This window comes from Fringilla coelebs (assembly GCF_963513975.1).
Source record: "Fringilla coelebs genome assembly, chromosome: 1".
NCBI lineage: Eukaryota > Metazoa > Chordata > Aves > Passeriformes > Fringillidae > Fringilla > Fringilla coelebs.
This window is the reverse complement of record NC_140028.1, coordinates 27,200,401-27,488,758: the sequence shown is the minus strand read 5'-3', so window position 1 is coordinate 27,488,758 and position 288,358 is coordinate 27,200,401. Positions and strand designations below refer to the sequence as shown.

Below are 288,358 nucleotides of genomic sequence, written 5' to 3'. Positions count from 1 at the left end.
GCTCCAAAGGGATGAAAAAATATTTAAGGTTTAGGATGATATCATGAAGGGAAAGCATCTGTAACTGTGTAACATTCTCAGAAAGAATTCAGAAGTTATCTCCTGGAAGGCAAGAAGTTTAGGACAAATGATAACTGCTGTATTTTCCTGTCCAGCTTTTCTAAGCTTATCAGGTCAAAAGGAGAAGTCACTGGCTGCCATCAATACCAGAGGGTTTCCCCACCCCCTCCTTTTAATTTTTTTTTTTCCTTGCCTACTTTGATAAGGGTGAAAGAAAGATGGAAAATTAACAAATGCACACAGCATGACCAAAAGTGGGAAATAAGGAAAGGAAAAAGAACAGACCAAGTAAAAAAAAAAAGGCCAAGAGTGATGAAAAATGAGACATAGAGGTCAAGAAAGGAAAGCTGAGGATGAGGTATCTAAAATATGGCATGATAATGCACCATTTGTATGATCATACAATCACTATTCTATTAAATTAAGCTTAGTTGTTTACATGGTTCTCTGAAGTAAAATTTTCTTGTTGTGGTAACAGAATGTTCTGTATCCTGAGGAAAAGCACACACTGACCTGTCAGCTCAGCACTGATAAGAGATGGTGTTCTTTTTCAGTGTTCATCTAACTATTCCCCCGCCTGCAGAGCTCCTGAAGTGTACATAACATAGAGTTTCTTTTGCAATCATCCATGTAGAGCAGAATAGCACTTTTCCCATTCAGTCTCACCTCAAATAATGCAAATCTTATCAGGTCTCAAGCATGACTTGAGTCTCTGAGTAGCCAGAAACCTTTGCTTCAATGGGACAGCTATCTATTTTTTTCTCATTCTCTTATTGTTACTGATTTTCAGGTTGCCTCTTGAAGAAATAAACCAAAGTGAGTATGTATTGCAGGAGCTTCAAAACACCTGTGTCTGCCTAGAAATGAAGCTTGACATAGAAAACCCACTTGGCATAGAGGAATATGACCTCTGTCTCACCCCTGGTGCACAAGAAACTCTCACCAGCATCCCTGATTTGTCACAAGCACATATATATCAAGTGTGAAGGAACCTGTTTACATCTGTCCCTGGCATTTTTCATGCTCTTCATTGTCACTCAAATTATCATGGGTGCTTCTTCAAGCTGCTGGAGTAACTGATCAGAGTAAAATACAATCTTCTTCTCCAAAATTCTGGAATATTGAACAAAATTCAGTGCTCCAATTAATTAATGGGGTTTTTTTATACAGTTTTCAGGGAGTGGTATTGACCTCTTTTCAAGTGCTTCATAACCTGTCTTCTATGATCTTCACAAAAAGAAGTTAAATTGTTTGTTTCTAAAATAGATTTCCTTGTTGTTTTCTGGATGTTTTTCTCTTTCCTTCCTCTGTCCGTTCTGCACTTCTGATTTTTATTCCAGTGCTTGAATGTCATCAACAAGCTGGTTTTCCCTTTTTTCAAAATCATTAGCAAAGAAAATAAGAAAGATTTAATCTAAGGTGAGACATTTCTTCCTAACTGAATATTTTAATCTTTAACATTGAACTTCATTTATGATTTTCTACACAGCTTTTAATCAAAATAATATGCTTCTGTGTATCCAAAGTGATTTGAATTAATTTTTCAGGTAAGACTTAATTTTTCACTTCATCCAGAGATTTATTAAAGTGTTTCACATGTTTTATTTCATGTAACAATTCTGTAATTCCATCTTAAAAAAATGAAGTTATGGGAGAAAAATATTGTTTACTTCTTTTATAGATGTAAAATCCTTTTTAATATAGCAAAACTGCTGCAAAGCTAGTTGAGCTTGCGTTCAGCAGGAAGTGAGGTTCATTGGCTCATTGACAGAGGAAAAACTATAGTAAAAAAAGGGAAAAAATAAGAGTCAGAAAGGAAAAAAGAAACATGACAAAGGGAATAAGAACGACATTTCAAACTATGGCAAAAGAGTATCTCTACTAATATTTACTTCTGACAGTAGTCAAAAAGAGGAAAAAGTTCAATAAGATATACCAAATATATCCCCTTTCCTTTACCTTCTCCTGCTCTGGCTTCATGCCTGAATCAATTTATGGTTCAGTGAGCTCCCATATCAGAGATTGACAGACATTACTTTTATGAATTTAACAGACTTCTTCAGCATTAAATGTCGCAGTAAACTGGTTTAGTATTGTGCAAGTACCAGTACAGGATATTGCTTGTGACAATATTTCTTCCAGAACTTGGATCCCTTCATTTATATTTCTGCATTTCATATTGTAAGAAGCACTGAACAGAACTTTCACTTATGACCTTTTTTTTATGTAATTCATGGTTTATGCACATGTACCATAAGTCGCCTCAGTTATCATTTTGGGTTTTTTTCCAGGTTGTAAACTCACATCTTTTTTTTTGTAAGGAAGTTATTCCATACCTTTGGTCACCTCCACCTCATGCAATTCTTTTTCAGATTAAATTGGCAGCTGCACATACATTGAAGGCACAAGGACAGCATGAGTTTAAATAGTCCTTAGAGGGATGTTTCCTATTTAATTCTTTGTGTGCTTCCTAAAAGTCATTTTGGTTTTCTGATGGCTGTGACCATTCAGCTCATGTTTTTGCAATCTGCAGACTGATATATTTATCTGCAAAAAAATCCAAGATGTCTGGAGAGATAAGAGTGCATCTAAAAAGCTATTGTATTGTCACTTTGTGAAGGTTATTTTTCCACTTTCACATGTGGGTCATTTACATTTATAAACAGTGAACTTACCTTTCATTTGGTTTTCACACAGATCCCTTACTGTCTTTACCATAAAACAAGGACACTCTTTCAGCTTCTCCACAGTGGAGTCTAGTTCAAAGAACTCATTTAACTTTTCTTCTACAGCATTCATTTCTTTGGTAAGTGTGGAAGGTAAAGCAAAGATTTACATGACTAACAGAAAGAAAACAGTAAAATGAGAAATTAATTAAAACTGAGAAATGGAACTTATAAAATCTGAAATTGCCTGGACTACTTGAATGAGAATCACAATAATTTCTATATCAAGATATTTACCCCACAGTCTCCAGTTAGCTAAGATGTCCTGGCTTAGAGAGAAGCAGTGGAAGCCTAACACGTCCATTTGGACTTCTGGATTTTGAATTAATGAGGTATTAGGTTCGTGGATCTCATTTGCAAAAAATGATCCATTTCCCAAGTGCTACACCTTCCTTGCTTTCTGGATGAAAATCTACTTTCTGAGGAAAGTGTGACTTTTTTTTTTTTCCTCCTATCTGTATGGTGAGAGAATGCCTGGAGGTGGAGAGTTTCTCATGCAGATGGAGATGAGTGTGCTGAGTCACTGTCCTTTCATGTGTGACAGACTTCCTGCAAAAAGTTAGAGAATGCTGCAGTCTCCCTTCTGTACCCCAAGCACAGAATTAAAATATCCCTCCATCTTATTAAAGTACTCCTGATGTAATTTCTAACTTTGAAATAAGTCTTTTAAAAGAGCTGAATTTGATGAGTTTAAAAACATTCTACATGGAATTAGTTATGGTGTTATGCCTCTTTTAATTGTTTCATTAATGGCTAAACTAGATACACAAAGTTCCATCTAAATGTAACATCATTTTGTTCTGAGTATGCCTTTTTAGAATGTTCACTTGGCATTTGCTAGATAAGCGCTCTAAATAATCTAAATCTAGGAAAATCTTCATCAAAAGGAAATTTTTTAATGCTGAAAAAATCACCATGATTTTTTTCTGGAATTATCTTATTTTGCCTTCTCAGAATTTTTGTATAGTGCCCCAGATCTCTTAATACCTTTTGGGTCCTTTTCTGCTAGGGGTATTTGATTGCTAGATGTGATATTTATCAGTAAACATAAATTGGGGGATGTCTCTGGTTACAGCTAGCAGGTTTGAGTGACAGAGATAACTCCAGTGTGGCAGAGAGTACTTTGCTCCTGAGGCATTAGTAATGCACAGGAATGTTTGTACACATTCAGGGGACAGAGAAATGTACAGTCAGCTACTCACAGCCATTCATTTATTTCCTACATACTCAACTCTGAGTTCTCTCATTTGCATAGGGACAGCAAGACTATTCCCTGATAGACATACAGCTAATCCTCCCTACCATTATCAGATTGCCTGATTCCTACTGTATGCCTTCTCTTTTCCCATCTCTATCCTCTCAGTGATTTTTCCATGGATTTTTCCCTTTATTGAAGGTCCTACTTTTAGATCTTACATTTTAAGTCAACATTGTCACAAATTGTATACCTTCAGTTCAGCTATCACATTTTCCCTTTCCTGTTTTTTCCAGTTTCCTTCCTTTTTGCTGCCTTGCTTCACGTAACTATTTCCTTACTGAGGGAGGAACTATTTCCTTACTTATTTAACTACTAGTGGAAAATTTCAATGGAGTCTCTTACTTCTTAAGTGATGGTAAGGTCAAAATTACAAGGAAGACAGTGCACCTGAAGTAATTTCAGAGTGAGGACTCAGCCATATTTATCATAGCAAAAGCATTTGGGTTTGGGTTTCTTTCTTAATTAAAATATGATTTTTATATATGGCTTTGCAGATATAATTTAGCTAATAAAAATTCTTGGTGATAGTTTTGATGGGTATTATACAGAATCCTCAGATAAATGTAGTATACAGGGCATTAGAATCATACAACAGGACGGATGCCTCTTTCATAGTGTCTTTTAAATAAATAATCAATTGGCAGACAAAGGGAAACATTAAAAAATAGATATTATATTGGAAGGAGGTAATATTTTTTTTTCTCTATATTAAATAAATAAACCCAAGTCAACCAGTCTTTATCTTGTACAATCCTTGCATATTCTGATTCTCTTCACTATTTTTTATTTTTCCCACCAGATAATGAAGAGGTACTGCTGTTATCATTTGAAATACATAGAGAAGAGACTGTTGTCATAAAATTAGTGCAATTTCATTTTTAAAACCCCAAACAAAATGAACCACTTAGTCTAAGAAATTGTGATTATTTTAATTGGTCATGCTATAGAGAAGTTCTGCTATGGTAAATTGAAATAACCTTTTGTTAGCTTGCATGCTGTGTTTTAAGAAGTCATTGATTTTCACAAGTTGACTGTCAAACTGTAGACAATATCACCTGGGCATGTCTTGATAATCTTGTGTGCTTATGGTAACTCTCTTAATTGATTTAGTGATTTCTGGATTTTTAAATAAATCTATTGAAAAAAAAAAAAGGGATCTTAAGTCTTCAAGAAGCATTCCACAACAAAAGCCTGCAGTGTGCTTAGGAATTGATGCTCATTTTCCTGAAGTATTACAGATTAAGTCTCTTTAGTTTCTTATTTATCTTTATAGAGCGCAAACACTGTGTACATCTCCTCTGTGTCAGATGATATCCTCTTCATTCAGAATGCATAATCTGTTTTACTTGGCTCTTGTTTCTGAAGTGAAAAGAAGAAACATAGCATAACCTCATTTGAATTAACATCAGCAGTTCCAAATGCTTCATTAATTTTCACATAGCTATGGAGACTTGCAATAGCAGCAAACTCAACTCCAAAATCTCAGGGTTTTTTGTTTGTTTTTCTGGGATGTTTTTTTTATTTTTTTGGTTTTTTTTGTTAACTTATGTGTACAATAATACATACAGTAGAAATATGTGGAATGAACTAATGAGAAAATACACAATGTCATCACTATAACTGTGAACAACATCTACAAAATCAGCTCATCTGGACTGACACCTCCAGTATTAATGTTGCATGAAAATGCACATCCTGTATATTTCCTTTCCATTTGGCCTGTGCTAATGTAAATATATTACACAACTCCAAAGTTCTTAATTCATCACAGGATACTTATTTTTTGCATTTCTTTGTTTTGCCAATTTACTAAGGAAGAAGTTTTGTGCTTTCCAAAAATACTAGGACAAGAAGGATGTGATGTGTTTGAATTAATTCCATTTGCATGGAAATTGATTCCAATTGCACTGCTTGAGACAGATATAAGAGTTCAATGGGACATTTAGAAAAAAAAAATTGAAATATTAGTAGTGAAGCCTGGTCTTGATGAACTTTGTTTCCAGCATGGATGAATATTTCATTAACATCTTGTCCTCAGGGCAAAATTTAAGGCTGACTAGATTAACAGGAGCTACCCACGTGCACCCAAGGAATCAAACTATAAGAATTTATCAGTGACAAATTGTTTGAAAACAATTAAATAGCTTTCTCTGGCAGGTACCAGATGTCAGGAAGGGAAGAGGTTGCTTAGGAAAATTGCAAGTGTTAATGATGTAGTAAATCATGCTAAACAAACAGTTTTATTTTGGGGTTATGGGAAGGGTGTGTACATGTGCCTGGAAGTCTTTCCAGGATTTCCTCCCTCTTCAAGACCTTTACTATATTTTAAAAATATCATCCCTTCAGCTTTCGAGCAATAGCAAACAACACCAAATAAATAAAGTGTTATTTTTCCTGATGGCATTTGGAAAAGAAAATTTTTGGTTTATTTGTTTCTCTTTCTGCTTAGTGCATTTTCCCCTTATTTATCTTCTTGCTTTCACTTTTTTCTCCTCTTCCTATTTATCTCTTTATCTTTATTTTATAAACCTGACTTTTTTTATGGGGACAAAAAACCTTGGCATTGATCACTTTTTTCCTGACTCTCACCCAGTAAGTATGTTCATTTATTACACAAATAGTTTTTGGAGGAATTCTGGATTTTTTGCATTACTGTGGTAAAACACACAAGCTGTAATATAAGGCATTTTCTAAACGTTGCAGGTTTTGCACAGCAAAAGGTAATTTTAATTTTGTTTGCCAACTAGGGGAAAAAAACCCAGACAAGTAAAACTAACTCTTTTTTTAACGTTCCTGAAATGCATGATTTATGAAATAATTAACAGTTTCAGAAATATGTAAATCTATATTATGTCAATGACTTGAAAGTCATATAATTGAAAATATAAGCAGAAATCTATTATATTTGCCTTCAATTTTTTCATTCTGTAAGATGCCCAAGATTCAGTCTGGGGAATCTATGTTCTTAAATCATTTGAATAAATGCAATTTTTAAAATGCAGACTATAATGATCAATTTGTGTCACAGAAATATACTATTCAGGCAAAAAAACATTTTGTTTCTTCTCAGTTACAATTACTAATTTAAAGCATGTGTAGGGTGTTCCACAACACATTCAGCTAAATGAAAATATTTAGGTTACCTTTATAATATGGTAATTTACTTTGCAATAAATTATTCATTCTTAATGTTGAGATTCAATGGATCAGGTTATGATATATATATATATATATTATTTGAAATTTTTGGATGAAAGCATAACCTTACTGTTTTCTCTTAATTGTCCACTTGACAGGAGTTTAGAAAGGATTTGATTGTAATTTGTCACAGTTGTCTGAGAGAGAGCAAAGGAGAGAGATTCTGAGAAAAGATGACCTCCAGGTTATAATAAGTGAAAAGTGCAGGAATGTTGCAGTGTGTTGCAATTTCCTGTTTTAGACTTCCCAGTCCTTTCCCAGGTAGCAATACCTTCTCCCTTCCCCTCCCCTTGCCTCTTCCTAAGTGATGTCCATCAAGCTTAACATCCCAGCAAGGGCATCGTGTGATTGGCAGAAGTTCAAAAGATGCTTCTCAGCCCTGGGCCATTGGCCTGTCTGAGTGTCATTGTCCCCTGAGACTCGCCCTGTCCCACCTGGTTGGTAGCTCACCTATCCTCTCCCTTCCCCCTCCCCCTGGGCTTAAAAGGACCTGGAGACCATGCAGCCGGGATTCTACTGTGGCTGTACCGAGATTCAGAGATCTAAGACCCTGGAATAAAGCTCTGGATTAAACCCTGCGGTAGAATCCTCTCCTTTTCTCTTCACCTAGCCTAAGGACTTTCACCAGAGGTAAACCTGAGTTCTTACTAGCCTGGACTTGTCCCAAGTGCCTAGCTGCAACATCTAGCCAGCCAGAGGGATCTCTGTGGTGAAAAACCACAGCTGCTGCCTCTGGTCAAGCAGCAAGGGCCAGACGAGCCCAGGCACATTCCATCCAGTAATATTGGGATCTTATTCCAATACAGGAACAGAAAGCAGGTTACTGTTCACATGAAGAGGTGTAAGAGCAATGATTCCTGCACAGTATTGTTGAGGTAATTGTTAGGGCAATTATTACTATCTTTTTCAGTTAAGAATTGTCATTGTGCTCAAAAGATAGAACAGTTTGTCTGAAGCTTCTTTTGGAGTCCAAAGTTCTTCAGTGTCTGCGTAAGGCACTGCTGTCCCGTGAGAGACACGGCGTGACAGTCAGAAGTCGCAGCTCATCACAGGAACATATCGTGCTGATGTCATCTGCTGGGCAGCGGGAGCCTCTCCCAGCACTAGGGCTTCCTCAGGGACAGGAAAGGAGCCAACTGTAACACTTCTGCTGACAGTGATCCAAGCATTCTTTTACTCTTCCATCTGTTTCTCTCTCTAGTCTACTATTTCTGTTCCATCTTCTTCATTGTCTGTATATCATTAACAGCTCTGCATAGCAAGGCTATCAAAATGCCATTCTGCTGTATATCTTTAAATGCACAATGAGGAGGTGCCAGAGCAAAAGGAAGCAATGGATTTTCTTTATATTCTTTCCTTTGGAATAGACAAAGAAATGCATCCTTTTTGTTAAGTACAGAAGAAACTGTTCTGTTCCATATAATATACATGCATAAAAATAACAAAGGCATGTCCACTTATAAAAGCTTCCAATTTGGAATCTGAATTCCTGTGGAAGAAAAAGAAAGATCATTCCTTCTCATTTCTTTTTGACTTGTCTTTTCCACCTCATTGATGTGCTAAATGTGAGCCCCTTAGGCCAAAGTTGGTGCAAGTTTATATACAATTCTCATTGAATTTGCGTAATATATCTCTAAAATAATTTGTAGTGTTTCGAGCATAGAGTACTACTGGCCTATATTATAAACCCACCTCTAAGGGAGTGAAGGAATTCTCTAGCCACTCTCTTTTCTGATAAATTGAACACTTCATGTAATTTTTCTAATTGCTAACTAAAATGTAAGCCTGGCAGTCATTGACTATTATTATTCACTCCAAACGTATTTCAATGTAAACTGGGTGTAATACAGGTTGTGAAAAAAGCATAAGCAAGAAGAAAACCAACCAGATTTCTTTTTTATTTTAATATAAAATTCCTAAGAAAAGAAAAAGCGACTGTATTTGCCCTCATATATATAATGTAGAACACATTACTGAACTGTAGGCAATACATTCCTGAAAGATCACGTGTCTAAATCCATAAAAGAAGAGCTAGAAACCAATCTTCTGTATTCCTCCCATTGGAAGTTTAATAACCTGCTTCTGCAAGAACATTATACAAAAGAAACAACTCAAATGTATTTGGAAGCAAACACAATGGAAGAAATGTCTCTCATTGTTATGAGAAGCTATGAAAACCATACTGAAAGGCTGTGTAACACTATTCAAATCACAGGAAGAAAAAAAATCCATCAAAACAAAGAAATTAGAAGAGAAACTAAAACCGGGAGCACAGAGAACTCTTCCAGAACAGAGTAGACAAAAAATGTTCAAATTCACAATTACTGGTCAACACACAGAGAAATAAATCCTTACAATTTTATATTGAAAGCAAAATGCTATTTTTAAATCAATGGTGAAGAATAAGCTCAGAGAAGTACTTGACTCATGAAACGTTTTCAGCCTGGTTATTGTTGTGTGTCTTGAAAAACCAGTACTGCAATCATAATTACTAAATTTCAGGAAATAATGAAAGAATGCTGAAATTTCTGGGAGAAACTTAATGCAATTAAATGCAATTCAGAGAAGTTCATGATGGCTGGGTCAAGTGTTTGAAGTTGTTGATTCTTCCAAAACCTGAGTTGCTTAAAACTCCATGGTGACCATATTAGTTTGAGCCATCCATTAAAAAAACCCATCAATGGGTGACGTACTTGGTGTCTGGATGGACTGAAGAAGGCATAGTAAAAAAGCTTTATTTAATCCACTTTCATAGCAAATTTAAAGTAAACTAATTAGATATTACAGCTATTTTGGTTTTTATGCAACTGCAAAGAGCAACTTGGCAAGAGCAAAACATTTTTTTTCCCTTTGTGTCTTTTGCTTTAAATGAAAGAAATCTATGATGAGCAAATTTCTGCTTGACAGAGAGTTAAAAAAGAGAAACAGGAAAGTTACAAAATTACCAGCATTCTAATTGTTTTCTTTGAGGGATTCTCAAACTATTCTTACAACTGAAGGCCGCGGTACAGAACAGGTTCCTTTATGCGAGTTCAGCCTTTATGGGACTTCAGCCTTTTCCCAGCAAAGGGAAAAGGTGGATAACAGAATCATCCAAACAACAGACGGGAGATGTACTAAGTCACCCATTTCCTGTGCTGTTTGTTATCCATCCTTAAATGATCAAGTGCTTTTTATCTAATACCACATCACCCCAAGACATGCATCCCCAACACAGTTTGCAGATCTTTCCCTGATGTTTTCCACTACTAAATGAGTGACCCTCGAGCTCTCTACTTCCATACTCTTATTTCCTACAACAAAATCACCTAGAACCATTAATTTGGGACTTCTGCTATCCCACATTTAGGTGTCATCACCCTTCTCCTGTGAGTGGCAAATGCACTTCACCTGACAGAGACATCCTTCTTCAAAAGTGGCTATGGCTAAGTGAAGCATTAAATGCTTTATTAGCCATGTAATATAGCCCATATTCTCTTTTATGAAAACTTGTAACACTACAAACTAGATGGTCCTGTTTTCATTGTAGCCATTCCTGTTGGTTTAGGTCATTATGCAGGTTCTCCTATTACTCTATGATTGCAGGTCTGTTATCCCAAGAGCCTTCTTGTACAGTCTTAAGCAGATAAAAACAACTTCTAGCAAAAGTAATGCATTATATTTCCAGCTGTTAACAATACTATTAAATAGCAAAAAAAGTGTTGCCTTGCCAGTCTTAGTGATAGCCTTCAGGTGTGCCTTCAGTGTGCGTGTGAGGTAGGTGCTGCAAAAGCTGAATGACACGCTAGCCGCTACCTATCACTGTTAAACGGGTGTTAAATGGAAAGGAATATTTTGGGAGATAGGTACAGATACTGTGGAGAAATAGCTGTGAGAGAGACAAGAGTGTTAGCCCTGTGGCAGCCTAAACTGATCTCAGTGCTGCCTGCCAGAGTTTCACTCTCCTTCCATCAGGCCTTCTTGGGCCAGCTCCAGCTGAGCTGACACAGAGTGCTGAATCATGAGAAAACACTTGCCTTTACTGTCAGGTCTGTTTAGTGCTGACTTACTGTGCTGCACTCAGGGGCTGGCAGGCACTGGAGCCAGCACAAGGAAGAGACTGGAATGCATAGGCAGGGCCAGCAAGATGAAATGGCAGAAGAGAAACTAGCAATTAGACTGGGTTTCAAGTCATCAAAATTGCAGCCTATGCTGCATATAAAGACAGTCAGCAATTGTGTATCCTGCGGGCAGTATATCACTACTCTGACTGGTGTAAGATGAGAATTTGTCAGAAACAAAATACTGACTTGCCAAAACAAAATATGAAAGACGACAAAAGCAGGAAAATAACTGCACCTCAAAGAAAAGGTCTTGGAAATATAGTCCAACTAGGAAAGGAGAGAAGCATATTTTAAGATGAATTTGTTGTTTTCCTGATTGTTCTAGTGATACCAAGATGATTTTTGCCTTTTTTTTAGTATACTTTTTATAAAAACTTTTATGTATCCTCAGTATTCTTAGCATGCATACTTGTAATTCCTTAAGTCTGATAACTTAGCATAGTCTTAGTATTTTATTAGGCCAGGAGTCCAAATATCCTAAAGGCCTTGCAGTTGGAGGCTGGAAAACCCTACATTACCTTGAGAAACCAAGGTCCTCTCTAGAATACATCCTGATTTGGCCCATCCAGGGGGGAATTCCACAGATGGGAGAATAACATGCCATTCATCCAGGCCTCCCATTGGGCACCCTTTTTAGATGTGCTAATTTGTAAGGTCTATAAATTGTACGCACAATCTATCCTGAGTGTGCATTGTGGTGTATTCCACCTTGGCAAAGTGATGCACCAGTAAGGGATGATCCTTTTTAAAATACCAAGGTAAAAACCCCTTATCCCTTAACCATATCTGGCTCTAAACTTTCTTAAGACAAGGAAAAGGTATCACAAGGAAAAGGTAAACAGAACTGCTGTATGTTCTTTGTCAGCACAAACTAGGCAAAAACTATAGCTCTCTCTGGCACCAATCTCACCTTCTGTTGGAAATTGTTTTGGAGTATGCTAAACATCAGCTATATGACAAGGCTGATACTATAACACTATTTGAAACAGTCTTGATCAAAAGATTCACCCAGTATAACTATTTCAATGTATTGTCTTCCAAGGCAATGAAAAAAATTCTTGAGCTGAGGGTCAGCATGGCTTCCTTGCAGCACATACCTGCAGCTGGGCAGGAGCAATCCTCCTTTTCCTACATGCTGGAGACGCTCTGTCCCTTACCTCTGATACTTGCACTCCTTGATAAAAGTTTTCTCACCTCTGACCTCATGAACTTGAATTCCTTACACATCTCAAATAACCCCTGCAACGATAATGCGGTGTTGGAATGTTCTGGTTTATACTGTATATGTGAAAGAGGTTTTTCCAGTGTCTCTTGGTTTTTGAGTGCTTGTTAATTGGTGATTATAATAAGCCTTATTTAAACCATCATTCTCCAGTGGCATATAAAAAAACACATCTTCCCTTCAAAGAACAAGTTGATTTACTGTAACCAACCAGATTCCAATGTCAGGATCACTTCTTTACAGGGACTCACAGTAGTAGAGATAGAAAAATCAGCAGAAAAAGATTCACTGTCATATATATAAATATATATTCAATATATAAATATCCTTTATTTATGGAATATTTCTATTATTTATATTATTAATACATTTATCTGATAAATGCACCTGTGTTAATTTGAAAAGAGCTTGTAATAGTGTTTTCTTTTCCAGGCTGTAGTATAATATTCTATAAGATGGAAAACAAACCAAAACAAGCCCCAAAACTCTGGGAAGCCAACTGTACCTTTAAACCCTACAGCACTAATTACCAAACAACCTTGTCTGCCTCAGGAGCAAATTCAATACACTTCAACAAAATATCAATATTTTTATTAGCAACCTCTTTAAACAAAGCAAAATGCTATGCACTTATGATCTAAGAATGGCTAAAAGGGGCAAAGGAAACAAAAACATCAGAACAACAAAAATGCATTTGGTTTTTGGGATAAAAGTAAAGAAAACCTTTTCCAAATGTGCTTCAGATAATATACTTAGTTGAGTCAATCTTGCCCTTTCAGGCTTTATCATTAATTATTCAACAGGGCAGTAAAGAAAGTTCCAAGCTTCAAGCAGTGTGATGATTTGTTTTTTATGCAAAATTCATAGTTTGATTGCAATTCTTTTTACAAGCAGTACCAGCCAAGTTGCCAGGATTCATTTTCAGATTCACACAGCATTTAGCAGAAGCTCAATAGCTGCTAAAGCAGTGAAGCAGAACTGATCAGGCATGGATCTTCTCACAGGCAAGTTTTCCTGATAAATTTGTCAATCCTTTCTTTTTACAAAATCAGCAGACATATTCTTCCACAGCTGTAGATTTTTCTTGAGAAAAAGGCTCCATCCACGTGTTATTGGCTCAGAAAAATAGTCTTTAGTAGCCCAATTTGCATGGCAATCTGGACACTGCTGAGCTTTCTGTGGCAGAGGTGGCAGCATCTCACAAGTCTTCCTAGAGAGACAGCTTGAAAAGACAGAGGTTCCCCTGGAAAAATACCCCAGCATTTTGAAAAAAATGACAGCAGATCTGGAAATAGGAGTCACTGTGCTGAAGGCCTCCAAGTTCTGTCCACAGAGACTGGAAGAATTTTCTACCAGGACCAAAAATTTTCAGTCCTGAAACCACATGACCTTAAGAGCTCTTCACACCACAGGCTTGACTAATTTCACTCACTACTTACTAGTTTTACTGGCCATGGGTAATTTGATTACACAAGAGCACATCAGTTTTATCAGTTTTATCAGTTTTATCAGTTTTATCAGTTGTCCAAATACCCTGAAAGATGACTGAGAGAATGGATGTCCCACACAATCAAGAGCATATATTAGAGTACTGTTTTTCAGGAATAATTTCAGCAATTGAAAAAATTTTTTTCAGATATAGATTCCTTCAAATGTTAAAATCTGCTGAATTGAAGGAGGACATAACATTTCTAAATTTTAAAAGTATTGCTTTTACAAAACTTGCAACTAACATTGGAAAAAGTAATTTATAATTTATAGGTGCTGATATCTACATAGTTGAAAAACAGCACATAATATGATTTTTCAATGATAAAAAGGAAATATTAATTTTTAATGTTAGAAATCCCATTAGAAACTGTATAACATGAAGAATCTTGTGCTCATGACTGAACCTATCTTCTTTATTTCTTTCTATTATGTGCTCTTACAGCATAATGCAAAGCAACTATGATATTCTCTGTGCATGCAGACAATTATGTAACAATAAAATTCAGCTAAGTAACTATTTTTATAATAATGTCAAAAAGTTTTGTTTTACTATTAACTCCCCTCAAATTTTATTGACTTACAAAGAGTCTAAGATAAAACAATTTCCAATTTTCTCCTTATAATATATCTCAACAGAAAATAACTCCTGAAATTTTCCTGCGCTGGAAACAATTGCATCCAACAGGGATACCAAATGATTCAGGAAGCAGCAAAATCCTACAAAGGTTTTTTAAGACATGAAGAATCTAGTGTGATTTTCATTTTCACCAACTCAACTCTTACCTCAATGTTTTACATCAACAGGCAGACATAATTCAGTGTTTCAATTTATTAATAAAAACTCTCCATGCTTTAATGAATTAGTTCTTCAGAAAGAAAACACATTATTAAGTGAAATACTCTTTGCCAACTAAGATTAATAAAAAGCCAGAACCAAGTAGGATAGCTTTTACCATGGCAACTAAAGCCTGGACTTATCAAACACATCAAAGCTTACATTTGATTAACTGGATTGAAACCAAGTCTTGTTTTCCCAAAGAAAAGAAAGGAGAGGAGTAAGGGGGGGAAAAAATGAGAGTTAAACAGGTGTAACATCATAGGATTTGATTCTGGTACATGCTGTTTGACATGTGATTTTATTGCAGCAGCTGCCTTTCTAGAAAATTTCAACACCCAAATCATAGGCCTGATGAAGATGAAATGTAAAAACAGGACTGTGCTTAAAACTGGCATTTAGTCCTATATAATACTTTTTTTGTGCCAGGTGTGTGCTAGATAGATGTCACTCACCCTGGTGAAGGTCACCCACTGACAGCTTGGGCCATCTGAAGGTACCTGGGCTCTGAGATGCCCCAGTGATGCTCCCTTGCCTGAGCCCAATATGATCTGAGAAGCGCTGCAGGGGGCAGTCCTAGTTCTTCTACCATTCAAGATAGATCTGATATGAGTCATTTCCTCCATCAAAGAAATCTTGACTGAAAAAGACAGTTACAGATTTTAGGACAACAGCCTTTTGTCACTAAGTGGGTTAAAACAGTCTGTTTACTTAGGACTTGTCAGGGTAGTAAAATTATGAGCATAGGAAAAAAAAAAGCAAGGAGAGGGACTGAAGTACATGGGTTTGTCTCCTTAGCTCGCAGAATGCCAAAGTAGAATAGCTCAAACTCTCATTTTTTATTATTTTTCACCTCTTTGTCTGCCCCTCTAGCCCCAGAAAAACTTTCCCTGATGTCAAGGGCAGTATAGCTGTAAGTATCCTAAATAAGCATAGTTACAAGATTTGGTTTTGCTTTTCCTTCTTTACTTCCACATGTTTTAATGCAAAAACTGAGCAAATCACATTGGAAATAATAGTGTTGAATCTGAAATTGGGTCATTTTTTTCCTAAGTTGCATCTTGTTCCAAGTCCATTCGTGAAAAGTCGTTCTGCTCCTATTTTTTTCCAAATTCATCATTTTCCTTTTTGTTTAGTTTAGTCATTCTAACTTCAAGAAGTTTCCTTTTTCTGAGTGCATGTTTGCTGTTATTTTTGCTGTATTATCATTGTCATTGTCCTCTTGGTGTGTTTTTTTCCTATAAAAATTTCAAAAGTATTTTTAATATTTTGGTTCAGGCCTATCTCACAACACTTAGGACTTTACTTGAGATTGCCATCACTTGATTCAAACTATTCCACATTTTCCCTAGTTTTAAGAAATCTTGTTTAGATAATCCTGGTACTATCATGCTAGTGGTCTGAACTTTATTGTTTTAGAACCAAATTTTGCTTCATTAATAGGTATGACAAAATATTAGGACAGAATCTCTTTTATTTTTTCTGAGCTTTCTCAACTCAGTGTGAGAAATCAGATGCCTGAAAGATGGTCCAAAAACCTTCTCTCAGTAGACAAGTAGGATTTATGATAAATAATGAATGATGTCATCTGTCTCTGCTTTCCTTGAAAAATAAATAATGCACCTGGGTGTCCTTTCCTTTCATTTATCATGCAGGTATGTTTCAGCCCTGGATTTTTCTTTCTGCAATCCCCATATATTCTTAGGGAATTTCTATACACTTTTAACCCCCTGAGCCCTGAACAGAGGTCTTCAGTGTGTCTGTTGTGGACAGGTGCAAGCCTGTGCTACACACACTCAGAGGTAATATATGCTTTCCTTGCCTGCTTTCCTTGTCTGAGTGGGTACAAACTCATTCTGTCCATATTTTAAGTGATAGGGGAAAACTTATTTAGAGGTAATGGGCTCTGATGAAAGTATACTTGGGGCCTGCTTACGGTAGGGATGTGGCTTTCAGTAACAAATTTATGTAATTTGCCACACACAGGACTACAAGGTTTTGAGGTGTATATTGTTATTATTATTTGTAATATGTTATTATTATTTGGAATGATATGCTGTACTATGACTTTGCAGAAAGAGTGGCAAGAGAATCTTGCTAGCAAGAGACTCAGAGGCTCTATACTTTATCTCCATCTGAACACAGGAATCTTATTCTATTCAAATCTTAAAGGTATGTTTTAGTGACAGTGCAAAATGTTACTGAATCATTTTCACAAAGAAACATTTTGGTTGAACTACACCTTTCTTGCAAGGTTCTTTTTAATCCTTCTCTTTGATTTTGCAAATCACATATGTATCCATCTTGTTGTCATCTCTTGAGACTTTCTTCACATGAGGGTGTTTAAAGTAGATTAAATGTTCCCTGAAAATAAATACTGTCCAAATATTATCTCCTGTACTAGAGGTTTAGTATCTATACCATACAGACTTTAAAACTTCATGCACATAAATAAATCACAATGCAATAATTTAACTAAATTAGTTGATCTTATACCAAAATCATACTTGCATTCTTCCGCAAACATATCTGTGAAATATTTTCTGTGGGTCCTAGTCTGCCATAGCCTTACAAAACTAGAGAAATCTTGATGAGCATTGCAGGAAGGAAAGGAAGAGTTTGGGGCAAAATGTCTTCAACTCTTATTGTGTGATAAATCACTCAGAATCACAGAACATTCTAAGATGTAGGTGACCCATAAGGATCCCTAAGTCCAGCTCTTGAGTAAATGGCCTGTACAGGGATGAAATGTGTGACCTTGGCATTATTAACACCATGGGTAGAGAACTGAGTAGTAACCTAGCTACTGGAAATGGTTAAAACTAAAGCACCAGAATACCAAAATCACCTTTTTAATTCCTTTATAGGTGACAGTTCTCAGGAGTCCTTAGATGGCCTTTTCTAGTTCAGGTAAGTGTTGCAGAAAAACATTACGGTTTCCAAAGGTAAGTATTTCACACTAGCAGATGAATATGGGACAAGAATCCTGTTAATAATCTGTTTATCTAGGAGTTCATCTGGGGAGCAGGGACAGGCAAAGTAAAAAACAGAAGAGAAACAGAAACCTTGTAATAGAAGACCAAAAAAAAAGAACAAGGAGAAAGGAAAGGCATGTGTTAAAATACCTTTATTAGAAAAGGCAAGGCAAACAGAAAAATCCATTGTCAAATGGATTAAAACAAGATTAAAGCAATTAAACCAAGAAGATTAAAGGAGAGCTGAAAGCAACAAAAGGTGTTGAAAAGATAAGCGCAAGAAGCACAAAATGGGGGGAAACAAAAGCAGCAGCTGTCTGCAAGAACCAACAATTTTTAAACTGGTGCAGCAAGGGTCTAAGAAGCAGTATAGCCACATAAAAACTTTAAGACCATGTGGCTTGTAGGAGCATAAACATAGAGGTTCCAAGAGTCTGGTTGTTTGGCAGGTTGCTTGTGTCAGCCTTGCTACCACGTAAGGGTGAATGCCCTGGGTCTCTGTGAATCTCAGTGGTATCCAAATCTGCACTCTGCTTCCAGAGACAGAGATGTCTGGCATTGATGTTTGGCATTCTGCAATTCAGAAGAGATTCCATAAGCATTTACCGAAGTTTTGATTAGAAAATTCCCTAGTGACAAGCACATGTGGTATCCCAGCAACTTCCTGTAGATAATGAAGGTTGTTCACATAGCAATATTATCTCTCAGGAGGATAGATTCAAATCCTTACTGGTCTTACACATTAAAAGTCCCCACATGACAACTAACTTCTGCTAGATTGAAACCTGCTGCCAAAAGCTAAAGAAGGTATTTTCCTTCTCAGTTCTCACCACAGCTAGTGAAAAAAGAGATATCAGTGCCCATATGTGTGTCTAGTTTTCTCAAGCTGAATAATCTAAGCATTATTTCTGCCTTCATTTAATGCAGGTGTGAACCCACTTTCAACTGCAAATTTATCCCCATTCTCTTATGCTCTCAAAGTGTAGTGAGATGGAAGTTAAGCTGATAAATACATCCTTGTAAATCCAAATTGTTATGCCATACAAGATATGCACGAGTCTGGTCCAGCAGATATCTTCCCTTATCTAAACAAAATAAAAACTGAACTATAGCCAAAAAGAAGGAATATGGGGATATGTCAGGGTATATTTTAACTTGTTCTCTCCTTATTTTACAGGCTGTGGTTACTCTGTTTATAAAAAAGGGGTGAGGAATTGACATGCAATTTTTAGGATAGTCCCTGGCACAGTTCAGAGTCATGTGAATGAGTGCTTGCACAGGCAGTATCCATGTACAGTTTGGAGCTTAGTAAGGGCTAAAACCCACTCCTGACAGGCCATTTGAATAAAGCCTTTCTGGTTTGGGCAGTTGCAGAGTTTAACTGTGGGGACGTGAACTGTTCTGAGTCAGAGATGAGTCCCTGCCTTGTGTTTTCTGTTCCACAGAGGTAACCATAGCAGTCATAGTGGTTACAGGGTTATGCAAACTTCTCATATTAAAGAAAAGCTCTAGTTAAAACATTTCATTTGTGGCTAGATAATCTAATTGCAATTATTTGCCCATGCAGAGGCTCTTGTAAGCAGCATTTATTTTTCCAGCTAAACCTGGGATGAACACAAAAATCACATAAAATAAAGACAGAGAGGTATCCTTTCAGCTGCCATTGAAAATCTGGAAGACCTGGACCTGCCCTCTCCATCATGCTGCAGATATTTTGTTTCAGGACACTGTGAGTACTAACAGGATATTTAAGGTCGTACCTCCTAACTCTGTTTACTATGGCTGCGTTTCTTTGCCTGATTGCTGCAAATGACTGCTTTTGCTAAAAAACAATCTCCTTCCCACTGACAGTCTTATGGCAGAGAATCTTTTAAGTGGTAAGAGATAAATCTCAGTAGTGAGTCATCCAATCAGTCAATCAAGAAAATAGTGAAGATTGGCCATAAAGCAATCTCATACATACATATTCCCCTTTGCTTTGCCCATCAGTGTCAAATTCAAAATGCAGGTGCATAAATGCTCTTCAGTACTGCATAGTCATTATCACATAATTTAACTGGTTGATAGGTATGCTCAGTAACATGACTCACTATACAGATTTCCTCCTCACCAGGGGGAGTATTTGCTTTTCAGATTTTTTTTTTCTAATTCGCACCCAATGATTTTGGAAGAAACTAAGAGAGATGGATGTACAGCATGAGGATCCTGGTTTACTGGAACAGTAGGCCTCTTCCTTTTTAGTCATCTGCCATTCATGTCTTCTGCATGGAAGATGTCTTATGTATAACCCACTTTTAATCACTGATAGTTGACATTTGGTGTGACCATTCAAATGCTCACTGCCTCCAATTCTAGGCTCTTCACCTACGCAGTTACATCAGGAGTCCTAATTTCTGTGGCCTCATGAAAAGTTGGGGTTTGCCAAAAGACAATTCAAAGCCTATGTATCTGCCTGCTGTTCTGGATAATGATGTGAAAGGGTGTGTTTTTCTGTGTTGTTCATATCTTAGTCAGAAGAAAGTAATTTCATAATTTAGCCATTAAATTTAGACATTTAGAATTGCATACAGAATTGTAACTTTTACAATGTTCCCAAATTGTAAAGGCCAGTCTAAGGTCTGGTTGTGATACAATCTTGTCCCCAGAATGCAGTCACTTTCTTTTTTGATCTTCCCTGGCACTGAAGCATAGATTAAACTGGCAAACCCTTTCAGGGTGCTATCATCATGTAAAATTAGTTTTGTGAAAACCTGTCTGCTGTTTAAGCTTCATCAGTTGTCTCACTTCTGTTGTCAAACCAGAAACAATGAAAGGAGAAGCATGGAGCACCAGTCTAAATAAGAAGTGGTTTCGATTAGTTTACAAATTGTTTTGAAAAAGCACCATGAAGTCAAAAGCCAGAAGAATGTAATATATTCAAACTCAAAGATGCAATTTAAATCCACACATGGTTTCCTAAATGGCTTTAAAATGGCTAACTCAGTCAGCCTAAATGGCAGCTGTGACTCCTGGCTAAACAAGTCTGTCCCCTACATAAGAGGCATCATTGGGACCCACCAAGAAGTGGGAGAACTAAACAAAGTCCAGGCCCTTGGTGGTTGAAGGATATTGCCCTGTAACTTGCCCCTGTAGTATCTCAGAAAGAAACATCCACCATCTCTGCTTTGGAGTTGAGCCACTGTGTGTTCTGTAGCAGAAAATTCCCGTGTCCAGACAAAAAAGGAAGGGCACAGCCAGGAGCTCGGTTCCTGAACCTATCTCCACACACAGGAAGAAGCAGACTTGGGTTTCTCTGTGTCAGCTCTGAGGTTGGCTACAAGACGCTATTCTCATCCATAAGCCACACAGAGGATTTTCTGTGGCACTATGCCTGACCTGGTAAGCCCACAGCTTATTAGCTTTGGCACAGCACCAGACCAGCATGGCTAAGCAGTTTCTAGTTCTGACCAGCTCAGAGTCTGAGCAGAACAATACTGGGTCTGTCTGAACTTGTCCGTGTACGTTAGGTGTCACAGCATTTGATGAAGTGGTGAAAGCTCTCCAGTACTGCTCTTTAGACTGCATTCAAGTACGAACATCAGAACTGTTACAGGCAGTCAAGGCAGGTAGGACCAAAATCCAGGGACTCCTAGGTGAAAATTTGACTTGCCCTTCTACTTCTCCTCAACAGTCTTAACCTAACCTGGGAACCAGCTGAAAGAAGGAAAGGGGGAACTGCTTCAGTCCTGTAAATGAAGGAATGTAGGAGGTACTGGGATTGAACACCAGTCCTGGAAAGCTTCAGCATATCACACATAGGGGACAAAGAAATGGCTCATTCCTTTCCAAGTCATTTTTCCATGTGTTTCTGTCCCCATTAGACTCTTGAACTTCCGTCTAAACAGAAAATCATCTTTGCTTGCTGTGGCACATAAAACTTCCTGAACGAAAAACACATTAAGTCCAAATCTACTGCAGCTAAGGCATACAGCTCTTAGCACTAGGTCTTCCACTTCCTGGCCAGGGATGGGGACCGCCCTTGTATCAATACTATGCCTTTCATATTGACTGTAGACCTCAGTAACTCTAAAAGTTTCATGTCTTCAGAATTTAGATGGTTGTAAGCTTAAATCTGGACTGCAGAAGAGCTATAAATAGAGATTACTACCTATTTCTCCAGAAAAGGCACTTTTGAATCTGGTTATGAATTTAAAATTAGGTTAATACAAAAGGTTAAACAATAAGTCAGCCATTGACTTTAGGGACCTAAAGGCTTAGTTGAAGTTTGAAAGCCAGTGAACTGCTGTTGGACATTTCAAGGGCTTTCAGACACTTCAAAATCTAAGACAGACAATGCAAGCTTCAGGTTTACCATTAACTAAGGAAATTTTGTTCACCAGTTTCTCTTCAAGTGTTCTGCAGCCTATGGGATGCACAGGTCTATCTGCTTCAGAAGTAGGCAAGGGTGACACATGTTTTTCATCACTTAGAAAAGCTCTCAGCCTGGTACTTACAGATATTCTCCTTAAATATAAAGGTTATTATTCAAAGCCCCTTCTTCTTTCTTACAGCAGGAAGAAGTTTTCCATTTTCTGGGTCAGTACCCACCAAACTGTGCTGGTTTTACAAGACCTCTCTGCTTTGAGTTGGATACAGTGTAAAGCACAGAGTCTCAGGAGGGTGTTTAGGAAGGGAGGCACAGAACTGCCAAGCAACCACAGGTGGAACACAGAGATGGGGTGCCAATCCTGGGTGTGTACAGAAAATACGGTACAGAAATACAACCATAGGTCTTTAAAATAATTCTTGCCAGGAAACATAAGCAGTTAGAGCTTTTAAGCAAGTTAAAAGTGGGATGAGGGGGTGTTTTTGGATAGCCCTTCTGATCTGTGGTTTATATATTCCATTTAAGGTGTTTATGAAGTATTTTCATAGTCACCTTAAGGCCTTGTGAAAAATTTATTTCAACTTTTGGCTCCTTTGCTGAAAGTAAAAATGTCTTTTTTGTCATCTTGGCATGCCCCTGTATTTTGCTTTTCTATGAGATACATATTTTGTGCTGGTAATATTTTGGCTCATTCTCTATTGTGTCTCCTATAAAATACCATTATTAAGTGTATTCTCTTTATTTTAAAACTTACATAAGTGTAAACTCATTATATATTGTTTCCATTTAAATCTCTTCAGCTTTGATCCCTTTATTTTGTACTGTTGAATTGGCCAAATATTTTAGTGTTACCTGGAGACAGGGAAATGAGAGCAACAGTTTTATCTTCCTCTAAATCATGTAGGGGCATATTGAATGCATCAGGCTCAAACCTTTCCCTCCTTTTAATGTATTCCACTAACAGGTGAAAGGCATTTAAAAAAAAAAAAAGTACTTAATGTTGCCATTACATTGTGTCCAATTATTTTTACTATCTTACTAATATTGCAGTCTATATTTCAGTTTGCCCTTTTAAATTATACTTAATTTAGCTACAAAAACTTTCATCCAATTATTTAATATAACTATTTATAGGCATTTCAAAGAGCTACTAATGTTAGTGTCTTAACTGGGATACACACCAAGAAATAATCACTACATTTCCTGTTCAATATAGATCGTTTTTGACAGATGAAAATAATGTAAAATTGTCCTTGCAAAAAAAAAAAACAAAAAACAAACAAAAAAAAAAAGGCTGTGTATGCTTAAAAAGTGTCTGTGGATATGGGAAAATTGTATGTTCATTTTTAGGATACACAGACTTTAAAGTGATTCACTCTTAGACTTTAGATTATATATGATCAATTTGAATTGGGATAAATGACACCATTTGAAGTAGAGGGTAACAAGGATATTTCCGTTTGGCATTTACTTTGCCAAGGTTTTAGTATTCCCTTGTCTGCAAAAAAATTACCTTCCCTAAATATGTTTCTCAGTTGCACCACAGACAGACTTTCTAGTTGCTGGACAGAAATATAGGTAGTGTTAACAACAAACTTGAGTGGAAATGTGTTAACCAAACATTTAATTTGAAATGAGCAGCTGCAAAGACACTGTGCACAGTAACTTCAAGTTACATCCTACCAAATCCTATCATCCTGGCCCTGTTCCAGCACATGAGGAGTCCCATTACATTCCATCCTTGTACTTTAGTTATTACTGTTAAAGTCAAGCAGTGTTCAAAATGAATAAAAACATCATAAACCAGCCTGCAGAGTTTCTATTCCATTTCTTATAATCCTCAGCATTTAATTAAAAAAAATTCTATTCCTCTTCCATCCAAAACTATTACAAGTGTGGTAGGATGCATCTAATCAGAACACAGTGGCAAAACATAGTTATTTTACAGTCATGAGTCAAACTTTTCAAACAAATTTTATAAGAAACTTCAAGCTGTGATAAGTTTAATATCGCCCCATATCAGGAGTTGAACAGGACAGAAAATACAATAGGGAGTCTTAAAAGAAAGAAATTTAAAGAAAAAATATTTCCTTTGGGATTTGATAAGATTTCTTTTAAAGGACTATGGAATTTGCAAAGATGAAGCAATTGGAGAAGGAATGTTCTTTGTTTTGGTTATTAGATATTTTTCATTTCTGAAGAACTCCTGAGATAAAGATATTCAAAATATCGGAGGTGTGATATTTGTGGCTGAGAGATAAATTTTAATCATATCTTGTGGTTAAAATTCTCTCTGATCATTAATTTTCATACAGGTCTACATTGATGAATTAATATTTTATAAAATAATGCCTTTTTATTAAATCTACTGAAGAAATTCAGCAACAACAATAGCAAAAAATGAAGAAAGTCCCCATATTGTAGTCTACATACTTGTACATCCCTAAATGTACATCCCATTTGACTTTTTCAACTCATGTGGAAGGAACAAGAGTGCAGTTTTCTGGATACCAACATACTTATACCCATATACAACTACATATGCATCTTTCTTACATATGCATCTGAAGTAAGGAAATATTCACTCAGGCACATGAAAGCACTGAGCCCCAAAGGAATAAAAAAAAAGACTAACTGAGGAAAACCAAACAAACAAAACCCAAAGCCATTAAAATAAAAACAAATTTCAAAATTCAGGACAAATAAAAGTTATAAATTAACTATATGCATTTTTCTTAAAGGAAAATAGCCTGTTATATTTATTTATTTAGAGCTGCTTTATATTTCATTGAAGCCACAAAAGCTATACTATAGGTTTGTGACTTTGAATTATCTCATAAATTCACATGCTAAAATGTTACTATTTTTTCCAAGCTCTAATATTTATACTCTGAAAACAATCAGTTTTAGCACAAACTGTTTCTTCTGCATGTCCATAGGAAGAAAGTGATAAAATTGTCAGGAGGCCTTTTCTTTAAGGAATAGAAATACATTTGTGGAGAAGGCTACAAGCCTTCTTTAAAAAGTTTGGGACTACTTACCAAAAAAGCCCATATAAATCAAATTTATGTAGCATGTCTTTATGCATGCCAAGGCCCCTGAACCTACTGCAGCTGAAATGCTTCAAAAGTTTTCTAGAACTTGCTATTTCAGTCAGACAGTAAATGCTGTTTTGCTTGGTGCTTAATCTAGTTAAAAAATGAGGGATTTCATGCACTTAGCTACCATGTCCAAAACCAACTTTCTCATACAGTTGAAATACAAACATTGGTTTTCTTAGCTGTCCTGAACTTGGTATGTGTTATATGGAATGCGATCACACTCTGTGACAGTTGAATTGAGAAATATATCTTTTCCCATGCTAATCTTGCCAGTGACCTGACTATATTGTGTATCCAGGATATTAAATTGGAAGACAGACCCTACCTGAAAGCCTAGATTGTAGCTTGCTTGGAGCAGTATTAATGCGTTCTCTCTGGACAGCTCTCTTGTTAACACCTGCTGCATTCATTAAAAAAAAAATATATTAAAAAACCCCATATGATTTGTACTCACTTAAAATAGTAGTATTGTAGGTCTGACTGTCAAATAATAAAGCGGGAGCAGCTAGTTGTGAAGTTTTAAATAGATTTGTATGATATAACTTAAAAGGCCATACGTGATAAGGCCTGCATTCTGCAAATGACAATAGCATGAAAATAAGTAATTGTTCAGGACCAATTCTGAATTAACAGTAAATTAAGAAAAAAAAAATTGTGAAAATTTCACATTTAGGTAAATCTTAATTCTCTTTTAGAATATAGTTATAATGTGAACCATCAGTTACATTCTTAAATTTACAAGGCACATTGTGCAAGATGACACACACAGAGACAGAAGTGCCTCTTCTCCCACATGATCTTCCCACTGTCCCTCTACCATTTCCCACAGTTCCAGTCCCAAGACCTTGCTGGGCTCACAGGATAATGCAGAGTTCCCCTTGCAGATTGTCTGAGCAGTGACAGACTGCATCTCCTCTCTCCTTGTCCTAAGGCTGCAAAGTGGTACCAGTTTGGGGGGCGGGGGATTCATTAGTCTTTTGGTTTAAGTGTGTAAAGTCCACAACCCTTTTAGAATCTGTGTTCTTAATCTGTGGTGTTAGCAGGGAAAACTTTGATAGGTAGATATGTTTTCTGATGATGGGAGAAAATTCAGCATTTTCTGTGGTGACTTTCAGCCTCCTTATCAACTGTAGACTGAAACAACAAGTTTGGGAGAAATGTGGTCTGGCAATGCATGAATAGTGCTGGCATAATTTGATTATTTCAGGCTGAAATAATGAAAGAGACAATTGTAAAATAGCAGGTAATAGAAATGTCTGGTTTGATATGTAAATTAAGTCAAACAACAGAAAAATTAGAATCAGAATTTTGGAGGCAGCTGAGCCGATATCAGTTATTTCCTTTCAGGAAAGATCTGACAAAGAAAATAAGCTCCTAAATAAGTCTGCATTTTTATCTAGTGCAACCATGAGTTTTATACAAATCCTAAGTATTGCCATCAATTTTTTCATACACCAGAGTGCAGAAAGATGCTTACAATTTTTACTGGGGTCAGTGGATGGGAAACACTGCATGTTTCAAGAAATATTCAATTCCTTCCAACAAGGTTGATGGCTTAGAATAACTGTTCACATTGGCCATTTGTTACTGTCTTCATCATCATCATCATCTATAAAAAGTCCCCTGTAGCACACCTATCTACATATTTTTCCTCTTCTCCTTTTCTAGCTCTGATATCCCCCAGCAATCTTGACCAGACTCCTTTGGAACCCCTACCCAAACCCTCAGCCCAGGAATCTGTCTAAGGACATTTTCCTCAATGACTGTCTGAGATGTAGGATTATTTATCTGCAGCCCTGTCCCCCAGATGGACATCAGACACATCTTCTGGATTAACCCCTCCTGTATTTTGCACCTTGCCCTCAGTCCTGTCTTCAGCCCTGTCACCTCATCACACTGATGGGACCCCCAGTTACCTCCTGGCCCTTGTTCAGCCCCTTGCCCTGTTTCCAGCCCCTGGCTTTCCCCCTGCTCAGCCCAGGAGTTCATTGCCCAGTCAATACTCTCAGCTCCTGTCTTCCTGCCCCTCGGTTGTAGATGATCTTCACTTAGCCCCGAGATCAAGTGGGTTCCCTTCCCATTTGTTCCAGCTCTTTAATGATCTCTTTAGAATTATAATGAGGAGAAGGCTGTCCTGTGAGGTGAGGTGAGCTCAAGTCTTGGAGTCGTGTCACTGAAAACTTAATAGTATTTGGGTTCAGTTAAAGATAAGAAGTCAGAGTTAGTCTCAAGCAGAAAGGTCAGAAATTGATTTATGGGAGCAATGATTCCTTGGCTAGATGCTTTCCCATTTTAGTTAAGATTCGAAATGTTGTTCAATAACCTATGCATTTAAGTGAACAAACTTAACAGTAAAAAAAAAAAAAGCTGCGTGTCTCTGAAATTAAACTACTTTAACTATTTCTGTTGAGAAGAGATTATTTGGAAATGAGGTCTGAGCTTGCAATCAGGTTCTGAATCCAAAGAAAGTGAAACTTGCAAGGAGATCTTTGTCGTGTTATTGACAAGACACTTAGACACATGTTCTGGTATTTGTATAACATAAATGTCTAATCTAAAGATGGAATATAAAATATTTCTAGATGACTTTACTAGTTTATGAAACCTCTCTAGGTACTACAAGTAAAACTAAATTAAGTAATATGAAACTATAGTGTGAAAGCTATACCTTTCTTAGAAGTTACTGTAATAACAACATTCACACACTATGAACTTGATGGTCCACTGTTGGGTAACTTCTGTAGGTACTCTTATAAATAGTGTATACCTTTGAATGTAGTACATATGTGCACTTACAGAAAAGCACAGAACTATACAGCAAAGGCAATAAAGAATATTAGGAGACAAAATAAATTTCTCTTGGTGATAAAAGCTCATAACCAGCCACAGATGGTAAGATGTCAACAACAGTGGAAAAAAGGAATTAATGTTCAAGAAATGTTAATGTTCTATAATTAGGAAGAAGGAGAATGCTTTATGTGTATCAGATTAATTTTTTCATAACCCCCAGGGAATCGGAAAAAAAATCTAATACTATAGATATACATGTTTAATCTGATTGTCTGAATAATATGAACCAAAAAGTCTTGGTAGCACTGGTTGAATCTGACCTACCGATGCTCCAACTTTTTAAAAAACCTGGAGATACCAGGGGAATTTTGCAAAACTAGAAAAACTGTTTTGCCAGCAATATAAAGGGCATAGAAGGCAAGTGTGACAGCTATAGTCCAGTTGGGATATCAGTATAAACATTGCCAGGTGGTGGGGGGCAGAAAAACAGATAAAACAGAATAGTGATTTAATTAAGAATCAAAATTATTGTAGGTTCTAACCAGTTGTCATAGTCAAAAAAGTGTCAGTAACTGTCAAGAAAACTCCAAACACCAAAAAAAAAAACCAAAACAAAAAAAACCCCACAGAAAACCAAACCAAACGTATTTAGCTATTTTCCTGCTTTCCTAAGAAAACATGCTTGATTCCTAAACTTAAGTATCTAGATACTAAGTATCTAGATACACCTAAATTTTTCATAGGCCTTTGTTTTACTGTTAATTCTCAATCTGTAAAGATAAGTAGATGGAGGACTATCTTAAATAGTTTTCGGTAGAAAGTCACTGAGTAATGAGATTCTGAGTATACTCTGAAAAATTCTGCAGGTATTGATACTTGGTGAGCCTAATTTAGTGTTCCTCATGTTAATCAAAAGTACAGTATATCTGCTGGAAACTGGTTCAACATATACCTCTTTGTATAAAAGGTAATACTAGGCCACATTAGCAGAATCCATGATCAGTCTCTGCTGGAGAATGAAACAATATGTAGATAAAATTGATAAAGAGTAGTTCTTTCTGGATTGATAAATTCTGTGAAATGTAGATTCCATTTACTTTTTATTTTAATTTATTTCTTTTAATTTTATATGCTGTTACATGTTGATAAGTAGACTCTAGCATCAGGCACTAAAGGCTTTGTCTCAGGTCACATTGTAAATCTGCAGGAAAACCTCTGACATTTTCTTTAAATTTATTTTTCTTCTTTTTAGACAAACATTTATTTTGGAATTTTAACAAGGTAATTCTAACCATAAGAATCCTTTCCCTTGACACTTTTGATATATCGTTATTTTATCTTGTTCAGTCTTCTCTTCATTTTTTAAAAGGCTCTATAAGCTGCTGTATATATATTTATTCAACATCTGTTTTCAAGTAGTGTAGTAGACTAAATATAAAGTTAAGATGCCAGCATTTCATCTACTTAATTTTTGTCTAGAAGGATGGCTATTGCTTCACCACACTGTTGCATCTTCCTACAACCTCACTAATATTGAGTCCTTCCCAGTCCCTTCCTTCCCTTCCCAGCCATCCCTCTTTCCATCTGCATTCCCACGGCCTCCCTTCCAGCTGAGTGATGCACATCTTTTCTTTGGGCTGCATCCAGACACTGTCTGACCTGCCTGGATAAACTCACCTCGGTAACTCAGCAAATCCAAAACTAAACCAAATAAGCTTATGACAATTGACTCAAATGCATTGGCTCAGTATGCACTCAGATGAAGACCAGATGAAGAACATGTAACCAAAATCATAAAAGAGAGAGGATGAATGGGAGTGGTGACAGTCGGCTTCTCCACCTTAGCAACAAGGAAACATTAGGTCAGTTCTTCCATAGCTTGCGATCACACGATTAGCATTGTCCCCATTTGCTGTTCTTGGATGTTTTCCCTCTGAATCCTCATCTAAGCCAGTCTCCACCAACTTTTTTTTTTTATATTGATGTAATTTTTCTCATTTATTCATCTACAAAAAGTACAATATGTTTTCTATAGTGAGAGATAAGAACATGTATGAACAAGCAAAAGAAGAGGTAAAGAAGGCCAAGCCTACTGATCAGACTCTAAATTATCAGGCCAAGGTTTTTAGAAATGACTAGTTGTTTGTATATGAATTTTTCCTTGGAACCTAATATCACACCTTTTTCTTCTAGCCCCATAAGGTATAGAACAACCAAACTTCAAAACTGTTAATATGTTCATATTTTCCACCAAACATGTCTGGCTTCCTAGACTCTTTTGAAACTCACAGCCATAATGCATTCCACATGTCATGGTTTAGGAATGGGAGCCCCCAGTTTGGGGTTCCCTGAAAGACTCCAAACTATGTGCTGCTTACTCACTTTCCAAAATCTCCCTCCCCTTCCCCTTGCAACAGGCTGGAGAGGAGAACTGGAGGCCCAGAAAGATCGGGGGCTGAGATAAGAAAATTTTCCTGGAGACAGCAGTTAGATAAGAAAATGAACAGTAACAACAATAGTATTAAGAATAGAGCATGGAAGACTGGCAAATGATTTACATGGTTGGCACCACGGAGTGCAGGACCTTACCCCTGCTGACTGCTTCACCCTACCTGCCAGAAGGAATCCTTTCCTCCCCTGCCCATTCTGCATGGTGTGAGGTGGTACAGAATTACCACCAGGTCCTAGCCATGCTCCTTCTGGAAAAGGAGCAGCTGCAAAAAATTAACCCCTTCCTGGCTGCAGCCAGGAGGATTTTAAATTATTTTTTGTAATTAGGGGGTCTTTGAAAGATGACCGTTGAAAATTAAAATTCAGTTTTGATTTTCATCCTGGGTTCTTTCTAGGAATGCATTTAAAGAAGGTCTAAAATGAATTTGTCATCACTGAGCTTTTCACTCTTAATTCTGATGAAGAGATAGATACATGCTGAGATTTGAGTTACATTTTATGCCTTTGAAAATTTTATGACAGCAGAAGGAGAGATAAATAAGTAATCTCCACCCTAGACGTGGTCAATTCAACCTGCTTTTAGGAAGTGTTTAAGTTTACGTAATTACAATTTAGTCTACATTAAATTAATTTACTGGGAATGGGCATTTTCTGAAATCTTACAGATTGCAAGTTGGCCATGGAACTGAAACCTAAACAAAACATTCCATTGGATGAAATGTAATGATTTTGTATAGGAAGGACTTGAGAAATAACTGCATAACTTTACAGCTGTGAAGGTTAAATCATTTTATCTGATAGCAAACATGGGAGATTCTATCATCTTCCTTATCTGACATCATTCATGAAAAATTAAATTTTTATAGGATAGATGGGGACTTATGAAGTAACATGAGTATCTAGGAGCACCTATAGCTAGCAGTTAGAATGGCATACACCCTTAAGTTGTTTGAGTCAGTCTTTTAAGTGCCATGTCACTACAGGTTTCATTTTTCATAAGGGACTGTTCCTCTTTGTAATATTTTGATATTATTTTCTCCTACACTGTAAGGTTGTTCTTAGAGCCGGACATATATTTTTTTTTTCTTTGTTTTTCAGTTATTTAGGATTCATCATTTAATCAATGTCTTTTTGACAGTGAAGTTAGGGGAATAGGAGTTTAGCAAGGTGTTTGTTATGCCATATAAATGTGATATAAGAAGCTGGGATGATGTAACCCAAAATTTGCATACAAAAGATGGCAGATAAGCAAATACAGGCAAGGGATAACAGAGGAAAAGGTCTATCAGTGACTTTCCTAACATCATCCCTGAGGCCAAAATTGTTTGCGTTCCGTTTTAATAAAATGAAAACTTAAACAATGTGTTAATGTGACAGAAAGTCGTGCTTGTATTATCTGCCTGCAAGTGAAGGAGTTTGCAAGTGCAGAAAAGATTTGTGCCATGGGATTTCTGCGAGCCACGTTCCAAACTGCAAAAGTAGAAATGAAGAAAAATGGTCTTGATGGTAAACCAGCACTATAATGAATGTAAATCTTGCACTTTATGAAGCCAGCTGTTAAAATAAAAAAAATATAATAGAAGATAATTTAAGGAATATCTGTCAGTCATCAATTTCATCATTCATTAATATTATTTTTTGTTAGAAAAACGTTTAAGAATCTCCGGCATAGAGTAAGTTCCAAATCCCCTGTGAGATACAGTCGTAGATCCAGAGTCTTCTCTCTAAAAACACACAGAGTAGAGAATGAAAAAGAAGTAATTTGGCTTGTCTGCAAGTATGTCAGCTGCAGAGGAGAAGGCATGACTGGAATTTCAGATAATGTCCAGTGAAATACGAGGTTTCTCGTGATGCTTTGGAAGTGCAACCCTTCTTTAATCCCCATTCTTTTGTCTGTTCTTTATTGACTGAGGTTCTCTTAGGTGGAGGCTATTTCTTTCATGGGTGCAGGGATAAGGTGTCAGTCCAGTTCTGTGGATCTGTTACACATGGTTGTCATGAATAACTGCCATGATTAATTATGTGATAGGTATAAGTAATTGGTTCTTGCACAAGAAATCTCCATTCTTATTTGTAGAATGTTGTTGGGCAATGACTCAAACACGGTGGGAGAAAGGGAATGGCAATCATTGCAAGGAGAGCAACAAATCTCTTTCAAGTATGTAATATCCACGGTCTTCTGTCCAATTTGGGAAACAGAAGTAATTTTCCCCCATATTTTTGTCACAATATGCTGTGAGCTAAGAAAGTTAAAGCTAACAAAATCTTTCAATCTCTTTTGAAATATTTGAAGCCCCAGTGCTGAGTCAGCCTTGTCTTAAGTCGCACCATCTGTTAGGTATTGAGCAAAAGTATTTCTTCCAGATCTGCTGACTCTGCATGAGATGAGTGGTCCAGGAACTGACAAAGAGCTAGTTAGAAGTTTCAATTACATAAAACCTATGCATTCATGGAAAGGTCTTCTCAATCTCAACCTGTGCAGCCTGGAGCCAGAGCCTTTATTATCCATATTTGATTTATGCTTGAATACACAAGCCTGACTGGACATGTAGGGCTTGTGAAGTACTGGATAATTTTTTTTCTTAAACATTATGATCAAGACACAAAAGAAGGCCTTATCTTAACTGGATTAATGCCTACAAATAAGTACGGTTCTTAAAAAATTATTTTTGTATGTATAATATATATATGTATGTAATATATGCTCACTTGTTTAAAATCTCTTATTTTCAAGCATGTTGTGATATAATATAACAAATTACTGCAGAGACATCTAAAGGGATTAAAGATTCCTCTGCAGGAGCCTGGAGTGTGCAGGATTAATACACAAGTAAGCATATTAAGTGTCATGTGGGTGAAAACAGAGCTATGTACTGGCACAGCACAAGGAGCATCAGAATGCAGTGAGGAGTTCTGACCATTTATTCTATAACACTCAGGTCACAAGTTATGATTTAGAAAGATTCTTTTTAAATAAATATTTCATTAAAAAAGAGAATATAGAACAGAACATAATTTCTAGACATACTTTCAAAAGTAATGTGAAGACCTCAGCAAATAAGTTATATGCAAGATACTAGGTCTAATTATGCAGTGGAAAAGTAATGTTTCCTAAGAGAAAATTTGTACATTGTCAAATAGGTTTATTCTTTGAAAATGGGGTAATTCCCTCTGCATACCAGAGGCCATTCCTGTGCCAAGAAAGAGTGAGCATGTGGCACTTGACTGATAAAAGCTAGATATTTTTTAATGGCTTTCATATCAAATTTTTAAGTTAGAAAATGAAAGTTAGAAAATAAAAGAAGATTGAAACCTACAAGCTCCACACATTTACATTATACAAACTCCAAAATTCTAAAGGCTAAAAAACTCTGGACTTGGTTTTGTTTATCTTCTTACATTGATATAAATTGCAAGAGAATTCAGTGAAATTCAGTCATTATTTCATTCTTATATCTCAGAGTATTTAACTGATACTTTATCCTAATATACTTTTTTCTCCATTGAAAAGATGTAATCTACTAGTAGTTTTTTAAGTTTTATACTGTCTAGTTATTCTGATTAAGATCTTTTATCTGTTATCTTTTGTCTGTTCATTTGTCTTAATAAATATTTCATTTTTAAAAAAATCTGATTTGCTATCATTAGAAATTGCAGGACAAGGTAATTCAATTAAACCTCTGTAACTCTCCCCCACAACAGCAATATCACAGCAATATATTGATATATAGTGTTAGCATAGTACAGGATTCTTAAATGTTTTCATTGTAAATTTGGACAAACATTTTTGCCTTGATAAAACATCCAAGAACCTGTGTTAAATATTAAATTGCTTAAACAATGTGTTCTAGGGAAGCAATGAACTTATTTTTTTCTTTAGGGAAATAAATACTCCAAAACATAAAAACAAATGTTCAAAGAAAAATCTATAAATCAGGCTATTTTTAACAGAATTGTTTATTTGAAAATCTTGTTTTGCATTATGCTATAGTGCAGTCCAAAAATGACCAAAATTTAGTGTTTAAAAATATAAATACCAACCTTAAATTTACAACTATTCTCCTGTCTGAAGCCCCAAAATAGGTAAGAATGACAAGTGCTGTAGATGTTTCCTCCCTGTCTAGGTACCAGTACTTATGCACTCTCCAGACCATGTGTCTGGACGAGCTTTTGCTCATTATAGCTAGTATTATTTTGAAGCTGCTTAAAGTTTTCTTTTCCCCCCTTCTTTTTTCCTAAATTCCTCCTCCATCTCCCCCTCATCCCCCTTTTAAAAAAAACTTGGAGAATATCCAAGTGAGATGAACAGGAAAATTATTGGTATCCATTTCCCATGGAAGATATTCTTCAAAGGATCTTTTTTTCTGCTGTAGACTACAATAGGTTATGTCAATTTTTCAGGATACTCTGTGGTCAAAGCAAATGAAAGGCCACCTTACTGCTGTCCAGTTTAGCTCTGATTTCTAAGTCATTTATTTAAGACAGGAGTGGGTTTGCATACATTAACCCCTCTATTTGTGAGCAATTTTAATATTTCAATTTACCTAATACAGAGCCTCCATGAGAAGGAAGAAGTGAGACTACAGTCATATATGTTGAGACTACAGTCATATATGCCTGAAATTCACCACAATTTCATATTTAGCATCGAACCAAGCCTGAAATATTTGGCCATTTATTAATGATTTTAAAATCTTGCTGGATCTGCATCTAAACTATGAGTTAAATCCATTTTATACTTTCCCTGAGAAAAGGAAAAATCCTCCACCAGATAAATAAATTTTCAAAGGAACCACAAGCAGCAGTTTCTAAAAGGACTGCATAATTCACACAGAATTATGTGGCAGGATTTACTTAAGTTAATTTGCTGATTTTTTTTCTCTATTTCTTTTTTTCTTTTCCTTTTTTTGCTTTTCACTCTATCTGTTGTGGTTTCCAGTCTCTTTGTTTCTCACATCTGGTGTGTAATCACTGGCCAGCTACAGAGAATATTATTCAAATACATGACTAGTTTAAGATAAATAGTGCAATTACGATGCCCACATTGGAAATCTTTATAGGAAAATTGTGTGATGCTGGACTTGTATCTGCCTGCAAAAAGAATAAAGATGCTTGTTTAGTGATCAGAACATCTTTTGTAATATGTGTCAAAATATCAGATACCATAAAGCCTTCTTTAAAGACCTCAGACTTATGAGGACATTGATTTTAAAATGTTTCCTTCTCAGGACTTCGTAGAATAAAGTTTTTGAATTTTTATTTCTCTTCTCTTTTGTTCAAGGAGTTTCTATTTCTATACAAAATTTCCTGATGCAACATTTCCAACATTGTGAGCAATTTTCCAGAGCAAACAGAACTTTTGGGTCATGGAGATTGCTTTAATGAAAGGTTAGGTTTCTAAATGTTATTAAATCTTACTTTTTGAACCTCAATCCTGCTGTAGGTATGGCCTCAGTATCACATAATGTATTTTGGCACAGCAGAGAATCAAAATCAGATCTTGAAAACTGCACACTCTAATCCTTATACTGTTTTTCCCCTCTTGAGAAAATTTGTTATGATAGCATCTATAGCAGTTTACTGGTTACAGGATGAGGAGAGATGTGAAAGCTGTTTGGGCTATTTGCTAGGTTTAGTCTCTTATCTACAAAACTGCAATGAAAAATGTTTTTAAAGTGATTGAATTAGGTTCCTAGCCTGTTGGTGGAGAGAGGGAGAAGCCACATTAAAAACTGAAAGATTTATCCAGAAAATACTGGGAAGCCTACTGAGAAGGCAAAATAATCCTATCTTTTCATAAAATTATGGAAAGAGAAGATGTAGTCAAAAAGGCTGGTGAATTATGTGTCTTATGAATCACATGGTTTTAACTGTTTTTCCTTTAGAGATTAAAACAATCAGTCCTGTCTTTTGTTCAATGTCTTTTCCTAAGTTTTGTTTCATAACACATAGTGGTTTCTTATTTATTTTTCCTTTTTTAATTTTTCTTGTTTGGAGAAATTGGAATTTTAAGAATAAGACAGGAATGGGAAAACAGAATGCTGCAACTTTAACCAGGGTGGAAGATGCTTTGTATGAGCCCTCTCAGCTTTTTGTCAAGAAAGGGAAGGCTGTAATGTGGTTTGTGGACTCCTTGGCTGAAGTGAATGCTATCATTGCTATTGAACACAACAAAAGTCAAAATTCTCTCTCTCAAAATGATTACTGCAGAGTTAAGTACCATAAATATGATGCTGTGAGGAGCAAAAGCAACGAAGCTCACTTTCCTGTTGATTTGTATATTGAGTGTCAGTTCCTGTGTCAGATTCTCTCTATGAAATGTAAGTGTTGCACACTATAACCTCTCCCTAATACAGTTTTTCTGCTTTATCCAAGATTCTGTTTTTATGATTCATAGAAATTATGATTCATAGAGTCTTGCACTCTTCCATTCATTATGATTGAGATGGGACAGAGGCTCTAAAAGCTGATAAGAGGCTTCATACATATACACACACACATAAGCCTCTTTTCCTTAGGAAATGAAGTTACTTATGAACTCTTAAAAATCTTACTGTTTTCCTCAATATCTTCATAAATTAATAACAGGAACATTTTAGTAGAACTTTACAAAACTTTGCCTTAAACATTATCCCTTTAGATAAGTATCTCAAAGAGCAACTTGAATCCGGACTGAAGCTTAAATTGCAGCAGTGGGGGAAGGAACTTTAGGCTTCAATCCAAACTTGAACATATAACATCACAATTATCTCTGCATTTTTTCTTTTAGATTTCTTCTTCCTTCAATATGGTTAAGTAAGGAAGTTGAAGTCCAACCTGAAATTTTTTTCCATTTTGTTTCAGAAGAGGAGGAAAATTCTTTCCTTTTATAGGTGCTAGATGTGATGTTTGTTAGATAATCAAAACAAATACATGTGCATGACAGACGCTGTTAAATCATAATTGTTAAACATAAAAACTTAATCTCACATAAAAACTGCAGTTCCATCAAGTGTCTTGAATTTTTATGGATAGAGAACATCAGAAAAGCATGTGTTTCAGAGAGGACAGGAGTGCAACTGGGAGAAAGCAAAACTATTACACAAGAAATGCAAGTTTTGGGGGACATCTTAATTTTCTTGTGTTCATCAATATTGAATGGCAAGGCTGAGAAGAAAAGAATATATAACAGCAAAAGCTGTTTTTCAATATTTGGAGGTAATAAGCAGTACAGGGAACTGTTCATTTGCAAGAGAAGAACTAAATATGCAAATATATTCTGTACCATTTTCATAGGTAGTTGCAGACATCCAATTATACCTCTTAAGAAACAGCAGCATGTCAACTACACAACTCAGTGTTCAGACTTTGAGAGCTGTGGATGACTATTATATTCTGCCCTGAATTCATACTGTTACAAAATTTCATGCATTTCAGTTATTTTTGTTCATCAGATTCTCTCCAGTTTAATTCATTATTCAACAACATTGACCATGCACAGAGAGTCTGACAAAAACTGGCTGCACCATTTTTTGGCAGTAGCAGTGACTCCACTCTTGCAGAGCACTTGGGGAAAATTTTCTGCTCTGCAGAGAAATTTTGCACACTGATCTTTTAGAGTAGCAGACGTCCAGTGAGCAAGAAAAAGTCCAGTGTAGAAACTAGACCAGGATGTGTCATTCATGTGAAATGGAGCTGTAAACCACTGAGGAAATCATCTCCTCTTAACTGCCTTTGTCTTCCCCAGTCTGTGCCTCCCTTCCTTTCCATGTAATTTCTTTAGGGAACACTAATCATTACAATTCTTGAGTCTCTACTCCAATCCTGCTTTCAGTGATGGTTCTGGATGTTGGTGTTAAAGATGGGAAGAAGGTGGTACAGAAGTGCAAGATGTATTATAAAGTTTTAATTTAAAAGCATTAATACAAATGGTGCTTTCTCAGAGTCTAACCATTTCCTGAACAATTGGAATCAATTTAACTCAAATGAAAGTCTTACCTCACTCTTGGGTCTCTTTCTGCCTCTACCATTTTGTAGAGAGAAATAACTAAATTTTCTAATTAAGCATGCTGTATTATAGCAACTTGAAGGCGGCCTAATTTTTACCCATTTCAAAAGTTCTATTATTAATGAGAAATCCAGCCTGATTATATTTCCTTATGACTTCAAATTAAAAATGACGGAACACTGCAGAACATGCAGATATTTTCCAGGTCAGGTAGTAGCATCAGCATGCACATTATTTATTTTTTCTGGCAACTGGCCTTTTCTTTTTAAGCTCCAAACTGATGTTAAATTAATAACAAAGGATAAAATTCAGTACTGTAAAAAACCTTCCTGTCCCATCAGAGCTTATGCATGTTTCTGAACCTGCTCATTCATCTATCTTAAAACCCAGAAATCCCTTTGGTTACAAAAGGATATGCCTTCTAGATCCACTGATTTTGGAACATAGGGATTAAACACTTTCATCACTTGTATTTGAAAGTGTTATAACTGGCATTTGGGAAATTCTGGATTCAGAGTGGGTTTTCATGTAGAGTGATCTATTACAAGTTTCTGGGATTTTTTGTTGTTGTTTGTGGTGGTGGTGTTTTTTTTGTTTGGTTGGGTTTTTTTTTTAGAAAATCAAAATATTATTTATTGCTAGTATTCTTCTACTTCTTTTTTAACACTATTAACTCAGATGTCCATGACTTCTTTTTGAGAATGCCAACGTTTGAAGGGCAGCAAAAAAATTCAATCTAAATTAATTTGAATAGCAGTAAATAAATAAAATTTTGATTCAAACTTAATTATTTTAATTATTTAGGGCTAATTGAAGTCTTTATTTTCCTGGAAGCTACCTTTTAATATTTTATTCATTCAAGTGCTCCCGAAGAGGTTTAGTGGAAAAGTGTCTATATTTCAGATCTAACTCCTTCCTCCAGGGAAGAGAAAAGAATATCCAAAGCAAGAAATCTGAACACTCCACCAATGAAATAAATCTTTCTGGAATCTTGCTGGAATTCAGCTTGTCACACCTTTGACCAGCTTGAGGTGCATCTACTTTTTCAGTACACCATATAACCTCATGGTTACAATGTCAGAGGCTGCAGACGTTCTACTTGTAGCCATGGGCAGCTCAGAGAGCTAAAAGTAATCTCTAAATAATAAGAGAGAAGGTCAGAAGTTATGGCACCAGAAGCAGGTGTTATAGGTAATAATCTCTTTATTTACTGTACAGTGATTCAGTCTTACTTCTGTCCTATGGAGTAGTATATTCTAAAATTTCTTCTAACACAATGTAGAAGTGAAGCAATATAATTTTAAAATATTGGACCTTCAGGTTCATTGTTTGGATATTTTCAAGAAAAAGGGATCAAACATCATCAAAAATTCAAATATTCTTTAATTTCACATATTTCTGGAAGGAATTACCTACAGCTTCATTATATAATCCAGTACTATTTAATTACTAGATAATTTAATTTAATTACTTACTAATCAGTAGTACTAATTACTAGTAAATTAATTACTTACTATTTCATTAATTTTTTGAACAGAGTAAAAAACCAAAACAACGCTGTATTTATTTAGGAAGTGTATTTCAAACACTTTATACATTCTAATCAACCATCTCTAGATGAAAAAAATATGAGCTAAATTTTAAAAGCATTAACATCCTGGAATGGATTTGGTTTCCGTTCCAAGTATTTCCTTCATGTGATTTAAGGAAGCTAAATATATTGTTTACATATGTAGCATCTCCAGTGGAAATAACCAGATGCTAAGTTCTTTTATGTTCTTTCAGAACATATTATATGCATCTTCCATTTATTTTGTGACTGAAACCTCAAAGTTTCAATTTAAAGAAAATAACTGATCTTTGTAGCCTCCCTGCCAGCTCAGTAAGCATTATTCCAATTCAGGAGGTCTTAAGTGTCCTGTACAAGATTGTGTATTTTAGTATGTTTTCAAAAGTGATTCTGATAGCCAATATATTTGTAACCTCTTAAAAAAGTTTGGGAAACTAATTTTCTGACATGGATGAGGTGAAATTCAAAAGTTTGAATATATATATTGTGCATGGGGGTTTTGGTTTAGTTTGAATCAAGGACAGAACCTGGCTCATGGAATACAAATGCATCTTATATTGAAAACTAACGTGTTCCCTCAAGTCTGAGCAGACCTCTCTGCCCTCACTGGACACCACAGTGTTTCCTTCTCCGTTTGCCTGTATGAAAACAAGAACAAAAAGAAATTTTTAAAACCATGTAGAATCATTTCTCCACTTGTCTTGCAGCTATTACTTGCTCCCAGGAATATAAGGATTCATATCCAAGAGCATTTCAAAAGATTTTTTTTTTAAATTTTTGTTATATTAAATTTAAAGTCAAATTATAAACCACATAGAAGAAGGGATAGTTACAGCTTTATAGTGACACTGAAACACTGCTTATATGCCTGAGAGGTAGGACAGTAAAGCCACATCATCTCATAGTGGGAATGACAAGTGCAAAATAATTTGGGAAATTCTTTCATATGAAGCACAACAGAAGAGAGAGACAACTTCAAGAAAAAGAAACATGCCTTGTCCCTGCTCTGAAGTGATGACTGACAGATGATGCAATTACTCTAAGGGGAGAGGACTGTATTCATCAGCTCATGGAAGGGGGCTCAGCCAGCTGAGTCAAACTTCATGTCCTCAAAGATTTGTGTCTCCAGAAAATCTTGTCCTGAATGAGAGAACCTTTTCCTCTTCACTTTTTTGTGCATGCAGCTTTTGATTTCTGTCTCTAAGATCAGTAGCTTTGACACCAAGCTGTAGTCTTGATTGCTTTGAATCACCAATACATGGACATATTTAGTGGAAAACATCACATGAATACAGCCATACCAAAGAATTCAGTAACTTCTTCAAGCAAAACCTGCCCACCTATGCCAAATACTTTTCCTTATAAACTTCTCATTTCAGTTTTCTAGGAAAACGCAGTTTAGATTCACGTAGTAGGAAAGGTTAATGTCTTTTGTAAACAGACAAACAGATCCGTATCTAAATCTTTAGTTCGAAATCTTAGGCAAATTTTGAACAAGTTGGGTCACCAGATATTTTATAAATGTCTTTTTTTAATGTAGATTTTAGTGAGAAAGTTTGTTATATCTGGCTTAATGCAATCACCTTCAATTTATAAAGAAGGTCCCAACATTTAAATCTTTCCCATACCAAGAAGACTCTACTGTGGTACCTCATATCTGATTTTAAAAGTTCTTGTTTCTTATCCTCTTTTGATGGGCTTTAAACTGCTCAGGGGAGCCTTTAGGGTTTTCTTAAGCATCTACTTGAAGTTCCAAGAATTATCATTGCACAAGAAATAATCAAAGCTCTGAACAAGCATCTTGGAAAGGAAAAAAATATTAAGGTGAATACCATATTTGGAAAAAATCTGTTATCAACTGAAAGGTCAAGAATACTTTAGTAACAAAATTCCATGTATGATTTAAACATCAATCCAAATCTGAAACCTAACTCTGAGTATGTTGTAACCACATGCTAGAAAATTCAGGCCATGCTGATTAAGTGGCTTACATCATGATGTCCAGTAAAGCTGAGAAAATTAAAATGCACCTGGCAGATGGAACTGTCTATCTATCAGGAAATAAAGTCCTGTTTAAGAGAATTTGCTCTTCAGGGCAGGAAGCCTCTTAGAGGACAGGTGGAGTTTATGTTCCCTGGAGTTGAGCCAGTTAACCACACAAGAAGCAGCACAGATCAGTAACTCAACATGGCAACATCTGTGTTCACAGCAGTTTAGAGCATTTTAAGCCTATCATAAGCCCACTTGAGCAGGAAAAAGGATATAACAGTGCTGGGCTCAGATAGATCACCTGCTCTTAGCTGTGGCAAAGAGGACAAGGACAAGGAGGAGGAGGATGTGTTACACTGGGAGGACTGACACAATGGAGTAAGTGCTGCAACACATTGGTGCATTTGAGCCTTCATGTGGTTTGATTCACCTTCAATCCAGGTAGTTCCACATTGAATTCAGCACGTTTTTGGCAACCATGATCAGTGCCATGGTATTCTGAAATGTGAACAAAAGGAGACAGAACTTTAGCTGTTGTTTCAGCTATTGTGAATCATTGACTTAAAGGCAGTAGTTCTAACAAGAGTAAAATTATTCAGATTGCTATGTATTACAGGAGCAGTGGACAAAATTGTAATTCAGTCACCAATTATGAACAATAGATGTACCCATGGGTGGATTTTGAAATACTGTAATTCTTGGAAAAAACTGTAGCAAATTATTTATCAGCTCTTCCATCAACCACCATGCAAATCAATAAATAACCACATATAGACCAGGTTATCTACCTGATGGCAACATGGCTATATAGATGTCACAAAAAGAAATTCATCCTGCAGAATGTATATGAGAATAAACAAAATAAAGAGAGAATGTGACACTGCTTTTCAGTCAGGATCTGAGTTTGCCTTGGGGGCAGTTAGGAAATATTGCATAACTGTTATTATTGCAGTTGTAAGGCTTTTAAATTCAACAACTCTGAAGCAGAAGTTAGAAAGGAAAATTAACATTTATTGTGCCTTACTAGTCCAGATTCAGCGTGGACCTGCTTACATTTTCTGATGCATTCTGATTATAATATTGCTTTCTTTTATGAAATAACTATTGTTTATCAGCAAAATTCCTAAATCAATTGGTTCTAATATACACCATCATGTTTACCTGAAAGAAAAGCCACTGTGAGTTCTCTTTCTTTTATTACACATTTCAGCATTTCAGCATGGCTTGCAGAAGTTAGTGTCCTCTTGGTGGTGAGCACAGACACTGAGAGAAAGATTTCTGCTCAAAACCAGCCAGCTGAACAGTCTGGAATGTCAGTAAAGATTTCCTTCTCCAAAAGTGGTAAATTTTCCAAGGTATAGGTGGTGCTTTATTCAGTGCCATTTCCTTTGGAGTGCAAAGGAAGAATTATTTAGGGGTAGTCTCCTGTACTGACAAAGTCAAAAGGGTTTTCAGGGTTATAGATCAGGCTATCTTAGATGTATTTGCAGGAAGACCTTCCAGCTTTGGAGGAAGGTGCCAGAAGGAGCAGCAGACAGTGTGGGAAGGATGGGGGGAGCAGGGTGGGGAGCAGGAACAAGCTTCACTCTCTGCTGGACTGCAGGGCATGGGGGGAAGGCAGGAAGGAGCTGCTGTCCTTAGCCACACACTGGAGCCTCACAGCATAATCCGCATGTTTACACAATGTGCATTTCCATCCCTGGAAATGAGAGGCTGCTGTAAACAGCAATGTGCCTTGAAGCCAAGGAGCACCTGGGGACTCTCGTTCACAGCATTGCAACAGCTTCATTTCATTCACTGCCACTATGAGAATGTTCTCTTGTATTTCAGAGAAATGAATCAGAGCAAGTCTAGACTGAGGTTCCTAGAAGCTCTGTTTCTCTGGGTGTTACTTTTGGGAAGGGCTAGGAAAATACTGTAATATCCACTGTAGGTGTTGACAGTGTCAACAGGGTCAGAAGCAAAATATTTATTCTTCCTGTATAGGCCTTTGAACACAGTTTCTAAACTCTTGAATGATCTCTATTTAGTTCCATGATAGGTTAGAGATTTAATTCAGTGTAGAAAAAAACAGTGGACAGAGGAATATATGCGTTCTCTCCTCCAAAGTTTCTATTAAATAACTTACACAGTTCTCTCAGAACAGTCTTAAATCTAGATCTGAACTAATCTCAAAACACTACCTTCCAGGAAATAATCGATTTTCATATCTACATACCATTCTCAGCAATATCATTTCCTTTTTTGGTTTTTTTTGGTTTTTTTAGAAAAAATGAGAGGCAGTAATCAAAGTACCTGCCCGAAGAAAAAAGTACAAGCTGGAGCTTTCTTCAGTATTTATACTTAGCACATTTAAAAGAAATAAAGTGTTTCTCATGAATTGAAAACTTCTGAATGTAGAGTTCAGTTTGTTATAGCAGTAAGCTCTGCTAATTTTCTTGGAGATTTTGAGGGTTTTTTCCTTCAGACTCTAAGAAATTATGAAGTAGTTACTGGTAATTTAAATGAATTTTCCAACACTTTTAAATCTGAAATTCTACAGTATTTTTACACAACTCTGCCCATAGCCAGTAATAAGTAGCAATTTTCCATCTGAGTAGGGTGAGATGCCATCCAGATGGTACTGGTGTTTACTCTAAGGCTGTCTACACATCTGTCTTACAGAGAAATTAAAGTATTCTTTCTGCTCTGAACAGAAATTACTTCTGAGTTTTCTGAACTATAAAAACATTATTTTCAGATTAGCAGCAGTCAAGCCCTCTATTACTTCCTTAGGAAAGGTTATGACATATATCTTTGGGGAAAATGAAACCTAATTGCAAGGATAAAATCTTAAACTCTAAGCTTGCCTGTGTTGAATTGGTCTGCAAAGAGAATGTGCATGGAAAGTGTTGTTTCAGATAATGTGCGTATTCCTGTGTCACCTATTAACACACAGGCGAATACGCAACTGTCAAATCCTTTCTTTTTGGTTCTGACCTTCTGGGACACCCAAGGCATGGTACTGTGGAAGTGAATGGCCCCTTCAGCAGTGGCTACCAAGGGCTGCTCCCCCATTTTGGACACTGAGCCCCCACTGGCTTTTTGGCCATCTTGACAATGCTCCAGACCTGAACTTTCTTCTGCAGATGATGGCTACTGACTATGAAAGGGCCAGAAGGAAAGGGATTTTGGCTGTGTTGGAAGCTTCACCATGGCAATGAGTCATGCATGAAGTAAGTACAGATGGGACTGGATTCAACAGGAGATTCTGGGATGAGCACAGCGAGTTTAATTTTACGTGAATCAGAACAGCTGGAAGGTGGGGTGTTCAAGAACGTTTACATTTCATTGCAGTAAGCATTGAGAAAGAGAGAAAACAGAGTTTGGTGTCACTGTGGAAAGGGGTGGGGGTCTGCAAATGAAAACACTTTCACTTTTAAAATGCTTTGCCATGAAAACCTCTAACACACATCTAGATCTCCATTATTTATACTTTGCTAGTTACTTCAGGAGATGATGAGCGTGGATAGCAATCATGTCCCTCATCTAAGAGTGTCTGTATCCTGTTAGCTGGACGGCTAGTTTTACCTTTTGCAAAGGAGTGTTGCAGGATTCTTTGCAGTTAGAATGGGTCTAAGCCAAACACAATGAGAACCAGACCACATCTCTGAAATAATGCTCTTGGTATGCCTATTGAATCAGAAGCAGAGGTGTCTTTCAGAGAAATTACCAGTGAAACTTCTAAACTGAGATGTCTTGACTAAAACTCTGGACTTCTGCTGCTAGCTTGGTTACCCCCATGCTGTGAATCTGTTGTAAGGTATGTCCTCCTCCTCCTCCTTGTTCCCACTGTGAAATATCCAGCCACTGTTCCCTACTGAACGCTTGTGTTGCAGCTAACATAGCAGGGTCCACTAAGCACAACTGCAACACAGCTATTAAGTAATAGTACATCTAGCCCCACACTTTGCCCTTACATGATTGTTTGCTAAGCAGCATTTTATAGTGTTAGTCCCTTAATCATTATTTAGTCCAGCTGCACATACAAAAGTCTTTTTTTGCTCCCTAATAAATTAATCTCTCTAGCCCCTTCATCCCTTTTATTACTTTTCTCTGAAGGAAAAAGCTGGAGAGAGCCTAATAGTAAAGTAGCTCTCTCTTTTCCATAATTCTTAATAGGAGTAAAAGTTTTATGTTATTCATAACTAATAAGTGATACCAAAGGTCAAACAGCTTTTGCTTGGTGCATTTCTAACTGTGCCTCAGTTTTCCTGGTACCTCCTTCTTACACACTGCTATCACTTCCCAAGACCTGGAATAAAAGTTTCCAGTATTAGGAAAGTTTTGTATGTGCCTCATCTGGCTCTCTATTGCTGTGTAAACTTTGACCAGCACTAACTTTGGATGCAGTGACTCTTAAGTGCATATCATATGGATCTGCATGTCTGAACATGAAAATAGTTTGAGAGAAATAAGCTTTATATAAACTCCACGGTCATACAAACATTTGAAGGGTGGTTGTCAACACTTAGGCTCAGTAGAAAGGAGTATATATGAAAATACATGAAACACAAGTTTGAATATGCAGAGGCAGACCTTGCTTATTAAAAATGTGAGCATTCTATCTTTTCCCTTAAGGATGAAATGAGAATGCCAGACACAATTTTATACACTACTTTAGAAGATTAGCTGGATGAATTTGGGGCTTGACATGTACATCATTAATCTCACATAGCACTCATCTTTCATTAACTATACAACAGTTAATAGTATTAAATGTTATATAAATATATAAACCATTAATTATATTATAGAAATTATTATTAGTAAAAAGACAATGCTGATAAAGAGGTGAACTGCAAAAATCTTGCACAGCAACAAAAGCTCCATCTATATATTCTCAATCTTACGTGCCTTTTTGCACAGAACTTGCCATATAACTGTTAGTCTCTTAAGATTCAAGGCCAAGGAATATAGAACACCTAAACTGTACCTGAGAACTTTTCAGTAAGTAAAATGTTTCTTTTGCAGTGGCAACAGTTACATTCCTTTAGACACTCGCAAAATTTGAAGAAGATATCCATAGCCTGAGAATGGTAGTTAGTTCCTTACATGAGTAAACCAGAGCTCCTATCTGAGTTAACACCTTGTGATGGAAAGCTCTGTAAACAGTCTGTGAAGAAGAAAGCAAATTATTTTCAAGTTAACTGCTGGAAAGACAGGAAAAAACCATCATTTTGCTGTGAAAAGGATCATGTTAAAGCTGTCAAGGGAGAAACCAGACTGGTATTGCATAAAGTACAGCAAACAAAGGCAGACATATCAAGATCACTAAACAGCACAGAAGAAATAAAAGTACTCCAGACAGTTTGTATAGAGTATTAATTGCCTGAATCCCTTTGAGACCATAGGAGTACACTCTGCTGCAGGGCTAGTTCTTATGTAAAGTAATTAAAGACAAATTTTGGCCAAATTCTTTGATGTACATACTACAGATTTTGAGGATGTTTGTCTAAATACACAAGATTTCTGATTTGATTTTATTATTGTGGTAGATCAAGCTTTGAAGGCATGAATGCAGTCCTCATGGGCTTCATATTGTTTTCTCAATGCATATAAGTCCTTTTCAGGATCAGTGCCAAAGAATTCAGTATTTTGCGGTACATAGAACTCATAAAATAGTGATAGTGAGTATTAAAATGTAGGTAAGTGCCTTTCAGATGCAGACATAATGCCTGCAAATATAAAAGCCTGTAAATATAAAAGAGGAAGTTATAATTTTCCAGAAATTATAGTTATATTTGACCTGTAAGTCAAAATGTAATTACACACTTTTTATTATTTCCTTAAACACAGAAAACATGTCTCCGCAGAGTATCAATTACTGGACTTTTACAGGAAGTTATTGCAAAGACACTCTGAGACAAGACTCAATAGATGAACTTTTCTATAGTATGACAAGCATGCTAAAATAGTCCTTTACAAATGGGCTACAGAATTGAAGTGTTAGGTATAGTCTTCCTTATGTAATCACTAAGTAGAATCATCATGAAGTATTAATGCATTAGTCAATAAAATAAGTGTAGATAAGGTCAAACACCTTAGGTGTTATCTCTTCAGCTATAATTGCTGCTATAATATGAGTTTATGAACAGCATGATACATCCTGCATTTTAGCAGTCAAAGACTTTTTCAAGTAACAGGCTCTTTCAAGATAACAGTAAAATAAAGCAAAACTGTAAGTAGAATCTAACTCTGTGGTCATAGGGTTGCATCTAGAGCCTCATCCAGGGGCAAATTCTCCTATTTTGCTACTTTTACCTAAGTTACATGTCACAAAAAGACCAGAAATTGATAAAATCTTGGCAACTTAGGATCCTTCATCATTTATTGTCTCCTTAGTAGGTCATTATACTGCTTTTTGAGGCCACCACTCAGCAATGGCTATTTAAAGAGGAGAACCTGGCTAGGTCACCTTGGGTAGCACCAGCACCTAAAAGTCCTTGCTGTGATGCCATTTGTCATGTTTGTCATCTGGTTTCTCATCCTCCCACTGGTCAGCCTGATCTTAGGCTAGGGCCTAATCTTAACACAATTTACAGGATTGTAAGTGCAATGTCTGTGCAAATGAAAGCACAACACTACTTGCAGTTCCCTTGCAGCCAGTTGCAAGCACTTCCAGATGCCAGTCATGAAAAAGTAAGAACTGGTTATGAAATGCCTGACATTGAACAAATCGGCTGCAAAAGTTGATAGATGTTTGTGTTCAAACAATATATTTAGACTTTCATCAACAGAGAGGGGTTTTATATATTGAGGGTGGTTAAACTTATACCAATTAGGACCCTTTTAAGGGGAAAAAAAGTCACAGAGGGACTAGAAACTGTCAGTGAATAGTGAGAGTTGCTGATTCAAAATGTTCTATATTATTTTTCTGCCTATTGACATTCCTTAACAGTAGTAGAATATGCTAAAAGCCTTCCACTGATTTCTCATTCCTATATCACTTTAAATGTATTAGGATTTGATGAACTGTAATCAGCAATCAAGCCACTGAAATGTAATTTTCAGTACACTGTTATTTGCAAGTTTATGTCCAAAATTATACACAATATTATGTACCAATCATTTAAAGGGATTCACCTAGGAAAATCCATATGTTGATTTGAAGTTCATTGACTCCAAGAATAGGCTTGATAAAGGCTTGATCTTGCAAGGAGCAACATTGAGATCTACCCAGGTACCCAGTGGTCTGCAAACACTGAATTTGCTAAACTTCCTAAGAAACCAGGAGCAGGATTTTCTCTTCTTCATACACCATCTACTAGATATCAAAGTTATCAGTGTTGTACTGTAAAGACATTATCAGCTGCAGTGTCTTGGCAATCTTGAATTCTAACTGGCTGTTAGAAAAACAAAACAAAACAAAAGAAAGCAAATGAAGGGAAAGGACCTTTTCATAGCATTTAAATTTTCCTGAAAATAGTTAAATAATATTCTTTCATTTATAAGATGCAATTTTGGAATGAGCTGCAGTCTGAAGACAAAAGTAAAGTTTCAGTTTTTAATCAATATGACCTAATTAGTCAGGAAGTTTCCACTAAGCTCATCAATTGGAAAGCCTCATTGCCTATTTTAGAAGAATGAATGTGCCTTGATTGCATTGTGTTTCTTAAATATTTCATTAATGCTGAGTTGGGAACATTTGTGTTCAGCAGAAATCAGGATCTAAATTCTTATCTTCTTCAGAAGAAGAACAAATGGAGAAGACTAGCTTACCTAAGCAATCAGGATTATTAGTGAAGAGAATGATCTCCTTTGGAGGAGAGAGAATGATTGGCCTGACTCTTTCGCAAGGATGGATCAACCTCCTTCTGTGCCACTGGTAACAAAATCCCTGTGACATCTCTGAAGACCCTGATGAGAATGGATGTAACCATGTTTGAATGGCTAATCAATTTTCTCCCATGCCATTCTGTGCATTATAATGGGCAATTATTTTCTCCTTAAGGCTCAGTTCTATTTTTTCACCTCTTTAATAGGCACAACTGACTTCTTAATAGAGTGAGCAAAGCTTCTCCTAGGACAAAAAAAATTTCCTCCTGTAATTTGAGATTCTCCCTTCCAGATTAAAAATGCTTTAAAACAGAAACTGACATGTTGAAAAGATTGTTTAATTCTAGTCCAACACAGCCGTGCAGAACTTCAGACCCCCTTAGAAACACACAGGTTTCAACTTTCATAAATAATTCAATATTTCCAGGCAAGATTTTTGGGCATGGAATTTTAATCAGCTGTGAAATTATTTGTATATTTTAAAATTTCTAGTATGGCCCTTAGTGTGAGTTTGGCCCAAATCAAAACACTGTCTCAAACAGTACTTAAATTGGAATCATGAATTTATATAGACCAGGATCCATTCCTCACAGGTCATTTCATGCAGTTTGTTTTGAATGGTAAGAGAGTTTAGTACTATGTAATAATTAACTATGGACTATGTTCTGTCAGCTGGCTTCAGTGCCAGAGGTCTGACACAAGCCTTTCACTGACCCTGTTCCACAAAGAGATTTCGTTTGTCTGTAGCTACTTGCCCTCTTCCTCTACTACTATGACTCTTCTTTTTCCCCAAAATTTGTTTCAATAAATCTGTTTTCCTGTTCATCATTGAGATAATTTAGGAATTCCAAGAAAAACCTACTTAGAATTATAAGGAAAAGTCATAGGAAAATAAAAGTCTTCCTGAAGAATTTTAAACAATAAATTCAACCTTGGCTCATATGGCGCATGTCTGGTAAAGGGCAATGAAGCTGATGAAGGACCTTGAGAGTGAGTCCTATGAAGAGCAGCTGCGAGAGCTGGGGTTGTTTAGCCTGGACAAAAGGAGGCTCAAGGGGAGCTTTATTGCTTTCCACAACTACCCAAAAGGAGACTGTAGCCAGGTGGGGATTGGTGTCCTTTCTCTGGAAACTAGCAATAGGACAAGAGGACACGGTTTCAACCCACACCAGGGGATGTTCGGGTTGGACATCAGGAAGAATTTCTTCACTGAAAGGGTTGTCAAGCATTGGAATGGACTGCTCAGGGAGGTGGTGGAGTCACTGTCACTGAAGGTCCTTAAAAGATAAATGGATGTGGCACTTAATGCTATGATTTAGTCTGCATGGTGCTGATTGGCCAAAGGTTGCACTCAATGATCATGGAGGTTTTTTTCAACCTTAATAACTCTGTTCTATGAGTCTATTCTATGATTCCTTGTGCCACTGATTGCTGAGAGTTTGGAAGATTTACAAAAGAAATATTGCTGTATCATTAACTTCCTCTTTACTTTTTCTGAATCATGTGCAATGGTTAGAGGAACCCGACTGTGCCTGTACTGCTGCTCTACTGTTAAGAACCAAAAAAATACTCATGGGAGAGATATTGTTGTTTTTTATCATTGAGAGGCATAGGAATTTTTATTACATGCAAGCATCATAAAGGGTAGCAAATCTTGTAGTCTACTGTATGAAAATCCATCTTGCTGATTAGTATGATTATTGTGTGATTTTCCCTGCAGTAATTATCCATCATTGATGAAAGAGGAAAGCAGGAAACATTCATATCCTGTTGTACAATAGACTAATTTGCAAAATCTGTTAACAAGGAGCTACAGTAATATAAAACATCACTCCCAAATATGAGGAGATTAAATATTGATGTTTTCCTTTTTTACAACACTTTTTAAAGACAATTCCAAAAGACACATCAATACACACACACCTATTATAATAGTCATGCACTGCTGGATTATTAGCATGGAACAAAAATTACAACTAAATATGTTTTCCTAGTGTCACATAAGATTGGTTAGAGAAAATGCAGACAAAGCAGCAAACCCACATCTATTCCAGATTATAAGGCTGTGAACTAGTATAAATTATATAAAACCAGTATATAAATATATATATTCTTATAAGAACTGTATTAGAAAATAATGTGGGATTGATTTTGTGTTTATTAAGATCTGTAGGATGCTGTATCTGGATATTATTGTAATGGACTAAAATATTACTCCTGTGGTAGGTTTTTTGTTGTTGCATTTTTTGGGGGTTTTTTTGTGTGTGTTTTGTTTTGTTTTGGTTGGTTGGTTTTTTGGGTTTTTTGGGGTTTTTTGTTTTGTTTTGTTCTGTTTTGTTTTTGTTGTTGCTTTTTGTTTGGTTGGTTTGGTTTGGTTGGGTTGTTTTGATTTTGTTTTTGCCATCCAGCCATTAAATTCCAGATATTATTCCCTTGACAGTGGTTGAAGTCAAGAAAATGCTTTTTCATAACCTTGTATCATAGTCTTCACTGTTCAGTTTGTCCAAACCATTTGGACAAGCCATTTGTTTCCAAGCCATTCATTTTTACATAGTAATTTTATGTTTTAAACTATAAGTTTGACACAAATAATTTGGTCTTTTCTAAATAACCTAAATATAATTTCAATTTAATTTCTGATGCATTTTTATCAATATGTACACATACTAGCAGATCAATGTTTGAAATAGCTTTTTTTGCAATGGTCCAGTGAGGGGTTTTTTTTGTCTTTTCTTTTCTTTTTACAGGAACAGAGGGTTACCCAGGATATAGTTTACATCAAAGAAAAAAAAAAAGTAATCTTTTACTTGCTTTGCAAAAGGCTGCACTCTCTCTTTGAACCCTCACAATGTGCTTAATTGTGTATGGAATCCAAATTTACTTTTTAATCTAAACAAAGGAAATTGTGCATCTGATTTAAAGATTTAGTTGACAATGATATAGTTCATCAACTAACATTTTTGGTTCTGTCCATACAGACAACATTTGGCAGATTTAATTTAGAAGATAATGTATATGGTGAGACTTTAAAGAAGTTTTCTGCCATTTTAATATGTTTCTCACTACATTTGTTCCTATTTGTGGCTAGGCTGTTTAAAAATAAACTTTCTCATCATATAGCTAGGACACAGAAATATTTATACAAATATATTTCCCTATTATCATAGACTGGTTATGCACAGATAAAAAACTAGCTATGTCTCTGGACTAGATAATTTTATTGCATTTTTCTGATTAAAACAAGAATGCATACAAATATTTCCACAGTGGGTAGATTCACCTTGACCATAAATCACAGAAGGCTGCAGCAGAGTCATTAATTACTACCAAGAAAAGACAGCTCACATTAGGAATCTAGCCATCTGTAGTAGTGTCAATCTTCAGCTCCAACCTGGATTTAACAAAAAAGCTTCTCCCATTTTACTCACTAGTTTTGAATGCCTTTTTAACATCAGGAGCTTCACCGCTTGTTGTAGACAAATTTAAATCCATGAGGAAGTTTTTCCAAGAAATGGAGCCAGCTCAACGAACACTTCTCATCTTGTAGATCAATTTCTCTCTTATACTGTCTTTCTATTTCCTACTGACAATATGGAAGACTACTTCCAGAAGAGAAAACATCTGTTTGAGCAAAAAAATATTGAAAACTCAGCCCAGAACTGTATATTACTGTCATATAATTTCATCTTGTTAAGGGTACCTCAGAGCTGCAGTCTGCAAACTGGGGTGCCTGCATCCCAGAGGGGCACAGTCCAGTGGGGATAGGAAAGAAAACAGGTTTCATAAAATTAAAACTTACACATTTAAAATATTTCCTCTTTGCCTCTTTTTTTTTTTTTTTTATTTTCCAAGAGGTTTGAATGTTTTATAGAGGACATATAAAATATCACAGTAGTAAATGTATGTACTTTATAAATAAATACATACATAATATATTGACAGTGTGTGCTCAAAACTTTTTTACTGGTAGGGGTGTACAATCAAAAAAGTTTGGAGACCATTGCCCTAGAGGGCCCATGTGTGATCACAGAAACACTGAAGGGGATTGTCCCAAAGTCCTCTGGGTATAAACCATATTGAAATTTTCAGCATCTTTATCTTAAAAATGTAACAAATAGTTTGGCATTGTTTATCTAGTTTTATGGATGTTTTGTAGCAGGTCTTCTGTGTTTCTTTACCTATCTTTTTTTTCTCCTTTCTTTTCATCTTGTTTGTCTTGACTGTTTTGTACTGACACAGTTATTTTGTACTCTTTACCTTCCTCTTATCCTGTGTTTCTCCTTATCTCTTTCTTTACTATAACCTCTCATTTCCACATATTTACTCTGCGTGACTGATTCACCACAGGGCAACTTTCAATTCACATCAATTAAGTAATTACAAACTGGTCACTAAGACAGAAACAAGAGTAAACAAGAAAACGGCAATATAGCAAATGCAATTTTCCTACTATTGTAACTTCAATGTTTGCAATCACTTATGTTGTCAGCTCTAAGTTTAAACTATAAACTTCTCAAGGTAGATATAATTTTTCACTTTCACAGACTGTTATGTCATCTTATTGCACTATATAAATATTGGTACATATTTTTAAACCCAATTAATAATTTTTTTATGCCATGGTGTTCATCTGTCCAACTAAAGAGCGCTTGGAGGTTTATGAATTCTATAAGGCAGGTACTGTTCACTTCCTAAAATGGTATTTCTTTGGAATGCCATGTATTGGGTATATGAGGTAATTAATCTTGTGAGAGAATTTGAGTTAATAGCAACATCAATCATGCACAGTTTGCAATGAAAATTTCACTGGTATCACTGCCAGGAAGAACAAAGGAGAAAACATAGAGTCATAGAATCATGGAGTGGTTTGGATTGGAAAGAACCTTAAAGACCACCTATCTCCAATCCCATATTGTGGCCAGGGAACCTTTCACTAGACCAGATTACTCAGAGGCTCATCCAGCCTGGTCTTGAAGACCTCCAGGAATGTCCACAGTGTCTCTGGGCAACCTGCTCCAATACCTAATCACCCTTAATAACCAATCTAAGCCTGTTCTCCTTCAGGTTAAGGTCATTCCCCTTCTACATGTCCTCCCGAAAAGTCCCTCTCCAGACTTCTTGTAACCCCCCTTTATATACCAGAGGGCTGCTATAACTTCTCTTCTCCATGCTGAACAGCCCCCACTCTTCAAGCCAGTTTTTGTAGGAGAGATGAGCCAGTTTTTGTAGGAGCCCTTTTATCAATTTGGTGGCCCTCCTCTGGACTTGCTTCAACAGGTCCACAGCTTTCTTGTGCTGGGGACACCAGAGCTGGACACAGGACTCCAGGTGCCATCTCACAGGGGTACAGTAGAGGGGAAGAATCACCTCCTTTGATTTCCTGGTCATACCTCTTTTGATGCAGCAAGGATGTGGTTGGCTTTCTGGGCTGGCAACATGCATTGACAATTCATATTGAGCTTTTTATCCACAAATGCTCCCAAGTCTTTCTCCCCAGGGCTAGTCTTGATCCATTCTCTTGCCAGACTGTACTTGATCTTGGGATTGTCCCAACCCAGGTTCAGGATCTTGCACTTGGCCTTGTTGAATATCATAAGGTTCTCACAGGTCCACCACTCAAGCCTGACAAGGTCCCTTCTGGATGCATCCCTTCCTTCCAGTGTGTTAACAGTGCCACACAGCTTGGTCTCATTGATAAAATTGCTGAGGGTGCACTTGGTGCCACTGTCCATTTCATGAGTAAAATGTTAAAAAAGTACCGATCCCAATATCAGCCCCTGAGGAATGCCACCCATCACCGCTGTCTACTTGGACATTGAGCTGATGACCACAACTCTCAAAGTGTGACTATCTAGACAATACCTTATTCACTGAGTGGTCCATTCATCAAGTCTACACTTTGGAGGTAAAGATGTCGTGTTGGACAGTGTCAAGGGTTTTGCACAAGAAGCAGGAAAGGAACCACTCTGTGTTAGATGCTGCCTGATCCAGAAGTATCTCAAAGGTTCAGCAGCAGCAGTGCCAGTTAATAGGTTGAGCTGGTGGTCCCAGCAGGGTCACAGTTAAACACACATGTACAATATGAATAAATAGATGGTCAGCCAGGCCATATAGCACAGGTAGAAAACACAGCATTTGGGCAAACATGGGCAACACCAGTGACCTCCACCAGTTCCCTACTCCCATCCATCAGGATAAAAACCACTTAGTGGAAATATTTAAAGATATATGATATGGATCTCCCCAGTAAGTGGCCTAGACAATCTGCACTGAAACTGGCACCTGGATACCATTCCATCTAGGAAGACATAGGAGACATGGGAAAGCCATCCTAGACATTCCACCCTAGACATAGGAGAGCCAAGGCCTGCAGCCTCACTCCAGCTGCTGATGCAGACTTACACGCACATGCGCACATGTACACTGTGGATTCAGTAACTGGTCAGCAACTGGTCTTATCCAGGGACTTTATCCAGTAATTTGCCCTGAGATCCTCTCACTTCCTGTTTCCTTATGCGCTGACATGTGCAAACTGCACCCTTGGTTGGACCCAAGAAGCCGTGGTCAGCTCAGCACTAGGCTTTGTCCTCCTGATCACCCCAGTAACCAACTGGCAGATTCAATGGTCTCTCCAGTGCCCAGAGTCCAACTCTGGCCATTTCTATATGTGTTCCCCAGGCTACTTGCCTCACCTACCCACCAGTTCATCTTAAAGTTCCAAAAAAAATATACACTGATAACCACAAACTGCACACACTTCAGCCTCTGAACAGAAATGAATGAGGCACTAGGAGGAACTAGCACAAATCAGAAAAATGATTGCAAGAATGTCATATGATAGCGGTCCCCCGGATTAAGACAATCTCAGTATATTTACTTGCAACTGCTTAGGACCACCAGTCTGAAAGGCAAAGCATGGTGGTTAATTCTCACTGCTCACAGATTTAAAGGGCTGGAAAGACTGTCAGCTCATAGAGAACAAAAAAGCTATCAAAAGCCAGCACAAGACAATGCAAAAAATATGAGGAGGACAGGACACTTTACCTTCTCTGTCATTGCAAGGAATTCTGCTCACGTCTCCTTAATACAAAAGCCTTGGATACTAAATGTTCTGCTTGGACACATAGGCTTTAATGGCTTTTAACATGTGGGAGATACCATGTGAGTGTGAATGGATGAAACAGGTTGAATGGGGTCACCTTTCCCTGTAGCACCTCAGAATAAGCAATGCCACATTTGTGTTGCCACAGCATTGCAGTATTTCCTCCAGGCTGCAATGTCATCTGGCTTAGCCTCTCAGCTGCTGTGAATCCTCATTACTAGGCACACTAGAAATAACCTCAAGGACTTAAATGCTGAGCTTCAATTAATGAATTTCATTAGGTGCTTGACACATAAATGTTTTGTGTGGTAACATCATGCTTTACCAATGAATCTGCTTCTGGATCTGGCTGTGCTGCTGTCACAATTCATTCATTAAGAGAAATCTGTTCTGGAAACCTTGCCTGATGTTCAAAATAGAACATGTTGGCACATTAAATAAGCAATAATCACTTCTGTATTTGACTGCTAAAGGCTTCACAGAACCCCTAAATAATCTCACAATAAATTCCAAATTTACATAAATATATATATAAAATGAAATTTGAAAATTCCTCATTTCTGTATTCACAGAGGTTGTGTTGCTTTCGTTGCACCATTCCATGACAAATAAACAAGATTCTGATTCCTATGAAAACTGAATTACTATAAAATAAAGAAAATTTGGTTCGAGAAAGAACAACAGGATTTAGTCAAGTTGTTGGAGCTGAATTTAATGAAGTCCAATTACTTACTGAGCAGCCAGAGCGTGTGGGTGAATGAGGTTGTGCGTGGGAAGGTCTGAATATGTGTATGTATTGCTATTTGTAGCCACCCTTCATGCAGCAGGTGGTACATTCTGCTTCCCTAACATAAAATAGTTCACTCCACTACAAATAAGTGTAATTTAACTTTTCCTTTTCTCATTTATTTTGATATGCAGTGTTGGGTTATAATGTGCAGCTGCAATAACAACAGCTAAAAATATCTTAGAGAACTAGGCAGGAAGTGCCATGTACAGGTGACTCCTAAACTTAGAGGGATGAAGCACTGAAATAGCCCAAAGGCTGCATCTCCCTTGGTACCAGAAACATATTAAGACAGAAACAGCAGAGCATGCTAAAGGTAGAAATTTACTTACACAAAATGCTTTCTAAAGCAATTTAAAAGTTTATATTGCCTTTTCCCTCTCTTGCAAGAGTCTTTTCCTCATAATTAGAATAATACTGTATCACTTGGACTGCCTTGCTGGCTTTTCACACAACTTTCTAGTGAATGGCACACTTTCTGCAGAGAAAGTGTAAAGTGTTTGTGGAGGTCAAGCGTTTAGGGTGCTCTTCTTGGAAGTGAAAAGCCTAGGGTGCACACAGCTCTGTTGATAAAAACTTGAGCCTTAGGTCCTTAGGTCACCAACTTTCACACTTACTGACTTCCTGCCCTAACACTTACAAAAAGATACTCAGCTCTGGGGAAGACGAGAGAAAGCTAAAGCCTTTTTTTTTTTACACTTTTCCTACTCCACATATTTGTAATCTCCCTGCCCAACATGCTTGGAGCTGCACATCCTACTCTGTAGAGTTTATACAGCTATGAAAACACAGTTTGTTCTGATTTTTCCAAAACAGTTTGCCTACTCTCCTTCTAATAAGTGCTCGTTCCCTCAGCCTTCACTTTAAAGAAGACAATGTCTTACAGGAGAAATAGGCAATGCATTCCTACCTGCACATTTTCACAAATACAGATCACATAGCAGAACCAGTTCCTCCTATACAGGCAGACCTAGTTTTCTTATAAATAATATTATGTTTTTTCCATGTTTATATTTTAAAGAGACTTGAAGAAATGTTTATATGCGCCTGCTTCCTTTGAGCCAAAGCCAAACAATATTCATATTTCCAACTATGAGTCAGAGCAGCTTTCTTCAGTTTCAGGTTAATTGATTTTTATTGTGCATTTCATTTCCCCTGTAAAATGGAGCTCCAAGTTCTTTTCAGTATATACTCTTATATACTTGTATTCACCACATATACAAATATACACCTTTTACTGTATGACTTGTCAAGTTCTCACTCCACTCAAATCAATGACAAGAATCTACTGAATTCAAGTCCAGAATTTCATCCACAGTTACAGAAAATAAAGCTCTTTCCAGCCTGCAGTTCCAGAAAGGAACAACCTCTTTTAGCAACAAACATGGCTAGAGTTCTGTACTTTATTTCTGAGACAGAATTAAAGGCATTTTCTTGCCATCTGGAGGAAACATTCTGTTACCATGGGTTTGTTTTGAAAATTCAAGTTTGCATCCTGGATGCATAAGCAGAACAAATTTGGTTTTCAGACACAATAGCTTTATTTGAGTATTTGACAGTGCCAAGGGTAACATGATGCTCTGTCCACTGCTTAAATTTCTTGGTAGGTAGGTTTGCATACCAATATTGGGACCAATCCAGGTTGCTTTCTTTTTCAAAGTCCTCGTTTTCTCATCACAAAACTGTTGAAGGAGGGATGTGGTTATTTTCTGTTTGGAATCTTTTGCACTGATTCTCTTCTTAATTACAGGTCTCTTTTCCAGACTTTACCAGCTGTTGCTTTAAGAGAAGATAAACAAACCAACTTGAGACCACATTCGGGGAGATGGAATAACCATGCATGAGTTCTGGAGGAAAAGAAAAATCTCCCTGTAAGGATATAGTGAGACTGTGGTTTAGAAAAAGGTTAAGGTAGATGTATTTTTCTTATGATGCTCTAAGCTTCTTCTAAGCTCTCCTACAACCCTTACAATAAAATCAGTAAGTGTACAAAGGATAACTGAATGAAGACCTGGGTTTAAAATTGAATAAAATAACAGTGACAAGTTAATTTAGAGAAAGTGATTATCCAATTTTAGTAAGTCAGCAAGGAACTCAAATTTAAAGCTGGAAAGTGAAAGAATTAGCATCAGCTTCCTATGATAGGCTAAGCAAACTTCTGCATGCAGAGCACATAGTCTTCTTCTTACACCTGAAGCCTCGTCTTGTGTAACCAAGAAGGAATCCTCAGCTTCTGTTTTCTGTCTTTTCTCAAGTGGATGATTTCACTCCAAGTTCCAGTACAAGGCGCAGTACAATGTAGCACCACAGGTCTTACTGGCATCCAAATTGTTTATCTCTGTTTTCTTGTGTGGGTATTACAAAGGGCTTTTGATGGACCGAAAAGCAAGAAGCTTTTAATCATGTTAAAGAGAATTTATCACTTCTTCTTCATAGTAGCCTTAGCCCATTCTTTCCAGATGTTTGCTCTCAGGATAACAGGCGAAACTCGATTCAACTGGAAGAATTTGTTGCAGATACATTCTCAGAATTTGCTACATTTTGTCTGACCATATGACTTCACATTTCAGCCAGTAGTCAGATACCTGAATATCTTTGAAAATTGTACTCAGTAAAAATAAAGTATTTTTTAAACCATTGATTGTTTGTAACTTCCCACCCTCCCACCCCCAACTCCTTACTATTTGGACAGATCCTCTGCGTTGGAGTGCAGTTGGGGGGAGTTTATGCTTATGGCTTTCATTCACATGAGCAAAATGACATTCATGTTCCCTGTGACATCAGTAGAGATAGTTTGGATTTACTCTTGTCTTGTACATTTTATTTTGCAAGGTAAAGCTATTCCAGCTCACTTTTTTTGAAAACATTGGGAAAAAAAATTACCAGAAATAGACACCCATACTGAAGATTCATAAAAAAAGCACATTAAGCTAATCTAATACTCTGGAATATGTCTTCTGATTTTTTAAGGCACAACTATCTTAATTTTTTATCTGTTTTTCATACCATGTCCCTTGTGCTAATTTTGCAGGCCACTGTATGTTTTAGGCAAAAAAGAGGTAGGTATATGTGCAGAATGTGCCCTCTGACTACGGGACCTGGCATGGCACTAAGATTAGAACCAAGGTCTTGCTTGAATAATCTGGGAAAACAACTAGAGGGTTACCGATGTAAGCTCATGGGAAAAGCCTCTGAAGAGACTAGATGTAAGAGAAAGAAAGATTTAAAGGAAATTTCTGTAATTCAAAGGACATCATGGTAAAAGGACAGTTGCCTGAAGAAGAGAGTGTAAGAAACACTGACCTTTGTAATTCTTGCATATCATATGCTTTAACATCCTTTTAACTTTTGTTTTTAATTATTTTCGTTCTTCTCTGGAACATACCCCATTTATCAATTTTCTTTCTATAAAAGGCAGGCACCAGAGCTGAGCACACATCCCATCTTAGCAGAAGCAGCAGCAGCAGTGATTCTCACTTGTTGTGCAGCATTCAGCTCTTTGTGTGTAATTCCTATAAACCAGAGTGCTACTCTGGACCTCACATCCAGCAGACTCTCCATTACAAACTCTCTCAGACTCACTTTTTTTTATAGGTTTCATATTGGATGCCCAACCAACATTCTTGATGTATTTATTGTCTTACATGGAGGAAGACAGAATCATATGCACTAGGCCCAGTTTACAAGGTGATCCAGCTTTCTACTTTAGTGATTTGTATTCCTCATTATAATAACCACTCCATCAATCTTTGTCAACAGTAAATTTTATCAGTAATGATTTTATGTCTTCCATGCTAGTGAAAAAATTTTAATACTGTACAACCAAGAATAGATCACCATGGGCTCCAGTAAAATCAGAAGAGTTGATAGTTCTTCATTCAGAATGACATTCTGATAAATGGAGTTTTAAATCCATTTAAAATATTTTTTTTGTATGGGATTTCTGATTTAAAATCCAATAAAGTCAAAATGTGAGACAAGAACTTTCACCTTTGTCAGTAAAATTTGTGATTTTAATTTCATCATATTAATTTGAAAAAATATTTGATCATAAGCATCTGGTGATGTTTTTTTAAATGACCCTCCTTTAATAGCAGTGCCTTAATTACTACTTGGTGCTAAATGATGAGAACTTGATTAACTGAGAACTAAATGCCAGTCATTAAGGCTGCCTATTCAAGTCCCTCTCTAGGGATTTAGATACCTTTCCTGGATATTTGGACTGTGCTGAAAGCTAACTCTGGAGGTACCTAAATTCCTTAGAAATCTAGGCTTTTACTAGGTGCTGAACATGTACTGCTGACCTCATGCAAAGCTATAAATGGCATAGCAGAAGTGAATTATTCCTTGTATATGTCAGGAACATTCACAAGAGTTGTGTTTCTATGTTTATATCATCTCTCATGTTTGTTTTAGTAGACTTCTCAAAAATGTGGTTAATGGTCCTGACCTCCCATATAGGCAGATGTCTCCTTAACCCAACAGACCAGTGCTTAAAGCAACTAGACCCTGAACCAGGACACTGGTTCTGAGAGTCCCTTGGGAAACAGTCCTTAAGAACAAAGGGGTCCAGGAAGGCTGGACATACTTTAAGAAGGAAATCTTAAAGGTGAAGGAACTGGTTGTTCTTATTTATCAAAAGACAAGCCAGCAGGGAAGAATGTCTGGCTGAACAGGGACCTTTTGCAGGAACTCAGGGGGAGAAAAAAGAGTTTATGAACTTTGGAAGAAAAGGCAGGCAACTCAGGAAGAGTACAAGGGTGTCCTTAGGTTATGGAGACAGAAAATTAGAAAGGAGAAAGCTCAGCTAGAACTAAATAGGGCCACAGCTGTAAAATATAATAAAAAGTGTTTTTATAAATGCATTAAAAACAAAAGGAGGGCTGAGGAAAATGTCCATGCTTTACTGGATATGGAGGAGAACATGATGGATGAGGAAAAGGCTGAGGGGCTTAATTGCCTTGTTTGCCTCTGTTTTTAACAGAAAGACCAGGGCAACTGGCCCCATGAGCTAGCAGACAGGATCAGGGACCAGAATGGAGCCCGTGCAATCCAGCAGGAAGTAGTTAGAGACCTGCTGAACCACTTAGACTCCCACAAGAATATGGGCCAGATGGGGTTCATCCAAAGATGAGGGACTTGGCAGAAAAACTCAAGTTGCTGTTCATCATTTATCATCAATCCTGGTTAACTGGGAAGGCCCCAGGTGACTGGAGGTTAGTCAGTGTGATGTCTACTTATATGAAGATTTGGAAGGAGGATCTGGGGAACTGCAGGACTGTTGATGCCTTATTAATCTCTACAACTACCTGAAAGGAGGTTGTAGCAAGGTCAGGGTCGGCCTCTTCTCCCTGGCAACCAGTGGCAGGGTGAGAGTCTCAGCTGCAACGGGGGAGGTTGAGGCTGGACATCAGGAAGATTCTTCACTGAAATGTTTGTCAAGAATTGGAAGGTTGGTCAAAGGTTGGACTCAATGATCTTGGAGGTCTTTTCCAACCTTAATGATTCTATGACCATTTATCCACTGAAATTTAGGAGGGAGTCCAAAACTCACCATCACAATCCTTGCTCTATTCAGGTCATCCAACGCGAAACAAAGCCCTACTTTGTCCCTTACTTAGATTCAAGGCTTCAGAGTTATCATCTGTCTATCCAGATGAGTCCCAGATGCTGACTGCTCTTTTGGAGACAGGTGCTTGTGTGCCTGATTTCTACAAAAAACTGTTGGCATATCTTTACTAATATGTTTGTAATAGGGGTTTGTTTGAACCTCTTTCTTTTCTCTCACCCCTTTGAAGCAGACCCTAGCCAGTGTGTTGAATGCACAGACATGTTCCACTCAATCCATTTTTGATATTCAACTTTTCATTTTTCTTAACTATAAAGGTAGAATAAAGGTGTGCAAAGACTGAAAAAACAGTTCTGTTTACACGAAAAAGAAAACACATCTGCAAATGCAGACTTTTCTATGCCACCTGAAAATTTCAGCTTAGAACAGACGAGGACACAGTCTCAGCATCAGACAGTCCTTCACAGTAACGCACTCTGGGGGCTTTGGGGTGTGCAAGTATGCCATGTCTCTGAACAGGGGACTCATAAGTGACTTACAAATGAGGCTACTTAAGCAAGACAAATGTAAGTAACTTCCTTAACAATCAATAGCATCACAAAGATCTATACCTTGCTTTAGACATTTAGATTACTTTGCGGTACAGGTAGATATCAGCTATACACACAGAGATATGATCTAGTAAAAGTGTTTTTTGCACTTTTTAAGATGGGATATATTTATATTTATATGATTCTTGCCGAGATGTTTCAATTTATTTGACATTTCATGGTCTTGGCCTTGCCACAGTTTTCCTTCCTTTCTGGATCTGTCCCTCTATTTAGCTGCCAAAGGAAAGCAGCTGACATCTAAGTTTCCTTGATGTATCTTAAATATTCTGATTTATCACTTGCTGTTTCAGCTGATGGGATCAATCTACCCTTTTGATGTGCATTGTAACACTTCTCTCAATTATCCCCTATCAACTGGGAGTTTAACTGCCAGCTAAGGCAGTGCTTCCTGATAGCATCCCTTGGGTAATACACAGCTGCAGTATATTTCAACTGTTTTCTTTCACATCTTTCTGTTCGCTACATTACTTTTTCTGATTTAAAAAGAAAATTGTCATTACAAGGAGCAGCAAGCGAAGCATCCTGTCTCTCTTTAGTATTCTGATTCTTTTTGTTTGAGACAGACTTTGACTCCTATTCCAAGAATAGTCTGAATGCCATTTAATGTGACTTTCCCATTTAAACAATATTAGGCAGTAATTTTTTAATTCATACTATTCCATAGTGCGCTGCTCTTACTACATAACAGAGATGACAACTGGACCTGAAAAATAGGGGGAAAAAAAACAAGCCAAAAGAACATTTAACATACATTCAAATTCTGGAGGGGGAAAAAATTATTAAGGATTGATTCTGGGCACCTTCCTTTTTTCAGTCCTTTACAGTACACTGCTGAATCTTTGATAAGTTTCTTTACTTGTCATACAGAACAGCAGTTCTTCTAATCTTTTAAACAGAGTAACTATTAACAATCAAACACACTTACCTGCCCCAACCAGCAGACACAACACATAAACAAGATAAAATAAAGCAGATTTAAATTTAACATAATAATAACAATTCTTTTTTGCATAAATTTTTCTTTCCTCTCCCTAAAATATCTAGTTTCTAAAATAATTTATGAGCAATCATCCTATAATTTTGTTAAGAACTTGAAGAACAAGGCAGATGCAATATACACATCTTCCCCTTTCCTTTTACTTGGCAAAATGGAATACAGGGATGCTATCTTGTAAGCTGACACTAATATCCATCCAGAATAAGCAGGTTTGGAAGGCTCTGTAGAGGATCAGGCTTCCTGTTAGGTCAATGAAAATAAATGGACACATTCATTCTATTATGAAATAAGCATCTGAAATAAGTAGCAATCTTCTTTTATATAGGATGTCTGTCCATATAGAGGATGCCTTTATCTCCCTTCTCCATGTGTCTACTTCAAAATAGTAACTCTGGAGAGAATCTATATGGCTACTTTAAACTTTGCCCCAAACCACATTAAATTAAATTAATGTATTTGTTCAAAAGAACATATCTAAGAATAATCAAAACAAACAAATATAAAAGTTGTTACCAATCACTTCAATAAAAACAAATCCTTAGACATAAGCTTCACCAGCTAAGGTAAGGATTCACAATGGAAAATTACAACTACTTTTGGGTTTGCCCCACCTTCTCTAAACATCTCTATGAACATCATGTCTAGTCCCAGCCAGAAGATCTATAGATAGTTCCTGAACTCAAAGTCTGAAGGTTATGGGATGCAGAAAGCCTCTACTTCCCCCTGTCTAGTCATTCAAGAAGTCATGCTCTAGGGTTACTTGCTAAAGCAAGCTTTGCAGACAAGGCAAGATTTAATTGACAGAAGCATTATTACGGGCTGATTAAAGATTTATAATTTACACATGTGTGATTATTTAAAATACTTCTGTGGATCTTAATGTTGGACCTAATGAGGTAGAACAATTCACTGCATCCAAGACATCTAAGCTGGAAAGATATTTAACAGCTGGGGAGAGAGATGCATTCGGGTCCTCTGACTCATACCTCTGGTGGTGGTCTCTGTTCATTTCAGCTTGAGATTTTTCAGTTTGTTTCCCACTAACAAGAGAGGAGAGGGAGGAATTCAGAGTTTGTAATGCATATCAGCCTTTCAGTCCTTTGAACATTTTCCCTTTCATGTACAATCCCTTGTTTGTTTTGTGCATTTAATTTTTTTCTTGTACACATTGGTGAAAAGATATATAGCCATTAAAAAACCATTTTTTGTATTGCTTTCATTATCTGAATGATACCTGGTTAATAGAAAAGGCTGAGAAAGTTAGAATTGTTCAGCTTGGAGAAGAGAAGGCTTCAGGCAGACCTTAATGTGACTTACAATACACAAAGGGGGCTGCTGAGAAAGATGGGCAGAAACTTTTGGTGGGGTCAGTAGCAAAAGTACAAGTATTAATGGTTTTAAACTAAAAAAGAGTAGATTCAGATTAGCTATAAGGAAGAAATTATTTACTATAAGGGTAGTGATACATTGGAACAAGTTGCCCAGGGAGGAAGCAGATGCCCCATCTCTGGTAACATTCAAGATTGGGTTGGATGGGGCTCTGAGCAACCTGATCTAGGGGAAGATGTCCCTGCTCATTAAGGGAGATGTTGTGCTTGGTGGCTTTTATTGATTCTTTTGAATCCAAACTACTCTATGACAGATATCAAGCTATATATTCTTCTCAGTGCTGCCTGGTTCCAGCTTGTTCCCTTTGTTCCCCCAGGGGCAGCGTCTTCTGCAAGGTATCATTATCACTTGCTCTCCTTAGAAACTCACATTCTTCAATTACTTACAAAAAAATGTAACTCATTAATTTTATTGATGCAAATGCTCAGAATATTGGTCAAGGAATTGATTGGATCCTCAGTATCTGCAAAGTATTTGAAGAAAACTTCTATTTCCTTCTGAATCAAGTCTTTATGCTGTCACTTGTCATTTATCTATGCATAGCAATATACTCATTCTCACAGGAGCTTCTACCATATGTTCAACCCCTGCTAAAAGTAAACTTGAAAAAGGCAAGAGTTTTGAAGTGATTGATGTTTCAGAAACAGAAAATAAGCAGGAACTGAACAGGTGCCCCAGGTGCATTGCCTATAATTCTGCTAAATCAAACCTTTTGTGTTGTGTAGGTGTCTGGTGATGCCCACCACAGTGATTCACCTCCCTTTATTTTATACTCTGTTTGTTTTTCCTGGCTTTCTCCAGTGAGAGGAGAGCAAACATCACTGATGTATATTACATATCTGCTCCTTCCAGAATGAGACAAGCTTTAGTTTTAGCAGATAGCTAAGAACCCATAAGTCCAGACTCAAAGCAAATTGTCTTGGTTGTTGTATTTCCTGTAGTTTGTTTAACAAACAAACAAACCAAAGAAAACATTAATCTACAGGAAGATAACAGAAAGCAGTTTAAAGCTGATGACAGTTGCTCTTAGGCCCCTATCACAGCAAAATTTTGTATTAAAAGAGAAAAGTTACTTTAAATGAGATGCTGCTATGACTGTTATCTATTTAGCTAAAAATAAAACAGGAGTTTTGGAATTATATTCTAGTTCTACACTTTGCTAACTGAAGTGGGTTTGCACAACATGGATGGCAGTTTGATAATGCCCTGTTTATTATAGGTCCCGCCTAATTTGGGGGTCTAGTTTAGCCAGTTGCCATAGCAGATCAGTATGAAAAAGGAAGATGAACAGGATGTCATTCAGATTACATTTGTTAGAACAGCAAAACAATATCTACTATTGCCAATAACTTGACTCATTTTTTCACTGGATATTCTGAGGTAAAGTTATTTAAGGAACTAGTCATTGTTCCAGTAACTTGTATTAATCTATATTTTTGGCTTATGTGATATCACCATAATAAAGTTGTTTACTTAAACCAGTATATATATATATGTATATATATATACACACAGACTAAATTTCAACTGACTATTCACATGGTCATGTGTCTGCCAAAGAGGATTTGCTAACTCTGCAGAAGAAGTTTTAAAATGCAGTTACTAAGAGAGACAAAAAATGGGAGAGAAAATATGATTCATGGGTTGTCTTAGCTCATCATAAATTGCTAATAACTCCCTATTCCCCAGTCCTCAGACCCTATTATGTCATTAGCATTTAAACCATCTGGACATCTTTATATAATTCAGAAAAACAGAGTTTGTTCAGACTTAAACCTCAGATGCAATGTCAGCACCCTAAATATTTTTTACTTAATTGTTGCATAATTGTGAAAAAAATTTCCATAGCTTCATGAGGCTTGTCCTGGTTACACAGAGGGGGTGGAACTTAGAGCCATGTGGGCCTTGCTTTCTCTAAGTTATTATCTCAATCCATAGTCTCTGCCTTTGTCCCTCTTCCGCTAAAGGGGCAGAGGAAGGGGTGTGGCTTATCTGTAGTTTAATTTCCAGCTAGTTTTAAATAAACACGATCCTGACCTCCCTTTCAATGTCATTTTATCATTGCCTCTGAAGTGAAACAATGGTCACTCACAGGCTTTTATAGGCATATTTAGTTCCTGAGTACAGAACACTTAAAAGAAGTGGAAGACTTCTTCATTGAGCTACTTCTCATCTGGCAGTATCTGAATTATCTCCTTAGGAAACAAAAGTTTTGCTGCACATTTTTTCCTTGCTGGAAATAGGGTTCAGCATTTGTAAGACAATTTTCCTAAACTAAAATAGTCTGGAACCTAACTTTAGTGTTTTTCATGCCTATTCATTCAATTAAACCTTCCAGCATTGAGCTAAGGTAGCAGAGAAAAGATTTTATATTACTATAACTAATATTTGAAAATAAGTGAATGAATTGAGAATGCAAAAATGACAACATTAAAAAAAATCAAACTAGGAAATGCAATCCTAAGATCTTTACTGTAATATCTCTCCAAATCAGTTGCAGGGTGTGTACATCTGCCTGAAACACCTCAAGTTATTTTAACAATTTAACATTTTAGATTTAAAACTGCATAAATCCTTCTTTAGGATTTTAATAAAGTCATATATCCTTGAGCAAAATTCTCCCTCTGGAATATAGGAAAAGGTGTCCAAAATGGTCATAAGGATGTGTGAGAATTTCAGTTTACAGAATTAGACTCAACCTTTATGTTACAGAATCTTTTCTGTATAGGGTTGTCTTAAAATGACAAATTGCATAAAAATATAATTTTAATTCTTTCAACTTTATTTCTGTCACGGAACCTTCAGTTTATAAATTCAGCTCTGAAACACAGACTGAGAAATATCCCTTTTTAACGACAAAATTATTCTTTTCAGAGGAAGAATACTGGTGCATTCATACGCACAACTGACATCTCATCAAGTAATGTCCCACAGCCTGAAAAAAACTGAAAATAAAGACTGTGTTTACTGATAATAGATTCATTAGGATCTCTATCCTCCTGCCAAGAGGCACAGGAAAAAGTTTTTTGGCTACATGTTCTGGCTACTCACAGTGTTGATGGAAGAACTAAAACATCTTTCAAGAGCATCCAAGTGAAAGGAGATCTTTGTTCTGTGTTCCAGTGGGACTGAAAACACACATTTTTAAACTCAAAGGTGTATGCTCTAGGTAGACTTAGATGATGTTTGCTAATAGAGGAGGTTCCAACAGGGGAAGTTAGACTAAATGTGTCACTGTCAAATTTATGATGAATTTTAGAGACCCAGACACTTCTAGGTTCCAAAAAATCCCAAATTAATGCAGAATATGAAGGAAAATTCTGTTGCATGTACTTTGCAAAAGCAGATTCATTGACTGCATAATTTTGTTTGAATAAAATATTTAAATTGTAGCTTAAACTTAGCTTACTAGGAACGCAAAATATTTCCATGGTGTAGTTTGCAAGACATAAAAAAAAAAGTATATATAGGGGAAGCATTCAGTTATTCTATTCAACCCTAAGCATAGGTATTAGCCCTATATTACTGTTTTAAATATCAATATACATAAAATATTTCTTCCAAAAATATTTCTTTTTTTATGTTCTTTTTTCAGAATCCTTATGCTATGAGTGGCTGAGGAAAGAAGTGGGTTCAAAGTTGGCTTCAAATCAGTTGTAAGAGATATCAGCTCTTGGGGTGGTCACAGGGATGCTCACATTGCCAAAAGGTCAGGTGACCAGAAATGAACATTGGTGTACCAACATATGTGAGGGGGGCTCCCAACACTGCCCAAGAGTGCATTTCACCCCAGAAAGAGCAAGGTAGCAAGGATAATGACAGGCAGACAGGTTAAACATTAACCAGGGAATTATCAAAGAACTTTTCAATAAGAAGAGCCAGCTCTAAAAGTAGTTTAAGAAATGTGAAAACACTGTTGGTGAGAGGAGATACTTTGGAGAGGGAAGACCAGCAATTCTGGCATGACTCTGTGGCACTGGAGCTCTGTGTGGACTTAGCAGGATGGTGCTTCATGGACACCCCCAGCAGTGGAAAAAAAGTGCAATATTATGAAAACTGGAGCCCAGGACTCCCTTTGTCTCCTCTGTCTCTCACAAGTAGCCTCATCCTGTTGCTTTTCATAGTTTTCATTCCCAGGGCTAGGTTCACGGCCGTGTATAGAAAACAAAATTGAACTTCTTATATCATTCCTTCCAGCAACAGCAGTACTAAGAAAAAAGTAAATGAGACAGCTGTCCACTCTGCCTCTAGTTAACAATTTCTTTTTCATCTAATGCAGTTTGCAGCACACCCCTGAGATGCAGATGAGAGAGAAGTTGACAAACAGGAGAGTCCTTCTGCAGATAATCCTTCTATTTTGCATCTCTCAAGCCAGAGAGATTGCTATGCTATTTGTTGCTGTCTTTTAGTAATGTTTACAATGCATTTAGCAATTTTAAATTTGTAGTTTGCAGATACAGTGAAGAAAGAAGAGAACATTCTTGAAGGATTAGGGATGCTAACATAATCAGCTTGAAAACACAACATGATAGCTTTTGCTTGGTAGAAAATAATCTCAGAAGACATATTTGCCTTACCTCAATTTTATGAATAATATTTTAATTCATAATATTATATCACTTAAAGGTGAAATGCAGTTCTGATACAGAATTGTCCAAATAAAAGGAAAAAGATTCTTTCTTGTCCACAAAAATGCCCAGAGGAAAATCTAAACTGTGGTATCAATTTAGTCCTGTACACATACAGTGCAATATGTTTCCTGTTATGTATCAAAAATTCATGGCCAAGTGTTATTGATAAAGAACCCATTTCTTTTTATCTTTACAGTGTACTGAAGGGAGAGGAAATAGTGACAGAGCGGAAATAATGTTAGTACCATTTCTTTTGTCAGCTAGTTTTTCCCATTCTGTTTGGATTTTTGCTGGTTTTCTATTTTGTATCTATATAAGTAATATGTAGGTTGCTGACAAAATCACTTTTCCTTGGCCTCTTTCAAAACACTGGCAAATATATGAAACACCAAACTTTGAAGCAACAAACTTTGTAGTTTTCAGTGCGGGAAAGACTTTCAATTTCCTTGACAAATTTAATTCTTTTAGGACTAAAAACTCACATCCTGGCCTTACCTTGTCATTTCATTGTCTATTTGTTTTATCCAAAATTGTTAAAGAGCAGCTGTTAACTATGGAGGCAAGTACTGCAGAAACCCCAGTGCAAAACAACAAGGCAAAATTTACCTGTGTTACCTCGTTTGCTCACAAGGGCCAGTAAGATACCACATGGCGGTCAAAACTTATCAGCATTATAAAATCCATTAAGGGGTATTAAATCTATTAAAATCAATGAAATTTTTCTTTTAAATTTATTTTTATAGTGATGGTCTTTGAGAAAGCCATCTGAAAAAGTCGTACTTAACCACATACTATAGTCACATGTAGTCACATACTAACTATATCACTTATTTTGAATTATTTTCTTTTACCTTCGGAAAAGTATCTTTCCTTGTCTTGGGAAACTATGACAAATAACTAATTCACTGCAAATTGTACCTCAGGTACATTGGTTTTTTCTTAGCCTTCCTGCATGCACATATATATATATATTTCTAAATGTGTGTGTGTGTATGTGTGTGTGTGTGTGTGTGTGTGTGTGTATGTGTGTGTCTCATTGTCAGAGTTCCATCCAAAGTGACCTTGAACACCTCCAGATATGGGGCATCCACAGCTTCTCTGGGCATCTACTTCCAATTCTTCACCACCTTTAAAGAATTTCTTCACAATATCTAATCTAAACCTACACTCTCCCTCACTCTGTCACTACATGTAAGCAGTCTCTCTTTATTTTTCCTTGGGCTCTCTTCAGTACTGGAAGGCTGCAATCAGGTCACCCCAAAGCCTTCTCTTCCAGGCTTGGCAATCCTAATTTTCTCAGCCTTTTCTCACAGGGGAGTTACTCCATCCCTCTCACCATCTTGGTGGCCCTCCTAAGGACTCTCACCAAGAGGTCCATGTCCTTTCTGTGCTGGGACCCCAGAGCTGATGCAGCACTGCAGGTGGGGTCTCACCAGGGCAGAGCAGAGCAGAGCAGAGCAGAGCAGAGGGGCAGAATCCCCTCCCTTGGCCGGCTGCCCATGCTGCTTTGGATGGAGCCAAGCACACACTTGGCTTCTGGGTTGCAAGAGCAAATTTCTGGGTCATGTCCAGCCTCTCAGCCACCAGCAGCCAAAAATTCTTTCTGAGATGGCTTGGTCTTCAGCCTGTGTTGATACCACAACCCCAACCCAGATGCAGCACCTTGCATTTGGACCTCTTGAACCTCAAGAGTTTCCCATTGTCACAGTTCTTGACCTTGTTTAGGTCTCTCTGGATGGCATCCTATCCTTCAGGTGTGTCAACTGCAGTACTCAGCTCCTCTGCAAATTTACTGAGGGTGCCTTTCTATGCCATTAATGAAGATGTCAAATCACACTGGTCCCAGTACAGACCCCGGAGAGACACTGCTTTTCCCTGACCCTCAACGTGACTCTGAGCCACGCATATGCACTTTTTACAGAGGAGATGAGCACATAGAATTATACTGATTAGGGAGACAAAGGATACATTTCAATTATTCCAAAGATTAATATTTACTTTTTAATAAAGAGGTACTCAGCTGCCCTCAGTGTGCCAAGTCAGTTTTTTCATGAGTCATACTAAGTAGCAACATGAAGTAGTGATATAAATCTTGACAATGTGAAGATCTTTAAAAGGGAGACTGTCATAACATGACACACACAAGTACTTGTCTCAGTTTAGGCCTTCATCTGTTTAAAATTCAATTTCTAATGGTACCATTACTGTTATAATAACTTTCAAAAACGTATTTTCATGATCATTATCCCAAAACTCATCATCCCCCAAGTGGTTGATTATCATTGTGTCTGGTTTCAGTGAAGAGGCAGAAAAGTATTACATTCACTTATCCCATTTAAATATTGACATTAAGTATATCTACTTATGTATGTGTTTATATGAAATACAGAATTCAGTAAATGCAGATCCTCCACGCTTCCATTTGAATTTTCGGTTACCCAAAACAGCGGGAAGTTTAGTAGCTTACTCCTCACTGAGTCAACTCAAACAGCAAATGCTGTTTGTTTACAAACTTAATATATAAACACATAAATGACAATAAGGATCTAGTCTAGTATCTTGAGCCACTTCCTCCAAGACACTGCTTTAAATTTGCATTATTCTATGCTTTTCAGCAGTCCTACATTTTGACATGTGCTGTCTGGAGGACTCCTTGTGCCTATGGTGGTAGGTTTCTACTGCATTACTCCAAAGAGGTTTGGTTTCTTTGCATTTATCAATTCATTTGTTGAGTACGCGTTAACTTTTAGCGTCTTTTGTAATTTATAGCAAGCAGATGAGCACTTTACCTGTGTGCTGTGTAAAGAATCTACTTTGTCTAGCTTAAAGCCTACCACCTGCTAACTTCATCTGAATCACAGGGTAAGTAAGTCAGTGAAAAAGTGCTCACTATAGACTTATTCATATAACTCAGTTTTTCAGACCATTTCTGTGTTTCCCCTCAGCTATCTAGTTTGAAAAGTCCTCCTATACACAATCATTTATTATAGAAGAGAAACTTCTCTGATAACTTTGCTCATTCTTGTAGTCTTTATCCAAACACAGATACATTATAGAATATTATTACTTTGCTGCTACACAAACTGTACCATTCAAGTGGAGGAATGGAGGCAGAATTTCAAATAGAATTTGAGATGAAGGTATGTAATGGATTTACAGCAGCATAATGATTTTTCAGTATTTTGGGGTTTTTTATCTACTATTCTATTTCTAACAACTTCTAACCCTTACTTTTCTTTACTGCCATGGTGCACTGAAGTATCACTTTCACAGATTTTTCACTCATATTCCTAAGAGCTTTTTTCAAACACTAATACTTGAATCAGAAAACATAATTATAGATAGGATTTTTATTTTTTTCATATGTGCTTCCCTAGTACAGAATTTCATTTATGTAGCATTTCATTCCCTTACTATTTTGCAGGTTTTATTTTTAATTATTAACACTCATTCTTTGTCTTTATTAGTTAGTATCATCAGCAAACTTTCTCACACAATTTTTCCAGATTATTTATGAGTATTGTGAATAAAAATCTTGTCAGGGACTTTTATTTATGATGTCTCTATTGTAGAAACTAGGTAATAATGCTTTCTTTTACTTCTTGTAGCTTAATAACTTGCTCATCCATCTGAAAACCTTAACTCTTTTGGTGTCTTAAATTTCTTTAAGAGTGTTTGGAGAAGGATCTTACTAAGTGCCTTTTGGAAATCCAGAGAAGTGCATCAACTTGATTTGCATTATTTACATTTTTCCAGAACTCTTAACAGATTATTCTGTTACTAAAGTAATCCTAATTCAACTCTCATATGTTATATTTATACCCGTGTTTACAAATCTTTCTCCTAAGGTAATGTTGCTCCAGAGCAGTTTACTTGGCTGTAATTTTTCTGATTTTGCACACAACTCTCTCAAAAATCATGTCCAGTCATGAGGGAGTTTTAGAATGACATGAGTCAACACAATTTCAGTTAACTTTTTTCCAGTCCCTTCAAAACACTTAAACAAATTATAGCAGAAATTTGATACTTATAATCCCACTGATACTCTGTAAGATCTAATACTGACATTAAAGCTCAAGATGATGCTATGGCAATCACATCCAGGAAGACAGTCTGACCTCTTCATGTTCTTCCATTTTTAAGCCAGATGCAGAATTTTGCATGTCCATAGAAGTGAAACAGTGCCCAGTATACTACTAAATTAACTAAAATGAACTTAAATAATAGTTGCAGGAGTATCCTTGCCTAGCTGCTTACTCACAGCCTCTTGTCCACAGTACAGGGGCAGCAGATAGATTGGAAAGCCTCTATTAATGGAGATAAGGACAGGAAGATCAGTTAGCAATAACTGTCATCAGCAAACAGAGCGTGGTGAGAAATGAATTTAATTTATTGACAGTTAAGATAAATTAGGATAGTTGAAAAACACAGATTAAACCATGACCTTCTCCTCACCCTTTCCTTTTCCCAGGCTCAACTTCACTCTTTACATTCCTGACTCTTCTACATTTCTCCTCCATGTTCAGGGCAGGTGAATAGGGAACAGGGTAGTCTGAAATAGGTTAGTCTGAAACAACTTGTGTCTACAGACCCTTTCTCCTCACAACTTTTCCCTGTTCCATTGTGAGTTCTCTGCAAAAGTTCCAGTCCTCCGGAATGAACCTGCTCCGGATTAGACTCCTCCATGATCACACTGCCCACATTTGGTCCACTGTGTTCTCTTGCACAGATCACTGGGGAATCTCTGCTCCACACCTAGAGCACCACCTGCCCTTCCTCCTGCTCTGACCCTGGTGACTGCAGGGATGCTTCTCACCTTTTTTTAGCTCGCTCCTCACTGCATGCACAGTATTTTCACCCATTCTCCCAGAGGCGCCGCCGACTTTTGTTGAGAGGCTCAGTCGTGTCCATCACAGGGTCTGTTGGAGCTGGCAGGGAATGACAGTGTGCAGCATGGAGCAGCTCTGGCCTCTCCTCCCAGAGGCCACCCTGGAGTTGTTCTACCAGTACCTGGGCACTTGCAGCACATACAGTGCCTAAATTTTCTGTAAGCCGCCAGAGGTCCCTGAGAAGGGATCAGCCAATGTGTTCTGCTGAGAAAAAAATTTGCTGTGACAGATGCAATGTTAAGAATGTGAAGAAACACAGAATTTAGTAGTGGCCCAACTGAAGACATCCACTGCAAAGAGACTTTGTTTTCATACCAAAACTAGTGTCTAAATTCCTTCTGCATTGACTGGAGAGGCAGTTTAGAATCAGATTCACAACAGTTGCCATAATATTTCCTAAATGAAGGCTGAAATAAAAACTATACTGAGAAACACTGAAGAAACAGAGTAGCTCAAATCCTTCTTCTCTCTTTGGGTTAAGTACATGAATGGCAAAACTCTCTGAAAACTAAAAATCTAAAATTTCCCTTTTTAAACACAGAGTAAGATAATGAAAGCCATCAAATTCCTAAGAATAGACAAACTCCCTTGAGCTGAGGAGTGTAGGAGTCTAGAAGTCTCCACACCCCAGGGAGAATGCTTGAATGAGCCAGCCATCTACAAATGTGAAATTTACCAGTTCATCAATTGATGATGACTCAGAGCTCCAGATGTGTAAGAAGAGTAGAGCCAGAGTTGTACTGTCCTCCTTCTCCAGTGCTTCTTAAGAGTAAACTTAAGTATCACCTTGCTCAACAATTTCACAATTATGAATCACATTTTTTGTGCTTAGTATATGGAGGGCTTAGTCACAGTATTGGTGATTCTGCTCATCTCAATACAGCGTTGAAACAGCTGGCCAGTGGTGATTATATGATTCACCAAAGGTTAAAAAAGCAGTGTAACAGCCCTGGGAAATTGAATATTATTCCAGTTAGGCTAGTGCTGCTATGACCTAGGTATCTTTCTTATTCTAGCCACAAGACTACCAAAGTAGCTGCAAAACTACTTTATGTTTTAAGCAGATGGAAAGAATCAGGAATTCCTGAGGTTGCCAGGCTGCAGTTTGGGTCTAACTGCTACAATCATCCAGGTAAAAATTATGGAGGAAAAGCAACTCAGGAGAATAAGATTACCAAGGCTAAAATAATTACTTTTATGTATAAAGAAGAACGCTCTGCATGAACTGTAGAGCTTCTGAGATAAACAGATGCATATGATTGTGTCAGTGTAATTTGGAGAGAGCTGGGAGAAGTGAAGCAGAAGTTTTTGTCCCCCAAGGAAGTGTTCCTGCAGCGCTCATCAACAGAGGCATACCCACTGCACAGTGCCATGTAGCCTGACCCATCAAAACAATAATTTAATCTTCAGAACATTCAAATTCTCATCTCTCTGAGCCACTTAGCTTCAATTATTTTAATTAAAATTTAAATGAGATTACAATTCCTTGTTTGGAGTTTCAATGGTCACTAGGACTTTACAGCATTAGGCAATGTCTCTTCCATATTAAAGGATTTGAGAAAACATCTTACATATAATTTTATACTATCCCAGTACTGTTGATCTGGATTTATTTCGCTGCTTCCTTTATAACTGCTGATTGTTCCCAGGCTTTATAAGTAATATAGCCAGAAAATGTGCATGGTCCATATTTCCCCAAAAGTTAAATAAATAGAAAGTACATTGTCAAAATTGATTTCCATTGAGTATAAAGCGCAGTTCAGAACTGCTCTTGATAAATACTCTGGTGTTTTTGCTTTTCTCATTTTTTCACAAATTGTTTATCTTTCCCCCATTTCAATATTTTTTTAAAATTATTAATATTCTCTGTATACTCATTTACCTGTTCCTTCATCCTCTGAAAGACCTGAGTATACACAGTGCTGTAACTTTTCTCACAAGTTTTAAGCTTGACCTGCATGATATAAGCCAGCATTTAAACAACAGGTACAGGTGATGGGTGACGTAATTATAGCTGAGTTTTATCTGACTTAAACAAAATTAATCAAGAAGGGTTGTATAGTGTTTGCGTGGCCAGGTCTTGGTAGAAGGGGACTACAGGGGTGGCTCCTCTGAGGAGCCAATAGAAGCTTCTCCCATGTCCAACAGAGCCAATTTCTGCTGGCTCCAAGATGGACCTGTGATTGTGTTAGTGCTTCTGGAATAATGCATTCAAGAAAGAGAGGAAAAAGCCCTGCAACTGCAGACAGAGAGGAGTGATAATATGGGAGAAAACCAGCTATGAGTACACCAAGGTCTGTGAAGAAGGCAGGGGAGGAGGTGCTTCAGGCACTGGAGCAAAGATTCCCCTGCAGCCTCTGGTGCAGCCCAGGTGAAGCAGCTGTGCTCCTGCAGCCCGTGGAGGCTCGTGATGAAGTAGAGGTCCACCTGCAGCTTGTGGAGGACTCCAAGCAGGCAGATATACCTGAAGGAGGCTGTCAGTCCTTGGAAAGCTGCACTGGAGCAGGCACCTGTTGCCCCACAAAAGAGGACTGCCACTCTGCAGGGCTTTGAAGCAGGCAGGACTTGTGACCCCATGGGGGACCAAACCTGGAGCAACTTCCTCCTGAGGGACAAGGACAGCACTATGTGGAAGAGATGCACAAAGGCACAGTTTACGAAGAGCTGCAGCCTGTGGGAAGGATTCACTGTGCAGCTTGTGGAGGACTGTACCTATCAGGATACTCAGGTTTGATTGTTGACTGGGCAGTGTCCAGTGGTCAGAAAGTCAGGTATGCAAATTCATGTCACCTATTTAACCACAGAGAAGCATGTATTGAGGTCCCTTTCCATTTTCCTTTTCATTTCCTTTGTACTGTGACTCCTGACGGTGCTGACATACCCCATTTACTTTCATCATGTGAGTCTCTGAGAGTTGCTGTATCCAGCATTTATTCTATTTTCTGCATCTCTGTTCTCCTGGATGAGGGGTAAAAGGAATACAATTGATTTAACTTATGTGTCCTTTGAAGAGAAAGTGCCTTAAATTAGCTGCTAAATGTATCTGCCTGTTCAATGGAGAGAAGAACCAACTTCCATAGGCCCCCAGCTAGGATACAAATCTATTATATTTAGGTAGAGTCCTATTGTGATTACGTTAGGCACAGGTTAGGAGCTATGAGTTGGCAATTATTCCCTTTGCTAGACTTGTAATGGACATTTAGGTTTCTGATCCCAAACTGTTTTGCTGATAGACTAAGCTGACCTTCGAGAGGGTCAAATTTTACCTCTGAGTTTGCTACAGTTCTGAATCTAGAGAGTCCCTTACTCATTGTCAATTATAACTAAACAGGACTCACAAACTTATAATTATTCTAACTGAACTGAACTTCTCATGAACTGTGAGGCTCTATTTCTTTTTGAATTGAAGTATTTTGAGAACATGCCTTATGCCTGAAATTCTTATACCTGCTGGGATCATATGGAAAGGATGATTCTATCTTATCCACTATGCCATTGTGATTCCTGGAATAACTGCCTCCCAAAAGTAAACACAGGTTTTATGCCTAAAATGCCTAGCTAGCACACTCCAAGAGAAAATCTGCAATGCACACACAGTGTGGACTGCCATGGAAGCCAGGCCTGGGAGAGATTTGAGAACAAAGTTATTTCACACTGGGATGGTATTTTGATACTCCATATCTTCCTTGTAAAACTAGTCCTTCAGAGATAATATGGTATTTCATTACAAAAGTACAAAATGAATAGAAAAACTCTCCAGGATAGTTTTAAACTGAATGTATTACTTTAATCACAGTATGATCAAAGGCATGCAGTAGGAAGCTGGCCACTGTGACAGAATAACAACTTCCTGGTGTGGAAACAAGAGGAGTGCAGCCACACTTGTCATTTGTCATAGTGAGAATGTTTGACTGGTGCTGAAAATCAAAGCAAGAATTATCTGTGAACCACAACACAAAAGCACTCCACAGTAACTCTCTCATCTAGCAATTAGACAGCAAGTGAGCAAGTCATGGATAACAAGAATGTCTCTACATGTCTGCTTTAGGTAGAAGAATCCTTGGGAAATAAAGAAAGATAATCAATATGGTTATTAATGAAACTAATTTCACACAAACATTTGGGAAATTAGGCTTGCTCTTTAGGAGTTGTTTCATGCAGTAACTTGTAAAGGAATGAATAAGTTGAAAGCCAAACTTCATATCAATATATTGAATGGTGTGGTAGCAATGATATTTATTTCAGCCTGGAAAATTTTCAGAAATTAAATACTAATATAAAAATATATTGAAAATTACTTTCAAATACTTTGTTTTTTGCTGTTTTCTTGCATGCAGCTTTTCCTTACAGCTAAATACTTGGATTCTCTTGAATCTGAATATCTCAGATTTAAAGTAAAAAAATAAATTGAAAGCTTATGGAGGAAAGAGGAAAGAGGCACTTAAGTGAAAAAGTCTGTATGTTCAAATTAATATGACACGTACTGAAGTAAGCGAATAAGGTTTTGCCAAGTCTTGGGAAAACTCTGCATTCTGAATGTTTGTGCAGAGGCTCATAGTACACTTCCCTTCAGGTTGAAAGTGACTTGAGGGAACACTGGTTAGGCATTGATTAGGGTCTAGCTTTTTATACTAGTGAAGCACAGATCAAATGTGTGCCTAAAATTTGCATATCTTATAGCAAAATCTCCTTAGCAACACAGACTCATTTTCGCCAACACCAGCACCACACTGCCAACATACTTAGAGGAAAGGCAGTTTGACTCGTACATATTGTGGATTTTATGTGTTTAATATTCATTAAAGTGCAACCCTTATAGTAAGTGCCCAGAGTTTTCCCACTTGGCTCAGTAAGTGTTCCATAAAATATTGGTTGGTTTTATTTTTAGTTTATTTTGAGTGGAAAATGAGTATATTCTATGCCATTGCATGCTGTTTTGACCTGAAGAAAGTAATATCTAATATATTCATAAACTGAAATTCCATTGAGAGCTATTAAAGTTCAACTGTTTAGTTGATTGTGTTTCCCATTTCTAATAATTCAGACAAGCAACAGGAAAGTCGTTGGCAAGCAGTTATTAAGAATATCTGTTATTCATAATCCTTTTTGTCTAACTAGTTAACACAGTAATTATTTCTTGATTGGAAAGCTTTTTGAAGAAGAATACCTGGAAGCTAAATCTTGATTTTGGGCCCAAACATTAAAACAAAAATCTAATTATCTCCCACATAACTGTACGGCAATAGATCTGAAAAACTGCACCAAATTTCTCATATGTTAATTGTGATTGCTGATGTTTACTAATCAGTTTTCTGCCTGTAGCATCACCTTTACCTACGAAGTGAATGGTATTGAAAAACATGAATCAGCTTGGTAGTTGTTTTAAATCAAATCCTTCAGAAACAATGCACTTCCATGAACTTAAGGAAGATGAGGTAGAGACACTCCCCAAACCATTCCATTTAGAACTGGTGTTTTTCCTGTCAGTCACTTGTGGTTAAGGCCCAGCCAAGGACCTTTTCCTCTTTCATGGCTGAGAGCTGCAGTCAGTGACTTCTGTTTTACTCATGCACCTCTGATTTAGAATGGAAAAGAGCAAAGCTTCAGGTAGCTTAGGTATGTGATGAATTCAGCTTATAAGCACTGCTGTCTTTCTTGCAAGGACACTGAAAAAATAATAGGTTTGTTTTTCTTCCAGTAGACTGAGCTTGTTCCTGGTTTCCTATGCCCACATGTATGCATGGGTGTAGAAAACCTATAATGCTTTATAGTCTAATAAGAATTCCATAGTTGTTGACATGGGAGAACACAGATCTTTGCAAAAATCAGCTAGTTTTACAAAACTTTCTTTTGCTCTTAGTCTTCTGGTCTTCTATTGTAGTTTGATTTCAAGAATTTTTTTGTTGTTGTTGTTGTATTTTCTCTGCCTATTTTTTCTAATTTGAATCATTAGACTCAAATTCTTTACATTAAATTTGTCATGGTTTTGTTACATATAACAAAGGAGGGAATTCAGCCCCCTGTTCATCATTTTTTGTAGTGGTTGTGACAGCAGTCTCTCAGACATTACAGAAGTAGGTCCACTGTCACTTACTCCACCTCTTTTCCAATACAAATTAGTTTTTCCTACTCTATCTTGATCAGAAAAGCAGTATTTCCTTCACCTTGCTCATAGACAGATACATCCATAATATAGCTATAAAGTGTCATTATCTGTTATTATCCATAGGCATTCCTTTTTTGAGGCTAAATTTGGCTTTAATGCTATAATATATCTAAAGAACAGTAGCTATAAATCTTACGTCAATATATACCAATTAAACCACAATGCCTTTATGAAAATTTTTTCTGTTATCTTATTTATTGACAGATTTTTTTTTTAATTACAACACAATGAAACGATGGTAAGTACATAAGATGCAATAGTATAAAAAGCCATTTTAACCCTTCCCTTGGTTAAGACACTTACAGCAGACAAGAACTGCCCCACCCCAATTCCCCCCTTCTGAAATGAAAACAAAAAATAAATATAAATTAATAAATATAAAACAAATCACTGCACAGCCCTTAACTCTTTGATTGCCATGGCAAGAACCACAATGATGATTCCAGCGTGTGACGTTCGATGGTTAAAGGTTGCCGCAGCAGTCAAAGGGTTATAGCATTGTAAACATAAGTATTTGTTGAAAATGTTCAGTCATGTTAATGGTCTACAGCAATGAGATTATTATCATGACCCCTTGACCTTTAATGACACAACAGTATAAGGAGTTAAAGAGATTAGCTTGGTGAGCTGTTACATAGATTAATTAACCCATTTAGTTAAACAATGCACTATGAGGTCTTGATTTGCTAACAAAAGACTACTTGTGTATAATAAAACACTGTTCAATGCATTGATCAATAAAATCAATGAAAAAAATCAGTCTAAGCACCACAAAATTTTGCCTGATTATATCTGACAGTCATAATACACTTTAGCACCATTTAGTCAGCCTTGCATTTGCACACAAACAAGCTTTGTGTTTGTCAGTAGAAGCTACCTGAAGGAATAACATATGTCAGTTATAAAAAGGTTACTGATAGAATGCTGTGTGAGCCAATAAAATAAAATAAAATAACAATAATAAAATGAAATTCAGTTGCAGAAAGCAAATAAATGCTCCAGTTATTTTGATACTAACACACATCCTAATAAGCAGAACATGGGCATGAAATGAATATGGAGCTATGCAGAGAAAAGGGAATAAAAATGAGAAATTTGTTTCACACAAGAGAAATTATCACATCCATACTCTGACTTACTTGTCAGGCTTTGAAAAATAAATGAACAACTGTTGGGTGGTAGAAAATAAAGAGCTTGAAGACTTATGCTTAACAATATGTTAGTTTTAGGGTCATGTATGCATAAAACCACTTTCAGAGCTATCCTATCAACTGCACAAACACCCTTGTCTCTGCATGAAAGGTTGATTTCCTCTTTCTCAGACATGGAGGATAAATAAGCAAATCACTTGGTGGGCAGAACAAAAATTTTAGTAGCTTCTAGCTAACATACTGGAACCAGAACAATTTCTGTTGGAATTACAGGGATAAAGGAATGTCAAAAAAAGAAAATGGAATCAGCTGCTAAAATAACACTCAACAAGCAGTATTGAAGAAGAAATCAAGTTCTGAGAGATTCAAGAATACAGCACCTGGAGAGAATGCAAGGTGCATGGTATTAATAAAGAGAAAGAAGGATGTGTATGAAGCTTGAAAAACGATGTACCCTTCTTGTATATATCCATGTCAAACTCTAGTTGACTACAGACTGACAAAACTACTGCACATGCTTTAACTGCTAACAATACTACCACAGGACTGGCCAGGAGAAGACACTGCATCCCTCAAACAGTTTCTGATCATATAGGAACACCTATAACATAAAGCAAACCTCAGAAGTCAAACACCTGCACCTTTCTCTGCAAGCTGTGTCTGAACTGGGCAATGAATCAACTTCAGTAGCAGATGACAAGAGTTTTTTATATGTGATACCAAAATAAATTAGGATCAATTGGAAAACAGTACATAATAGCAAAGCATTCTGCCATGCAACAGTGCTAGCCTATTATGCTACAGCAGTATGGTGACTGATGTTATTGATGTATGTGTATGAACTGACTCATGGTAGAGGAAGGAGTGCAGCCATAAAATCCTTATCTGAATATCCATGACACAGATTATAGGCATCAGAATGCAAGAAAGAGAACAGGTTAAAGATGAGAACTGGAACCACTGAAAATAACACAGACTATTGAAATTCAGTTTTCTATTCTGCTCATGTTTCGGAGATGTCATAAGCCATACATACAAATAGCATGCAATGGCTGGTAAAAATGATAAAAAATAGTAGGTTTCTGCTGGTACACTATTGTATATCTGACAAGTCAAGTAGTTCCAAGATGCAAATAAAGAATCCATGATCAGCTCTGGCTGTACCATGACTTTTTCATAGAAGATTTAAGGATGGCAATGTCAATGGAAGGCAAAGGCTTTAATAATCCACTGTAAGTTAGAGCTCAGTGTTGTAGTAGTGGACAATGAACGAGATTCAGTGAAAGATATAGATCACGCTCCTCAAATATTCACAGGAGATTTGAGAAGGTACTACCTCTTCATTGTAGACACAAAAAGCTGTAATTCCTAGTGACTAAGTGTAAAAAGTTGTATGTGGTTAAATGAGATAGACAACAAAATTGATTTTGCTTATTTTTATAATGAACAGATAATTTCCCACTTGCCTACCAAGAGAATATAAAATTAAATATTGCCTTAATTAGTAAGGAAACATGTCAAGGTGCAGTGAGAAAAGGGTATGGGGGGGAATCAGAAGTTTGACTTTATTTATCATTTTGCATCTAGAAATAGAAATAGATGATCCATCCAATGGCCATAAAATTATTTCTGTCATATCAAATACTTTAGGACTATCAGGGAAATAAAGATACATGGCTGTAGTATAGACTAGTAGAGATTGACGACTTCCTTGTCTTTCAGTATTTTATCCAGTGGAGTTCTTCAAATCATCTTGGATCTAATTTTTGAGAACAAACAGAAGGACATTTCACTGTGGCCAGTTTTTGCACAGAGATTCAGGTTAATATTAGTTTAACTAAATCTATCTCAAAAGATTTTGATTGCACCAGATAAATAAAGTACTATATATTACTATATATTTGCAGTCAGGTGTAGAGCAACTATATTGAGAAGCTTTTTGACTGACTGCTATCTGGTGGGTTATGACTCCAAAAACAGAATTCTGTGGACTTTCTAAAGCCTAACAGATATCTTTGTTGTTGGAGGCCAATAATACTTTCCAAGCTATCAAGCTAAGTTCTTGGTAATATCTCTTTTATTGTTGATTACATGAAATTTTAGTGGTATTAGTGATCCTTGTCTCCATCTCTTTTGATAAATTTGTGTCGTACTTGCACTTATAAGTCAAAATGTTTCCATTCCTTTTCCTACTTTATTTTGGTAATCAAAAATGGAAATGTTCTTATGCTACTTTATCTTGTGTCTGTCTGTAGGCTTTGACCAAAAGACCTAGTTGGTTTTCCTGTGGGTCCTAGAAATTGTTGAAAAAAAGTTCATGACTAGTTTAAGTTTCTTCTGAGAAAGACTTCATGAGGGTGTTAATTTAAAGCTGTATTTGTCATCACTGTGATCACAGCACTGCTATCAGTACACATTCCTCTGAAGGTGGTAGTGTCTGTTAGATGATGAAAAGGGAGGATCATGAACCTTGATCTATCCTGTAGAATGATTTTCAACCAGACACAGTGAGACAATACTGTGATTTGACAAGTGATATCTGCATTGAAACACAGTAAAGATAGATGCTATGTGTGTATACATATACATACGTACATATATATACATATATACAGACATATATATATATATACACACAGACATATATATATACACTTGACAATGCTTTACCTATTTGATTACATAGAGTAAGAGTTCGGAATTGAGTATTTTCATCATCACACATTCCTCCAGTTCTGGATTCCTATTCAAGACTAAATTTTGTTGAGTATAACTATGTCAGTTATTTCTGTAAGCTGTGAGTATTGACAACAGCTATTCTGAGAGGTCTTTTTGATTGTTTTCATCTGCCTGGTGATGCATGGCCAGAATTCATAGCGCATTATCATATGAGGTAAAACACAACCATGTAGCTATAAGCTGCAGCTATGCCTTGAAGGTATGAATTGTGGTTGTCATGGTCATTTAAAACAGTGCTGCAGGTTGCTAATGCTGTCTTCTGAATGCATCTCATCACATGTATCATTTCCTAAACTACATAATTCTACTTATATCCAAGCAGACAAACTGCTCAGAGTTGACTTCAACACAGTGTTCCCATAAGATATGAGGGTGACCAGTATGTGAGCACTGGCAATTTTGTGGCAATGGCCAAGCAAAGCATATACAGTATGTTCTTCTCTCTTTAGAATCGTTTTATGGCCTAATATGAGGCTGTGCATTTACCTGCAATATATCAGTTGTAAACCAGTACTTTTGAGACCTATTTAGTATCATCTAATTTTAAACACTGATAAAGAGTATTAGAAACCATCATTTTGGAAAGTAATGGAAAAAGTGATACTATGGTAAAACCTCTTTTCTCTTCTTTAAGGTTGCAAAATGATAGTAAGGGAAGCAAATTTTTATACCTTATTAACATGGATTACCTGCTGACACTAAGTACTCTTGGCTTCAACAAGGCAGATGAATTTATGCACAGCTACAAAAGCTATGAATGAGTATGTAAACTGGGTGGTAAATACCAAGACATCAGGATGGAAATATGAATTAGAAACCTTATTTTATAACTCAACACAGAATCCTGCAAGTGGTGAACCCATATGGACATTCACTGATTGGCAGAGTTATACCGTTCTGTTGCCAGTATGTAATTAACACAGTACTTCACTAAAAACTCTTCAAACTCTATTGTCATATTGTTAAGGACTAAGCAGGTACTTTAGGAAGTTATTTTATGTCAGCATTCTGTTACTAATCCCAGTTCCCAGGAAGCCAGTTCCTGGAATGATGGATTAGTAAATGGGTTATCCAAGACACATGCATGACACAGAATGAACAGGATTATTCCTGAGGATGGAGACAATATTCATTATATATTTTACTGCAAGAATGAAAGGAAAAAAAGTCCTGAAAGGCTATGAATTAAGATATGCAGCTTCAAGAAGATTAAGGTTGTAGTTATAAAAAGGACATGGTTCAATTTCATATGGTAGAAATTACTATTAACTAAACAGAAAACCTTGGTTTATGTAGTGGGTATAATAATAATAATAATCTGTGGACTATGGTACTCTACAGAAGCAGAAGAAATTAAGCTGTGTGACTGGAAAGCTTCATGCCATCATAAGTGGGCTGGCATGTGTAATGATTATTGTTTATGAAGTATTACTGTGACAGCAAGTAGCACTATGCTGCATACACATCCAAGTACAGAAAACTGTCTTTAGCATTTTAATTTACATCAGCCTTTATTCATTTCTGTCTTCTCTGCATCAAAATTTATTTCATCTATACTGTTGGTAGACCAGAACAATACTTAAGGCCATGTCCACAAAGCCAACATACTTTATGAGCACCACTCACAGAATGTCCTCTTTTAAAGACAAAATGGGCAGCTGCTATTCCAAATGTTAACTGACCATAATTTTTAGATGATATGCTAAAACTTATATATACTGGGAAAGAAGACCTGTTTATAATGCATGTCTTTAATGCTGTCTACATCCCTCTATGAAATACATTTTGATTAAAGAACAGATGCTTGCTGTGCTCACACACTGATGATCCTTCAAAATATGATCTTCTGATTATTATTGGGCATTCCTACTTACATACGTACATATATAAAATAATTCCATATAATAAGAAAATCTATGCTGCCTAGCATTAGAGGCTACCTTAGATCAAGCCTCAAATGGAGCCAGTTTGCAACAAGTGATGGTATGCTTTTGATGCTTACCAGATATTTTTGGCATTGATGGCACTGATGACAATGTCTCTCTCCATCAGCCTCTGACATCTCAGATGGAAAGCCACAAGAATGGGTTAGACAGATTTGACTCACACATTATATATTTTTCATGAGACTAGTGGCAGACAATTAATTTAATTATATGCATATATCAGAGATTAATTTTATGAGCACATGGTTCATTTACACCCAATTTTGTAACTGACATATGTTTAAATGGTCTTATCTCATGAGAACCACTTTGTTTTTCTGCAGTCTGTGTAGTGGGAGCTAAGGAAGCATGCCTAACATTACAGTGCTGGAGTATCACAAGTATACCATTGTATTGAACAACAGGTCATCTGCTTCTCAGCTTCCAGACAATATTATTTGATTTACAGCATAGCTGGACACCTAAGTGGCCAGTGACATTTGTTTCCTCAGCTGGTAGTAATGAATTCCCTTATAACTCATAGACCTGCAGTCATCTATTTATACTTCTGGAAACAGAGGTGTCCAGAGACAGTCTTGACAACAACAAAAGGCAAACCAGGAGCTACTGTTGTGTTATGGCTGCTTCACATTTCCCACTGCCATGGTTCAGGGCTTCCTTCACCTCTGCAATAGGTGGTGAAACTTAGGCCATGTTGTAAGGAGATGTGGGAGCCAGGACAGAGCAAGTCCCTGCAGTCATATCCTTGCTCCTCCACCCAGTCATCTCATGTTCTTTTCAAAGTAGGCTGCTAATGGCATGGTAGCTTGCATTTCTGCTTCCTTAAAAATCCAGTGCCTGGAACATTCACTGTTCAGTTTACTATGCGCGTGTTTTAAGATTTGTCCTAACAATGGTTCAAACACAAAGAAAAAAAAAAAAAGAATAGAAATGTAGTACTTCCATTGCTAGTAGGCAGACCAACTTCCTAGACTATGCACTGTTTTCTAACCAACAAGCTAGAATTAGATTCTATATAATTTGGTACCAAAAGCTACATTTAACTGACATTTAGATTGTAAAGTAAGACCCCCCCAAAAAAGTTGAAAATTCAAAAATTAAGCCTTACACTCTGTTCTTAACCCACAGTGCTAATGGCAAGGGAGTCTTGATCAAGCAACTGGGGATGTGAAGTATGCTTCTAAGAAAAAGTGTAAGTCTGCCCCTTATGTTTGAATCTATTAGCTTATGTTATTTTAATTCACAAAATTAGCCTTAAAAAATCTTTTTCTTTAATTATCCCCTCCCTTTTCCCACTTTGAAAGAAGAAAAAGAACAAAAGTTCATAGGAATATATAAAATATGTATTACATTTATTCAGGAGACTTGAAAGGGCTCCTTTGGAGCCATTTGAGTCTCTCCATCCCAGCCTATCCAGTAAATATACAGTTACATATTTTTAATTTTTTTTTTGATAAAAATTATTTTTTTCTACTGTCAATAACCTTTCCATAAGTTTAGATATTGAAAGGCCAAAGGAAACACTACCATAATCTACTCTGGCCTTCTGCATCATACAGACCACAGTACTCTGAAGATACATGACCTTGTGTAGTCAGCTTGATAGTCTGTAGCTGATTAACACAAGACTATTCAGTTTTGTACTGTTCCAAAATACAGATCATGACAATAGCAATATGGAAATGTTTATTAAAAAAGTCACGGCACATGAGAAGGAACCCAGATTGCAGACCTGAAAATATTTTCAATTCGCTTCTTCTTAATTCTAATAGTTATAGGCCCTTGTAGAGAAACAACTGTTCAAAAAAAAAAAAATTGTCTTAGAACTTTTACTAATTTGAATTCAAAGTTAGATCAGGCAAGATCACTAATTTACTCTGAAATTCTATAATTTGAAACCAGCCAATATGTATTTGGAAATTACAGTGAACACAAATGCTCCTACATCTTTTACTTAAAGCAAACCTGCGTTGCAACCTACTGAAAACATGAGTATGTAACAGAAATATTGACACAATCTTGCTTTGCATGACATAAACATGCCAATATAATTTTTTTATCCCTCTCTCTGTATATAGCATATATGCACTTTTAAGTAAAAGAAAATAGATTCAATGATCAACTTATCATGTATTCATGTAACTACCATGTACAATATACCAAGCACTAGAATTATCACACTTACCTTCCTGCATAATTACAGTTAAATTCTCCAAATACAAATATTTTTGTTACTTTATCAAAGAACAACAGTCAACATGCTCAGCACTTCATTACTGTCAGGGAAACGGTTGCAGAAAAAGTTAAAGCTGCCATGAAAGATATTTCAAAACTGAAATGAAATGTTCAAGTGAATAAAAAAATTGATGAGATGCTGTTCTGATTTAAAAAAAAAAAAAATCTCTTACAGTAGAGGAAAAGCAAATACAGAATAAGTAGTTCTCTTATTATTTTCCTCCAACTATCCAAGGGAAAAAAATTGGAACAGCAACATCAATAATTTTGTTCTGTCTATAGCAGAACGTAAGTTATAGTAGTTTGTTGACAAAAAAAATTCTCAATGGATTAAAATGTGCATGTCTATGTATGTGTGGGTTTGTGTACTTTTATAAGTATACAAACACACATCTTAATACACATGACAAACAGCACAGAATTTCAAATTCACCAAATGAGCTCATCTGCAGCAAAAATCCTGTGCAACAAAATTGTCAATAAATCTATATTTTCAGCAACAACTGACTTGGATTTGCTAAATAATGCTGTGGGCTGATACTGGTGCACTTCTAACCTACAGTATGCAGTACTTCTACAAAACATCTCCAAAATGCCATCTGCATTGCATATTTGTTGTAAAACTATATCTTTTTCTAATCTTCATTTTTGTTAACCATACATATGTATATCTGTTTATGCTCTAAGAAATAAGTTTGCAATGCTTTATAGCATGCCACATATGTTCATAAGTCCTCAAATCAATATAAAATCATGTAATTGAAAAAAAGGCATACTATTTTTCATGCTATGCTCAATATAAATATAAATTCAAGGCAGTCAAGCTATCCATTACCAAAACAATAATAATCATAATATATATGCATATATACCTACACTCTCTAAAAAGTGATCCAGTTATGTGGATTAAGAAACCAGTAAGAAATTGGTTGAACGTAGTATAAAAGTCTCATTTTATGTAAAAGCCCATACTGGTCATTTCAAGTATTTTAATACTTTCCTATAACCTTTTCATTAATAACTAGATATTTGTAGAAATAATAATTTTATACTGAAATTTTTATTCAAGTTAAATAAAAATTAACTTCTGCTGTAATTCATTTTTAGAGTGTGCATGTATACATAGCAAAATACCTTTCTACAGACCTATCATAAATATTTTAGTCTATGTCATTTCTCTCCTACTAAAACATTTCGATTTTTTTTCTTAAATTTTGGATCATGTCTATCAGGTCTTTCAAGAAATAAAACTCATCTAAGTTCATTTGCAACACCAGATTCCCTTCAGTTTGTGCCAGTTTGCAAGTTAAAGGTCAAAGACATAGGACAGTACACTTTAAGGAAATTCAGACAGTGAAGCTGTTCACAGAAGACAATGTTTTACTTGGTAATGACAGTCAACAGGTCAATAATCAAGTTCAAGGCAAGCTGTTCATTGTTGCAAAAGCTACTCCCCTCAAAACCTGGCTTTCATAAAAAACCAGGTGTCTGACTTTTGGGGTGCATCATTCTGACCATCTTTAATAAGTTCACAGCCCAGTGACTGTAAAGCCTATCACTGCAAGAAGCAGCTCCTAAAATCAATAAAGAGGTCTGTCAGTTGCTGACTTTTCTCTAGGAAAAAATTATTGATACAAACCTGCTCTGCAGGTCACATGAAAATGACAATACTGCTGTAAGCACAAATTACACAGAATGACAAAATGTTTTGGTGGTCCCTTGGCTCTCTCAGTTGATACCATGTTTGACTGAAGGCCAGAAATTTTAACCCTTTGAGAACTATGATGAACATGCAAAGGGGTAACACACCAGAGGATACTCATGCACCATCAGAGTAATCTTCTCAGCTTTCTTTTGAAACTGTAACTCTACCTCTGCAGAGGCAAATCAAATTGTCATGCAACACAGTTTCAAGAGAGAAATACAAGATGCTTAAGCTAAGAGGTTAAGCTATAAAATTGTTGACAGATCAGAAAAATTCTTGGTAAGTGATAGAAATTATTAAAATATGTTTGGTTCCTTTAACAAGAAAATAGCTGGTAAATATTTTTTGTTTTGTATTCACGTTACAAATGCTTTTCTATCAATAATGCAAGTAATTAAAAATGCAGTCACGAGAAATCTGTTTCAAAAAAACTGATTTTCTTTTGAAACCTGTATTACCCAAACACAATTCTGTAATTTAATGATGACCAAGATTAACATCCACCAGACTCCGAAAACTGGATGCAATAGTTCTCAAAGGGTTACACCACCAATATAATACCAGTGTCAAATCTCTCAATAGTCTGTTGTTTTAGTTCATTGAAATCCACTTCAGAGACACTGCTTTTTTACCATTCTTTGGAATGAGTGCTCCTGACAGACCTATAAAAGGCCTGGGGTAGTTGGCTTGGTACAGCTTGGGAAAGATAATGTAGGAAAACCAACCAGAAATCAAACCAACCAATAAAAAGGTTCTGCTTGAATATAGTATTGAATATGAGTTTAAAACATTAAGGACATAGCCCAGAGCAGCTGTAAAAAACACAAAATGAATGTATTAAGGCTGTTACTATATTGCAGATATTTTGGCCCCTTGTTTGTTGGAAAATGGCTGTCCGAACAGTCTGAAGTCCTGCGTGTCATCCGAGTCTCCCACCTGTCAAAACTGGAAGTAGGAGTATAGGACTTTATCCGTAGCAGACAGAAAGCAATCCTCTTTGGAGACAAAGCTGTTTTGGGTCTTCTCACTTTCCTGAAAGTTCCACTGTTGGTTGTTGTGTTTCTCTAAAAAAATTCACTTTCAGCAAAAAATTCTTCTAAGGGGGACAGGCCTTAAGGGAAAAACGTAGAAACATTGGAGATATTTTTATTCCTCTTTGTTAGTTAATCCTGATAGTTTATAGGGCATTGAGCGTGCAGAGGGAAGGCCTAGAATTGAATGACAAAGAAAGACAAAGGACTGAAGAAACAGTAGATACTGTGTATCATGGAAGCTTCCCAGCTGAGCAAATCGCCACTCATGTCACAGGACAGGCAACCCCCTGGGTTTTAAAGATCAGCTTTGTTTCAGACCGACAGATGCCCGCTCCTAGCTAGGAAACTGCATAACAGCTCTTGTGTCGAATCTCAAGTTACCACAAACTCCTGGGAGGGAAAGAGAAAAAACCAAAACCCTACATCACACCCACTCTTGCATAGAGCGTTTGCAGTACAGTATGTGGCGGGGTGTTCCTTTCCTTTTGAACTGGAACACAGTGTAAACCAAGACAAGGAGGCACAAGGCCAGGATGCAGGGAATGACGATGGCTATGGCTTTCACAGTGCTGGCTGTGTTGTCCAGTTTGATGACAATGTCAACATCATCTTGAGGGCTGTGTCGGTCTTTATCTCGGTCTGTTGGTCCATCACAACCCATAAAATCCTTGAGGATGGATCTGGGATAGCCAGGTTCCACCCTGAGCATCTGGTTATTGAATTTCCAGTACTCTTTTCCTTTGTAGAAATATGTGAAGCCTGAGGAAGAAAGTAGCAATTATTCATGGTCATATGAAATCATGTCATCAATAAACTATTATGGAAATTGCTGTTATCATTTTTTTTTTGTAATTAAAAAAATCAAAAGACATAAGGACTAGACTTCAGTTAGAAGTCTTTCAAATTTTTTTTTTTTAATTATTTCTTTACTGTCTCTAGAAATCTAATGTTGAGTTTGGGGATTTTCTTTTGGTTTTATTGTTTGTTTGTTCTTTCGTTGTTCTTTCATTCAGTAAATTGGGATTTTATTTTCTTTCCTTACTACAAAAATAATCAAATAATTCCAGAGAGTACGGTCTGTGAAAAGTCAAGGTTTGTCCAGTTTGTTCCTTTACTGGAAAACCAACTAGAGTTGGAATCCTCAGGGATTGGACTCTAAAGCATCATAACCTCTTCAAGATGGGAAGTCTCCTGAAACAAATTGCAGTGCTCTGCTCTGCTCTGCTCTGCTATGCAGAAATGAGAACTGACCCTCTTCAATCTCACATAGCTATTGCTGTACTTCAGGAGATGGGATGAAATAACAGCATCTTTCACATGAGATAAAAGGTGTAGCCAGATTTAAGTTTTCTGTAAAGGCCTGATATTTTTTCATTCAGGCACAATCCAATGTTCTTATAAAACATGCTTAAATGGAGAAAAAGCTTGACTCTTTCTAAAAATCTATATTACTTTATTATCCCAGCTGAAAAATGGCATTGATCTGGCAAGACACAAACCTTCAGGATGGGTGAACTTTCTCCTACTGTTTATGAACTGAATGGAAACAGCTGGATTTTTTCTTATCTTCACTTTATACATCTCATACATTTCCTGCAGTATTCAAGGCTACTAAGACAGATTGGGCACTATTTGTAATTAACAATGCTTCCTGAAAAGGCTGGTAACTGCCTATGTGGAGATAACATTATTAACCACCTATTCAATCAACAGTTATTTTCTTTCAATTCTAAAATTTTTTAAAAATAAATATTTTATAGTCTATTTTGCAGCAGAAACTGTAGGAAGTTTTAATCACCTACTTTCACATTTCAGAAAAACGTGAGTATTTCATCATTCTTCTACATTAGGTATTTTTGTAATTTTAATAGCCTTCCTAGCCAATAAAGAAGTATTTTCCTTTCCTTAATCCCTTGCATTTTTATTACCTAAAAGTATGCTTATAGATTTATAGAAAAATCTTATACAATTTGAAAAAAAAAATACAAAAAGTACTGGTCTGTATCAAAAAGAGTAGCTAGACTTTTTCAGAAAATGCCTTCTATTCTGGTTGGAATAAAACCTAAAAAATTACTGTAACTCTTTACATATGATGGTGTTTTAAAATTTTAGCACATATAAAATTCCTTAAAGTAATATGGAGTTTAAATTAAAAGCATTATCAAATGGAAAATTTCAGTATTTTCAATCACAGTTACCCTATCTTTGGATTCCATATAACAATATGCCTTTCACAAAGTACTGCACATCCTGGCCATGGATAAACACTTCAAGTACGGAAATTTGATGTATTATCTTTATCAATACTCTAACACATATATAGAGACCATATACAGATGTGACACCTCTAAATCCATATTCATGCATATATGCAGAATATATGTATGTATACTCAGGGATAGAGGCAAGTCAAAATACAAACTTTAGTTAGCAGTAATTGATATTATGCAGCAAAAGGTCAAATTAAAACTCTTAAAGCAGCAAAGGAATTGCCAGCTGCTAGAGATCCAATACAATTTTCTTCAAATAGAGCACATTTTTCACTGGAAAATTCTGTTTATACTTTTTAAAAAGTGTAAAAGTTTAAAATTTTCTGCCATTTTTGCTGAGATAGGAACAAGGATAATAGTCAGTTACAGCTGAAAGGTGGAAGCTACCAGCAGAGAAGGACAATTCTAAGAGACTGAGTAGTTTTACTGCTTCTCCTGACAGAGCAAATAACTTCACACAACTGTTGAAAGTGATTTCATCTAGTCTGCTAGATGTGTTAAACCTGCTTTGAGAGTTGTTCCTTACAGTTTTCTAGGTACTAGTCACTGAGTAGGGAGTGCAATACCTGACACAAACAGCACTGAAGGGCTTACCAGTTACTGCTACCTCAAATGTACTTCTGTAGTAAGTATAAGGCAAAAAAGGCCAGTGGACTAATAAAGCAGACTACCTTTTTTCTGTCTTATACCTAAAAATTGCCCCATCATCCACTTCAGCAGAATTTCTAGTTGGAAAGTTAAATTTTCTGTGCTGCTCTCAAGGTAGAAAGAAAGGTTTCTCCAATTTGGAGAACTTTATGTGATCTCAGATTCTGTGTAGTGAAATAAATTTCTTTCCCACCCCTTCCTAAGAGTTTCTACCACAGTGTTAGAAAAATCACAAAATGGGAAGCAGCAGGGCAAGTTTCAAAGATGTTACCTGTACCTTAACATGCTTTTAGGATACTGAGTCAGGACACTGACTAGAGTAGGTAATTGCATTCTCTTATCCTTTCCAAAACTCTTAATGCAAGATTATCAAAAATTTTTGCCATCACTGAAAGAAACCCCTGCATGATCAGAATTATTGTAGGTGTCCATTTGCATAGTTTGCACAACGAAAATGTAAAAGAAGAAAAAAAATATACTTTAAAATAAATTAATTCCCTGAAAGACATGCTTTCAGATGTCCTTATGAAGGTTTATAGTAAAAGTTCTTTATCAACTCTGCTTCTGTCCAGAAAAATAAAAGCTGTTTCAGGCAAGATGGAATCAACTTCTTTCCAACTGAGCTGTGGTATTTCTTATTTGCATCTGCTTTTGTTTCTTTCTCTCCTCACACAAACAACAACAAAGTTCCGAACTGTTTCTCAAGACTTTATTTACTTGATTTCAGGGAAAATGTCTCAGTGGTCTTCTTGGAAAATTTATGGTGTCATTTTTAGTCCCTTTTTCCCTGGGGCCCTTACAGGATTTCTGAGATGCTCAAGAATTCTCTCTTTTCTTTCACCTCCTCCACAATCTCATGTCATGTTTTACTAACCTTCTCATCCAAAGAGTCCAACAGACTATCAAAACCACTGGGGTTAGAAAGAGAAGAGCCTGTTATGTAATCTAAAGTCTTTCATGCCTTAGGAATGGGTGTTCTGCCTTTGCAGTGCTTTCAAACTCAGTGGTCTGGGTGTTACAGTAAGATAATTTTTGTTTTTAATGGGAGGCACATGTACCTGAGCTCAGTACAGAATATATATATATATATATATTTATATATATAAATATATTTATATTCACAGATATGTGTATATATGCATATTTATGTACAGATATAGATAGATTATAGATACACAGAGAGATATATATATATGTGTTTCTATAACATTTGTGACAATTTCCACATATATGCTTATTTAAAAGCAGTTAATTATTGAGTGTGATGTATACAGAATATAATCTTGAATGGCCTACTTTCCAGTTAAAAGCAAGACAAAAAATCCAATCTAGCAAAAAGGCCAAAATACAGACAGGGTTTCTTCTTCTGGGTACAACAGAAACAAAGCAAGGAAGCAATTAAACATATTTTCGAAAAAAAAACCCCAAATATTTCCATGGTAAATTACTTAATCAAGTTAGAGGTTGAAATAGGAGACTGAAATATTTTATAAAAGGAAAGAAATCTTTTTATTTTCTTATTAAAAGGAAATTAAAATATTATGGCAATAGATATGTGTCCTGTCTTATGAGGCAAACAGAATTAATTCAGAACCTACTAATAAATAAATCATATATGCCTTATAACAATTGTCCAATAATGATAGGATACAACAAATGCATATTTTTATTCCCATCAAAAGGATCTAAAAACTCTGTGCAACTGAGGGCTCTGTTGGCAGCCAGCCACCATCCCTTGGGTAGCACTGAATTCTCCTAAGATGGAAGAGATTTTGGCTGCTCTCATTTGTTTTCTGGTGTGTCCAGCTGAGATTCCAGACTCTAGGTATGTGATGATGCATCTTAATAAAGCTAAAAATACATCACACAAAAATCCCTGTTATCTGATTTTCTACATCATGGACTTATGACATCTTTGATTTACATAAATTCATTGGGATATTTCTGCTTAGATAATGATTTTGCTTCCCTTTGCTAGCTTTTGAGAATGAAAGCAATACCTTCTAAGGTGTTTTAAAAGCCAGCACCTTGAAAATTCAATAGAGATGTACTGTGTTTATGAAGCTTGTTTTAAGAGGTACCATAATCCAGCAGAAAAAAAAACCAAAATGAATTAAGACTGAAGAAAAAAAAAATGGAAATTAAGGTTTATACTACTAAATTTGAAAGTGTTTTCAGCCCTAGGTTAAACAGTCCATGCAAACAAAGAGCATTTTCACTAAGGCCAGTTCTATAGTAGGAAGAAATGCTCTGTTCAGATATCAAGAATTCCTTCACTGCTTAACCTGAATAGTCAATCATCCCTCTACTACTCTATCTTACATGAAGGGTGTAAATAAATCATTAAAACAAGAACATGTTTGCATACCATTTTCTTTGTGGACAAAGGCTCCCTGAGGAGATTCTGGGATACCTTTCCAAATTGTGATTGGTTTGGGATAACCAGGGTCCATGGATCTCATTTCTTCACTGTACCTCCAGTATCTGAAATATTTTTTAAAGGAAAAAAAAAAGTACATCTGTAAGATAACAGATGAGTAACTTTGTATTTTCCCCCTCTAACTCCTGGTACATTCATTAAGTGGGAATACTGGATTTCTTCCCTTTGAACATACATTACAAATAAATCCATTTGCTGTTTCATGTAAATAGATAAAAGATAAAATATTTTTGCACTTCAACAACTAAACCAGCATGCATCTTACTTATAATCACCACAATTCTGATGCCTAGGGCTTTTGCACAGTGACACAGAGAGATGCAATACATGCAAAAAACCAATGTACAATAATGCTTTTCATAATTTTGTAATAATGCGAGTAACAGTAGATTCAGATTAAAATACTGCCAGCAATCTTAATTTAACTCTTCGTATGTATGCATCATTACTGTAATTTTTAATTTTATTTCATTATCACTAAATAGATACATTGTATTATAAAATTCAATGTCTTTGTGTGTCTTTTTGCCAGCCAGCCTTTCTCAAACTTAAAAAGCTTCAGCATGCAATTCTAATAACCCTGAACATCTGAAAAGTATTTATACTTGTGATTTATTTACACTTTGAGATGATATTGATAATTTCTTTTTCCTTTTACTGCTGATCAAATTGCTATGCATATCTTATGATATGTACTTAATTACAGCATCTCTAATATCCTCTGCATATCCTAATATTTTGGTGGGTCATTTCATATTTTGATTTACTCCATTGATTTAGAGCATAGTTTTACCACTATCATTGATAATAACCTGGTTACTGCTAAAAACTTGACCCTGTTTCTCATTTGAATTCATTTGACTTCAGTTTTTAGAAATCCTTGTTATGATCACCATATCATAAAACATTCTTATGTGGATGATATTTTGTCATTGTGAAGGTACTTAGGTACTCTAATTGATTCAAATTTTAATCTTTTTAGAAAAGTGTGATGGTCTAAACTCCTCAATATTTCTCCCTGTAGGGCATTTCTCTGGCTTTAAACTTTCAATGAAATTAAAAGATGGCAGATTTCCAGTGGGTTAAGCATTGACAAGTTAGATTAAAAAGACATTTGTATTTATTTTTTCTTTCCTATGCTTAAATTATTTTTATATCCTCAATTGTTATTCTAGTCACATATACATTAACTACCAGCCAACAACACAATGCTCTTTATTTGGATACATAATATCTTTGAAAGTTTACATGAAGAAACAACATATAGAAGTAGTAAACAAAGCTCTAATTTTGATACTGTTGAAACCAGTTATTCCTCATCTTTAAACTCTATGTTTATTGGCCTTTAGTTTGTATTTTTTAAAATAAATACATTTTCTTTTTCTCTCCCTCTATTCCAGAACTGTGTTTCTGGCCTGCATAATTTCTCTCCTTTTCCTTTTTCTCTTCCAATCTTTTAATCTTTTTGAGCTCCTTCTTTTAATAACCTCTGGTTTCTCACTAGCCCTAAAGGACTTTCAAAGACATACTTTGTCATTAAAAGTGTTTGAGGACATGCTCAGTGCACAATCTGAAATCACAAAACTCTGGGTTTTCATCATTGATGAGAATGATTAGGGATCCTTCCCTACTAGGAAAGGACTGATCATGACACCACCTCAAAATCTGTGCTAGAATAGTGAACATGTCCACAGGGTAAGGAAAAGCCTAGTCTTGATTCTATTTGGCATGCCAAATGTTCACAGGCAAACTCCCTAATGATGGTTTGAGCTCTACAGCCTAGATAAAGTTGTTGCTGTATCTCAGACACTGATAAATGACAGACAGGAAAAAAATCCAAGTCCACTCCATAGCTTTAGAAAAAGGGACTTTGGAAAATACTTGCTAGACTATGGTCTATATCTAAGCCTACTTACTTAATGATATCCCAAGCCATTGAATGATTAAGCTTTATGAAGAAAAGACATTGATTTAAACTCTTAAGTGCATAAAAAAGTTGGACCAGACAGGGGTGTAAACAAGGACATGTGCCAAGAAGTTCATCAAACCTATTGTTTTCTAGTCCCAAATAACTCAGTTCTGGTAGGATAGGAATAACAGAGGGACTAATATTTTCTGTAGTAATTTTTTTTTCCCCTTTATGTGTTTCATACAATTATTTAGAAGAATTATCATTAGTGTAGAAATAGATAATGTCAAATTAGAACAATAATGTTCCATAAATAAGCTGCTTTAGACATATGACTGTTTACTGGTTCAACATTTAAATCTTCTCACAGGTTTATTAATGGGATTTTCATGTTTGTTTACTTTTTTTCTTGGTCATTTTTACTATTATTTTTATTTTACAGCCAATATTTGATGTCATAAGCAATGCACATTGAGAAACTTACTGTTGCAAGGGTTTGTTCCCACTGATGGTCAATATCCTGTAATGGCTCAATTATCTCTGCAAGGCTCAGAGATTCAATCATCTTCTAACATACTCTATTCCATTTATATCCTGCTGAGTTTCATTGTGCTTGTTAGGTCGAAGTAGCAACTTTTCTGCCAGCACTTGGTTTCTCTGCTAGCTCTTTTTGTCTTCTATTATTACCAATTGTGTTTTAGGAAAGTCCTGAATATAAGTGACTGCCTATGCATGGTACTATAAGAGGACATTTCTGAATAAAGCCTAAAGGAAGTAACAGTCACAAAAGATGCCTACTGTACATCTTTATACAATATGTATGTGGAGGTGGAAAATTATTACCTGAAAAAGAATTTGAATTTTTAAAAAGGTTTACCCAACCATAGGAAGCAAATTATTTAGGCACCTTCTTCTCACTATGAAAATTCATTGCTTGAAATGATACCTAGTTATAAAACATTACAAAAATTTTCCTTAGTTATTTGCTTCCCTCACCATGAGTGATGGAGAGCTATATTTTTTTAAATAATAAAAATAGCTTTAACCATAAAATTTGTTGCAGCATTCTGTAGTGCAATTTTTTACAGTACAGCTAAAAAATTACAAACTATACTGTCCTAAACGTATTCTATGATATGCATTAAATTGATTTCTTGAGTGATCCATGAATACTATTAGTGTCTGAGAACACTAAGTACCACACAGTAACAACAGCAGTCATAGTTTTAATAAGACTAATAGAAATATTGCAGTTATTAATAAGGAATAATTTGTCTCTGAGCACACAAAATTTGCACAGCAATACATCAATCAACAAACACAGTAACATACTGAAAACCTATAAAATCCATCATTCAGACAACTCACAGTGTTTAAAATTAATGAATTCTCCTGATGTCTCTATAAATGAGACAAACATTCCATTCCTTTTTTTATTTATATTTACAGGTAAATAAAGATACAGACACTAAATGACTAGTACAAGTATTTCAGGAAAGGAAAAACCCTTGGATTTTATTGGTTTTTTTCCATGCTTTTCTTTTTGTTGGGGGGTTGTGTTTTTATTATATTATTATTATTATTATTATTATTATTATTATTATTATTATTATTATTATTATTATTATTATTAGTGTCCCTATATGATTTATTTAGAATTAATTCCAAGAAAATGCTCAAATTCTTCTCTAGCTCCCAGGTTTATCTCTGGGTTGCCTTTCTTACCTCATTATCAAAGAGTAGAAGTCATTTTCACTGACCTTAAAAGCTTTGGATCATGCCTTGCCTGCTTTTGTTCTGGGGTTTAGAAATGTGGATAAAAGGAAAGATGTAAGAGTGCACATAAACACATCACTTCTAAGTTTAAATTTGCCACAACTACGACTCACCTATTGACTTCTAAAACATAACTTTTCTACTGGATATACTTTTACCCATTCCAAGATACTCACAAAAATATAATTTAGGTTATATGACATGTGAAAATAGTACCGCCATCTATGCAGGAGGAGTAAATTTAATTCTTTTGTGAAATAGAGGAAAAGGTTAACATCTTTAGCTGGTATCCACTGAATTGTTCCCTTGTAGAAATCCTGTACCAACCTATCTCCTTTGAAGAAGTAGGTTTTTCCAACATCTTCCCACCAAATTGCGGAATCAATGCCATGGGAAGGAATTCCACTTCCAAGTGTTATCAAATCATGAGGATAACCTGGCTGGAGAGTAGTGTCCTTGAAAACCCAGAACTTGTTACCTGTACAAAAGCATACACATACACACATATATGTGTGTTAGTCATCAGTACTGTCAGTAGAAATATTAATACACTCTTAAGAAATAAGAAAGACTCCCAAAGGTCTAAAGTAGTGATTCTTCCAAATACAATTAAATGAAAAATGCTCAATTGCTGCAAACAATGCAAAATTAAATATGCCTTATGGATACTTGCATTTATAAAGCACCTTTCTTCAAATAAGTCCGCAGAATATTTTATTACCAACTATGCGGTGATCAAAAGCAGAGTGAAAATTAAATCACCTCAAGAGACTCTGTGGTTGATAATGTAATACATTTACAGAAAAACTATGCAACAGTTTTATGTTTCATGAGAAAAGAGTGAATTTTATAAGAAAATAAGGTAAGAAACACAAAAAAAAAAAAAGAAATTACAATTTTCATAGAGACCAAATACTTTTATTACTCTATTTCTCCCCAAGAAGTTAAATTACTTATGAAGGATGAATGCTTATTTCAGAAATAACCATAGAATTTAATATTTTAAACCTCTTTTCTTTTAGGGCAGCCTAAAGACAGCATACTGAGAGTCTGAATCCCGGAGGTGAAAACCTTTTGTTACTGAAAGTAATGGTGGGTTGCCAGTGGCAGTAAGACTTGAGCTTTGTCTGTAGGTGGCAAATCATTCAAAACCCCCCAACTGACTAATTAAGCGCTGAAAATACAAGGTAGTTGTACGACTCCAGTTGATGTTAGCACAGTGTCTACACAAACCTCAGATTACCCAGGTTACTCAGGCCACTGTCTTAAAAATGAATCACATCCTAGGGCTCCCTGGACTGCAGCACTGAGTGGATGAAACCCCTACTGCTAGAGGGGCAACAAATATACTGTGTACATAGAGAAATATACTGTGTACATAGAGAAATATACTGTGCACATAGAGAAATATACTGTGCACATAGAGAAATATACTGTGTACATAGAGATGCGCGCCTACAGAAGCAGCAGCTGCACCAGTGTTTTATGGTCAAGATGCTCCCCTGTTCGTGGGAGAGGATGCTTCCTGTGGTCTCTCTTCCAGCTGGATGTCTTACCTCAACAGTCCACAACTCAAATTTCCAAGCCTGAGTCTTTCCTCTAGTTTCCTGGACAAGTTATTCTTCTTTGAATACTTCCATGATTATCTCACTTACTTCACCATCTCATATTAAGCTTATAGCCAAATATTTCCTTGATAATTTTGTTGTCCTCCTAGGGACTTCTCAACATACTGTACCACCTGTCCTATTCTTGCCACTGTCTTCTCTTTTTACATTTCTGCTTTCTGCTTTTTTCTAATTCTTCTTCAAGACTCACTTCTCATCTGTGTCTTTTCAGCAGAGACTTCTCTTTCAAACACAGCTTTGGCTGAAAAAGGGAATAAAAATCCCCATATGCTCCTTAGAAATAGGAAAGGTGGAGCATAATTTGCATTTATGTACTTATCTGATGAGCTTGCTTGGAAGCCTGTCTTCTCTTTCTGTTCTGTTCCCTAGACCATAATGGCACTCTTCTCAGGCTAGACTACGGGCTCCATTGTGAAAGAACCATGTGTTTCTTCTCTCTTCAAAGCACTACCATCATCATTTTTTTCAAAAAGCATTGCTAGTTTAATAATAATGACACTGAAGGAGAAGATACTCTTTGACATCAGATGGACACTTTGAGCTAAATCACAAAAAATCTAGACAAGATTCATGAACATATATATTGAATTGGCCTTATTGGATTCTTCACTTTGGTCTGTCCATTGCTATGTGTAACAATAATATTTAAAATATAAGGGGAAAAATTCAAAAACAAATTTTGCTCAAACACATTTGGAAAGAGGATGTAAGAGATAAAATCATGGCTGTTCACATTAGTTTTTGTACTTACCTTTAAGGCTAGACAGGTTGTTATACAGATTTAGGAGGTTAAGGTACTGTGCTGTATAAATATTTTATAAGGAAATGTAATATTACCCCAAAGACCTAGGATCATGTGTATGCCAGAATCATCAAGAGGGAAAATCCAGAGAGCTGTTTTGCAGTTGGTTATATATTTTAGCTATCCCTCTGTGGTATTAAACATTTGTTTAAAGGAAAGGTTTTTTTGATCTTCCTGTTTGTACTCTGGTGATTTAAAGCATGTTTTCATTTTATCAGAGTTTTAATTAGGAGAGAGGGTATAGTTTCCATCCCTTCCATGCTGGGTTTCCAGGGTTAATTTTTTATCAGCTTCTCTACAGCTGCTTGTCAGCCACTTTCAAGCACAGAAACTACAATTTCTCAACAGATCCATTTTCTCTCCCCTGCCAGTTGAAGGAAAGAAAGAACTCAAAGAATGAGTGTGTACAGAGCCATTTGAAGTACTGAAAATGAAAGAGACACAGAGCCCTGTGAAGAGCAGTCAAAGAAAGCTGAGTTCTCTGTTGACCTGGGATTAAGGTCATTGCTAACCTGAGATTTACCTTTACTGAGATGCCTTATAAAAACTCACTTTTAGGGTTTGATAATGACAGAGGTGAGCATCTTCAGTCATTCTCTGTCCCTCCTCCCATGTGGTTTGTTTTTTGCCAATTCATATGACTGGACACAGAAGGCTTCAGATGTTAATGGCAGTTTCAAATGCAATGATAAGACAAGTCATGAGCTTTGGACCTTACTAGCTGGTACTTGTGGTGTGAACAACAGATGGCATCCAGTGAATGATCCTGGGCCAGCTCATTTCTGTTTCAGAAGATCATTCAAAATGACAGCTGTTGCACAGCATTGAGAGGCATATGCTGTGATGTATGTAATGCCAATACTTTTCTCTGTGCCTCACAAGGAATAAAAGTCAAAGCAATTGTTATGAATAGATCATTATCAGCCGTACCCAAGGAGGCAAAGTTAACTATCAACAAGATCAGGTCATACCAAAATAAACAATGGTTATGCACAAGCCATTGTAAATGACAGCACCACTGAGCCATGTATTTTTTGCATATTCAGAGATACTGAAGTGAAAGGAAAGTGTAGCTGTGGGAACAGGTATAAGAAACTGAATTCTTTACATAATTTCTTACTAAGAAACACGTTATTTCTTAGAAAACAGAGAAAAAGTAAATTTATCTGTATTATGCAGAGACAGAGGAGCATTGAGATCTCTAACATATGTAAGCAAACCCTATTGATGCTAACTAGCAGGAATTTTATTTAACATTTGTTTTAAAAGACATGTTTAGTCTGCTATAACTTTGTTGATTGTTAATGAGAGGTACTGTATATAAGAAATCCAAATGTTCCATCTGGCTGACAGCTTTCACTTCAGTTTTTTGTTTGTTTGGTTTTTTTAGGAGGTTTTAGGAGGTCTTGTTTTGGATTTTTTTTTCTGTCTCTCACCTGGAGGAAAGTGGGTGTCTATTTATCAGAGAATTGATCTGATCAACAGAATTTGATCAGAACCCAATGTCAGGAGAAGTTAAAGCTGAAAATCAGGGCAAAAGATGCCCAACTGTGCTGAGAATGAGGTAATTTTATTTCTAATATATTTATAAAACTTTAAATGTAGTACAAACTAATGCTACAGTCAGTATGCTTTCATGTAGCTCATATTCTACTTCCCCTAATAGTCAATAAAACTTCATTAATTGTGATCATAATGGAAAGAAATATGACAATATTAGTAATTTTTATTCTTCTTATAGATAACTAATGCTTCTTTGGAGTCAAAACCTGTGCCCTCGGCAGAAACCATCACTGTGTTTATTTTGCAAAGTTGTTTTTTTAAGGTCTCATTGGTAGGTTTGTTATTTTCACAGAGAATAAAGCACCACATGTTTCATGAAGTTTGAAATTTCAGAATGTTTAATCTCTCTGTTTTCATTCCCTAATGTAAGGTCTAATATAATAAGAAGCAGATTGGCAAGGTCAGAAGCTGAGAGAGAAGCAAGTGATAAAAAAAGCTAAAATGTCTTACTTCTTGAAATAATGCTTTGTTAAATATCATCACTGTAGGGAAACAGCTGAGAAGGATGAACCAAGGAATTATTTGAAGTCTCTCAAAATCCATCTTTGACATTCTAAAAAAAGTGCTGGAAGTAAAGGGCATCTGTATTGCTATGCTTCACTTAAAATTACAATATTATAGATATTCTTTAGGCTGTTTAACTTCCTACTGACTATTGCTGAGAAATATGCAGTTTTTAGCAACTTGTTCTTCCTTCATAGAATCTGAATTCTGAATAATTGTGCTTCTGGGTTTTTTGTCCCTATTATTTGCAATTATGGTATATGTGTAAAGAAAGAAGTATGTGGAATATAATCACTGTGTTAGAGTGGTGAGATGAATTTCCAAATTTTTTAAACAATTACATGCAATTTAAATCAGTTAAAAAATTTACATTGAATCCTGAATGTTGGTTTATTCCAGCCAACATTCCCCTTAACTTTGGTCTTTCAAGCCAGTATCTATCTTTTTGTAGAATCCTAAAATTTCTATTCATGGTTCCTTTTTCCCCATTCTCTATTTCCCACATCAAGTTTCTATAATTTCTCTGTTCCATGATCTGACACTATAGTAAATCTATTTTTCAATATAAAACTGTCAGGACATGGGGTAAGTGCAGTAGAATGTTATGATGGAGGCACTGATAGCATGAGTTTTACAGCAGCCTTTCTATTGCTACATTTGGTTTACCATAACATTCAACAGCGCAGATGGCTTGACAATTTCATTTTTAGCACTATATAAATTCCCAGAGGTACACAGAATGAATTTTACTATTCATGTTTTCTCATTAAAAGAAAAAAAAAAAGGTATCTTTCTGATGCCATCTTATTATCATTCAGCATGGACGCTGGTAATGAATAATAACAAGAATTCAAACATCTGTTTTTTATAAGTAGCTATCCACCAGATTGCTCTGTACTTTATGAGTATGATCTGGTCTCCTGAGGGCTGATGAGTCCATCTGGCAGGGAACAGGAAGAGCATGTTGGTCATAGGCTTGCCAAGCTGGTAAAGAGGGATTTTAACTAAAGTTGCCGGTGGAGGGAGAACCTCAATACATTCCACTCCTACCAGTTTGATGCCAGTGCCAGCAAGAGATGTCCAGAGCCTAGAAAGAGATCACAGGTCAGCAGGAGAGCACCTGAAACAGCACAAAGGAATTCCAGCCACTCCAGCCAGTAAGTTGGTTTCATTGGGGGCTCCAAATTAAATGCCTCTATGGAAACACACATATTATCCAGAATAACAACAGGAATTGGGAACGTGCTTGGAAATTTGTGCACACCTGCAGGGCTGTGATCCTACTGGCATCACAGAGACATGGTGGGATGGCTTCTATGAATGGAATGTCAGAATGGAAGGCTACTGACTCTTTACGAAGGATGGGCAGGAAAGAGGGCATGGGGTGCTGCTGTCTCTGTCAGTGACCTGCTGGCATGCATGGAGCTCTGCTGGGATGGATTAGGAACCTGCCACAGAATCAGCTAGGTTGTAAAAGACTTTGGAGATCATCCTATGACCTAACACTACCTTATCAACTAAACCATGGCCACATCCAGTCTTTCATTAAACACCTCCAGGGACAGTGACTATACCACCTCCCTGGGCAGCCCATTCCAGTGCCCATCCACTCCCTATTTGTGAGAATTTATTTTCCCCTAATGTCTAGCCTGTATATTTGTAGTATACTATGGGTCAGCACTAAAGAGAGGGCAGGACCAGGTGACACTATAGTGTGGGTCAGAGGAGGGCATAGTGACATTAAACCAGTACAAGTTTTCTGCTGGCACTTAATCCATCTTTTCTGTTTTATTCTCTGAATAACAGATGTAGACATTGGCTTAGGTATGTGCTTTGTTAACACATCTGTATGCTAGCCTTCAGATTTAAAGTTCCTTCTAGAACTTACTTGTTTGGACCAATTTTAGACTGGTAAAGCATGCTACCTGGGTAAGGCATTCTACTTGCTTATCATCTTAGCAAAAATCAGCTTGTCTATTTCTAGCACCTTTGGGAGGAAGACGTGTAATCTTTTCCCAGGAAATTTTGTGACAGAATAGAAGAAACGAGACAATGATTGTTTACCTACAGTCTATTTACATAGGTTTCTGTAATCATGTTCCACAAGGCGGTTGAGATCCTTGGAACAGGAATTTTCAAGGACACCCACAAAGAAGATAGCTGAAATTTTTGATTCTGTAGCAGTGGAAAAACATGAATTACGCTGATAGAAAACACCAACAGTTAGATATTAAGAGTCATGAAGCCATGGCAGAGAAGCAAAAATATTTTTTTAAATTGTGCAAGGAAATACAAAGACTTTTGACCTTGGCAAATAAGGGGATGATACAAATGTCAGTGGAAAAATAATGGAAGGAACTTTGAAAATAAGTCATATGGAAAAAAAACCTACAGCAGAATATTCAAATATCAGATGACGTCAGCTAGAAGGCACAAAACTAACTGGTCTGAAATCAGATAGCAAAAGGTGGGGACGATGTGAAAGGAAAACACAATTCTGACTTCTAAAAGCACTATCCTGCTGTTCCTGCTTGCTTTAATTAATCTTGATTTAATTTCCCAGAGAAAAAATAGAGAAGTTCCCTCCTCCTTCTGTTAATTATCTGCAACCTAAAAACTACAGGATCAACCTGTTCCTCTTAAACCTAACAGGAGCCAGTCAGCAGTGGGTGAAGAGTTAAATAATGATGAAACATATTTCAAGGTCATTGGGAAGGAAAAGAAGCAGCTATAACAACAAGCTTGATCATTTCTGTCTGGAGTTCAGATAATGGATCCCAGCATTATCAAGGCAGAAGTCTGGAATGCCCAGGGTAGCTACTTTGCCTTTTGTAGAAGTGGTGCAAAGGAATACCTACAGAATAATCTTCTTATCCTTCCATGTCTTACAGACCTAAAAATCAAGAAGTGGGATGGAGATTTGGAGACACCTTGATCACGATTCCTGACCATATAAACTTTCCAGAGTTTATTACTTGGAGTTTATTTTATAGCAACAGAAGTAAAAGCATTTGCTGTATCAAAATAGAAACTGCACTACATTTAATATCATTTTCCCTATGATTTACACAAAAAATACAATTTCACTTTTAGCAAAACATAAACTACATTGTACTATTATGAAGTGTTTCTGCATGTCATTAAATATTTTTCATTTAATATTCCCAAGATCCTGTTTCCATAGTGAATGAAATGTTCTAACTCCCTGTTAATGACTCAGCTTGTAAAAATGATTTTTTTTAATATAGCAACTTCAGAAAATCTACCTTTTTTGCAATGAGTTAAAAAAATTAATCATTCACGACACAAAGTAGATGAATAATTTTCACATATCTGTTATCTATTCAGTTTCTTCTTCTCTCAAATGATTATTTTATAAAACATACTTTACATAATTTGAAGATTTTGTCACTAAGATGCATTTGTTAAACAAATAAGATCACTTTATCATTAAATCTAAATAAGGTACATGTTCAAGAACTTTAATTTTGAAGAACAGCTGATGTCTGGAGTGAAATTTGAAAAGAATTGTTAGCAACAATTTGATCTAAATCACCTATTTTCTGGAATTTATGCTCCTTTAAAAACACTAAATACACATTAATGAAAAATATTATTTTTCCCCACATGAAACTCCTAACATCACAAGTCTTAGATGAAACAAATATAACACAGTACAGTGAGATATATATAGCAGAGGTGCCATTAAATATATAAGAAATTCATTTGTAAATAGGAAGAGCAAAGAGAACTACACAAAAATTAATATTGGAAATGTGTTCATTGTGTCTTCCTAAAACACATTTTAATAAATTATTTCATGGTAGATCATTTCTATTTCTTATATTTATACTTTCAAATTTTTATTGACTATGTAAGAGCAAATGACCTGATACTGTGATATCATAATTTAATGTAATTAATTATGTAATTATGTAATTATGATTATGTAATAATAAATTAAAAATCTAATTGCCAAACAAGAAAATCTTAGCTTATATACATTAGCTACCAATTTGCAATAAGATTTACAAATCTTTAGTAAAAATAAACAAGATGTGTTTCAAGAAATCATCACATTCAAAAGTGTTACATAAAATCTTTTGTTCTCTCTTACCTTTAAAGAAGACAAAATTCCCCTCGCTGTTTTCATAAACTGCATCAATGCTGGGAGGCAGTCCCCTCCAGAAGTAGGTGATCTGCATGGGGTATCCATCCATCACCCTGTTGTTCCTGACTCGCCAAAACCACTGATCCTGGAAACCAAGAGTACACTTCTTACTATATTTGTACATTTTCAGCTGCTGTCTTGAAAATACTGAACAGCCTATCATGGCATTTTTAGAGCAGACCTTTTGCTGAGTGGATAAGCACACTGTGTTTGCATTTGTCTCACATTACAAATGTTTCAGAACTGGTTTTTGCTGAGGTGGGGATAAGCTACACACACGAACCAGGTGTTGGGAGCAGACAGCCCTCAGCAGAACATACAGCGCGTTATATGAGGTGATGTAACTCTCTCAAATTCATTCTTATAAGGGGCCCAATTTAAAATTTGTGGTCTGACTGTAGGTGCTTTTAGGCTGAACCATATGCTTATGTGAATGGCCAGAATAATGGAACTACATACAGACTTTGAAGACCAATTAATTTTGCAGGTCATTTTTTTGCAGTGGCTGCTAACAGTGAAAGGCTGATAGATATATATGTAACTTTACTACATCAGTCCAGTAGGAGCTGTGCTTTGATGACAATTTTACTGCAGTGAAGTTTAACAGTCTTTCCAAGTGACATTAAATAGAATGGTTAATATTACAGCCATATATATATATTTATATATAATCAATGCTAAATCCAGCTAATCCAATACATGGCGCATTAAATGGGTATCAATAAAGATATTATCACTGTGCTGCTTCAGAACTGTTTCATTTAAAGATGAAGGATAGGGTAAGTATTTAACTTCTTACACACATTAGAATATTTCCCAGCATTATTATTATGTAAAACAACCCCCTTTAACAGTAAAGGAAGTGATGTTCTTCCAGAATCTGTCTCAGTTTACATGGCAGTTCTTCCTCTGAGTAATGAACTCAGATTTCACAGTGCATCAAAACCTGTAAAATCATAAAGTCAACAAATATCTTCTAGAGAATGGGTTATGTTTCAGACTTAGTGATTTTTGAAATATGCCTGCATTATTTTATTTTGATAGCAAGACCAATAAAATTATATTTGCAGATTTAGTATTGAGTTGTATGTCACACTGTATTTCATACTTCATATTGCTGACTTGGAGCATAATAGAATATTCTTATCTATTATTTGCTCAAATTCCTTAGCAAACCAATAATTTTTCCAGCTATACTATTAAAATCTTAACAATAATACAATTATGGCAAAACTGGAATGTTTGTTTCATTCACCATATCCTCATGAATTTGTTTTTAAATCTCTTTTTATGTATACATAGATGTATATGGGTCATTGCCTTTAATGTTGAAATATTCCATTCTGAAGCATAATTGTGAATGCAGTGTTCTCTCTTTTGCTGATGGAATCTCAAAGACTTCTTATTTTCCTCATCTATTTTCAGCATATGTACCTGTCCTTGCAATAACCATGGACAACGGGGTATAACTTATAAGTAAGGATCCTACAGGTTTCCACAAAACTAACATTTTGAAAATTTATAATTTTAGCATTTTTATGGTCTTACTTAAACAGACAGAGGCTGGCATGTGATTTGTCAGTAGATATCTTTTCAGAGAATCAGCAAATGGAAATACCTGAGGTCAGAACTGAATGTTTGGACCATTTATAAGATTGGGGAGGATAGGTGTTGGCAGACGCTTATAGAATACTTTGTTTATGTAAATTTAATTTCCCTGGGTGACTTTCCTATGAACATGCTGGACTCAATGGTTTTCGACTGATAGAATTCAAACTCTGGACCTCAAGAAATGCAGCATGTAGCTGTAGGGCATGCCAAGGACCTATCTGAAGTATCAGATGAGATAGGCTCTGCTTATGGAAAGAATGCCTCATTTCAGCACATACATGTAAATGTAATTAGTTTATCTAAAACAAAGTTATATTTACCAGCAGTTTTATTATCTGCATTTTGATAAACATGTACATTTACTGAAAGTATTTTTTAACACGAGTTTAGCTATTATTGAAATTCAAAAGAGGCATTGTCCAAGACAAAGCATATTCGCTCTAATAAGGGTCTTTCACACTTTAAGCAAATAGCTTGAAACAGTTTCTCTGGCAAAACACTTCTCAGTGTATTTGTTTATGTTGAATAAACACAGTTTTGTCTCTTTTGAGAAATGGTGTTTATTGAGAATCCCTTTACCCTTCTCACTATGTTGGTTAAATATACTTTTTATTATTTTGTTTCCCCAAAACACATTAACTACAGCAAACAGGTTGAACATAACTTGTCAGATGCACTCCAGTGCAACGCCTGACAAATGCAAACATTGATTGCATAGATTTTAGTGTCTTTCCTTGCAGGCTAGCAAAAGCCTCTTTGTTGGCATCTGTAGATACCCAATTGCATCAAAAATATGGATCACTTCTGTGCAGCTGAGATCTGGCATAATAATGGATCATTAAATATTATGACTATAGACATACCAAATAAATTAAGCTTGGGCAATTATTCCCAGTTCAGAAAACAAAGCTGAAACAAACAAAAATCAACACTTAATTAAGATAGAGCAATATATCTAAAATCCAGAAAATGGTCATTGAGTGAGAAGAGACTGTAAGATGCTTCAGAAACACTATAATGGCTAAAGATTAACAGTCAAATGCAGAAGCAGTTGCAGTCACTCAAATTGAATGTTTTGACATTTTCTTTAGAAGATAGGATATTTCTGAGAAAAAAAGATAATAAAGCTTTTTAGAGAAAACAAAATAAATAAAGGTCATGCATAAATCATTCTGCACTGTCAGTAAATGTTTCATGTATTTTTTTCCTGTGCTTTTAAAGGGACTAAAATATAGTATATCATGAAGGATCATAGCATATAGCTCCCTCATAAAAACACTTCTTTATTAGCTCAGAGAATTTTAAATGGAAGAGAGTGTTAGAGTAAAAAAAATATGGTTCTTAATGCATAATTTTCATACTTAGTTGGTAGATACAGTCTCCTCCCAATCTTAGAACATACCTTTTTAGTGATGATTGTGTTAAATTGTTCTTTATGTTTCATTCTATGAATGTTTAAATATTTACTCCGGTGTATAATTAATTACCATTTTAGTATTTATTACCAACTTAAATGTATTTCAGATTCCTTAAAGGACACAACTGATGTGTATGAGAATTTAAAAAAAATCTCCAGGTATTTTGGTTTATCCATAATATACAAACTAGTAGAGCCTTTTGTGCAAAATTAATGGACCTACCTTGTCTAGAGCACCTCATTTTCTCTTATGTTGCTGGACCAACAACCATTGCCAATGTTAAAACATTAATTTGCTGCAAAATGTCTAGAGCTCTGACCTTTATTTTCTACCTAATGAACTCTATCTACAATCCCGTAATCATGACACGTGACACTCTCAGTCAAGGTTGAATGATACCCAGTAAAAAAAGAAAGACTGCCCATTGTGACAGACATTCTAAAAAACCTACAACAAGCTATAAAGAAGGAAAAAAAAAAAGCAGAAATCTTTGAACTGGTATCTTTTTTAACGACTTGGAACTGAAGACAGGTAAAGATTTAAGGCAGACAGAGAGGTGCAAATCAAGGCCAAAATGCAACTGTAAATTACATTATTTTGATTATGATTATAAAAATGTGTGTGAACCCCCAGTAATATTTGAAATATCCTTGCACTCTACAGCAAAAATCTCCGTGAATTTCTACCTGACTTGATGTCTAAGTGTATATATATGGTGCTCTTAAGAGTATTCCCCTAATAGGATAGAGTGAGATGCAAAATTTAATACCTACAGCTGATAGGGAGAGAAGTTTTACTTTTTCTAGATTTCAGAGGAGAAGCTTTACTTTTTCTAGATTCCACAGGATAACTGTTTGGTCTATTTAATTTGAAAAAAGAAAAAAGCCAAATAAGCATAATACTTCTGCCCTAAATAAATGCCAATCAAATAAAATACTAAATTTCAACCAACACTGTAGCTTGATGTAATTGGCAAAATACATCAACGTATCACACTGGGTCTTGTGTTCTCCCACAAGCATACTCTGCTCATGTGCAAAAGCAAGACAGTCTCAAAGGAAGATTAAACATAACCAGGAGCTAAGCAAAACAGCAGCAACAGACTGACACACTCAGACAAATGAGAATCCTTCTACTTTTTTTCATCTAAGTATTGCAGAAAAAAAAAGGAAAAAAAGAAAATAGGCCAGTGGCAAATACTATACTAAGATACGCTACGACTTTAAATTCATGTCTTAGAGAAAAGGAAGAGTTCTGGTTATATACAGAGAAGTTGAACAAAGGACAAAGCCTGCAGAAACTACCCTTCAAGACTGTGATCAAGGAGACAATAAAGTTCACCCTCCTATACATCTTTATGGGATATTAAGAATTTGAATTTGGGAAATGCAAAGTGTAGTTATTGTATCTAAAACAAAATAAATTTGGAATGTCCTTTTAAAAGTCTTGATCTAACCTCAAAAGGCACTTTTCCACATCGACTTCATCAGGTGGTGAATTTCATTAGGGAATCTCAGTGATGGTGATAACAGCCCTGTGGCATGTGGAATTAAAGCCTTTGTGCCTACTCATTTGGGGAATTCCACTATTTCTTTAGTAACATCCATTTTCAGCAATCTGAATTTGGAATCTATAGCATTTAAGCCAAAGGAAATTACTGCACAAATTAGGGGAGGAAAAAAAAAATTGAGCAACTTTCTGGGAAATAATTTTAATGGAGCAGAAAATACAAGATACAGTTCAGGGGATTTAAGGGCAGAAAATTTATCAGCACAATTCACCTATGAGAAAGAGTCTGAATTTATTTTTCTTTTCTGTTTTGCTTTTTTTTCTCAATATAGAATTTGCAATGTAACTTAAAAACTAGGCTTACTTTAGTTCCTATTTAATCCCATAGAAGAAAACAATTGGCTCTATTGAGACCAGAATCAGACATTAAATAGATGCTACCAATCTATCTCATTTTAGGAAACAATTAACTAAATGGACTATTTATACACACACAGCTCAGCTCATTATGAAGCTGGTTCACATTAAGAACAAACAAAATTTAAAATTGCAAAGAACTTTTATCTGTTCATTAACAGATGGATGTACAATGCATCATTTATTTGAACTTATAGAAACATTTCATCTTTGCTAATGTGTTTGGGATAACAGCATGGTTGCCCAGTTAGAACGGGGTGTAAAGGTTGTCTGAGAGCCACAGTGAGAAGTCAGAGCATTAAACACCACTCAGAAAAATCTCAGCACTTCCTATGCTGAGATCCTGAACCTCCTGCTGATATCCTTGCTGGAAATGAGACCAAATCATTGGATTCAAGACAAAGATATGCAAAGACATCACCAAATATGTGTTCTGTTTCTTCCCTACTTTCTCAAGTAAGGAATTTATTTCTTTGATGCCAGTTATTAAGAACAATTATAAAAATACCAGCTATTTACTGTCACTACCTAATCAGACACTGGAGAACTCCTGTAGACAAATTAAAACTGTTTTTTGTTATGAACTTAATTCTTTTCCTTACCAAAATGTAACAGCTAACTAACACCATGAACAAAACTATTAACTACTGTGACTCGGCATAGGAGCAAGTGAAAAACTGGCAAACGTTTTCCATTGTGGAATATGGAAAGTGCTAAACTGAGCTTGGTTTAAAGTATCTTTAAAGTCTTCAGCTAATCTGAGGTTCACTGGTGTAAACACATTTTCAAGAAAAAATATTACGTAATGATTTTATGTAGGAAATCTTTGCTAAGGAGTATGCTAAGCATTTTTTCCTAGTATCTCTTTTTATCTCCTCCTCTGTATTACTGACACAATAAAGTATTGTCAAGTAATTTATTTGGGGTCCAAAATGGCCTTATGTTAAAACCTATCTTCTTGGTATCTTATTCTGAGTCTTAACTATTGGCCTGAATAGTCTCTTTCACTCATTTGAGATATGTCAAAACTGCTTTTCATTGTTCATGCTGAAATCTGTAGCTATGCTTAAAAAAAAAAAAAAAGAAAGAAAAAATAGAAAGAAAAAAAATTTTAAAAAGCTAAAGCAGCCCAGAAATTAGAATTCAAAGGTCAGGGAAAATATGAAAATAATCCATTAATTTTTCTGAAAGAACTCAAAGGGTTACAGCATTTCATATGCACTCTGATTCTCTTCACGGGAGAAACCTCTAGTTCTCCTCCCTTATTTGTAAACAGCTGTACAGATCTCCTTCATGGGCCACATATACAACAAAATTGCAATGTGCAGTCTTGGTTATCTGAAATCTGGTTTATGCACTGCCAGAACAACAGGATGTAGCAAGAGGAACCGTGACCAAAGCTGGAGCAAAAATATCTCCTTTACCCTCAACATCAAATTCGGAAGTATGGTCGATTAGCCAAAACACTGGCAGACCCTCTGAAACCTATCCTTAATTTTTGTAGTGATTTCAATAAGCTGCAGTCAAGTGTTTGCCACTTCCTGCACAGTGATAGATCCAGGATGCAGAGTTACTTCTCCCTCATTTTGTCTTTTAATTTCTTCCTTTATCTCTAATTTTCCTTGTTTTACTCTTACTCTAATGTGTACTCTGGTCATTTTTTCAGGTTGCTAGTGCCCAAGCTCTGGCAGAGGGAGCAGCAGGGCTGACCTGTGCTGGAATACTGCAGGGAATACCTGAGCTCCTCAGCCAATCTCCTGCTTCTGTGGTAATACATTTAAGAAAGGGCAAAAGCATTGCTCCCCATTCAGAGGTCTTTTTCGTTTTCAAAACCATTTCATTATCAGTAATCTGAGAAAATTTTCATTTTATTCCCAATATATAAATACTGAACATTTGACAACAAGCTGCACAAGAATTCTGGGGTTCTTCACAATTTGAAGACCATGCATTCCTTTTTAAACTAGATTCTGCAAATCACTCCTTCGCACTATATTTTTCTTATTTGAAAGACAATATTCATTGCTTGGCTACTTAAAGCAGAGTTATTTTGTCTAACATCCTAAACATAAAAAAAAAGATAAAACTAATAATTTTCTTAGAACTGCAGAATCATAGGACTATTAAGGTTGGAAAAGATCTCTAAGATCATCTAAGACCAGCCTTTGACTGAATACCACCCTGCCTACCAAAACCTGCCATTAATGTATTTGTGAAGCTTATTTTGGTTGTTGTATGTTGTATTTTTCCTAATTATCATGTGTATTACAAGGAAAATAATTTAAAAATACATATTATAGTGAACTTACATTACCTCTTTCTAAACAATATATAATATACATATAGATACACACACACACACACACACACATATATATATATATATAAAATATTCAGCCAAGAACCACATGCAATTTGGTCATTTGCTGTGCAGAAATTATTTTGGACACCTACTTGGTTGACTATTAGTGTATCCAAACACTTTGTACAATTCCTTGAATATTGAATGTATAAGACATACAAAGAAAAGCATTTCTTAAAAATAGACCCTAGGCTTAAAAAAATGCTCAAAGGCCAATATTTTTTATTTTTTGATAAACAGTCTTGGTATAATCCAGAGTGAACTGACTGAGAAAGTGTCTCTTTCAATGAAGGTAGTGACTGTAGCCTACTTGCAGAGGCATACACAGTCATGGCTGTAGTTCTTGTTCGGAAAATATCTTGATTGGAATCCTCGCCCTTTCCTGTCACTGTTCATCTCAGTGCAGAAAATAACTGCAGTACTAACTTACTTTTATCTATGTTACAAAGGGCATATGATTGCTGTTGCCCAGTCCAATTTCTAGTGCAGATGAAAACTGTTTATTAAAAAAAATATATTCTCTACATTTCCAATTAACAAATTTGTATTACTGCATATAGAAAAAAATTAATTTAAAAATAAACATCTCTTAAAACTGTTCTTAGTATTTGGTGTTTGGAAGTAAATAATTTAAAAATACTTTGATGCAAGTTTGTTTAATATTTAATTTTTTAATACTGTATCCTCATTTTTTACAGCTGTTTTAATTAGTAAATTATTCTTTGATTATAGCATTTATTTTAATTCTCTCAGTCTTATTCAAATATTTTAAATAATTTCTTCACTATGAAATTGAATGTGAACTTTTAATCAATTTTTTGATGTATATCCATCTGTCCTCTCTATTTTTCCTCTGCAGATAGTACCAATGGCATCTTAGCATTTCTTTCCTTTGTATACATTAACCTTTCAAAAATATCCTGAAGTAATCAAAAGCTGTAAGAATTTATAAAACATTTTCAGCTCAAGGAAAATCTGTTCTGCAGAATCCATACAAAACATGCTATGGAGATTTTGGCTGACACCAGTGGCTGGGTAACACTGGATCTCACATTGTACATGAAACTCAGCAAATTTAGAGACTTCTAACACCATGGGTTGATTTGGGCCTTCTATGGGGGGTTACCATGTACTATATCTCCATCATGTATTTTCAAAGAGAACTTGCCTCTTCCTGGAAAATCTTCCACATAACAATTTGCCCACTGTCTCTCTTCAGATTAAAAGTATGACAGTAATAGACCTTGTACTATGATGCAGCTGGAGATGATATTGCTTTTTGTGATCTGTCCCACAACATATATATAAATGGTGACAACTCTGGTAATTAATGTTTTATCTTTACCAACAGAACAAGCTATTTTTTTTTTAAATAACAACAACAACAGACCAAAAAACCCCAAACAATATCCATTTGGATGGGTTTCTGTATTCCTAACTGAACTGAGCATTTTAATTCATTCTGATTTTGCCCAAATAACTAAACTGACTGAGACACTCTAAAATGTTCCCATTGCCACATGGTTATGATCCAATATGAAGAAACAAATAGACAGATGTAAAAGAAGCAAAATAAAGACCTGTAACAACATCAAATCTAGGCTTGCAGCCAGGAATCTCTAGAATGCTCAAATTCCCCCCAATGCTCTGTAGGTATCAGCACAAGCCCATGAAGTACTGCACAAAACCCTTCATCCACACAATGATCATTAGGCCTGTACAGAGCAGTTAAGTGTTTATTTCCTCAGTAGTGATTGAGCTTTGAGACTACAGAACCATCTGTAAATTTTCTTGAACCCAGTTCTGTTGCACTTCCCCACAGGGAGTTAACATAAAAACAATTAGTTCTATGAATTCATGGAGCAGTGGTGTGTTCTGCACCATGGAAAGATAAGAAAATTGGGCATTTTTTATTACTAAAAAGAAAAAACAAACATTTTTCTTGGTTAGAATCTGTAAATATTCTAACAAAGATGAGTCAAATGTAAAACAAAAATCACAATTTCATCTATGTCATATGATACAAACAAGGGATCTTTGATACATCATCGTTAAAATCAGGCAAGTCTACAGAAGGGAATAAACAAAGAAAAGGCGTGAAAATGTAGTTGCACTATGATATGAGGTGAAGATATGTGCTTTGTAGTAGCTATCCTTTTCTCTTTATAAATAATTCTAGAAAACACCAATCTGGAATTAAGATTGGCTTCTCAGAGGCCTGCATTTATACAGGTTATATCAACACATGATCGGGGTTCTTTGAAATATCATGGGACATGTGATGAACATCATTTGAATGAGTCAAATCTCCTTGTGCATTGACCAACACCTACTTATTGGTATTCCTCTTCCAATAACACATTCTACTTTTGATGCACTCTTTGGGGAAACTAGATAACCCATTATTTTCTATGACACTTTGATAGTTTAAATCTGACAAACATATGAGCCTCTAACCTATTTGAAAGCTCAGTAACACTAATTGTACAACTCTCTCCATCACCCAAATAATTTTTGATATTGTATGTCATACTCTTCACTTTTCTTCTATCCTTTTGCAACCTCTTTTACCATTTCATTGAAAAAAGATCAATAACTGTGGACTACCTTTTTCTCTTTAATGAAACTGTCAAAAATATTTCAAAACGTGAAATTTTCTAGGAATAGAGAGAATATGAGCATAACAGCATTTTCAAGATTCTTTTCCTAGCTGCACAGTATTTCCTATCACAAAACTATATTGCCTTACCAACAATAGCACAGAAACAGAAATTTCCTTCCTGGAGAAGACCAAGTGTACCACCTAGGATCCTACAGAAAATGTAAGGATTTTTTCAAGAGTTGTTCCTAGTTTATTTTTGCTATCCATCCTGGTCCATGAAAAGAAAATAAAGAATAGTGGAGTTTGTGTGCATATATTTCTTCTGTAACTTCACATATAAACCTGGGAAAATGGTTCAGGACAGACTTCTCTTTCTCCAAACAACACTGACCAACCCCTGCAATGAAATCAGAATAATTTGGGGTTTTTTTTTTCTACTTGTCCACCCTTATAACTCCATCACTTACAATATGATGTTTCACTATCCGCCAGAGGTGAGCAGATTATTTTAAAAACTATAACAAATATGTCTGAGTCATCAGGCTCTCTGTAATGACTCAAGAACTGTCTGATAAACAAAAAGGTCACATTAGAGCAAATCCAACTATCTTTCCTAATTTTTACCCACAAAATAGATGGGGTATTAAATCAGCAGGGAATGGAGGCCCTGACAAGCAAAAGTTACAGATAACACAAGAGAGAGTATGACCTTTTTCACCAAAAATTTCCAGAGGCAGACAGCAAAAACATTGACAAAATTCAAATGGAGAATTATGAATAAGCCAAAACCATAAATACTTATTTCTAGTTGCATTAATCCAGATAGATATTCTTGGCAAAGCATGAAGACAAGAAAACTCCAAATAGAATAGTGAAGGATTCACCTGGTAAAAAAATAATGAGCACCTACATAAATAAGATTGTGACTTGTGATCTATGGCATGCATATCTATGAGATCACTTAGCATAGTTTTCAGTTAAAGGAAGCTTCTAAGTCTGTTTTCATGTGGAAATAAAATAGAAGACATCATTCACTCTTGTTGGCCAAAAGCTTTTGAAGATGAGGCAGTGACAAACTATTTCTACCAGGATTATCCAAAATCAACCAAGAAGTCTATCATTGATACTGTAGGACCACAGAAATTAGTACTCCAAACATTTTTTTCTAGATGTAATGAAAAATTTAATTTCCTTTAAGCAGTGACCTTTTTACTAGAAAGAATTGTTATTATTATTTATCACTATATCACCTGTATTTTCATATTTCTGTCACACCTATAAATTCATATTCATATGCAGACATGTTTATTTCCATATGCAAATGAATGTCCCAGCCCATGGCAGGGAAGTTTGAATAGATGATCTTTGAAGGTTCCTCCCAACCCAAACCATTCTGATTCTATAACTAGTAATAGGAAAACGTTTACAAGGAAGTAAGGGGAAAAAAATAAAACATTTAATGAATAAATGAGACGTGCCGTAAAAATACAACACATGGAATCAGCTGTGTTGCTAACACTTATATTGACATTTATTATATCTCTGGAGATCTAAAATAATCATGTCCCTCCCCTGAATCTTCACAATTAATGAAACCAAATTTCATGTTTTTGCACATATATGCAATTCAATGTGATCCTACGTGCAGATGCAGTATGTGTTCATGCTACCACTTATCCTGTATCTCAGCATTCTCCACATTGCACATTGCAGTGGTTTCTCTGAGGAAACCAGAAGAATTTGGAGTGTACTGATGATCATGTCAGAACCACAGGTGGAAGCAAGGGGGAAGTAATTAAAATATTTCCTCCTGATTGCAGTAGTTTATGACAGTTCATACATAAACAAGATACTGGGTCAGGTTCTCAAGATGATATCTCACTCTTTAATACACTGTTTGAAGGGGAAATGGAAGAGGACCTACACTACTAATTTCAGTGTCATACTACCTCTGTATACATATGCATGCCTATAACAAGTAGATGCTGAAGGTGCAGAGTGGGATAATTCCCTCCCTTGCTCGGCTGGTGATGCTGTGCCTGGTGCATCCCAGGACAGGGTTGTCCCTCCTGGCTGTCAGGGCACTGCTGACTCAGATTCAGCTTTCCATCAACCAGGACCCCCAAGACTCTTTCCATGCCAGTCTCTCCAATATCTTGTTCCCAAATCTGTCTGTACATCCTGGTTTGCCCTGTCCCAGGTGCAGAATCCATCCCTTTCCCTTGCTGAACTTCATATGGTTAGTTTTTGCCCGACCCTCTAATTTGTTGACATATCTGCAGGGCTTCTCAGTCCTCAATGGAGTAATCAGCTCCTCCCAATACAGTGTCATTGGCAAACTTAGCATCCCTTCAAGCTCTGTATCCAAATTGTTTGTGAAGGTGTATAAGAGAACTGGCCTTAAGATGTAGTGATGTGAACCTCCCCAGTGACTGGCCACCAGCCTGATGTAACCCCATTTACTACAGTCTCTTTTTATTGTCCCCCACATTTCTGGGCAGCTTCAGCCCCAAGGATTCTTGCTAGCACTTAGCTTGTCAAGTTTTGGCATGCCATCCCACTATTTATCACTGTCAATTGCTTATCACTGGTTTTGTACCTTTTGCCCTTCCAATCTAGTTTAAAGCTCTGTCAATGAGACCTGGTAAACCCTGTGCTAAGGTCCTTTCTCCCCTTTGAGAAATGTGCTCCATGTCCTGTAGGTGAGTGCATGAGGGTTATTTTGCATTCAAGTCGTTATAAGAGGCTAATACATCCTTTTTTTTTGTTCTCATTTTAATGCCTGTGTCCTTTGATATTGTGCTGACAACAAAAAATAAAAGAAATCCGGGTACCAAATCCAACTCCAAAAGGTATGGTGCAAAGCTAAGTAAATGTTCTCCCTGGTGGATGTGGTAGGATTAGAAAAATGACTGTAGAAGATCCCACACTAATCAGTGGGTGAACAGTGATCATTTCTAGAGTTTCTCAGCTTTGAGGCTGACACCAATGGCCAATGAGCAAAACAGGCCATTGAGAGCGAAACAGCCAGAAAACCACAGCCAACAATAACATCTGTCATGACAAAACAAATATGAAAATTATAGATATTCAATTGTCTTTGCTCACTGCCTCCATCACTCAGATACAGGGATTAGATGTTGTAGAAAGTGAAGGAATTTTTAACAGTGAATATGTAATGTCACAAACCACATTTGATTACAGATAAGCTGGGAATGCACAATTTCAAGCAGCAAATGACTGTGGCTATTGTAAAGGGCTGGCCAGACATCACTCCAACACAAAATCAAAGGCTGCATCATGATAAGACTGAGGAAAAATGCTGGTGCAGTCCTACAGAGAATGGGAAAGGATTGAACTCTGCCCTTATTAAGTATACCCTTTGACCTAATACAGCCTATTCTCCTTGGTAAAGATATTTTCATTAGACAGATATGTCAAATCATGAATTAAAATGGTCTGTGTATAATTTTGATTTATTGACTAGAAATGTAGCATAATCAAATTTGATTTTGAATAGAAAAACAGTTTTTGATTTCATACACTTAGTATTACAAGCTTATCTGTTGTTTCTTTTGCGATTTTCCCTAATATGTATTACTCATAATAGATAGGCCCTCATTATACCAAAGGTAATTAAAACCAAGTGAAATCATCAGTGTGTTATAGTCACTGGAGTTTTTTACCATTTCTTTCAAGTGGGCCAAGTTTTTGATCAATAGGCCAGGAAAGCAACACTTGAAAATATTCAAGCTATAGCTTATAAAAAAGAAAGAAATGCAGCATTTAAGTAAATATGTGTTATAAATTTTTGATATTTTTCAATAGATTGTCAAGAGTGTGAATAGTGTTTCACTAAGTTGTTGAAAAAATAAACATACATGTGTCTTACCTTGCTTAAGATCTTAACTGTGTAGTAGTGCAGTATTTTGCATAGGAAATGGCTAATTCAGAGGAACAAATGAGACTAGTTTGTCTGCATTTAAAACCCTGACAAAATTTTACATTGTGGACCTTCAACCCCTTGAAAAGGACAAAAAAAAAGAATTAAAGGAATTATAAATATACAAATACTAGTAGAATAGAAAGCTTTGGATGTTAACAAAGATTAAGAAAGTATAAGCAGATACCACTGCTTTAAAAATCTTAAATTACAAGCCATTCAAATTGTTTTCTAAAACATTTACCTAAATTAGTTGAAAGGCCACAATTTTAAACAACAAGAAATTTTAATTAAGCCTTGTGCTTGAAGTGTTTCTGCAATTACTCCCTTTGGTTCCATTAGGATGTAGCCTCAGTTAAAATGTATTGTTAATATTACAAGATAACACTTGCTGGTGGCACAAAATTAAAGACATGCCTCCATGTAATTTTAGATTATTCCTTGCTGTGAGTTTATGCAATTATTTTTTGTCAATAATGTTTTTTTTCTATTCTCTTGCCAATGAAATATTTTTAATCAGTACACCCAACCACTAAGTCTCTGAAAAAAAGGCAACTTCTACAAAAATAAATACCTTTTATGCTAGAATTCAGTTAAAACATTTCGTTATTCATGTTTACTGTATTAAAATAACAAGTAAAACATAATAGGGTCACAGGATTCTCTGACTTTAGGAAACAAATATTGTAACTGTGAGCAGGAAAATCACCATGATTACATCTTTCCACTTTATTTGACATCATTTGTTCTTTCTCAAGTGTGAATGTCCATTAAGTGCATTTATTTTCCCCACTGAGATTCTCTGTCCATTGTTGAGTTATGCACAAGAAATTAATTTACCAGATTAGTCTTTTCCCGTGCATTTGCTTATCTGTATGTTTAATGTATTTCTCTTTATTAAAGAGTTTTATGCAGAACCATATTGTTCAGTATACCTTACATTTGGTGGTATGTAAAACTTGTGATTGAAAACACAATTTTTAATGATCAAGTCGATTTTAGAACAAACTCTTGTCATAAGGGCAGGAAAAAAGGAACTGTTATTTTCAATAACTAATAAAAATAGCATTTCTAAATGCACAAGTAATACCATAGAAGCACACTATTGTTTGTTGGAGGATTATTTTTTTGGAGCGAGAAAAAGTAGCAATTCTATTTTTTATTCAACTTACAACTACTTTCCTAAGAATACATAAAAGTTTGACCCCCCTCTATCCTTTTCCAGAAAGCAATCTCAGAGAGCTTTAGATTCCCCCAGTTCCACTCTATTTTAAAAAATGCTAAAGAATGCTAAAAGTCTAAAGAATGACTAATTCTCTGAATTATGGCCAATGGTTTGCAAATATTTTCTATTACATTTCCACTATTTATTAGATTAAAATTAAGTCAGAAATCAGAATTTTTCATCTAACTGCCCACAGTTTTTAAACACTGTACCAAAGCCTGCAACCCCTTTGTATAATAATTCACACAATTCACTCCAGTATTCCTTTTAAACTCAGACTGCCCAACTCCGTGAAAACCCTTGAAGAGTCTGAAGTGTTTCTTGGTATCTGTGAGGACTCTCTGGGTTAGCGAGTGCACCTTGTGGATATTAATGGCTCATCATGAGATGGTGAGAATTTCAAAGAGACAGGACCAAGTCAGCCTCTGAATAAAGTACTTCAGCTCAGAGCATGACCCCAGGAAGGAGGATGATTTATTCTGAAAGCTGACCCAGGGGAAGGAGACAGCACAGGGTCTGTCTCAGACAGACAGAAAGGGTGGACATTCCTTCCCCTGCACTTCTCTTAGAGTTTGTGAGCAGGTGCCACACACCCCAATCTCCTCTGCCTGGTCTGTTTTTCTCAGCTGGAATGAAGAAGCCTCCTGACCAAATCTCCCTAGCTATTTCCTCTGACAGTCATATTCCAAAGGAGATGGAGCAAATGCTACTGGGAAATGAGTGGGTGAAACAGTCAAATTTCAGCACACTCACAGAATCACAGAATGGCTGAGGTTGGAAAGGACCTCTAGGGCTTTTAGGGGAGTATGTAGAAATACTTGAAACTTCCTTCGGAGTTAAGTTTCAAGTATTTCTACATACTCCCCTAAAATAAGTGACAGAAACATTTTGGCAGGCTATGACTTTTTAGTACTCATATTTCTGTTGCTACAAAAAGTCGCAGAAGGGACAATTATTTTTCCTCATGTTTAAATTGAAATTAAACAAATCATCTGTCTTGTTTTTCTTTCAGGGAAAATAAAATTCAGAATGTTAGCTTTCAAGTTCAAGGCAATGCTTCAGCATAGCTGTTACATCTACCTCATCTTCCTCAACTGTATTGCAATGTTAACTTGTAGTATGGAGGTAGTCAAGCAAGAGGTACAATTGTGTCATGCAAAAAGTTGTATGAGAAGAATTAATAATATATTTTGCATGTGAGGGTTTATTTGGGTCGAGATGGTGTGAGCAATTACATGTTAACAAGATGGTAATGCCCACCACTAGATGAAGCACTGGTGTGGTGCACTCTCATGGGGCCCACAGTCAAAGACAGCAGTGTCTAAGACGTAGCTACTCTTCTGAAAAACCTGAACCACATGGATTGTGCAACTGTTTGGCCTCAGAGGACAAACTGTATCTAATTAAAAGCAAAGCACATATGATGGACATGAGAGGAACTCAGTACCATCTGCTCTACTACTGATTAAATCCTTTTACACCACACTGTTTGCCAATGAAAACATAGCCTTTTGGAAAAAAAACAGTACTCCTCTCCTGACAAATCTAAAGCCCTGTGGAAGATACTGAGTCATACATCCTGGTAAGGTTATACTTCTTAATGGGCTACTACATGACTAATGGGAATTTTACTAGGCAGATAGTACAGACTATTAATCAGTTCAAGTTGCTTGTAAGTTTCAATAATTTGTATATCAATTATGTTGATATCTTTGTAAATAAAGCCCTAAAAATAGAGTTAGGATTTTTTTAGAACTTTCTATACATAAAATTTACATATATACAGATTTATATATACAGATATGTGTGTAGGTGCTAGATAATAAGTATTCCTATGACTAGGCTGCCATCTTTCCAATTGTGTAATAAAGTTCAAGACAACTTTTTAAAAAGAGAGATGGTAGAAGGATTTTAAACAGAGCTATTCTGGTACAATTATCACCCAGGTGATTACATTCTTGTCTAAATTGCTCTGCAGCTGGATGGAATATACTACCCACTTTCCAAACTGTAAGGAACAGATTGTACTTCCCATTTTAAGCTTGTGAAATGTGTTAGCTAGAAACCTTTCCTAGCTTTTGAAGCAGATTGAAAGGCTGAGGTAACATTTGGAGAATATTTTTACATCTGTCAGTGAAAGTATTCAATCATCAAAAACAGACAAGCTATGACTTTTTAGCATCCCAGCATGTCCCTGCTTGTATCCTCATGACATCCCACAATTTGGTTTTGTTTCATAAAACAACCATGCTGTACATTTCCAGTTAGCTTGGTATTAAAATCCTCACTGAGTTTTTGCTGCTTTTCTCTTCATTTCCAACATATAAACTGAATTACCTGAATTAAAGCAGCTCTCCTTCCCTGATTAGTTCAAAACTGGCAAACTCCATCAAGCAGTTCTTCCTAACATGATACAAAAAATAGGGTAAAAGGAGTCTGCTCTCTGCAGACATAGCTAGTTCTGAACTATTGTTCCAAGTCTTTTACAGCTAAGATGTTAAGTGGTTTTCCCTCTCAGATCACAAAGTGCCTACTTCCTCAGGATCCTCTGCTGAACTTTCCCAGGCAGCAGTTGACAGCTCAGACACCCACAGCATGACACGACAAAAACCAGCTACACAAACAGACCACAAGAGCTCTGAAAAAAAGTCTGCTTTCAAATACAGTGAAATCAAGTCTCATGCTATAGCTATTTCTTTGCCTTCTTTGCCTCTGCATCTATTAGTAGTATTTTCCCTCTGTCTCACAGATTTTTAATTAGATTAAATAGCCAATGCTAAAATGCTTTAAAAGTTTCTCGTGTGTTTACCACATATCAAGAAACAGATTATTTTTTCCTTTTGTGTTTAATGGCATACTCCATATAAATACACAGCCTAAGAGGGATATTAAATGGAATCTATACTGTTACGTATGAAAGCAATCACAGTCTAAACTAATGCCAAGGAGTAATTACAGCCTAATTGCCTTGGCTTGTTTGGCATGTCATAAATGTTTTTACAATGGTTCTTAGCAGATCAAGAGTCAAAAAACAAATTTCTGCACGTTGTGGAGAAATTACTACAACCCGTTAAGGCCTTCCTCAAACTGGTTCCATATTCTTCCATCTGCAGTGTTCAGAAGACATTTCTCTGAGCTGTAAATGCTATTTGTCTGCTGGACAAAATTCTTTATCTAATACTTAAATTACATGTAAGCATACACCACAGAATATGAAAGTAGTTTAAAAATGCTGCTCTCCAAGGAGTTAACTTTTCCAACACAAATTCTAAAACCGTTAGAGATTATATAGGATGCATTCATTTGTTTCCTAGGGATTTAGCATTAAACAAAGGACCAGTGCAACCTCTGTGAAATGTGCTTCTGTGAAACAAAAACCTGTGTCACATAAAAAAGGACTGTAATTTGTCCCTCTAATTTGATGTTTATGAAGGACCAATTCTACATATCCTTACTTTTTAAGATGCAACTTGCTCAAGAAAGCAGGATTTTTTAAAATCTGTGAGACTGAAAAGAATGTAAAGGAAAAGGATATTGCCAGCAGTCACGCTGTTTGATGAAGAAGAGCTACAGGTAATTTTCTTGCCATGGAACAAAGTGTGAATTGCACAGGACACAGGAAAAAAGTTGAAGTATATGCTGCAAACTTCTTCACTAATGGATTTTTTCTGAAGACCTTAGACAATGGGGTTTCTTTTCATGATGCAGTAGCCCTGGAGGTACTCTCAGGAGATGTTAATAAGTCAGTATTGTCGGATACCACATATTGCTACACACAATGGCAGAGAGGATTTTCATTAAAGGCAGACACTGTCAGACCATTTTGACTAACTTGCCCAGAAAAGGAAGGCCTTTCTTTTTCACCATTTTCAGCCATTTTTCTGTGTCCCAGGGGACTTGTAACTAAACAGAAGAAGAAAAGATTGGAAATGAGTGTGACAGCAAAATAGTAATTGAACTGAGTATAAATACAGAAGCTAAGAAGCTCTCCAAAGATAAAAACTTGGCACACATGAATTTGGGCATAGAAATTCTTCTGCCCTGATAGTTCCTTGTACCAATTCAAGCATGAATTAAATAACACCAGCATTTATCAGTTGGTGGCAACTGAAACCAATAGTTACGATGTATTGATTTTAACAAACATTTTTATTGGGTAGCATACTGTGTCCCTGAACCTTACAGCTGGCAGGGACATTTTAAGGGCATCTAATTTAAAAAATTCTGGAAGAAATCCTCTTAGGACAATAAATTTATATGTCAGTGATATTGATATGTATTAATTTGGTGTAAAACAATTACTTTTTCTTTAAAATTCAGTAATTCCTACCCCAAAAAAATCTGATCTGTAAAATTACATTTTTTTTTGGTGATCATTGGAGAATCTTTAGAAGGTTGATTTCTTAACTTTTGTGTTTAATATTTATGTTAGATCAAGAAGGGTTCCCCTGGTTTTCATCTCTATACCCTAGAATTTTTATCAAGTGTTTCTAGGACTGTTACTTTGCTGAAGTGATGGCAAAACAATAAAAAGGGATGAATAAGTGTAAATTGCATTTTCTCCTTAAACTTAATGATATTCAGTTTTACTCTGGATATATCCATTAGAGAATGACAGAGAGTCTTAAAACCAAAGACAAAGCTCATTAATTTTGACTGAATATAGAAATTGTTTCTAATATTCTGTTGCTCTTAAGTATACCTAATAGCTCAACAGCCAAGAGAAAACAATCTTGAAATTAATAATGTTTGTCATCTACCATGAAAATCAACAGTATATCTCAACGTGTCAGATTTCAGGCTTCCGTTTTATGCTTAAATTAGAATTTAATTATTCAAAAGTGCTCAAATTCTTCAACTCTGTGGCTAAGTTCCCAAGCAATTCCAAGGATTATTTAAACAAATTGAGCTCCTGAGTTTGAGACCATGAGAAAAAAAAACCTGGCTATTTTCAATTTGAAATCGGTACATGGCATACATTCCGTTCAGGAGGCAGTAAAATCTGCCACTACACAATAATTACAGACCTCTGGAAAAGAAAGAAAAGGTTTTAATTTGATTAGCCTCCAACTGTATTCATTTAGCTCATCTGGGAACTATCCAGCAATAATTCTTCCAATGAAGGTCATAATTCTTCTTTAATTGTTTCCACCTGGTACAGTGCTGTCATCAATCCCCTGTTCTCCACCTTTCTGTACTTGGCTCCCAGCCCATCACTCATGCCCTCCCTGTCTTCCCTTGCACTATCATCAAGGACCAAGGGAAAAGAGGTTTGGGTTATTTTTGTTGTGACACATCACAGAACCTCCAGCTTGGTTTCCTCCTTTGCTGGATGATTTCCCTGTGTTCAGTCCCTATATCTGTTTACCTCCCAAGAAACTAACTCCTGCCCTTTTTCTGCTATATTCAGACATGCTGAGCTTTTCCTTATAGCCTGTCCCACACCCCAGGATTCTACAAAGTTGACTTTTCTAACTCTTCCTCTTTTCTGCCCCTTTTCTAGTCCTCTTTATAAATTACCCCCTGCTACCCCCTCAAAAAATCCCAAACAGTTCATAAAAATCCTTTAGCAGACAAAATCTTCACTAGCAAATTAATTTATGAACAAAGCACTTGGATCACTCAGGCATTAAGACACTCATTCTACAAAGTAAAAATCCCTGTACTTAGGCAAATTCCACTGCTTAGCACGCTAACCCAAGGCACGCCTTGTTATGTTCCCAGGCATCCTGAGGAGAAAAGGGAAACTGAAGGACCCTAAAGAAATTAACCTCAACAAAGGTGACCTCTTACTTCCCTTCCTAGCACATTGCTTTTATGATTGCAGTGACTTCATTTGGGGAGTCAGACTGTATACATGAAATCCGGAAGGCTTCTGTCACTGGTCATTTTTCTCTGAGAGAGGTTTATCATATTTCCTCATTGGAATGATCATGAAAGGAATTTTAATTTTGGAATATAAATGCAGTCAGCACACTAGCAAGCAGACACACTTTATAGTAAATATGTGGTGTTAGGCAGTAAGCAGTAAACATTTTTGAAGAAAACTTAATTTGTTTTCAATCAGACCAGATAAGAGTGATTATTAATGGTGGTGAATATATTTATCCAGGAACACAGGCTTGCCTAGACAGGAAATTTTGTATTAGTGGAACAGAATTTCTCAGTTTATTGATTTATGTCTAAACTAAATGAGAATATGTTCTATTGCTCTTGAGGTGGATGACATGAGATTGAAGTAGGTATTTTAATATCCTGTTTAATGTCAAGTTAGAAAATTAGGTTCTTCCTCAACCTTTGAGTTTTAGTCATAAAAGACTGATGGTTCAGGACCTCCCAGTGTTTCACCATATACCATCTATTCAAATGGAATGGGCTGACAGCCCTAGGCTGCAAAAATCCTTAGCTGTTTATGGGAAAAATATTTCCTGTCCATTGGATTGTGAAGTTAGCTCAATAATTTTGAATGAATTAATGTAAAGTTATTTGTACATGTTTTTTAGATATGCTGAAGAAAGTGAAAGCCTGGGTAGCATAGCTAATAAGGTTTATCTGGTAAAATAGATTATATAAAAAGAAAACACATAAGGGAGAAATTAGTCCTATCAGAAAGGACAACAAAATTGAACAGGGAGCTTCATGTTTGGGACAAATACATTGCCTTTTCCTTGCCCCTTGCACATTGCTGAAGAGAAAATGCTTATCTAGTCACATGAAAGGCCCTTCTTCTCTACCTATAACACTGAAGATAAAAAGGCTCCTGTCACACATTTACAAAACAAAAATCTCACACTTCCAATTGCTTAAGCAAATGTGACATGCTGTTACTTCAGTAAAACAGATTATCTTGTTGCTTGTTTCTGAATCTTTTGCACAACATTACCTGACAGGAAACTGGTTTAAGAGACTGAGCAATAATGATTCTGTAATTTTTCTTCAGCATTCAATGTTTTCTGGAAACCATACTGCAGATCATCCTCCCAAAGATACCTTTGATGTCCATGAGTCTCAGCAAAGTGCTTCTATTAAAAGACTGCCTTTCAGTTCTGTTTGTTTATTTCAATTTGTTGTATATATACCACATTATCAGCTCAGAGCAAGAAGATGAATGGGCATAAATAATGCCAAATTTGCAGTAAGAATTTTGTGGCAAAGACCTTTAGTAAGATATTGTGGTTTCAATGCAACCACAACACAATGACAAACTTCCTTTGTAAATGACAGATCTAATCATAAAGTTAAAATTGTAGTTCCATGGAAAAAACTCAAGTACTGAAGACACGGTATCTACTGTATGTTGGCATGTGGCTGTATTCCCAACAAAACCATCCCTATTATTCATGAATTGATTTACACTTTTTATCTTTGCATAACATGCAGTATTTATTTACCCTTACATTTTGAGGCATTACAGTTTCTGCTGACATGGGTATTTTCTTAAAATAGAACATTACAGCAGTCCCCAGCTAGATGTTTAAGCCATGTGTATGTTTATTTTTAAATTTTTTTCTTGAACCTTCTAACTGCAAGCAGGCTGGGAATGTAGAGTCATGAAGAATGAGAGTTTGCTTTATTAAAAAAAAAAAAAGAGAAATGTAGACATTTGATGTAACACTGAAAAATTCACAGCCTCCTACCTTAAAAACAAACATTTCCCGGCGAAGAATAGCCAGAGTGTTGAAGTTCCCATCGCAGATGTTAGGCTTGGCTCCGGGATAGGAAGGTTTGTCACCAGTGGGTGGCCGGGGGGGTTTAGGTTGCCTGTCATTCTTTCGTGGGTCTGCTGGAGGGACTGAACGATGCGGGGGCACTGTTGGCAGAGGTCTTGTTGGTGGTGGTATCCTGTCAGGTGGACCTTTAAAAATACAGCAGCTGGATGTAATACACAAACCCACTAAAGGAAGCATACACAACAAAACCAGCTGTAAGCTGCACAAACCCAACAGTGAAAGGGGAATGAAAAAGTGACCTAACCTACCTTTCTGCTGTTATTAAATCATTGAGCCATAGAATCATAGCATATGATGAGTTGGAAGGGACCCATTAGAATCCCTGAGTCCAGCTCTTGGCTCTGCCCAGGACAACACCACAAAAGTCACACCGTGTGCCAGAGAGCATTGTCCAAATGCCTCTTGAACTATGTCAGGCTGGTGCTGTGACTGTTTCCCTGGGGAGCCTGTTCCAGTTGCCAACTAGGCGGTGGTTATAAAGGGTATAAAGAATGACAACCAAAACCAAGGAAAATATTTAGTTATCATTATCCAAAAACTTCCTTTTAGGAACAAAATTCAAATAAAACCTTCAAAACATGCTTAGGCCACCATCTCTTCAGATGATAAATAGTTCAAAGCAAATGGTTTACCAACTGAGTAAGAGCTCTTATAACAGAATCCTTTTCTCTCACACAATAAAATGAAGATCTTGTTCCTTATAAGATCATCATGATTCAATAGATTTTCAATATATATTTTTAATCTATAGTCATCAATTCACGCAGGCACATATGTAGCATACCTGCTACTTACTACTGACCAAATTTTTAGATCAAGTAATGTCATATTCATTAAAGACAGGACAATCCCAGCTTTTTCCAATGTCCCTTGGTATGGACAGCAGCTCCTAAAACTGGACCTCAAATTCTAGGCATGTATACAACACACATACTCCATCACCCCCCTGCCATGATTTAAATATTTTCTTCAAGTGAAAAACAAAAACTCTGTAGAGCAGTCATGAAACATTTTTCTTTTTTCAAATATATTCTTTGTCAAAATATACTGAGTTTTATGAAATTACTATCCCACTCATAGTTTCTCTACCTGCAAGTCATCAGGCCATCCCAGGCAGACACTGATCATAACCCTAAATGACATAATGAATGACATGAAATGAGTGTACTGGAAGTACCTGCCCCTCTCTACACATATCAGCAACATTTATCTTTCGTGGGCAAAAAGATAAGAAGCTTCACTTATAGCTTCATGTCTGCAAACAAGATGAATGTTTTAATTTTTGCTCACTCTATTTAGGCCTCTCTCCAAATAATATAAATAGATAATACACTTTGACTTTAAAAAAGAAATACTGTTTGCAAGACCACCTTCAGAAACATTTTTGAATAGTAAGACAACTCTAAAACTGCACAAATGACATTTGAATTTCTGAGAATTTTATGAAAAACCACACACTTTATAATAAAAAAAAGATGGATTATATACGGAAATCTTAAACTTGCCAAATGGTTATCATGAAATTTAATAAGGAATTTGTTTCATTCACAATTTTAAGGCTTGTGACATTTATAATTTAGAGTTAATAACAGTATTTCAAGGAATACTGCGGACCGAAGTAATTATTTTAATAGGTGTGACATTTTTATTGAAGCATATGATTCCAGATCACATCTTGATTTTAAAGGGAGCAAAGGAATCAGTCTGCAGTAGCTCGTGTTGGAAAGTTTTTAACCCCAAATAAAAGTTTTTTTATGCCATTTGGTGGTGATGTCAGATATTACTTCCCAGGGGTAACACATTTCTCCTAATGTATAGCCCACAGCTGTTCAAGCTTAGCAGCTAGTTTTCAGCAAAATATTCTTGTCTAGCCTTTAAGTCTAGACTACAAACTAATGAGGTCATGAGAAACAACCTTCCTTCCAGCTAATCACACAGGAAAAAACCCAACCAACCAAACAAAACTTGATCAGCCAATCATTCTGAAATTGCTATTTATGTTTATGAAAATATCTATCTGTGCTTTTGAATATGATATTTTAAAATTCTTGTTACTATCACACCACAGAATCTGCAGATTTCTAGTTAGCAGTACAGTAATTCCACATGATCATAGTTGTCCTTTCTGGTAGGAAAGATAAAGAAGGAATGGCTCTCACAATATTCAACATAAAGACAGCAAACTTTGAACAAGAAAAACTGGAAGTGAAGAATTTAATCCAGTGCAGATTTAATTAAGGAATATTAAGCAAGGCAATATCAAATTATATGCACCGGATAGAGAGCATTAACATGGAGATATGATGAAATTTTCAATTCTAAAAATCAAATAAATCTTTAAAGAAAAAGAAATTAAAAGTATTAACATATACCAATAGAATCAAAGTCATTAAAACCAAAACTAAAGCAATGTCTTTGGTAGTTTAAGGGATAGTAATATGGAAGTTAGTTTTACATTCAAACCATAATCACAATTATGTTATTGCTTTGAATTTTAAAATAAAATCAATTGCCTTGTTAAATGCAGTATTTATTTGCACCACATGTATTTTATATCAGGCCATAAAAAACTAAACTGAACATATTTTAAATATAGTACTCCCTTCTTTACCCTCTGTAGGGACTATAACAATATTTTGAGATCAATTTGTTATATATATCATAAGAAAGGGTATTTATGGGACCTCAGATTTTGAGGGAATCTTTCTGTATTATTACTGATAAACTGAGAAGCAATCAATTCATCCACTTACATGAGTTTGGACACCTGTGTAAATAATCTCATTATACTTAAAGACCTGAATTTCTTAATATTTACAAAGTTTGGAATAATTTTGCATGAATTTTCTCTATGGATTTTTAAGACATTTAAAATTACTATTCCAGATGAGTGCAGATTTGAATATAAGTTTTGAACAGTGAGAAACAGAGTTAGAGCATTCTCAAAATCTTTGGATGTTTCACTCACGCACAACAACTGGTGAAGTCCACACTAATGAACCCTTTGGAGAGGTGATATGGCCAGGAGGACCTCAAGTTATTCTAAACCAAAAAACTTGTGTTGTCTGATGAGAACACAACATACCGTATATCTTCTGGATGCCCTGTAAATCGTCATTAGGTAGTTTGAAGTTGTCAGTTTCCATATATTGGTAAAATGGAGCCATGATTGCAGTGGGATCATTAGAGTGCTCCAAGCCCAGAGCATGTCCGAGTTCATGCACTGCGACCAAAAAGAGATCGTTTCCTGTGAAGAGAAGGAAAAGAAAAGGACCTTTGAATCCACAAAGCTAGTAAAAAAATAACACACATGGAGGACTCTTGCAAGATGTTTTCACTGCATTAGAGTCTCACAAGGTAATGAGTTGTAATTAATGGATCATCAAGGATATCAAGGATAATGCGGCAGAAAAGACAGATTTCTCCTTTTTTTTTTCTAACAAGGAAACCATTATGCTCTAATATATGGTACTCTTACAGTCATCATAAACATAAACCTTTTTTAATTGATACACACGGTAAGTATAGGGTTCAAGTGTCATAGCTTACGTCTAGGCTTTTGTGAAATTTGTGACTTGAAGCTGATGTTGCCATGAACCCAACTAAAAATGCTTTCATCCAGACATAGTTCCAATAGGAAAATATCTTGGCTTTGTTTGGTAAACTTCACAAACTGAAGACTACCTATTTCGGATAAGCCCCACAGAGAACTTAGTCATTGAAACACTTGTAATCAGATCCCTGCTGATTATATGTAGATGTTGTCAGTTTCTGAATCACTGTAACTAAAATCCTAATGAGGAAAATAGATGTCCTAATATATTCCCCTGTGCAATTCCTTGTAATAACTGTAGTTTTATATTTAAGTTTTATAACTTTTTAAATTTTTGTAGGACTAAAGAAAAACCCCAGAGCCACACACTCACATTATAGACCAGTTTAATGTTTTTGTTATTCTCTTCTCTAAAGTATCTTTAAATTTTTTATTACAGAGTATTAGATAAAACTGGAAGACTTGGCAGTAGAATGTGGCACTCTTCTGAAGCAAACACGAATCAAAGCCAATGGGATCTTTTCTAAAAAAAAAATTCTAAAAAAAATAGACAAAATTAATTTTGTCTATTTTTGCACATCCAATATTTTGTTCTGCATATCTTTCTATGAGTCTTCCATACAGATTCTGTTGTACTTAACCTGTCACAAAATGAGACTTTAGAAAAGTGGTTTAGATCAGGAGGAAGATTCCAGTTGTCTGAAAAGGGCTAAATCCAGAATATGGCTCATTTCACCACCTAGGGTTGGAAAGAACCATCCTCCAGAAGTGTGATCCCATCCCATTGACAAGAGAAGTACTCTAGATCAGCAACTTATGCTGGCCATCTAATTTTTCAACACTGAACTCATGTGAAACTGGTGTAACCTTCAGTAAGTAGTTTATTGATGAAAGTATAAATAATGAAAGGCTTGAGCACTGGCCTGATAGTCATATATTGGTTGGGAATATGAAAAAAAAATGCTCAACCTTAATTCTTATCCTATAATCTGTAGATTCTTTAGGGATAGACAGTTATTTTCCACTGCTGGAGCTTGATCTGGAAGTACTTTTGAAATGTCAGTAGTAATAATATTGTTGCATCAGCAACAAAATTGCATGTATATACATTACAGTACTTTGAGGACATAGTTGAGAGTATTTCAATTTCTCAAGCATTTCCTCTTGTTGTCACAATAAAATAAACTTTATCCAAAGTACATATGGAATAGGAAACACTAGATGCCTTCATGATGTATGAAGCCATGCTGATGTCTGTAAAATAAATGTTTGAATGAAATAATGAAAACAGACACAAGTAAAACTATATTCTTAGTTCACAGTCTTCTCATAACTTCTGATTCTTAATTTGAAAATATGACAACTAAATGTTCTTGATGTTCCATTCAATATAACTGTGCAAAAAAATCACATCTTTCAAAAATTAATGTGACATGATGGGCTTTTAGAAATGAGAAGTTTATCCTATCATTTATAATTATGTGGTTTCCAGATGAAATGTTTTATGACAATATTTTTCTTGGATGCAGCTCTTTTTACAGCAAAGCAGAATCTCAATTGCTGTTTCAATAGTTTTGATAGGCCTGACTCTCCTGGTGACTAATGCTCTTGATATCTGAATCTGCCTTCAGACAAAGCTGATCTTGACATCATCTCATATGAATAATCCACAGCTTCTGTACCAAACATCAGCATAGGAAGGGATGCACAGAAATAACTTTGTAAAAGTTTTCATTCTGCACTTATAATGGAATAATTAATGTAATTTTAAATAATCATAGGTTGAAGATGGCAAGACAGAGAAGAAGAGCATGTTACTGTACTACAGCTTTCATACTATGATGAAAAGTCTCACATTATTTTTCAATTCTAGTCTGAGTTTTGTGAAAGTTCTAAACTAGGCTTATTAGAAGGCAAAATTTCTTTCCCTGGTATTAACTTGAATATTTAAGAAGAAACATTCTTTTTCTTTTCAGACCTTTTGAAAGCAAATTTCTTTCCTATACCCATGCTTCCTCCATCATAACTAAGAATATTAACTAAGTCTTATATTAAAAATGCACTAACAACTTGGCCACATTTTATTTACTATATTTTCAAATTGCTTTGAAATAAAAGTATTTATGCTACCACAGCCATTAGGCTTGTTACTGTCAGTAGATGAAACAGTTTTCTATATGTTTTACCTCTACTTTTTGAGGCAGGAAGTCTGGGAAGTTAGCTAGTTATGATTTCTAAAATTTCAAGAAACCGCAATTAATCACAGTCTTGGAAGACTCTATTACAACTACTTGTGCCATTTATGCAATACATGAAGACTCAATACATCCTTTGATTCTCAGTCCTTATTGAGTCCCCTTACAAATTTCCAGCAATTTCTACATTTTGTTCCATGTTGATCTGAAATAAGGTGAAATACATAGTAACAGGGAAATAAATAAAACCAACCAGAATCACAGATAATGAGCATATGGCAGAGCACTTTTACAGTAGTACTAAGTGACAGTGGGACCATGTCAGACAACAGATATTATGCAGGGACTGCCTGTTTCTCCTTTCTCTTTTGGATAGGGGAGATTATGTAAAAAAAAAAAAAAAAAAAACAAAAAACCAAACCAAAACAAAAAAAACCCCAACCAATCGACCAACCAACCATCCAAAAACCCCCAAACATTCCATTCAGTGTCTGACTGTCCCTCTGGATTTAGTCATTTCCACCTCATGCAATGCAACTTGTAGCCATCAGGGGAGCCATTAAGTGTGGCAAAGGCAGAACAGCCCTTGAGCAAATGAATAAGGGGGAAGGGAGAAGGTCAGAGGAAAGAGCTGGGAGAATAATATTCTTGCCTGGGGTGACGATGATTTAACAGGGAACATATTTTCTACTCGTAGCCAAATAGCCCCATTATTCATAACAATTTCCATCAAGAGTCATGATTGTCTCCAGGGCATCCTGAATTTGAACTGACCCAAATAACTTAGTGCAATTGGAACTCAGGTTTAAACCAGTCCAAGATGAGCTGTCTGAGTCCAGGACAGGTAGGGCCTTATTACTATCTGAGTTTCCATCCTTTCTGCTTTGCATACGATTAGATTTCTCTAATTAGGCAACAATTATTCAGTGCCTCTTTGCTTTAGGGAGCAGACTTGCCCTGAGTATCTCAAAGTTACTATAAAAAGCTCCTGAGAGTGCAGAAGGACAACCTCCTGTAAGTCTTGCTCTTTTTCTGAAGGCTGCACAGAAGAGTATTTGAGACTGCAAGGTCGATGGTAGCCTACCTTCAATTCCTTGGGCAGTGCTCAGAATAACCTGAAGAAGTGTAAAAACAAGTGAGGATTCATATTCAGGCTAGCTTTGTTATTCTATCGATACTGGGGAGTTTTTACATTTTCAGTTGCCACCGTTGAAGAAGAGAGTCCCAAATCATTTTGTATTTCAGTATATATTGCCCAAGTAGGACATATTTCAGTCCACGTGGCAAAATGAAGCACCATCACAAAATTGAACAAGTCATAACAGAGTTAAAATGCATATGACTACAAAGATTTTTAAAGCAAATGTTGCCACTGAGGATACACAATGGTGAGTACTCATTGTCATAGTCTCAGTTGCATCTTGTTGTATACCCACAGAGTAGTAGAAAAATATTGGAAAATATATTTCACAAGTCCAAAACTTGTGTGTCTCTATTTTTGTGTTCCCCATTAGTATGGAGATTTGGAATAGAATGGCTGTAAGCTCAAAAAGTTTGTGATTGTTTTTATTATTTTAACCCAAGTTTGATTTCACAAGGGAAGAAAAAAAAGATACCGTTTGTAAAGAACTAAGATAAAATTATTATTTTTATACTGACACTTTTCTCTGAGGCTATAAACTATTTTAGGCACTAAATCTGCCTGACTTTAAAAACACTGCCCAAACTCCAGAATATAAATATGTATTAATGTATCAAATATTCAACAGTCAGCAGTGTGGAGCATGTTCTATGGGGAAGCCTTTCCCTGTAGCTAATATATACACTATTTTTCACATCTACGAATAAGCAAAGCTAATATGTTTGTCCACAGTAAGCTATTAAGAAAACCTAGTTCTGAAGATAATAATTTGCATTTGAAATGGTGAGTTCAATTTATAAAAGCAATAACTTAATGGCTTAACATGTGACCTCAATTTTGAAGACTTTTGCATCCCAAGGAAAAGAAAAAGAAACCCTAGAAACTGAATTTCAAGTTAAAAACAATTGTAAAAATACAAAGATATTTTACACATAGACATATACTTCTTCTTCCATAGACTATTGCATTTAATTTTTCATCATGGAGAGAGGTGTTTTCTAATTAAATTCACATCAAACTGAAATTTAAATCTGCACAAGACTTCTATTATAGTCCTATTAAACAAGACAGTATCTCAAAGGCAAACTTACAAATAATCAGAAATATTACACACACACAAAATACCCATTGCTTTCAGTTCAGTGTATGAAGAATTTTCATTTTCATTATTCTGTTCCTTTGTACCACCTGATGAATCCAAACAGCTGAAATGCTACAAACTGTACAGTAAGAGTCTTACTCTATATAGCATACAAAAAAAAAAAAAAAAAAAAAAAAATCCTTGTTATCTCTGTTTTTTATCCTTTCCAAACAGGACAGAATTTTGAAGATGCTATTTCAACAGTCAGTCATAAAACCAGATTCTTTCTCTCTCTAACCTTATTACAATAGAGCAGAACTGAGCAAATATAGTATGTATGCACTTACATAAGCACCATATATGTATATATATGCTATACTGAGAGTATACATGGGCCTAAATATAAATCATAGGAATACTCTTACCCAAATAAAGGGGCTACATTTTCCAGTCTAAGAATTCCTATCCAGTTGCTTGAAATTATCTCAGACTTCTGCCATTGGCACTAAAATTTGGTAGCCTGGTGTTTATTTTGGAAAGAGAGTTTTGCTAAAAGATGGATGGAGCACCTTTGAAAAATGAAGAACAAAACTTTTTTTTTTGTCATTTTACATAAAAGCGTATCATATAGAGCACATCCACTTTCTGCATGAACTTAGCTTATCTATTTTTTCCACATTTTATTTTAAACAATCATTTTTCAATAATATATCTATATATTTAGGCTTTTTCATTTTCACAAAACACAGTGAAATAAGAATGTCTTCTTTCACACTATTAATACATAAAATGCATAATAAACTCCTTTCCAGTAGGCTTAGTGATATATATATATATGTGTGTGTGTGCATATATATATGCAGACAAGACAGGAGGTACAGACAGTTTGTTATATACAAAGTCTGTTCTAATTACATAGTCTATAATTTAGAATACCTACAACCATATGTGTATATTTTTGATAAACTATTCTATTTTAAAAATATTAACAGATTAGTGTGAAATTCAAAATTGCTTGCTTGAATTTTGACAAGGGCACATTACTATAGAGCAAGGCTGTCTACAGGTGACTCAGATTATTCATGAGATATGATGAGAACATTTGAGTTTAGAGGCCTGTGAGTCTATCCTGGCAGTGCTTTACTGTTTCTGCATATTTTGGGCAGAATTTAGAAGAAGTCAAAAGCCCACTTTCTTTTATAACACATATCAGCCTGTACTTTAGAAGGCAAAGACATGCAAAAGACAAGAATTTCTGACTTACTACTTCGATCTGTTACCAACCACATTCTACAACTTTTAGTAAATCGCTTGAAACAGGTGGAATTAATTTCTTTAGGTGTTCTTAAATTTTTTTTTATAAAAAGCATGGATATAAGAATATTTCCACATTTTTCTCACAGTTTCAATCACTAGTAATGAAAAAATTTGCAAACCACTCAGACTAGTGAATCAATACCAACTTCCCCAAAGAGAGACAAGTGATGCAGGGAGAGATGATCCTAGGGGAGGGAGAGAAGATGTGAGAGTTTGCTTCAATGGGATGGTATGTGTTCCTTCTGAAAATATGATGCTTATGTCTTTATTTCCATCTTTGAGGACACCCTGATGTGACAGGAAATCTAACAAACTAAACAAACTCCTACATTTATGTTGAATCTCTAGCTCCTGGGATCAACTTGTTCATCACTCAGGTCCACTACTGAATTTGTATATTATTCTCAAATGGCATTTTCATTCTACTAGTAATAAAGCCATACTGATGAACAGAATAAAAAAATTATTTTGGATGTTTTCATGGTTGTGTTTAGACAATGCCTATCTTAAATAAATTTGACTTTTAATGGAATTTTGCATTTTGCTAGAAAAGCTCTTCATATTACAAATGCTGCAAATACTGTAATACCCTCACTTATTGATGCTCTTTCCGGTATTTTCAGTGTTTCTGTTTTTATTTTTTAGTGGGAAAAATAAGCTAGAGATGTACTTAAAACTGCTTTCTGAAGGCTATGGAAATAAACACATGCTGGGATTGAAGATTTGGATATGTACATGAGAAGAGCACGTATCACACAGTCCTAATCTATCCTGCATGTCTGGTCCCTGTGGGTCACTCATGTGAAGGGAATGTACATCTTTCTACCACTCCTAAATGTCACTCTGAGTGAGAATAAGTGCAAGAGAACCTTAATTGTGCATGAGGCTGTACTAAAATTGAACCCTTGTCTTGACAAAAAAATTGTAGGGTTTGTCTCTAAGCCACTCAGCTAAAGTGCAGGTTTGTTAACATGGTGGCTTCTTTTGTTTTAGTTTTATTCATTTACCTCTGTGTTCTTTGTGTCCTCCTGTGAAGAAATATCTGTAAATGCTAGGAGGAAGGGCAAAATCATACTGAAAATATTCACAACAGATGTACTCTGTCATGGGTCAGAAATAACAGAAGCATAGGATGGCTTGGGTGGGAAGGGACCTTGAAGACCATTCAGTTCCAATCCTCCTGCCATGGGCAGGGACACCTTCCACTAGACCAGGTTGCTCAGAGCCCCATCCTGCCTGGCCTTAAATACTTCCAGGGATGGGGCATCCACAGTTCCTCTGGGCAACCTGCTCTAGCATCTCACCACCTTTTAGAAATCTGGAAGAGTCCTATAGATCACTGAAATCCCCTCAATAGAATGAACACAGAATTTAATTTATGTGTAAATCTTGTGTTGGCTAAATTTTTGTTTGATAAAGTAAACTACTGAGAGTAATTATAATATCCTCTAAATTAGCTCACATTAAACCTACCAAAACCAGGCTGTTATTTTCATTAGCATATCATTGCATCTTAACACAGACACAAGACTTTGAGAATTTTTAAACAGTCACATAGTGGTTTGTATATATATATATATATGTGTCTGTGTGTGTGTGTAGTTTTTATATGGACAATTCTTCCTTCACTGTTACTTGGCTTTTTAAATTCACATGAAGAAAAAAAAAAAGTCAAGATGGTTTTGTCCATGGTTTGGGTCTTTTTCATTAAACTGATGATAAAAAGAAGTGGGGATTTTGAATCCTAATTGGCAAAGTGATTAGAAGAAATAATCATTAAAAGTTCTCTGATTTGAAAAGAAGACAAGTTTTCTAAGAAGTCTGCAGACTTCAAAGAGAAACCTGATCCAAGTGTGCACCGTATTTTAAATTGAGACAACTTCAAACTGGGGATGGTGTATACAGAGAAAGTGACAGAAAGACAAATCTGCTACTTAGGTCTTACTTTGTTAAAATTTTCTCATATGAAATGCTCTGATCTATTGGAGAATCTGCTGCTAAGACCCCAGGAATTGATATCCATACAGCTGTATGCCCCTCTAGCTAGAGGGAGCACTGTAAGCCTCTCCAGAACACGGGGAATGCGGTCAGTTCGCACTAGTGACTCTTGGCACTTGTTTGCAGGGACATGACTGGGCCCCTGCCATGGAGGGGCAGCCTCCAGGATGACAGATGGCAGAGGGCAGAGCAAAGGTGCTGGAGAGGACAAGATGGTCAGGCTGCCCAGCCATACTCCTGGGCCTCCCAGCAGAAGGAAGACTATGCAAGAATTGGTTTAGAGAGGACGATGAAGGCAGGAATTCAAGCCTAGAACATCCCCGTCTCTGAATTAGAAGCTCAGCAGGACCCCAGCCTGGGGCAATCAGTTGGCCCCAGCAGGAAGAAGGGACAGTGCCAGAGGCTCCATGTTTGAGGGCTCTCAGTGCAGAGCTTCCACACTCAGGAAGGATGGGACCACACCTCTGCAACTCTGCACGCCACTATGGCCAGCCCTGCCAATGTCACAAGTAATGATTAAAAAACAAAGAACAGCTAAGGAGTGACTGTTGATTATATATGTATTTTATTTGCTGACTCTTCCTGAAGTCTAGGCCCTACTACTTTTGCTGCTTCTGCTAGCACTGCTAGCTGGATCAGAGATAACAACATGAATTCCAGGTCTCTACTGGATCTTCAGCTTCCTGAATATTCAGTGGTAATCCCCTTTCCTCATACTAACATAGTGTCAATTTCCAAACTGCATCACAAGAAATGTGCTCTGTATGATTCTTAGAAATGGGAAACTAAAAGTATGTTTACACATTACCATACTACCAACTATGCATTCAAAATTTCTGAGGTGCAACCCACTTGTGAATTATGATACTCAGACCAATACGAGTGTTTGTCTTCCCATACTGAGGGGCAGGGCACAGCCTATGCCTGCAACTACCCTTTCTGACTGCTATACTGAGCTGCTCTCAAAACAGCCACCTCTGGGGCTGAGACATTTCTTTTGACCCCAGTTGGTCCTGCTATTCTGAAGCTCTTATCACTGCAGTTCTCCTCTAGTCTGAAATGGCACGACTCAACATCACTAGTGCAAGTTATCTAGCTACTCAACACTGTAACACAAACATCTCTACCTGCACCTCTCACAGCAAGAGATGAGAAACAGGTATTTCAGAACATGATTCATCTAGTTTGTTTTAGACACCCTACTTCAAGAGGCAGAAAACCTTTCCCAGGAAGGCAATATATCTCTCTTATAACTCTAAAGGGACTCCATGAGATTAACTCAGACATAAACATCAACATATGGTCAGATTAATTCCACCCCCTCAAGTCTTCTGGCTTTTGACTTAGGTCTTTTCTTTTAAGTCACTGGCAAAACATTAATTATAGAAGTATAGGACATGGACTTAAGTGATATATGTACAAACCCAGGCAGTACTTATCATAGGCTGACTTGGAGGACACACTTAAACTTTAAAAAAAACAAAACAACCAGACAAAAAATATTTGGCACAGAAAATGTTGCTCTTTTAACTTCTCTGGGGTTGTTTGTTTTTACTGCTTTCATCTTTTTTCGCAACCTAATGTTTTAGCTGTATATGTTTGCAGCTATTGGTGTTACCTGTTCAGCACTTTTTGGAACCAAAACGTTAGGAAGAATTCTAAATATAGATAAAAACCATTTTGGCCTCAAGAACAAATACTTTGGGCAATTTGAAGTGACGAATAGTCAGGAAAAGCACAAATTATACTCTAGACTTGGGAACGCTATTGTAGAAAATCTTCCATTAGTTAATTATATACTATTCCTAAAATTCAGACACAGTATTATATTTTAGGGTGATCTACGTATTTCTACTTTTTCAATATGCATTACGTTTCTGATTAATAAATAAATATGCACTTAAATATGTAATTACTGTATAATTCTTGTCTCGTTCTCTCAGGAAACCATGACAACATCCATATTAATTGGCAACATGATTTTTCAGATTCTGTTTGCCCCTAAAAAGGCAGGGGAAATGAGATGGCAATGCTGTATAATATTCTATAGAGCATTTTTGGTATTTCCTAAATCTGCTGTCTTGAAGGAAGTCTCCATTAAGTGTCGATAGCAATAAATAGAGACTTGAGGAACCCTGGATCCCATGAGAGTTGGAATGCTAAGCCTGATGCCTGCCTTAAATGACTGAAATGTCACTTTCTGTCTAAAGGGAGAATTTTAGGTTCATAGGTAATGCCTCTTTCCTAAATTACTGCTTCTAGGAGACCAGACTGAAAAGAAAATTAAATAATTTTAAGCCATTGATTCATTAGCTGATTTTTTTAGTAGCAAACTGTTTTTTAATTATTTGCAATAATAAAGGGAATTGTGTCTCTCTTTTTTTTTTTTTTTACTCAACATGTTCGAGATATGGCTTTTCACAAGCTCTTCAAAGCAAATATTCTTTCAAGAATGTGAAATTCAGTCTCTGGTGTGACATCTCATAGCTCATAAGGGAGTTCCTCTGTTATTAGCACTACTATTAGTTGGTATCATACATTTTAAAGAAATATTGCCTTATGGGAGGCTGATGGTAAACACTTATAAAATTCATAGACAATAAGAATAAAAAGCACTGGAACATGTTCTTTTTTTTTCCTTTCCCCCCCATTCTCTAAAACTGTCTGAAACATGTAAGAGTTATACGAAGCTCTCTTAGATTCAGTACTCAAAATCTGTTAAGCTTCTTTCTAAAAGGAGGAAATACTAAGGTAGGAGTATTTATTTGTTTGTTTGTTTGGTTGGTTGGTTGGGGATTTTTTTGGCATATGCAGCGATAGGGGGGTATTTCGTGTGTGAGAGGTTGTGGGGTCATAAAAACAATCATGAAAAGGTTGGCCCACATTTTATGTTTGGATTCATTTAAAATAAATCTATTTGTCTGAACAAAAATGGCTTCCCAATGATTTTGTCTCATATACTGCTGGGGGACATGAGAAAGACAATAAAAGAAAATGAAGCCAAAAACTCCAACACGGTTAGTTTCAACTTAATAATCACTTCAACAAATATTTTTCAACTAAATTTCCCCATGTTCTCCTAATATACTCATATGAGGGCCTGATTAAATGAATCCATTTTGGTAGATAAACTTGACTTCGCTGTTGCATAAACAGTTGTTTGAGACAATGACATCTTTAAAATTAAAAAAAAAGAAAAAAAGGCAGGGTTTTTTTCAGTGCTTTTAGGCACAAATGCTGCCAAAATTGTCTGCAAGGACCCATGCTGCCTTTCAGCTAGATGTTTCCTTGGCAGCAGAGTCGATGTAACAGACAATGTGAACTTTCCTCATTTATTCCCATGCAAAGTCAGCCAGATCTGCTTTAACACTTTTCATTAGCAGTTTAAGATGGGCTGGCTGATCACAAACCGAGGCAGATGGCAAACGCAAGCAAGCAAGCAAGTTCTGCTGGCCCTGGTGTGTGGGAAATAACCTCCAGTTGCAGTTTGAATGGATAGCTGAGTTTGCAGCTTCCCTAACTACTCCACCAAGGATTGCAGAGATCTGTGTTTACCTATGCCACCATGGAAGCAATATGCAACTCGGTGGCTCGAGCTGTGCTGCCTTTTTGGTTCAAAGCCTGCATCAGGACTGTCTCTAGCAATTACACTATGCTTTAAATATCACCTTGCTTCAACAGACATAAAAAGCATGATGTAAGATGTGCATCTTGGTCTACAATCCCACTGCTTTAATTAAGAATATCACAAAGTCAATTCTCATAACATATTCCTCAGCCTCTCTTTCAGTTTGCATAATAGGGCATCTAGAAATGCTAGGCCAAGAAGGAAGCTGAGAATAAGATATTACACACTGAGAGCCCCTGGGATGCATTAAAAGCATCTAGTCAAACACACATCTAGAACATGGGGCTGGATTCATCCACAAGACTGCTTTCACTGACTGCCAGTTTTGAACAGATTTCCCTTTTAAAAACATGCAAATGAAGTGCTTTCCTCAAAGCCATAAGGGTGTTCCACGAAAGCAAAATCCTCCTCAAAAATTATAAAAATGAGGTGAGTACTTTGCCAACAGTCACCATTTTCCATTATCTGGCTTCCTGCTGGTAGATGGGGTCCAGCAGACAGATCCTCTTGCATAGTCCTGTGTCCAGTGACCGAGTCCTCACAAGCAGCCAGGGCCATTTATGATTTTTTGATCATTTCCCATCTCTTCAATAGCTGAAAGGGATTTTTCGGTTCTCCTTTGTATACCATGATAATATTTTAAAGGATACTTTTTATGCATCAGATGCTGGATATCTGAGAGTTAAGATTTTAGGTATGATCTTGGAGTGACTAGATATGGGACAGGTGCACATCAGCAAGTACAATCCAGGAAGATTTCGAAAGTTTGAGGACAGAGGATGTTCTAGCAGCACAAAATGCACTTACTGATAAGGGAAAGACTGGTTTCTTTTTAAATACTGAAAATGTTGTGGTTTTGTGACAGGAAGTATTATTTGTGTTAATTGATTTCTGAATTAAATTGGATTTCAGGGAAAATGATGAAATTAAAAGGAGGAACCATTATTCAATATGCCTGCAACTTGCAAAGCTCCTTGAAATATTATCCTGGCATCTTCACCACTGTGTAATATTACAAATGCAATAGTTGGGTTTTGTCATCTTTTATAATATTGCTAATTCTCTCATTTTGCACTCAAATAGTTTCAATTTAAAATGGAAGTTGTACTTCCTTAACCTTGTAATTGTATGTAAACAAGGCTGCAATTCCACAGTCTCGGTCTCTTTATCCTGTAAACAAGATATGACAGAGGCCCATAAAATATGAATGGAAGAGATAAAATTATTAGAAAATTACTTCCTTACAATATGGACATCCATCTGCCTAAAAAAAAAAATCAGAAAGAAGAAGTCTTTCACGTCTGCTTAAACTACAGGACATATTGTCACAGGATGTTGTGGATACCAAATGCTTACGTGAGTTCAAAAAGAGATTACACCGATTAATGAAAGGAAATCCCTCGTAGGCTACTGAACACAAAAATATGGTCTGTGCCTCAGAAATTCAATAAGCCACAGATTACTGGAAGCTAAGAGGGAATATGCTGGGGTTTTACTGCCATATGTTTACCCTGCTCTTATTCTCTTCTTTAGGTATTTGTTAATAGCTATTAACTGGAAATAGGATATTTTGTAGGATAACCTTTGATCTGAACCCACTTTTGCAATTCTCTATTTACAAGAACATACACAAGTACTATAAAATAAAAATTCAAATAAGATATTAATCTTCCACATATTTATCCTAGTGCAGAACTAGAAAATAAGCATTCAACAACTGGAAGGTCACACTACTTGGTTACATATCAAATTTGATGTTGATAATTGCTTATTAAAAAACATACATAATCAATTAAGAGCACTATGCTTTATGAAATTAAAGCCATGTTAACATTGTAATACAGAGCTTCCTTTGATCTGAAATGCTTGGCTTCCTTTATACCAAGCCACAGCATGAGCACTGTTCAAGACACAGAGCTCCCTTAGGAGATGGTTTTCACAACTCCACTGGTTCATATTTCCAATAGCATATATCTCCTGCACTGTGTCAACCACACTGGCAGCCAAAAGAAATTTACTACAAGTTGATCTATGCAGTTCAGAGATCAGGATTTTCATAAATTTTTCTTGGCTGCCAGCACAGTGCCCACAGCAGAATCTACACACTAACTGGAGTCCAAGTACATTACACAAGACACTGTATTTGCATCAGCTCAAAGAAGCTTTTACTTGGCAACCTACAAAGGGCATGGTACAAAGTGACAGGTTTCTTTGCTTGTTTTCTAGTTATTGCCTGAAAACTTGAATAATTTTTTGACTGCTGGAGGATTAACATATAAATAAACAAAGCTGAATTATTGACTTTTTAAGTTTGTTTCACCAAAGACCGGAGCTTTATGTATATACAAGTTACAAATATCCCACATGTATTTAAGTACTTAGCAGAAATATTCTCCTTACATGTCACTGTACACTAAAACCATCTATTACTTCTGTAAGGCAGTTCCACTTATTATTTATCTATTTTCTTTGTCAGAAGAACTATTTTCTGCAAAATTTCAGTTTGGTACGCTATCTACATTGGTGAACTTGCTACAGAGGTAAAAAAGAATGCATTTTAGTTTGACTTCTATTTCGCTTGCTGGTATGAAGATAACAGTATCAAATTACCAATACTGATCAACTGTGTTTATCTGCACTTAGTTTTTGCCAAATATTTTCTTCTGCTGGAAGACACAGTTCTGTGGTCACATTTTATCCAGTAATTGGTACATTACATATCATGTCTAATGTGCTTGAAAACTAAGCTGCCAAGAAATCCTTGTTTTCCCCAAGCACTTCTAAATCTTGCCCATTTTTGAAAAGCTGCACTTGTGCAAGTAGGTCAATCTTAAATTAATCTAGTTTAAAGTAGTGCACTCTCAATTTAAACTGGTTTAACACTCCCTTAAATAGGTTTAGATGCATTCAGTAATTTCCCAGAAAAAAATAACTGCTTTAAAAAAGGTTTAAACTAACTTAAGTACATGTAGACAGACAAATGCGAAATCAATTTTGATAAACCAGTGTAATAAGGCCAATAAGATGCCCCTCTCAGTTCTGGTACGGGAAAAGACAGGATTTTTCTTCAAGCTACTAGAAAATTTACAGAGACAGTACCTATCTGAGATGCTCCCTGGCAGGACTTTGAATTTCACCACAGTCATTTAAAATATTGCCATTGAAGAAAATACTTTGAAAAATATTTCTGTCGAGGGTTTTGACAGTACAATATCTCCAAAGTACTGCTACTCCTAGGAAGAAGCCATTGTCATCTTTTTGGATTTAGATGCATCATTCATTGTCCATAATTTTTTAATTTAAAAACAATGAGGAGATATATATCACCTAAATGGATTAGAGTCATGGGAACAAGGAAATCCCTCCCTAGTCTCAAGGCTGGTATATTAAGATTTCTTCTTTCTTTTTTCTTCACTTTTTTTTTTGTTTGTCTTGTTTACAGTTTTTAAGTTCAAAAGAAAATAAGGATTTATGTTTTTCCTAATAAGTGATGATTTTTCAGATATCTACTTATGCAACATGATTTCCATTTCCTGTTCAACCCTTTACCATTTTACATCTTTAAATTCACATATTGTGGAACATTTTCCTGTAAAATCCTACCCATTTTGATTAGCTGTTCCTGAAAAGTGTTTCTTCTTCTACTGTATTTGCCAAGCACTACCAGAATAACCTGAGTTTTAACTGAGACTGCCTAGGACCACAAGATACTTGGTAAGGTGCATGAAGAAACCATCCTGTTCCAAATAATTTAAGAAGCTAAGGCTCTTATCTAGCCTGAAGTCTAGATAGGCAGATCATAAAGGAAATGGAGTCTACTGTAAGTGAAACAGCCTACTCCCATGGGAACTTAAAAAGTAGTTGAGCTAAATGGGAAACAAGAAGATGAGAGCTGACTGAAGGAAGACTGCAGTCCAATACACACTCTTAGTATAAAGCATTGAGAGAATAGCATTCCCTTTCTTTATTTAAAAAAACAAAAAGAAAGAAAAAAAAAAGAAATGTGAACCATATTTTATCCTCCAGCATCTCCCTTATTCCTGGCAAAAGAAATTCTGTTCTTGTTTCCACTCCTTCCCTGTGATGCTAAGTCCATTGTCCTTCTTTCTGGCAATATTTCTAGGATCACCTGCAGCACCATGGATGGAAATTCAGAGAAAAGACCTCCACAGCTCAGCTGGAGCTGAGGTACCAGCTGTACTCTGCTTACAGGGCATTATGAAAGCAAAGAAATATATCCTTGTAGAAAGCCTGCAAGTGTAAAATTGTATGACAGGAGTTTTTTTCCTGAGTGATGGGCCCATTAGTCTTTACTCCTACAAAAGCCTCATTCATTCTTCAGGGTGAGGGAGGAGTCAAAGCACAAATCTCTCCACAGAACACAATTGATAAGAACATACCATTGAAGTGAGAACAAAGGAAAGCAGCAATGAGCTGCGGAGATGATGTATTTCTATTTCTATTTCTATTTCTATTTCTATTGCAACTGTCCTTGGAGTCTAGAGTATGATTAAACAAAAGAAAAATACAAGAAAATTGACCAAATGTGATAAGAAAAAAACCCACCAAATCAACCAAAAACCTGAAGTATGAAGACACTGCAATTAAGTAGTCTGAATAAATTGCTGTAGTAATTAACTATACTCAGAATTCTGATTTTGTATATTATTCCTTATTTGGAATGAAAATTACTTAAAAAAAGACAACAGTTTATGAAAGCATTTCATTAAGTTGCTTGTCTTTTCCAAGGTAAATGGCATATAAACTATTTTCATTAGAAAGGTACAAGGTGAAGAATGAGGCTAGGACTTTTCAAAAGGACCTTATTTTTGCATTCTTGCTGCTAAGTAAACAAGTTGCTCTGCGTTTTTGAATCTCTCTGGGATACTGGAATAGGAATCAGAGAAAATCAGCCCCTTGGGGTGAGAGTTAGTTTAAAAATAAAAATAAATCATCAAATCTTTTTCCCATTCTACCAGATTTCAAATAATACTACAAGAAGGTGGACTATTGGAACAATGAATCTTAATATTGACACTTGCCTGGGAAAAATGACTCATAGCTAAGATCACATACATATTTTTCAACCTTCTGCTTTTCAGTGTTCTGAGACTCAGCTCAAAATGATAGGAAGCCTAAGAGAGCTGTACGTCTTTCTTTCCTGTCAATCCCAAATAGTGTGCTTTTCTTCTTTTTCCCCCTGGAAATTTTTCCCAGGCACAAAAAAACCCCAAAAACCCAACCAAAAAAACCCAAAACCCAACCAAAAAACCCCCAAACCAAACCAAACAACGACAAAACAAAACAAACAAAAAATCCCAAACCAAACACAAAAACAAAACAAAACAAAAAAAACCCAACAAGAACCACCACAACAAAACACCCAAACAAAACCAAAAAAAAAACCCCAAAACCTGCATGACCCTCCAGGATTCCTAAACACAAGCTAATCAGTAAGACAATGAAGAAACCTGGATTACCTAATAGCTAAAAGTCACCAATCAATCAAATAGGTGCCCTGCATTTTCAGAAGGAACGCACATCTCTTGATGATTCTAGGGCTACAATTACAGGGAGTTTTCTCTGGACATCAAATATGACCTATGTTCCACAGTTCCCACCATATCAACAACAAAACTAACAGTTGCCAAAATTCTTCAGAGAACTTTCATTGGTAAGATATTTTATTTATTATCATGTATTTTCAAACTAAATTCCATTTTTTATGTTGAATATTCTATTTTATCAGGAATGTCCCTCAAAAAGGTATATATAAGCACACCAAAGTGCATAAATTATTAAATTAGCAGAAAAAAAATCCAATCATAACTGTTAAACCTTTGTGATATAGATAGCAAACCTTTTTATTATAAAAGTTCAAAGTTCTAAGATACATAAAGTCACAGTTTTAGCGATAGCATCAATTTACTTTCCCTTGATTTTTTTCATCAAAATATATTAAAATACATTAATACAAGCAATAGCTTTTGAAAACTGCTCTACAAAACACAAACCTCAAAAGCCCTATAAAGAAATGAGTGCCATTTGCTAATATGAAAATTTTTTAAGTTAAAGAAGAATGAGACAGCCAGAAGTTTGTTCACTTTCATACAAGGTATTGAACTGCTCCTAAAGAGTTATCCCAATTAAACTGGCATCCTGACTTCAATGTACACATGCCTGTAGATTTTCCTGAGTGCTTCAAGCAATAGCTCCAACACCACTGAACATTATGTGCAGTATTGGTCTCCAACCAACATAAAAACCAGACACATAAAATCACCTTCATTAACCCTCACAATGCTGTGACTGACTATGTACCTGAACTGCACAAACAGAGGACTCCCACCAGTGCTCCTTTGAGCTAAAAGTGTGAAGAAGGCAAACATGAGCTGTGCAATGCCACAGTTTTTGCTCCAGTAAGAATCTAGGGTTTGTTTTGCAATAATGAAGTGTCTTGAGCCCATTGCACAACTGAGGGCTTTTACAGTGCCTTACACAGCTTTTGCTTCAACTGACTCCTGCACAGCAGAAGTATTGCACCAATGAAATCGTCACAACACCATATTTATACTCCTGAAATGCTAAATTAAGTTTTTGTTGCAGACCCCAGGCTACAAATACTGCAATATAAAAAGCTCTGAATTTTACTTGGAGGGTCTCAGGTGAGTAGGGGAAAGAAAAGGAATTAGATAAAGCCTCTCATCATTCACAAATTCAGTGTAGCATTGAAATACAACAGCTCTCCACTTCTTGCCTTCTCTATAATCTTTTGTATGCTAGAAACATCCTATTTGTGCATCTCTGAAGAGATGTCTCAAACTTCATGTAACTGGCTTAGAGGGATCTACCAGGACAACCAAAGCTGCTTGGAAACAAAACCGGTCACAGCATCAAACACAGAATATGTCTACAGAAAATCTCTTCTTTGTTACTGTTTTGGAGAGATGCAAAGTTAGACTTAGCTTTTAATTAGCATTCCCAGATAATGGCAGTAATTTAGTCACATCACCTTAGAGCTTGGCAATGGCCAGATTCTAGTTGTGAAGAATAAAGGGTATAATTAGTCTTTATTTGGTAAATGATAGGTGTGTAAACTGCGCTGTGCAGTCATTTGTTTGACTATGGGGAATGTGCTACTTAATTAAATTTGACACATTAAAATCAACAATTCCCAAAGACATTCAAAAGTTTTTGGGAAACACCAGTTCTGCTCTTGAAATGGCATCTTTAAGATTTGCCTTTAAATGCTGCCACTGCATCATCTTAGATGCAAACTGAAGACTAAGTTTTATGTCCATTAGTATCCACAGAATTGGTGGATAGCTGAAGTAGTTCTTATACCACTGCTAAATATTCCACATTTCCCCTAAACCTAAATAAGTTTGACACATTAAGAAATGCAGAGCTAAAGTAGTTTAGGTAAATATTCACCAGTACAATGTTTGAATGATCATGAAGTTTCCTAATAAGAATTCAATGTTTTTTCAAGCAAAATATATTTTCATACTGTATTACAAGCAGACAGATACTTTCCGGCCTTAGATTCAAAGAGAGTGATCAACAGAATATATTTCTAAAGCAATGTTAACCAAGGAAAGAAAACCATGTGACTTTAGGAACAGGGGAACAGGGAAGCAGTTCTGTTAGCTGAAAATTCATGCCACTTATCAATTTTGTTTAAAATTAAATCTTCTCTTACCATCATGATTGGGATTTCCCAAAGTCCATGGCTCATCTGAGTCAAAATGAGTGTCTCCCCCAATTCCTGGGCCAGGAAAATATGCGTGAGCTAAAAATCCTCCCTCCCCATCAAAGGGAGAACTATCTCCATGAAAACCTGATGCAAAAATGATTGTAATATCCACGTCTCTCTTGCCATTTTCTAATTCAATGTAAGGAACTTCTTCAAATGTTAGAGGAGTTACATTCTGCCACACATCGAAGGCACGGCGAATGGCTTTACGGGTTTCAGCATCGCCTACTTTTGGAGTGACGTTCTTTATGCTGAAATAAACAGAAAAAACATTACATAGATTAAATTTACCAGAGTGGTGACACTGCTAACAACCATTTCCCCCTAATTATTATAAGCTCTGTGCTTTTAATAAAACATGCTAGTCTGGCATTATATACTTTAGGAAGAGTATTTTTAAACAAGCTGGTGCAAAATTATGGTGTCAATCTGTATAGCCCTTTAAGCTAGAACTTATTATGTTAGCTGGCTTAGTCTCAGCAGTACAAAAATCTTATATTTAAAAGATTTAAAATATATTAAAATGAAAAATTCTTAACAGTGGGATAACCAGATTAATCAACCACTGACTGTTTACCTCCTGGACCACAATTAGAATCCATCACAGCTAAAGAATGTCATGTCCTTTCCGATCAAAAGAAAAATGCTTTTAGTGAAATCAAATTTTTACTTATTAGTGAGTTCATTAACAAAAGCAGAACTCCATACTGTGACCACCAACCAGTATTCACAAAGCCTTGTTGCATTTGCAACTGGATAAATTCCTTATCAGAAACAAAGCCTTTTGATTTCAGTACAGGCTAAGGTGTCCTTTTATGATCTGATTACATCTGTAAATCTTGCATAACACTGTAGAACCCATCAGAGAAATCATTTTATAGAAGACAGTTATGTGCTAACTCAAGTACATGTATTAAAGAGACATTTCAGTCTCCACTACTTCTTCAAGTCACATACTTGAAGGCAAAAAAAATTTCAGAATTGAAGTTTACTCTCATAGTTAGTAAATTACAGTGAAAATATGTTTTAAAAAATCTTAATTTTTATTATTGAATTCAAGAAATGAATGTCAATAATCAATTTCAGACCTATCCAATTTTCTGCATCATTTCCACTTGATTTGTACGGGCAGCAAAAACTCTTTTGGTTTGTGTCTGCTCTGAAACTGCTGCAATCAGATTCCCTTTGTTCATTTGACATGTGCTTGACTGAATGTCCAGTACAAATTTCAAAAATTGCATAGTTCTAGAGTACATGTAATATTTTTGCCAGTTTACACAGCATGGCACATTAAAGCAGAACAAATAAACTTTCATGAATAAACCTTGAATGATTGATTTGTTTGGTGCATTAAATGTGCTTGATTATATGGTATTTATGTTTATATAAATGGAAAAAAATCTTTCAAGTGTAATTTTATAGATTTTACATCATATATACATTTTGTTCATAGCTTTATATGGAAAACGTAAAGTTACATATTTAGACTTCCGCTCAAAATTATTTTAATGTATTGAGTCCAATAGTGCTGTCTAACCAAAGCATAATTTTTTAGCTGGCATGTATGTTCCAAAGAGATATCAACAGAAATTATAAGATAATAGATTGTAGAGAATCCACTGTTTTCTTTGATCTTTTGTTCCAAAGGTGATTTAACCAATCAATTCATACTTGTGCCTATTTTATTAGTTGCCTGGCTTGTGTTATTGGTTCTTGTTCTGTTTTTCTCTCTCACATACATGAGCTTCAACATTTTTCCCCCTATACACAAAGATATTTAAAAGACATTTCTGCACTGCAAAGTCATTATCTTTTTGTTGTCTCTAAGAAATTAAAATTTTGAACTCTTTTAATCTCAGGTTATAAGACATTTTCTCCAGTCTATTGAGTATTTTTCCGTGATTTTTATTCAACTCAATCCAATTTTTAATGCTCTTTTAAAACTGGCTCTGTCAGAACTATAAAGTACTGCAGTACTAATCTTGCTGTCAGAGAGAAAATATCCTCTGATCTGTAGGCATGACCTTACCCTACATGATGTAAATGTCATGTGATTTAAAGTGTTTCTATTATGCCCCTTCATAATTATTTGGTCATCAGTAATTTTATGATCAGTGTTGCCGCGCATTTTCTGTGATTAAAAAAATACTGGACACACGGTACCAACAATCAGCCCTTGCAGAACCCCTCTCTGAAAGCTCCTGCCTTTGAGAATTAGGTTTTTCTGAGATGTTTTAATTAGCAAGTTCATAAACTGCTGTCTGTGCCCCCTGAGAAAGTACAGCACTTTGGAACCTGTCCTGTCACACAAAATCAAAAACACATCACAGTGGCACACTCATGCTGCCACTACCAGAAATTTCACTGTTGCTATGCTAAGAATATCCCTTACAAAGCTGGCAGATGTGCTCTCAGTCAGTCCTGCTGGGTGCTCCCTAAGGCACGTGTAATGCCTGAAGCAGAGCTCTGTGAAGGATTGGAGCCTCTGTTATTTGCCACGTATAAGAAATATGGCAAATGAATCAACAGGCTCCCATAGAAAATAGACCATGTCTAGAAAAACTGAAATATTGATATAGAAAAAGTTCATCTGAAATAAACAGCTTGGGCTTTTGGGTTTCTTTAATCTATTCTTTTGTTTGTTTGATTTTTTTGTTTGTTTTGGTTTTTTGGTATTTAGGAATTTTAGTAATTAGTCAAAGTCCCATTTTGGTATTAAGTAAACAGAAGAAGGGCCTTTTGCTATTATATGTGAAATGAGGAAATGGATAAAAATGGATTGGAATTTTGTATTAGTGGTAAATTGAGTAATTAATTAGTCTGAAAGGGTTTGACTCAATGGCTAAAACTTATCATTTTACATTTTCTTGCTTTTCCAGCACATTGAATCAAGTTTTAATCAGATTACAAATGAGGAATTGAGCCATTGGGCTAGTTTCACACTCCCAAGCTAGAGCAGACTACCTTTGATACAGATATTTTCCACGGGATTCAGCTATCAACTTACTTTTGAAATAGCATTCTACATCTCCAGATTCATTGTAAAGTAATATTTTTTTCAAAGCATACTTTCTGCATTAAATCCAGAGAGATTAATGGCTTCCAAACCAACATTCTGGAGTGGGCAAGATTATACTGAAAAGTATAGCTTGAAAGAGAAATTACATAAATCAGCAGTTGTTCCTATACAAGAGTATTTACAGAAAACAACTGTCCACTTTGAATGTGTTAAACTCAATCCAGGTTCAATCCTAAAAGAATGACACAAACATTGAAATTGTCTTGCTGGGAACTTTGCTTTAAATAATTCACCAGTGCAGATATCTGAAACCCAAGTTATGTTCCATTTCTTTCATGTTGTTTATCATACAACCTCCAAGGGGGAAGTATAGTAAAATCAATCCATAAAGACAGTCTATCAATTACCAGAGATACTAGGATTCATCTTTTAAAAGTCTTCAGTTTAGACCTACGATTGCAATAGCAAATTATGTCTCACTCTTAAGATCCATAACTTAAATCCAGAAATCACCTGAAATAGTGGTAATTCCCACAGGAATAAAAAAAAAAAAAAAAGACAGGAATTGGGTATCTTACACTCATCATGTCCAGATAATGGAATTCAAATAGAAGTGTAGGATGTGACAACCCAGAACTACTCTTATTGCAAGGTGAAAGAATAGCAAGAAAAAGCCCTTCATTAAAAAGTCCATCTTTTTTCTAAGTATTGCTTTCCTAGCCTCAATGTCTAGTGATCATTTCAAAGCAAAGTTCAGATGAGAGAAAGATCCAAAGCTGACCTTGACCAGACTGGCAGTGCAACTTTAAAAAGAGGTTGAAGATCCTGTAATTACTAAAAAAAAGGCAATTTATAAGATGAAATATTTATTTTAATGCCATTTTTTATGAAGTAATAAACTGAGTGATACCTTTTATAAATTTTGAGAGCTATTATTTTTAGAAAACCACAGCCATATATCAATTGATTATGCTTTTTTGTGGTTATCATTGCTGGTTTTGTATGATTTTCAACCTGATAGTTGCTTCAAGCATTGTAACTTTAAAATACATGTCTTCCACAAGAACAATTAGATTTTATCACTGATATGCACTTTTCATATTCATGTACTATTTCTACAGCTGCCTGAAAAGTCTTGTTTTAAGAGTGTTATTCTAGAATCCTGAGTCCTATTGATTTCAGAAAAGCTTTGGGTTTTCCTTCCCTTTCCTCTCCTTTCCCAGAATATCCTAAAAGAAAAATTATACATGTTTTACTGACATATTTTTGGCTGCATCAGCTTCAGGAGCCTTGCAAGATTGTCAGGATATACCTCACTTGACTGCATGAAATCAGTAATCTGAAATTTAAATAGATGAAAGAGCAGGAATTTCAACTGAGTAGGTAAAAAGATGCAGTCAATAATCTGTTTGAAGTAAGCTAGTTAAGATCTGTGCCCGATATGAAACTGTTCAAGTAAAATCAATTGAAACATACATTAAATTTGAATAAGCTGTTGACACAACTTTTTTATTGTCATTGATGTAAATCAAACCTAAACTGAACCAAAACTTTGGGGGTTTGTTTGTTCTTTTCATGGTTTCTTGGGTTGGTGGTTTTGGGTTTTGTTTGTTTGTTTGTTTGGTTGGTTGGTTGGTTGGTTGTTTTTTAATCACACTATAACTTTTATTGAAAGTAATAAAATACCTCTGGCCAAAAACATATTTCACTTTGCACCATAATTTCTCTAGAAATTGGTTTCTATTAAGTTGCTTCACTAATCTCTCACTGTTGTGAGGTTTTTTAGCTTCAACGTTTTTCCAGTTTCAGTTTGCTGACTCTTTGTAGCTATATACTGAGTGCTATCTTGGCTCTTATAGCTCTTGCTCACATTGATTAAACCTAAACCAGAGCTATTACTTTTGATTTTCTGTGGGCTTGATTTCCAACCTACTGCTGCCATGATTGAAAGAATTTATAATTATCTTGCCTCTTCATTTTCATGGATGACATTCTCCTCAACATTCATTGAAAGAAGATGAAATGTGAAAGAGATGAGATTTCCAAGACAAAAACCCAATATTAGCAAAATACTTGACAAACAAATATTTTTATAGGAAAGCTATTTTAAAACATCTGATGTCATAATATGTTCCTAGGTAATCTAAAATCACTAAAATGCAACATAAACACGGAATGTGTTCTAAATATTACTTTGTATTAATACACTAAAATTTTTTTTGCTACTATGAATCAACAGTCTTTTCAAAGTTTTTTCTTAATCCAATATTTCCTTACTTTTTAGAGTGGATTTCAAATATCCAAGAAGGAATGCTCTCTCCATATTCTACACAATATGGACCATTTAAACTATAGAAATTGCATAGCCTATTGCTAACAAGCCAGGTAAGACTTTTCATTGCATACTGAAGCTCCCAGCTAGCATTCATTCATTTATCTGGACAGCATAAAGTTAGACCTGTTCAAATCTTTCATCTTCTTTCAGAAATGAAATCTAGGATATATCTAACTTGTAAAAGGAAAATGACAATTATCAGGGGCTTGACCCATTGTCCACTAAAGTCAAGAAAAAGAAGAAATTATTTGTAGTGGGTTTGGGATGAAGCTATTGACTATCTACAGCTAAGTTTCCTGCACCAATTAAATTATTACATATTGCTGACTGATTGAATTTGGGTTTTTTCCTTACATAAGCAAGAAATAATAAATCAGAGTAGCTTTTCAATTATTATTTTATTTTAAATCGTTACAGGTTCTAACTCATAGTTGTAAATCAAGACAAATCTTTTATTTTTACAGAACATTCTCCAATTTTACTTGAAAAATTATTTTGCCAATAGAATAATCTGGGCAATTGAGAAATGACTGACTGCTGGAGTTCAGATTATGAATGGGAGCACAGAATTCTGATGAGGAGGGCTTCATATTCAATGATTCTCTGTCTAAAATAGACATATAAACATTTATATTTTATTTTTACAAAACTGATAACTTTATTGATCCACACTGTTTCTCCTTCTTTAAAGTACTGGATTATTTACTTTTCCAGGAAAAGAGAAGATGACTATATTTTTGAAAATCATATGTGCCTTCATAAATATCCCCTAATTTTTTCTTTTTAAACTTTAATTTTTAAAAATCTGTTCAAGCTTTCTTAAATTTTTTTCTCTGATTCTGTACAATGTTCAGAGATCATTGTGTAATTTCACATAGCCTAAAATACTAAGGAAAGATTAAGACTATATCATTAAGATCTCTGTAGCTTTTTCTGTAATGGAGTCATAATTTTCTTGTACCCTAGATGTTCTCTTTCACCCCTATACTCTTCTGGCTGGTAAAAAGTTTCAAATACTTTCCGCTTTTTTGTAAAAGTGGTGTTATGCTAGAACATGAGTACTAATAATGTTTACAAGGTTTATCAGCATGAACTATACCAGCCAGAAAAATACTGTAAACTGGGTGATTTCATCAAAAACAGAAGTTCTAACAAACATCACACATCAGTTCAAATGAGAAGAAAGATGCATTCCCTGAGGAAGAACAAGCATAATTAATGCAGCACATTGCACATTCCATGCACATGTTTCTAATGCTGGAAATCTGTATTTTGGTTCTGTTTGTAAACACATTGCATTCTAAAAATAAATATCACCTAAGTCCAAAATTTAATATGTGGCCAAAAGGACATAATAAATGTTCAAAATGTAATATGGGGGAAAATACATTATTAATGTAACTTCTAATTATAATTGTAATTTTAGGTTGCTTCTTTGAAGTTCCATCTTGAAATATTGTAGAACTGTTTCAGGTGGAAAAATTACATGTCGAAAATATGGAAAAGTTCCAGGGCAAGGAGGGGTGGGAGCTTGCTTTTGGGAGTATTTGTTTTGGGGTTTTGGTTTTGGTTTCCAAAAAATTCTAAGCTGTAGCATGCACTGAGATAAAGGAGAAATTGCTCTTTCTGTGGAAGAATTAGTAAACTGGCTTAGCAAGCACACTTCAGACTGCAAGGTTCAGCTGGCCAGGAAGGCACAGAATGCAGCTGGAAACCTGCAGGTTATAAAAAGACTGAGGAGCGGCACAGTGGAAAATGGAGCAGATAAATGATACTAGAGATATGGTTAAAATTTTAGGAAACAAAGCAGGTTAAAATGTCATTCATTTAACATGTCATAAGCCTGTAAGCAGGGAATTGGTGAAAAGTGCGAAAAGAATCTTAGTTCTTTTTTTTTTGGGGGGGGTCTTTATTTGCTTTGGTTCATTTTCTAATTCAAAAAGATATTATAACATCTTTTTTTATTCTAATGAAATTTAGGGTTTCTATTTTAAATGTATTTTGTACTGTAATTCACTGCCAAAAATATTACAGACTTATTCACTTCAAAGCTCTGTTTGACTGGAGGTCTTATCAAAGTGGGAGAGAGGGCATTTTCGAAGAGGGGAGGCAGGAGATAAAGAACTGCTATAAATTCTTCAAAGTGAGAAAGATTACTAGATAGCTGTCACTTAGTTTAATACTGGACACCCTCATTTGTTATTTGGATTAATGCCTTGGGTGACAGTCCAGAAGATATACAAGGCGTAAGATTTAGACTGCTGTAAAAAATCCTGTAATGAAATAGGGAATCAGACTCTGTACAAATCAGAGTGTAGAAAACCAAACATATGAGTAGATGACTACTCATGCCTCCTAAATGTGCCCACACTGCATTTAAATTCTAAAAATGCAAACAGATATAAAGTGCTGTAGGTGGGCATTTTTATTCTAACCAACTATAAATTACATTTAAATTAACAATAAAGGACTTCAGCCAATGCAACATACCAACCCCAAGTTGTCTATTGCTTGATGTTATATCAGAATGTAATGTCTTAAACTAGGGTTACTAATGAAACTATTTCTTCACCAGGGTATGAGGAAAAGTCTATATGACAATTATGGCTTATGAACTTTAAATTTATTACTTGTATGGGTTCATGAATAACGGCATCAGATAATGAATTTGAAAACTATTTTATCCCCCAGAACTACCCCTGTTAGATATTACAGGAATCCATGATGAGGCCATATAAATTTTCCAACATTTTGTATTTGAATCCTTGGTTTGCTGACAGATTATGGATTTTATATTATATACATAATGACACTTTCTGTGGTTGACAGAGCTCTAGTGAGTGCATCTTGAAAGTTTCCATCTAACTTTCCCTTCAAGGCCTCAGTTTGACAGCAGGCACACTGTGCTAACTATGTGCCAGACTCAGGAGTTACACAGATGTACTGCCCTGTACACACTCCTATGCCCACCATCACCTAGACCAGAAATGCCTGGGTCAGTGACTCATCAAATTATAATCAAATTAATTTGTACTTAGAACAGACCCATAGGCACCTACATTTTGCAGAGACTGACTCCTTTCAATACCCTATTTTACATATTTAAATTAGAAATCTGAGTTTCATTACAGCACTCCTAGATTCAGAGCAATATTCCCTGAGCGGTTGCCAAGAAAGTTGAAAGGTAACCCTAAGGAAGTACTGGGTGTTTAATTGATGCTGTAAGCTTTGGAGAATTTACTGGCTACTAAATACATGCAATTTTAATCCAAGAAAACAACTTCATCTTAATGCAGCACATACATACTTATAGGAGGTATCCATTGTAGCACTTTAATATCATGCAGTAATAATAAACTTCTCAAAGTATTGAAAAACACTCAGGAATTTATATTTACTTTAAATGAAAAGTCATTACTGCTAGGAACATTTGTATTCCTATAGGAATATCTTTGGTACCTGTACGTGATATGTTTGTGTTGCCATTTCTGTCCCGTTAACGCGTAGCGTTTCCGACGAATGTTAAATTTGGAGCTACCTCTTGTTTGGTCAGGCACACCACATCGAGGTTTCTTCATCCAGCTGCAAGAAACAGCACCACACAGTTAAAGCAACATGGAAGAAAAATCATAGCCACTGCATCCCTAATAAAAACATGTAATTATCTATATATATATAATTTTATAGAACATATAAACGAATACAACAGACTGTTGGTGTTCTTTTAATTCAAGATACTGAAATTGCTACGTTTTTGATACTACCAAGTTCTTCTATCTTACTCTTTTTCCACACAATGAGAAGTATCTCAGTGCAACTGTAAGCTCCTAATGGAGATATTTAACTCAGAAATTATTGCTTAAGAATATTTAATGTTCTGCACAAAATCAAGCTGAAAAATCTAAATCACATACAATAAAAATTATCATTGCAGCCACACCAGATTTCCCAGAGAAGGGCTGTGTTTCTACAGTGCTCTTCAATATTTCATTTTTTTCCAATATCTAAAAAAAAAATTAAACTTGCCAGCATTTCAAACATATTAAGATGATATCTAATTCAAAAGTAAAATTTCCACAGCAATATCCTTGAACTGTTTCTCACTTGTAGTGTAAGGGACTATTCAGTTCAAAGAAAACACAGCCATAAAGTAATTATTTTATATGAGTTGAATAGCTGCAGGACAATTTACCATCAGGAAGAGAGTAAGGCTAAAGTCTTTTACTGCATAAGTAAAAGACAAATCTCTTTCTTTATTTTTTCCAGCTCATTGTATTTCTATCATGCCAAACAGTTACTTATGTAAAAGCTACAGTTTCCCAATGGCATTTAACAGAAGATTAGTCATACCCTATATTCAGGCTTTCATGGACGAATTTCTGACCATTAAACTGACATTGTTTTGTAAATAAATGCAGCAGCTGCATATATGTGTGATTGGATGACAGGCAAGTAATTTCAAATGTCAGCTCAGAAAGTGGATTCCCTTTAAAACATGCACAGGTATTAAAAACCTCCAAAAAAGCAAACAGCTGATCATCAGCCTCACTTATTTTGATAAATGTGTAAGAAGTGGTTTAAAAGTACAGTTATATTTGTAACACTTCATACATGCAGTAGCTATGGGTATAGAGCAAACCGTTTTTCAAAGGCACAAGTAGGGTTTAAGCTCACCAGCCTGTGGGAAAGTACAAAATTTTCTTGATAGTACCAAGATGGCACTGCATCCCACTTGCACTTGCACTGGTAAGAGCCTGCAAAACCTCTGATGTGAGACAAATCTGCTGAGTAGAACAGATCAGGAACTAAAAACCTCATGAATTTAACTGCCTTAACTGGAGACATTAAGTTCTCAATCATATGTTTCAAATAAGAAACATAGAATGATTTTTTTTTCTAATTTCTAGTCACAATACTTATGCATGCCACATAAAACAGCTGATGTACAAGGAAAACAATATCTTTCCCTAGTGCCTGCAAAGGTACCATACTGCAAAAATCTAAAAAACCTTACCCTACCAGCATTTGCTGAAGCCCCCTGAAATTTTACTTCAGGTTCCTTTGGTTTTTGAAATAAAATAATAATGAAAAAAAGTAGACATTAGGGATTTTTGGGATGAAATATTACTGAAAAGCTTAATTTGCTCTAATAATGAAAGAAATGAAGGAAAGAAGTAGACCTCTGTTACAGAGCGAAGGGCAATAATATTCTTCTTATTAAAATGATATGCTTACACTTAATGAGATTGAAATTGACTCAGACATTTGAAAACTTTTAGACACATGGTCAGTAATAATTTTTAATAAAGGTTTTTATAAATATTGCATTATATATATAATAATATAATATAATATAATATAATATAATATATCACTCATAGTTGTATCATTTTAACGGCAATGTCTTAAAAGTCATTGAATTTTAGGCCTTCCCTTCTCCAAAAAGTTTACATTATTTAGCTTAACTGATGGAGGCCTATTTTAATAACAGAGTTTGCTCATTAGGAAGTTAGGGGCAGATAAGAGTAAATATTCTAAGTTCTGAATTTAAAAATTCATCTTCAAAGCTATTGAAATAATTTCTCAAGTCAAAAGATTTAATAATCTTATAGAAAATCTTGTTAATGTATAAATTTTTTCACACTTTAGAACTAATACTAAAAGTCAAGAACAGTAGGTTATGTGGATTCAAAAGTCATCATTGTATTATCTTACTAGAACTACTGACAATCCTTTTTTAACAGAACAAAACATGCCCCAAAATAACATGTTATGAAATTCAGGCAGTCACAATTTGTTCCTGCATTGATTTTGAAGTAGTATGTACCTTCAAGGACATCATGCTTGCACCCTTATTGGCTTGGACAGAGAGGGGATGTTCCAAGTTGTCGTGCTGTCTGGACCACTAATATTCTTACTGTTGTTACATGAGGGCTGGGACTGTAGTTCACACAACATAAATCCAAATATAAATCAAATGGAAGTCATTGCAGGGTGGTTCAGTAGCTTTTGGGAAATTATCTTCATGTAAAATTTAAGGAGAGATGCAAGTCGCGGGCGAAGATTTGGAACATCACCAAATCTATCACCTAGATCTTAGCTGAGCTAAGTTTAGATGTCAAATTTTAAACAAACTAGTGCATGACTAGTATGGGAGCTCAGTATTTTCAAGCACAGAAATGAGGCAAAATGCTAACAACTTCAGACACATAAATTTTCCTTTTATTTCTATAATATTTTAATTATTTTTCAAATTTTCAACAGTAATTGTTCTGACACACACTGGGAGGAAGACTTCTCTTAGTAATAATCATTAATGCTCATGACATTCCAGATACTTAGCACATAATATGGTCTTCCCTTGGGGGAATTGACAAATAAAACATTGATTTCTATGTTCTTCCAAATATAGATTCTTCTAACGTAATATGATCAAGGTTTTCCATGTTCCTGATTGTTTGCTAGAGTTTAATTTTTTGACATGTTTTTGAAATGTTTTGAAATATGCTTCATTTTTAAAAGGTGCATACAAGTAATGACTTTGCCTCTCTTTCATCACTTTGTTTTTGAACTTTGAGAAATCTTTTCCGCAGCAGCCCTTCAAAATTAATATTTTATAAGTACTCAATAAAGAGGCTTAATTGTGACTAATGTTCTCTATCTGTACACTGTGTCACATCACATTCCTCTTCTAACTCCATTAGTTTGAATCTTGAGAAGCTATGTATGCCAGGGAAATTTAAATATTTTAGACTCACAGCAAATCTAGAAAGATTAAAAGAAAAATATGCAGCAAAACTGTGATGCTCTTCCAATAGAGAGATGAAACTGAACTTCTATCTCAAGCCAGCTGCCCAACCATATTTTGTTCTTTGTTTTCTAGGAGGAAAAATCTTTTTCTGTCTCTTATTTTTCTTAAGCCTTCAAAAAAGAATTTACCCTCACAGAATCAGAACATTAAAAACAATAAATTTGGTTGAAGACTCAAACTGCTTTATCCCTTATCAAAATTGTTGCTAAGCTTGCATGATTGTTCTGTTGTTATTGGGCTTTGGGGGTTATTTGGGACAGAGATACAGCAAAAAAGGAAAATAAAAGAGAAGGTCCAGCTTGAGTTACTGCAGCTTAACTTAGTGGTTGGACAAATTATAGGTGTCTATTTAAGAAAACTACTGAATTATACCCTTAAATTTCTAGTGAGGAGAAGACATCCCTATAGATGCCTTTCTAAACATCTTTGCTTATGTAGCCTGCTATTACAGGTCTTTATTGACACTTGCTAAGTAATAGGAGGCAGTCAAAGAGTGATGTAAGAGACTGTATTTCAGCCTTGATGATTCCTTTTTTAAGACTTCTCATTGGATATTTGCTAGGGGTACAGACCTTATGTATACTTTAGTACAAAAAAAATATTAATTTACTAAGAAAATAAACTACTGGATCAATTTCAACAGCTCAGAATTTTCTTTGTGACTGATAGTTAATATATAAATAGCAGAGAGCATGGTTAGAAGCTCATCTAAGCATTGAAATAGGCATATTTGCCATTTATTTCTAAAGGATGACATTAAAATAAAATGAAAGTTTTGTTATTATTGCGCAGATTTAGTCAGCATCCTATACATGACCATTCCATCCGCATATCAAGAAGTTTGCAGTGTACTCCTCAAAAGAGCAAAACAAGTCTTGGGAATATGTATAGCAGTTTTAAGAAAAGATAACAACTAGTCTTTTTCTGCAATGTTTCTTTTAGGTATGCAGAAGACCAGAATACCAACAGTAGGTCCAGTTTTAGAAATGTCTTTTTTTCATAAAACATTGACTGTGTTTGGTAATATATAAATGAAATACAGAAAATACTGTGGCACTCCATGCAAACATTAGACAGTATTTTCATTGGATTAGCCATTCTCATGGTACTTGTATTCAGAACCTCCCTCACATTTGCATATCTTTATAAGGATGTCTCTTTCTACCACTCACTCTTCCTTACTCCAGCAATAAGGATGTATCATTCTTTCCAAGACACTTGAGAAAAAAATAGCAAAACAAAGTGAATGCTGAGTAGTAGGGAGAGGATGAATACTGTTCATATTTATGCATACCAAAATACTCATTGAAGGATCATCTTTTTTTCAAAGCAGCAAAATTCCCCCAGGAGACATTTTATAGTGCTGCTGCTGTAGGACATTATTTCTTTGTTAATACCCCCAAAGTTGGTTCCTGTGAAGTTGCTACTATAACTTTTTTAATTGTTTGTCCTTCTGAAGACAAAGAGGCACATCATAATCTCTTCTCAAGATGTGTCAAAGAAGCAGGTAAATCCTCAAGCACAAGATGAGAACATATTTTTTATGAGGTTCCTGCTTTATTTATTATTTGCAACACCAGCACTGTTAGCTATTACAGCATATTAATCCTAGAGAAACAAATTATAAACTGTCACATGTGGAAGGACAGAATGTAAGAAAATAAAGATGGTGCAGAAGGTAGTCTCACACCTGAGGAGTTGCAGCTGCACTAATCACCAAAGATTAGAAACCTGCCTGCCCTTAATAGGCCACAGCTGTGTCCAATAAGATGACAGGTGCTACAAAAGAGTGGGTTAGCTGGTGGAGAAGAGAGTTGGGGTTTGTTGATTGTATTGTGAAGAGAGTTGGAGGCTGAGGAGGAGGAGGGGTGGATGCTACACACTTTACTGATTTGGCATGTTGGAGCCAGCCCTGCACACCTCTGCCAAGGTATAGGTGCGGTCCAGCAGAGACCCAGGACAGTGCTGGGTTCCCCCAGCGTGGCAGTGTGTGCAGCAGGACATAATATGGAGCTCTGAGAGGCAGAGTCAGAGCTGCACAGACAACATGTAAGAGAAGCCTTCTGAAATTGTACAGTGGCCATCTCCACAGTGACCTGATGTGATCCGGAATTGGGCTGTAGGGCGAGGTGCAGCTGGAGATGGAGCCCAGCGCAGCACTGAGAGCAGCAGGGGATGCTGCCTGGTCCAGACCTGCTAGGCTTCAACACCTGGAGTACAGGTGAGCTGCTGGGGACACAATGGGAAATAACATAGCAAGAGAAGAACAGATTGCTCCATCTACATGGAGAACAGAACAAGGCAAGAGAAGCTTGCAGTGGCCAACTAATACAACAAAGAACTGTAAAAGGAAGAAGAGAATTATTAAAACAGCAGTTTGAGCTGGGGACAGAGTAGCTCTATCATTCAGTATGGTGTATTAGTTTGCTGATGAACGTGTGCAGTTTGTTTGTGAATTGCTACTCTTAGTCTTTAATTAAGCATAAGTAGAAAGTTTATATTCCATAAGCATAAGTACACTCGACAGGTACTGGATTAATGTTGTTCAAGTCATATAGCTATTGATAAAATAATGTAACTGTTGATTTGTTACTACCCTAATATATAGCCTTTAACTTATTCTTGTGAGTTGCCGTATAAAATTGTACAGCTATTGATATTGTCAATATTCTAGAAGTGCAAGTATAAAAGTTTCTAATAATGTGTAATGTAAGTTTGAGTAATGAATCAAAGTCAGCACACAGACACATTCTGAAGTTAAATAGAAATTACCCAAAAGATGTTTGTACTGAGTTTACTGTCTTTTGCAAAGGGCCCTGCAAAAGATGGTAAACACAACATTGGTTTAAGAAAAGCCTTAGGTTGATGTTCTGGACTGTGAAAAGCAAAACTAAATCAGAACGTAGAAATGGATGTTCTTACTGTGATGTGTTGCCTAAACATTTCTCTAACTGAAATATGTGAATATGTTATAACATCAATTTACTCAAACGTATATTTCCAGAGATGCTGCAACTTTGTAGTTAAAAAAAAAAAGGGGGAATTATGGAAGCATAGACTGTAAGAAAATAAAGATAGTGCAGAAGGTAGTCTCACACCTGAGGAGTTGCAGCTGTACTAATCACCAAAGATTAGGAATAGGCCTGCCCTTAATAGGCCACAGCTGTGTCCAGTAAGAAGAGTGCCAGAAAAGAGTGAGTTAGCTGGTTGAGAAGAGAGTTGGTGTTTGTTGGCTGGCTATGAAGAAGGAGTCAGTGCTGTGGAGAGCTGCCCATGAGAAATCACTGAGAACGTATGAGCTTTGCAATATGATGACAACAGTCACATATTTCTGACCTAAAGAGTATGTATACTTTCTGGGTAGATGAAAGGGAAAAAAAATTTTTAAATTTTTCAAATAATGCCACAAATGATTAACTGGAAAACAATCTACCCTTTCTTATGCAGTTATATCTTCCATGAATATTCAGTGATGTGAACTGATGGTACCTTGAGGCCAGACTTTAGTTAAAAATCAGGTTTTTATTGCTTTGCTTTTTCAACACCAATGTAAGTGTGACAAGCCTTTAACAATCAGTTCTGTTCCTAACTTGACTCAAGTTAATGCAATTCCAAATATCTAAGTAAGTGCAGCATTCATCCAGCACAGGTTACATGTGCTTAAGAATTGCAATATATCAACGTATCTTTCTGTGTAGAAGAAAGTCATGCATCAAAAGATCTCAAAGACTCAATATTCACCACTTTATAAGATTAATATTTTGGATTACTGCATAGATGGATTTCTTCATCTCCTAAATTGCAGAAGTGAAGAAAATCTTGCTGGCCAAAATGCCAAATTAGCAACATTAACCATCTCCATTTGAGTTTAGAATTTTGGGTTGGTTTGTTTTTTTCAATTCTCCAGCTGATACTCTAAATTGAGATGGCCTCTGCTTTCACTCAGGTTACCCCTTTCTGTCTCTTCTGCAGTTCTGTGAACAGACTATTTTAGTGAAATATATAGTCTCTGACAAAGCTGCTACTAACCTGCCTTGAAAAGGGTCCTGGTTACTGGCAGCACTGTCTCCTCAAAGATCAATCACTGAAGCTGTATGAAGAGCACAGACTCTTCACCTTCAGAGGACCATAAACATACTTTTGAGCATGGCTCTCTCACAGGCATTTACTGCTATTACACTGCATGGTCTAAGGTCCTTTAAATTCCTGAACTGAGGGATGTGTGATCAACTCACCTCCCCTGAGGGCAGTCACAAAATCTGCTTTGTTTTATTGCTTTTCAATGCAATAGAGTGTATGTCAGTGGAATAAAATGATTTTTCCAATCCTGCCAGCATTTTGTGTAGTCTCTTCCCTAAACTCTAAATGATAGAAAAATCATTAATGTCAGCTACTTTACCATAGAAGAATGACAAAAGATGACACATCAGGTTGGGGGTCATAAATGGGAAATGAGGGATGATTATTTCCCTCCCAAATAAGCATTTTAGAGCTTCCCCCGCCCCCAATAAGGATTTTAGAGCAGTAGAAGCATATTTCACTGAGGCAAATGTTGGATAGGCAGTGACAGCACTATTGAATTATTGCTTGCTTTTCAAGCAAAGCAACTTTTTCTGAAATCACAATATAATCTTTATCACAATTTAGCTGAAATGAGTCCAACAAGCACTTCAAATCAGAGAATAGTTTAAGTTTGAAAAGACCTCTACCATTTTTGATTCCAACCGCTATTATGGCACTGCCAAATCCACCATAAAACCATGTCCCTAAGTGCCACATCTACACTTCCCTGGGAAACTTGTTCCAATGCTTGACAAACCTTTAGGTGAAGAACTGTTTCCTAATATCCATCTAAACTTTCCCTGGTGCAACTTGAGCCTTGGCCTGTCACTTATGACCTGGGAGCAGGGGCTGAACCCTGCCTGGCCACAACCTCCTTTCAGGTAGCTGTAGATAGTGACAGGGTATCCCTGAGCCTCCTTTTTTTAGGTTAAACAGCCACAATTCCCACAGCTGCTCATCACAGGACTTGTGCTCCAGACCCTTCCCCACTATGTTGCCCTTCTCTGGACATAATCCAGCACCTCAATGCCCTTCTTGCAACGAAGGGCCCAAAATGAAATGTGGGATTCAAGGAGTGAATCGTTCTCTTTATTGTGTGTTAATAGTGCCTGTTTATTTTTTTGGACAATTTTTAAAATTTGGCATAGCATAGAGTTGTTTGAAAGTGTGCTTTGATTGCCCCATTTTACAGTTTCTCTGTGTCCATTCTGTCACCAAAATCAGACACAGAGCCAGAAACAACTTCAGAATTGCAAAAGGCATGGAAAACAAATTCAATTTTACTGCAGGTTAAAATCACCACACCTGTTTTTTTGTTACGAGAAACCCCTAAACAAATGGGCCAGTGGAGTCTGCCAAATTTATTAAATAGGAATAAAAAAAATTACACTAAAGATTTTCCAGTAAAACAAGACTCCTTCAACTGTGATACATTTCATGGATTCTTGCCAGTTTCAAATGCACTTTCTCCCTTCAACAATGATAACCTTTTGGCCCTTACTTTAGGTAGCCCTGTGATATCTTGTTTACAATCACTTGCCCAAAGGCAGATGTCAGGCAGGTGATGACCTGCTACCATGAAATAAAAAAGCTGAAGAAAATGAAAAGGCAAGGAAGAGAGAAACAATTTACCTCCCCATCTGAAGCTGCAACGCTATTTGGATACTCCAGTTACGCTGCTGCTTCCCAGTTCTATTTTACCCTGCTTGAAACAGAAAAGTCAAGAGCAGTTCAGTACTGGTTACTTACTCAATTGTGTTCCTGTCCACTTTTCCTGTCATATTAATGCCATAGAACTGCTGCATGGCAGCTATAGCTGATTGCATGGTTTCTGCAGAGCGCAACACCGACATTCGGGGGTCAGTTGGTGGAAGGTAGCCATACTTTTGTAACCATACCTGCAATGACAAGTGCAGTGGCTATTAAATAGAAATTAGAGGTAAATAAAATGCTCCCTAGTAATTAGTTGCATACCATACATAAATAAGATTCTAATTCACCAAGTATAAATCCTGCTAGTTTGGGTGCTTTGGGTTTTTTAATTTTATCTGCAGATAAGAAATTCTTTGGGAGTTTTATTTCACCTTCTTTATTAAAGATTCTGTTGCTATAAGACTTACAGAGTTTTCTACCCAGAAGCTATCTCTCTTTAATATCTGAAACTGCCTGCTTCAATTATTTATTTAATGTATTTATTTATTTATTTGAAGCTACAACTTAAGCAGCTAACCCTGTCTCTAGGCATTTCAAGTAGTGTTTTAAGCAGACAAGATATAAATCTACAGTATATGCCACATACAATTGACTGCCCACAGGGCATATAATAATATTCACCACCTACAATAATAAATCCACAATTGCTCACACATTTACACTAAATTGTTCTTGTGAAAGAGAGGGTAGGGACACATTCAGCTTTCTAAGAATAATATCAAAATCACATACTTATAGGCAAAGCAGGTGTCCAGGATATAGTGAAGTAGCAGAGTCTGCCTTCACTTAGAGAAAACTCTCTGATAAGAAAGTTTTACCTTTTAAAATCAAGATGGATTTAATGCCAACTGCTTATGCTCTTAATTGTGTAGAAGTGTGAGGTCCAAGTTACTAAAAGCTTTATGGATTAAAGTCCCTATCTTAAGAACCCTTGGACAAGCCCTCTGAAACTTGCTGTCCTCTTGAGGCAATGTTTCATAAACAAGTAGCTGCAGTTATCATGTTTCTATGTATTCTCAAAATCAAGACTATACAGAAAACAGTGAAAGGCTCTTAAGGAAGTGAGGACACTGATCCAGCTTTAAAAATGTCTTTTCCTTTGAGGGCTGGAAGTGCTCACTAGAATTGCCAATCTTCAGTCAAAATGTATTGCTGCAGTTTCACTCCCCCCAGTAACAAAATATTTACAATTACATAAATATGATCTTCTGTTCTTTAATAAAAAAAATTTTTAAAAAAATCTAAATTTATTCAGCCACCTCTTTTAAACACATCACATCACAATCCACAGATTCTGAATCATTACATTAATGAACATTATCCACTTACCACACCTTATAGTGTTTTGTGAGCTCTCTCTGCCTCATACAACACTTCTGGGTTTTTACCTGTTTGTATATACACTGTTTATATGCAGCCTAACACCAGCCTATGTATTTATTTTCAGTTTTAAATTCATCTTGATGAGTCCACCACTTTAGTTTTGCAGCAGGTTGACTACTGTTGGGGTGCACTCCCCTTTTATGAACACAGTGAAGATGATCACCTCGAATTAACTTATTATTAAGGTTCACTTTACTAACACTGAATGTGTTTATAGGTGAACATTGGTTCAGTGTAAGTAAAAGATCAAACTGGAATTAAAGATTGTGGAAATCTTCAGATAAGTTCAGATATTTCTAATTTAAACATGTTTAACTTAAACACACATTTACCTGTGCAGTTCACACACAAACTCAACAACCACAGAATCACAAAATCACTGAATACTTTGAATTGGAAAGGACCCATAGGGATCATCAAATCCAACTTTTAAGCGAATTGCCTTCAGGAATCATACCCGCAACCTCTTTGTGAGCTCCACAAAACAGAAATACAACAGGACAGGGAGGTATAGACAGGATTAAGACTCAGGCTAAAGTCTTTCATCTTCACATTCTCTCTATATACAGGAATCTTTCAGAATAATAAATTTTGTTTAATAGATGGGAAAATGCTCTTATTTACAATATAAATGAATTGCTACCATCAGTACCTACATACAACTTTACATATTAATACCTTCTTAAACTTTTCAGTATTAAGGAAGAGCTTGTGTACAGTAAATGTGTGCAAGATTTGGGTAAGTACAGAAATTACTTCGTTTATGTCCCACTTTGAAGATGAAGCCTGTTCTTCCCTACATCATTGGGAGGTAGCTCTGAAAGGCCAGACAGAGCCTGAATGTTGGCAAGAGCAATGTAGTAGATAGAAACAAGACCAGGGAACTAAGAAATAAATGTCTGACATGGAGTGGATTAATTTCAGTGTAAACCCATTTAATAACGGGTTTATTTTTATATTCATCTTCTCAAGTCAATGATATCAAAACAAATAGTAAGGGAAGAAAAATAGTTCTGAGTAGTTACAGTTATGTAAAACAGTGCCACCTTCTTGCCACCTTCTCAACAAGAACTTGGTATGCAGACACAGCCCAGGGCTTTTAATGAAGCTTTGAGGTGCTAAGGGCAGACAAAATTGCTTGGTAAGCCTGGGAGGTCACCAACCACCACACCAAACCATCCTCACTGCAGCATAACTGAAGAAGTCACAAGTATGATGTTGCAAGTAAGAAAACTTGCCAGAAGTTAAACCTTCAGATATCTCACTTAGAAAAGCTATTAATACAGAGACAGAAGAAATATCTTGGGGACTACTGCTCATGGGAGAAGTGGAGCAGGGAGAACAAACAGGAATCTAGCAGAGTACCACTGCAGACACACTTGGCAGAAAAGGGAGTTGGCTCAGAAACAGCAGGAGAGGACAGTACAGCCTTTCTCTATCAAAAAGGTCTTACATGCAAGGTAAGTACAGTATGCCACCCCCAATCATTGAACAAAGGAAAGAGACCACCTGGGTCTTCCCTCAGCCTTCAAAATAGCCTAGAAGACACAGCCAACACACTGGAAAGTCATCTGACACTCTGAAAGTAAGTTTCTTTTTGAAAATTCAGACAAATTCACCTCAGGCTGGTGAATGTTTGAGAGCTAGTAGCATTTAGTGTTACAAAACTCTTTACTCTGTCCTTGTGAGAAAGGATTATGAAACAAGAAAAAAGACAGTAAATCTGGTTCTGTAGTTTTCTGCAAGAAGAATCAAAACTTTTTGAAGGACCTTGGCTCAGACTACCAGATATCTGAAATATGCACCTCAGATTTTATTGTTCATAGTCCAAATGCTATGAACTATAAGGGAGAAGCTTAACTGAAAGCCCAGAATATATAGGCAAAACAGCAAAACGAAAAGAAACAGTATGAGAAAGAGAATGAAAGAAAAAAAAAAATCTCTTGGTCTTGTACTTTTGAGGAAAGCTATAAATAATATAAATTATACACAGAAGAATTTTCCCCTCCCCTCAACATTAGATTTAGTCTGCCTTTAAGGTACTTCAGCAATGACAGTGTCTTGGCAAGCCTCATCCTGAGGAAATCTTTGGTCTTGGAACAAAGAAATAGTGAAGTAGATTCCTCTAACAAGCAATGTCTTGGGTGCCAATGGGACCCTTTGCACAGACTCCAAATAAGTGATAGGTTTCATTCCTTTCTACAATTTAAGAAGATAAAATACTTCTACTTCAAGTCAAGATTTTGGGCAGGACTTTCTTGTCCTGCTGCAAAATGAGATCCATGATATCTCTCAGGTAACCACAGAAAAATACAGCAGGAAGGCAATATGTTCCACCATTTCCCACTCTAGTACAGTGCTTTACTATCCCGCTGCTGTGAAGCTTCCTTTAGAGTTTAATCCTTCTTACTAGAATTTAAGCCTGTAACTTTTTATTTTACCTGCTACAGGTAAAGGGAACCAATTATTCATTTCCCCTCTGAAGCAGCCTTTCATGTAGTTGAACTTTCTGATGTGAGTCACTCTTTCTACTATTTTAAAAATGAACTAAAGGAACCTCTTTTGCTTAATCATATTTCATTATCTGCATTAACCTCCAGAGAATCTGAAGCTAAAATCTATCTTTACTAAGCATCTGCTTGCACTAGATTTCTATGCTAGTTCCCATTGTTGGCCTATTAACAAACACTGGAGTTTAGCTTAGTGGTGTTTAGTAGTGTTAGGAGTAATTCAGAAGAATATGGACACCCAATTATTTCATTTTGGAAAGAAAAACAAAAAAAAACCCCATAAGAAACACAAATAAAATTATCCTAAAAATATTTGTATTCCAAAACAGAACTCCAAGGCTTATGTCCCATTCATTTATAGATTTTAAAATTTCAAACCCATGTTTTACACATTTTTTCCCACCAGAAAGGTTTCTTTGGCCTAATTCCACCTTCTGTTCTCATAATCGTAAAGAAAATGAGAAATGGAATCCACTGGTGAGGAAATCTGTGGACATGACCGGAGTTTTTAGAGGACCCGACAGTTCTGCAGGCATCTGTGGAACCTGTAAGTGCTCAGCACATGAGCTATATCACCTTCCAGGTTTTGGGATGTCATTGACTAGATACCTGCAGTTTGGGGGTTTTTAATGACATGATGAAAAAATATTTTCATTTTAGTTTGTAATGGCTACTTATGCTGTGCTGTGTGGATCACCAGGCTATGGAACAGATAGAACTTGATCACATGGCTGTATTTTTTTCCCCTCTAAAGAATAAAAAATGGGCTTACTTAAAGTGTATTAAACACATCAAGGGATCCTAATCATTCAGATCTTTGGTAGTTTAGGAAGAAAGACTGATCTAAAAAGCAGTATGTCGACACCAAACTCTTACTAAAAACAAAGAAAATGGATGTATTATCATTAAAGATTAAACAAGAATATTATTAAGATAATCAGAGTTTCACAGAGATTACTGATTTCTAAGAGAGAAGAAAGCTTAGCAACAAATTACAAACATTCCTGAATGACAGTACATAGTATAAGCTACGATACAATTATGTACTATGAACCTGAAGGCTTAGTAAATCAGTCTAGTAAAGCATAAATAAAAACAATTTCATAAATATCTTCAGTAGTGCAGCTGCAAATAATTATTATTCATGTATTCCTATTCCTGTTTTAGATTTTATCTGCAAACAGAATTCCTTTCTTTACTGAGTAAAACTGATATTTCATCATTTCAAAATATTTTGACTTCTGTTTTTTAGTACACTTCCACCAAAGACACTATAAGTGAAATGATTTTAAGTGTCTGAGTAATTCAGGAGATTTGTATTTTCAAAAAGCATACATTTATAATTCCAATTTATAGAGAACACCCTGGGATTTAGTAGTTGAAGTGCTGATGTAATTTTGAACGGGATTGAAGGCTTTAACATAGTAAGGATAAATAAACTAGCTCTAGAATTGGGATCCATATGATGAAATTTTTCTTCATTTAGGTCAAATAATCATGGCTAATGGTGTGGTTTAATTACAGACCCACCTATCTCAGCTAATACAGACTTTTTAATGACAACTTGATAGACAGTCAGAAATAAACCAAAGTGTTTACACAGAGCATTATAGGAAATCTTCTGATGTCTTTCCTTCCTCTTGCCTCCAGTGCCACCAGTTCCTCATCAGTGGTGTTTTTTCTTCTTAACAGAATACACTGATGTGAATGGGTACATGGTGCATGACATACAGCTAGTAAGAAAAATACTTCCAAGAAAAAGCACACACAGTCCAGGAGAGTCTATCTAGTCTATCAGTAATGTCTACAGGATGAAAATAAGAATTATGATAGATAAAACAGGAGTTTAATGGTCATGATTGGCTCAGTACCCATGGCTTTGAGATAATTAATCCTTAACAATTAAAAAATCAGCTTGCATGTCCAGAGTAAACTGAAGGTCACAAACAAATCCATTTCTTGTAAATTGTATAGTAGTGTGGAAAAGATCTTAAAATGAAGGAAGCATCTTCAGACCAAGAAATTATCTTTTTTGCATGCCAGAAAGAAAAGATTAAAACACCAAATTGCAAAATTTTGTTCTACACTGTCCTAAACTAGAAACCTATTTTCTTGTGAATTATTGTGACAACCACCCCAAGAAACAATTTACATTTTACACTGGAACATCCTTAGACACATTAATTATATTAATCTTTACTGGGGATTTTAAAATTTGTAGCAGGGACATAATAATTCTGTGGGACATAACATGTCTGTGGGATGTCTAGGTTGCAGCCTGCACTACAGTAAATACTTAGATACAGTTCTAGAAGTAGCAGAATTGACCTCAAAGTGGGTCACAGAAGAGGATAAACTTGGCTTCACTGGTTTCAGCATTGCTGCAGCTAGTCAGTTCAAAATTAATTGAGGCACCTCCACTATTCTATTATGTGTCTGACTATTGATTTTTCTGCATTCTAACTACAAAATAGATGTGAAACAGAACAATCTTGCTATATTAGTCTCCAACAGTACAAAACTAGATTTACTAACACATGATACTGCATGCAGCAGAGAGGTGAAAATCTGGAATTTCCCCACTCACATGTATGTTGACAGAGATAATTTTAAAAGGGTACTCCTCTTCTCAGTGAGGGGCAGCTCAAGAATGAAGTCTGCAGTCAAAAGCCAGAAGCTCTGCATTGTAAGTGACTTTGATTCAAACTTGGAGTCCAAGGAGTGACAAAAGTAAAAAGGCAAGATGTATTCAAAACTGTGTGCTTAATTCCTCCCATTTGTAATTTAAGTTTAGTTTAAATATTCGAAATAATTTCCTTTACTGCACATTTACACATGGGAAAATCAGTGTAGCTTGAGAACAGCAGAAGTGGGAGGTGTAAAAGAGCTGTTGGGAGCACCAGGCCAGAGCCATTTACAGATCCCAGGCAGATGGGAATCTACCAGTAAGCAGCAGATGTGAGGTCTACATATGGCACTGTCCCCCAGCAACTGAAATATGCCTGGAACAGAGATTAGACACTACCCAGCTCCAAAGGCAGAAGCTACATTGTTTTATTCACTACTTCTACTGTCTTTGTGGAGAGTGGGTTAGTGGTGTAGTAACTCTGACACAAATCCCTGGCCTGGAAAGAAACTCTTGATCATTTCCTTAAACACATTCATAACTGACTTCAGAACCTGGACCCTATTTGCTAGTTGCTCAGGGAAATTTTCTCACTAATAGAAATCTCTGGCAGAGTCTGGCAGACCCAGACCTGTGGAAATACTTCTGCAAATAAAACTTCTAGTAGATGTAAATACTCAATCATACAGCTCATGTTAGAGGACTCTGTCTCTGCATCTTACTAGAACTTCTTTAGCTTCTAGAAAAGTATTAAGCGCTCTCCAGGGATAAGAATGCTGTATTGAATATTCTGGGTGAATTTGTCCTAAGTGGTCCAAAAAAAAAAAAAAAAAGAAACTTCTAAGGCCATGAGGATGAATAAGGGACTAGAGCATCACTCCTATGAAGAAAAACCGAGAGAACTGTGACTTTTCAGCTTAGAGAAGAAAAGCTCCAGGGGTATCTTATTTATGTACACAAATATCTGAAAGGAGGGAGCAGAGAAGATGGAGTCAGGCCCTCTTCCACAGTGCCCAGTAATATGACCAGAGGTTATGGGTACAAACTGAAACACATGAAATTCCCTCTCCAGTCTAAGGAAACACTTTTTTACTGTGCACTGGCAGCAGGTTGCCCACAGATGCTGTGGTGTGTCCCTTCTTGGAGATACTCTAAAGTCATTTGGATATGGTCTTGGGAAGGGGGTTGGACAGAGCTCTCTTTCTACAATATCTATTCAATAACACCTTTGGTTGATGAATCTCAAACTAACAAAGAACATAGGTGCAACATTGCAACTTTCTGCCTGATAGCTAAGCAATTGTATACACCTGGAAAGAATTGCTGTCTGTTCTTTTGATAACCATAATATTGTGGGGAATGGAGATTGCCCACAAGATTCCATAACCTTTAGTTCCTTTAAGACTCAAACCTTTTACTTTTTTGCCTCTGTCTGTCCCTCTTTGTGTATCTTCTGAGAAGTTATTCACATGTTCCTACTTGGAACATTCTTGATCTTTTCTGGGTTTAGATTTTTCTTTTTCTTTTACGGTTCCCTGTGTCTCATTATATGTAGCCGTGGAGTTCATTAATATGCCTTGTCCCAGAAAACCACCGACTAGATCAAGGTGATAGGCATATAACAAAAACAATGATGAGCCTGGAGTCAGGGCAGTTCTGGTTGAACCAAAGGCCTATGAGGTGTTCCTTGGAAAATCATCAAGAGGAATGTTGGGAGGCGTCACTCATTTTTGCTAACAAAAAGCGAGTGGTGCCTCCCAACGTTCCTCTTCACAACATTGCAAGTATTTAGACAAGGCTTTGAACATATAAACCAATATATAAATGCAACTGTTGTTTGGTGGTATATCAAAAAATAGGCAAGGGGTCTCAGAAAGTCTTTCACCACTTTCCAGAAGATCACCCCATCTTGTCATTTCCTTGGTATTAATCTTTGACCCCTACAGCTTTGCTCACTTGCAAGCTGATTATTTTCATCTAATCCAAATATATATTGATGGCATAACTTTGACTATGCTTAGCATCACAATATTTTAGGGCAGAGTTGTTTATTCTTACAAAAAAGGCAAGTAAGGAAATGAACAACTAGGGAAACAGAATTTGCTCCTTAGATCCTACAGCTTAGTACTTGCTTGAACTTTTGTTTCTTCTGGTTTAGTTTTCTCAAGAGAAAGCCTATCTCTCCTCGGACACATATTCTAAACAATCAAAGCAATGCATTTCATCATGAATTCATGAGGACTGCCTTATGAATTCATAGCTGGAAATGACCACATATTTTTTTAGGCTCTGAGAATACCATTGCAGGCAACCGTGTACTTTAAAAGGGAGGTGTGCACATCACTAAAACTTAAAAAAAAATATGGTTTTTCCTCATAGGCTATAAAATCATTAGCAGCAGCAGCAACACCAGAAACAGCAACTTTACACTTCTGTAAGAATGAAGTAAGAAATCTTGGTTATTTGATATGCCTGTCTTACATGGTACTAATTTAAATTAAATAGCAGGATGTAAACCAAAACAATAACAAAACCAGCAGTGTATTGACCAAAAATAAAGTAATGATCACTTTCCTTTTTATATATCCCAATAGGTTGTTTCAAATAATTTTACAGAAGTACCAAAACTTTGTTCTAAAACATTTATGTAGGAAACCAACAGATGGTGGTGTGTTACTTTAAAAAGGCTTGTGGGAAGGTAGACCATTGTAAAAAACGAAAAGGTCAATCTACAAAGTTCCTTTGGGGAAATGATTAGTTGAACCATTTTTGGCTCTTGGCATTTGAATCCATTAGATAAATAGCTTTACTATTATAATTTATGCAGTTGCAATTTACAACAGTGAAATAGATGAAATGCAATGTAAACATTGCATAAAGGACATGTGACTTGAACAAACTTTTTTATCTATCTTGCCTTTATTTAATTTTCTTCATTATAAGAGGTTTCTCTGATTTTATAAACTTAAGAAACATATTCTGAACCACTGAAACATCACTAAATAGCTACATAAATGTTTACTGAATAGATATCAATATTATGAATGGTCTTATATTATGGGTTAAACTAAAATTGCATTAAAGCAAAAGAACAGAAATGTAACAGCACAATGCATGTTTTTGTTGATTTATACTTCCAGGTTTTTTTACTACACCTTTATAAATAAGATTGCATGTAAATTCATACTTTACTACACATAAGCAGTGTTTAAAAGTTTGTCTGTAGAAAACCAACTAGCTATGCCAAAGTCAAGAATAAAGCTGCCTTCAGTGGTAACAGGAGGTATTTAACTGAGCCAGTTAGTTCCTGTATTTGGATGAATATCACTTTTATTTCTTTCTATGTATTTTAAAGCAATTAATGATGTCATGACTATTAGCAACATAAAATTTACCGCAGTATGTTTGTTTACCACAGTCAAAAGTTTTTTTAAATGTAAATATATAAATATATGCTATATCCACTTGTAACTTGAACATTTTTTTTTCTTCTGCTTTTCAAAGTCAGATATATAAGATGCAAAATTTCAGATCCTGGACTTCCTTGCTGGACGTCATTGCATATTTTAGAAATACTTCCTTTTTTTGACTGGTCTAAGATTTGTGATATTTACAGTGCTGTTATAGCTTTTGAAAAATCTGATTTATATTTTCCTGCAGAAATCTGTAGATAGAAGATGAATGTGGATTTTGTAAATACATAAAATTGATGTATGATAGCAGTTTGTCATTTCCCAGGGAGAGATAAGAAGACAATGTAATGAACAAAATTGGTAATTCTGTCTTTCTCAAATTACTTTATTTGGTCCACACAGCAGAATGAAAACAAAATAAAAGTAAATACTACAACAGAACATTTAAAAGAAAAACCTCATAAAATCTGCAAGGAGGGCAGGGAGCTAATAAAAAAAGGAAGTAAATTTCCCAAATTGTATGATTTCTTCATGAGGAAGATGGACAACACTCCAGCTCAGCCACTGTTTTGCAATGAACACAGTCAGTTCAGCTACATCATGAGTGCATCTGATCAGAGGCCTCAATGCTGAAAAGGAAAAGGCAGTACAGGAAATAGCTTGTCCTCTATCCCATACTCTTTTGGTCTCTGACTGATACCCCAGTTTTGAAAATGCTGGTCCCGTAGAAGAGCTTCCATGGGATATTGATCTATAATTAATGTTTCCCACTTTCATTTCCAACATTCTTCAGAAAATGCCTGTGGGAGATGCCTCTGCCACAGGGAGGGCAGGGATCAATCAGAACCTAGTGCTGCCCTTTATACATGCTTGCTCCTAATGATTCTCAGTGATAGTTCATGCAAATTACATCTGTCTTTGTTTTCCTCTGCTATGTGTGGTTCAAATGAAGCCACATAGTGCCCTGTAGCTAAAAAGGTAACAACAACACTGGGTAAACATTTTTATCTTTTTTTACTCATCTTCAGCAATGATCACATATCTTTCATTGATCCTGTTTTAGCATGGATCACAATAGATGAATAACAGTTGCTTTTCTGTACAGAGTTCAAATCTTATGCAGCAAGAAAAGGTGAATTCAGTACTGGAATTTATAGCTTTTGACTACTGCCAATGACGTTAAGGTGAAGGAAAAAAGACAGAAGGTATAGAGAAAACTATCTCGCTTGCTGTAATAAAGACACATAACTTCCAAGGTAAAATACTTCTTTTCCTTGAAAGAAAGTCTGCATAAATTAGTGGCAGAATATGACCAACTCAGGCTTGCTCTATTAGCCTCCTACTTTCATAAAGACAAAAAGATCCTTATACATCATTTGGTGTCTATTTTGCTTGCAATACACTAACTCACCAGCTGTTTGTATGCCTCCTGCAAGTAGCAGAAAAACTGAATATATTTCAGTACATCTGCAACTCTCCTTTTTATGTCATCCTCTAAATTCTATTTTTGTTAAAGGGCAGAATTACAAAAATAGAAGGGGGAAGGGGAAGTGGTAGATTGATTCATGTGAGGGATGTGACAAGGTGATTCCTGCAGGCAGAAAGGGACATAGAGTAATTGCTTCAAAGCAAGCCACAGGATTATCTTTTATTAGCTCCCCTATGGGCTATGGTCATGTGTTTTACAATTTTAAAACGTAGTAGAACAATTTCAGCTTTGCTTTATTAGGACCTGATGCTGTGAATCCTTGAGTGCACTCAGTAGCCATAGGTTCAGATGGATGCTTAGAGCACTCAGTGCCCAGCTCAACTCAATCAAGCATCACTACCAACCAACAAGATTAGGATTTATCCATACTTACGTATATATATTTTTAAAAAAATAACTTGCTTAAAGAAAATAATTTCCTTATACTCATCACTGGTAATATTTGCAAAGTTCAGATATTTTAGAAGCTGGATTTTTTTAATAAATACATTGCAAACATGCAGATAGAATCATAATGGCAGAAAAGGCTAGGGAAAACTATATGGTATGCTTTTCTGTTTTCTTCTTCCAAAGGCATGGACTTCTATGAAATTAAGCAACCTAGTACATTTTGAAAATTAAATTTGCAATTAATAATTATCACAGGTTCTGTATTCTCATAGCAATGCCATTAGTATCTTAATCCTGCAAATACAATATTAAGCATCCCAAGCAGCAATTTATTTGATATTAATTTGTTTTTAGTTTAACCTATGCTTTTTAGACTTGGTCTACCACAAACTAGAGGCAAAATTAAAACTTGTTTAACCCATTCAGCAATAAAATCCAAATTTCCAAAAGTACGTATACATTTTTTAGAGATACAAAGTGAAAGTGAGAACAGATTTTAAGTTTTAAAGACAAGGGTGTTGTCCTAGGTTACAATATTAAGATATGTTCTATTCCCATCCTCAAGAGCTGCTGAAACCAGGAGGGGCATTGTTTCTTCCTCATCTCCTGTTAAGGGGCCCATCAATGCCTTTCCCTGTGACTCAGAGATAACTCCCATTTCTCTTTAATGGACCCACTGCCTGACTCCAGAATGATAACAGCCCACTGGGAGATGATCCGCCCAGGGGGGAGGAGCTAAGCATCCCCACCTGGATATAATCTGGGATTTGGGACAGAACAGTCAGTTTTTCCACTGGATTCCATGGGAATGGCTGTCTTTTCCATTAGATCTTCAGAGGAAGACTACACCCTTTGTACAGGATCACTGCTCCAACAGAACCACATCTGCCACTCCAGGAGGACAGCAGCCACCAATCCAACTGGACTGCTACCAACACCCTGACCAACAGCGTCTCAGGTTGTATTCTGACTTCGTCAGTGGTTTCTCTTTTGTATTATTGCATGTATTTTGGTTTTCTTTTCCTAATAAATTGTATTTCTGACTTGGAGTCTTTCACTGGTATTGCTTTCAAACCCGAACGGGTGTTTACAACGGTTTGTCTGTGTATGTATTTATACAATTCAGAGAAAAATTATTTCTTTTTTTCAGTTTTGGTCTTGGAAACATAAAAAATATTTTACTGTAGTAATTTAGTTAACAATTTTTAATGAACAATCTGAGTATTGTATTTCTCAACTCCTTCTGGAAGGAAAAAACCCTAGGAAAAGTAGCAGTGTAAATTTTGTTGTACTAAAAAAAAAAAACAAACCAAAAAAACCCCCTAAAAACAAAAAACCAAAAAAACCCCAACAACAAAAAACAAAATCAACCCAACAAAACAACCCCAACAAAACAAACACAACCAACACAAAAAATAAGGAAAAACAAAAACAAAGTTTAAAAAGAAAGAAAAAGAGTTAGGAATCAAATCAATCCTGAATTTTGCAAAATATCAAGCTCTTCTACAGATTAGGGTACCTCAGAAATGCAATTAAGGAACCCAAAAAACCTCCAACCTGAGACTCATATATAGTGAACAAAAAATTCAGATTCCCATTGATGCAGTATCAGCTGTTTAGTATTCATTGTTCTAGTCCATTCTGTACCAAATCAGAACAGATACACAAGATATTTCCAACTGAGATCCTCTAGTAGAGAGTGGACATCATGGAAGAAGTGTTCTCATGATGTTGTGCTGTTTATCTGTGTGACAGCTAAAGTAGAATGAGTTTTAGAAACTTGGCTATGTTTTTTAAATTTCTGCAGGTAAGAGATAACAGTATGTTTTCACACTGTTTAAAGGTGATGACTGTATGATAAACATCTGCAGTATCAATCCCATTTTTATCAAGTGCTACTTCCCTACTTACCTTAAAATTCTGCATCCTACCATCATCGTACCTACTTAAAGGTTAATTTTTTTTAATATATGCTTGCCCCTATAGTTTTTTCTGTAAGCAATTTTTCATGAACAGTAATCTTTCTTCTTTCTCCCAATCTAAGGAATTTTCAGTTTGAGAAAATTCACATTCCTTCAATCAGTTAAATGTTGATTTTTAAAAAGCAAAATTCACATGTAAGGTTACTGTCTGCTAAAACTGATTGACAGTAATTTTTGAAAATATAAATAGTGTTTAGTTTTTCTTGTTCTTAAGGCTGATCCTATTTGTCAATGCAACAACATTAATAATAATGACATTAATGTCCTTACAAAATGACATTCCCATACTCAAATTTCCTTTCACCCTTTTCTAGAATTCTGTCTTTTCTTGATTAATCACTTTCTGAAATTAAGTTCTCAGAACCTAACAAAGAGTATGCAAGAAGATAGTAACAGAATATCTTAATGATATTAAAATATTTTAGGATTTTTAGAATTGTTTTTAAATACCCTAGCATTTTCCTTTTGTAGCACACTGAATGGTTGTTTTTGCTGAGCTGTCTAAAACATTGCCCAGCTCTCTTCCCTCAGTGTCTATAATTAATTTCAAAATCTGCAATGTGTGTGAAGAGTTCAAATGATCCTCTCTAGCAAGCATCACCCCATCAGCACTGAATTTCACCTGCCACCCTCAATAAATTGACAACCATTCACTCCAACCCACACATGCTGAGAACTGAACTACAGGACTCAGCAAGTAACTTCCCCCTGTCTCTTTCTCTCTCTATATCCCTCTCTCTCTCTTGATTCAAAATCTCACCATAAGCTTCTCAGCAAAGTCTTGCATGGTTAAGTGGCTAATTAAGTTTCTAAATTTTAAGAAATTTTCTTTTCACGGGGAAGATGAAAATCAGGATAAAATGAATTTTGCCTAAATGGCATGTATTACTGCAATGTAGAATCAGTTGAGGGAAGTCTTATAACCTTTACTACGGAAGCAGGATGATAAACAGTCATCTGTGAGACAAAGGTTTCACATAATTTTCCTCCTAGAATTAACGATCTCCTGAGAGATAATATTTTTTCATGAAGAGCAGGATGTGACAGGGTACTGGTACAATCACCATGGCAGTAGCTATTAGATTATAATTTTTAGATATCATGATCTAGAAATCACCAGTTTGTCTTCTGTGCCTGCTCACTTTATCTCATTCCAACAAAACACATGAGGCTGTGACAGCAAAGAGGTAAATGTTTCCATAAGAAAAAGCTGTGTTTATTTAAAAGCAATAGCATCACGAGACTTTGGGAGGTCTGGCATTTGAAACCTCCAGAGGACAGTGGAGAAGCCTTAATGAAAAAAACCAGGACATAAGTCTGCAGAGGGACAAGTATAGACCAGTCTGGGGCTGGAAGGATCTGCAAAAGATTCATGTGGTTTTAGTGAGCACTGAACTGCTTTGTAGGGAAAGGGGTCTGAGAAAAACAGACCAAAGTCTGCCACTGAGGCCTCTGAAGGTGTATTGGATCAGCAGCTGTTTACATAAATGACTCTATTGTGCACACAAGGTCTAGACAGGTAGAACATATGTATACAGCCTTTCAAACTTAATCAAGGCCAGTTTTCTGACTTATGATGAAAAGAATATTAATTAAAATTTACTTGCAAATTCAAAATGAGCTATTTGTTTTGTTTCTGTAGGGCACATAGGACAGTCAACATACCAAGTTTTTTAGGTGCCACTCTACATAATGGAATACTTGAAATAAATATTGTAAAATCCTTACCACTAATCAGTGTGAGAATATATATAAAGTCTCTTCCCTATCTTGTGAAGGTCATGAAACATTTCAAATAGTGCCAAGTAGTGCACAATTCAACATTTTAACAGAAATACATGGCAAGACTTCTCTTTTTATTCTACTCATGCTACTTTTTATGTTCTTTTTCCTTATTAACTTTAAAATATAGAAAACTTGTAACAGTAGGAAAGTATCTGAAAGGTCTCCGAAACAGGCTGTAAACTCCCCTTAAAGGACCTCCACATGTAATATGGATCTGGTACCCTCAGGGATTATTCTGCCATTCTAAAAGGTTTCTAGAGTAGCTCCTCTTTCTAAAAAGGTACGTAATTTAATTTTGAAATACTCAGACTTTAATTTGCACACAAGACTGGAATAGGTTTATTACAGAAAGGCTAATGCCATGGACATGTACCCATAAAACCTCTATCATAGAGCTTACATTGTCTCAAAAAAATAGTTTGTCTGAATATTTTGCAGTTTTAAAAGATTTCTTATAGCACATCAGATGGGGAAACAATGGTAATCTCCTTCCATAGATGAGAAACTGCTCCCTCAAACCTCTGACAGGAGACTGAGAGGACATAAAACTCTTGGACAGCAAGTTCCTCCTGGTGCATCAGAACAAACACAGTGATACTTTCCAATGCCTTAAGTTGATTAAACTACTTTCACCTTGATGTTTGACTAAATGGTTTGTAAAATACATAAAATTACCCACAAAGGTAAAGGCTTCAGGACAATTTAAGTCTTTTGCAATAGAAGCCACACGTATAAAAGCACACTTTCTATACTTACTATACATATACTGTTATAAAGTATCTCTATTCATATATGGTAAGTTGTACTTAACTGTTAGCTAATTAATACTTTATTTCCTATTTAAAGATCTATTTTAAAAATTACCCCCATAATGGTTAAATACTAAAGCTTTAAAACTTTGCACCTGTGACTCTTGTATTACTCACTACCTTTACATATGTGACCCCAAAGTCTACTTTGGATCATACATTAATGTCTTAATTTAAAATTTGTCATACTCTTAAGAAATATATTTCTATTGTGCTAATATTACAAACTATGCAGTATCAACTAGCATGCTGTAGTTATTTTTATGAATAATTATAACCTATAGAAATAAAAATTTATGTTTGAGAAAATAAAACAATTAAAATAAGCTGTTTTTTGAACTTATGTATCCCAGAATTCCTTTAAACCCCTTATTGCAGAACTCTGTAGATTTGGCAACTGTTCCTAGTGCATTACCTATAGCTCAACTCTTTTATTTTTGGAGACAAACACATTTTCCTTGGATAGCAAAAGCATCATCCCAGATTCCTCAGGTTTCTTTGAATTCAGGTGTGTGCTATTCAGAAAGATCTTTATATCACACAGATATGCGTGAAAATTTCCTTCACAGGAAGAGAAATCGACACCCTTTGGTCTTATTCTTCTCTCTTCTATTCTAGCCACTGGAATACAAACCCATACTGTTCCTTGTGCCCATGTGGAGGCATTCCCACTGCTCCAGGTAGCATACTTCCTAAATATTAATACTTCTCCAGATGAGAGAAACTTCAAACTTGCCTGCAGTCTATTACAAGGGACTGGCTAAAGAAGAGCCTAGAATGTGAACAAATGCTTTATTTAAAAAAATACAATGGAAAATTTGAGGACTCCTTCGTACCAGCTAAGAATTTTTCAAAGACCATGTTACTCAAAGAGCTTTTTTAACTTGACAAATCTAAGGAGAGTAACAGACACAAATAAACTTCTCCTGTCCATAGTTGTGAGTGGAAGCTGAAGGTGTTTTATAATCCATGATGATAAATACTCTCCTCGCCCTTACCTGTTAAAAGAATGCAGATTTGGGACACGATTTTTTAAATTCCGCTTGCAGTCTAAGCCCTGCTAACACTCAACTTTATCACATCACATCTGCTTGTTTTTCTGAGTCTGACACTTTCACATGTGATTGCACACGTGATGTACTACAGTATGAACTGCTTAAAATGTTCAAAGAATTTAACAAAAATAACATAACAATGGAAAAATAAACCCCAGGTCCTATACAGGAGAGCAGGCAACTTAGGGAGGCTTTCACCCTTGTGATCAAAACCCGCTCATATTTTAACTGTCTTCCACACTCTTATATGTGAAATTTGGAATGCATCTAGGGTTTTGCAGGGCAAAAACGCAATAATAACATAAATAATTGCAACAAATTCTTAAAAGTCCTTAAATAGTAGCTCAGCTGTTTAAGTCTAGAGCATACTCAGAGGCAGAGTGAGAAATCTAATAGTGAATTTGAACACATATTCACTGTCCGTTGAAAGCAAAAAATTATAATCTTGAAATGCGTCCATTAAAATCAAAAACCTGAAAAATTGAATCAAGGCCTTTCATGGAAGGCAGCTGAGTAGGTCAGGTGGAACTGTACACAAGCTACATATTGTGAGTATTTCTTCATTATGCATTTCTGGCCAGGATGGTTATAGCATAATGTTTTTTTCCAAATAAAGCCTTTTTTTTTTCATACAATATATTGTTCATTACTAATCTGAAGATTTGCAAAATATATAAAAAATCATATAAAATGCATATCTTCATGGATAGTTGCACATGCCTGAATTTTATATTGGTCATTACTACAAGATGTTTAAAAAATCTCCAATTGTAAATGAAAATAAGGAATGGAAACAATAATAGAGTCCATATACATTAATAATACAATGCACCTAAACCATAAAAATATATAGTGAGCTATTGAAACCTCAACTAGTTTCTCTTTTTTAATGTTAATTTTGTGACAAAACAAGAAAGCATGGATTTCTCCCAATGAATTTGCAGACAGACTTAGTCTGATTAAACTAAAATACCTTATATGCATTTGCAGCCAGACACAAATGAGTTATGAATTTCACAGTGTGTTTGCATTCTATTTTCATACTACTACTTTAACTGTCTCATAATTTCAAAATACTTTAATCATTATCACTTGACTCTGCTTACTGTCCTTCACAGGCAGTTTTACCCCTGCTATATTATTTAAAATGCCTTTCATTTGATTAAACATACTGCATTTCAGCTTACTGTGAAATTAAGTTTTATTATAGTACACATTTGGTAATTTTTTTACAGCATAAAATAATGAGACGAATTGGCAGCTAGGCAGAAGCTTTAAATTGAGACAGACAGGCTCCACACGCACTGCTCATACCAAGAATTTTTCATGTCCTATTATCAGCAAGAAGCCACATAGACACATAAGACACCTTAAACACTATCATTTTACTGTAACTGAGCCCAGCAACAATGGCCTGACTTTCAATATCTTCCACCTTTGCAACAAAATCTGTGCACACATAGAAGTGCATGTTTCACCATACTCTAATGTATCAAAGAAATCCTTTTAATGTTGCTTGTAACACTCAAACTCTTGTTGATAATTGTGCTCCAATTAATAAAATAAACTGCAAACACAAAGTCTTAAGTTTATGTTATTTTTTCAACACTTGGTTGTGGAAACATGGAATTAAATCCAGATCCAGATGTCCTTCCCTGTGTGTTACAGATTCATGCAAGCTCACACATGAGGAAAGGCTTAGCTTCAAGCACATGAAAGTCAGAAGTTCATTATCTAAATGGGATATTATTAAAATTGGGATTAAAGTGGCCTCACCAGATGTTTAATCTTGTGAAATGCTTAAAAGCAGCACCACATCAGACTTGGTGTCAAATGCTTGCTCTCTTTTTGATCAAGAATTTCTAAACAATACTTTTTTAGTATTTGCAGAATTTAAATAAAATATCACTAGTGTTTTGGAAGGGCAGTTTTTATTTCAGCTGAATTTTTGCTGGCAGCAATTTTATCAACTTTCTGATACACAATAGTGGCATCATAGATGATTTTAAGAGCTGCATTTTCAGATAACGCCCAAATAACTCTCACGGTTTTTATCAGCCTATATTTTACTGACCCAAAATTCAAACACAATCTCAGTGACAAGGGATCTGACAAAGAACCTCTAAGCAATGCCATCTGTGATGAGAATCTGACATGTTCAGCTTTAGAAAGGTCAATGCAGAAGAACAACCTTGCTTGCCATGTCCATCACAACAAAATTCGGCAGTTTGGATGAAGAAAATACTCTCCTTTAGTCTGATCAATCATACAATATTAGGGTATACTAGAAGTATGATGATATTTGCAAATATTGATTTTTCTTTACTGTCACCTTCAAATCTGCATAATACTCCAGTTTGGGAGACTACTTCAAACTGTTTGACATTGTTGAAAGAAGGAATTAGAAAAGTCATCAGAAAAAAGTACTTCAGGAAATAGTTTTCTTTAAATCATAGCATCTAAGATGCCTCAAAGTATTTGTGAAATTATGTTTACTTTAGTGAGAAATTCATATAAGCTTAAATTCTGTTTAACTAGTTACAAAGTTGTTCAGTCAAACAACCCCCAGGCCATGAACCTACTTTAATTGTTTTATTCCTTCATGAGTTACTCAATCCTGTCTATGCAGACAATGCCCTTCAGCAATTTTTCAGAGCTTCTGATCTGCAGGAACACTTTGACCTTCTGTATGCCTCTTCAAAATGTGACAGCAAGGTAGAATTACTCACACTTTGCTTTGCTCAGAGTTCAACTTTTTCCATGGACATGTCAGAAAAATAACTATAGCAATCTGGCAACATTTGAGTCTTGAAGGAGGCTCAGTATTAACTTTTTATTTTTATAGGTAACTATGAAAAATTCAAGTACAAACACTACATGGAAATAAGGATGGATGCAATGAAGCCTGTGCATAATTAAGGAAAATTACGTAGGAAAAAAAACAGTAGAAGCAACATGACAGAAAGGTATAAAGTGCTTTATTGAAACCAATATAAAGCACTGCTTGATCTCTATAGTGCACTAGGTGTAACTGATCAGGCAGAAGTCTGCAAAAGAGTATAAATGTGCCCCAAACTCTTTCATTACCTTCCACTGTTGAAATACTATGCACAATAATGATTCATAAATTATGATTTTTTCTTTGGCAGGATGGAGCAGTTAAGTAAATTTGAATTAAATAATTCATTTAGTTCTTTAAATAGTTCATGATATCTTTTAACCACCAAGGTAACTTACAATAAGTAGATAATAACTTCCAGAAGTACTACATGCTCTAATGCTTTCATCCATGCATAACTGTTCCTCCTTTTCATTTTACTAGCACTGAAAGAAAAATTCAGTAATAGTAATATTTAGCATGCTGACTAGATGATCTCCTGCAACCAATCTAACGTAGCAGCCTACAGGTAGAAGTACAGACATGAAATAAAACTGGACTATGAAGAAGACACTCAAACCTATGACGGTCACCAACCTTAAAAATACATTTGCAGTGGTTAGATGAATCAAATTTGATAAGAATGATTTAAAGATCATCACATCATTTAGCTGCTGTAGTGCCACCTAATGAGCATAAACTGCTAAAGTCACCACAAATATACCACTATTTTAAAGAATGCTTTAAAACGAGTACTCCAAACAAAATATAAAGTGTGGCACTGTGTGGACAGTGGGGTGCCACTCTTCATGCATGCTAGTTTAGTATTTCTAAGTCCCATTGGAATGGTAGGGAGCAAGGAATCACTTAAGACTGACATTAAGTTAGACTGTAACCATATTTTATATCATCATCATCATCATCTGTGCCATAAGCTTCTTTAACAAAATGTAGCACATGAAATCTGGACAATTACTGGTAAAATATGTGGAAATGCCCCTTAGCTCTCTGGCTAGTCCCCCTTGCTTGTGATGCTTTCTAATATGTCATTTTTTCCACAGGGGCTCTCTGTACAAAGAGCAGCTTCTCCTGCTCAGTCAGGGCAGAGTCACATACACACACACAGGTGATGGTGATGGTAGTAGCTGGCACATCTCCGTGCCAAACACACACAGAGGTGGGGCCATTTACAGGCTACCAGCTGTCATTCATCTCCTCTGTGAATAAAGGAGCAAGATGTCATATTACTCTTTTGCATGCTGCTTTGGAATAGATGGTGTCTGAGTTGTGAATAAAGGTATGCCGCAGTTGGGCAGTCGTTGTTCTGGACTACAACAGCAGCAGATTTTGCTACAGCCAAGATCAATTCAGACTTGGCTGCAGCCCATTGCTGGTAGTGTGCAGTTCCACAGTTGTCATGAAGAAGTCCAACTAGAACATTTGCACTAGGGTGATGCCCCCCATCTATTGTGCAATCATAACTACTGCAAGCACCACACACTCCTATTTCAGCTCAGTGACAGCCAGAGGAACAGTGACCCCCATACATCTTTAGAGCGTGAAATGTATTCAACCTTCTGATCCTGACAGCTTGCACCAAGCTCTCACCAGCCCAGCTAAGGGGAGTGAAGCCTGGCAGGAAACACAGGAAAAGCAAAGAAAAGCCACTGCTGTCCCAAAAGTCCTTTGGGGTCACAGACAACCAGTGCAAGTCAAAGCACACCACCTGGAGTCCTCACCTGTGCTCTGAGACCAGCTTCCTGAGAAACCAGCCTGTCTTGAAGGGATGTTTGCACTGCCCACTTCAGATGTTCTAAGCACTACTTGGTTACATTTATGACTCTATATAAAAATCTCTACTACTTGGAAAAAAAAAATTACATCCTCCACTTTAAAAAGGTAAAAGCTTCCAGATGGTACAACTGTCAAGGCAGATCACTTTATGAATGAGTTCCAGCTACCTTGACAATATTATTTTTAGTACAGATGCAGAAAAAAAAGTCCAGAAGCGCAACAGGACAGAGGAAATATGAATTTCAATTGTAAGGTTCTCTCTTTTAATCTTGTGATAAAACAAAATAATGCAATGTTCAGCTAATGCTTTTGAAGTATAATAATATGCAGCTATATGCTATAAATAGAATTAAAAGGCCCAACTCTGAAAACAGCCCAATGATTCCCGAGTAGTATTGTACAATACAACCCAGCAACACTTCAGTATTGTTTAAGAAAAAGCAGAGCAGAAATGACACAGCTGAAGTGTCTAGGAAAACTGACAACTCTAAGATATAAGAATGTGTAATTCAGAGAAACTACACATCCCACACAGCCACATTTTTCTGGCACTTGTGAAGGAGTACTTAAAAATAATAAGAAAAAAAAGAGTTAAAAGGAGTTAAGAATTACATGCAATTCTAACCAGTTGAAGTTTTCCCTCCTGTTCCATTTCCATACATGTTACACCATTACTTCATCCTTTCAGCAATCTTTCTCAGAACATTTGATCACCTGAAAATCACAGCTCACCCAGCTACTGTTCATGAAAGGTCTCAGATCTGTGGGAAAAAGTGGGTTGGGGCAAGTGATTTCCACGGTCAAAACATAGTGTACAAAAGATTTAAGCAAAATGAACCATCGCATGTCATGTGGGAGATTGTTAATTGCCAGAACTCCTCTGAGGTAGCACTGAGAAGGAGGAAGAGAGAAAAGTGGAATATAAGTATGATGTAAAACACAAAAGATGAGATAGTATAAAATTTGTGTAAGATCTTCATAAACAAAGGTATTTCTAAGACAAAAATTTCAATTGACTCTAAATTAAAGTTCCAATATTTGCCTATAGGAAACATTTTGAAGTTTGCCTATGACATGAGCGAATAATTTTGATTCTTTTTTTTTCTCCCCTACAGTGCGCAGGATGCACAAGCCATATATGGTTTAAGCTCTACTGCTAATTTATTTTGTATATATTACTCCTATTCATAAATAATTCCAAGATCATTTGTGAAATATTTTTCTCCTTTTGAGGGAAAACATAAAGCAAAACACAACTCCCAAAGGAAAACAGAACCCTTAAGGTTTTTTTGGATACAAAGAAAAGTGTAATAATTTCAGAAACACATGCAGCTGGTGGATTGGCATGTGAAGGCTGATGACAGATCTGTGGAATTTATTGAACATATATGCACTTGTATATTTCCATTCAGAATAAAAAGAAAACTGAGCTACCTTTTGCTTACCCTAATGCAGCATCAGAGTCAGAACTGTATTTTTACAGTCAGATCTGTCTCATAAGAAAATGACACCCATGCTTTTGCTGTGGGTTAACAGGTAACCTGGTATATTTACACAAATGTGTCTTAAGATCACCCACAGCACATCACAACCTCAAGTGTCCCTCACCTTCCAAATATATAACAGGCATTTGACTTCAACTATGAAAGATCAAGAGCCTCACAAATGATAATGCTCCAGTATAACATCTTTTTTTATGGAATGTTATGACAACTTATTTGGAAACATAGGGTTTGTATCTTTCAGAAGAGAAACACTTCTGTCAAGGGGAAAACTTGTGGGTATATTGTGATGAGAGATTCTTCTGCTTGGTTTCTTATGCCTGCACCTGGTGGAGCCATTTATAGCAGTTTGCCATCATAAGCATACTGACCTAAAATGGAAATAAGAATCATTACAGAATGACATGCATAAGCTTTCTCAAATAAAAACATGCAGGCAGCCATCAGCAGAACTAAATCCATATGATCAACCTGAAGTATGCTCTAAAGCAGCTGTGTGTTGATTATACTGTAAAGAGAGAAACTGCAGCTGGAAAAATCTTCAACAACTTCATGTCTTTGCCACTGATTATAAAGGAGTAGGAACAGAGAGAGAGTAAATATCAAGTGCACCGTGCTTCACCACAGCTTCTTTATGAATTAAACAAATTGCAGTACATTTTTGAGTTTAGAAGAATCAGACATTCCTTCATGAACCAGATATTTAGACAGTCTTCCCTCTTAAAAGCATATTAAGTATATTGTTCTATGTGAGAGTATATATTGCTTCCATTTATTTGCCCACTTGTCTATCTCTGAAAACCTGATTGACATTCTTCCTAAAGCTCTCCCTCCTCTCATCCACCTGTCTTCTCTACCTTCTTAGACTTACATTCAAAGCACTGCCTCTGCCTTGCTCAACTTTTACACAGTTCTGTTATTATTTCAACTTACACCCCATTTGCCTTTTCTACAAACTCCAAGAAAATGTTACCTCCCTCCTCTTTTTGCTACCTGCCTTGGGATTTAAAATCATGAATTCTGAATGCCGTACTTGCTCACTCACTTCACTCAGGCTGTACTGTGGTCCTCTTGCCTGTCTTTTCCAAGCCAACAGCTTCCATGGCAGACTATAGCCTTTCTGGCACTGGCCCATCTGAGTATACACAGTGCATTACAGGAGATAATGAGCTCATTCTGCCCACGCTATGGCCCAGCCAAGGCCAACCTGCTTTACATGGAAACACGCCTGAATTTAAAAAGCCCTCCTGAGATAATGAAATACATCACATCAAACTCAGCATTCTGTCAACAGACATATTTCAGACTCAGATCAACTCACACTGTGCTTTCTCAGAGCCCACATGGGAGACTCTAAATACACCTATGGAATATCTTAAGACACATTTCCTCATTCTTCTTATTCTTCTTCCCGTCACAAACTCCACAATGCATTCTTATAAATGTATGGAAACCATTCCTGGATGAAACAAAAAAGACAAGAGTACTTAAGAGTACTCCTTGTTTACCCTTGGTATTTCCTCAGTAGTTTTGGAGGGTTTGGGATTAAAAAATAAATTAAAATCTTCTTTGCACAAAACTTCTGCTGCAAAAGCACCTGAGTCAGCACTGCTTAAGACAATGTGGATGTAGAGGATCATTATCCTAGGCTGTTCCTCACTTAGGTGCAGCTGCCTTGCTTCTGATGCTGCCTCTTTTTTTTGAGATTCCTATTTCCACACATTGAATACATTAACCATCATGCCATGAGTTACAGTGCCCTGTTCAGGACTCTCCAGTACAAAGGAGATGGACACATGGAAGGAAGTTCAGCAAAGGGTCATGAAGGTTACTGCAGGGCACCTGTCATACCAGAAGTTGAGACAGCAGAGACTGTTCAGCCTGGAGAAAAAGGGATTCAGGAAAGATCTAATCAGTGTAAATAACCAATGAGAAAAAGTAAGAAGAAAAAACTAGACTCTTGTCAGGGGTTCCCAGAGACAGGACAAGGACAGGACAAGGGACTATGAGTGCAAACTGACAGAAATTGACATAAACAAAATTCTCTTTTTATGTAAGAAAAATCTTTCTCTTTGTGAGGTTTGTAAGGCAATGGAACAAACTGTCCAGAGAGGTCTTGGAATCTCCTTGGAGACATTAAAAATCATGCTGAACATGGCCTTGGGTAATCTGCTTTAGTTTATTCTTTGAGAAAGGGAGTTAGACTAGATTATCTCCAGAGATGCCTCCAGACTTCAACAGTTCTGTGGTATCTATGAACTTCTGGTCCATTTCTTACTTTTCAAACTGTTCACAACACCCTGTTTTTCCTCCTTCTCCCATTCCTGGCAATTTGTTTCCCTCTTTCTTGGAAGGCTCATTAATGACATCCAATGGCAAAGTCAGCTCAAGTCAGATAGCAGTTCACCATCCCCACACAGTTTTGCACTTCTGAGTAATGCCACATGCAAGAAATTCAGAATTTAGCTAATTCTGCTGACTGCACCCCCCAGATCATCAATAAAAGAAAGTTGATTTAATTTATTCTCTCTCAAATCTCTCTCTATATAATGTCTCTGGGTGTTTTTTACCAGGTAAGAGGTCATGCTCATTCTGACTAAACCCAAATCACTTCTATGACTCTCACTTATTTACTATAATAAGCAAAACCTGCCTTTTAGCCTGGAATAGCCAAGTAAAGAAGGCCTTAAAATGATGGTATTTTAATGGAAGATTTATCAAGTATTAACTTCTTTTATTTTTTTTTTCCAATTGCTTTACTCATTGCAAAACCAGCCTATCCTGAATACAAGTCTCCTCTCTCCCACTCCTATAGACCTTGGGTAAACAACAGATCTGTTCATTCTCTCATTAATCCTGATAGCTTTGATGGAATTATTCCTTGCTTTTGTAGATGCAATCAGGGGAAAAAGTTGGTGTTCCATGCTGCAAGACTCACATCAAAGTACTGGAGCAATAATCACCATGCTTTTTACTGCTCTTTTTAAAATATTGTATTTAATTACTGTTACAAGAATGGTTGAGAACAAGCTTCAAACCTGGTTATATAGAGCCATACATGCAAGCTGACATAAAGGAAAAACTTCAAAGAGCCCTGTTTGTCCAATTGAGATGGGCTAGATTCAATTAAAGATAAGAAAAAGGCAAAGTAGTAAATTATTTAATCAACTTCATGTCTGCTTTACTAGAGATTGCAGTATAATTTAGCTTTCTCTAATAATATTTTACTTTATCACTAATCCAAAAAAAATAAATTGAAACATCATGCTGCTTCATGAAAAATATACACTACCAATGATATCAAAAATATTTTTTTCTGCATTCTGTTATATAAGCTGCTATTGCAAAAAGTTACACAGTGCTTAAAATATGTAATTATACTGAATAACAGGGACAAAGCCCTGAGGAGTTTTAAAGTCACAGATAAAAGCCAGCACAGTAGCTGTAGCTCTGCAGCAGGGACACTGCCATTAGTGCTGCTTGACTTTACTACTAGAAGTAGACTGACAAGTCAAAATCTAACTGTGATAGAAGCAGACACAACTCAAAATGATTGAAAAGCTCTCTGGAACAGAAAGCAGGGAGGTCCTGCTGGATAAGGTGCTCCTATTTTAACTTAATTCTTTCTGGCCCTATTAATGCCATGACAGAGACCTTTCCCACTCCCCCATCAACAGAAACTTCTCAGTGGTGGTTACATCAGGACAAGGAAGCAAGCTCACATGGATTTTCCACTAGACAGGTATTTTCTTCTAGGTATCCCTGGCATAGAAGTCATTTTTCTAGGTTTTTCTGCCCATGCTCTTTTAAGAAGAGGAAAGGAAATGAAGGCAGAATAATGTATTCTTGCTGAAGACTGACGAAAAATGTAAATACTAGATATCACTTCCCATGTAAAAGGACAGAGTCTGAAAACAAGACCCAAGAAAAAAAATATATAAAGGCAAGAAAGCACCTGTGCAGGTTTTGCTATAAAATAAAACACATATAAGACCAGTTTGGAAATTCCAATCACTTAGCTACTGGATATGAGCCATGTAAAAAAAAAAAAAAATCCAATGACAAAGAGAAGTGAAATGCAAATGCACAACTAATCAATGAAGATAAATGAATAATGAAAACTACACTTGTCATTTGTTGGGCCTGAAATGAGAGCATTACAATGGATAAAGAAATATGGTTGCTACAGTTTAAATGGACAGAAGTTCTATATGAGGTTGTTTTCATTATCCACAATGCAGCAAATATTTTAATGCTTTCAAGGAACATTATAGCTTTAGTGAACTTACACAGTAAAATAATATTACATGTTAGTCTACTATTTATTTTTAAGAACAAATAAACTGCTTATACTAGAGTGTAATATATTCCGGGAAAATGTGAATGTTTTGCCAGAAATAATAAAAAATCTCCAACAAACAACTTTGCTTACATGATCACTTTAACAGTGAAAACCAGAAGAATCCTGCTTAACAACCAGAATACCCTTAAGTGCCACCCATCAGCTGGGCAGAAGCAAAGTAAACAAAATATTACATTATTGCATTACTGCTGTCTCTGAAGACATGACTTTCCTTACTCCAGCCAAGGAACCTTTTTTAATTTTTTCCCTATATTGAAGCAACAAAGATGAGCAAATCTGTGGAAGCTAATTTTATCATCATTAAAAATAAAACTTGTGCTTTCATATAGATCTCTCAGTTCTTAAAGAAGAGCAGGAAATATTCTTAAAAAAAATCCCCAACTCGCCAATTCTGAAATAAAGTCCTATTTTGTTACTGAATCACACAGGCTGACATATCTGCTTAAGGTTCTCTTGCTTACACAAGAACACAAATGAGGAATAACTATGAAAACTTATATCCGGTACAAAAGTCATGCAAGCAAATGGAATACCCAGCACAATTTGTTCTAAGGCAGTGGTGAAACACCTGTTAGACAGTCTGAACTACATCTTCCATGAGGCAATGCACTCTAAATGAAACCAATGTGATAGAGGAGATCAAATCTAGTAAGGAAGACAGAAAACAAATGTCAAAAGACTAGAATTGCCTTGGGACAAAATTTGTGATTCCAGCTAGCTCTAATATCATGTGCTCAGATATGGTGGCTGCCATTTCCATCACAAAGCCCCAAATAAACAAAATTGTAGCCTGGAGAGGTGACATTCTCAGTCCACTGCAGAGAGAGGCTGCTGTGCTCCAGATGCACATCTGGAACATCCATGAGACAGGAGAGCATTCGTGCAAAACTGCAGAGAGACTATCTGTGCAGTAATTATTAGCAGCAGTCTGGCAAGTGACTCACCCTGAGCTGAGTCAGGAACTCTGTTCCCTGCTTCTGTGTGTGTAAACTATTTGGAATAACTGATTAGCTAGGAAGGCATCGCATTTGAGATAACCCGTCAGGTTCCCAAGATACAAAGACCACTTTAAAGGTCACATTAAGCTAGATAGAAGTTTAAAAAGAATAGAGATTAGGGCAAACCCAGAATTTTGACACAGATTTTGCAAAGAATCAGAAAAAAAAATTTAAAAAAAGTTGCCTGAGTGTACAAGAGCAATGAAATTACTTGCTTATCCCCAAAGCAGAATAAAATGCAGCTAGACTATATAGGTCAGATGTTTTTTCCTTAAAAACCCCAGTGAAAGAGAATCCCCACTGTTTCCTGTTACTCAGCATTCCTGCATTTCATTCTCAAAGGTGAAGGTTTTCCTACATACCAAAACTAAAGCATGGGCCTTTGATTGGTTGTTACCTCAAGGGTTTTCCTTCAAAACTAAAATATTTATTACTTGTTTTTACACATGGATGTCTTTTGTTTTAACAGTCTTTGCATTCTGAAAATCTGTTATCATGAGTTCTGCCATTTAGAAGAAATAAATAAAATATGTCTTCTCGACTCAAAAGATAATTTTCCATATCTCTTGTAATTTTGCAACTCTCCTCAGAGCATGCTGTGAATTTTACATTTTTTCTGAAGTAGGGAGGCAAAGAGTGGATGCATTACTTCATAATTACTTCATAGTCAAGTCTTCATCGAGTCTGGCATGAAATTACTAACTTACATACCCTGCATATGGCAATCTAGTTAAGACAACCAGAGTAACATCTGATGTTTATTTTTCAAAACCATCACTATTTTTTAGCTCACAAATTCTGTGGTCCACTCTAGCATTCAGACAGTGATCTTCAGAATAAATATCTTGTTCTTCATTCTTATTTTCTATTTGTGCATTTCCCTCCTCTCACTAATCATTTTACAGTTATTTATTACCAAATTTCAGCACATGATACATAACAGCTAAAATATCCCAGTATAACGATCTTTCTTTCCTACTGTTGAAAAGCTACCAGACTGTCATATTTCATCCATAAAAGATATAAAGTGTACTTGTTAGTCTGCTGCAAAGTAATTTATAAAAATGTTGAAAAAAAACAGGACCACAGTTGACCCTTCTTGGTAGTCAGATACTGGAAACTCAGCTTTAAGTATTGTTTACAACTAGTTATGTACCTCATCTTAATTTCATCTAGATCATATTGACCTAATTTATTTATGGACTTCTTTGTGGGACAGTGTCAGAAACCTTGCCTGAAGTCAAAATTAATCCTATCTGTTCCCAGATCCGATTAACCCGGAAATCCCATCAAAGAAAGTAATTAAAGTACATTGATGTGATTGTTTTTGACAAAACCATTCTAGCTGCTTTTATTATTTTATCTTCTCTGTACAAACATACTGAATGTTAATAACTTGTTCCAATAACCCAGATGTTGAAATTACAGTGATTCATCTGTAATCCTACAATAGTCTATTTTTCCTTTTTTTAAAGTTGGGTACGCTTGCTAATGGTTTAGGGATTAAACTGGATAGGTTTTCTAAGTACTTAAGGGCAAATTTAATTGGATCCTGTCAACATGAATACATCATGTTATATTAATATTCTTTAAATTATTCCTTCCCAATTCTGTTTGTACCTACTTGATAATGGTAATATTGTTTGGTTAGATACTTGCCTACAGAAAGAGGACTTATGTTTTTCTTTTTCTTGTTATTCTTTCTTGCTGAGTAATGGACCAGAGCTATCCTTTTATCACTCTAATGCATCATTCTAACACCTTCAGAATTTTCCCCTCAAAGTTTTCATGTTTATTTATGTACCTGAATGCATCCATATTTTTGAGTATATTTCCTATGTTTCTTGACAATTGTTACAGTTTTCAGCTCTTTTTTTAACATGTTCTTTTTCAGTAATGGCTAGGTCTCCTTCACTCATTTATCCTTTAGATTACCTTCCCAGGAGATCACTTCTACTTGCTCCCCAGGTTCATTAAAGTATGCTTTTTTCGAAGTTAGTTGTTCCTGTTCTACTACTATGTGTGCTTCTTCCTAAACCTATAAATATTGCCATTTTACAGTCACTTGCACCCAAATTGGCTCCCAAGTGGAGAAACTCACCTAGTTTCAGAAATCTCCTAGTCTCAGCCAAATCTGATTGTGATAATAACAACTTTCTTTATCTTTTAAAATAAACTTGTTCATATGTCATACCTTCTCTAGGCTGACACACTATTTTTGGAACTGAATATTCAATGCTCTTCAATTCAACCACACCAATTAATTCAGATATTTGTAGTGTCTCCATTCTTCTAAGTAAGCTGCCTGCAATAGATTCCAAAAATGATAATGTCCCTTTTCCCCCTCACAGCCTGTGAAGGTGTGCCTTCAAGAATTCTACTTCTCACTTTCTTATTTGAACATCAGAAAAGTAGAAATACATTCTTCAAACGAAATTTAACTCTACTAGTTTTCATTGGCTTGTCTTTTCTAAGGTCTTACCTTTCTAACGCACCAGCCCAAAATCATGGCATCTCTGTGATTCATACCAAGTAACATTTCTAGATGCCCTTCAGACATTTCTGTAGAGGTTTTAATCTTCACTCCTCCCTACTATCTTTCTATAATTTTCAGATTCCTGCATCAATTTTCAGATCTGTGAACAGCTCAGCCTACCAGTGATATCTTAACTTACAAGTAGGTCTTTGTCATTAACACATTTCAAATTTGAGTGAAAGGGGCTGGAACACCTCTCCCGTGAGGAAAGGCTGAAAGAGCAGGGGTTGTTCAGCCTGGGCAAGAGAATGCTCAGGGGAGACCTTATTGCAGCCTTTCAATAGTTAAAGGGAGCCTATAAGAAAGCTGGAGAGACTTTTGGACAAAGCTTGTGGTGGCAGGACAAGAGGCAACTATTTTACACAGGGAGAGAGCAATTTAGATTAGATATCAGAAATAAAGTTTTTTTACTGTGGAGGTGGTGAAGCACTGGGACAGGTTGCCCAGATAAGTTGTGGATGCTCCATCCCTGGAAGTGTTCAAGGTCAGGTGAGATGGGATTTTGAGCAACCTGGCCTAAAGGATGGTGTTCCTGCCTACATATGGGTTGTAGCAGATGATCTTGAAAATATCCCTTCTAATCCAAACTTTTCTATGGTTCTCTGCTATCTTGACTGTCTTCTCCTCCTGGCTGACTGATTTGAAAATTGAGCGCGTTATCTTCCTGAAATTCATCAGAAGAGTTCTATTAATTGTGTGCCGATATATACACTTATGCTAATTAAAGGAAAATCAAAAAGAAGGGAAAACAAAGGTGTTTACAAAATCTGTAAGCTCCACAATAAAAGCCATCAACTGTATTAATCAAATCTTTCAAAATTAATACTTAAAAACTATTCTGTTAAAGATATGTTCTTTAGGACCTGAACATTTCTGTCATTGTTTTAGGCAGAAGCAATGCAATCCTACGTGCCTTTTAAAGTAGCACATATGAGGTGAATACCTGTCAGTCATGTCCCTTGATCTCATTATGGCTGAAATTTTCATTAAATTATCTTCAAAACTGTGGAGAAAATCTGAATTCCAGATATTACAATGGAAAAAGTGTGACTTCCAGCTAAATCCCTTTGTTTACACTAAAATAAGCACCGAAAGTGTGTACTCAGAAGACTGGACAACATTGCTGCATGGAGGTAATTGTGTGAAAGGGCTCTATTGACAATAGGAAATTTCACCACTTACAATACAACACTCAGATGCAATTTTGGGGCAATCTGCATAGCATTTTCCTTACTGAACATATAACAATTCTTTGTATTAAAAACACAGTAATCACATCTATAATTTTATAAGCATACCTAGCGATAGAAAAATACATCCATGCAAGCAAATGTGTTCACAGTTATTTAATAATTTGAAATAAAGGCATAATATGTATTATTGGAATGGATGTAAGAGATCTTAGAAAGTGTCTACACATTTTGCATTAGAAATGTATTAGAAAAAATACTATGAAAATTTAAAAGAATCCATTATATTCTAAAATCATTGCTTATATAAGACTGATCTCAGAATAATACTAACTAAAAGACTGGGCATTTGAGTAAAAAATGTAGAACTCTTTTGTCCTAAAACCAAATTAAATAATAAAAGAATTCCAAGAAATAACAAATTCTAGTAAGATTGAATATTTTTGTAATACACAATGTCATATTTCACATTTCACATAAACTACCACAAACAAACTGAAACATTTATTTTGTAACTATCAACTGATAGAGAGCCATTTTTTGCATTTTAAGTGTTTAATTTACATTTAATTAGGCTATTGTTGTATTCACATGAGAATTTATCAGCATTCATTTTCTCAGTATTGTTTTATGCACAATTGTGATACAGTAAAATGTTTTCAGCCTTCTGCAGTATAGCTTAATATTTAAGAGAGGGTTTCTTTTACATTTCACTAGCAAATGCCTGGCAATTTAACAATCTTTCTACAGTACAAACATTTATGAAAATGTCAATCATTGTGGCTTACACATGCTTAAAAATATTCAAAGTTTCAGCAGAAGGTGGTAAGCTCAGCTTCTTGCCCTGTTTTTGATAAGATAATAGGCTTCTATCACTGGAAGTTCTTCCATGTTTTTCCACTCCTTTTAGCTGGACCTAAATATGGAGAGGAGGCAGCTTTCCTTAATGTCTATTTAAAGGTTCCACTAAAATGACCTTATCTCCAGCTCATTTGGGTTTATTCTTGCATTGTCTCCAATAAGACAGAGGAGATGGCTTCTGGGGTCTTTAAGGTTATGTAAACCTAATCATTAAAACCAGAGTATATGTTAAGTCTTTCCCACCACAAGACAGCATTATAAAAAAAGCCAAAACTACCAGAGAGAGCAAAAAACTGTTTAATTTATTCCATGATTTCCAAAGGTGCCTTAATCTGTTTTTTTTTTCAGAGATGGCGTAAAGTGCCTTCCTCACACTGTGGGGAAGAGAATAAAACAGAGAAACACTTTTTTCATAGTTTATTTTATTACAGTGAATCAGATAATGGCAGTTTATAAAGAGTACAGTGCTTTGGTGCAGAGAAGAAACAGAAATGAAAGAAGAGGAAGAGAAGCTGCAAAGATCTAAATACTGAGAGATAACATCTCTTTACTAGAAGACAACTTAAATAAGCTATAGCACAATAACCTTCGGAATTGCACAAACATTCCTGACGAAGCCAAAAGGCCCAATGCAAACTTTATACCTCTCTAAAAGAAAGAGGAACATTAAAATCAACTGAAGACCCATTGACTTCAACAATACCCAGATTTCCTTTGTATGCAGCAACACCATCCCTCCACTATCCCAATTTATTAAAAATGTCAAAGCTGAAATAAAACGGTAGTGGTGAAAATATTGAAAAGAAATCTTGAAAAGAAGTCTTGAAAAGTGTAATGTAGTCTGTGAAAAAGTGCCAGGAAAAGTTTCAAGGGAAATTAAAAAATTCAAAGATTTCAAGATTAAAAAATAGAGGGGTCAGATGTTATGAATCCATCTTAGACTTTGTTACAAAGAAACTTATTCATCCTTGATGTTAAAATAATAATTTAGCCCTGGTCTGTTTCTGCAGTAGCCTACAGTGCCTAAGCCAACAAAGTAAGATGTTTTTAAAGTTTCCACTAGAAAGGAACAAAGCTTTTTCTCTTATTAGCAGAAAAATTTCAGAAATTCCATAACATTCCCAAAGTTCACCTTACACATTGAAGAAAATATTTCTCAGTGAATAACACTAAAATTTTAAAGAAACTTGAAAGGAGATTATTAAAACAATGGTTGAATGTGTTCCAGTTTATATGAACTTTGTCAAAAACTGTGAGACATTTTAGTTAAGGAACACACCTGTGAGCCAGAAAATCACCAAATCAAAAAGATGCCAACAGGCTGGAAAGATCTGTAAAGAAAATCTTACTGCGATAATCTGTAGGCATTTAGAAAAGGTATATGGGTTAAAATTTAATATAATTTACTGGAATCTGATCCTTCCTACCAGTTCTTCCAAACAACAATGTTATTGTGCCATTCATAGATTTTTACTAGTATCACATCCTCTGCTATCCAGCAGTTAAGAATCACAGCTAAAATATCAGATCAAGGTTTGAACTGTACTGACAATTTATGACCAAAACAGAATTCTGAAAAAAGTCCAGTGAAATTTAGAGTCCTATAAAAGAAAGGAGAATGAATTATTCACTACAGGAATTTAAGATAAAAGGAATGTTTTGCAAATAAAAATGGGTCATGTCAAAAATCTTTTATCTAGAGTAAGGAATCCAACATTTCTAGACCAACCACTCTCAACAATATCTTTCACTTCTCATAAACACATTTTCATTAGTTAATGGTTTTAAGTTAAAAAAATTTAAAAAAACACAAAAAAAAAAAACCAACCAATCAACCAACCAAAAAATCCTAAAAAAAATTAAATCTGCCTTTCATCATTACAACAAAGTCCTGGACTCTTCTGGAGTCAGTTTCAGGATACATGCAAGAATCTGTGGGCTGCAGAATGAAGAGTGCAGAGGAAAGAAAGCACATAATGCTTCTAGCAATGAGTAATTCATTCCCTGCAACTTTTTTTCATACTAGGAGTCTTGATACACAGGATCTAGGTGATCATAAATTCTGAAAGACTTTTTCCTACTAACTCTGTTCTGAAAAGTGAGGTTAAAATTGGCAGTGTAGAATTTTATTTTATCATGTGCTAACATGATAAAAAAACAATGAGACAATATTTATAACTTCAAGGAATTAACTATCAAGATTTCCGTGTTTTCTGAACAGTTACATGTGCTTAACTTTTTATTTAATTAAGAATCTGCAACAGTTCTCAAAACCAATACTGAAGAGATTTACATGCACATAGTTGGTGCATGATTAAAGGCTGCTCATTGAACTTTTCCTTCAATTGACTGGGCTTGAGGCATGAGTTTAATGAAGGAGACATATGCAGCTAGCAAACTCAGCTTACAGTTATTTGTCTGCTTCTCCCAGAACCCTTAAGCTTTCTATTTGCTTAATTCTTAGACTAATTTGCACCTTTCTATTTCTGACAAAGCAAAGATGTTATATTTAGTAGTTCTAAATAGCTTTGATCATGCTATCAAATAAATGAGAAGAAAGATGCCTTCAGAGCATTAGGGAGAAAACATCTGCCCCTGCTTGAGAATTTGTAACATTTCAATAGAAAATGTTACAGAATAATGAACAGGGGCGGGGTTTTCATCATTGTTTGGTTGCTTGCCAAGTTTTTAATCTGGTTTTACTCAGTTTTGAAAAAGCCTAAAATATGAAGTAATTATGTGTAAGGCTAATCACTAAACCTTAGATGGAAATGAACAGTAGTCATCATCAGGAAACTTCTCAATATCTGCTAGCAAACATATAGAAGTTAGTTATACTAATTTTACACACTAATGGCTTTGGAGCCTAAAAGAGCCTACAGCCACTTTATGAAAGAAAGGGTGAATTTAAACAATAACAAACAAATTCCTGTTTTCAGCTCCTGCTGAAGAAGTTGTGAAGTTATATTTAAATCCTTACTCAGTAAGTAGCTAGAAACACTTTTGCTTTATTTGGAGATCCAATTGTATAAATCTTTATTTGTCCTGAGTTTAGATCAAAGAGATGAGCATTGGATCAGCTGAAGAGAATCAATTTTCATTCTCTGAATGAAAAATACCCATTGTGGGCTGCTCCAAAAAAAGACAGTTTAATTATAGATCCAGGCACATTTCAAAACTGCATTAGAAAAAGACCTATAACTAGACCTGAAACGGACTTTTATCCTAACATTTTAAGATATCTTGTATCATTTGTTGTTAGAACTGTGCTTATTCACTTTCAGATTAAAATACATGCTGCCATCCAAACCATGCTATTCTGCAGAGGTTCCATGCTGTTTTCATAGAAGTTGAAGGGTTCTCTGCCTCTGACCTCAATATTTCTGGGACGCTGTAGCCTCTAAAGGCAATCTTTACCCTTGCAATCTACATTTCATTCACAATCTCCAGACCTACAAATCTTCTTCCTTTTATCTGTGGTGAGTTCTACAGGGTTCTACAATCACTCAATTCTGAATGAAAATTAAATTCCATTGTGGATATGCAATAGTCATCAAGCAGACATGAAACTCTCCCTATTTTCTTATACCCACAGTGCAGACAAGGCCACCTCACTGTTTTTGTGAACTGTGCTGCAATAATTGCCCAGCCAGGTCTCAGCCTCCCAGGTCACTGCAAACTCCCTCTGGGTCATTTCCACAGCAACTCAGGGGCCACACAGGGAGACTTGACCAATGAGCCAGCGTCAGTGAATGAAGGACAGCTGCCCAGGAGAATGTTCATACACCTCTGCCTCTGGATATTTAATGAAATATAATCTTATAATTCTTCTGGAAGAGCTGAATTGTGAAGTCTTATTTCCCATTAAACCTGTACATAGCTGGAGAGGTCTTATGAAAGAAGATGATTTCTAAATCATCAGATGATTTTCAGTTCCCTTTAATCTATCTTTTTAAAGAAGACTGACCTGTAAATCTAATATAACACCTTTTTTTTTTCAGATTAGTAGTCAAGGATAAATAACATTCTTTTTAGAAAACTGTCACTTTGGTAAACTATGCATATATTCATCATTTTCCTGTTTGTATTCTGAAAAGTAAAAAGATAATTATTATGCTAGTCTTATAAGAGATTGCATAACATGTCTTCAACTATTTTATAATAAAAATAAAACTATAAAAAAGCCCATAAATTTTATTTATGGTCATTTTAAGTAAGCAGTGTGTCTTCCTTTTTTCAGTGATTGACTAGGGCCAAAGTCAAGTACAAAATGGAGCTCTTCTGGCTCCATTGCTCTGCTGTGCCACCTTGGCACTAAATTTCCTCTCTACTTCAAAACAAATAGCAAAATACAATGCCTATGTAACTAACTGCATTAAAAGTGTAGTTTAGGCAAGGGAAGACTTCATCTTAATTGAAAAAGCAAGTGTCCATCTTTCAGCTATCATTAGTTAAGTCAACTGCAGCAACATCGTGTTTTGAATTCCAACGTTGCTTAATTACAACTGTGGGTAAATCTTCTTTGCTTGTGGTTGGCATAAAACATTGATATGTATGACCTACAGAAATTCAAAGCTTTAAAATAAACCTTAAAAAATCTATTCTTATCTTATTCAAAAGTATTCAAGTATACCCTGCTCATTGCCTATAAGTACTTGCAAGGTCAGAAATTGTAATTTCTTGTTACAGAAGAAAAAAAAAAATGTACCCATATTAACCTGCACAACATTCATATGTGTTTAGGAGATTGAGTAAGAAATAATCTTATATTCCAAATACACTGTTTAAAGTAGCTGCATGTACACTAAAGGCCCACAATTCCCACACCAATTTGTCTTCCTACATTCACTGTTTCTTAGTGCTAACACTGTTTTTCTCTCCTCTTTTGTAGTGTAAAGCACCTACACTAAGAGTGAGAATTGATTTATTAGCACTCCTTTTAAGTAGATCTAATGCACAAAGATGCATCTGGAGCATCCTTCTACCCCTGTGAAAGAGCAAAGTAACTCTGCAGCCTATTCATCTTTTTCCAAACTTAAACTCATTTGCGTGAGCAGTGATGTTAGAGATACTGCTCCTATCTGGGACTGATGCTAAACCCAAGACACAGCTACTGCATACTGACATCTCTTTGTAAAGGAGACAGACCACTCCAATTTGCTTCAAATATTACTGATGCATGGCAGAATGAGAAGCACCAGTTCACTCCTGTAGCACAATTACTTTCTTTACCGTAACCGGGTAGGAACCCTTAACAGTATGAAGCATCTAATTGCAGACACTGAAAAAACCCCTTCTTATGTGACAGGGGAAAGGCAAAAGTAGGGCACAAAAAGCAAATGAGAAAATGTCATGTCTGGCTGAATTCCGCACCCCTACTTTTCCCATTAGTGCAATGTTTCATTTCATTACAGATTTACTACTGCAAATCAGTGAGGGCCATAATTCTACCAGACACAAAACATCACAAACATTATTTTTTTCCTAGTTTCCTTCTTTTAAGCGGTCTAAACTTCCCTTCCAAGCTCTATTTGATTAATTCTTAAGTGAACCATGTTTCATATGCAAACTATATGCAAAAAAATGCTACAGTAGCCAGCACTATAAATTCTACTGAGAAGAAGGATCCCTTTATCCATACATCCAGTTTTTTCATTATGAAAATTCAGAATTCTTCTTTACTATCTACTCATATACTAAAGAGATGTGATAGTCTATTGCAACATAATGCATTCCTGTAAATATCAGTACCCAACTATTTTTATTTTTTCTTATTTAAGTACAACCAACATTTTTGAATTTCCTGTGAATTCAGTGGATTGGTTAAAACCATAGAAATACAGAATTCTAAAATGCTTAGGTTTGGAAGGGACTTTAAAGACCATCTTGTTCCAACATCCCTGCCATGGCAGGGACAACTACCAGTAGACCAAGTTGCTCAAACCCCATCCAACCTGGCCTTGAACACTGCCAGGGATGGGACATCCACAGCTTCCCTGAGCAACCTGTTCCAGGGCTTCTGAATAAAGAACTTCTTCCTAACATCTAATCTAATCCTGCTGTCTTCTATTTTAAAACCACTGCCCCTTGTTCTGGCACTACCTGCTCATATCAGAAGTCCCTCTCCCTTTTTTTTTTTTTAAACCCCTTAAGGTACTGGAAGACCAAAGTGAGATCTGTCCAAAGCTTTGTTTTCTCTACAGTAAAACCCCAATTCTCTCAGCTTGTCTTCATAGGAGAGGTGCTCCATCCCCTCTGACAATCACTGTCGTCCTAAACCCTATTGCCTTCTGTTTCTTCAACTATGCAAACAGTAAAATGACAAACTGCAATTTATTCCCTGTTCAACTTACTAAAATCCATGACATAGTTTTGGGGGGTTTTTTCCCTTTCAGTGTTTATCCAACAAGTAGATATTTTCAATGGGTTCATCCTTGATAACGTTAAAAGCAAGCCCTCTATCACAGTTTGGTTCAGCTCTGCTGCTCTCACTGAAAGCTGGTTTCTTTGATAGAATGCACAGACCTTCACATGCTATAAAGTTCCCTCTGTTTAAGCTTGGGTGAAAAACGTGGTTAGGTTTGGCTCTCACAATGCAATTTCTAATCTGACACTATTCCAGGTGAGCAGGATCTTCAGATTCAGGTGCCTCCACTCTGAAACAGCCTTTCGAGCCTCCTAAGTACCACAGTTAATAGAATATATTTCTCCTAGAAAACACAGCTTATCAGAGATGCTGGCTTATCATTAATCTTTGAAACAAGTTGGTAACAGATAGAAAGAATTCAGCTTCAGCACTGGAATTTCTAGAACACACAGAAATGCTATTCTGAAAAAGAAGAAAAATGTGAAAAAGTGAAAAAAAAAAAGTGACTCTGGGGGGAGAAGTAAGTTCATTAAGGTAACAACAGTGTCCTGAACATAATTTTACTTCTGAAACTTCTAATGAACGTAATGCTTATCCAGAAGCTACTCTGCTTTCCCCTTTTCGATGACATTTCTGGGCAAAAGCAGCCTTCTTTGTTCAGACAGCATGCTCCTTATAAAATGTTCTTTCTTCTGCTGTTTCAGTTCTTTTTACTCTAATGTTCCTGTCATTTGCTACTGGATTTCTGGCCAGAGAGCTGCTCAGAGCAAATGGCCCTGACTAAAGAACATTCACGCTCCTCCCAAAGGGAATCAATGTCAATAGTGCTGCTTTTCTCTCTCACATCTTCCCACACTGGGCAATAGTTCACTTGTAGAAAAGTTAACTCTCACAGTCTTAGCAATAACCATATTCAAAATAAGGACGAAAGACAGACACACACACATGGCAAAAACACCCCCAAAGAACTGCAAGTCCAGGTGCCACCTTAGCCATCACCTGGTCAGAGAATGTAGCACAACAAAATATGCTTCTCAAACTGGTGAGCACAGTGAGCCAATTTTAAGGGGTCCTTCAACCCCAGAGAATGGTTCTGCAAAAACAGCACCTCATGGTTCAGTGTTTATTGTATTTTAGTGGCATTTATCAGTTTACTAGTAACAAGATTATAATAAAGCTTGCCACTCCCACCTCCAGCTCCTCTCAAGCTGTCAGTATGAGATCCAGGAAGCTTGTTTCTCTCACATTTTCCCCAGTAATCTTGATCCAGCTTGCACACAGCCAAGGAACAACTATGGCAAGAATAATTTTGCTGAAATACTGCCCTCATCAGTAAATGCAAGCAATTAATAATTATCTTAACTGAAAATAATTTTTGATTGATAATATTAAGAAATCTTATACACATATTAGACTATATCTGCAACCCATTCCAAATTCTCCAGATTCTTGGCAGATACCAGATGCACCTTTGAAAATAAATATCTTTACACACTGTTTGAAGGCAAGTAACACCAGACAGGCAGCACAAACAGCAGCCCCAGAGATTAATGTGAATATTTGAGAATGCTACTCTGTAATCACGATGAAGCACTGAGTTCTGGAGGGACTGGCCACTTTCAATTTTTATAAACTTACCTTGAATAAAGGGCAGTTGTATTTCAATTTAAAATGACGTGACTTAAGCAACATGGAAAAAGAGATGCGTATTTTTGGTCATAAAATACAGTAACAATTTGTCACCTGCTCTTGCTACAGACAGAGCATCAGCAGTACAGGCTGGGATCTCATCACCACAGGGCCCATGGGAGAGCATGCAGGACAGGACAGTGGTATCAGGATGGATGCTGCCACAGTCTGGCAGAGGCTGGCAGATGGGAGACAGGCAGAAAATATGGAGAGGCAATGCAGTCAAGCAGCTGCATCACTTAGACTGTGTAGCAAGCTAAAGAAGGCTGCAACAACCTTCACCTGCTGAGAAATATGAGGATACAAATTACTACATCCCAACTTTGTTTTTTTTATTGTTTGCTAGTATTAGTGGTTTAATTACTTTTTCATATTTTTAGAAACTACACAAGCACAATAAAACCCCCTTACCTCTTCACCATAAGTTGACATCTCAGTTGTAATATTTACAGGTAAGCTATCATCTCTGTTAGCAAAGAATTAAGTTTTGGCAGCTAATCATTCTGACAGCACAAAAAAGAACCTCTACCTTTCATAGTATTTTAGGCAGTCAGAAGTTAAATTCTAGATTGCCTAATCAAACACCTGCATTTTGCAGCACTTGGCTGTGTAATTAAATGTGGAGCACCAAGGCATAGTGTTCAAGGTCAACAACTAAAACATCAGTCATGTAAGTAATAAGCCCTGGCTGACATTCCTAAAACCATTCTTCAGCACTAAAGTGTTTTTAAATAGATCAAGAAGATGTCTAGGTTATGAAATAGTCACAATTCCCACTGTCAGACCTTTTCAGAAGTTTTAATTAGAATATAAGCTTCAGACTCCACAGCATACTACGCCCATTAAAACTCATATAGGTATAATCAGGAATGGTGCTCAATTATGAACATGTTATAAAGTGATTTTGCTTGGGTATTCCTCCTAGGCTAAACAATTTGCCTCATACTCTAAATATTATCTTCATTAACTGTATCTTAATAATGCCCAGAATTGTGTACTGTAGCTATACTTTATCATATTCCATTAGGCTGTCACTCAAGCATATATTTAACTACTAAGAATGCAATTGATGTTATCTAAGTCAACGGGTCTACTGAAAAAGCTGAGAACTTCCTGTGGAAAAGTTGAAGGTTAGTACCAGCACACAGACTGCAGAAGCAGTCGTGCTCTAAGGCTAATAAAGTAACTGGGAAGATTAAAGATTTGCTTGCAGAAGGACCTTGTAGTACCTGGAGAGAAAGAAACTGTTTCACTCCTGCATCTCACTGAGGAGTGAATACAATTAGTCCTTCTTAGGCAAGACTTTGTCTCACTCATGTAGTGGCCTTTTAACTGAGTGAGCTAGAATGGATCACTGAGCTACATGAACTTTAAAAATCTTTCAAACCAAAATATTCCCTAATTCTATGACTCTGTAACTCGGTCCAAAACTGCCTGAGTGCATAAAAAAGTTGAAAGGAAACTTCAGTGAAAAAACATTTTTAATATTTTTTCATAGCAATGCCACAAATGAATATGTAAACCCATTTATGTTTACAGAGCATTTTGAGACATATGAATTCAGTTTTAGTAACTTTTAAGGAACATAAAATTCTTTTCCAGACTCCAAAGTTCTAGGAAGCAAATACCTCTGTCCTTTTGACTGCATTTCTAAAGAGTTCTTTGTATTTGACTATGAAAAATGTAAAAATGAAAAAAAAAAAAAAGAAAAAAGAGTATAATAAAAGCAAGAACTACTCAAAAGCATCTGTAATGGTTCACTGTTTCACAGAGTGCTGGGTGAAAAGTGAATGGTAGAAAGAAGGGTGGATAAAGTGTATCAAAGATGAATAAATGAATGCTTTGTAGTATGTATGTGCAATGTAAACCTGTTCTACAGATATGGTTGCTCTGAAGAGGAAAAAAGGATTTCTTTTCCTTAAGAGTTAAGAAAAAATCTTATATAGTATAAATATCAGCCCCTCCAAGAGAGGAAAAAACAAACAAACCATTTGCAACACAGTGTCTTTTATCACAAGATACCAAATGCATAATACGTTTAAATGGAAATTTGCTGAATGTGCACTCTCTTCCTACTTAGGCTTCCTGATGGAACTGTGGGAATTCTTCTATAAAATAGTGCCATGTTTTGTGAAGTATATTTATGCAACCTAAAAAACTAAAGGGTTAAGCTTATAAAGGAATCAAAACTTGTGATTATGTGAACCACTCTCTGTCATATCAACATTTGAACATCATTCCTTAAAGGCCATATATATCTGCCTACAGATCTATTTAGTGAATCCCATAGAACAGTACAAAGCCTTTTAGTTTCAAAGGAATGGGGAGAAGGTGGTGTTTGCATTAGAATGAAGTTCCCCACACAGCAGTCCATATATCAGTTATGTTGCAAGTGATACTTACTATCCTGAACTTGTAAATCCCTTGAGATCTGAGAGCCCTGTACCACTCTTTTAATCTGCAGCATTTATTTTAGGGTCTCATTTCCCTTCTGCAAATGGTATTTCAAACAACTGCCCAAAGTATAGCTAAATTCTCAGGAAATGATACCTTATGCATTATATTAGTATGGTTCTAGTATCTGAGCACACATCACATAAAACCCTTTCAAAGACTAGACTAGAGGTCATTAACACCAAACCCATTACCCATCAAACATGGTTTGCTTCACTTTATTGTCCTATTTCAGTCAAGTGCTGCTTCTTAACCATGCAAATTATTCTCATTTATAATTTTATATGAATAGCTGTCTATTATTACATAAAATGGATATTTCAATGTATAAAGTGCATAAGCCATACGTGTTTTGAGCTTCACATTTTCAGAAATCTATACATTCAGATATGGAGCAAACAATTTCAAATATAAGCCAAGAATTTAAAGGAAAAAATATTTTGTCTTTAGCAGTGCTCTTCTGTTCTTTTCAAGTAAGAAAATTATCAATTCATGTTCACATTTTTCAGTGCACTGACTGCAATAACCCATTAGAAACTAAGAAATCAAGTAAGAGAAGACAGACATACAAATTTACATTGGAATATATTTGGAAAGCATTAATTTTTCTCCTTGTGCCTTGATCAGAAGTGAAATTTGCATGTCTGCATTTGTTTAACAAAAGTAACATCAACTTCCACAGTGTATTTCCATATATCTCTGTCTGCATGCCACCACCATTTGATTGATAGCTGCATAACTCTAAGAATAGTGATTGCTTTTCAAATGTATCAGCATTATAAGCAAAGAGCCAAAATCAATGTGCACTCCACAGAAATAGTGATTTTAGGAATCCTAGTATCACACTACAGTAGCAGTGACCCATCCTAGGTATGGGGGATCTGAAAATACAACCCAAGAAAAGATAACACTTGGTGGCTGAGCCTGATTTGATGTCTGACATGCTATTACTTAATAATATCTCATGACAGACTAATATCTGTTTGCCTTCTGGCTACACTGCAATCAAAGTAGTCTGATTACATTATCTTTGAGGACCTGAATAAAAAGCTGGGGCTGGTTCTTGTACTGCTAATATAGTAACAAACATTGCTGTGCTCATCCCCTGAAGACTCTGACTTCTATTAAGAGAGAGAAGAAAAAAAAATAAGTAAGCAATAATTAGTATATAAGAATCACTTCTGTCTCAAAGAAAGAATTAACCGGACAAATAATACTGCATGCATATAATGTTGTAAATTAATGATATATGGAGCCAATTAAAAGTTTCCCTAAGAATACATAGCTCTAGTTTCTTGCAGATATAGATCTTCAAAGGCATTTGGAAAAGGAAGACAGAGTGACCTTGAGGACAATTGCTGAGTTCCTTTATTATTACACTGAAATTACAGAGGTGTTATTCACAATAAAAATTCTTGTGTGCATGCCTCTGTGTAACAATATTTTTTTTTTTAATTACGATGTCTAAAGAGCCCAACATACTAAAAATTATAATAAAATCTTCCATGTATTTTGTTTCAGTAGAAAACTGGAGTTAGTCCAGGGTATTTCACTTTGTAGTAGGCAAGAAGTGAATTATATTTATGGAACTACAGTCCATCTCTGAATTACATGTATTTGACTCAGCAGTCACTTACAGACAGAAAAGTAAAGTTTTTCCAATAGTAAGTCATATAGTAATAGCTTCAGCTAGCTGGTACTGTGGGATTAAAGTTTTCAGTAGCTCATCAGCCACAGTTTAGCCCAGACAAGATAAGTTTAGGTCAGAGGTTTGGGTATGGCTGCTTTTAGCTGATGAGCTCTGGGATAAGCAGTGCAGGCTGTCTATTGCTGTCACAGAACAAGAAAATGGGCAGAACTGCATGTTTCTCTCCAGTGTATATGGATGAGCTTAACACAAAAACTTTCTCTTCACCCCTTGCCCATGAACTCTTTTGCAGAAGTTTGTCTGTTCTAAATTTTTAAGCATATATTGGTATGCCAATGAATTATTAAAATAGCTTTTGCCAGACCTACCTGTGGAGTGCTTACTTTTCTTAAACATTTCTCTGCTATGCTTTGATATCTGCTTCACCTGCTGTGCCTGCAGTCACGCAGGGTATGTTCTGCAGTTGCTTCATCCCATAGTCTCATTTGAGATGTTATCAAAACTTCATCAGCTGGGACAGAGTATTGCAAATGGAGAAGAGAATAAGGTAGCTAATGGGACAGTGTCCAGGGAGGGACGTGGACAACGACAAATGGAAATACAATGGAAGGACTAATAAAGATTGGGAGGTCAAGTTGAGGAAGGAAAGGGGAATAAAAAGCAGAAGGTTTGGCGACACAGGGCAGTTATAAAAGCATTCTGGAAGTAGAATGTTAGGTCAAGTTCTGTGGAAAAGGGAGTAAGGCATACAGATAATGTTAGAAAGTGGAGAACAGAAAAAGGAAAGTAGGAAAAGAAAAAAAAAAAAACAAACAGGAAGCCATAGTGAGCTTTTTTAATATTTTAGAACATGTTCACCTTAGTCAGTAATTTCTAGATATAACTATATAGTGAAAAAATAGCTTTGTCTATTTAAATAATAAAGGTTTTTAAAAATCTCAGGATGAGAAACCAAAATCACCTTTTCTTTGAACTTTTAGCTCTGCCTTCACTTTCTTACAGGAAAATACATTAGTTAACTTCAACTGATGCGGTGTGTTTCACCAAAGGTAAGTAGGGCCATGGGGATTCTCCCCCAAAAAAGAACCTTCTCTCCTTAGATGCAAAAACTTTCAAGGCACTTCTCAAATGTCATCAGTCACATAGAAAGAATTATCTGATCCTAACTGGAAATACAAAGAATAGATAAAACAAAACAACCTGATGAAAACTGCAATGGAATTTGAGAATTGCTTGCAAAACTTTTTTCCTTCTTTGAAATGTCAGCACGTTTCTATTTAAAATAATAAAATCAAGTGAAATATCAAAAACTGGCTCCTAACAGCATGTTTCTTTATGTAGGCATTTATTCCCTTTCCAATCAGTAACAGGCAGCTCCTTGCAGTATCTTCTTGGTAAGGTATTCAAGTTAGGAAAAAAAAAAAAAAAGGCAGCAATCCCAAGAATATGGTAAAGCAGACTATTTTTGGCTCCCTACTTATAGAAGCCTGACTAGTAATCATATTCTGAACAATCTAAAATAAACACGCATAGATAATTCTGGACGATTCAAACAGTCAAAGTGCTATCCTCCAGGATTAAATAAAATTTTGCAGCTGCCATCACTTATATTGAGCTAGTACAAGCATTTCAAGATTCAGGCATAGAAATAAAATATGCAGCAACACTTTGAACATAAAAGCTCAATACACAAACAGAGTGTGGAATAAAAACATGCCATTTGTAAAAAGACAATCTTATTTTATCCTAATAGGTTTCATACGCATTTTAAATTTCAGAGGACATAGAAGAAAAAAAAAAACCCTGAATATCTTAGAGAGCTTGCCAAAATCAACACAATCAGCCATCCAGAAGATACATTTAAAATAAATGCTTACTCAATTTTTACAAATCAGCATTTACATTCAGAAAAAACACAAAATAAAGTGGGCATCAGCATCAGCCAAGAGTTTAGCTTACCACAGACCATATGGGAGGATGTCCCCAAAGACTGTGTATCTTGTACTAGCATGGCATCTGCAGTACATAGCAACACTTCAACTGATGTAATAACACCTTCTGCTCTTAGCCTTTCTAAGTTATAAAACAAATGATTAAGTGATTTCACCATAAACAGCCTCATGGAACATAGAAAGAGATGAAAATAGGCTGGTATCACTTCACGTGTCAGGCACCTTGTAAGTCAATATATTAAAAGTTACAGCCTAAGTTTATACCTTCTTTTTAAGACCATATTGCTTTTAAAAATAAATATAACTAGAAAATTGAGTGGAGGCTCTTGGAGCTCTTCAGTTCCTTCCACTGCTTATGCCAGTAGATCAGTGAATTTAATAAAAATTTAATAAAATCAATGCAAACCTCAGTTATTGAGAAAGTGATATCATGCTTTGGAATGATTCTGTTAGGTAGAATGTTGTAATGTAAACAGCACCATTCCCAGCATCACGCAACAAATCCTGAATCACCAGTCTGGATTTACCCAAAGAAACAGAGATGAGAAAAAAAAAAAACCCATCCAATATTTCATGAGTCTTCATCACAGGAGAAAATAAGTGTGGAAGAAAAGACACACTACAAATTTTTCTGGTTTATCAAGTGTTTTTATGACACATGCTCTTCCCTAATAAAAATAGTCCATCTGGCTCTTACCTTGCCCTGTCCTATGCTTAAAACACTGAGTAGGAAAAGCTCCACTGAAGTTATAAGCCCAACAATACAATAAAAAAATCTTCAGAGTGCTACATTTTGTGAGAGCTCCCTTATACAGTCCACATCCAAATGAAAGCTCTACTGACAAAGCTAGCCCAGGACAGGACCACATGAGAGATTATTTTCAAAAATTTCTGCAGTGATGTCATGTTCTCACAAAACAAAGTTTAATCAATTACAATAGTCTTGTTTTATAACAATACATCAAATTTGGTGTACTATTGCTTTAACATTCTTCACTGATATGTGAAAACCACTTGACCACACTGTGTTCATCAAATACTTGAAATTATTTTTCAGAATTGTAAGACATGGATTATCCAGAAAACCAGAAAGTCAAATTTCATTTTGCTTTTCATTAAATATTTTTAACCCTAAAGGCCTTTTCTTTCTTATCATCTCCCTTAACTCATAAAATACACCTCCAGATAATCTAATCCTGTTTATACAGGGGAAATCCTTTCAGAGTCCTCTCAACATCTGCAAAAGATGTTTTGTCTTTTGGCCTCAGATAGAGACAACCTCAGAAAATAACAGATTTTTCACTTTTGGAATTGCTTTTGATTAATATTCTGAACATCAGAATTCTTTTCTCCGTAATAAATATCTACCTCAGAGATTACTTTGAATTGTTTACTTAGAGCAAAAGAAACACAACTGCACTGGTAATAAAAGAGGTTCCCTTATTTTATGGAGGTCCTCTGAATTTCCTCAAACCATTCTATTATATTGACTGCTGAGGCATTTACCAAGTTTAAGGATTTATCATTTGAGAAGTTCCAATAGCCTCAACTGGGTTATGGGTCCTGAGCACCCAAACAAAAATTACATGCTCTCCAAACACCTGTAGGTAAGTGATCAGCTCTGAGCAGGGCTTTTGAAGAACTCTCTTTCAATTTAAGTCCTAACACTCCACCTGAATTTCCATTCACACACCAGAATGCTTTTTGGATATTTTCATAAAAGGGAATAAAGAGATGAAAGATGCTTTCATGTATGTTACATACTTGCTGCAGACTGCCCAATATCACTAAAACATGTGGTGGGTCAGGGTCAGTAGTTACTTCCTTCTTGAAAAGTCACTTATGTACAGACCCACTTCCTGCGGTAAGGCCATTCCAGAACTAATCGTCAGTAATGAAAAAGGAACACATCTTCTTTCAGTGGAACAACTGCTAACGCAGTTAATATCTAAAAGGATCAAATAAAGTCTTTAAATACCATGTCTTATTTTAATTATCTGTCAAGTCATGCCAAATCAAACACACCCAGGCAACAAATGTGATTATGATGAAACAGGAGGGCCACTCTTTTCCTATTCCAGCCAGTGATATAGATCTCTCACCTTCATTTTCAATATGAACAGAGGTCTTTTTTTCTCTTTTTGGTAAACTTCTAAGTAATTACATTAAAAGAAGCTTAGGTTTTTGGCATTGCCTTTAATTTTGGACAGAATTCTTTAGGCCTTTTTTTCCTACTTGGAGGTTTTTACAAGCACTCATCCCTCTAATTCCTATTTCCACCTGTGACTGTTTCCTTCCAGCTTTGCTTTCAGAGGAGGATAAAAAGATAAAAAAGATTCAGAGGTGGGGCTGGGAGGCAGAATACTAAGCTGTGCATGGATGAGCCAATGTTTTTCCACTACACTGTCGTTGTATGTGACTGAGATCATGCAGAAAGAACCAACATTGGTCTCCAGCTCATGGTAGAACAGATACTTGGTTAAAGAGTAGGGGGAACAGAAAAAAAAAAAAAGGAATGAGTAGCAAAGATAGAGGAGAAAGAATAGATAGAATTGAGTAAACCCATGCCAGAAGAAATTATAGATTCAGATTTTCTCAACAACCAGGCTTGGACATCAAGCTTCTACCAATCTTTGTCAATGACTGACATTTGTTTGTGAGGTTCAGAGAAGGAAAATGCAATCAGAAGTCTTTTCTCCTATTTACTGGAAGCCCAAAGAAAGATTTATTTTACACTTTCTGTTTGATATCAAGGTAATTAACGCTGATTCCAGAAATGTTGCTTGTCCCAACAAGGGCTTGTTTATTACACCTCTGTCCATACCTCCTGACTTGGGAAGGGAGGAGGAATTTTCTATGTACAGCTGCAGGCATTGTCTACACAACCTCCAAATAAATTTCCATTCCAAATTTCCAAATTCAAAACTAAGAGAAAATCATAGAATCATAGGATGTCACAGTTTGGAAGGGAATTTAAAGATCACCTAATCCAAATTTCCCTCTCATGGACAGGGACACCTATCTTTAGATGGGATCTTATCTGACCTGGCTTTGAACACTGTCAGGGTTGGGGCATGCACAAATCTCCCAGGAAAACCTGTTCCAAATCTTACCAAATTCATACTAAAGAATTTCTTCCTAACATGTAGCCTAAATTTATCCTCTTTCAGTTTGTACCCATTACTCCTTGTCCTATCACTACAGACAAATCAACATAAAACAATCAGTGGAAGAGTTGCCACACTTGCTTTGGAAGTGTTGGAAGCTGGGATTTACCCATCCATTCCACTTCACTCAGTAATAATCAAGGGCCCAGCTGTTCCACTATGAAACAATGGGGAGGTACAACATGGTGAGGGACAGGAATGTCAAAAGAAAGCAGTGAGACACAGTGACATAGGAAATGGGTTTAATGAAAACAGACTCCTACTCTTCTGCTTGTATTTTTACCTCACCACCTGAATTTCCACACAGACTGGCTCTGAGCTGTAATTCTCTTGTTCTGCATAGGCAGTAAGCTGAATTCCAGCCTATGTCAGCAGGATATAATGCTGCCTGTGGAGTTGCACAAGCCAGCTCAAATACTGGAGGCAGTTTAACTGCACTGTAGAAGTGTTCTGCCACAGCTAATGAGAATAACCACTGCATCATGTCGTGGGAACATTCCCTAGGAGAGTTCCTGAGATCTGACACTACAGTTCTCTTAGATTTTAATTTCCAAGGTGATGTATCTTTTGTTGAACCTAGGCTGCTTCATGGCCTTTGAAACACTTTGGATGCTGAGCTTTCCCATCTGAACTGACTGAGAATACCCAAACCCATCAATTTGCTTTTGGCTGGGCCCTGGCTACTATCACAAACTCTTGGTTTCTTACTGAGTAAGTTTCAGGTTAATTTGTGAAGCACTTCATAGTTATCAGCAAGCACAATTGTCAGCTTCTGTTCCAGGCACATGCCCAAATTACATGTTCCAATAATAAACCCTGAATGATATGGTACTATGGGAGCTGAGTCTTTAAAATGCCTTGTCTTTGTAATGCAAGCTTATTTCACTTGCAGTGTTTCCCACATCTTCCTACTCTATCTTATACCAAGAAATCTCTTTACTGTTTTAAACTCCCAGCAGTCCAATAGTTTTATAAACAGTTACAGAAACAGTACCTGCTATTCCTGAGCGAGAACAGCCAGTTATTACTCGTATCCTTCACCTGGAGGCTCCTTCTACATTCTCCAAATATTTTACTTTCAAAACTTATGCTTTCACACTTTGATTTACAAGTGATACTCTGATACTCTGAGGAGCACCTTACACTGCAGAGTGGATGAATCTACCAGGTCATATTCCACTAATGTCTACCGTGACATGAGGAACTTCTTTAATAAGTTTTCAATAGATCTGAAAACAAACGTGAACTTTAATTTTACATCTCCTGAATTATATAAGGAGAAAAGCCACCCTTAGCATGCATACTTTCCTTCCATACATTCAACTTTTTTTCTTCATCTAGATACTATCCTAAAATATCACTTACTTGGTTAGGACACCAGCATTACCATGTTTATGCTCATGCCTGATTTAAATTCATAATACATCATAACAGTTCAGGATTTTTTCTAGCAACTTAGCAAGCTGCCCCTCAAGAATCCCAAACCATAAAAATCTATTGCAGGAGTACACAATCTCAATTAAAGAAAAAATATTGAAAAATAAGATTTCAATGTTCTAGAATGCAAACACAACTACAAAGTTATGCAATTATTTCTCTAAGGAAAATCTGGACTTCTCCTGTATTGACATACCACCTCCTTAAGACATTGGTACACTAATATGTTTTTCAGAGACTGTGAAGACTGACTTCGGTGTTCAACTTCAGATAATTCTGGCATGCAAGCAGGTTGAAACTAGAGAAATGGCAGTGAATGCTTGAAAAGGGAAAATTGCATTGTATTAATTATTGCAAGCTTGCCTTTCTCATTTAATCTGTGCTTTTTTCCTGTGCAATACTGGCTTAGCAATATTATTCAGCAAAACAAGAGACTCCTGGAGAACTTTCTATATCCTAAAAGGAATGGAAAAATATCCATTTCCATAAAGCAATAGTTTCTATAGAAGAAATGCTGACCCCACTGACTTACTGTCTGCTTTTTAAGTAGCCCTCTTCTCTTTGGATTCAAAGCTTCTCTTTGGATTCAGTTTCTGAATGACAGGCTTCAGTTAATCACAAACTGCTTGCAGACACGTCTTCCAAGATTCAACATGCATTAGGCTACGCATTAGCAGGATGACAAACAGACCTGGAAACCCTCTGTTGATCAAGTTGTGCCAAAACTTTCACATCCATCTTTGTTTTTCTTTGTTCTCTTTACTTTTTCATACCTAGCCACCAACTCAAATAACACCCAGTATGATGTTCTGTCAAAACTTTTCCATACACAGTCTTTCAGCTTCTGAACTGCTTTGCACTGTTGTTGCTTCAGACAGACAGAAATGCTTATATGTCACATGTAACCAGCAGAAATGAAAGCCACATATTGAACTATTTCCTTACTTTGATTTGTGAACATGAACAGTACATTGAACAAATTAATGTTCAGCATTAATCTACTATACAGCTGCTAACGCAATAATTGTATTCAAAAATTAGAGAAACAATGCATATACAAATATTTCCAGAAACTGAAAAATGATAAATAGCAACAAAATGGCAAGTAGCTTGCAAATTCAGCAGGCAGATTTACACTGCTGCTGTATCTCTTTTGATAGTATTAAACTGAGCCATGATTCAAAGCTTTTAAACATATGCTGTACTTATTTCTATGGAAACTAAAAGTTTGCTTTCATTTAGAGCTGCACACTAAGCAAACCTTACAAAATCCATACAATCTATTTCAGAAGTAAAAGTGCCCAATTCCCACAGTCACTTATCACATCACACCAGAAGGGCTTTCATGTGTCCAACCTACACACCTCACCACCTAAACTCCACAATGAATAAAAGGACAAGAAAGAGCTCACGGCATTTCCTTGGACACTTGGCCTGTCACCAAGGGGATGAATAAGGACTCTGGATTCACAAGACTGACCCCTGAAAGAGCTCTCATCCATGTACACAACCACCATCCCCATGAGCCCACATGGGCACACTTACAGGCAGAGCAGCACAACCAGGAACACACCAGTGACTGAAGGGCTTTTTCTCAAGTACCAGGATCACTGCTTGCTCTTAAGCCTCTGTTTTGAGAAGAAAATTTACTGATCATCATATTAAAAAAAGGTATGTAACACTCCCACTATGCATTATTCAGAGAAATACATCTGTTTGAGTGTATTTTGAAGGAACATTTAGAAGTGACTCCCCAATGAAAAGTCTTTCAATCTTCCTTGAAATGCAGTAGGATCATTTTCAGATGAAATCACAAAACTGTATGCATGTGTAAGGAATGAAAACAATTTTAAAATCATGCAAAGACAAAAATGTTTTTAAAAAATACTTCACACAGAGGTCATGAGTATTTTTCTAAAAGTATCTGCTGCAATTGCCTGGTTTTGCATTTATACTAATTTATATTTCCTTTTCAAAGCTCTTTGAATTTTCTTAGGAAGCTAAGTAATCTAGTTCTATTCTAATAAAACCTAAAGGTAATTTACATCTTGAATTATTGATTTCTTTTGGTTTCTTTTGAAGAACTCCTTATAAAGGAAATTTTACAGACATCTGCCTTACAAGAGTGGCTGACGTGGGGTGCCATGAACTAAAAAGTTAGTTCTCAAAACAGGAAAGCTTCAGAAATTTCTGGCAAAAAAAAAAAAAAAAAAACCCAAACAAATAAAACTGACACCAAGGAAAATAAATAATAACAGAATCAAGCTGTACCTAGTCTGATAGTTTTTCAAATTCATGGATTTGGCTGTCAAGTCAAGAACTTGATCCTGCCTAGCTTTTACCTCTGACTGCTGTCAGACAACCATCTACCAGAAGGCAAAAGAAGTGCCTCATGAACAAAAAAGTCAGATTGCACCCAGCTATTTGAAAAAGGAAAGCCAAGCCCACAGCACCAATCACCTCTCTGGAGCCCCATTATTCTCAACACTGTCAATGTGGTTTCAAACTGTGACATTGCCCAGAGAAGCCGTGGATGCCCCATCCCTGGAAGTGCACAAGGCCAATTTGGATGGGGCTTTGAGCAACCTGGGCTAGTGGAAGGTGTCCCTGACCATGGCAGCAGCGTTGGAACTCAATGATCTTTAAGGTCGCTTCCAATCCAAACCATTCTGTAACTCTACAAATACCCCTCAAGTATTTTTTACTGATACTTTACTTAAATCTAACTTCCGTAACTGTTTTTGGAAGCTTATGCTTTTCAAGTAAGTCTGAAGTTGATCTGAAGTTGATCCTTTCTAATTTTACCAACACCTCTCACTGAATAACACAGACTAATTTCAGGGCAGTGTTCATGCCTGTTGTCATGACAGAAGTATACCCAGACCAGCAGCAATTTCTGGAGCAACACACACAGGAAGGTGGGCAGCTGTAGAGGACTGGGGTGTGGAGGAACTGTCCAGCAGTGCAGGAGTACATTAAATTTTGCTTCTCTACTTGCAACTTCTTTTATAGCTGTACCAATCACCAAGCCCATGCCAGGTAACATTTTTCCCTGAGAGCCATTCGCCTCTGCAGTCTTTAGAGAAGCTTAGATGTGTCATGAGAATCTCTGCATGCTTCTCTTTCTGTTATATTCGTGCCAGTGTTGAACAGATAGAAAATACCAAAAGCTGATTAAGGTAAGCAGGCACTAAAAGATATTCAACTCACTGCACCAACCAAAAAGAATTAAAGTGTCATTTTTTGAGTCAGAATTTACATAATAGGAACTTCTCCTTGAATATCTAAATTGTGCTGTACTTTTGAAAGGCTGGCTAGCTAATATGAAAAGTATTTCTTTGATAATGTTGGATTTAATTGTATAAAGTAAAGAGAAGTGCTTTTCACACTCTTAAATTATGGATTAGAGTCATCTTCTTCAGTGAAGCTATGAGATCATACACTGCATTAAATGTTAATTAGGATATTTTCTTTCAGTTTCTCCATAAATTTAAGGACATGGGAGTGAATTGTGTGGAACAACTTGGGGCAAAACTCTCTTCACTTTTACCTAGGATGAAAATGACAGGTAGAGTAGAAGTGCATTTGAACAGCATTTCTATAGAAAAGCTATATAAATTTGAAACTGACAAAAAATTCTCTGATTCAGAAAACATGTCAGGAAAATATTTGAAATAATATACTAAACTGGACAGCAGAGTTTTAATTGGTTTGGAGAGCTTTGCTTGCCATGATTATTGTATTTTTTAAAAAAATATTTTCTTTCTCTTTTTTGTAAAGCACAAATGCACTTCCACTGACTTAGTTAAAGTCACACTATCTTAATGGAACTCCTCAGTAAATGCAAACTAAAGATGTGCAAGTGTCACAGTATTTTTTTAAAATACCATTTATCCTTGCTCCAGACTCTTAATTTTTAAGTAAAAAAAGACAACATAAGAAAAAAACGTGGCAAATATTCTAAATTAATACCACATTATACAGCTAGACCACTGGCAAATCAGTTTAAGTAATGCCTAAATAGGACCTATCTCATAAATCATTGTAACTGTCAATTAGTAATCGAAGCTGGTGAAGGGCTCAGTAGCAGCAATGGATGACTAATGCAAATGACCAGGACTGATAAACTGATACTCTCAAATAAAGTCTAAAAATATACATATCTGAAAATAAAACATCTTACATGCTTTTAAAAGCAAAAATAACCAATTCCCATCTCTCAATATCTTCTTTAAAATTATATATTATCCAACTAAAGTTAGTGAGAGCAGTCTAAAGAGATTTTATAATGGATTTTTGTCTCTATTGTTGCAATGGTATTTCAAGGAACTTATTTATTGCACAGACAATTGTTTTTGATGATTTCTACAAAGATTCTGTAAATTTAAAAGTAATTTTTTTGTAACATTTTTTAAGTGAAACAAAGTATAAGCTTACATATTTGATTATTTGGGAGTGAATATAATCCATGTAATAACAATATCAGACATTCCACCTGTCAAAAATAATACCAAAAAAAAAAAAAAGGCTCTAATTAAGTGCTTAATAATCTTAGGTAGAGAACCACAAAAGATTCAGAACCAGTTCCCCCAAGAATAATAAATATTCCTATAAATGAAGAAAAATAAAGGTGATAAAGAAAGTCTTAATGAAAAAAGAGAAGAGTACTTGTTGATTATTCACAGAAAATGTGGAGTTTATAATTTGGTATAGTCAGAAATCTGTGTATTTTTTCTTCTTCACTGTAGTGCCTCAATACTGTGGTATTCTTCTGACAAAAAAGACTATTTCTTTTTCTTTTTTTTTATTATTAGCTGTCTGTCTTTGAATTATGTCATATATCTTTACAGGTGGCTTTGTAAGATCTTCGTATTCTTGTATTCTCTTGACTGTAAATGAGTTCTGTGTTGACTAATTCATCTTTATTTGCAGCTGGCAGATGCAAAGATGTTAGCTACACTCAGGAGACACTGACACGGGAATTCTTGAAATGGAGAGGAGTTACAATTTTCCCTTTAGCAAATTATTGCATGTTTCATTTTCATGAAATGTGAGTCCCAAGGCAAAATGAGATTATTAGACTAACTTACTTGCTTTCAAAATAAGAACTTAATAGTCAACATGCAGCTTTTTATTTCTAATAATCTTAGCTAGCTAAGTTTAGTTCACGTAACTTCTGGTTAAAACAAAAGCAGAGTGCAAGGGAACAGAGTAAGCCTGGCCACCTCATTCTGTCCTGCCTTGGATTTACAAGCAGACAGAGCTGTTAGGGTGATTCTTCTGGTTGAGGATGAAGCTGCAAAGAGGACTGGAGCAAATGTTAAGCTCCTTTGCGAGCCACTGATGGTGGAGAGTAGCACTGGTAGCATTTTGCCAAGTTAATTCAGGAAAAAATCAAGCACCATGCTAAGCAGGCAACATTCTTTTTGCTGGTTCAGATTTCATGCAGAAGGTCAATTACATGTTGCCCTTTCAAAAATGAAAGGAGTTGGTCAGTCAAGCAAAAAAATATACCTGAACTTCAGCACCGTGACAAAGACATGCTCCCTACTGAACCCACTGAACAGCTCATTTGTAATCCTTACTTAGTGATGTTGTACAGAATGGGACATAAGATGAACTATTCTATTGCCCAAAAACATGCAAAAATATACCAGGTCCAGGCTAAAAACTATTTTAAATATTTAATACACATGACATGAACAAGATCTTTAGTCGGTGGTAGTATGATATCATCTCCCTTCCTTAGAAAGAGTTCTTCTGAAAAAGAGGACTTTTGAGTCATGTACATTCATGTAATGGTACTCTGCCCTGAAGTACATGCACAGGAAAAACCCTTTATAGACTAACCTTATAAAAATCAGGCTAACTGGTAAAATCTTTCTGCAAAGTCTATGGTGCCAAACCAAGAACTGTACACTTGATGCAATAGCTTTTTCCCCAAGAATCCAAGTTTTCTTCATACCTACAGCAGATAATACTGCTGGAAAAAAAAAGAACTCCTGTCTCTTCTGCTTGCACTCCCTACCTGCACATTGGCCTCAAAAACCAAAACTGCAAATAGGTGTTTAGGGTTAAATATGTGTAACCAAGTGCACTAATACTATATAATGCATACAGAATAAAAGTCAGTTGTCAGAAAGTATTGACAACCGCCAAATATTTTTTAACAATCATCCAAATACACATAAACACAGAAATTTTGGGCATAATTATTTCCAGGCTTAATAATTCAGTGCATGACATTCTCAAACTCTTGTCCTAATTTCTAAGAATGTGAATTGCTAAATATGGAAGAAAAAGTTGTTTGAATTAAAAGAACATCAAAGGAAAACTAGACTATCACATTACTGAATTATTATTCTCTTATTTTCTGTTCATAAACACAGACAAAATGTGGGAATCCAACATGGACAATGATAAATAGCATCAAGAGCCTAAATAAAGGAAAGAGCAAGTAATGCCTCCGCTCGCTGGTGAGAACCCTCGAGCACGTTGGTATAAGCAACTGATGTCACCTCACTGCTCTCCTCAGTTACTCACTAGGAGCCTGTTGCTGTATTTTTTTTTATTCAGCAGAGCTAAATAATTCATCATGGCACAGCGTTTTGTGAGCAGGCCAGACTGCAGGCAGCAGGCCAGGACCAAGGTCGCCATGGAGACCTGCATGCAGCTTCACCTCCCTCCCTTGCAGGGAGAGCCTCTGAAAAACGGCATCCGCTGAGCAGCCCTGCTCATTTCAGCAGTGAACAATAGGTATAATAAAAGAAGAAAAGGAAAAAAGAAAGAAGCAGCAAAATAAGGATATAAAAGCATCTTCTGTAGCTGTGCTGAAAGACTGAAATGACAAATGAGTCATTAAGCAGTTCCTATTTGGACTGCCACAACTATTATTTTACATGAAAGAAGTACTAACCCCCCCCATTATTAGTAAGAGCTATTGCTGCTCTTCAAACAAATAGGTTATCCTATACAGTGCAGATGGAAAATTATTAAAGATAGATTTTCTTTAGAACTCATTCTTGTTACTAAAATAGAGTTGGAAGGGTAAACTGAAATCCTAACACAGAAATAAGATTTATTGCTTAGATTTCTTTTACCATCTTTTGCATAGTTTCTGTCGAATACTGATTTTTAGAGTTCTCTCACCACTCTTTAAAAAGACAGGCATATTTATTATCAAACACAAAAAATAGCAGTCAGAAATGGAAAAACTATATTACATCAAAGAGGAAAAATGCTTTTGAACTGTGCTTTTTGAAGGGTTGTTTTATTTCTCACTAAATGTTTTCCATTAACATGAAACCAGCATTTTTGTATGCTTTATGAATGAAAAAAATATATTGAAAATATATTCTGGGGTATTTATAGTAGATCAGGTTAACTTCATAACCACTATTCTTTCTTTTTTTTTTCCTGATGTGTAGTGCTGTTCCTTGATTATCTTGTGCTGTTATTAAACATCACCTGTTATTATTTTACCCAAAACCACCTCAAAAGCAAGAGCCTGGTCATGTTTTTATTAGCTATATAAAGTATAAACATTAAAAAAACTGTATTCTGCAACCTTCTAAACTTTTTGATTCTTTTTTTTTCCCCTCACTTGTAACCCTGTTTACTCTAGAAACAGCATAAAACCCCTTCCACTAGAACATTCCCATGTCCTCAAGCTTACACATTTATTGGAAAAAGTGATTCTTTGGAATGCTGACATCACATTAATACAGTGTAGTACTATATATACATAGCCTTTGCAAGCCATACTGAGCTCTCTATAGGTGATAATGGGAAAATTTACAGTATGAGACCATAAGTACATAAGTGAGAGGACCACATGACTTCTGTGTGGTAAACCTGAACCTGAAAAGAGAAGAGTATATCTCTGACTGCTTACTCTGGAAGGTCATACAGAGCCTGGAAGGTCTTACAGAGCCTCCCACTGCCTGCCATACACACTCCTGTTAGGGTTGCAGGATCAATTCTTTTTTTTTTTTTTTTTTTCCCTCTATAACTGTTATTCCCACCTTTTGCTTAGGCTCAATGTTTTCCAGCAATAGTATTGTCTATCACTTCTCATTAGAGATTTTTTTTTACTAAACACTGTAGTCAAAGTACAAGAGGGCTGAGTGGAAATAATTGACCTCTTCTGATTTGCAGTATTCCTACAGAGATTCTCCATGTACAAAATTAAGTTCATGAAGAGAAGTTCTTCTACATTTTGCAACAGTGCTTCCTCTGGCAATTACGTGTATGTAAGCCACACAGAATTTGAGACCAGATTCTACTGAGGTAAGGCTGATAGATAAAAATTGGAAATTAGTGCAGTTTCTGAAAAACAATTGAGGAGATAAAAGTCAGGCAACCCCTGATTTCAGAACCATCTCAGTCCACCCACCCAAACCCACCCTATCAACAAATTCACTTTGTCTTTGCTATCTAACTATTAGGGATGCAAAAGAGTTTTAAAAAATACTTTTTCACATTACAGAGAAGATTTTTTTTTTCAGAGTAATATATTGGCATAAAACAATTCAGAAAACTGACTCTTGTCATCACATATTTTCTGGGCAGAAGGCACGTGGGATATCTTATCACTATTTCATCACACCAAAATCAAGATTTCCCTTGTCTAGAAAGAGCATGTTAAATCACAAAAAAATCTCTGCTGATGTTCTGACACCCTTCAGACAGAAAAATAAAACAAGTATAGTCCCTTTGCTCAATTATGAAATGCTTGAAAACCCCTAAGTTTAAAGCCTTGCAGCTCAGATAGGGATAGAATGATCTGTTGCTGGAACACCAAAGGCCACTTCAGGAGGAGAGAAGACCTCTGAGGGGAGTTTTCCTTCTTGATGATCTAACTGCAGCTTTCTAAGCCAGCTGGCCATTACATTTATTTTCCATCGGCTTTGACAGGTCTGGTTTGCTTCCAAGGCTGCACACAGAACAGCCTGGTTATCATGGATCTGAAGACCTCATTATGAATGTGTAAAAAACCCAGATATGGTAACACAAACACCAGCAAGTGTTGGACAGCTGAGGAAATGTGCTGATGATTTTGATGCCCACACTGATCTAAATGGACTAGAAGAGATTTAATTTTGAGTCACAGAATATTCTGAGTTGGAAGAGACCCACAAAGATCATTAAATCCAACTCTTAAGTGAATGGCCTGTATGGGGATGGAACCCCCAACATTGGGGTTATCAGCACCCTGCTGTAACCAACTGAGGGAATCTATTACAGAGTCAGGCCTTTTATCCCCTCCTGAACATGCACAGCTTGCAAAAAGAAAAAAAAAAGACTGCTATTCACCTGCCTTAAATTTATCTATTGTCCCAGGAATTTTGCACTTACACCCTTGTAAATCCTTGCAGTTACTTATGTTAGTAAATCTCTTTTTAAAAAACTGTTGCTTGTAAAAAGGAAAAAATATTTAACAGCCTAATTTATTTCAAAAATGTGCAAAGATATAGCATAAATTCTTGACACATTTTTCCTTTACAACATCTTTTTCCTTTAGCGTAAGTGGACTTGGGGAAAGACACAGAAAGAACAATTAGCATGAAAATTTCCTAGAAAAAGTTGTAACAGATGGATTCAGTGACTGCTGAGGGTATATCTCAAAGAAACAAAGGGAACACAGAAAAATCACATTTCATGACATACAGCTTCGTCTTATGTTATCATGATCATGTGGGACACAGAAGACATAGAAAATGGGTTCTTCAGACAGTTTTCAGCTACTGGTCTGCTCTTCCAAACTTCTCTGGGCATGAGTCCTACAGCAGATCTAAATGTCATTTACAGACCTCAGGATTCTTTTAACATAGAAGAGGGCAAATAAATAGTTATTTAGATGAGGTGTATTAATGTTCACCTTGTCCCAGAGCAATTACTTCTTTCTTCTTTATCCTTTCAGGAGAAAGGAAAGATGAGGTAGAATTCACAAGCTTACTCTGTCAGAGGAAGCCACCTCTTTAAACAGAGGGAGGCAATTTTCTCCTTTCTTTATGGTTGCTTGGGTCTCTTTCCATCTCCAGGTTCCTTTAGCATCTCTTAAACACTCTGATGTTAGTTATTTGATCCCTATTTCTTTTTACCCTGTGTAACCCTTGCAGACAGAGTGGCTTATGTGCTAGTATACACAGGATTTTAAAGGTCATTAAGAGAAGAATGTGTGACACTGTGGTCTGACACTGTTCTTCCGAAGATATAAATCACGATGTCTGGGTCTGTCTCTTGTAGCAAGGTTCGGGCAGATTAAATGACATCAGTTTCCTTACATATATACCTATGACAGACTAATAAAAGCATATAAGAAAAATCCTATTTGGGACAGCGAGGGCATACTTTTGTCAAAGGTCTGCTGCAGTTTCCCAAGGCTAGAATAGTAAATATGTATTGGCATCAAGCATGGTGTATTGTGGCTTGCTTTTGACACAAAGATCACCTTAAAAAACACCTCACTGAACCTGAACTTCAGGAAGCCTCCTGAAGCAAGAACTTTTGGATCCATAACATGATTTACCACCATGATAACAACTTTACCACCACACCATAGTAACTTCTATGGCATGTGATAGATCCATAGAAATCACTGGGATGGTGGGCATTCGTCAAATGGGGTATTTTAACAGAAGGATCACATCTAGAATGTAGAAGTGGTACAGACTGGAGTCTTAGAAAGAACTATGGGACTGTGACAGAGTGATTGAAAGAGTGTCTGGAACAATGACTAACATTTTTCAACATATATATATATATACAAGGTTTCATAAATGCCCTGTAAAATGCTACAGAAAGTGCAGAGATAATACTTTTACTCAGCATTATTACTGTTACAAGAATTAGTTTGATGACATTTGTCAAGCATTTGGAACAATGGCACATTTATATGCAATAATACAAAAATACAGGATGCAGAAAGGACATCTGACCCCAACTGATCACAGAGATATTCCATGCCATTTAGTGTTATATTCAGCATATAAAGCTGGGAGAAGAAGAAGGTACAGGGGGACACTCAGGATTGTAGCAAGTTCCCAAGTCGCTGTTATGCAAGATGGAGCCTAGCATTCCTGGGCATGGCTAAACCATGGGAAGGGGAGAATACCCTCTTAGCTCTTCTCATTTGCACAGCTTTTGCTTTACCTCTACAACTGCCTTTACCCAAACCCACAATTTTTCTCATTTTCACCCTTTCAATTCTCTGCTCTATCCTACTGTGGGAAAAGTGAGATGTGTAGGGCTCAGCTGCTTCCTCAGGGTAAGCTAAGACAATTGCTTAACACAATGTGAGGCTGACTAGCAAAATGAAATACAGCAAAACAGATTTTATAGTTCAGAAAGGATCTCCACTAGATCTCTGTCCAAAAAGAGTAAAGTGATGTAGGTTTGGATCTACTCATGCACACATTACTTTTCTGTCTTTGGATATGAGGATTTTGGGGTTAGGCATAGAAGTGTATGATTGCTATTGGGAGCCCAATCAAGTATCAGGCACAGCAGGTAGAATCAATAACTATCAGGATATCAGTGTTTTACTCTGTACTGTAGGACAGATACCCCTTGCATATCACAAACTGCATCCCAGAGTATACATCACTATAGTGGCATGAGTATCTCATATATTTTAAAAGAAACACTAATTTGGTCCTTGGCTTAAGAAAGAAGCAGTAACACTGCTAACGCCATTGAAGTGGCACTGGCGCAATCATCTCAAACTCTCCTCATCCACATGGAAACAACAACAAATAATTTGTCCCAGGAGCAGCTCAAGCAAAAAGGTTAGGTCAAAGTAACAACATTTATGCCTTGTTCCACTGGTGATTATTCAGATCACAATAAACAAATTTAAGAGAGAATAATTTCACGTTGATGCAGAAACCATGTTCTCATTTATATAATGATGAAATACAGGGACACAGTCTGTATTTCAGCACAAGCTGCATCAAGGGAAATACAGGTTGGATATTATGAAAAAGTTTTTTATGGAAAGAGTGATAAAGTACTGGAATGGCCTGCCCAGGGACGTGGTGGAGTCACCATCCCTGGATGTTTAAAAAAAGATTGGATGTGGTACTTGGTGCCATGGTTTAGTTGAGGCATTAGGGCATTGGTTGGACTTGATGATGTTGAAGGTCTCTTCCAACCTAGTCACACTGTGAATTCTGTGAAAAATATTTCTAGTGATCTGGTATATATCTACCTGGTGGATATAGATGAGTTAAACATATTGATAACAATATGCCTCATTTGTAAGTGGCTTAAATTTAGACACTACCATAAAAATTTCTAGACACTTTATTGAAAGGATTCTTAATCAGGTTTCCCCATCTCAAATACTTGTGTTGCCTCACTTGATATGTTTTTGCATTTTAACATTTTCAAAATAAAATAAAATAATAAAATAAAATAAAATAAAATAAAATAAAATAAAATAAAATAGTCTTAAAAATCTGAAGGTAACTTTGCCAAGCACACTTGAAACATTTCTGGAAAATCATCAGCCATGTTACCATCCTGCAAGAAATACTCCCCTGAATTACAGCTACCCCATAGTCTGCAGCGTTCAAGCTGCACCACTGATAAGGATTAGTAAGAACTGATCCTGGGAGCACAGAGCTAAGTAACATGAAGCACTCTAGCTGGTCACAGGGGATTCACAGCTTCAGACATTACCCCTCACACTTGAACTGAAGGCTTTGTAAGAGAAGCGTTCCAGGTTAAACCACAGGCACACAGAGGTCATAGTAAAATTCCTGTTGTTTTCAGTCAGGACACAATTTCACTGTAGGGATTTCATTGTTGCTAGTCTCACTGTATTTTCAATATCCTTTCTTCTGCTTAGAATAAAGAAATTATGTTAAAAAGCAGAGAGAAAGAACCATATAATATAAATTATATGGTAATAACTGTATTTACATAAAGAACAAGTGAGGATCTGAAGAAGTGCAATCCAGTAACTCTGAGTTCACTTTTAGAACAGAAATTGTAAATACTTCATACAGCCCTATGTATAAACTTTAAAATTCTATGCAGCATAGAACCGCCAGATTAACTTCAATTCATTGAGAACAAAACAAAAACAAAACCAGCAACACTGTTTGTATTGCTGATATGACAGAGAAAAATTTTACACTATTAACATTTTGTTTATATCAATTTCAAATCAGTTAATGCTACATCACACAGCAGTTTCACCTACAAGGTCAGACATTAGAAAAGTTGTTCACAGAGATTAAGAAGTGTCTTTCAAAACCAGAATGGAGGGTGTCAGATCAAGAGAAAACATTTGACTTGTGTAGGAGTAATAAGCCCAGTAGGTATCAATAGCTTGATTTTGTTTACACAGTTTATACTGAAGGCAGTATTTCACAGGCTATCAGAGCAAGCAAACAGTATCAATGACAAAAAGCCACTCTGGGCTTTCTCCTTTCAAGATCCTGACTGGTTCTAGCCTTCCTAAACACAGTTCTCAACAGCATGCTTTACCAGATCAAGGCTAAAGTCCTCTGCTGTGTCCCAGGCTGAGGTTTATAAAGAGAAATAGAAAGGAATAAAGCAGAGGAAGACTCTAAGCACTACTCTGAATGTGGTCTAAAAGGCTAATATTGCTACACCATTGCTACTGCAGGAGTTCAGAGGGCTGCTAGCACATGAAACAAGTTGAAAATCCCAGCTCAGTTCCCAAAAAATATAGAACAGATCAATTCTCAGCAGCATTCTTCCTTGACAGTCTTGGGAAGCACCAAACAGTGATGAGCCTTGGAAAACTCTCTTGACTTACCTCATGTTCAGCAGAGGAGAGTCCAGGAATTAGTTTCTTCTTTTTCCTGAATCAAATCCCAGATATGAATTGTGTCATCAGCATACAACTATCCACAGGCCCCAAAGCGCCTTTGATTTTCCAATAAAGGGTAACACATTTTCCAGCAAAATTTCATCTACTTCGAGACTTTACCTAAAGATACAGTGAGGTGACAACGTAGCATTTGCACTATCCACAATCTACAGTCTAATGGAATTTGTGGTGCAAACATACCAACTGCAGGGAAATGTTTCACTTGAGCCAGCCGTGTCAGTCATGATCTGAGGCAAGAATGTTTCTGCTTCAGCTGATTCTGTTCTTTCACCTCCACACTTGGGTGCTCCTATACTCAGAGAGATCCTTTGTGGGACTACAGCTAAAGAGCTGAATCTGACCCAATTAATACAATCAAAGTGCAATGCCCCTTTGCATTACCTCTTCTGCTTTTTCAAAAGTGAAAGACACACTATCCACTGCTTTTCTGACATATTACAGTCTGTTTCTCTTTATCTTTTTGAAATTCATTGCTGTCTCCTTTCTACCCAAGAAATGTTTTCTTAATTGTAGGACAGAAATGAGGTGGCTGATTTAAAATACCCTCTACTAAAATATATGTGGTTAAAATAATGTTAAATTCCCCATCTGCACTCTTGAACAAGTAGAATCCCTATCGGCAGGTTTTCCAGAGGCCATCCTCTCACTTTCAACTCCTGATTCATGACATGAATTCAATCAGTATGGTAATTTTTAAGTTTCAGTTTATATTGTTGGCAGTCAACTGTCCATAGTGTTGTGTCATCCTCCCTTCAACCAATATTCATTGACTATGTATCAATCAATGCATTTTTCTCGTGAAAATATTACCTAAGCAGTCAGCTACTTAGCAGTACTAAGCAGTCCTGTCTTGTTAAATTTCATATATCTCAATCAGAGTGAAATAAAATAAAACAACAAAATAAAAAGGACCAGACTACACAACAGAACGGAGAATTTATATTATCTAAATAATTATCTAAAAAATAATTTGTATTATTTAAATACTAGTATCTATATTAAACTCCTTAGTTCAAAAATTAATGTTAGTTTATGACTAAAAGTACAGGTCACTACTGATACTGGTACTTTGATATGATGCTTTTGAAGGTCTAATCCTAAACCTCTGCAACACTGGTCCTACCTCACTTACAACCCTATTTTTGTCTCTCATAGATGCTACAAAATACCAAATCAAGAGTACAAAGTCACACAGTTTAAAAGCAGTAATATCTGTGTTTTCCTATTCCTACTGGAGAAGCTGTGACACCTATAAAAATAAAAGCTAAATTTTGGAGAACTACCCAATCCCTGCAGCTACAAAAAATTAGCATCTAAGTCCTAGAATCAAACAGGCATTTCCTGCCATAGTGATGCACAAGGTCAGCCAGTTAGCTACTGTAAAATAGTTTAAAGGTGTTATGCAAATTGTGTAATGCTTACAGTCACCATATAATGAAAAACAGTGTTTGTCAGCAGTTAGAAGTACTTTGACCTTATGAAGTGGCAGGTTTTAACAGGAGCAAAAATAGCAGCAAATACAATTTTGAACACAATCAAAACTGAAAAGAGGTATGAAGAAAGCAGTGTGGTTAGTGTTAGACAGCTTTTATGTTAAACTGTTGTAAAGCTTCTTGAAGACTTGGCTTACTGTATAAAATGAAAATATTGTTTCCTCTTTTACTGCGAATTTCTCATTCTTGTTTCAAAAAGAAAAAACAAAAAGAAGTGAACCCAAGAGCTCAAAAAGAAGACAACCAAAAATATTCTAAAAGTCTTTTTTTATGATTTTCAAATGAGTATGGTTGATTCTGTGGGCATTATTTACAATTTTCAGCATTAACTTAAATGTTGTTGGAAAAAAGACACTTTCACACACAGTGACTGAAAAGCGTAAATGACAAAAAGCAACAAACCAGGAAATCGTATTGATGCAATATAGCCCATATTTTTGGTCTAATATAACAGCTATAGGGTTCTTAAGGTAGATACACCAATGCAGAAGAATAAACTTTACAGTGAATGGCTGCCAGTAGAGCCATCAGCCTCTCTGAAGGAGAAAATTACTGTTAGACAGAGTATAGAACAAGGAAGGAATCCAGTCCATTATTGCTGATGAGTAAGGTTATACATTGTAAGGCCCCACACCAAATAGTTAGATTCCATCTCAAGTTAACTTTTTCTTCTCTGAATGACCCCACTACTGTTCTTTTCAAAAAGTGCTTCAAGAATAACACCCCTCTAATGATTTGAAACTTTCTTCAAACTACAAGATTTGGCTTATGTGTAGATAGTGCATCTCCATTTCTTTTTGTACTAATTTCATCCCTTAATATAGGTTAAGTCTATGGATTTTCACACCAATATTTATCTTAAATATTTAATAAACATTCATTATAAATATATATTATAATATTTTTATATAAATTCCCAACATGGAGAAGAGAAGGCTTCAGGGACCTTCTAGCAGCATTCTGATACATACAGGGGCCTACAAGAAATCTGGAGAGGGGCTTTTGAGAAAAGTATGTAGTGACAGGACAAAGACTTCCAAATGAAAGAGGGCAGGTTTAAATTAGACGTCAGGGAGAAATTTTTTTGTGGTGAAAAATGGTAGTGAGAGACTGGCAGAGTTTGCTGAGAGTTGTGGATGCCCCATTCCTGAAACCTTCCAAGGCGAGGCTGGATGACTTTGAGTAGCCTGGTCTAGTGGAAGGTGTCCCTGCTCATGGCAGGAGGGGATGGAACTAGACAATCATAAAAGTCCATTCCAACCCAAATAATTCTGTGATTCTATGATATAATTAATTTTAAATTAATAATTTAAAATGTTTAGTAATTCAGTACTTTTCAAATTGCTTGGAGTAAAACCTTGGATGCAATGAAATTAATGGCACAATCTCAACAATTCCATGAAGTTAGTCTCATCTAAGTTTCCCAATGAAGACCAGGTATTTTACCAGGCTGCTAAGTACACAAGTAAACAAATAACACTTACAAAAAAGAAAATAATTTAATATGGGTGGATTCTCTTTATTCCTGTCTCTAGTTTCTTCATATAACTGAAACATAGGTAGTATATGAGCTCCAAAAAAAAGAAAGCATAAAGGAAAATTATATTCTCCATTTCTATGTAACTCTAAAGGCTCTTTACTTCTTTCAGCAATTCTATGAATTCTTTGTTTCAAATTTAAAAAAGTAACCTTTTTTTTTCATGAGTTACTTTAACAAACACCATTACACAACTTTCAACCACACTTTTAGCTATTTTATTTCTAAAAACAAGTTTAAACCTATAAAACCCTCAGACTGCAGGACATTTAAAGTTAAAAGTCCCTTTTTCCTTTTCTAGCTATCAGGATAAAGCTAACAGGCATGATGAACTTCTCTATTGTATTACTGGAAACAGGACATGAGAAAAGCAGTAATTGCTTTAGGCTCCCCTGTCTGTTATCACTTGTAACTTTTACAAAACATCACAGAATATATTGTTCCAATATTTTAAAAGCTTAATTTCACCTTAAGAATCATTTCTTCTGGTGCTGAAAATTTAGATAAGGAAGCAAATATTCATAAAGACATTAAAACCCCCCAACTTTTAATGAAACAGAATTTTTATTTTGAGCAAAGTTAGAGAAAGAATATACTTCTATAGAACCCAAAACTTTTGGTCCAAATTAAATTGACATCACCTCCACAGGAAGATCTCGTATATAGAAAAATTCTCTAATATCTTGGCATCTTGGAAATGGCATCTAAGCAACTAATCTAAGAACAACAATAACTATATCTGACTGCTGGGAAAAAGACTAAATTCTCTCAACAGTCAGGAGAAATGATGGAATTATTCACAAAGGATCTAAAATACTGTCTTATCTCTAAATGAGCCTGTGAGTGCCAAACAAGAGTAGAGCTATATATTACAAAGGAAGCTCTTCTGGATTAAAAGATAGCAGATATGTCACTCTTTCTTCACAAAGGCAGACTTAAAAATCCACAGCAGATCTAGTCTCTCTCTAATTACATGATAGCAGAAAGCTCATTTAAATAGTATATCAGGTAACATACTCAAGTATTTCAAATTTTGGATTTAAAAATGAAATAAGCAAATTTACAAATACAAGCTGGTCAGTTACACCCTTAATCTGACAGAGTTAAAATTATCGTTTTGAAGACCTAAAGCAAGTGGTATAAATAAATCAATGAAATTTCATACCTGCCTATGATGAGATCTGAATTCTGGTATTAACATAGAAATGTAAACTTTGGTTGACTTAATCCCCATTTTGCTTTACATAACAAAAGTACTTGAAAACAAGATAATTTTTCTTAAAGGCCAAGAGCTCTTAGCCAAAAAAATTATTAAAATGTAATTTTCATTTTTATCTTCTTGGGGATTGTCTATCAGGCAATAGACACTTAGTGAGCTTATTCTTATAAAATATATTTTCTTATTACTTGCTTTTTATAAAAATGCTTACTTGCTTTTTATAAAAATGCTTAACATTCTGTTTTCTCCCCTCAAGCTGTTAGGATGTTTGTAAGTTTAAGACAGAAAGCCATTAAAACCATTTAAGGTAACGCACGAAATAACAGTCAAAAAAAAAGCAGTAAATTTATACAACCTGCCATAAGTGTTTGCTCTGAGTTAGGTAACGTGCTTTACATGGATTTGAACAGGTCAGGCCCAATCTCATTACAGCTGAAGGCAAAACTGCCTTGTTACAGTACAGAAATGTGTTCTTTAAATCCCTAACTAAATACTTAGAATACGTGAGATCCTTAGATGTGAGGTAGTGTTAACCTTTTACACTAAGGGATGAATCTATTTAATCGTGTGCAGAGCATCAAAGTGACAGGGTAAAAACTGTAGTGACATAAGGATGGAATTCTATTCTTGGTTTTGTCACGAGTATAGGTGTCTGGTGTGATCTAGAGATGAACTACATTAACTACATTACATCCAGGGGATGGGAGATACATCACTGGATTTTTTAGGAGGCCCATGATTTTCTGGAACAGTATCTAGGCACCAAGCAAGTCATACCACAGGGCCTAAACAGCACCAGCGCAATGAATCCTACCACTGCAGAGGGAAGGGATTCAACCCCAAATCACGATATTGGAATGCCATTGTCTACCCTGGGGAGCCCAGCATCATTTAAAACTAGAAACAGGTTTCAGTTACCTAAATAGAAGTGTCTAGAGTCATATGAGCTGACTTAGAACACAGAGACTGGCTTCCTGTGCTAGCTTAAAGAGGAAACTTTTGTTGGTCCCGTGTTATTTCTGCCAGCCTTGTGCACATCTTGGCCAAGGGCACTTTAAGAGGCCCTTGATACCCACATGTGAGCAACTTTATCATGCTTCTGGTCAATACCAACAGGAGAGTTCAGAAAAATACTCCAAGTCACTCTGAAACAGTCATAAGGTGAACAGAGAGTACAGGAACCTTGATGAAAAATATTTAGTCTCCATTTCTATCATACTTAACATATCATCACAGCAAATCTTATTTATCTTACCCTCTCCCCATTAATTTCTTAACATCCAGGGGTATGTGAGCAGTATGGATGCCTGTTAGTGGTGCCCAATATAAAACATTAAAGGCATGGAGCAGTGCATTTTTATTGTATGTCATAAAAATCCACAAATACTCAAATACAAAAGGAGGAGCTTAGGTATTGTGATGAAAAGGAAACATGAATGTTTGTGGAACAATTTACTTGTTTAAGAGTACATTCACTCAAAAACAGAACAATTTTTAATTGCGCATTCTTTGGTATTTACATTCTGATCCAAAATTGATTTATTTGTTAAGACTTCTAAATTTATTTAAAACCACTTTGAGTATGTTTGGGTTACAAAAAAAATCTTATTCAAACTTTCATTCTGAAAGAGACTGTGATGCTCTTTATCTTCAGTTATTTAATGACATCCTCCACCTAATCCTAACAGTGTGGTCTACCAAGTTTTGGTACTCATATTTTAAAAGACCAAACCAAACAAACAACAAACAAAAAAACAAAACCTAAAAAACACTAAAAAAAAAACAACCACAAAAAATCAAAACCAATGTTCAAACTGTTATATAGACATGACTTTCATCTTTTCTGCTCTGGAACTTTCTTTTGAACACAATCACTTCTAGAACCATTATATAGATTATTAAATTGAAATGCTGTATTTATATGTTATGATACCCCTCTACTACACTTTATGAAAAAAAAGTGAAACAGTCCCAAGATAAAGAAATGATGAAGATATATTCCTGGCTCTTTTACACTGCTTTTCTTCTATTGCTCTTGATATGTAGCCTGGAAACACTCTTCACTTAGTTCAATGACACTTGTGCAAGCTAGGTTACAAAGACGGATAAACTGCAGGATCCATCATAATGGAACTGGACACACAACCTGGATCTTCAGCTCCCCCAGCAAAATGCCTCAGTTACATCACACCCTTTTCCCTACATATTTGAAAACACATGCAATAGAGAAAAATATAATAAAGACCTTTCCAAAGATGGCATTTCATGTACAAGTAATGAAGGATAGAAGTATCAGAGCTCAGCACTTCATAAGCAACAAGAAAAACCAAACACTGGAACACTCTCCTGGGTTGGTTTGAGGTTTTTTTAATTATTTCATTTTTCTAAATACATAGAAGCAATGAGAGCAAAAACAAAAAAAAAAAAAAAGCCTCACATGCCTAGACCAAATTCATTCAGTACCGTTAACAGTATATTTCTATTACTTCTCATAATAATAGTAATACATTTTATTGCATGAAAGATCATTTCTTTCACTTGCAATTAAACACAAACCACAACACAGACAGATAAAATCTGTCAATTTCTCTGCAAAGACAGTGGGTCAAAGCAATTTCCTAGAAGAGCATCACACAACCAATGTCTGAGGTAAAAATGTGACAGGATCATCACCTTCAGATCCCCATGCCATACAAAAAGAAAGCAATTTCCTCTGTTGTACACTTTGTAAATATCCGCCAATACATTTAAATACAGTAACTTCCTCCCCATTGAAAGGGAGGCTTGTTTTTCTGTTTTACTATCTATGTTTCAAAGAAATTGATAATTTTCTTTCTGCCTTTCAGCTGGTAATTTTCTAAGAAATTAAGTCTTCCCCTTGCCCCCCTTGCCAACATCTATTTCACATCTGTAAGTGAATTTGTGATTACATCCCAGCAAAAAATGAACAGTACCAATGAAATAAAATAAATTCTTTCCCATAACATAATGAGAAAAAAATACTAAAGACGGGATTTTCTGAGGTTAGCATTTTTTTCCCCGATATCTATACAGCTTTGAAACCAGTTCAACTGTTTTGTAAAAGAGAAAAACACACAACACAATCTTCATGAATTACAAATATGTCATGAGCGGGAAAATATGATGAAAATTGATATAGATTTGTCTTACAGCAGTTACTTTTTTCCCCCTAACTGTGTCATGATACTTGTGAGTTAATACTATCAAAAGCTCAAAGAAGAGGGCATCAGTCACAGAGGAACATTTTTTCCACATAATCACAGAATGGGTCAGGTTAGAAGGTACCACAGCGGGTCATCTGGTCCAACCTCCCTGCTCAAGCAGGGTCATCCCAGAGCACATGGCACCGGATTGTATCCAGATGGTTCCTGAATATCTCCAGTGAGGGAGACTCCATATGCTGTTCCAGTGTGAGTAAAGTTCCTCCTCATATTCACATGGAATTTCCTGTGTTGCAGTTTCTGCCCATTGCCTCTTGTACTATTGTTCAGCACCCCTGAGCAGAGCCTGGCTCCATCCTCTTGACACCCTCCCTTCAGATACTGATAGACATTGATGGGATTCCCTCTCAGTCATCTCTTCTCAAGGCTGAAAAGGCCCAGATCCCTCAGCCTGTCCTTGTAGGAAAGATATTCTTGTACTGAGGAGGCCAGAACTGGACACACTTCTCCAGATGTGGCCTCACAAGGGCTGAGTAGAGAAACAATATCACCTCCCTCAACCTGCTGGCAATTCTCTGCCTGGCACCCCAGGATACAGTTGTCTCAGCCACAAGGACACACTTCTGGCTCATGGATGGCTTGTTGTCCCCCAGGACTCCCAGGTTCTTCTCCGCAGAGCTGTTTTCCAGCAGGTCATCCCCAGACTGTACTGGTCCATGGGGTTGTTCCTCTCCAGATGAAGGACCCTGCAGTCACCTTTGTTGAATTTCAGATGGTTCTTCTCTGCCCATCTCTCCAGCCTGTCAGGGTCCTTCTGAAGGGCTCTCAGCCCTCTGGGGTATCGACCTCACCTCCCAGCTTTGCATCATCACAGAACTTCCTGAGGAGGCCTCTGCCCCTTCGTTCAAGTTATTGATGAAAAGTCAAACAATACTGAGACAAGTACTGAACCGTGGGGGACATCACCAGTGACAGGCCTCCAGCCAGACCCTGTGCCACTGATTACAGCCCTCTGGGATCTGCTGTTCAGCCAGTTCTCAAACGACCTCTCTGTCCACTCACACAGTCCACACTTCCCGAGTCTGCCTGCGAGGATGTTGAGTGAGACAGCTTTGAAAGCCTTGTTGAAGTCAAGGTAGACAATATCTACTGCTCTCCCCCTCATCTGTCCAGGCAGTTGTATCATCATAGAAGGCAATAAGGTTGGTCAAGCATGATTTACCCTTAGTAAACCCATGCTGACTACTGCTGATAACATTCTTATCATCCATGTGAATAGAGATGGCCTCTTTTCCAAAGCACTGAGCCAACCAGAATAGAGGCAATCCTACCAAGTGGTAGCAGCAGAAACATAAATCTACTTCCACCCTGGCCGCAGAGTGTAGATGCTCTTTTTAAAATGCAGACATAAGGAATTTTTTTCAATAATCTTTACAAAGACATTTACAAATACTCCATAACCCGACAGTCTCATTCTACACTGCTATTCCACTCAAGGGTCAATCCTGAAATGATTCATAATGAATTAATAAAGAGAGCAAAATATTTTCATCCACAATCACAAAGCAATTGTTGAATAATATGCTTTATGTTTTTTTTCAACATGTAATAAAAACTGCTGTTGTTCTACAGAGAGAAAGCATCAAGTGACTTTAATGTTCTTCTTATTGCTCCACCTGCACATCTCCTAGCACAGCAGTTTTAACTCTAGAATGTGAAATCCCTTTCCCAATGACTGGATTCAAGCTTCAATCTTCAATACTTGAGATTGGATTGCCTAATATTAAGCTCTGAAATCAACGGGACGTAAGTTTCCTAGCACCCCGAAGCCTTGATTTTGAAATTAATAGGAGTTTCTAAACATGGCAAAAATACCTGAACAAGCCCCTAAGTCAATTATATGCTGTAATACCTCAAAAGGTATGCTAGAAACATTATTATTACAGCTGAACTCCTCAGCTGGTATAAACCAGATGTTAATAAGCAAAGAAATATTGTAACAACAGTTTTGGTTAATAAGTAAAACTACAGAAATATTTTTTTCTTCATCTGTAATTTATGTCAAATTTAATTCATCACAGAAATAAAGTGTTGCCACTTAATTGCTCTTAGTGTACAGCAAGATGCTTACAATGAATGATGATAAGCAGGAACATGAATGAACAGTTGCCAGGCAACCAATAAATAAAGGTTCCAAATAGCATGACCTCTCTTTAAAGGATAAAGCTCTAATCATAATTATTTTTCAAATCCATTTCAGTGCCAGCTAAAATCATGTTTGCAGCACTAATCCTGGCCTTCCTCATAGAGAATGAAACCAAATCTGTCATTTGACATATCACAGATAACAAATTAAACAGACTTAACCTGCTCCTTCAGATTATGGTCAACAGTGCATTTTGAGGATGGCAAAAAGGTTAGACAATAAAATGGAATCTGAAATAGAGAGCTGAGATTTAAGCAATTTAAATAGGGTAATTAAAATAATTTTTTTAAAGTTACATTATTTCCTAAGGATCTTCAAACAATATCAACACAAAATCCTCCAATGTTTAATATCATAAAATGATCATTCCATAAAGTACAAGAACAAGACAGAGTTTAAAATATTAAAAACAGATGCAGTTTGAAATGTTTTAAAATCTATATAATACCACATTCTATCTTTATAAACTCTTACAACACAGTCTTGCTGAGTGCATAAGCAGAGCTGAGGCGCCTAGAGCAAGCACTGACCTTTTAGATGGATTCAAATAAAACTGACAAAGAGCAGCATCAATCTTAAACCAGTTAAAAAACACAGTATATCCACTTTGAAGAAACAATGAATGGTTATGCAGGAGTTTTACATTATGCCTTCCAAATAATGGAATTGGGCTTGTTCAAGGTTTACTGGTTGGCCAATAAATACTGTATTTATTTTAGTAAGCTCTCATGTCAGAAAACATTAGGAATACATGTTTTTGCAGTTTTATCTTGCACTACATAAGGTGATTACATAAATCTCTTTAACCATTTTATTTCTTTTCTTTAGTAAAACTGAGATTCACTAACAGCTGTGATGCATAAACTCTAAACTGACAAAAATTTACAACAGGAAAACAAGTTGAACTACAATAATAAACAAATATGTTTTGTACCTAAGCTATAAAATAGTATGTCAGCAGTGAAGCCATAAGAACAGGCACCATCTTTCTGACTTGTCTTTGCAAAAATACAGGCAACAGAATCCAAGAACTTCCCTGCAATGTCAGTAGCACAAAATAATCTCACACTTTACAGTAGTAAATGCACTCTAACAACAAAGTAGTATTTTTTCACATGTGTTTCTTCATATCAAATGAGAGCCAGTTCATTCTATAGTAGGTATTTTCTTTCTTTGAGAGAAAAGCATTCTGTTGCCTTCATCAGACACATAATTTTCCAACTATTTTCCACAGCTAGACATATCTGCTCACCAGAGATATTTATAGGAGCTTTCCTTTGTATCTGTATTTCATAAATAAGCAAACAGGAAATATACCACATTCTATCTATGTTTTCCTTGACTAATATTTCACCCACTAATCATCACCTGATTCAGTAACTCCTCTCCATTTTTGCAATAATTTCAGTTTGAACTCCTTGTTCTAATGAAAGTCCAGTTCATTTCATTGATATCCTATGCAAGAATGAAATTCAAAATTTAAGTAATTGAGAATCATGCATACTAACTGTAACTTAAAATGGTGCAGAAAACCCTCTAAATTCCTGTTAGGATACATGGCACTATTGATAGCAAAACCACATTAATTGCTTTTCCATGGTTTTCAGCTTGCATTTTAATGAACTATAAAAGAATTGTATGTGCCTATAAACCTCACAACCAAGACCACTAGTTCAAAAGTGTGTAAAAAGGTGCTTTGGAGGATTTATTCCCCTCCCAAATGTTTATTCCTTTTCAGATGCCAGCTGAAGAATGAAACTGGTCTGGTTTTAAGCCTAAAAGACTAAGAGCTTATGGAATAAAAGGTCATGCCTTATCATTTAGGAGGAGCTGGAGGCTAATTGTGAAGTTTATTAACAATGAAAACAATGGGGTTCTCAGAAACTTATTACCATGGAGGAAATTGATGTTATTTTTCTGAAGTTTGGATTCCACTGTGTTTTGTTCCACAACATGCAATTTAATTACCCCACTTTTGAAAATGGGAGATGACTGTATTGTTTTAAAGATTTGCTCACACTAAAACAGGAGTAATTTTAAGACTGTCCCTCGGGATTCAAGTCTATACATTTAGCAATAGAAGGAGGAAAACAGCATAACTGCCAGCTTGAGGAGAGAGATGATGAGGCATGCTTTCTCTGTAGTGTTATCCACATTACAGATACAGTCAATGAAACTAGGTGCAATTCTAAAAACACTTTCCTCGACAGGGCTTAGGCAGATACTAATGTAAGTAAGAGTAAGCAGCTTTATGTTCCGGAGATCAATCCTATTCTAGATGCATGCTGATCCTGTCTTCTGATCAAGATTTTTTGTTTCAATAACCATTTTTCCCATAACAAAATGGGAAACATTTGTTGTCATTTTTTAAATATTGGATATTTAATAGTTAATTAAATATAAACATACTTATTATTCAAGTACATACAAAAGCTAATGGATGACATCAGGAGATAAATTTGCAGAACAATACCAGCTCAAACAGTGCAATATTGTTTGGTTTAGGAAAGCAAATATATATATGAATACACACTAGATGCATATATAGATAGTGTCTATAGACACTCCCAGTAACACACAAAGGAGTTGTATTTGAGCCACACAAAATTTTATTACTATAGTGAGGAGCCCAGTAGGAGAAAGAAGGCAGTTTTTTGCTCTATCACTTTTTAGTGACAATTAGCCTCTATGTGTTTGATTCAGTCATATATTTGGAATGTTCTTTTTGTAACTGTTATTCCATTCAATCCCATTCATTGATGGACATCTCCCCCTGCTAGTGTACAGAAAGAGTTGAAAATAGCAGCAAAACTCAACATTGATGACATAGTCTTTCAGTAATACACTTAATGAAGTTACTGTTTCAGACCAACAGTTCTGCTCTAAAAGAGGGAGCTAAGAGTGTAGTCCTTAGTTTTTGTCATGATGTCAGAAACAAAGTCTCACAAAAATGCTACTGATAATCAATGAACTTTGAAAATTAATGCTAAGAACCTTCCTTTATATATGACTAAGTGATTCCTAAATTTCATCATGATTTCTTAACCTATCAGTCATACACTTCTCCCATGAAGCTTTAGCACAAAACTCTCATCAATACAAAGTGCAAGCGTGCCCCTCTCATGTACCATACTCCATGATCTGCAACCTATTCTGTTGTGGCTATTACATGAGATACTGTATTCATTAATACATTTCAGGATAGAGAGGAATTCAGCTATCATTGGAACCTTGAGGAATTCCTCCATTCAGTTCTTTGGCCAAAAGAAATTTTATGGAGACACAACCAAATTACAAGGAACAGAAATGTTCATACAAGCGTGTAAATTTCAGCTTTGTGTTTACTTTTAAAAGGAAACATTATTATTTAATGTCTTTGAGCTACAGTAGTATCTCTCTTAAGAACTGCCCTGGCTCACATCACTGAAACAAACAAACCAAAAAATTCAACAAGACTGTACAGATTTTACTTATCAATCAGGAAAGTGAATTAAACAAGACAGAACAAGAGGAAATAAATCATCTCCATATTTTATAATGTTCAACAGGTATTATCTGGATTTTATTTAAAGACAAGAAAGAATGAAAAGTAAATCTGCTTTACAACCACCCTAAGCAAATTTTTTCAGTGACATTTCATTCAACTATAAGTACACTACTTCTTTCCTGAAGCCTCCTTTGCATATTTATTCTTATTGTCATAAGAAATCTTTGTTACATTTTCACAATTTACTCTGAAGTACAACTGCTTTATGCACTTGTGCTGACATGCAGAGTTTTACAGCACAATACATACTTGCTGTTGCCAAGTCCTTTGCCTCAAATTTCCCATGCTTTTAGCTTTTGCTGTTCCCAGCAAAAAGAAAATTGAATTTTCAGCACTATCCAAACAATGTGAACACAGCAATGGCTGTTCTGGGGCAAATGTGAAGTTCATTTAGGCCACTAGCAGCGGTCAAAGGCAGTGATGTAGGAAATAGCCCCATATTAGGACAACTCTCAAATAATACAGCAATCCCCCGGAACACTCTTCTGGCTCCCAGCAACATGTGGCTCAATAACTTACATGTGAAAAGACTGCAAGAATTGCTATATGATAACACTCTTTGTTTTCAGCAGGGCTGGAAAGAAGAGCAGAAGATGGCATACTTCAAAAAGGAGAAATATGTGCCCTTATCACACATACATGCCACTTCATTCTATCCAACAGTGTTTCTTGCTCCTGACATTGCCTTTACCCTCAAAATGTGCTGTTTTCCATATGGAAGAGGTGGCAAAAATGCAAGTGTTTCCCTTCTTTCCTCAGAAAACCTCCTCCTGACTGGAGCTGGCCTCCTGTTCATATTCCACTTGACTAAACCAATCTCTTTCTCTTCCCACACTAGCTCCATCTGCCGCCCGTCTCTCCAGCAGAGCCAGATGCCAGCAAAGCAGACTGCTGTGGGAGGAGAAAGTTCTGTCGCTGGAATTTCATCCCTATACTCTGCAGGGGGCCAGCCTGTGAAGCATGGGGAGGATACAGAGAGCAACTTCCTCTCTTCCACACTCCTGCCCCTGCTCATCAGTAAAGAAGGCAGCTGAGGACATGAGCAGAAAGATAATAGACCAATGTGTGCTCTTAAATATGCAGTTTTAATATTCATATGGCAGAAGTCTCACAGTTGTACTCCAGACCTGAGCATGGTACACACCAGATAAACACGTGAGAAGACATGAGTCCTGCTCCAAAGACCTTACAATCCAACAGAGCAGAGATGCACATTTGTGATAAGGATCAAATGAGTGACTAGAGCACAGATGACAGAGAAAAAAGTCTCAGATTTATAATCAGGAGAGATTTTAATGATGGAGTAAAAAGACAATACTTTCTGGAGAGATGCAAGTCGAAGAAAGAATCAATGGATGAGTGCTGTTAAGCTGAGAGAATTGCAAAGGAAACTGCCTGTAGAGAAGAAAAGAGTAGGATGGAAACAGACTTAGAGAAAGAAAATGTGGGTTCTTTATACACTTGATGTGATCTTGCATGAAACAGAGGGAGAAGACATACAGGTAAGAGCTTTAGATAAACAGTCTAGTAACAGAGGAGGATCTGCATGAGCAATCTTGTCAGAGAAAGAAGCACGAATGTGTGTCACTGAGTGAGAACAAGAGCTGATATAAAATAAGCAAGTGTGCATATGTGTGAGACAGGGACACAGACTTCATTTTTCTAGGAGGAAGAATCATGGGAACCCAGGAGACTAAAGAGAGTATAAAACAAAAAAGGCTGGTGTATGGGTGCACCAGAAAGTTTTGAGTGGAGTTGGCAGGACAGAAGACAGTGAAGGTACAGAGTGACCTAACAGAATACCACAGTTATGTATAAGAGTTTGAAAAGAGCAGATATAAATTACAGAGACATAGCAGGAAAAATCAATAAGTTGAATTGACAAGGAAAAGAAGAAGGAAATACACACATCACATTGCTGTAGAGTAAGGGATCACAGAAGAACAAATGGAGTGACAGGATAGAGAAAAAGGAGGAAAGAATGTACTCAAAGATGCTAAAAGTCAGTAAAGAAGCACTAGTTAAGTGAAAGCATTATGTAAAAACTCCTAATGGGAAAACTGGGTGTGTAGACAAAGGTGACTGGAAATGGATGGTCACTGTAAGTATAAGCTCTTAGGGTTTACCCCATCTTGGTATCCCCACATTTAAGTTTTCATTTTCTCTCGGAAAAAATGCTGTTTCCTTGTCTTCCACACCCCCTAACTTCCGAGCTGTAGTTGCACCTCTGTGCCATTTGTTTCACTATTTCTAGTGGCAACTCTTTTTCTTACGTCTACATGGGAAAAAGCTCTTATTTTTATTCAGATACTCTACCACAAAGAAACGTGTCAAAAATCTCAAGTTTCCTTCATCCTGTCCCCATAACGCTCTTTCATTCATTCTTCTTCAAAAAATAAAACCCCGAACCAAACCAAAAAAGGTTGAGAAAACTCAGCAATACGGGGGTATCTTAAGTCCAAGACATTCAGCGAACCTTTCCTGAGCTGCATGTACATACTGCGCCCCAGGTTTCCTCCGTGCCCGGGTGAGGGTTTCCCGTCTCCCGCGGGCTGCGCTCCAGCGCCCGGCATCGCGCTGCCGGGATAACGGGATCTCCGCCTGAAACGCATCCATCAGGCGGGGCAGCGCGGGGAGGGGAGCTAGCTACCGGCTGCTGGAAGGAAAGCCTACACAGACGTATGCCCTGGCTGCTGGAAGACATGGCTGGCTGGCTGGCTATTTGATTTGATTTGATTTGAGTGACATAAAAAAAGGGAAGGGAGGGAAGGGAGGGAAGGGAGAGGGGAAGCACACACGCTCGCACACGCATCCGGCTGATCTTACCTCCACATTGAAATACTGCTCCGCTTTGCACACTGTAGCACATAAAATCCAAATGAAGGTTTGCAAGAAAAACACCCTGGATTGAGAAACGAAATCCAACCGGCTTCCAGTGCTGGATGCGAGTACGATCATAGTGAACTGTGCTTCAGCGGGTGGAAGACCTCTCTTTCCCTCTCTTTGCCTTAAACAAATGCACAAAACAAACCAGCCTCCCCCGTGTCGGTGAAGAGCCCGTAGCGCAGGTTCACCCACAGCCGGGGAGGAGGAGGAAGAGAAGGAGGAGGAGGAGCAGACACTTCACAGCACAGGCGGCGGCGCGGCAGGGTCAGCTCTCGCTCATCCTCACCACCAGCCCCGTAAAGAGGGAATGTGGCGTCCGAGTACAGGCGCTGCTCCTGAACGACTCCTCTCTGCCCAGCAGCAGCAGCCGCCTCCCCGTGTCCTCCCTCCGCTCCCGCCTCCTCCGCCTCTCCTGCCTCCTCCCCTTCAGCCTCCGCCTCCTCCCGGGGTAGGCGGGCCGGCTCCGCTCGGCTCCGCTCGGCTCTGCTGTCTGCCGTGGCTCGGCCCGGTCCGGCTCGGCTCGGCTCCCTGCCCTGCCCGGCTCCCTGCCCTGCCCTTCCTCACCCCCCGCCGCTCCCCTCCACTCCAGAATGTTCAGCCGAAACCTTCATGGCCCCGCCCCGTAGGCGGCCTGAAGGCGACGGCCCCACCAGGCGGCCCCGGCGCGCCAGCGCCGCACGGCCGCTCTCGGCGGGCCGCGGCCCGGAGACTCCGTGGGCTGCTGCTGGCGAGGGGCGGCCTTTCCCCAGGGTCCCGTCCCCAGGAGCCGAACGAGTGCCGGAGCCTCCCCGCCCTCTCCACGGGAGGCGCCCGGCGCGGAGCGAGCGCCCCGAGCCACCCGCAGTGCCCGGGCCCGGGAGCGCCGCGCTCCCCTGCCCGCGGTGCTGCTTGGGTGATGAAATTCTGCTTAATGCGTCCGAAAACACGGCCATGCGCTTAAGGGAAATCAGCGTGTGAAATACTATAGCACAGGCTAACTTCATGCCGGATATTGTCATATTCAAAATGCCTTGCGATTACGGCAGATGAAGTATCCGTGCAATGATTTAATAGTAAACGGGACTTTTTATGCGGCCCTTTGATATGTCATCCGGTATAAGGAAGGTGAGATGATCCATAACATCAGTGGACATGATACTGCAATAATGCATCTTGGGGAAAAAAGGGGAGGGAAAAAAAACCCCGAAAAAACAAAACTCCAAGTTTACTGACAAAAAAATTAAAATTTTATTTTATTTTTTCTGTTTGGTTATCAAAAAATGCGCAAAGATACCTGACCATTATATGGGACGAACAGGAAGTAGAAGACATGCCCAATATGAAATTTCCATAAGCTGATAGTTGAGCCCAATGGCTGAAGTTAAAACACATGCAGACTACATGTACACAATTTTGACTGCACCTGGTAGCAGAATGTAGGAGTGTAGTAGGTTGTCCACCATTTCATATATTAAGAGTGAGGAAGTTATGTGAAGAAGTCATGATCTGCCTAATCAAAAGTAATCCTTATGTGATATACTTTTTCATATTAAGTGCTTGATCTAAAGGCATATTCTGTTCTGGTACTTAGTGATGTGAATTATGAAATTATGAAATACAGAGCTGTCAGCAATCTAAATGGACCTGTTGGCACTTTGGTGACAAATATGGGAAGTCAAATTAAAGAAATGAATAATTAAGCACAAGTTAAAGAAATGTCTTGGAAGAAGCAGGAGAAAACGTGATACTGACGCATGCAAATTATATTTGGGAAGAAAAATTAAAAAGTAAAATCAAAAGGATACTGGTAAAATAACAGCACTTCAGAAAATAATCTGGGGGCTGTAATGTAAATATGAGTCAGCAATGTGTTACCATTAAAGAAAAAAGGCAGCATCACTGTGGAGTGTATTAATAGGTTTGCAGTACATCTGACAGGACAAATTACTTTTCTGCAAGGGGTTGATGAAGCCAGCTGTGTTTGGTCATAAAGTGGAGACAGTCCAGAGGAAAATTACAAAATATTAGAATATGTAGAAAGTTACAGATGGGTATAGAAGTTGGAAGAACACTTGTTTAAGAAGATAGAAGTAAAGGATCTCTGTATGTGGTGTCGCTGTGAAAAGGACAAAAATATTTCATTCTTTCTGGGGAAAAAACCCCAATCATCTAAATTATTCATAAAGTTTAAATTCAATGTCGGACAAAACTTTTTAAAGTTTTATGGTTTATATATTGAAATATATATGTTTTTATATATACTGGAACAATAATGTCCCAAATTTAGCATTTGGAGCAAGATAGCTACCTAGTGGAAGTGTGGAATCTCACCTAGCGGAAGTGTTGCATCTCTTTCATGTGTAGGTTTGATAAGAAAGATTATTATAGTTAATGTCTCTAATCTTAGGGAAGTGGATTGTATTATGAGATCTAGTAAACCTTTTTACTTCTAGCAAAATTCAGTATTTTCTTTCCTTTTATTACTGTGAATTCATCACTGTAACTGTGTGAAGGAAACATTAACTTTATACTGTCTCTGTTGTTTTTCCTCTTTCCCAAAGGGGCTCTGTGTGTGTGCCCTCAGCAAACACTAGCTCTATGTTTGCTGGTCTATTTTGTAGAGTCTGCCATTAGTGCAATGTCCAGAAATGGAAATGAAAATAGTTAAGTTACTGTAATGGGAATTTCATTTGTCTTCCCAGGCAGGACTGCTGTGGCTATTTACTGTGAAAAGTGCAGGGCCATAAATACAGATGTCTCTTTCCTTTACACTGCGTCCATTGGAAGAAACAAGAAGAAAAGCAATGATATGAAGAGAATGGTGGACAACAAAGGCACATGAATATTTCTTAAGCATGTTTGAGGAAGAGAGGGAAAGATCACTCAGGTAGAGACAGATTGGTAAGGAAAGAGAGTAGCAATGTATGAATAGGCGCACCAAGGGAGAGACAAGGCATATGAAGGACAGAGAAAATATTTGAAGTGAAAGATATCGTTCAGGAATGCTTCTGTGAGTGAAGAAATGCCAGCAATGGTGGGAATAGGCTTTGAATATTTATGAGTAAGCTGCGGGCAGAAACATACAAGAGGATGGTCAGAGCCTCATGAGACATGTAAGACGGAAAAAGAAAGTAGAAAAGAATTGAAATCTCCATACAGAGCACTATTTGTACTTATGTGTGTATGGGATTATGATGGAGACTAAAGCAAAGACAAAAGAAGCAACAAAGATGAAAGGGTAAGTAAACAAGTAAAGAAGGAAGAAAGCAGCATAATGAAATAGGAAAGAAATGGGAAGTGTTTGTTGAAGTGCTTGTGTGATTCAAGTCATGTACTTTATAAGCATCTTACAGATTTTTATCTTTATCAAATACTCCTGTGATTTTTGTATTCTTGCCTATGGCAGTTACCAGCAGTAATTAATAAGCAGTGAGCTGGTTTGTAGGGAAGCAAAATTTTAAAAGGGAAAATTTTAGTTCTAAAACTTTTAGCCTTTTAAAAAGGCAGGAAGAGATCTGTCTCTCTACTGTGTTACGAGTCAGCCCATATACCATCAGAGTTTCTTAGACTCTAGAATGTGTCTTTTATGGATGACTGTAGTCACAGGTTTGCAATGAATAAATACCAGAATCTGACATAGACAGGATATATTCTCATGTCCAGCTTCGAACACAAGGCAAAAATCTTTTCCTGTTCTGTTTACCAATTATGAATAGAAATTAATATAATAAATAATTTCTAAAAAAAGAAAATAGTGCATGTTGTCCTTTCTGTGCTTTGGGTTGCTTAGCTGCAGATAGTACCAGCTGGAACTTTTTAAAAAGAGAGCTTCGTTACAAGATACAACAAACTGCAAAGAGTGAAGGTAGATATCACATATTTCACGCTGTTATATTTAGTTGTGGTTTGCAAAAGATTTTTTGAACACCTTGCCTTTTATTCATGGGATGAGATTTTCATAGATGTGTCCATATGAATTCTGTTTTACTGTTTGAAAGGTCCTACAGGGTGTGAAGGCAATGAGCAAATTTAAAAGTGTAGGAGGGATTATTACGTTGAATATATATTCCTCTCAGGATTACTTTCATATTGCCTGTGCTCAGGTATCCATTTACCCAAGGTTCGCTGTAGGCATGAGGTTATCCTGTCAGGAAGTAGAACTGACTTACACTGTCAGTGCACTTTACTATGTTTTCTTGCAGCTCCATCGATGGCTTTATAAAGAACCTAAGTAAAGATAACAAGAAATGACAGTGTAAAACCTCATACATAGTTGTAGAATCACAAGGAAAATGCTTAGAGTCATAAAAATCAGTAATATTTATGAATATTTTGATTCATGTGTGGTTGAGGTTTTTGATAAAGAGCCAGTCAAGTCAGAGAGGAAGAAAATCTGAAAGTGTAAGATTTTCTTTTAAAGGAAGTTTTACATTGAATTTCTAAATCATAGAACCATAATATCATATAATAATTTAGATTCAGTGAGACCTTTATAAGTCATGTCCAACTCTGTACAAAGCAGAGGGAACTCAAGTTACTCTGGTGCTTGGTCAGGGAGTTAAGAATCAAGTTAGTCCAACTCAAGCATCATTTCCTCATCTGTGATGTGATTTCTCTATCTCAGGGAGCTATTTTGAGGGTAAAATCTCTTCTGTGAGGCAGTTGTTAGGCTTTCAATTATTTTGGTCTCTGTAGAGACAACACCTATTTCAACAAGTAATGGAGGTATCTCCTAGTCTCTTGAAGGCAGGAGATGTGGTGAAGAGAAAGAGGAACATAAAATAGAATTCTGTAGCTGAATACTGAGAGAAATATGTTTGAAAGAGAGAGAACATGGAGTGAGAAAGAGAAATGGCTCCTTTGGAGCCGTGGAAGAAAATTATCAATAGGTATACAATAATTAAAAATATCTCTTTTTTGATAATGACATTTTTAGGAATGTGAGTTATTACTGGGTTAGTGAAGAAGAGATAAAAAAATGCACTAAAGCAGTCAAGGCCTTACTTGTTTACTCTGTGAAACTGTTCACATGAAACTTTATTTTCTTTACTTTATGACAATTGTCATGCTGCTTTTTCTCTCCCACTCTTGTTGCCTTGTCTCCATGCTTTCTGATTTTTTGCTTTCAGAGCAAGAAAGGCTCATTCAAGCATCAAGTCTATCAAAAACTACCCAAAATGTTTATCTCAAATTAGAGGATTCTTTACAGACAAAAGTTTAGGAGCAGTCCATCTTTCCTTTCAGCTGTGCTGGTGATTATTCACTGAGTATACAGTAGGGTCTGAATGGCAGTCCACTGATTGTTGTAAGATTTTAACAATCTCATTCATTTTTACAAGGTTTCCTGTGTTTAAGATTGACATTGGTATTAGGTAAGAGAAGAACACAGTACGTGAAACAGAAAAAATGGCACAGAGCAGTGTCAGGTGAGTCTGGCAGATTTGAGGAGGAAGACAGGAGGGATTCTGAGAGAATACACTAGCATAGCTAAATGGCTTGAAAAGTAACCAGGTCCTCTGAGAAATATTGAAGGGTTTGGAAAGACACAAACAAGTGTCTGTCATAAATATTATGTTTCAGAGGTGTTTAAAGGTTTAGTTGGTCTAGATGGCTGCTACAGTGTAAATACAAAGGCCTCCATAGCTGGATTTCACTTTGAATTTTAAATGGAAGATAAATATTCCAGGTTTTGTGTTACTCAAACCCAGCTGGAAATTCCACAGCAAGATGGCTTAAAATAGGCAATTTTTAAATTACTCCACTAATTAACATCCTCATATGAACTGTTCTTTGAACCTGTGTCATTTGTTTTGTTGTCCACAAAAATGAATTTTATATTTTCTCTTTTCAGCTTTCAACATACTTAATACATATTTTCCCATATGTTTACAGCATAAGTGAATGTTGGAAGTGTTATGTGGGGAAAGATAAGTCTTGGCAATTGGAGTTTTGAGAGAAATAGCATTGTGTTTGGCAAAAGTCAAGCTAAGATTGGAATTTCACAGATGGATTGGATGTATCTGGCAAAAAGAGTACCAGTAAAATAGATATAAATGTTAATATTTAAATATCATTGGTGAGTGTTGGAGTTCTGGTGAGTGTTTCAGAGTTAATTACCAGTGTCACTAATGAAATCACTGCACCTCTTAAAACTATTTTTCTTCAGTCTTGGGAAAGAAAATAATTATTATGCTTGACATACACATTCAGGAATATCTTTACTGTGACAGCATAATTTCTTTAATTACTTACTTCTGCATGAATTATAGTTTAGGTTCTAAAAAGCAGTTCTACAGCTTTAGTAGCCCAAGAACTGGAGGAACTTCCCCCAAAGCCATCAGACACATATGACTTCTTAAGATCATTTTACTTTATACCATGTACATGTGAACTTTTGTTTAAGAAGAGCTGAGAGGAGAGCTTAGAGTAAAAAACCTGCATATTTCTTGGGAAGGGAGAGTAGTGCTAACAAAAGAAAATGTGTTCTAAAAGGACATACTTGAATATACATCTGGAGAGGCCAGCCTTCAAGAAAGAAGTGGTTTCTTAAGGTTAAGGTTATTTTTACTTAACTCTGCAATACAGATACACCCAAAGTGACAGATGCATATCCGATAGAAACAGTTATTCCAGTGAAAGAGGAAAAATCACACACAGAGAGTTCAATTATCTCTATTCCTCCAACTACAATCTGTTTTCCCTTTTTATTGACAACCTTCCATGCTAGGATTATTTTAGCATGCTTCTGCTATAATTGACTAACTGTTTGTCATTTGGGAAGTAGTTGTATGGTCAAAGAGGACTATAAAATAATGCACACTCCCATAAGACTAGCATAAAGGTTCCATTTGCAATTTCAACTTTTTATCTTGAATTCTAGTGGCCTACTAAGAAACATTAGATTTAGAAATGCAGCTTTTAAGTGCAAGAATATTAGAATGTGAATATTTATGGTGAATATTTAGTGTGAAGATTTATGGTCAGAATAATCCCAAGGTGAAAAATTTGGGAAGGTGAAGGGAAGAAAAGATTCAGAAAAGGAATTCTTCAGAATAGTAGGGCAAACATATTTACTGGGATGTTGCTGTTTGAAAATACATTGCACACTCACAGAATCTAGTTGCACCGTATAGATGATCTTACATATCTTTGGAGAATGTAAATTTGGACCTGACTCAGTTTTCCTGTTCCCAGGCTCCTCTGACTAAAGAATGTTCAGTTCCTCTGTTTTTAACACAGTGTACTTCTTAATTAGAGCACCGTGAACATTCTCTTCTTCCTCTTACAGGTGGTTTTTCATTTATATTCCAGAAGGAGAGGATAGGAAATTATTTTAACGTAATTAAGCTGAAACCAAATTTTGCCTTGCTAACTTTTTTCATCGGTCAAACTTCATGGCCACCTGGGCTGTTCTTTGCTATTCCAGTGGCAGTCATGACCTTAGCAACAAAACTTTAAATAGTTACCATAAAATATGTAGAAAAGGATGAAGGGGCTGGTGCAGGTTGTTAAGAAGAAAAGGATAGATCTAATGATGCACTACAATATTAGTATAGCATTTTGGTGGGGATGACCTCATGTAAAAAGTCACATTTAAAACCTATCTGTACATATGCTGGTATTGTAGGTGTGTGTAGAGCTATTATAATAGAATTAAATTCGGTATGTTTCTAGTGCACACTGGTAAAGGAAAAAAAGATGGAAGATCAGGGGGCTGGAACTAGATGATCTTTACGGTCCCTTCCAATCTAGGCCAGTCTATGATTCTATAAAAAAGGTGAGACACAACTGATGGTTATTAGCTTTGAAAAGTCTGTGTATACTTGACTCCTGGTGACAGTGACACTGGCAAGAAAGTGTCCAGTGTCCAAATAAGCAGTCCAGTTTTACATCTGTATTCTGCAAAGAGCTTATATAAAGTAGTTAGGTTATGCTGTAGACTTTTATCAACTCTTACTTGTTCAGTTTAGTGTGACCTGTATAACAGAGGCACAGCAAAGTCACATAAAATTTACTGAAGATTTTTGTAACACACCATCTACCTTCACCCTCTTCCAGCCTAATTCTGCTCTGTACAAAGTATAAATACAAATATGATCCTGGTCCTTGTGATGCTTTGTAATCTTTCTCCAAGGAAGTTATTATTTCTATGTTTTTAATGTATATATCTTGTAATCTTCCTTAATCTAAGACATGCAGAGCTTTTTATATTTCCTCTGCCTGGATTTTTCTGGTCTTCTCTATTTTATTTTCTTGTGACTTCTGCATTGCAAGAACATAAAAGCACAAGAACTGGCTACACAGTATTTCTGTATCATTAAGGAGTCTTCCAGTAGAAATCCTATGCATATGTTCTTACTCATGTGTAACTGAAGAAGAAGCAGAAGAAGAAGCAGAATTATGCTTAGACCTTAATCTTGAGAGAAGCTTCCAAATAGCACTCCTGCTTTAAGGTTGAGATTTCAAAGGAACCTATGGGATTAGAACGCCTCTTATTGATTTTTTTATTGGAACTAGTCAAACTGACCCAACAGGCATTTTGGAAAACACTAGCCTTACACATTACCTATTTCAATGTCTTGTGTTGGAAAGCATGAAATAAAAATGAAAGAAATTACAAACAGGAGAATTAGAAAGAGACTTACTAATATATATAATTTTTAAAAGTGCATTTGCTGTTTACTTAGTTGCTAATTCATCACCTAAGATTTACACAGGATTTGCATTAATTGATTGATATTGCAGTTGTCCAGCTTAATAACTGCTCTGAAAACCATTCTTAATCTTCATATTATTTCTACTGTTATTGTGTTCACTCATTCATGTAGTCAGTGGGCTTTATGAGGCAAGGGGCCTTTAACAGACTTTTAAACCTTCAGCTCTCAATGACCCAAAGGCAGATGAAAGCGTTTGTACCTTCTAGAAAGTTCCTCACATTTTGTTAGACCAGGCGTATGTTTGCCAGGATGAATAGGATTTCTGGAGGACAGAGGATGACAAAACAGCATCCTTAGAAATACATGGGTTTTTGTTTTAACACATGTTGAGGTTGGAATTCTGTGAGAGTCTGCCAATGTGTTTGTGCACACACGTGTGTAAGTGTGTGTGGGGGTGGCTGTGGGTGAGAGAGAGACAGACAGGGAGGGAGAGGACAGAATGCAGAGTTACAGATTATCTCAAGAAACATAATATGATGTCTATTTCTTCATTACCAGAGGTACCCAGCGAGCTTCCAGAGTGAGAGGTGGAGTTCTGGGACGTCTTGCTTTTCCCAAACCCATAGATGCACTTAACTTCAAACATAGGATGTTCTTCCATGTTTAGTATTGAACAGAACGAGTGTGAAATGTGTGCATTGTATCCTAGTGTGAACATATATATCTAAATATGGATTGAAACAATGGAGCTTAGATTAAAATAGAAGTAAAAGTTTTCTCCTTCATTCTTTGAGAAAGTTCTGTTTCACTAGCTTTATCTTGTCTGGAGCTCGAGTCTGTAAGTTCAGCATATTTTGTTAATCAAATAAGAGCGAGTCTATTCTTTAGTTATCATTACAATTTGAAGACTAGAGCTCATAAAAGAATTTAGTTAGAATTTTTCTATTTCTTTTTGTGCTTCATTTATTTTACCAAAGTGATGTTAACATGCATGGAGTTGTAGTCTGTAGGTGTCTAAGTACAAGACTGATGAAGAGAGATTTTATAAGGGCATGTAGTGATTGGACAAGGGGGAATGGTTTTGAATTGAAAGAGAGTAGGTTTTGATTAAGTATTAGGAAGAAATTATTTATTGTGATTCTGGTAAGACACAAGAGCAGGTTGTTCAGGGAAATTATGAATGCATCATGCCAAGAAGTACTCAAGGCCATGCTAGATGGGGCTCTGAACAGCCTGGTCTAGTGGAAGCTGTCCGTGTCCATGGCAGGGACAGTTGGAACTGGATGATCTTTAGGGTCCCTTCCAACACAAACCCTTCTGTGTTTATATGAATGCTAAGCTTTGTAGGTTTTTTCCTTCCTTATTTAATGTAATTCTGAGCAAAGCTTATAATTGAAAAACTAAAATTTTAGGTTAAAAAAATCTAAATATCCACGAAGCACATAAATTATCAATAGTCTAAAGAAAATAGCTGATTTTATGTTTAGATGAAGAATTCAAATAAATCTGTAAGTATATGATCATACAGAAAATTCTCAGAGACCATAAATAATAATCTGATGACTTAGGAGGCTACACAGACTCACACAAGACTTGGAAATTTCCAGTAAGTGTACTGCAAGTAACCTATGAATTAAAAATAATTTGATTAAAAGTTCCGCTCCAAAAAAGTGTAAAGCAAACAGAGTCACTTCCACCATTCAGCTTCATATGCTGTGGAGTGATTTAATTGTTTCCAATGGAATTAACTTTTACTACCAAAGGACTTGTTTCAGGAAATTTGTATGGGACTTAAATAATTTCTTGTAGCACAGTACAATTAAATACTTTGTTAATGCATCAGAGATCAGATTAGTATCTATGTGATAAGCAATAATAAAGCTTAAAAATAAGTTTGTTTCTTTTTTATTATAGGAATACCAGGTAAGTACAAAGTCTGCAGAACTTAGGTCTTCAGTCTAACAATATTACTTCAGTATTCAAAAGTGGTTCTGGTGTGTATTAAGGGAACTGTTTCATTATGGTGCTTTACAAATACTTAAAATATTTAAGCCTTTTTTCTAATCTTGCTCTATAGTTCCTTGGATTTTTACTCACTTTTTTAAATGACAATGATACAGGTAACCTGCACAGAACTTTTTAAATTTAAAGTATTATTACTGGATACTTAGTTTTTCAGCCCTTTGGAAAATTTCAAATAAGTTGACAGTACTCATACAATGGCATTGGCATCATGGTATTGAACTGGCACTGTGGAGTTTATAAGTATTCTGGAGATCAACATATGTCAGAGAAAAGATTCCAAAATATTTAATGGTGATAAATACAAGTACCATGCTTGGCAAAGATGTTATATGGGCAGTTAAAAAAGGAGGAGGAGCAGCACAAGAAAGACTACAGAAAAATATAAATGTGGCATAGTCTGAATTATGGTTTATAAGAGCTTGCCAAAAAAGGTAAATGTTGTTCTGGGAATGGCTCATGGAAAACTGACATCTCTGAGTGATATTTTTTCTTCCTTCCTTAGTCTTGGCAAGGCTTCCTCTAGAAATTAGGTTTGGTCACCATTCTCTAAGAGAAAACAAACAGAAAAGAGCAACAAAGTGATCAGAGATTTAAAAACAGACGAGAAAAGCTTTTATCTTGAACTGAAAATTGGATTTGTATAGCCTAGAAAGAAAGATGGTGCAGAGGACATGGTAATCACCTCCATGAAAATGTACAACTGTCATGAAAAGAACACATTTATCCCTCATCACTGTGGGATAAATTGACTTAATTTAAACCCACAATAGCTAGGTTAGACATATTTTTTGTCTTGCTGTAATAATATGTAAGTGTTGGAAGAGGCTACTTTAAAAAGGTCATGAAAATTCAAACCTAAGAATGTTTCAAGTTACTCCTGCCTGAAAGCAAAGTAGATTGACCAAGTGACTGACCTACTAATTACCTTTTTGATGAATTACAGTTAAATAATGCAATCAACCTTAGAAAGAAAGCAAATTGATATTTAATCAGGGTTTAATTTTGTATAAAAGTTTTTTAATAGTTCCAGCCCTTGAGAAGGAATACAGGACAAAGAAATATTAGCATTTCTGCAGTACATAGATCAAATTTGGTTATTAAACATAAGTTTCTTTCTTCTTTTTTTAGTTCATCAGGAAAGATCATCACATTATGTGAAGTTTTCTGGGCTGTTGTGGAACAGATTAGTGTGCTGACTAGTGGGACTACTCTTTGAAACACTAGTATATTCTCATTTCGTCTTTGCAGACAGATGATATATGTTGCTCTATCTCCTGGAATTAAGACCTTTCCATTCAATGATTAAAAATGTACTTGCTTGGAATGACATGAGCTTGCTGTTCTTAGAATATGATGACAATAATACAATTGTGATGTAATTACAGCATGTACAGCTTTGGGAAGTGATCTCATTTTCTGAAAGCAATGAGTCCTCATAACAGTTACCAGTACAGTCTCTAAACTTACTGTTACAGATGGGAAAAAGGCATCACAGACTCTCACCTTTCTGTTATTGCCTCTGCCTCTTCTCCCATTTTTTGGGAGGCATTTTGTGTTTCGTGGTGAATGGAAGAAGCAATCTCTTCCCTATTCAAAGGGGTAGGTTGGGTTTGTGACATCCATCTGAAGGCCACTTTCATATTGCTCCATAATAAGGAAAGAGAAGAGCAAAAAAAAAAAAAAAAAACCAACCAACAACAACTACCCCAAACCATAGCAAAAATAAAAAAAGCAAAACCTCCACCAACAAGGAAAAAGATAATGACTGATAAGTCAATGATGAGTCAATCTCAATGGGAGAGAATATCCTTATTAGATGTAGGCCAGAGATTGATTTGATATGGTAAAGATGAAGTATCTGTGCCACTAAGGGAAAGCAGGAAAAATGATACTGTCTGAGAACATCATGATTGGAACAATGGAATGAAGAAATAGTGAAGTAATAGGATGAGATCAAGAAGTGGAACTATGAGACTTATTGCTGCTTGACTGAATTGGGAGAAAATATCCTTTGTCTGGAAATTGCTTGGTATATGTTAAAGCAGCATGGGCAAATTACTGTGCAGCACAGAAAACAGTGTTTGATTCATTGCAAGAGAAATCAGGAAATCCTGCATCCAGTGAAATTCACAGGGGCATGTGTCATATAATTAAAACCCCGAGATGTGAGTTCCTAGTTCATTGAATATTTGCCTATAGATTTGTTTATGATAAAAGTAGCCCTAGATTCTCATTCACAAATATTGCTGTAAATCTGGATCCTGTCAATTTTATTCACAGAGTCAATCCTATGATTTTATAGGGTGTTATTAAATTCTTGACAAGACAAGCACAATTCAAACTCAGTCAGAATAACCAGTAATATGTAGCATCTACCTTAGTGGCATTTTTTAATCTAGCCTTAGGATGCATCACAGCTATTACCAGATGTTTGTTTTCCTTAGCTGCATATAGAGTTTCTTTGTAGTTGATCTGATTCCAGGAATAGTACAGGAATGGAATAGTTGCATGCTGATGCACATCTCAACATGTTCACCCTTAGAAGCTGTGTATATGATGACTTATATCAGTGTGGTGATACCTGTACTGTCAAGCACTTAAACTGGTCAATTTTTTATAATGGAAGAGACAAAGCACCCGCCTGCCAGATTTTCTTGCATTCTTCTCTGAGGCTGTTTAAGATACAGTATATCTGCCCACGTTTTCACCAGCAGGTTAATGTTGTGCACTTCCCCTACCCTCAGATGTAAAATTCCTAGGTAGGCACCAGATAGTCAAAGAAAGATTTGTCTTTGTCTAATTTTAGTATTCAGCTGTGAATGTCTCTTCTTTTACAGTGATTTTACTGTGATTTTTTTTTTTTGCCTAAATCAACAGTTGCTGAGAGAATATACTTGGTAAATTATGCAATCTGAAGCCAAATTTTAAGTTGCAGATACAATCTCTCAGTTAAAGCTCTGAAAAGGGGTTATAAGTGAAGGCTGGGTTTTAAGAATATATTAGAGTTCTTTATGACAGGAGCAGAATAATACCAGATTTAAAAATATCCAGAATTGTGCAAGAAATACATTGTAGAAAAATTTATCCCTAATTCTTTATGAGTGATGTGTAGAAGTCCTCTCTGCCCTTAAAACTCAGAAGCATTAAACACATTTCACGAAATTCAAGCAAATATAAATTTGTGCCTAGTTTGCTGATACTGGATGTAAACTTGTTAAGGAAAAATTCTTGTTTTATGTCTTTGTTTTCTAGGGAGCAGCAAAAGCCCTTGGTTAAAAGAGCCTGGTTTAGTCCAGAAGAGGATGGTTCCCTGGTCTGCTGAAGAGCTGAGTACAGGCAGGATAGTGCTCTCTCTGACACTATCTAAAAGAACAGCATCACTGCAGGAAGGCAGGGCCATGAGAGGAGCAGCATCCAACAGCAGTCCCGTACAAGATGAGATCATGGGTCAAGTCTGGGGAGATCACAGGGATTCCTGCAGGAGTGACAGGAGACAGGGCTGGATACAAGGCTGCTACAGCAAATGTTCCAGGTCTATGCAGTAACCCCTTGGACCAGGATAGCAGGAGGCAGGTGTGGGCTCAGGGACACCTCCACAGCAGGGGAGGGCTGTGTGTCCTGGCATGAGCCTCATGAAACCTCCAAGCCCGTAAGAAGAGTGGCTGGGTGAAGATCCAGGTGAGGCTGCTTAGGGTAGCTAAAGCCTGTTAATGTACTCCAGGCCCTTGTGTAAATCCAGAGTAATCCAATTCACTTCAAAGCCTAAGCAATGGAATTTGCAGTAATCAGTCTCTCTCAGTCAAATTTTCAAGCCTGCTATGTGCTAAGAAATGGTTTTGAAAAATTATGCATCATTTAATAAATATTTATGCAGTTCTTTATTGTGTGAAATAAGTCCATTATTGATGGACTCCAAATATTAAAACATCTCCCACCGGATATTTAAAAATTATTAAATTACCACATTATATTAACATTAGAAATGCTGCAACATGGAAATTTGTGATATTTGTGACTACATATTTTACTCCCATTAATACTCAGTGTTTCGTAAAAAATTCAGACATATTTTATCCCAAAGAGAGTTTCACTGATTCTTGTTCTAAATTAAAACATCTAAATTGCAGCTCATTTCATACATAAAGGCCACATTTAGACACATGTGAAGGAATCTAGCTATGCTATCTAGATTGATGCTCAGTGCAATTTGCAGTGGCAAGTTAGGTTCCTTAAACCTATGGATTTTAAAAAGAAACCTATGTGGTTTCTTTCAAAAATCCATCTACATCTTTATTCACCTTAGCTGTCTTTATTAGACCAGTACCTTCAATTTTAATCTTTATAAAGTAATTTGAAAACTCCTATATTTTATGCATAGCCTGATAATTTTCTGATATTCTTCTGACAATATTTTCTTTTGTTGCCTTTCAGTGCTGCTTACCCTTTCCTTTTTTCTCTGATTGAACATTTTTCAAGGCTTGCTCTCTGTCCCCAACAGAGTTTTACATGCTGACTAATTTCAGAAATTTAACCAAGCATTGAAGCGACAATAGAATATGAATAATGCCTGAGAGTTATTGGGACTGATTAATGCATACTGAGGAGCTGAAACCAAAGAATCATAGAATGTTTTAGGTTAGAAGGTACCTTAAAGATCATCCAGTTCCAACTCCCTCCACCCCATCATTGACAGGGGCACTTTCATTATACCAGCTTGCTCAGAGTCCCAGCCAGCCTGGCCTTGAACACCTCTAGGGATGAGGCATCTACAGCTGCTCTGGGCAACCTGTTCCAATGCCTCACCAACCTCACAGTAAAGAATTTTTTTCCTAATACCTAACCTAAACCTACCATTTTTCAATTTGAAGCCATTTCCCCTTGTCTTGTCACTGCATGCCTGATGTATTTTTTGGGCCTTAGGAAGTCACGCCATTCTGGACTGGTTGGTGCCACTGCCAGGTAGACATTTGAAGCTTTATTACAACAGACTTTTTTCATTGTTTGATGTAATTCAAGAAGTTTTCTGTCTTCCAATATAATTTGCATTTCATACTCTCCAGCACATACCTTGTGAAAAGTAATTAATGGGATATTTTTCAATCAAAGTTATTTTCTGGTTCAGACTCACTGTTCTATGTTACAGAACATATGTTTCTGAAAACTTTTTCAGGTTAATTTATGCAATTGCAAATAAATAAGTCCACTAGAGGGCAATAACATTGTTAATGTAGCTGAAATTACAACAATTTTGTTTTGATTAAAAAAAATTTAAGTGAATAAGGAAAAGCACAGGGAACCATTTAAGTGACTGGGTGTTTGACTGACTCCAGACTGGGAGCACTACTCATTCAGCTTCTTCAGTTTTTATATCCCAGGCATACAAATGGTAAACAGATGTAGTGGTCCTCAGATATTCCTTTTTTCCATTAGGAGAACGGGAAATGTCAGAAGGACAATTTTGTAAGCAAAGAATTTCAGGGACTCCATTTACCTAGTGTAATTCAACCTGAGATATTAAGACCTTCAGTCTTTATCATCAACAATAATTTCATGTCCTACTAGTTAAAATGTCCCTTACATACATAAAGAAGTTGGAAAAGTAAAATCATCAAATCCCTTTTTGACCTGCGAAGTACTGGAAAGACTTATCAGTGTCTTTGAAAGCTATGCTTTAGGAGTTTACACTAAACCTTAAGAAGGAAAACATAAATAAAAAATCAGAGAAAAGATAGAAGAGTAGTTAGGAGTCTCTTTCAAAATTGTTTGGACTGTAAGGAATGGCAAAAAGAATATTTCTAAAGAAATATTCTGTTCATTGCCCACCTCGTTCGTCAGAGCTTCGCTGCAGCTTTCTACCATGTATGTTACACATCTGATGAAATGACTAGTGATTTCTACAGTAAGTGAAAGGCTAATTTAAATCCATGGATTATACAGAAAGTGTACAAAAATGATAAATACAATACAATTTCAGACTTGATGGGAAGTTGAATGTGAGTCACCAGTGCCCTGGCAGCCAGGAGGGCCAACCCTGTCCTGGGGGGCATCAGGCACAGCATGGCCAGCAGGGCAAGGGAGGGGATTGTCCTGCTCTGCTCTGCCTGCGGCAGCCTCACCTCGAGTGCTGGGGGCAGTTTGGGGCACAACAATATAAGACATGAAGCATTTAGAGTGTAAGACATGAAGCATTTACCCTCCAGAAGAGGGTAATGAAGAAAGTGAACAGTCTTGAGGGGAAGCCGAATGAGGAGAGGCTGATGTCACTTGGTCTGTTCAGCCTGGAGGAAATTGAGGGGGACCTCATTGCGGTCTGCAACTTCCTTGTGAGGGGAAGTTGCAGACATTGATCTCTTCTCTCTGGTGATCAGTGGCAGGACCAGAGGGAACAGAATGAAGCTGTGTCACAGGAGGTTTAGGTTGGATATCAGAAAAAAGTCCTTCACCCAGAGGGTGATTGGGCACTGAAGCAGGCTCCCCAGGGAAGTGGTCACTGCACCGAGCCTGACAGAGTTCAAGTGTTTGAATAAAGCTCTTGGGCACATGATGTGGCTCTTAGGGATGGTGCGGTGCCGGGCCAGGAGCTGGACTTGATGATACTCTTGGGCCCCTTCCAACTCAGCTTATTCTGTGCATCTGTAATTCTGTAATACTCATGGGAGTGCAGAGGCTAACAAAACATTTTAAACAGTTGGTGTCCTTCACCTAGATTTTTCTACTTTGATGTTTATTACTACAAAAGACACTACATGCATGTAGCATATGGCCCTCTATTGTCATGACAAAAATATCAGACTTTTCTTTAAGCTTTGTCACCATAAGAATTGATACATCAGCTGGTCTGTTCACAACAGAGGGGAGGGGAGGGGAGGGGGAGGGGAGGGGCGAGGGAGAGGAGAGGGAGAGGAGAGGATAGGAGCAGCAACTGATGCTCTTTGCAATAATGCCAATACAGTCTCCAAAAGTTAGTGAGCATCAGAAGCTTTTTTTTTTTTTTTAAATTCCCTGCATGACTGTTATCTGTTCTCTACAAAAAGTCATACCTTAAAAAGAAGTTGTGAAAAAAAAATCATCTTTATGTCTTTATGGGTACTTTGAAGACCCTTCAGACTCAGGAACTCTGACAAGTCACTCTGTTGCAGGTTTAATTCCAAATGAAGCCTTCCGTAACCAAATATTGCTAGTTTGTTTGAAAAAGCTTGAATGATGTTTAACAGAAAAAACAAGAGCTAAATTTAGATACTTTATAAAGGCTGTATGTAGTTTTGTCTAAGTGCTGTTCTGTTTGGTATTATAAGAAAATTGTCCTCTCCACAGAGTGCTTTGCTCCAGGGAAGAATTGCCATTGCCTGTGAATCCTGGAAACAGCAGCTAAGGAAATTTGAAGAAACATTATTCAGTAGCTATGGCACTAGTCAGGTCTCTCAGAGGTCTAGGTCTTTGAGGTAGAGGACATGTGGGTAGGAAATCTGTATTAAGTAAGACAACATTAACAAAAGGAGTGTGTTAGAATATTCTGAGAAAAATAGTAACAGGCATTTATTAGGAAACAAAATATCCAGCACTAGCACTATGTTCCATTATAAAACTAATCTTGCAAATTAATTTGAGCAGTGAAATTAGAAATAAAATCTCTCTTTAAATTTCATCCTAGTATTAACCAAGCTTTAATGATATCTCCAGTTGCTATACACACATACACTTAACGTGCAAGGTCTGAAATGGATTAAGGAAATAAACATGCATATGAAATTATAGGTAAATCAGTTTAAAGGGAAATATGTTCCAGATGCCAAAGGAGATGCTGCTAAAATGACTGGGATGTGACGTCAGAGATGATGAGTAAATGTTGTTTAGTAGTAACATTGAATTAACCCTGAAGATAAAGTAACATTGATGTATGCTCTTGGAGGAATTCACAGAGGAAACCAAACTAGAAGGTCTCAACTGTTGCACTAGATGGATGGGGGAATATATTTTTCTTGAGCCTTCTCTCTAGCACACCGTAGATGCCCTGTTATGCCAGGGCTGCTGAATTCCCTGTGCCTTCTGGAAGGCATGTGGAAGCAAGGGAAATAGAATATGAAACCATCTTTTCCTTCTACCCGGGTAAATGTTAAGTCCATATCCTCTCCCATTTTTCCTCCAAATGTACTGGACCTGTAAACTGTACTGGATTGCATCTGCACCAATTCTGAGTTATCCTAATCACCTTTTGGTAGTATGCACATAAGAAAAAAACAACACATTTCAATATTAAAACTCAGATTGGAAAAGCCTAGATGGGTTTCATATCCAGAATGTCCAAGTTAAGTTTTATGGAATAATCTTTCAGGAAGGACATATGCTCTACCTCATGCAGTGAATACTAGAGTCAGGGCCCCAGCCCCTGGCCACAGCAAAGCAGTTGGTCCTTTCTGATCCTTGGAAATCAGCTTCTGAGCAAGTTTTCGCTAATAATAACTGTAAAGCTGTCAGAAATTATAGGGGTCTGAATTTCAAACCTTGAAGAGATAAATTCCACATCCAGCTGTGAACACCTTGTTCTCTTAACCTTAGATATTTCTGAAACCATCACGTCCAGTACTGTAGGTCCAGGTACAGCATAGCTGAAATAAGTCCCACACTTTATTGCAATGAAATTTTTGTCTGTTACTGTGTTCCCACAAACTCAAAATTAGGTTCATTATAAGAGTACTGTTAAATGATATGTGAAGTATTATCTCTCAAGAACTATATGCTCCTTACTTTAAAACTACGTGTTCACTCCCCATGATAGGAGGGCAGGATTGGTAAGAAGGTGTCATGCCAGCAACAAAAGGCAATACTTGCTCTTAAGCAAGTGAAATCCTCTTCTGTGGAGACCTCAGTAACTCTGTGAACTTTCAGTAAACTCTGAGCCTCTATTATTTGCATATGGAAACTTTTCAAATTAATCCTTAGCAAGTTAGAAGAAATATTATTTTCACCATTTTTTTAAAGGGACCTTAAGCGCTCTAACCAAGATCAGAATCCAAGTAGCAGAAATAATATATAATCTTATTAATTTTCTGTTAGAAGATTGAGGTTATTTTGGATTTCTACCAAATATCCCTTATAAGGCAATTTTAAGTGGATTAGTGGGCTCTTTTTTGGAGTTTCTAACAGTTGCCAGGAGGTGGAGTAGAAAAAATTATAATCTTCACAGCTTTCTTCTTTGTCAGTGAGAAATGTTCCTCCTTTAACTTAACATGCTGAACTACCTCTGGAGCAAAACTTTCTATACAGATTATATAAGAAGCCAAAGCATTGCCATAATTATGGGTATAACTAGAATAAAATATATTTAGAATAAATGGCAATATTTTTTCTTTCTGAGGATAAGCCCAGACATGTAGGCCTTCTCCAAATTGTATATGATTTTCTGGAAGTCTGAAATTGTGCTATTATGTATGGTGGTTAGATTATTAAATAATGTATTTCTAGAAAATCAGGACTAATATTCAGTGAATCATAGACAGGATGGTTGTAGTCCAATTTTTTGCTTGAATTAGATTATCTGTGAATTTTCTTAGTCTGAAAAGTATAGCTAAGTTTTCTCAAGTACCTATCCTAGACAATAAATAAACCTTTGATGAAAAAGTATAAGGAAACATGTTAATTTATAAGCTAGAGTCTGTTCCTTTAGGATATTTTCTTTTTGTTTCAATGTCTTCCTTTTCTCCATGTCTTTTGCCAATTAGTTTCCCTCGGAAAATTAAGGCAAGAAATTACATTGGCATACTTAGAAAATCCTTTCTTTAAAATTACTCTTCAGAAAGTTGTATCTATGATGAGATGACCCTGAAAGATTAAAATATGCTTTCAAGAATTCTTGATACCTTGTTGTTAATGCTCCTCAAAAGTGCCTGTACTTTCTTGCTGCCAAAATAATGGAAGGTTTCTCATGTCTTTGTCACAATCAGCTTTTTGTGTCTAAAGCACAAGGAACCAGACAAATAAGGCAAGAAATTTGGGGTGAAACCTTAAAACAGAGAGATACAGAGGATCAAAAATGTGATTATCTGTGTCCAGATCTTACAAAGCACTGGCTTTACTAATGCAACCCTCTAAGGTTTTGTAAAGTCAGTCACAAAGACAGACAGAGATTTGCCAGCGTGCCCTGCTCTGAAAATGTACAATAACTATCAGTGCAGTTTAACTGGGGCCTGAATTGCTTGGCATGGTAAAAAGTCTGATCTCAACAGTCAAAATACTTTTATTTTTTAAGTTTTTCTAATTCACATTTTCATGTCATTAGAAGGAATATTTTCATGTCATGAAAGGAATATTCTCTGACTTCTTTTTTTAGTTTTCTAGTATGAATTGTTTGGCAATTCTTTAAAGGTAATGGGAATAAAGAATGAAAATAATCACTATTTTCTTTCTTGATGGGCCTTTACTATTATTTCCCAAAAGAAAAGCACAAATAGTAGCAATTTTTTATAAATGTGAAGTTTTTTCAATCAGGTATTAAATTTTGCAATAAATATCCTTGGGCCATTATACTCAAGTGGCCTCAAGTCCACTATAAAATAACATTATTATCCTAAACTCCTTGTAGGGCAATGTCAGAATGATGCGAAAAAATAATATTTCTGAGCAAGTTGCTCTGATTTTCATCCACTGACTGTGTCACTTTGGATGACAAGTGACTTTGGTGATTCTCCTTGAAAAGGATTTTGTGTGTTCATGTTTAAAGAAATGCTCATTTCACTTTATATACAGATTTCTTTTCAAGGTAGAAAGTAGCTGTGTCATGCTAATGAAATGGAACTCAGTATTTCTGTTATATTTTCACTAAAGTATGTACATAATTATGAACAAAGTAGCAGGTAAAGCAGATTAAAGGCTTGTTTTTCTCCCTTTTCCCCATAGTACTTAGTTAAAATAGTAATAAAAAGAAAAAAATTACCAGAACAATGATATCTGCATTCACCTGATAGTGAGACAATTGTGTCTCCACAGACTGAAACTTGACATCTCAGCTTAACAAATGGGTGATAAGGAAGTTCAAAATGCTTTTATATATCATCCTATATTCTTATCTTGTCCTTTTTTCCCCCTATTCTATTTGCTAAAGATGAAATGCAATAACATCTGGTTTTATTAATTGTCTTTCCCATTCCAAGTACCCTGAAGTATATTACAAAATATTGAGACACAAGCTGGTCTTTTCCATGGGTGTGTAAGAAAGAGCACAGTGTGTCTGGTAAAAGGAGGGGGGTGCTCTGCATATTTTCTTTGGTGTGATGTGCATTGACTTCATGCAGAACTGTCCTCAATAATAACTGTAGGCAGAGCTTGCAAGAGGAGGAGGAGGACTGCTCGAGCAGGCGGCCCAAATGTTATCCCTCCCAAGGAAGGGATATAGCTGAAGTATCAGTGGAACTTCTGCTCAGACATCCCAGATCAGCCTGGCAGATTTTTGTGTGAAGTACAAATTAAAGGGAAGAGTAGAGAAAATACAGCCAGAGCACTACATATGTCTCCTTCCTCATCTCCAGTCACTTTTTTCCCCCATACAAAATCAGGGCAAATAAATATCCAGGTGGATGCAAAGTAATGCACTTTGATTTTAAGTATCAATGTCTATATCACAAGAGAACAAAATAATTGGGAAAGGATCCTTCAACATTTTAAACTGTTACAGATTCATTTATACCAGTATTAGGTAGTTACTGTTGCCCATACTTCCTGATATTTCTGCAAAGTATTTTGAAATATCAGACACAAGAAACCTTTAAACAGTAACTTAACAACTTTGGGCAGCGCCACCAAAATGTTCAGGTGTAGTGAACATGACTCACACTCACCAACCTAGGAGTGGTTTCTAAATTAGGCTTCTAAATTACTTCTTCATTGTAATAATATTGCCATCCTTCCTGTTACTGCTGTATTGTGGCCATAAGATGTTACTCAATTTCTCTCTGCAAGCATCCTATAAGTGAAAACACTTATCTCTGAGTATTGATATATAAAGAAGAACACATTAAATACAGTAAGAGTAGACAACAACACAAAAGCATACAGGGACAGAAGGTAACTGGTCTGCTGTCTGCACCAAGGTTAAACATACCATGTTAGCTTGTGGCCAGAATAGTATGAGACTTTGAAGAGCAGCAGCTGTGGCAAAATGCTTTTTTGAAGGAAGAAAGAAAGCAGCTCATTTACTGCTAGACTTGTTGCTACACATAGTGTAAATAAATTCATAAGAATTTTCTTGATAAAAAAATCAATTTATCTTTAGAAACCTTATGTATTTTCTTCTGTGTAATAAGTTAATGTAGCTAAAGTATCTAGTGTTATGCTAGTTATAGTGGCAGAGCATTGTTTGAGAGTCCAGATCCAGAGTTAAGATGAGTATTTGATTAGTGAAAAAATAAGTACTTTGAAGCAAAGCAAAGTGGAAGTGTGGAAAGATTCAGCTTCTAGAGAACCTTACCTCTTCAGAAACTAGAACAGCAATATGTTATTTTAAAAAATTTTTCAGGAACCACTGGTGTGGTAGATTTTCCCTTTCTCAACGGTATTTCACAGAGGTGAATCAACAAGAATGCCTCCTTGATCATTGATTGGTACATATTGGTGTATGCACACCCTCAGTTACAGGCAATTGATTAAACTTTGATATAATGATGTCAAAAAAAAGAGTAATTTTGAGATGAAAGAGAAGTAGCATTGAGCTTTTGACCAGGTCAAGCAGGTAGTAGCCTATGTGTGACTTTAGTATTGATCAGAAACAGAGATATAATCATTCTGCCATATACTAGCACGGGAGGCAATGGCAGCCTGTGACAACGTCAGCAAGAGCTTATGGCAAATGAGCTCCTCAAGAAATACAAGGCAAGCTGTTGGGATTCAAGAGCTGAGGCCACAAAATATTAAAAAATAACTTCATTTCTGGGGAGTAAGAGGTTTGTGCTGCTGTTGGGGACATTCTGCATGCCACTGCAGCGCTAGGCACAGAGAAATTGCTGCGATTATACCCTAAACTATCTGCCCTGAACTTTTTCTTCAAGGATTCAAAGCCCAGTGATGGAAGAACAACTACTGCCATTCAGCAAAAATATGTGCTGACCTTTACCCAGTGAATATGTACTGGCTCAAGATCCTGATAGGGACTAGGTGAGTTTATTAGTCCATAGCCAGCAAATCAACAATGTGAGAAAACCAAATTCCTCAGGCTATTGAAGCTCCAGCATATCATGAATTTAGTGCTCTAAACAAACAGTGGAGTTTGTTTACATAGATCTTGTAAAATTACTGCAGGGATCAGGAGGTGGTGAGCTGCTAATTGGAATCCCTCCATGGGAGGAGCTGCCACCTGTGAAGGGACTGGAGGCTCTAGTCAGTTTGCAGAAGTAATGGACTTGAAAACAGCCTTGGAACGTGTTCAGATGCATCATTGGCCCCAGTATATGTACACAAAGTCTTCTAGTTAGTGGCTAATGCCGTGTAAAAATGTCTCAAAAACTGGAATCATGTTAACTGGCAGCAACAACCAGGTGAGCCTGGGAAGAAGGGAGGAAAATGTTAGTGTTTAATTATGTGTTTTCCCTTTTTTTTTTTAATACATGAATCTGTAATCAAAAATTTCTGTTAACTGACAATAAACATAAGCAAAATTCCTCTAATTGAAAGTATTTTGCCTCTGACAACTGTTGGCAAGATGGCACAAACAAGATTCCTAGAGGATAGCTCTGAAAAGCAAGATACTAATCCCATCAGGTTGCTAGCATACCCTTACTTGTGGAAAATGCTAAGAAGGGTACATATATGGACAGATCTTAAGGAACAACTATGTCAAATTACTGATGGAGCTGTGGAGGTAGCCCTTGAAGATTTAGGAAAAGACCTAATAAAAAATGGATGTTTCATGCTGGACAAATACAGGCAAGTGTCTGTGTACACAAGATTATGGTGCATATGTTTAAACAGTAAGAAGAGTACAAGCACTACAGAAGACATATAGCATCAAAAAATTCTCAACTAGACCTGGAAAAGATAAGATCAATATTTGGGAAATATTTGGATGCCAGAAGATTGATTTACAATTTCTGAGAGAAACTCTATCCGGAGGGCAAAATGTGTCATGAAAAAAACTAAAGATAGATTTCTGACCTATCTGACATTGAGTCAGGAAATGAGCAACACATTACAGAAGAATTCTAGTGGTTCAGTGGCATCTGGGAATCTGAAAACATAATGGATAGCAGTAGGCATGCATAATCCCTTGGAAAGACATCCAAGAAACTGATGGCAAGGGCAAACAAACAGAAAAGGATCCTTACCTAGCAGTGTTGGATCCAGCAGAAGATCTTCCCAGGTAACAAAACAAAGTGTGATGAGCTAGAAAAACATTTTTATCCCCTGAAGTCATCTGGACCCCATCAGAGAAATGACAGACTCTGTCACAGTTAGGAGGATGCAAACAATGTGGGCAGCCCTCTATAGCCAGGGAGATCTACAGCTGCGCATGATCGCGTCCGACTGTCAAATTGCCAAACAATGGCAATAGCCCCTGTTCCCATGGAAAATACTGCCTGTAAGGTAAACACAGAGTGAGAGAACAGTGGAGAGAAAACTGTGGACGACAGCATGGAATTGGCAGATTGACAGTGTATAAAGGACAGAAGGATAGCTACAGAGTGACCTAGAGTGGCATACTGTGAGAAATGAATATGCCTAATACATCTACAACAAGGGTTACATGAGCTGATAAATCCTCATAGGTACTAAAAATACTTTCAAAATCTGACTTTCAAAGACCAAAATCTTTCTAACATTGATATGAGTTCTGAAAAGATCTTTTTCCATTCTGATTCAGAAGTAATCATCAACCTTTATCCTCCAAAAAGAAAGCTGGATTTAGCCAACTGTACATCAAACCCATTTCAAACTGATGGCAAGATCTTTCCTTTTTTCCACCAGATTCCATCTAAGACTTTGTTTTAATATCTAAGATATTACAGTACATAGACTTTCTGAAAATGCATTAAAAAAATAGCTTAAACAATATCAGATGTTCCCAAGTGTGAGTTATTTAACAATACATTAATTTGGTGCAGATTCTTTAAGCAGTTAGTGCAAACACAAAGGGATGAAAATCTGTTTTATTAAATAAAGCACAAATAAGCAGAATTTCAAGTTTTCCCCTGATTTGATTTTTAAGTGAGAAATGTTGCATTTTTCCTATTTATATAATACTAAGGAAATATATAGATACTAAGGAAATATATAAAATAATAAGGAAAATATATAGATACTAAGGAAATATATAAAATAATATCTCATATGTTCATAGAACACTGTCACAAATGGATTATCTGTGTTGTGAATTCTAAATTTAATCTAGGTAGGATGGGTTATCAGTGTCACATAATTACATCAAAGTAAAATTATACAATGTCTTTCTTCCCAGTATCAGGGAAGAGCTTACTAATTAACACTAGTTAGAGATTTTAGGTTTTACTTAATTTGTATGAGACTGTTCAAAGCAGTTTCTTAATTTTGTCACTACCACATTAGCACCAGTGGAACTTCAGTGTTTTAAATGGAAATTAATGGTCAAGTTAAAATTTGATGTGAAACAGTGAGATTGCATTTAGAAGGCTATCACCTTCCCTAGCCTCCTCTCAGTGAGACTGTAAGAGAGCTGACAATGTGGTAGTGCCCATTCCACAGTTTACTCACATTTTTCAGGTAGCCTTACTGAATGGAACCTCTCACTTAAATGAAAAATACATCTGATCCATTGTAGACAGGCAGGATGGATGAAAGAAATGGTACCAAGTACTGTAAAAATAGACCAAATATGTATTTTGCCATGAAGTATGCTAGTATACTAGATGTAAAATATTAAATATTTGAGCTTTTAAAATACAGCTGTAGAGAGTCATTATACTTAGGCATCAAATCAATACCCTTCCTATCTGTGAAGTATCTACAGTAAAAGACATATTTTTTTGACACAGGAAGACTTGAAATATGATGGGAGGGTTTTCTTTTTTATTTTTTTTTTTAGAGTAGGCAGTTATACCTCTTTTGTTTAATTTATTTAAAATTATGCATTTATTTTGAAAGCTCTCCGTATGATTCTGGATATTCTTACAAAGTATAAATCCATTCAGGGAGTTATTCCAATTAATGCTATTAATGGAAAAATATCAGAGATTTAACTTTAATCTTAGATGCCACTGTAAATAGTATTTTTTAATATTTCACAAATGGATGATCAGGGTTTTAATATAATTTCTGGATTGCTTCTAGAATATCTAACCTTAAAGTAGGAAGATAATCTAAAGAGATAGTTTACCAACCAAGAAATTGGTACCATATTATATTATATTTCAAAATTAGTTACTTCAGTTGATGGAAGCAATTAACCACTGAGTTCAGTAGGAACTGTGTTGGATTTTCATGACACTGAATTGAAAACTGAATGCATTCCTAAAAGTCATGGTCTAATTAATAAATTATTAAAGGGCACATGGTAAATTTCTATTACTTTCATATAGAGAAGATGTCATTATAACAGTACTTCTCACCTGAAGTACTCTAAAAATATCTCTTACCTAACAACGTATCTGTAAATTCTCATCACAATAGGAATGAACATACTTCCATGCTAAAGGAAAAAAATAAACATCTGTTGATGCTGATGGCATGCTATCAGCATAATATGAGAGCATTTATGTCACACCCTTTTCTTCCATTCTCATTGCTTCTAGTGCAGTGTTTTGGCTAGCAATAAATATTTGGAGCGCATGAAAACTGACAGCTTTCCCCTGACATGGCATTTGAAAACTGACTCTCTGGAAAACAGTTTTATATTTTATGTTAGCTGGAAATTTTATTTTGAATACATGTAGATTAAACTTTGATTTTATAGATTTTAAAATTTCTCATTCATAATTGTGCTTGTATGTTCATAGATATAATGTGAAATGAGGACAGAAGAGTTAACAACCTTACTCTGTTTCTACTACCATATTTTTATTGGAATGAGCTATCCGTTTCACTATATCATTACAGTGCTGATTTAGAGCCTTAAAATGTGATACATAATTTCCCTGAGTAAAAAAAAAAAAAAAGAAGAGAGGATTGGAATATAGCTTATCTGCAAGGGAAATAAAGAGTTTGAAATGAAGTAGGAAAATGTGGGTAGGTAGTTTTTTTAGCAGGTTAGTATTTTTGAATGCAGATTTTAAAAGGTTAAAAATAGTTTTAATTGCCCTGGCATTGCATGAACATTATTGGATTAGTCATTAATGCATGCTGGCAGCAGATTTTTTTAATACCTTTCCTACTTTACTCTGTGAGAAAACAGATCATTTTAATGGATATTTAAAGCCCCAAGATGTACCTAATACTGGAAAATCTTCAATGCAGAACTGGCAAAACCATAGTGACTTCTTAATTTTATTCAAAACTGTCTCAATGCAGCTGATACATCATGGAGACAGGTCTCACCAAAGAGAGATCTTGTTTACAGAATGACAGCAATGATAAGGTTGGCTCAGTTTGTGCTGTGTCTTCTTTGCTTTCCCTACTTTTGCTATTTTAAAGTTAGAGAGTAGAAATTTGCTGTTTCCTTCTAGTCCGGAAGGCTTTCATTGAGGATAGTTAATGAGATTGAAGACTAGTTTAGAAACTAAATAACTGACAAATAAATCTGTATTAATTGATTCCCAGTGGATTATGTTTCCCTATTCAAGCCTGGACCAACCACAAACTGAGCCGCAAAAATGAGTAATAAACTTATCTGGGGACAGACAGAGAACTAGATTTTTTGAGAGATTTAGGTCCACCAAAGTGTTTGAGAGCAGCTAAATACACTTTTCTGTGTAGATTCACCAGATAGCTCAAAAAGAGATAATACACCTGTACTAACATCCTAAGTTACTTGCCCACATACCTGGAAAAGAGGATGTTATGCAGTGCAGTGCAGTGCAATGCACAAAAGCACAAGTGCTCACTGGAATATCAGAATTTACAAAACCGTAATAACTGTAAGCATCTTGAAACCTTTTGCACTGTGTGGTATTTACAATTCTTGGCTTATAAAATCATGAACAATGATTCATTTATCTAAGTAAACAAATAATTAAACCCCAGAGTTTTATTACTCTTACAGTCCTTACTGGTGTCCTTGTAAAAGGTGCCTCCAGCCTAACAATTAAGTCACCAACAAAACTGTTGTTATTGGTTCAACACTAACAACCAACAGTAAAACTTTTAAACCCACAGGTAAAAAACAATCAAAACACTTGAAACTTAAGTGGTCAATGAAGGTCAGTAAACAAAATATTGCTGACTGCAATACTACATTCCTCATTTTTAATTTTTTTTTTTACCTTTTAACTGTGTGGAATCTTAGGCAGAAAAAGATTCATTTGACAGCATTTGGAAAACATTAGAGATTATAGGATTCAATATGCTGTTTTTGCAGAGGAGAGGCAAGCTGAGCTATATTATACTGAGCAGTTATTGCTACTGCAGAAATCCAGTCAGTTTTCTTTTAATATTTGCAAGGGCAGGAAAAAGATTAAAAGTTGGTGAGACTCAATTGCAATTTAAGAATACGGAAATGCAGTGTGCCATCTTATCTGTCCATGCCAGACTCGATAAATGCCTACCCATGCCTGTGAACAGAGGAATGAGAGTCTGATGTAGGAAAGCTTGTTTCCTGACTTATACAAGTTTGTATAAGCAATCTGTGTGTGTAAAATCAACTATCCCAGGACTGTCAGAACTTATGCCTGAGCCATCAGGCATAACTTATCCCAGGCCCTTTGCAGAACTTATGCCTGAGCGATCTTAGCTGGAGAAAGTGCTTTACTCCTAAACCCTCATAGTGCTAAGTGCTACCTCCTCTTCCTTCAATCTCTTTGAAATGGAAATCCAGTGAAGATTCTTGCTTAAACTGTATAAAGGATAGTGATTTTGATCTGCTTCCCTTCCTAATTTCTGCATTTGCTCAACAATCTCATTTCTGGATTGCCTAATACATTATGTACTATGTAAGAGATCAAGGCTCTTAATTTGTATTTTAGATTCCAGGCTGGTAGGTCTCACATGTCAAACCAATATTCTCCAAGAGATTAAATAATGCTGATTTAACTTAGATAACTAAGTAACAAGCCCATTTTAGATATTTAATGTGGTAGGAATTATCTCTCCTGAAAATATGTATTTTTCTAAGGTGAAGCACCTAAATTAGGCAGATATGATGTCACTCATGAGGACTTAAGAGGCACCTACTCTCTCCATTGACCAAATGGATGGGAGCTCTATCTCTTAAAGTTTGCATGCTTTTATACAACTGAAATGGAAGGTAAACAGAGCAGGCTGTGCCTTAAGAATACTTTGGGATCTAGGCTGCAATGCCAGGCCCTGCATTTTAAATTTTTATATTGTCCCATTTATGTTTTATTCCAGTCCTCAGAATCATTCAGTTATCCTCACATGATATTCCATATTTAAAGTGCTTTTCAATTCTCTATCATCAATAAATTTCATTATCACATCGACACTTTTGTGCCAAGTCCCTAATGAAATATTTAAATAACATCAGACCCAAGGCTAACATTTTAGGAACTTCACCAATAAGTTTCTTCTATGAAAAAAGACTCATTTCAGTTCTTTTTCAGATTTCATTGGTCAGTTTTTTACCTATGGTACAGTTCTTCTATAATTCCTGGTTTAATGAACATCCCATGTGACACTGCATTAATTTATTTTAGTGAAGAACTGATTAAATCTGCTGCATTTCTCTAAATGGCTTAGAAACAAAGTAACATGACCCATTATATTAAATCAGCTCAGAAATTATATCTCAGAAAAGTAGTGTGAAAAGATAATTATTTTAAGATATTAATCAGAAATGAGGAGTAATATTCTCAGAATTCACTCAGAGCCCTAACTGAAAGATTCCTTATTAAAACAGATGAAGATAAACCAAGAGACTGCTCTCCAGAAAAGAAAAAAAAAATCAAATTAAATAATTAATCTTTTTAAAATGACAGTTATTAACTGAGCTATGTTTAGTGATCTGATATCTAAATATCAATCAGCTGGGTTCCGAACTCCCTTGGAACTGCAAATACTGGTTTTACAATGTAATATGATGTTTTATTCCCCTTCTCCTTGGTTCTTTCTTTCTGACAGTGTGATGAATTATATTGGCGTTTCACGTTATTGAGTCACTAAAGTTAGAGCACAAACTCATTTTTATGACAGCACTAAGATATTACTCTGCCTATTCCTTGAAAATGAAGAGTCTTTTTGAAGCTGCAATTGTTTCTATCTGCACCAAAAAAACAATTTCTGTGGTCTCTTAAGAGAGAAATTACTTTCTAATGCACATCGCATCTGTGTGTCTCGTATGACATCAATAAAACCTGATATGTTTCTTGCTAGGTCTTCAGGTCAGTGCCTGAAATACTGTACTGCTCCAGAGGAAAGGAATAACCTAGGAAATGCAGATAAACAGAGGATGCTTGTGATTCAAAAATACAGAAATATCTAACTGGGTGCAGTGCTGAACATGTTCTGTATAATATTTTCCATCGAAGGCAGACTGTATTTTTTCTTCTCCTATGAGAAGAAGAGATTAGTACACGGATGTATAATAGTGCATATCAGACAGCAAAAGCAGGAGCCAACAAGAACAAGGGCAATTTATTCACAAAACAGAGGACTGACATTAGGGGCGATCTCTGAGAATGAGGTTTTTTTGGAAAAACTGGATGGAATGTTGTTTCCACTCAAGTCAGTGAAATGTTGCCATCAATTTTAACAGAGATAAAATTCTATTTTCTTTCTTTTGTCTTTCGTTTCATGTGTCCCTGGTTTTGATTCCCTGGACAATTCATATTAATAGTTTAATTTTTCAGTTTGGGCCTAAGGAAAAAAATTGCATATATGTATGTCCAGAGCATGTGCATTATCTCACTACATTTTGATTGATTATTCTTAAATTCAGATTTATTCCTGAGCATTTCTGTGGAAAGGGTCGGAGCATCTGTGAGAAGGATGATCAGGTGAAAGGCAATTGCAGAGAGTTGACACAAATTCAATGGGAAAAAAGTAGGACTTACTGTCTTTAACAATGTCACTGTCTCAAAAGAAAACTGATGCTCTTAAGCATAATTAAAAATTATTTACCAAGATGTTCAGTGAAAAAAGCATATAGGAAGAGGTTAAGGGAGGTTTTTTGGACTGTCAGAGAGAAGACTGAGACAATGAATTAACTAATTGAAGGGCAGTTACAAACATGAGAGAGAAAAACTCTTCTCAGGAAGTGTTTCAGCAAGTGGCAATAAGATAATTCAGGCTAGACAGAAGAACTCAAGAGATCTCTGGGCTGACTTGCTACTCAAAGCATAGTCAGCTGTGAGATTGGACCTGTTTTCTTATGGTTTCGCACAGTCCA

General features: G+C 36.2%; 1 protein-coding gene across 1 annotated transcript; it reads right to left on the bottom strand.

The window, feature by feature from the left end:
- Window positions 1-93,315: 93,315 nt before the first annotated feature.
- On the bottom strand, window positions 93,316-256,315 carry MMP16 (matrix metallopeptidase 16; the record flags this gene model as incomplete). The annotated part of the gene is made up of 10 exons (XM_084213146.1): window positions 93,316-93,650; window positions 98,178-98,293; window positions 102,262-102,412; window positions 110,549-110,687; window positions 133,327-133,544; window positions 136,505-136,666; window positions 156,035-156,339; window positions 164,902-165,024; window positions 174,065-174,213; window positions 256,184-256,315. 10 exons carry the CDS (start codon window positions 256,313-256,315, stop codon window positions 93,316-93,318), a joined length of 1,830 nt encoding a protein of 609 aa, XP_084069272.1.
- Between the last annotated feature and the right edge of the window lie 32,043 nt (window positions 256,316-288,358).